The sequence below is a fragment of the Molossus molossus genome, unplaced genomic scaffold (assembly GCF_014108415.1).
Source record: "Molossus molossus isolate mMolMol1 unplaced genomic scaffold, mMolMol1.p scaffold_m16_p_4, whole genome shotgun sequence".
Lineage (NCBI taxonomy): Eukaryota > Metazoa > Chordata > Mammalia > Chiroptera > Molossidae > Molossus > Molossus molossus.
This window is the reverse complement of record NW_023425377.1, coordinates 36,539,775-36,828,132: the sequence shown is the minus strand read 5'-3', so window position 1 is coordinate 36,828,132 and position 288,358 is coordinate 36,539,775. Positions and strand designations below refer to the sequence as shown.

The window sequence follows — 288,358 nt, the reverse complement described above, 5'->3', positions numbered from 1 at the left end:
GTTTATTAACTGTTGGCTTACTGAGCGATCTTGAAACCAGGCAGGCCTGAGTGAATTATGGGCAGACAAGGGACCACTTGGTTGGTCCATTTGGGGCGTTCATTCCAAGGAGAGGGGACAACTAGATATCGAGTGCCCACCATGTTCTGCAACTGACAGAGAAAGAAACGGAACATAAGACAGTTTTTATCATCTGCCCAGTATTTCACAGCTGTGGATGGCAGTCAGAGAGCGAATCAGGGTTTGCTTGGCCTCAGAACAGGCAGGAAATCAAGTTGGAGTGGAGAACTTCGAACCATTTTCTGGATCAGAGGTTTTCAGGCTTTCCTGGGACTCAAGGATACTGTATAAATAAGACATATAGTGGATCTTCATCACCCACAAAAGAAAGCAATGAAAAGGCAAATGAGGAAGCCCTGGCCGGTTTGGCTCAGCAATTAATTAGAGCGCCAGCCCGCGGACCAATGAGTCATGGGTTCGATTCCGGTCAAGGGCACATACCTTGGTTGCGGTTCATCCCCGGCCCTGGTCGGGGTCGTGAGGGAGGCAGCCAGTAAATGTGTCTCTTTCACATTGATGTTTCTCTCTCTTACCCTCCCTTCCACTCTATCTGAAGATAAATAGAAAAATATCCTTGGGTGAGGATTAAAAAAAAAAAGGCAAATGAGTGAGATTGCCATTATTAAAAATTAACCACGAATCTCTATTTAACAAAAAGAAACCATTTATTTGCACATTTCAGTATTTTTATCATTATTCACAGCAAATGACTCAAGCCACCACTTCATCACTTATCCCACACGCAGGGTGAAAACCCTCCAGGCCTGAGAATGTGAACCTGGAAAAACAGAATTGGCCCATGTTCAGATGCAGGGACTCATCAGGAATGGGGCTGAATCAGACAGTTTCCTCCTGGGCTTTAGCAGCAGAGCAGCAAGAGTCAACCAACCAGAAGCCTGTCTTCTCCCATCCACTCCCAGCCCCTCTCCCTCCTTGGTTCACTCCTGCCTGCAAGCAATCTGGCCTCTTAGTGCTATTGGCCAGGCTGCCTGTGAATGTCATTGCCCTAATTCCATCTCCTCTCAAGTCTATTTCCCCACCTCAGAGGGAGCCAACTGGATTTCTCCATTATCAGATTGTACAGCCGTGAGCTTATATACTTGTAAGAGATAATATGGTGTGAGTTTCTTTTCTGCGGAAATGTCATATTGGCTCCTCTGGGGAGTGAATGAAATATTTAGCATACTCTTTCAGTCTTAGTATCCCATTAAGAGAGATGCAAAGGTAAAGTCACTTTGTTAAGGCTAGAAAAGAAATTCGTGTTCTTTGAGAATCTCTGAGGTGGTTTGCTTCACTGATAGCATCACTGCTTAATGTTTTATTATCTGTTTTTCTCTCACTTTTTCTACCTGTATTAATGGAAAGATATGTGAAAAAAATAAAAGAAAGAAACTAAACCACCTTCTTACACCATACACAAGAATAAACTCAACTTCCAGTCAAGATAGCTGCCAAGTAAATGTGGTATCTCCTCCTCCCACAACTGCATCAAAGTTTCAACTTAATTACAAAACAACCATCGTTCAGAACCACCTGAAATGTGACTGAATGGAAGACCTACAACTGAGGAATTGAAGAAGAAGCCACATTGAGACAGGTAGGAGGGCTGGAGGCACCAGGCTGGTCCCACACCCACCTGCGGCAGATAAAAGTCAGGAGGGAGGACAGCGGTAGTGAGACCAGCCCCCGCCCCAGCCCCCACCCCAGCCCCCTTTCCCCTCCGTGGTTTCTCTCCACTCCCCTGAGCAACTTGGCTCCAGGGCTCCACTCGCCGCCCGCTGCCCAGCACCACGTCGCCGCCAATGCCCAGCACCACGTCGCCGCCAATGCCCGCAGCAGACCCCTTCCAATGGCCCTAGCTGTGCAGGCCGGATGCCTCTGCCCCTCTGCTTCTCTGCCCCCACCGTGAGAGTGAAGTTTGAAGAGGGGGAGGAGGGAAACATGGACATGAAGAGGAGGATCCACCTGGAACTGAGGAATGGGACCCTGGCAGCTGTTCAAGAACTTGTCCTGGACAATTGCAAATCAAATAACGGGAAAATTGAGGGCTTAATAGCTGAATTTGTGAACTTAGAGTTCCTCAGTTTAATACTTGTAGACTTGATTTCAGTTTCCAATTTCCCCAAATTACCAAAATTGAAAAAGCTTGGGCTCAGTGACAGTAGAATGTATGGATGTCTGGACGTGTTGGCAGAAAAACTTCCAAATCTCACACGGCTAAATTTACATGGAAATAAACGGAAAGATAGCACCTTAGAACCTTTGAAAAAGTTGGAATGTCTGAAAAGCCTGGATCTTTTTAACTGTGAGGTTATTGACCTGAATGACCACTGAGAGCATGTGTATTCAAGCTCTTGCCCCAGCTGACCTACCTGGATGGCTATGACTGAGAGGATCAAGAAGCACCTGATTCAGAGGCAGAGGTGGATGGTGTGGATGAAGAAGAGGATGATGAAGAAGAAGATGAGGAGGATGAGGACAGTAAGAAAGAAGAGTTTGAAGATGAAGAGGATGAAGATGACCTCAGTGCAGAGGAAGATGAATTTAGATGTGATGAAGAAGTTGAAGATGAAGATGATGATTGTGACAAGGATGAGGATGGAAGGAGGAAGAAAGCGGGAAAAGTGAAAAGAGGAAGAGAGAAACAGATGATGGAGAAGATGATTAAGACCCCAATTAACCTGCAAAAAAAGAACTGTTCAGTATTGGTTGGAGTACTTATAAAGATTTGGTAGCTGTTTAAAAAAAAAAAAAAAAAGTAGCTGTGATACAAACCCCAGGACACCCACCCTCCCAAAGAGCCAAAGAATAGTTTCTGTGACGTTCCACCTTCCTCCTCATGTAGTCCCTTTTGGAAATTTACCTCCAAGCTTGGGGACTGCACCCCAACAAAATTGTAAGTGTCGTTGGGTTTTCTTGTAAGACCCTTGCTGTAGCGTGTATAGCTGTGATTGGTGAGCCAACCATCTGTGGCTACCAGTTAGTTACACCAAGATTGTAACAGCATTTTTACTTTCTGCACAAAAACCTTTGTAAATAAGATCTTAACATTTTGGATCTGTTTTGTTTTTTTTTCCATGCTTTTCTTTCTTTCTTTCTTTTTTATTAATTTATTTTTGTTACAAATATTTCTCCTCCCCCCCCCCATTGACCCCATCCTCCCAATCACCACCTCCAAATCCTTCCTCAGCATTGTTGTCCATGTCCATGGTTATGGATACCTGCATATAAGTTCTGTGTTTTATCTCTCCCTTCCCCTCCCCCTGACCCCTCTTCTGAGGTTGGTCAGTCTGTACCATACTACTGTGTCTCTGAGTCTATTTTGTTCATCAGTTTGTTTTGTTCATTATATTCCACAAATAAGTGAGATTGTGTGATATTTGACTTTCTCTGATTGGCTTGTTTCGCTTAGGATAATACTCTCCAGGTCCCTCCATGTTGTCTCAGAGGGTAAGAGATCTTTCTTTCTTACAGCTGCATAATATTCCATTGTATACATGTACCACGGCTTTTTTGTCCACTCATCTATTGATGCACACTTAGACTGTTTCCAGATGTTAGCGATTGTAAATAGTGCTGCTATGCTTTTCTTTTTAATGAATTTTTTATCATTCAGACATTTTATGTGACAACTGCTATTAGAATATAAAAGAAAAAAATCAGGAAGTCCCCCTTGAGGAGTGAGGGGTTCCAGCACTATACCAGGCCCCTCTTCCAATGTTCTAGTACCAGGAAGAGAAGTCCATATAATAACTTCTGGTTGTAAAAACCAGTGGGAATTGAAGCTAAGAGAGATGAAGGTCTTCTAGAGTCCCAGGCAGTTCCTTTTTAAAGGGCCTACACATGGACTTATTTGAACTCACTCCTCTGAGCTTCAGTGCTGGGGCAGTAGTTTGAAAGACACCATAGGTATACAGGGAGGAACTGAATTGTCCAGCCTCCGAGAGCTGGGGGCCCGCTTTCTCCCAGACAGAAGAGCTGGCAGGGACCATTTTTCCTTGGGTGAGCCCCTCCCCCCACCGCCAAAGTTGTCAGGCTTGTGCCATACCTGAGACTCCATCAATCTGGCTCATACTATTTGCCCGGCCCTGGTGATTCCCTGGGGGTCTATTCCACTCACCTTGCAGCCCTACCCATCAACGTGTATCCAGTGGCTTTTCCATACAAATGGCCTGTCTTAGCTCATGCTCAAGATTTTCCTAAAATCCCTCAAAGAAGCAGCCTCTGGCCTCAGCATGCCCTTTATCTCTTGCTAAGCAACACTCTCAAGGAGCGGACTCAGTGAGCCCCAGAGCCCCCAGTGAAGTAAGTTCTGATCTGTGGGGTGGGCCCCTGCACATCTGATCCTCCACAGTGGTTGGAGGTTGATGGTTGGTGGTCTCAGCCAGTCCTTGAAGCTGATGGGCTTGGGGGTAAATCCCTCCCACTGACATGCCAACTGAAATCGAGGCTCAACTACAAGAGGAGGGTGAACACTGCCCACATGAGGTGGGGCAGCGTAACTCAAGTGTCCAGCTTGGGTGATCCAGAAGGCTGTAAACAGAACACTTACTGCAATAAGTCATGCCACCAAGCATGGGAGAATTAGCAACTCTACTTAATACCTAGATACAAACACAGGGAGGCCGTCAGAATGAGGAGACAAAAAACATGCCCCAAATGAAAGAACAGAAAAAAACTCCAGAAAAAAAAACTAAACAAAATTGAGACAAGCAGGAGTTGAGCCCCATGGGGCAACAGCACTCCCCAGCCACCAGCTGCAGGACCTGGGCTCCACAGAGGCCTGTGTGGTCCAGTAGCTCACAAGAGCAGTGGGAAGCCAGAGTCCCAGAGGGACTGGTGTGATCCAGTTGCCCACGTGCAGGACCTGCAGGGTGCAGAGCACCAGAGAGGCCTCTGAGACCCAGTAGTCCACAAGAACGGTGGGAAGTCAAAGCCTAAGAGGAACTGGTACAATCCAGCTGCCTGCCCACAGGACCTGCAGGGTGCAGGGGCACCAGAGAGGCCTGATCGGCCCAGCAGGGACTGTGTGTTCCAGTTACTCACAGGACCTGTGGGGTGCTAAAGCACCTGAGAGGCCAGTGTGACCCAGAAGGGACTGTGCAATCTAGCTACCAGTGGGACCTGTGGGGTGCTGAAGAACCAGAGAGGCCTGTGCAACCCAACAGCCCATAACGTAGGCATAGAGCCGGGTCCCCAAAGGGACTGTGTGATCCAGTTACCCGCAGTTCCTGCAGGGTGCAGGAGCACCAGAGAGGCCTGTGCAACCCAGCTGCGCACAAGATAGGCATAGAGGATGTGAAAACAGAGGCAGAGTGAATGGAAGCTACACAGACAATCTCTTAGGACCAAACGGGAATTACAACTAAAATAAAGATAAATGCTTGGGAAAAAAGCAACAGAAAAGCAGCAGGACAGGACCAAATAACCAGGGACACTGGTAGGATCTACAGAGACATGAGAGGGTGGTGGGCTGGGAGCCCACAGGCAGCAGCAGTCTTAGCTGTGAGCAGTGCCCTTGGGGAATAAAAACCAAGCCTGCTCCACAGGGCAGAGAGCCAGGACAGTGTGCTAAAATAGCCACAGCCACTCACCTGGGGGCTACCGCAGAGGGAAGGCAGACTGGGCTGGAACTCTGTGGGGACAACCAGGATTTGGAGGGCACTCAGAGTTTTTGCTGAGTTGTGGCCACAAAAGACTGTGGCCAGTGTGCTCCTTCCCAGAGCTGTGGGGAAAAACAGCAGCCCCCTCTTGGAGATTCAGCCTTTCCCAGGTGAGGCAAAGAAATGCAAATTGAGGCTTATTAACAACCAGCATCTATCCCACGCTCTGGAAATCCTCTTAGCAGAACACCAAGGCTACATTCCAAGGCACTGAGTAACTGAGACTACTAGCCTCCAGGAAAAAGCTGGAGGATAACTGAACCTTTCCTGGGCTTGCAAATCTACTCAGGAAAGTAAGACTTGACTTTGGTGTTTAAGGTGAGCTCACGCAGACTCATCCCAAACCCAGTAGAGGGAGCCACAAACAGCAAAACACCAACACCCACAGGGAAAATTTGGCAGGCTCCAAAACCCACTGAGGTAGCCAAAATGGTGAAGCAAAGAAACAAATCCCAAATGAAAGAACAAGAGAACTCTATCAAAGATGAGATAAATGAAATGCAGTTAAGCAAATTATCAGAGTTAGAGTTCAGAGCCATGATCTTGAGGAAGCTCAACAGCATGAGTTAGGACATCACCATGAATAAAGATATAGAAACATTGAAAACCAACCAAGTGGAAATGAAGAATGACATCGCAGAAATTAAGAACACATTGGAAGGACTAACCAGAAGAGTAGAAAAAGCTGAGGACTGGATCAGTGAATTAGAAGACAGGGTAGAAAAAATCAATCAGAAAACCAAAAGGAAAAACAATTAAAAAACAAAGATAGCTTAAGAGAACTGTGGGACAACTGGGAATGTAATAACATTTGCATCATAGGATTCCCCGAAGAGGAAGAAAATTGGCAAGGGTTAGAGAATATATTTGAAGAAATAGTGACAGAAAACTTTCCTAACTTGGTGAAGGAAGAAGGCATTCAAGCTCAAGAAGCACATAGAGCCCCAAATAAGAAGAACCCAAACAGGCCCACACCAAGACACATAGTAATTAAAATGCCAAAAATTAAAGACAAAGAGAGAATCTTAAAGGCAGCAAGAGATAAGCAATAGGTTACCTACAAAGGAACCCCCATAAGGCTCTCAGTTGACTTCTCAACAGAAACACTACAGGCCAGAAGGAAGTGGCATGAAGTAATCAAGGTCATGAAAAACAAGGATCTGAAGCCAAGATTACTCTATCCAGCAAGGCTATCATTCAGAATAGAAGGTCAAATAAAGAGTTTCCCAGACAAAAAAAAAAAAAGTCTAAGGAAATATATTAACACCAAACCAACACTGCAGGATATGCTAAAAGGACTGCTGTAATTAGTAGAGAAAATAGGAAGAAAAATAGAACCACACTAAACAAAAATGGCAATAAATAAGTACATATCAATTATCACCTTAAATGTGAATGGTTTGAATGCTTCAATAAAAAGACACAGAGTAGCTGACTGGATAAGAAAGCATGACTCGAGCCATGGCCAGTTTGGCTCAGTAGTTGGAGCATCAACCTATGGACCAGAGAGTCCTGGTTTTGGTTCCCCCTAGGGTCACGTACCAAGAAAAAAAGAAAAGAAAGCATGACTCAAATGCCCACCATCAACAAATCATCAAACAACAACTGTTGGCGAGGTTGTGGAGAAAAGGGGACTCTAGTACACTGCTGGTGGGAATGCAGACTGGTGCAGACACTATGGAAAACAATATGGTGTGACCTCAAAAAATTAAAAATTGAACTGCCATTTGACCCAGTGATCCCACTTCTAGGAATATACCCTAAGAAGCCTGAAACACCAATCAGAACGAATGTATATACCCTCATGTTTGTAGCAGCACTATTTACAATAGCGAAGATCTGGAAATAGCCCAAATGTCCATCAGTAGACAAATGGATAAAAAACAGTGGTACATATACACAATGGTGTACTATGCAGCTGTAATAAAGAAAGATCTCTTATCCTTTGAGACGACATGGAGCGACCTGGAGAATATTATCCTAAGCAAAACAAGCCAAGCCAAGAAAGACAAATATCACAAGATCTCACTTATTTGTGGAATATAATGAACATAACAGTCTGAGGAATGGGGTAGTCCCAGAGACGTGGAAGTAGGGTACAGACTGACAATCCCCAGAATAGGGGGTGGGGGAGGGAGAGATAAACCACAGAACCTATATGCATGTATGCATGAACAAGGGACATGGACAACAAAGCCTGGGGGCAGGGTGGGGAGGGAGAGGGAGGGGGGAAACAGTGTGGGGGAAAGGAGAAACATCTGTAACAAAAATAAATAATTAAAAATAAAAAAATATATATGTAATATATATAATATATAAATAAATATATATAAAAGTAATTTTAAAGAGTCAATTGTATTACTAGTATATTCTAAGTTAACTATGAAACGTACTTGCAAAAATCCAAAAGAAGAAAAATTAAAAATTAACTGATTTCCATTTAAATGTTTTTTATTTTATTTATTTATTTATTTATTTATTTATTTATTTATTTAATCCTCACCCAAGGACATTTTGTTTTGTTTTGTTTTTTTGTTCAGATAGAGTGGGAGGGAGAGAGAGGAAGAGAGAGAGAGAGAAACATAGATGTGAAAGGGACACATCGAGTGGCTGCCACCCGCACGACCCAACCAGGGCTGGGGACAAACTGCAACCAAGGTACATGCCCTTAGCAGGAACCAAACCCAGGTCTCTCTGGACCACAGGCCAACACTCTAACCACTGAGCCAAATCAGCCATGGCTAAATGTGAGTTTTTTAAAAAAATAAAATTCACTTACTGTATAACTGAAAAAATAATAAAGCTATCATTTAGAATCAAAGGACAGATAAAGAGCTTCTTAGACAAGAAACTGCTAATGGAGTTCATCACCACCAAAGCAGTATTATATAAAATGTTAAAGGGTCTTCTTTAAAAAGAAGAAATTAAATAAAAAATATGAACAATAAAATGGCAATCAATACAGATCTATCAACAATTGAATCTAAAAATCAAAATGAACAGAAGAACAGAAACGGAGTCAGATACAGAGAACATTTTGAAGGTTACCAGATGGGAGTGGAGTTGGGGAAGCTGAGTGAAAACATGAAAGGATTAAGAAGTACAAATTGATTGTTATGAATATTCATGGGGATGTAAACTACAGCAAAGAGAATATAGTCAATAATATTCAGATGGCTGCGATTTATTGGGATGATCACTTAGTAAGTTATGTAATGTCTAATCACTGGGATGTACACATCAAACTATTATACTAATGTATGTCAACTGTAATTGAAAAATAAAAGTGATTTAAAAATAGGGGAAAAAAGGAATAAACTCAAATTGATTAAAGACTTAAACGTAAGAGTGGAAACCATAAAAATCCTAGAAGAAAACATAGGCAGTAAAATCTCAGACATTTCTCATAGCAATATCTTTTTGATATATCTCCTTGGGCAAGGGAAACAAAAGAAAAAAATAAATAAACAAATGAGACTACACCAAACTAGAAAGGTTCTGCACAGCAAAGGAAACCAACGAAATGAAAAGACAACCCATCGAATGGAAGAATATAATCGCCAATGATATATCTGATAAGGGGTTAATATTCAGAATCCAAAAAGAACTTGTAAAACTCAGCACCAAGAAAACAAACAATCCAATTAAAAGATGGGCAAGAGACTCGAATAGACACTTCTCCAAAGAGAACATACAGATGGCCTATAAATATATGAAAAGATGCCCAGTGACACTAATCATCAGAGAAATGTGAATTAAAACCAAATGAGATATCACTTCATATCCATCAGAATGACTATCATTAATAAATCAACAAACAACAAGGATTTGGTGACGATGTGGAGAAAAGGGATCTCTCTCATGTTGGTGGGAATGTAGATTAGTAGAGACACTAAGAAAAATAGTATGGAGGGCCCTCAAAAAATTAAAAATGGAACTGTGTTATAACCCAGCTATTCCACTTCTGGGAATATACATATGAAAAAATCCAAAACACTAATTTGAAAAAATATAGGCAACTCTATGTTCGTGGCAGCATTATTACAATAGCCAAGATTTGGAAGCAGCCAAGTGCCCATCAGTAGATGAGTGGATAAAACAGCTATGATACAGTTACACAATGGAATACTATTCATCCATAGAAAAGAAAATATTACCTTTTTCAACAGCATGGATGGGCCTGGAGAGTATTATGCTAAGTGAAATAAGCCAGTCAGAGAAAGACAAATACCATATGCTTTTACTTATATGTGGAATTGAATGAACAAAATAAACTAACAAAATAGAAACAGACTCATAGACACAGAGAACATACTGACAGCTATCAGAGGGGAGGAGGGTTGGGGACTGGGTGAAAAAGGTGAAGGAATTAAGCCAAAACAAACAAATCTCACTGACAACAGTATGGTGATTACCAGAGGGTGAGGGGGAAGTAGAAGAGGATGAAGGGGAATAAATGTTGATGGAAAGATACTTGACTTGGGCTGGTGAACACACAATACAATATTTAGATGATATATTATAGAATTGTACACCTGAAACATAATTTTATTAACCAATGTCACCTTAATAAATTCTATACAAATATTTTAAAAATACATAAATGGGAAAATGAAGTTTCTTTCTAACACACATCTATGACACACATAAGCTAAATTTTGGCCATATATTTTTAAATACCTTTAAGGCTAGTTAAGTCAGTATTGTTTGCTTATTTTTCAAAATAATCATTGTAGCTACTGATTGTTGGGTGTTTACTTTGTGCCAGACAGTATTTAGTCATTTTAATGCTATGTGATTTTTTAAATTTTTTTTGTTATAAAAAAGAATATATAAATACATGCTCCTTTTAAAAATTCAAGCTGTTGCAGTAACACCAAAGTCCAGTTTGACCTCATTCCCTCTGTTTACTCATGATTCTACTATTCTACCGAAAAGCAACAACTTTTCCTGCACTTTGTGTCCCTTTAGAATTTTCTGTGTGCTGACATATTTGTGCCTGTAGAACAGTGTACCTGGTGCTGTGTGCGATTGTGTTACAGAAACAATGATCAGTGTTTCCTGCTACAGTTTGTTTATCATAGTCTGCGATGTGGTTTAGTTTTTCCCCACATTGAGATTTCTGGTCTTTTTCTCTTAAATGTTTATTTTGTTTTCCATAACAGGATGTTACCGAACTGTATTTAGCCATTCTCGGTTAAAGTAGAATTAAGTTGTTTGGGTTTTTTTTTCCTCTTGCTATTACCATAAAGGTAAAATTTTATATTCTTTAGATATTATTTATTAGCTTCCTTGTTACCAATAAAAAGATGCCAAAGGTCAGCCACACCTCGTGTGGCTACACAGAGAGATTTTAAAACCTCACCACTGTTAGATTACAAATAGGATTACCTGCATTTTAGTTCAAGGGTGGTAATGGTAGTGGGGTGCGCACTAAAACACAAACAGTAGCTATTGAGGTATCACCTCTGGGATCCATTGCATATTTTCAGACAATAAAAAGGAAAAGCAAACCACAGGAAACACGTAATCATTGTGCTCATTTTCCTTTCTTTATGTTTTTAATTAGAAACCAGCAGAAACTTCCTGTAGAGATGAGGAGAACGGGCTCTTAATTGAAAAGAGTGCATTAGGTATGTGGAGACCTCATTTCTTTCCAGATGCTCCATGTAAATGCTGCTTCCTGTGCTCCAGGAGCTCCAGTTGGCGCTGCTGTCCTGGCTCTGGGCCTCTAGTAGCTACACTTCTGTCCTGCAGGCCCCTGAAGAACAAAACACATTTGCATGTGTTTATCTCTCAACATTAGTAGCATTGTTTAGCATTGTTTAGGCAGTTTTATTATAAATCTGCCTTACTCCCATATTGATACCATTGTAATTAGCTAGTTATTAATAATAGGAAAGGAGCAAAGGGGAGGCCAGACAATACAGACATGTCATCTGGGCAGCTTCACCGGGAAGCTGCAACTTCACGCTCCCCAGGGAATCACTGGCCCATTCCCCACAGGTCACTGGGGGAAGAGGCCCAACAGAGGGGAAGATGGGCAAAGATGGGTGCATGCACAATGAGTTGGGGTGACACAGGAAAAATGCCTGTCAGTCAAGCCTGGGAAATCATGGAATGGCTAGAGTAGGCAGGGTCATAGCAAGCTTGCAAAAATTTGTAAATACATAATCCTGCAGACAAAGGAATTTGCTCTCTTGGCGCATTCTTGTGACTCTTGGCTCAGGGCTTGCCCTCTGCTCTCCGGTTCCTTTGGCTTTGCTCCTGCGTGTGTTTCCTCCATAGCCTTGTGGCCCATGCCATGCAGACCTCACGTGCAGTGGACTGATACACTGCAGCAGGAAACACAAACTAAGCTAGCCTGCTGCTGGACCGGACACTGCCCCAATGTGAAGTGGAAACTCAGACACTTGCTCTTATTTTAGCTCTGCTGAAGCCACAGTTACACTTTCTCTATGGCGGGGCCAAGGGAGAGGGGATCCTGAAAACTTAGGGTGTGAATTCCACAGAATTAAAGCTTTCTACAATATCTCATCTTCCCATGTGAGTCTCAAAAAATTCCTTTTCTCCAGATATCACAAGAAGCCCACTCCCACTAGCAACCAGTTCAAACAAGGATCTTTCTCCACCTGTAAAAATATGAGCTAGTTAAGCATTGTGGAAGTATTTAAAGAAGAGAGTTAAAAAATAATCTTCCCTAGTTTCTCTATCCCAATATTAATTAGCATTTGGTAAACCTCTTCCAGACAGCGCATTTTCTCTCTTCTCTGAGAATATAATTTTCTGTGAATGAGATGATCATGTCTGTGCATTTTATAGCTAGCTTCTTTTCACTCAACGTGTTCTATATATCTTTCTTTAACAATGCTAATAGATGTGCTCTCTCCTTGATATTGACTAAATTGTAATCAATTCCATGGTGGTGTGGTACATTGGACATTGCCTGCAGTCCCTCGCCCATTTATCCCCCAGATCTTTGTTTTGTGGCTTGTCACAGGTCAAGCGGTGAGCAAGATAGGCACAGTATGAGGCCCATAGGAATTTAGGTCTTGTTGGGAAAAGAAAAAAGCAACGGCAACATTCAGTAAATTCTATGGGATCTGGGTTAGGAGGTGTGATTTGGATAGGCTTCTTGGAGGAAGCAGTGACTATACAGAGAAATCACAGAGGCTGTGGGAGTTTGTAAGACAATAGGAGAAGGAACAGTGTTTAAACCAAAGGGAATGGCATTTGCAAAGACTTGGAAATAAGAGAGATCCTGGCCATGCTGTAGAAATGAATACATTTCCTCCAGCTGGAACACGTTGTGGAGATGTGGAGGCAAATGATGCTGGCGTTTGGGCAGTAATGTTAACCTTGCTCAGTGGCCCGCTACGCTGAACCAGCACTTACTTCCCTGGCATGAATATATTGCATCCCTAAGTCACCTGGTTAAACTCAAACCTGGGCATGTCTCAAGTAAGGTCAGTTCCATCTATTTTGATACCTTGTGGAAAATTGTAAATATGATCAAAGACATTTACAAGAGTGTTCAAGGGAGACAGAGAACTTTAACAGTGAAAGAATGTGCAATGGCTGTTTTTCTGGTGCATGGTGCTACTGAACAACAGTGAACAAAGAAGAAACTGGGTATGTATGGGAGTAATGCCTGAATACCTCTGTGTCCATTGCCCAGATCTCCCTGGGTCTATGAGTGTTCAGTTGGAATTAAAATAGACCTCATGAGGAATATTAAAGCATTAATATTATAGAAACACTTGGCCACTGAACAGACATTCAGGTGCACAGTGAGGTGAATAGGAGGGAGCAGCCAGACCAGCAGGTCAGTTGTAACCCAGATATAGATCCCTTATACTCCAGGAGCGTGTACAGATCTAGGATAAAGTTAGTCGGGTGAGTGCTCAACATGGAAGACTTGGGACAGGAAGAGGAGAAGACCCCACCTGAGAAGAGCAAAGCACAGCCACTGACTGGGGAGCATGCCATCCCAGGAAGCAGGCCTCACATAGAAGTGGGCTGAGGAAACAGGCTTGTTCTCAGGAGTCAGAATAGGCTGGAAACAGGCCCTCAGTTCCAGCCTGCACGGGTGTGTCTACAGGGTCGTTAGAGGGCTCTGGTTAATGGTAGGCCCTGTGAGTCCTTGGGCTGGAGCCAGGAATCTGAAAGCTGGTTCCAGGGGGCCCGGCCCCTTGCCTGTGCTGTGTCCTTTGGTGTGTTCTCTTTCTAAGGCTGCTTCTTCCTCTTTAAAATAAACTATAGAACTGGGAGTGGTTGGCAGTGGTGGTGGCAACCACTCTGACGTCATCTTGGCTTTGGTACTTGATGAGAAAGAGAAGGTATAAGTTAGAAGCAAGAGCATTTTCTCTGCCAAAGGACAGGACTCTTCTTCCATCAACCACCTTCATCAGGGAGCAGATAAGAAGCCACAGACAAGGGGCTTTCTCCAGACCCCCAAAGCTCTGGTTGGGCAGATCTCCAACAGGCTCCTGCCCACTGGGATCCCCATGGTGTCAGAGTGAACCTAAATATGCCCCAGTGTCAGAATTGCTGGCTTTGGAAGACCAAGGAACTTCAGTAATGGGGATTGATGGGCTAACACAGGGAATCTGGAACCAAACTATCATTTATAATTTTGGCATTTAAAAGTAGCCTGATTACCTCAAGTGCGGCTTTGCATGGGCATTTCTATACCTTCCCCACCCCCACCAAGGGAAATTCTGGTAAATGAAGGTAGAGCCATTGTCCTCTATGCTTTCTACATTCTGTGATTCCCTCGACTCACTGGTTAAAATATATTTTTCCCTCCATGTTGAATAGGAGTGTTGAGAGCCTAGCAGGACACTGAAGTAAGTCGGACACTGTCGAAAGTATCAAAGGAGAAAATGTCTTTGATCACTTTTGGACGCTCAGTAATCAGGTTGCAAGCCCATCCTTCCGACAGTGAGAAAAGATTTGCAAATTCCAGTGAGTGGACTATAGGAGCCTGCACATCAGAGGGACATGTTTACTGACTCTATATTACACTAAGAGACAGGAAAGATAAATATTTGCATTTCCATTGAGACATTTAAAATTCCCAAATACCCACTGTAAAATCTGCTGAGCAACTGCTGCGCGTTCTTTCCTAAACAAGTGATTATAATTATATTTATTGTAGTCTGTGTGGATTTGTTATGGATGAATAATTGTACTTGTTATTTATCTGTTGTTGGGTTCTTTTTATTTTTGAGGGGGTGGTAACAACTTAATAGAAATTATACATAAGGTATTATAATAAATCTCTTCTGAAATTTTAAGATCAGAACTAATTTGGTTTCTGACAAAATATACAAATCCACAATCCTGAAAATTTGGGGTAGGACAAAAATATGAGTTAGGTAGTATGAAACTCTGCTTGCAAAGTCATGGAGCTGGGTTTCCTGGTTCATCATACACATTAGCTAATAAAGAGTTACCACACATACAATATAACCAGAATATAATACAATTCGTGTAACTAAATTAAGATCAAACAGTTTTATTTGATGTTAAGGGGGCACCCCAGGGTCTTACAATACCTCAGGGGTTACCATTCATCATTTCTTACTATCTGGAAGATCTGTGGAAGTAAAATGCAGTACAGAGCTCTGATTAGCTAAATGCTGAATACTAAGGCTTACCATTCACTTTACACATTTCCCATTTTCATGCTCAGAAATTGATTATTCAGAAGACTAAATGGAATGAACTGTTTCAGGAATATTTGCCTAGCAAGTGTCTGTATGATAGACAGGCTTAAGAAGAAATGGTAGCCCTAAAAGACCAATTATGAGGTTCCAGGATAATTCCATGCAGGAGGTAAAGAGGGTCTTGATGAAGGTGACTGCAGTAGTGGTGAAAGGGAAGGGTAAAAGTTGGCCAAGAAAGGAGACAAAGAAGAGGGAAAAGGAGTCAAAGATGTTCTTGTTTTAAGGCAGCAGGAATATTTGGTATGGAGGGGAAGGCATTTGGCTTATACTTCCAAAGACTGCAGTCCTCCAAGAGACTCTGTGCTCCTGTGGGTTGTATTGACTTCTGTATTTCTCAGAGCTTCGAAGGTAGGATTTAGTTATCATAGAACTTTCTCTTTGTGTTACAATTGCCTTTTGCCTTTCTATTTCTCAAAATCATGACCTCTTTGCTGGCCGGGTCTTTGTCTCTCATCCTTATATTCCTAAAACACCTGGCATCATACCAGACACCTAGCAGGAACTTATTAAATGTTTGAGAAAGGAAAAGTGTGGACAGGGAATTGGAAGGAGAGAGAGATGAAGTGGAAAAGGGCATCTGCTATTTGATACTTGTCTTAAAATTTAATAACCAAAGGGACAAATTCTAAAGCAACATTATTTTATTGTTGAAAGTATTACAGATGTCCCCCATTTTTCCTCATTGACCCCTTCCTTCCCACTCCCACCCCCCTTCTGCTTTCCCCAACCTAATGTCTGTGTCCATTGGTTATGAATATATGCATATAAGTTCTTTGGTTTAACTCTCCCTCTCCCCCACTCCACCCCATGCCTCTGAGGTTTGATAGTTTGTTCCCTATTTCCATGACTTTGGTTCTCTTTTGGTTAACAGCTTATTTTGTTCCTTATGTTCCACAAATAAGAGATCATGTTTGTACTTGTCTTTCTCTGACTGGCTTATTTCACTCAGCATACTACTCTCCAGGTCCCTCCATGTCCTCTCAAGGGGAAAGAGATCTTTCTTTCTTACAGCTGCATAGTATTCCATATGTAAATGTACCACAGCATTTTTATCTACTCATCTACTGATGGACACTTGGGCTGTTTCCAGATCTTAGCTATTGTGAATAGTGCTGCTATGAACATAGGGGTACACATATTCTTCCTGATTGGTGTTTCAGGCTTCTTAGGATATATTCCAAGAAGTGGGATCACTGGGTCAAATGACAGTTCCATTTTAAATTTTTTGAGGAAACACTATATTATTTTTCATAGTGTCTGCACCAGTCTGCATTCCCACCAGTAGTGCACTAGAGTCCCCTTTTCTCCTCATCCTCACCAGCACTTGTTTTTTGATGATTTGTTGATGGCCGCCATTCTGGCCGGTGTGAGGTGATACCTCATAGTCATTTTAATTTCCATCTCTGTTGATTAGAGATGTTGAGCATTTTTTCACATGTCTTTTGGCCATATGTATGTCCTGTTTGGAGAAGTGTCTATTCAGGTTCTCTGCCCATTCTTAATTTTGTAATTTTTTTTTATTTTTATCCTCACTCAAGGACATTTTTTCATTCTTTATTCAGACAGAACGGGAGGGAGAGAGAGGAAGAGAGACAGAGAGAAACAGCAACATGAAAAGGACACATCGAGTGTCTGCCACCCGCATGGCCCAACCAGGGCCGGGGACAAATCGCAACCAAAGTACATGCCCTTAGCGGGAACCGAACCTGGGTTTCTCTGGACCACAGGCTGATGTTCTAACTGCTGAGCCAAACTGGCCAGGGCTCTCTGTCCATTCTTTAATTGGATTCTTTGTCTTCCTTTTGTTGAGTTGTATGAGTACTCTATATATAATTTTGGATATTAGCCCCTTATCTAATATATCGTTTGCAAATATGTCTCCCAGAAGCTTCTTAGTTTGATGTATTCCCATTTATTAATTTTTTCCTGTGTGTGTATGTGTGTGTGTGTGTTATCTTCACCCGAGGACATTTTTCCATTTTTTTTTTTTATTGTTCAGGTAGAGTGGGAGGGAGGGAGAGAGAGAGAGAGAGAGAGAGAGAGAGAGAGAAACATCAATGTGAAAGGGACACATCAAGTGGCTGCCACCCGCACGACCAACCAGGGCCGGGGACAAACTGCAACTGAGGTACTTGCCCCTAGCGGGAACTGAACCCAGGTCTCCCTGGACCGCAGGCCGACGCTCCAACTGCTGAACCAAAGTGGCCAGGGCTCCTGTGTTTTTCTAGCCCTAGGTGGTGTATCAGCAAAAATTCCACTATGTACAATGTCTGAGATTTTTCTGCCTATATTTTCTTCTATGGTTTTTATGGTTTCACCAGTTACATTTAAGTATTTTATCCATATTGAGTTTATTCTTATGTATGGTGTAAGTTGGTGGTCTAGTTTCATTTTTTCACATGTAGCTGTCCAAGTTTCTCAACACCATTTATTGAAGAGACTCTCTTTTCTCCATTGTAAACTCATGCCTCCTTTGTCAAACACTGTCTTAGGTCAATTTCTGGGTTGTCTGTTCTGTTTCATTGATCTATATGCCTGTTCTTGTGCCAGTATCAGGCTGTTTTGATTACGATGGCTTTGTAATATAACTTGATACATGGTATTGAGATCCCTCCCACTTTGTTCTTGTTTTTCAAGATTGCTGCAGCTATTTGAGGTTTTATATGGTTCCATAAAAACTTTTGGAGTATTTGTTCTAGATCTGTGAAATATGACATTGGTAGTTTACTAGGAATTGCATTAAATCTGTAGATGCTTTGGGTAATATGGACATTTTAATGATGTTGATTTTTCCAATCCATGAACATGGTATATGTTTTCGCTTTTTTATATATTCCTCTATTTCTTTTTTCAATGTCCTATAGTTTTCTGAGAACAGGTCTTTTACCTCCTTGGTTAAGTTTATTCCTAAGTATTTTATTTTTTGGTTGTAATGGTAGATGGGACTGTTTTTTACTTTCTCTTTCTGAGTGTTCATTATTGGTATATAAGAATGCTTTTGATTTCTGGATGTTAATTTTGTATCCTGCTACTTTGCCAAATTCATTTATTAAATCTAATCAATTTTTGATGCAGTCTTTAGGGTTTTCTATGTACAATATCATGCCATCTGCTAATAATGACAGTTTCACTTCCTCCTTTCTGATTTGGATCTTTTTATTTTTTCTTCATGTCTAATTGCTGTGGCTAAGACTTCCAGTACTGTGATAAATAAGAGTGGCAAAAGTGGGCACTCCTTGAACTTCCTGTTCTTAAAGGAAATGCTTTCAGTTTTCCTATTGAGTATGAAGTTGGCTGTAGATTTTTCATATATGGCTTTTATTATGTTGAGATATCCCTCTATTCTAACTTTGCTGAGCATTTTTATCAGAAATAGGTACTAGATTTTGTCAAATGCTGTTTCAGTATCTAGTAATATGATCATACGATTCTTATCTTTCATTTTTTTCTGTGGTGCAAATTTGTACAATTTGCAAATATTGTACCAGTCTTGCATCCCTGGGATGAATCCCACTTGGCCATGGTGAATAACTTTTTAAATTTATTGCTGGATCTGATTTGCTAATATTTTGTTGAAGATTTTGGCATCTATGTTCATCAGGGATATTGGCCTGTAATTTTCTTTCTTGGTAGTGTCTTTATCTGGTTTTGGAATTGGGATCATGCTGGCTTCATAAAAAGAGCTTGGAAGCCTTCCTTCTTGAATTTTTTGGAATAATTTAAAGAGAATAGGTTTTAGTTCGTTGAATATTCAGTAAAACTCCTCTGTGAAGCCTTCCAGATCCGGGATTTTGTTTGCTGGGAGATTATTGATTAGAGCTTTAATTTTCTTAGTTATTAATGATCTGTTCAAGTTTTCTGCCTCTTCCTGGTTCAGTTTTGGGAGATTGTGTGATTCCAGAAACTTGTCCATTTCACCTTGGTTGTCTAATTTGTTGCCGTAGAATTGGTCACTGTATTTTTTAATCAATCCTTTGTATTTCTGTGGTGTCCATTGTTATGTCTATCCTTTTGTTTCTGATTACAGTGATACCTCGGTTCTCGAACATAATTCGTTCCAGGAGGACGGTCGAGAACCAAATTGTTCGAGAACCGAAGCAATGAAACCCAATAGGAAATAATGGAAACTGGATTAATTCGTCCCAAGCCCCAGAAAATGCCTATTTACTGGCCTAATTTGTATATAATATGTAGAAAAACATAAGTCTCAACAAGAAATAAAAGTGTACATTATGTCTAAGGGTTAAATTCAGTGTAAAGCCTGACTCTCTCCACAAAGCGTGACTCTCTCCACAAAGCGTGACTCTCTCCACAAAGCGTGACTCTCTCTCTGCACTCACACTGATGACGCAAGCAAGGCGCGCTGGGCCGAATGAACGCCATTCAGCTCAACTCGGCTCATCTCGGAAGTTCGAGTTCCAAATATTTGTTTGGATTCCAAGACAAAATTTTCTCGAATCTCCTGGTCGAATACCTATTCGGTCGAAATCCGAGGCGTTCGAGAACCGAGGTATCACTGTATTTGGGTCCTCTTTCTTCGTTTCTTGGTAAGCTTGGCTAAAGGTTTGTCAATCTTGTTTCTCTCTTCAAAGAACCAGTTCTTTGTTTCATTTTGATCTTTTGAGTTGTTTTTTTAGTCTCTGTGTTGTTTATTTCTGCTCTAACCTTTACTTTTTCTTTCCTTCTACTTGCTCTGGATTGTTGTTGTTGTTGTTTACTTTCTAGTTCTTTAAGTTGTAGGGTTAGATACTCTATTATAAATTTTTCTTGTCTCTTGATGTAGGCCTGTAGTTCTATGAACTTCCCTCTCAGGACTGCTTTTGCTGCATCCCATAGATATCGTGTTGTTGTGTGTTCATTTTCATTGATTTCCAGATATTTTTGTATTTGTTCCTTGATATCCTTGGTAACCTATTCGTTGTTTAATAATATGCTACTTAGCCTCCATGTGTTTGACTGTTTTTGAGTGTTTTTATTGTAATTAATTTTTAGTTTCATGCCATTGTGACATAAGAAGATGCTTGATATGATTTCAACCTTCTCAAATTTGTAGAGACTTAGTGTGTGTCCTAATGTGGTCTATCTTGGAGAAAGTCCTGTGTACACCTGAGAAAAATATATATTCCGCAGTTCTTGGGTGTAATATCCTGTAAGTATCTATTAAATGCATTTGATCTAGTGCATCATTTAGACTCTCTGTTTCCTTGTTAATATTTTTTATCTAGAGGATCTATTCAGTGATATCAGCAGGGTGTTGAAGTCTCCGGCTATGATTGCATTGCTGTCCATTTCTCCTTTGAAGTCCTCCAGAAGTTTTTAAATATATTTCGGTTCTCCTATACTAGGTGCATATATATTTATCAAGGTTATATACTCCTGTTGGATAGATACTTTCAATTATACATAGTGGCCTTCTTTGTCTCTTGATATGGCCTTCATTTTGAAGTCTAATTTATCAGATATGAATATTGCCACCCCAGCTGTTTTTTCATTTTCATTTGCTTGGAAAATTTTTTTTCCATTTCTTCACTTTCAACCTATGTGAGTCTTTTGTTAAGAGGTGGGTCTCTTGTAAATAACATATATATGAGTCGTGCTTTCTTGATCTATTTAACTACCCTGTGTCTTTTGACTGGGTGGAGCTTTTAATCCGTTTACATTTAAGGTTATTATTGATATGTACTTATTTATTGCCATTTTTATTTATTATGGCTATATTTCTGTTTCTATTTCTTCTGCTATTTATAGCAATCCTTTTAACATTTATTGCAGTGCTGGTTTGGTGCTAATATATTTCCTTAACCTTTTTTTTTTTTTTTTGTCTGGGAAGCTCTTTTTTCACCTTCTATTTTGAATGGTTGCTGTGCTGGATAAAGTAGTCTTGAATTCAAATCCTTGTTATTCATTATCTTGAATACTTTATGCCATTCCCTTTTGGCCTGTAGTGTTTCTGTTGAGAAATCATCTGATAGCCTTTTGGGGGCTCCTTTGTGGGTAAGGTGTTGCTTATCTCTTACTGATTTTAAGATTCTGTTTTTGTCTTTAATTTTTGGCATTTTAATTATTATGTGTCTTGGTGTGGGCCTCTTTGGGTTCTTACTTAGGACTCTCTGTGCTTCCTGAACTTGTGTGCCTTTTTCCTTCACCAAGTTAAGGAAATTTTCTGCCACTATTTTTTCAAATAGATTCTCTAACCCTTGCTCATTTTCTTCTTTTTCTGGTACCTTTATGATACAGATGTTATGTTTCATATTGTCCCACAGCTTTCTTAGACTGTCCCTCTGTTTTTAATTGTTTTTTCTTTTTGGTTCTCTGATTGAGTGATTTTTTTTCTATCCTGTCTTCTAATTCACTGATCCCATCCTTGGCTTCCTCTGATCTGGTAGTTATTTCTTCCAATGTGTTTTTTTATTTCTTCTATGTCATTTTTCATTTCTGCTTGGTGGTTATTTATTTCTTATTGGTTGATTTTCAATGTTTCTATATCTTTGCTTATGCTGTTGAGCTTCCTCATAATAGTTACTCTGAACTCTACCTCTGATAACTTGCTTAACTTCATTTCATTTAGCCCTTCTTCTGTAGAATTTTCTTGTTTTTTCTTTTAGGATTTGTTTGTTTACCCATTTTGGCTGTCTCAGCAGAGTTTGTAGCCTGCCAAATTTTCCCTGTGAGTGTCAGTGTTACATTGATTGTGGCTTCCTCTGCCGGGTTTAGATGAGTATGGAAGGGACCATGCTAAACACCAATGTCTACTCTTACTTTCCTGGGCAGAGTCGCAGGCCAAGTAAAGATCCATTATCCCAGAGCTTTTGCCCGCAGGCTGACTATTAGTCGCAGTTACTTAATGAACCTCAGGTTGTAGACCTCAGCTGAATGAACAATCTCACAGGTGGGCAGGGTAAGAGGATTTCCAGTGGCTGGGGCTATTGCTTTCTCTTGGGCTAATGTTGCTTTGAGAAGAGAATGGCTTCTGCAGTGTGGGTTAATGGCTCATTACAGGGACCCAAGCCTCAGCCTTCACAACTCAGTCCCCAAAGCTATGACAGCCAACAGTGCAAGCCAGGTCCAAAGCTGAAAGTTTTCAGAGGCTCTTCTCTATGTACTGAGTGGCAGGTAGTCTCTAGCTCTTAATGAGCCTCAGGATGCAATTATCTGGCTAAGTGGTATTATATTCCAAGGGAGGGGCAGTTGCTTTTTCCCCAGGCTAAATTTGCTCTGATGGGGCTATTTGATAGAGATGGCTACTGAAGGATGGGGTGGTGGATTAGCATAGAAACTCAGGCCTCAGCCTTAACAGCTCAGTCCCCAGAGCCATGACCCCCAACAGTGAGAGCCAGCACCAAAGCTCAAAGCTTTCAGAGACTCTTCTTTGCTACGGGCTGGCAGGTAATCTCTGGCTGTTAATGAGCTTCAGGTTGCACTTCTCCAGATGGGTGCTGTTAAATTCCTGAGGGATGGGCAGTTGCTTCTCCCCCAGGCCAAAGCTGCTCTGATGGGGCTACTTTATAGAGATGGCAACTGTCTTACTGTCCTGGAGCGGGGGGGGGGGGGGGGGGGGGGGTTCGGCATAGAGCTCTTGATGGCCTCCCTCCTAGCTCTCTCCCAAGTACCATGAACCCCCAACTCTCCTCACACAGTTCCAGTTCAGTCAGCCCTCCCTCTGCTGGAGCCCAAGGTGAGTGGCTGTGGCTGTAATTTAGTGCATTGGCCCTTCAGGGAAGTGCCAGTGTTCCCTGAGTCTTTCCCTGCCTAACAAAAACCTCTGCTCTGGTGATTTTCTCAGCCAGGTGTTCTGTGGGTGCCTTTCCCTGCTCCCCGACTCTGTCCTGGGGAGTCAGCTCGGGGTTTTAACCTTCAGCTTCTCAGAGGGAACTGGTCACAGCTAAGACAGCCCTCAACTGCTGCCTGTGGGCACCCAGCCAGCCCTCATGTGCCTCCACAGCTCCTACCAGTCTCCATTTGGGGTCTTCTTTACATTTCTGGTTATAAGGGTTCTCTCCAGCTGCTCTTCAGTTGGTTTTTACAGATAACTTGTCTTTATTAGTTGTAATTCCAGTTTGGTCCTAGGAGACGGTCTGTGTAGCTTCCATTCACTCTGCTGCCATTTTCCTCTCACACTGGAGGCCCCTTCATGCATACACTTTAGAGAGAAGTAATCTGGTCATCCTGTTTCTGCACTGCCAAATAAAAGGGGAGTGGAGGGACCAGTGGATCCAGCCCTTCATCCACCCTTTTATCTGCCCTCTTATCCAGTAGTTGACCTAGGCCAGGAATCCTGGAAAATTTTCTTTGAGTAAGTTACATGGTGCAGAAAGTTCACAACTATGAGGAAGGTATATGTCTTCACCACGTGCTGCCCCTACCCCACATATACACACTCCGATCATTAAATGTGTTAATAAATTTTAAAATGCAAGAACAAGAACAAAAAGGCTTGAAACTTTCAAGTGCACACTCACCCTTGCAACATCCTTATTTTAGAGAGTGGTAAACCAAAACCCAGGCAAAGGAAGCACCGTGTCCAACCAAGGTCAAGGTCAAGCAGTTAGACATGGAGGTAGGCCCAGAAACTATATTTGTGCTGTATGCTGTTCTTTCCATCAGGTGACCTCTGCTGCCTCCTTCAGAGAGAGCAGTGCCTGTTTTAGTCCTCTCAAAGTGAACAAAGTTTTGGACACAAAGAAGCAACTACATGAAAGCTATCTTTTAATAAACAGAAAGTGGGCCATGATGATTCTCACAGGTCCAAGCACACAAGGTTGACCATAGAACACACAGGTAGGTTCTAGAAAATTGAATTTTTAAATTATTACTTGATTAATTTTTTGATAGGTGAACACAGTCACATGATTTAACTCCTTAAACAAATAACGAGGTATAAAGGAACAGGTGTGAGGATTTGTCGCCCGTTATACAGGTTTGTACCTTTTAGTTCCTTACGTGTCTTCCAGAGTTTCTTTATGGCAATGCAAGCCAACTGTGAGTAAATATATCACCTACCTCCTTTCTAGCACACAAGATGCAGCATTATTACAAACACTGATCAGCAGGTTGATTTTCTTTAACTTAAAATATATCTTGAAGGACTCATATCAGTACAACCATGACTACCTTTACTTAGTTGCAAAGTGTTCTTTTGGCTGCATGCAATGTAATTTAATTAAATGGCTTCTATTGATGGACATTTCTAATCTTTTGATGTTCAGAAAAAAACAAAAACAACTTTTAATGGCTAACACGTAGATACACCAAGAGTTTGTGCATTTGTTACTTTGACACATTGTCAATTACCCTGCTAGTGGTTGTACCAATTCACATTCGAGTCAGCAGTCTGAGGGTACCTGCTTCTTCACAGCTTCTACATCACAGGGTGTTATGAAACTTTAGTTCGTTAGCCAATCTGATGGGTGAAAAACGCTATTTCAGGGTAGTTTAATTTGCATTTCTCTTAGGGGTGAGGTGGAGTATCTCTAAAATGCTAGAAAATAGCAGTGGAGAAAAAAACTAAAACAAGATTTCTCTGCTTGCCAAGAAGTGCGGTTGGCCCCAGAGTAGTACCCTGCCTCCTCTGAGAAGCATTTGGGGCAGAGCCCCCTCGGTGCCAGCACATCATCATTTCGCTCAAATCCACAGGCCCTTGAATGGTAGGCACTGCTGTCTCCGTTCTCCAAGTGAGGAAGCGGACGGTAAGAGAGGATAACCTTCCTTCCGGAGATCCCTTGAGTGTCAGAGCAGGTCTTGAACCCAGGTATGGAGGACTCCAGGACCCTGAGTCTGTTACCACCCTGCGTTGTTTAGGACGCTGTTCACTCGGAGGGTTTGAATGAGGTCATTTGTGTGCTGTTCTCTTATTGGATGTATGCTCTTCTCCCTGGCCCAGCCATCTCCCAAGTTTGCGCCTGGTGTGAAAGGACATATTTCTTTTTTAATGTGCCGGTGGTTCATTGCCTGTTCCTGAGGAGTTTGAGACACAGCACGTTTATTCTCAGGTGGTCTCTCCCTTTATGCACTGTACCCTTTTCTTCTGGCATCTTGATAGAAGCCACTGTGTTTGTAGCAAATTATAATTATTGATCTGTTTTCTCTCTCACCTTTATATAAATATGGGAGTCCAGGCGTTGGGCTACGAGACAATAATTAAAAAAGCAATTGGAGAAAATGTATGCTTTTCTTGATTATAGATGAAGAATTAACCCAACACAATCAGGTGAGATCAAAAAGTGCAAGACCAGTTTATTTATAAGCTAACTGTTAACAGGACTTTCCCAGAATCACCTGGAAAGTCTAGTTTCCCCCAAGTAGAACTATTACTTTGAAAGGGATGGCTGATTTAAAGGTTAGTCTTTGCAGATGTGTCTACACTGTCAGTTCAGTAAAGAATTACTGGTCCCCCAAAGTGGCAGTCACCTGTTAGAATGGGCTTGGGAGCCATAGCAGCTGTAACTGTCCGAATAGCCTTCACCAGGCTATACATTAACTAAGGTGTACTTGCTTCCCTCCTCTCCAGGTCTGTTTGCAAACCCTTCCAGGTACCTTGGATCTCAGCAGAGCATCTAGACATCTGTCCCCATCCCGCATTCAGAGTGCTCTCTGTGGTAACCCAAGGCAGTGCGTCCAGAAGCCACCTTGTCCTCCCAGCCTGGCCCTCTGTGTCTTCTCCCACCTCGCAGCCTCAGCATGCCTGCTGGAGAAGGGGACGCTCTGCAAAGCCAGGTCCCCCTCCCATGAAACCTGCACTGCCTCCAAATGAATGTCACACTCTTGGGTCAAAGATATCTCGGATACCAATGACCAGGTTAAGGCTGTTTCTAATGAAAATCACCTAGACCAATCAAATCACTTGAAAATTGTCATGAAATGCTCTTGTCAAGGGCCTGGCATGCAGACAGTGGAGGGATGAAGGTGATTTAAAGACCTGCCCCCCCCTGCACTGCTCTGCGCCTCCTCCCGGGATGACATTGCAGAGTTGGGGGGGGGGGGTTCCTGTCCTGGGTCATTAGAAAGCTGAAGTTGCAGGAAGACAGGGAAGAAGAAACAAGGTGAAAATACAGTTGACTCTTGAGTAACTTGGGGGTTAGGAGTGCTGACCTCTTGCACAAACATCTGTGCTACCCCAAAACTTAACTAATAGCCTACCTATTGACCAGAAGCCTTGCTGGTAACATAAACAGTCAGTCAACACATCGTGTATGTTATATGTATTATATACTGTATTCTTACAATAAAGTAAGCTAGAGAGAAGTATTATTAAGAAAATCATAAGGAAGATATAATAGATAAATATTTACAATATATTTTTTTAAAGATTGCTGGTGCTCCAGGCCTCTCCAAGCAGCACCCTTCCTGCCCCTTGCAGTTGGTCCTCCTCCCTGCGATCACTCTGAATTTTATAACATGTCTGGCTGTATTACTAATTGCTCAACCCCTTTCTTTGACTATCCATTGCTCCAAATAGTAACCACTTCTAATGGGATCCAAAAGGCTCTGTCTCTGCCACTCACCCCGTGTTTACTTTCCATTCCAGCATCACTGACCTCATCCCTGTTCTTTAAGTTGATTTTCCATCTTTTCTTCCTCAGAAAATTTGCCCACAACATTCGTTCTGCCTACCCCCTGTTATTGGCCACGTTCCACTCTTCTTTCAGACTTCACTCTAAAGGTCACTGCCTCAGCGAGGCCTATCCACAGCCTGCATGTAGTAAAAGGTCCCCAGCCGACTTTCCTGAAACAACTCTCATTGTTTCATCCTAGTGTGCAGCACTCTGTGCTTATCAAAAATAATGTATTGGACTTCCAATCAAGATGGCGGCGTAGGTAAATACGGTATCGCGTCCTCCCACAACCACATCAAAGTTACAACTAAACTACAGAACAACCATCATTCAAGGCCACCTGAAATCAAGCTGAATGGAAGTCCTACAATAAGAAGCCACATGGAGACTGGTAGGAGGGGTGGATGCATAACGGGCTGGTCCCACACCCACATGTGGCGGATAAAAATTAACACCTCGGCTGGAAAGGTCCTCCCTGAGGACTGAGGAACCCCCGTCCCACATCAGGTGCCCCGCTCAGGGTTCCAGTGCCAGGAAGAGAAGTTCCCATCACTTCTGGCTGGAAAAATCGGTGGGGACTGAGGCTGAGGGAGGTTGAAGCCGCTGGAGCCCCAGGCAGCTCCTCTAAAAGGGCCCACGCATGGACTTATCTGACTCATTCCCTCTAAACTTGGAGGGGAGGCAGCTCCAGGGGTGCCAGAGACAGGGAAGAACTGAGCTGTTTGGCATTGGAGCGAGGGCTGGAGAGGGGGCTTTCCCCTGGACAGATGTGCTGTCAGAGGCCTTTGTTCCTTTGGTGAGCCCTTTCCTGGGGCAGCAGACAGCCCCCATATCTGGGACTCCAGCAACATGGCTCACACTGTTTGCCCCGCCCTGGTGATTCCCTGAGGCCTCACCCCACCCAACTTTCAGGCCCACCCAAGCTGCTGCCAGTTGCTTAACCATAGGATTGGCCTGTCTTGGATCCTGCTTTAGGTTTTCCTAAATTCTTTAAAACAAGCAGCATCTGGTCTCAGCTAGCCCCATACCCCTCATTAAGTAATACATAGAAACAAACACAGGGAGGCAGCCAAAATGAGAAACAGGTTCCAAATGAAAGAACAAAACAAAACTCCAGGAAAAGAACTAAGCGAAATGGAGATAAGCAACCTAACAGATTCTGAGTTCAAAATACGGCTTGGAAGGATACTCAGTGAACTTAGTGAGAACCTCAGTGAACTTAGTGAGGGCCTCAAGAGCATAAAAAAGGACCAGTCAGAAATGAAGGATGTACAGTCAGAAATGAAGGAGGCACTAACTGAAATAAAGAATAACTTATACAGATTCAATAGTAGAGTAGGTAAAGCCAAGAAGCAAACCATTGATTTGGTATATAAGAAACAACAAATCAGAACAATCAGAACAAAAAAAAAAAAGAAAAAAGAATCCAAAAAAATGAGGAGAGTGTAAGGAGCCTCTGAGATGACTTCAAGCATGCCAATATTTGCAACTTGGTGGTGCCAGAAGGAGAAGAGAGAGAACAAGAAATCGAAAACCTATTTGAAACAATAATGGCAGAAAACTTCCCTAACTTGGTGAAGGAAACAGACATACCAGTCCAGTCCAGGAAACACAGAGAGTCCCAAACAAGATGAACCCCAAGAGGCCCACACCAAGACACATCATCATCAAAATGCAAAAGGTTCAAGACAAAGAGAGAATCTTAAAAGCAACAAGAGAAAAGCAGTTAGTTACCTACAAGGGAGTTCCCATAAGGCTGTCAGCTGATTTCTCAAAAGAAACTTTGCAGGCCAGAAGGGAGTGCAAGAAATATTCAGAGTGATGAAAAGCAAGAACCTACAACCAAGATTACTCTATTCTGCAAAGCTGTCATTTAGAATTGATGGCCATATAAAGAGTTTCCCAGACAAGGAAAAACTAAAGGAGTATATCACCACCAAACCATTATTATATGAAATGTTGAATGGTCTTCTTGAAGAAAAAGATAAATATGAACAAACAGAATGGCTATGAATACATATCTATCAAAAATTGAATTTACAAACAAAATGAGCAAGCAGAACAGAAACATTCTCACAGATACAGAGAACATTTTCTTGGTTGCCAGATGGGAGGGAGGTTGGGGGAATGAGTGAAAAAGATGAAGGGATTAAGAAGTACAAATTGGTTGCTGGACTGACAAACCTCAAAGGGAAGCGGGTTTGGCGGTTTGAAGAAATAAACCAAAGAACTTATATGCATATATGCATAACCAATGGACAAAGACTACAGTGTGGGAAAAGGCAGGAGGGGGGCAGGAGTGGGGAGGAGGGGGTCAATGGGGAAAAGAAATGAGGAACATCTGTAATACATTCAACAATAAAGATAAGTTTAAAAAAATAAAATAAAAAATAAGCCCTGGCCAGTTTCGCTCAGCGGTTAGAGCATCGGCCTGCGGTCCAGAGAGATTAGGGTTCGGTTCCTTCTAAGGGCACATGCCTCAGTTGTAGTTTGTCCCCAGCCCTTGTTGGTCATGCAGGTGGCAGCCACTCGATGTGTCCCTTTCACATAGATGTTTCTCTCTCTCTCCCTCCCACTCTATCTGAACAAAAAATGGAAAAGTGTCCTCGGGTGAGGATTAAATAAATAAATAAAATAAAATAATGCCTAAAAGTAAATAGAATTGACATGTCATTCGAAGTAATAAATATCTTTATACTACAAAGAAAAAATAAATTAAGGCGGCTCAGTTGGTTGGAGCACGCCATACACCAAAAGGTTTGCAGCTTCAATCCCTGGTCAGGGTGTGTGCGGGAGGTCGCAATCAGTGTTTCTCTCTCATACCGATGTTTCTCTCTGTCTCTCTAAAATCAATAAACATATCCTTGGGTGAGGATTAAAAATAATAATAATTTGCCCTGGCCGGTTTTGCTCAGTGGTTAGAGCGTCAGCCCATGGTCCAGAGAGACCCAGGTTTGGTTCCGGCTAAGGGCACATACCTTGGTTGCAGTTTTTTCCCAGCCCCAGTTGGGGTCGTGTGGGTGTCTCTCTCACATCTATGTTTTTCTCTCTCTTCCTCCTTCTCTCCCTCCCACTCTATCTGAAGATAAATGCATAAATGTCCTTGGGTGAGTATAAAAAAATTTATTTTTAATAAAAAGAAATAATAACTTATTGAATACCCCCACTAGGTTTCAGCCCTATTGTATCCCTGAATTCAAGCATCTAGTAATTGCTCAATAAGTATTACATCAGTCAACCACATACAGTCTGTCTGCCTATATAGGTCATCCTTATTTTTGGGCCCCACCCTTACAGCCCAAAGTAGAGAAAATCATTAATATGTCTGCCATGAAATGGCTCCTCTCTTGATTTGACCCAGGCTAATCACTGATCCCTTCTGAAGGCTGCCTCAGGAGGGAGAAATGCAGGAGTAGCCTCTGATCACCAGCATACTGACACACCTGAGTCCTCCAGCACATGTCCCCTCAGCTCCCATCCTGGCTGGGAGCACAGTTCCACAGCCTCTGGTGTGCTGCCTGCTAGACTCCCTCCCTGGGGGTAGGGGTGGGGGAAGGAGACCCTGCCCCTTTCTCTGCCCCTCTCTGGACGCGTTATCAGGAACAAAGGCAGGAGAAGGGAGAGTATTTTCTTGTGACGAATGCTGCATTTTAAATGAAATTCCTTAGGCATTTTAAACAATCATATTTATTCTACATGCAACGATAGTTTCATTATATAGAGTGAAAATCCTTCTAAATGTTAATGTAACATTGGCCCAAGAACCTCACATTTAGAATAAGTAAACCAAGATATGGCCTCACATTAGTGGGAACTTACTGAGCCCAGTTCTCTCTCTGCTGCAAATTGCTTTAGGGAGAAAAACAATTTCTCATAGTTGTAAAAAATGCAACCTTTGAAGTCCGAAGGACCAGGGTTCCAATCCTGAGCTTACCAACTGGGTGACTTTAAGAAAATTATTTATGGTTACTGAGCCTACTCTTTAGAATTTTTTTTAATGTATTTATTTTTTAATCCTCACCCAAGGACTTATTTTTCCATTTATCTTCAGATAGAGTGGGAGGGAGGGAGAGAGAAATATTGACGTGAGAGGGACACACTGACTGGTTGCCTTCTGACCAGGGCTGAGAGTGAACTGCAACCTAGGTACGTGCCCTTGACTGGAATCAAACCTGCGACTCATTGGTCCTCAGGCTGATGCTTTAACCACTGAGCCAAATCTACCAGGGCTACTCTTTAGGGTTTTTAAAAAGATCATATGAGAGGACATATCAACGGATTAGTATACAGTGCTTTTAGTATAAAGTATATTGTATATTGTTACACTGTATAGTCCAGCGGTTCTCAACTTGTGGGCACGACGCCTTTGGGGATCGAACGACCCTTTCACGGGGGTCACCCAAGACCATGGGAAAACTCATATGTCTGATGGTCTTAGGAACTGAGACACCGCTCCTCTGTCCATCTCCAGGCGGGTCCGCCCACATGCAGATGCGCCCACATACAACATGGGGAACTGTATTAAAGGGTCGCGGCATTAGGAAGGTTGAGAACCATTGATTATTGACTATATATTGAATATATGGTGACTAGTAGTAGTTATTAATATTATAAATTCCTTATCCTCTAACTCAGTAATAAAGCTTATCTTGGGTCAAAATGAAACTGGCCTAATATACATTATTTATCCAATAAATATTTCTTCAGTCCCCACTATGCTCAGGCATTGTGCTAGGTACTGGATAATATTTTGGCAAATAAATTGAGCATGGCTTTGTCCTTATGGTGTTTAAAGTTCAGTGGGAGGCAGAAGAGTAGGCAAACCAATGAACATTGAACTATAAAATGTGATAAACGACAGGAAAATAAGTGATGTGCTTTGGGAGGAAATGCTGGGGAGGGGCTACATGGGTAAAACCACCAAGAGAAGTGGCAAATGGACGGCCACAGCTGACTGCTAAGCCCACGGGCGCATTCCTGTTCCCATCGCCACTGCTCACTAGTGACATGGTGTATACCAGCATGTGAGCGACAGACAGCCTCTGTTTCTGAAATCAATTACTTTGCTTCTGGAGTTAAATTTGCTGATGATGCTTCTCATAAAAATATGAGGTCTTAACACGGTGTCAAAAGAGGTTCGGTCAAATACCACGTTTATCCCCTGTGGTGCTTGTCAAATGCCCTGATCCACTTTACAGAGCCAGCCCAGTTCTGATGCTCGAACGTGACTAAAGATGGCGAGCGTAAACGTACACTGAACATACAGGTCAGTAGACTTTTTAAAATCCTTAAGTAAGATGCTAGCACATTTAATCCTCAGCATTTGAAAAGGGTAATTCACCATAACCAAATGGGATTTTTCTTGGAATCCAAAGGTAGATTAACAAAGAAATTTGCTAATATAATTTATCCTATTTGAACATATCCTATGGCCAAAGGAGAAAGACTGTATTCTCATCTATAAGCAGGAAAATCCTTTTATTGTACTCAATATTAGGAATAAGGCTTTTCTTTACTACTCATTGATGTAGTTCTAAGACTTGAGCTACCAAGTATGGTAATTAAAGTATGAAAATCTTTAAGGTTAGTAAAACCAAAAAGTGTGTGTGTGTAGTGGGGGTAAACTAGCCGTCTCTTCAGGTTAGTCTAGGTGACATTAGTATCCATAGACTACAAACCAATATTTCTGCCCAGTCCACGCAGCCAGCTCAGCCCAGCGGCATAGACAGAAGGAATAGAAGCAAACCCCAAAGGCTGTGACTGCTCACAAGTGACAGGTTTATACCAGCACGTAAGTGACTGACAGCCTGTTTCTGAAATCAATGACTTTTTTTTCTGAAGTTAAATTTGCTGATGATGCTTCTCACAAAAGTATGAGGTCTTAACATGGAAAATGCTCTAATTAAGAAAGAAAATTTCCAGACCTAAATGAGATACATTTATTCCATGCCTGTGGTTGAATCTTTAGTAACTTTGAAATGTAAGTCTCTTCCCTCCTGGGATAGAGATAATGTCTTGCTCTTTCCTGTATTTGCATCTATCTCCCTTCCAATGTTTGTTTCTGACTGTGGTGAAGAGGTGGGCTGCATTCTCTTCGTTTTTGTCCCCAACACCCCTGCCCAATGCCCCAAAACCCAGTGCAATGGGATGAACTGTGTTCCCACGAAGTTCATATGTTCAAGTTCTAACCCCCATGTGACTGTACTTGAGATGGGGCTTTTAGGAGGTAATTAATGTTAGAAAGGTGGGGTCTTAATACAGTAGGATTGGCGGCTTTATAAAAAGAGAAAGATCTTTCTCTCCCTCTTTCTCTTTCTCCTTTTTCTTTTTCAAACACACATACACGGTTAAGGTAGCTGGGAGTACAAGAAAAACAATCCAGTTTTCTCTTCCTTCTCCCACCAAAACATTTCCCTGCTTTCAACACTTGGCCACTCAGGGAAGAGTGCTGGGTCACTGTGTCCTTTGAAATGGCTTCTAGGGCCCAGGGGCTTGTGCACATCTCTCTGCACAGAGACCACAGAGTCAGCATCTCTTTCCTGCAGGCCCCTGCCTCTCCTCGACTCTCTCCATGTGAAGACGCACGGGAGGGACAGTGAGGACCTCCGTGCTCCAAGCACTGGGCCAGGCAGTGCAGCCTGAGGTCAGCTGCCGCCATCCTCACCTCCGCTGCATGAGGAGAGATGTAGAAAGGAGCACGATGCCATGCCTCTTTCAAGTGATACAATGTAGGCATGTCTGGGTGTGACATCAGCGCTCTCATCACACTTCTCTGCCCCACACCATGATGCTCTCAAGAGCCACTTATCACAGGAGGTGCTCCTGGCCAAGCACAGGTGTAACAAAAAGACCAAGTTGATTTTCCAACGGCCAGGCTGCTGTCAACATCTGTTCTCCCACATCACCCCTCCTCCTTACCGAGGATCTGGAGATAGAGAAACCCCAGGTGTAGGGTAGTCTGGGTCACAGAGCAACCTCTTTGATAAATTGGAAAGGGGCAGTCGTGGTAGAGAAAAAATCAAAAGAAAGAGATGATATCAAATCAGAATCTTCGAGTTGCAAGCTAGCTTGAGTACAGGGTGGGGGGTGGGGGGTGGGGGGATTTAATGAATGAAGAGAGGAAACACACAGAACCTAAGAGCAGAAAGGGGAAGTGGCTGGGCCATGGGGCGAGACCTCACAGAACTAGAACGAAAAGCTGGCCAGGGCACTGCCATCTTTCATCCTCTGCCTTTGCTGCATAACTGCTCATCCTCTTTCCATAGACTACTTGCTTTGACGGCTAAACTACAGGGTGGAACATGGGTGTCCCACATGGTCAAGGTTACATGTTCTTGTCTCAGCTTCCAAAGACTATGGGCTCTTAGCTCCATGTACACGTCCCTGTGAGAGAGGTTCTGAGGGGCTTGGCTTGGATGAGCCTTCCACCGTCAGTCCAAGGTGCTGCGGCCCAGAGAGTCAGGATCAGAGTAAGCAAGGCAATGGTTAGGAACCAAAAGACGTCTCCTGAAAAGTGTATACCACAGGCATGGAGAGGAGGGAGCAGGAGAGGAAGCTGACCGGCCAGCTTGGGTTAAGTTCCTACCACATGTCTTAATGTGTTCCAGATGCTTTGAGGAATTCAAGGAAATAAAGCATCATCCTCTAAAGACCCTAGTTGGGCGACACCAGGCAGACTAGAAGAGACAACTCCTGAGCACTGTGAAATAATGTTTACTCAAGAGTTAAATTATGTGACCCAGACTCAGTCCTTAGAAGTTCAGATGTTGATTGGGGTGAGTGACAGTAAGGACACTCGGGTTTCCTGTGGCAGCATGTACCAGATGTTCACATGTTCTCCCTCATTCCAACCTCTTAGCAACTCTGTAAAATACATTCTACCTGAGAAAAATCCCTGGAGGATGGAGGGAAAGGACATGCTCGTGGAGCTAACAGCATGAGCAAAGGCTTGGCAGTGGGAAGGAAGGACCATGGTTTTACAGGGGAGACTCTGGTTACAGATAAAAATGAAGCAAAAAATGCCTTGGAAAGGGTGGAATTTGTAGGAAAGACTTAAGAGCACAGAGTAATAAAATCACCGCCATTCATTTACTCGGTTTACTTTTTTTTTTTTAATCCTTACCCGAGGATGTGTTGATTTTCTTTTTCTTTCTTTCTTTTTTTTTTTTAAAGAGAGAGAGAGCACGAGATTGATTGATTGGGGGATCAAACCCAAAACCTGGGTGTGTGCCTTGACCAGGAATCGAACCTTCCACCTTTTGGTGAACAAGATGATGCTCCAACCAATTAAGCCACACCAGCCAGAGCCTCAGTTTACTCCTTGATCCCTATTGTGCTCTGTCAGGCTCTGGAACTAGGCTCTGGGGATGAACAGATGAATGAGATGCAGCTCAAACTTTGAGAAGTCCACAGGCCAGTGACAAACTGAGTGATGGAAACTACAGGCACACATTTCAGAGACGGAAACATCACCCGTGTACTCTGTTTTGCCATGGCAAACAGGGAAGGCAGAAGATTAAACCCAGACCATCATTATTGCTGGTCCATGTATCTCTATATCATTTCAAAGACACATAAAGAGACTTTTCAAAGAGATCTAATAATCTAATTGCCAAGACTTCATGTATTTTAGGGTGACCTGATACCCAAAATAGCAGCATGCTGAAAACAATAATGGATAGTACCGACTTTGTATAGTACTCCAAAAAAGTTGATGCGGTACCATTGGGCAGCAACTTTGCAATGCCATTCATATAGAATAAATCTCATTTTTAATAAAAATGTATCTTTAAGATATACACAACAATTACCGTAGAAATAGATTGGACTGTCTATTATATTGATATATACACAATCTCGGAAATGTGTCTCTGGTGCCTGGTTTACTCTACACCAACAGAATTTAGAGCTCCATAAAAATACTTTATAGCTTTCCGGCACCAATGTTCCTCTTTCTCATGCAGAAACACTGGAAATGTGGTCAGGGCTGTCATTCACTCCTGGCACTTAAATGTTGTTCACAAATAGTTGCTGCCTTCAGAAAGCATCGCCAAATAAAATGCTTTTATTTGGTTCTTTGGCGATGTGTCAGTAGACATTGAGATGGAAATGTTCTTGTACTGACTGGGGTGCTGTTTCTCCCTTCAGAATGTTTTCAAGGGGAGCTGGAGGGTCTCTTGGGGCCCATCAGAGCATAAGGGAGCGGATCTGGGGTATTACCTCTTAAAAGGACGCTCTGTCTGTTGGCCAATTCACCTGTTTTGGGAAGGAGGGAACATAATAGAATTGTATTGTATTAAGTGACCCTCACTTGTCCAGAGGAGGATGTCGCATCCCTGAGCCTTGTGCCTCTGCCAGCATGGGAGGGAGGGCTCGCAGAGCACACGTGCTCACCTGCTCCAACACCAGCAGTGTGCATGCTCAGTCCATGCCTTCCCTGCGGGGTGTGGCTGAGGAGGAGATGCTGACTTCACAAAATGATTCATCTGTAATCCATTAAATAAGGAGGCCTGATAGGACATTGAAAATAGACTGCTGCAGCCATTAACTGGATTGGCCTGCCCAGTTGTATTGCTTGGAGTGGGCACATAAACATGGCAATGACGCATCGCTACAGAGGACGATAACTCTCCCTGGAGACCCCTTGCTTTCGTTCTCTCCACACCTCTCATCTGATTGACTGCTTGCTTCATTGTTTGCTTACCTTCCTCCACCAAATGTAGACCCTACACAGGCTAAGGACTTTGTCTTTTTTCTTCACGACCCCTGTCCTCAATACCTGGGACATGTCTAGCTCAGAGCATGTGCTCATTCAATACTTTTTGAATAAGTGAAAAAGCTAACCTTTATTAGGTCTTGATTACATTCTTTATCTCATTTAATTGGTATAATAATATGACAAATAATATTTATTATTCCCTTATTTTTAACCTAATAGAATAAGAAATGAATATGTGGTTTTATAAAAAGAGCTAAAATACCTCTATGGTCTTAAAATGCCATTTTCCAATAAACCGAACAAAGGAATCCTGAAGAAATAGTTGATTTCAGATCTGAGCTGGCAAGTGTGCACGCAGGGTGAGGCCAGACATTATAAAAGACAACTTGAGCTGCATCCAACGGTTTTTTTAATTCTCATCTGAGGATATTTTTCCATTTGTCTTCAGATAGAGTGGGAAGGAGAGAGAGAAAGAGAGGAAACATCAATGGAGAAAGACATATCAACTGGCTGCCTCTTGCATGACCCCACCCAGAGCTGGGGACTGAACCACACCGAGGTACATACCCTTGACCTGAACCGAACCCTCGACTTTTTGGTCCTCAGGCCAACGGTCTAACCAAACAGGCCAGGGCACATCAAAGGGTTTTACAGTAGCCAACTTAAAGGGGCCTCACTGGCCCGAGATGGGTTATTTCAGTGTAAAAAGAATAACTGCAACATAGATTGAAAACCTTCAACTCTTAAAAATCCATTGGTTCATAACAGTAGTTTTTTTTTAAGCCTGATTGGTCACTTTTGGGAGATGCTAGAGAACAAACTCTTTATTCTGGAAGTGGTAAGTGAAAGAAAAGTACCAAGACTTCCAGTTTGCTCAGAGTTACAGAGAGCTGGGTGCAGCCTTGTTCTCACACTTACAGTGGAAACAAACAAAAAAGCTGCAAATGAATGACTTTTCTTAAGTTTTCAGATAACTGAGGTCACAGGGTAACTAACCTGACATTTGTATCAAAGACCAAATGCACTGGACATTATTGCAATAGTAAGAGCACCCCAGATGCAAAGATTAGAGTCTCAGCAGAGTGGTCTTGCTCTAGATTTCCATAGAGAAGGGCAGACAGGGAACGGTGAAGGGTACAGGTGGAACTGTTTTGCACTCAGGATGTCTCAGTCAGGTGAACTGGAAATGTTTCTGTGTCTGGCTGGTTTCAGGTGGACAGACGGTTCTAACTTTAGCTCTTCACTAATGAGGCAAAGAACAGAAAGTTGACTAGGGTGAAAGGTGGAGGGTCTATATTTGGCTCTGAAGCAGATTCAGGCAGAAGGCAAAAGGTCTGTGCTTGGCCGTTTCACAGATAAACACCAGTGTCATCTTGAGTCTTATGCCAGTCATGACAGAGAGTAGGCAGCAAATTGTATCTGAGTACCATGGGCAAGGGTGGTCCCTTGAGGTAAACCACATCCTGGAACACAAAATGGTGGGGGGATCTCTGGACCTTCGCTGTTTGATGGGAACACACGCTCAGGTAAAGGTCAACGTTGTCACTGGAGAGACAGGTGCCTGTAGTTACCTAACAACCTGCAGCTGCTTAACTGTGAGGCCTACTAGCCACGCTAGAAGTCCGTAGGAGATTCAGGTAGCAACTTTAAGGAATTTCCTAAGGCTGGGTCTGGGCTATGTTAAGAGTAGGGATTGCAGGCATAGAGGAGGTTTGCAAATTCCTTCAGGCATGTTTCTCTAAGGAACCCACCAAGTGTTCAACTCAGTGTTGGCTGGGGGAGGGGAACGGAAAGTCCCTGAGACCTACCTCCCCTGTGAAACAAAAGCCTTGATCTTTAGGTGGAAAAGTAACAAAAACTAGAGCTGTAGCCACTACATCTGGGCTTGGAGAAAGGCAAGAAAAAGTTTTACCCCTGGGAGAAGGGCAGGAAGCGTGCAAAGCCCAGCCCTGGGTCTGGAGGAGGGGCAAGACCACCCTGGAGGCCATGCCCCAGCCACAGGTGCACAGTGATTGCCCACAGGCTGAGGCTCAAGTTAGAGGATCAGAGAACATCTCTCCCCCCATCTCCCACCACCACACTCACAAATGTCAAGAAAAACAACGGAGAAATGCACATGGGAAAAGCACACAGAGAGGTGTTTCTTCGGGAAGACCCAGTGTTGAGCAAGAAGACCCAAAGCCAAGCTGGAAGCAGGCACAGAGGACAAACATTCCTGAAATGAGCCCACACCCAACAAGGTACGACCTGCCCATGACAGAAATAGGTTTGCGGTTGGTTTTTCTTGAATCAGGAGAAAACATTTCTATTTCATCGTCTCTTTGCCTCTGATTCTGTTTCATAGATCAGCAGGTAACTTTCTTGTTACTTGTCTCGTGTTTCTTTATTGTCAACCTTCCTGTGTCATTTTGTCTCAGATGTGCTTCTGGTAAAAGCATGTGGCTGCTGCTGTTGGTGGTTGTTGGTATTTGTTGTGTGGATATCTTATAATACTCTGTTTGAACCCCTATGGAGAAGGAGCCTTCAGGGGTTTAGACTGGATCCTAACCTTGGTTAAAGCGGCTGGTTTGGATTGATGACTTATTAGAGAACTTGCTTTAGCTTTCATAGCATCTATTTTCCCATGGGCTCAACCTGTGTAAGAGCCTTCTCCCCAGGAAGATCAACTTCCTGTCCATTTTGATGGGGTTTCCAGCAGAGGTGAGAAGCCGCTTTGTTTTCAAAGCATCCCGAAGTCATATGCCACTCTCTGTCTGTATTTATGTTTACTCCTGGTCTTTGGCTAGTTGACAAGCTCTAGTGCACCCCACGAGTTCTGCCATCTGGGCTGATTTTACCCCAGGCAGAGGACTCTGTGTTCTGAAGGAGAGCTTAGATTAGTGCTAGCATCTTCTCCTCTATAATATTGTTTCACTTTTCAGGTTCTCAATAGACGCCTCTAATAAATCTAAGCAAGGTCCAGAGACTTGCATAACTGAGGCGAGGCAATGATGAGGCTCCCTTCTGGAAGCGGTAGGGTCAGGGTGTTGCAGCTGTGCGGGGTGAGGTGCGGGGGGAGAGTGATAGAAGTTCAGGAGAGGGTCATCGTCTGGTTGAAAGGTGTCATGTGTTCTCAATCGGCAGTGATGGACTGCACGAGACCCCTGAGGTCAAGCAGGGAGCCTACAACTAGCTCAAGAAGAAGCATCACGTTTCTGAAGCGGCAGCTACTGTCCTAAGACAAGGAGGATGAGCCTTTGCAGCTGGGTCAAGGATAAGGCTATGATAAACAGTGAGTTTTTGGTGATTTCGGTGAGGATGACTTAAAACCCCAAGGGCTTGTCGATTGCTCGTGCACAGATGACGCTTTTGTGGTTAGGGGTGCCTGGGGAAGGAGGCTATCGAAGAACCTCTCCAGGTTATGGATGGCCAGTTCCCATTTGGCTCTGAGCACAGGGGCTCTTACTGTGGACTTCGTCAGTTCGTAAACAGGCTGTTGCAATCTCAGAAAAATTGTGGCGCCCATATCTGCAATGTCCAGTTAAACCTAGATGTCCTCTCAATTGTATCTGTGGGAATCTAAGATAGTTTTGAACAACCTTCAGTGTATCAGGAGAGTGTCTTTCCTCTTTAAAAAGGTCATGCCCTCAATAACGAACTGTTTGGCAGAACTGAAATCTACCTTTTGAAACGGTATGTCCCTTTTCTGCTAAGACTGAGAGGAAGCCTTTCGTAGGCTTCCTTGCTCTCTGGACAGAGTGGGAGATCATATTACCTCAGGACGGAATCACAAGGGGAATATAGATCTTTTAGGTCTTGATCGAGGACCTGGGAAATGTAGCAGGGAGCTTCAGTGAACCCCTGGGGTATCACTTTCCAAGTACACTGTTGCCCTCGCCAGGTGAAGGCAAAAAGATATTGGTCATCCTGGTCTAGAGGCAGCTGAGAAAGGGCAGAGCCAAAGCCCCACAGTGAAGCAAGTGGCTTTCGAGGAAGCCATGACAAGGTGGTGTTTGGGTGGGTACTGCTGGGAAGCGGGGGTGGTTTGTTGGTGGTTCCGAGGTCTCAAACAAATGGCTGTCCCACCTCCTTGGTTTCTTTACTGCAGGATGGAAGTGCTGCAAGGACTTGTGTTGGGCAGGAGAAGACCTAATAAGGAAAACCTTGTAAGCCTTCCAAATAGATTTGATTTCTGTTTTTTCCTTCTGGACTCAAGGGTTATTGGGGAAGTTTAGGTAATGGTTTGGTAGGCTTTGTCTAAACTTGTATAGGTTCTGTTCCAATTGTTTGGCCTTTTTTTCAGTGAAATTTGTAGCCCATAGAATGTCAGGCACAGTGTCAAGATCCTTATTTGGGGTATGCCTTAAATATAACAGACGAAGCAAAGGTGTATCAAGCAGACAGATACAACTTGGTTATGAGCAGAAGAGTCCTCTAAAGCCTCAAGAAATAGTCCCTCTGGTGAGAATTTGATATTACAGTTCCATCTGCAAAGTTTCTCTTTATTAAATTTGTGTGGGTGGTATCACAAAGCAGGAAGAACCGTTTTCGGTCAAGGGCCCAGGCCTTAGCTTCAGGGCTGGGAGCCTGGGAAAATCTGTGTGTAATTTGAAACGTACTGCCTGTGCAATGCGCCTATTCTGAGGAAGTGGTCCGGCAAAGCTGTGGGGTTTAGTGCAGAAAAGTAGTGCCCGGTTCTCTTTGAATGAGTAGCCCAGGAATTGAGGAGGGTGGCTATTTATAGTAAACTCAATTTGAGTGTTTATGGGTTAAGAGTTAAGCTGAACTACACCAAAACATTGTTACCCTGGCATCCATTTTGCATGGCCAAGTGGTCTGAAGGATGCTGGAACTGACATTAGCTCGCGGAGTGTATGCCCTCAATAACAGCTTGCCAGAGTCACAAACAAATCTAAGGTCCTGATGTGACTCCCCCAGCAGCCCTTGTGATCAACAGACTCCCCTGCCTCCCCTTGTGCACCCTTTATGTTAGTGTCCCCGCAGAGCTCACCAAACCTCATTCTTTTTTTGTGTGTGCGCAAAAATAATTTTTTTAAATTAATTTATTTTTGTTACAGATGTTCCCCCCTTCCCCCCACTGATACCTCTTCCCAATCCCGCCCGCCACCCAGCATTATTGTCTAGGTCCTCGTTTACACATACATATGTTAAAGTTCTGTGGTTTATCTATTCCCTCCCTCCACATCCCCCTCTTCTGAGGTTCGTCAGTCTGCACCCCACTTCCATGTCCCTGGGTCTATTTGGTTCCTCAGCTTGTTTTGTTCATTATATTCCACAAATAAGTGAGATCATGTGATATTTTGTGTTTCTCTGATTGGCTTGTTTCCCTCAGCATAATACTCTCCAGGTCTCTCCATGTCGTCTCAAAGGATAAGAGACCTGTCTTTCTGTTCTTTGTTTTTTTTTATCCTCACCCAAGAACATTTTTCCATTTTTGTTCTGATAGAGTGGGAGGAAGAGAGAAGAAGAGAGAGAGAGAGAAACATCAATGCAAGAGAGACACATCGAGTGACTGCCTCCCATACAACCCCAACCAGGGCCAGGGACAAACTGCAACCGAGGTACATGCCCTTAGCGGGAACTGAACCCTGGTATCTCTGGACCGCAGGCCGATGCTCTAACCACTGAGCAAGGGCGAGATCTGTCTTTCTTACAGCTGCGTAGTACTCCATTGTGTAAATATACCACAGCTTTTTTATTCTTTCATCTATTCATGGACACTTGGGCTGTTTCCAGATGTTAGCAATGGTAAATAGTGTTGCTATGAACATGGGGGTACATAATTCTTTTGACTGGTGTTTTAGGCTTCTTAGGGTATATTCCTAGAAGTGGGATCACTGGATCAAATGGCAGTTCAATTTTTAACTTTTTTAGATAACACCTAGTGTTTTCCACAGTGGCTGCACCAGTCTGCATTCCCACCAGCAGTGTACTAGAGTCCCCTTTTCTCCACACCCTCCCCAGCACTTGTTGTTTGATGATTTGTTAATGGCAGCCATTCTGGCAGGTGTGAGGTGATACCTCTTAGTTGTTTTAATTTGCATCTCTCTGATGAGTGATGTTGAACACTTTTTCATATGTCTCTTGTCCATTTGTATGTCCTGTTTGAAGAGGTGTCTGTTTAGGTCCTCTGCCCATTTTTTAATTTGGTTCTTTGCTTTCTTTTTGTTGAGTTGTATAAGTACTCTATATATTTTGGAAATTACCTCCTTATCTGACATATTGTTGGCAGTTATGCTCTCCCATATACTAGGTTCCTTTCCTTTTTTTTTTAATCCTCACCAGAGGACTTTTTTTTCCATTTTTAGTTCAGATAGAGTGGGAGGAAGAGAGAGGAAGAGAGAGAAACATTGACGTGAAAGGGACACATCGAGTGGCTGCCACCCCCATGACCAACCAGGGCTGGGGACAAACTGCAACTGAGGTACGTGCCCTTAGTGGGAACTGAACCCAGGTCTCTTTGGACTGCAGGCCGAGCTCTAACTGGCCAGGGCCTGGGTTCCCTTTCCATTTTTTTTTTTTTTTTTATCCTCACCCGAGGACATTTTTTTCCATTTTTAGTTCCGATAGAGTGGGAGGGAGAGAGAGGAAGAGAGAGAAACATCGACGTGAAGGGACACATCGAGTGGCTGCCACCCGCATGACCAACCAGGGCCGGGGACAAACTGCAACTGAGGTACGTGCCCTTAGTGGGAACCGAACCCGGGTCTCTCAGTACCGCAGGCCGACGCTCCAACCGCTGCGCCAAACCGGCCAGGGCCCCTTTCCATTTTGATGGTTGTTTCTTTTGCCATGCAGAAGCTTTTTAGTTTGATGTAGTCCCATGTGTTCATTGTTTCCTTTGTTTCTAATGCCTTAGGCATTGTATCAGTGAAAATTTTGCTGCGTGTGATTTCTGAAATTTTGTTGCCGGCATTTTCTTCTAGGATTCTTATGGATTCAGTGGTCACATTTATGTTTTTTATCCATTTTGAGTTTGGTCTACCTTCAATTTTTTGCCTGTAGCTGTCCAATTTTCCCACCACCAGTTATTGAAGAAGCTATCTTTACTTTATTGTATGCTCTTGCCAACTTTGTCAAATATTAATCGAGCATAATGGGTCAATTTCTGGGTTCTCTGTTCTGTTGCATTGATCTATATGCCTGTTCTTGTGCCAGTTCCAGGCTGTTTTGATTACTATGGCTCTCTAGTATAACCTGATATCTAGTATTGTGATCCCTCCTACCTTATTCTTTTTCAAGATTGCTGTAGCTATTCAGGTCTTTTTTGGTTCCATATAAACCTTTGGAGTATTTGTTCTAGTTCTGTGAAATATGTTGTTGGAATTTTGATGGGGATTGTATTGACTCTATAGATTGCTTTGGGTAGTATGGATATTTTAATGCTGTTAATTCTTCCAATCCATGAACAAGGTATGTGCTTCCACTTTTTTTTATCTTTCCCTATTTCTTTTTTCAATGTCCTGTAGTTTTCTGCAAATAGGTCCTTTACTTCTTTAATTAAGTTTATTCCTAGTTGTTAAATTTTTTGCCACAGTGGTAGATGGGGTTGCTTTTTTAGTTTCTCTTTCATTGAGTTCATTGTTGGTGTAAAAGAATGCCATCAATTTCTTGATGTTAATTTTGTATCCTGCTACTTTGCTAAATGCATTTATTAAATCTAGTAGATTTTCGATGGAGTCTTTCGGGTTTTCTATGCACAGTATTATGTCATCTGCAAATAACGACAGTTTCACTTCCTCCTTTTCAATTTGGATTCCTTTTATGTTTTTTTTCCATGTCTAATAGCTGTGGCTAAGACATCCAGTACTATGTTAAATACCAGTGGCGTGAGTGGACATCCCTTTCAGGTTCCTGTTCATAAGGGAAATACTAGTAGTTTTCGTGCATTGAGAATGATATTGGCTATAGGTTTTTCATATATCCCCTTTATTATGTCAAGATATGATCCCTCTATTCCCACATTGGTGAGCTGGATTTTTTCAAATGCTTTTTCAGCATCTATTGATATGATCATATGGTTTCTATCTTTCATTTTGTTTTGTGGTGTATCACATTTATTGATTTGTGGATATTGTACCAGCCTTGCATCCCTGGGATGAATCCCTTAGTCATAATGAATAATCTTTTTGATGTATTCTTTGATGCAATCTTTTTGTTGTATCTGATTTGCTAATATTTTGTTAAGGATTTTGGCATCTGTGTTCATCTGGGATATTGGCCTGTAGTTTTCTTTCTTTGTAGTGTCTTCTGGTTTTGTAACTAGAATTATGCTAGCCTCATAAAACGAGTTTGGAAGTCTTCCTTCTTGAATTTTTTGTAATAGTTTGAGGACAACAGGGGGGAAGGGTTAGATCTTCTTTAAATATTTGGTATAACTCCCTTGTAAAGCCATCCGGGCTTAGGTTTTTGTTTGCTGGGAGTTTCTTGATTACACCTTCAATTTCCTTAATTGTGATTGGTCTATTCAAGTTTTCTATCTCTTCTTGGTTCAGTTTTTGGATACTGTGTGTTTTTAGAAATTTGTCCATTTTACCTAGATTGTCCAATTTGTTGGCGAATAATTGTTCATAGTATGTTTTAATGATGCTTTGTATTTCTGTGGTGTCAGTTATTACTTCTCCTCTTTTGTTTCTGATTTTTTTTATTTGGGTCTTCTCTTTTGATTCTTGGTGAGTCTAGCTAAGGGTCCATCAATCTTGTTCATCTTTTCAAAGAACCAGCTCTTTGTTTCATTGATTTTTTTGAAATTTTTTTTCTTTTTTTTAGTTTCTATGTAGTTTATTTCTGCTCTGGCCTTCACTATTACTTTCCTTCCACTTGCTCTGTGTTTTTCTTATTGTTTACTTTCTAGTAATTCTTTGAGTTGTAGAGTGAGAAAGTCAATGAGGAATTTTTCTTGTTTTTTGAGGTAGGCCTGTAGTGCTATGAACTTCCCTCCCAGGACTGCTTTTGCTGCGTCCCGTAGATTTTTGTGTTGTTGTGTGTTCATTTTCATTGGTTGCCAGGAAGTTTTTAATTTCTTCCTTGATCTCCTTGGTAACCCATTCATTGTTTACTAACATGCTATTTAGCCTCCATGTGTTTGAATGTTTTTGTTGTAATTGATTTCTAGTTTCATGCCATTGTGATCTGAGAAAATGCTTGATATGATTTTAATCTTCTTGAATTTTTGGAGATTTACTTTGTGTCCTAACATGTGATCTGTCTTTGAGAATGTCCCATGTGCACTTGAGAAGAATGTATATTCTGAAGCTTTGGGGTGAAATGTTCTGTAAATATCAGTTAAGTTCAGTTGATCTTGTTGGTCATTTAAGGATTTGTGTCCCTGTTAATTTTCTGTTTAGAAGATCTATACAATGGTGTCAGTGTGGTGTTAAAGCCACCCACTATGATTATGATTGTATTGCTATTGATCTCTCCTTTGAAGTCCTCCAGAAGTTTGTTAACATATTTTGGTGCTCCTGTGTTTGGTGCGTATATGTTTACCAGGGTTATATCCTATGGATGGATTGTTCTTTTTAGTATTATGTAGTGACCTTCTTTGTTTCTTCTTATGGCCCTCATTTTGAAGTCTATCTTATCAGATGTGAGTATTGCTACACCAGATTTTTGTGGGTTTCTTTGTTTTGTTTTGTTTTTTTCATTTCCATTTGCCTGGAAAATTTTTTTCCATCCCTTCACTTTCATCCTGTGTGTGTCTTGTTGTGAGGTGGTCTCTTGTAGACAGCATATATATGGATCATATTTTCTTATCCAATTGGCTACCCTATGTCTTTTGATTGGGGCATTTAAGCCATTTATATTTAAGGCTATTATTAATAGATACTTATTTGTTGACATTTTAATTTTATTCCTGTGTTCCCCTTGTTCTATATTTCTTCTTCTTCTTACAGAAGTCCCGTTAGCATTTCTTGCAGTGCTGCTTAGGTGGTGGTAAATTCCTTTAGCTTTTTTTGGCTGTGAAGCTTTTTATTTCACCTTCAATTTTGAATGATAACCTTGCTGGATAGAGTAGTCTTGGATTCAGACCCTCACCTTTCATTACTTTGTACACTTTATGCCACTCTCTTCTGGCCTGCAGTGTTTCTATTGAGAAATCAGCTGACAGACTAATGGGATCTTCCTTGTAGATAATTTTCTGTCTCTCTCTTGCTTCCTTTAAGATTCTTTCTTTGTCTTTAATGTTTGCCATTTAAATTATGGTGTGTCTAGCTGTGGGTCTTTTTGTGTTCATCCTGCTTGGGACTCTCTGTGTTTCCTGGATTTGTGTGACTTTCTCCATCACCAAGTTAGGTAAGTTTTCTGTCATTATTTCTTCAAACAGAGTCTCTATTCTTTTCTCTGATTCATCTCCTTCTGGTATCTCTATGGTGTGAATGTTGTTACACTTTGTATTGTCACAAAGCTCTCTTAAACTGTTCTGTTTTTAATTTTTTTTCCCTCCATTTGTTGCTGTATTTGGGCATTTTTTTCTATTTTGTCTTCTAACTCACTGATTCAGTCTTCAGCTTCTTCTGATCTCTATTGAATCCTTCTAAGGTATTTTTCATATCAGCTATGTCCTTTATTTCCTCTTGATTTTTATTCATAGCTTCTACCTCTTTTTTTTAAGCTGATATAGTTCCCACTGAGCTCTCTGTCATTCTCATTAAGTTGCTTGTAGTTCTCACTGAATTGTTTGAGCACCTTTAAAATCATTGCTTTGAATTCTTTATTTGACAAGTTGCTTTCTTCCCATTTCATGTAGTTGTTTTTTGTTTGTTTGTTTGTTTTTTGTGATTCCTCCTTTTCTTTCATTTGGGTGTTATTTCTTTGTCTCCCCAGTTTAGCCATCTGGTAGTTCTAGATCCAGTGAGGGATGGTGGGATGTGTAGGCAGGTCAGTGTGTATCAAATAAGGTTGCTGTGCCTCCCAGACCGTTCTGATGCATGTCGCCTCTTGCCTGCTGTGGGTCCTGGAGGATTGACTACTGGCATCTGGTATTGGTCTGTCCTGGTAGGCACTGCTGCTATATTGCATGAGCCCCACTGAAGCCATTCTCCCCGCCAGTCGCTGGTCCTGCAGGCAGCTGGATTGCTGGGGCCCCATTGGAGCCATGCTTCCTGCCGGTACCACGGGCTGCTGGATTCTCAGGTCCTGCTGCTGGCAGCTGGGAGCACTACTGCCTGGTGGGGCTCAGATCCTGCTCAGCCTCTGCTGAAGTTTTTGGGGATGGGTCTTAGCTGCCTGGGGATGGATGTGTGTTCCCAAGCCTCTGTTGCTGGGGGTGTGTCTCGGTTCTGATCAGGCTACTACTGTGGGGGATGGTGCTGGGGTCCCAGCTGTTTGCTGCTTCTGCAGCAGGCACCTTGACAGTGCTGCTACTGTGTACTGGTCTGTGTTGACATAGTGGGGTTCACTGGTCTGATGGTGCCAGGTGCACTGGTGGACTCAGGTTGCTGGGCCCTAGCCACTCCCACTGTCACCTCCCAGAAAAGACCAGGGATCTTCCAAAATGGCAGGGCTTCCCGACTGCGCAGGGAGAAGCTCCCTTAAGAGCCACTTACCATGGTAGCCAGCTGCTCCCCCACCACAGCACAGGAACCTTCTGCTCCGCGTTTCTCCACTGCTCAAGGTTGTTTGTCCATACTAACGTCCACTCACACTCTCTCTCACACTCGCTCACTCTCTTACACACACACCCTCCCTCCAGTCCTGCCCACTGCCGTCTTTTTTTGCTGTCCAAACCTCACTCTTTCTGGTTTTAATTGACCAATCTGCCTTAGCCCAGAACCCCAAAGCACTCCACCCTCAGCCCTAATAAAGGCCTGTGCCATAGGTCCTGCTTCTCTCTCTGCCTGTACCCCACCTTGACCTTCCAGCATTTCTTCCATCCCCCTAGTCATGCCATATATTTTCTCCAGTACCCCAGGGCACTTAAAAATGTTAATTTAACAGAACCACAACAGTATGGTAGAATGTTGAGCACTTTTTCCTTCTTTGGAGCACTCTCATTGATTTCAATTGCAATATTTTTCTTTGTCTTGGTTTTTCTATGATGAGATGAGACAATCTTTGCTCCAGTGTTTCTCTGTTAACAATATCTAGGTGTCCTTGTCAATAGGTGGTTGGTTGGCCAATGAGCCACCTAGCAGTTTGATCTGCAGGACCAAGTCTATTTTCGTGTCCTATCTCATGTTTGTTCTAAAGCCAAGCCCGGCAGTTGTGACTCAGTTGGTTGAGGTTGTCCCATGCACCAGGAGGTCCCAGGTTTGATTCCTGGTCAGGGCACATGCCCAGGTATTGGGCTTGATCCCCAGTAGGGGGGTATGCAGGAGGCAGCCAATTGATGTTTCTATCTCTTTCTCCCTCTCCCTTTCTCTCTCTGAAATCAATTTTTAAAAAATGTTCTGCCAGGTGTTATAGTTTAGGTAAAGGGACTGTTTACCATTCGAATTTCTGTTTTCAAATTCAGTCTCCAACTTCAAGTTTAACTCCATTGACAAAATGAGACAAAGGGCTGTAATTAGCACCTTCTTTAACTCTATGAGTGTTGTTAGAAGTTATTTTCTAGTCAATCCTGAAAATCTGTAGTTTCCTCTTGTTTGCATGATTCAATTATGCTTGTTTGCTTTTTAATGTTTCAGTTGTGGCTTTTAGGAGACATTGACCTATTTGTTTGCTTCCCACCCTCACCTCCACCCTCTCAGGTTTATTGTGGAAAAAGAATCCTGTAGGTATCTTTCCAGATCAACTCCCATTAGCTTTTGACATCCAGGATTTAGCATCTGAGGTTTTTGGTTTTTTGTTTCAAATGTTCATGCGTGGATATTTTTCCATTTATCATCAAATAGAGTGGGAGGGAAGGAGAGAGAGGGAGAGAGAGAGAAACATCGATGTGAGAGAGGCACACTGACTGGCTGCCTCCCGCACGACCAGCCGGGGACAAACCACAGCCAGGGCACGTGCCCTTGATGGGAATCAAACCTGAAACTCATTGGTCCACAGGCCAACGCTCTAACTGCTGAGCCAAACCGGCCAGGGCAGCATCTGATGTTTTTGACCAACATGTGTACAAGTTGATACAAGTTAGGTAATACTATATAAGATTATAGGTCATATATATCCAAAGAATTCTAAATTCTTCTATTAATTTTTGCTGATCTTATTTGGGTTTAGGCAAACTTTAATTATATTTCTTTATTCATCTCAAGTCCAAGGCTTAAGTTCTCCAGTTGCCTATGTACCTGGGTCATGGGAGGGATGGGTCCTTAAAGGCAACTGGCATTTTTGGATTTTAGGAAAATGGTTGGGAAAAGATAGGGGATCTGGACAAGGGAAGAATGGGGAGGAAGTGTGGAAGGAAAAGGATCAGAGGATAAGGGGAAGAGGAGAGAAGCTGGATAGAGAGAGGCAACGAGGGCAAGGAGGGGATAGTTTACTGAAGAAGGCAGTCTGCTTCGTTCTTAAAAGTTTTTCAAAGTTTTCTTAGCTTTGGCCGGAGAATCTCTTAGTGAAGTGATTATTCACTCAGAATTTCATTTGGAGGCCTCTGTATACCAATAAAAATGTGCTGCTTATTGGGCTTGTGAAATCTTACTGACTTTCTTTTTCAAGACACCTAGCAAATGAACAATTTTGTTCAAATCAAATGTTCTCAAAAGTGGCCATTGAAACCCAAAGCATTCTTGGTAAAGTTATGCACTTGGAAAGACAGACACAGAACTAGAATGTTAATCAGACTACACCAACAAAGCGGAGGTTTTTACCAGTGGAGGAGAGGATTTAAAATGGGCAAGCCTATGAGAGCTGGAGGTGTTTTGCAGGAATGCAATGCTTATGCGCCCTTGTGTTTTGGGCCCCTGACCTGAGAGTTGTCCACCTTCTAACGTGGACCCAACAGCCAGTGCCCTGGTAGGTGGACAACCAGAAAGAATACTGGATGAAAGCCAAGCTCTCAGGACACAAGATAGACAGAAGGAAAATGTTATCTAGTTCTGTTGCAGACTCATAACAAAATTTGTCCAGTGGACACTGGTCTGGTGGGAACTGACAACTCAAAGGTCTATGAGGCCGGCTCAAACAGGCATATGAGGCCTTTGCCTGCATTTTGCCTTGTACATCTCTTTCTTATGACAAATAATAGTTTTAGATACCACGACACAAAGGAACACAAAAGACAGCAAAAAGAGATGCAAGTGAGTGGCTTTATTCAACCAAGAATGCCAAGAAATATGAGCCAGTAACAAATTCCAAGAGAGCTGAGTTCAGCCCAGGTGCTGTGTCACAGTCTGGATGAGCTGCAAGGCACAAGTCGGCTCTGGGGACCACACCTGATTGAAGGCTGGGGCCATGCAATGCACAGCGCAGACAGGGCTCAGTGGAGTCTCCACGGTAACTGGCAATGCACAAGGACCAACAGTTAGAGCAAGAAGATGTATTCACTCAGAACTTGCTATGGCTGGGAAGCAGCCACTGTCACTTGGTTTTGGCAGAGACTCAAAGGCAGAGGAGTGGGGAAGCTTTATAGTGACTTTAGGCTGTGAGTGTGAGGAGGAAGCTGGAGGTGGGCTAGTGACAAGCAGGGCATCCCATGTGGTTGGCTGGGGACACATATTTTGCTTTCTCTAGTCGATTCGAAGTTGGAAGCAGGACAAAATTAGGGAAGTTGTCCATTATTCATGATTACTACAGAAGTTACTGTTTGGCTTCCTCTAAGTCTAACATATACAAAGCAGTCTGGCTTCCTAGGATGGTTGTTCTGGACAAAGTGTTGACTTCCTGGGCTGGTTGCTGCACATGGTGGGTGAGAGTTCTATTTTTACATGCAGGCTGGCCATTGTTTGTATGTTCAGTCTCTCATATCAATCTGATGTTTATTCATGTGTCGGTATTCTGCTGCATTTCCTAGTGAACTATTATTTTTATTTTATTTTTTAAATTTATCTTTAGTGTAGAAAGTATTACAGATGTTGCTCCTTTTTTCTCTCATTGATACCCTCCTTCTTTCCCCTCCCTTCACCACACTGTTGTCTGTGACCACTGATTATGCATATACACATGTAAGTTATTTGGTTTATCGCCCCCCCCACCTTCCCTCTGAGGTTTGTCAGTCTGCTCCCTACTTCCATGTCTCTGGATCTGTTTTGTTCATCAGCTTATTTTGTTCATTATGTTCCACAAATCAGTGAGATCATGTGGTACTTGTCTTTCTCTGACTGGCTAATTTCGCTCAGCATAATACTCTCTAGGTCCCTCCATGTCGTCTCAAAGAGTAAGCAATCTTCTTACAGCTGCATAGTATTCCATGTGTATATGTACCACAGCTTTTTTATCCACTCATCTACTGATGGACGCTTGGGCTGTTTCCAGATCTTAGCTATTGTAAATAGTGCTGCTATGAGCATAGGGGTGCATAAATTGTTTCTGATTGGTGTTTCAGGCTTCTTAGGATATATTCCTAGAAGTGGAATCACTGGGTCAAATGGCAGTTGCATTTTTAATTTTTTGAGGAAACACCATCTTGTTTTCCATAGTGGCTGCACCAGTCTGCATTCCCACCAGCAGTGCACTAGAGTCCCCTTTTCTCCACACCTTCGCCAACACTTATTGTTTGAGGATTTGTTGATGGCGGCTATTCTGGCAGGTGTGAGGTGATGCCTCATGGTCATTTTAATTTGAATCTCTATGATGATAAGTTGTTTGAACACCTTTATAACCATTACTTTGAATTTTTTATATGATAAATTACTTGTCTTACCTTTCTGGTGATTCCTCCTTTTCTTTCATTTGGGAGTTGTTTCTTTTTCTCACCATTTCACCGGTCTGGTGGTCTGGGGCCAGGTGGGGCAGACCAGGTCACGGGAGCAGGTCAGTGCATGCAGGGTGTTGAGTCACGCTGGGTCATGCATGCTGGATCTGGGACCTGGTCTAGTTGCCCAGGGGCCGGAGCAGCTCTCAGCAGAGGCAGTGGGGCCTGCGGCTTTTTGCTGCAGCGGCGGTAGGGTGGCAGATCTTTGCTGCTGGAGGGTTCCGTGGGGGCGGCGGGCCCCTCTGCTGCTGGCAGGTCTCCTGTGGTTGGCAGGCTCCTCTGCTGCTGGCCAGACCTGCGGGAATGAAGGCCATTTGCTGCTGGTGGGACCTGCAGGGGTGGTGGGCCCTCTGCTGCCAGGGGAGAGGCAGCGGTGCTGGAAACGTCTCTCCGTGGCCTAAGGCGCTGAGTCTCTGCAGTTCCCTCTGTGGATCCTCCGAAACGGTGCCCTCTGATCCGGAGCAGGGAGAGGCGGGCAGCCGGGTGCCCTTCTGCTGCTGGCAGCCTCCTCCCCCCAGAGTGCCCACAGCACCTGCCCTGTGTCTACTCACTGACAGGCAGCTGCCCACCCAGGCTCCTCCACTCACTCTCACCGTCACTCCAGTCCTGCCCACCGCCACGCTCTCCTAGCGGAGTGGACTTTAACCTGTGTCCTTGACGTTATCTTGCATGGCACTCGGTCTTCTTCAGTCTGAGGACTCGTCAGTGTCACCTTCTGCTCATGGCTGTGGTTCCTTCCCTCATTGCTGACTCTCTGTGTCAAGTATCACCCTTTCCAGAGCTTACTGAAAACGTGTTGGTTTCTGGATCTTTCACATTTTTTAACCTACCTTCTGTCCTTTTCATCTTACTATCCCTTTGGCTGTGTTCTGAAAGAATTCCTTAGCTAAGTCTTCCAGCTCACCAGTTCTTCTTCTTTTTATTTATTTGGCTTTTCAGACTATCTATTGAGAATTTTCCCATCAATTATATTTTTCACTTTAAGAAGTTAAACAATTAACAGAACCTTTGCTGTAAAGGTTCTCTCTGACCACATACTGTATTAATTCTTTGTCCTCGAGCAGGCTTTTTGCCATTGGATGTGATTGTTGCCTCTTCAATACTGAATGATTTTCCTGAATTGCCTCCAATCTAGGATGACTTTTGATCTCAGTAAACTTCCCTGTGAAACTGTCCATTATCTCTACACTATGAGACCTTAGCTGGTGGTACGGTTTGAATGACCTTTGTATGGTGAGAATGGGCAGGGTGGACTGAATGGCTGGGTGGAGTAGTTGGTATTCTGTGCTTGAGTACCCTGTTTCTCCTGACCTCAGCCCCCCTGTAGACAGTCACCCCTCATTGCTGCTGCCTGATCCCTGAGGAAGAGCAGGAACGATGTGCAAGGTTTTCTCTGCCTGGAGTGCCTCAGCTTAGCCAGTGTCCAGCTCATTGCTTCTGGATTCCCATCAGGCCTGACTTCCATAGTCTCAGCGGATGGGGCCTTTTAAAATGCCGTGTCCAGTGTTGTTATGCTATAACTCTCCCTCAGTGAGTTCCCCTGTTGGCTCATTTACACACACCTAGTTTTTAAGTGCAAACATACATTTTTATTTAATACAGTTTTGGTAATTGATTTCAGTTTGGTGTAGGAAGCAAAAGATTGTTATATGTATTTAGTTTGCTGTCTTGAACCTGGAAAATTTTAGTCTAGTAGTTGTTAAAGTGAGTCTGGGGATCCCCAGGACCCTTTCAGGAGCTCCATGAGGTTCTTTCCTTTCAACTTGATATTTGTGTGAAGTTGAATTCTCTTCATCCAAACAGTGCATTGCACAGAATGAACGCTGAAGCAGATAGGAGAGCTCGGTAGTCTTCTATAAACCAGGCAGTACGGAGAGTTTCAGAAATGTGAACAGTGCTGTTCTCCTCACCCTTTATTTGTTTGGAAATACATATTATGTGTCATAAAATGTGATGTTAACATGCAATAACCTTCTTATTATTTTAATTAATAAACAGTAAATGCTGATAGATATAATGATCCATAAAAACAGTAGAACTTTGAGGTCCTTATAGGTTTTAAAAGTTTTAAAGTGGTCTTGAAAACAAAAAGTCTGAGAACTGCTATATTAATCCTAGTTTACACATCATGAAACTCCTCACCTGAGGGGCTCAGCTGGAGGATGGGGTTAACCATGGACATGGACAACAATGCTGGGGACGGGATGGGGGGGGGGTATCAGGAGGAGGGTGTCAATGGAGGAAAAAGGAGAAACATCTATAACAAAAATAAATTAATAATAAAAAAGAGCCACACATGCAGTTTGATTGCGGAGCATGTAAAGAACTACTGTGCATATCATTTTTCCATGTTGCAGTCATCTTCCTGTTATCTGCAAGTGTACTTTGTTATTTTACTGATACTATTACAGAGAAACTGTGTTCCCATGCCAAAGCAGTGTGTGTGTGTGTGTGTGTGTGTGTATGTCTGTCCCTATTCCCATTGTAAAGGGAATGCAAATTGTTTATTGTCCTTCATGCCTTCCTATATAGGAGTTTGTAATTGGAACTTAATTGCACTGACATCATATTTTCATAGATTCTATAGTCTTTCTCATGCTGTCTGCTTTTCCCCAGAAGCTTTCTATCCCAATAGGCTGTTCTGTGTTATTTTTTAATTAAGTATTGAATACATACAAAAGAGTTAATTTTAAGTGTAAAGAAAACCAATTAAACTGGATGGTAGATATAGAAGTATCAAAGAGTGTCAGTCCCCTAAGTCTTAACCAACATATTTCGTTATGGTTTGCCTATTTGTGGCCATGTATGGAATCATATATGAATTCTTCTGCAAAAATTTTTTCCCACAATTTTTAAAAATTTACTTATGTTGAGCCCTGGCCGGTTTGGCTCAGCGGTTAGAGCATCGGCCCACGGACAGAGAGTCCAGGCTTCGGTTCCCGCTTGGGGCATGTACCTAGTTGCAGTTTGTCCCCAGTCCCAGTTGGGGCTGTGTGAGTGGCAACCACTCGATGTATCTATCTCACATAAATGTTTCTCTCTTTCTCTTTGTCCCTCTCTCCCTCCTGCTCTATCTGAAGATCAATGCAAAAATGTTTTCAGGTGAGGATAAAAAAAAATTACTTATGTTGATATGTGAAGCTGTAAATTTTTTATTTTCATACTGTGTAGTTTCCCAGTGCGAAATACAGGGTGGGCAAAAGTAGGTTTACAGTTGTGAGTATGCAAAGCATGACGTTTATTCTTGTATTATTTATTAATGATTATTTTGTTTTTCATATGAATAACTGTAAAACTACTTTTGTCCTACCCTGTATATCATGATTTATTCATCCATTCTCCTATCAAAATAACATCTAAATTTTATACAGGCTTTTTAAAACTATTAAAACAGTTTTTCTATGAACAGTTTTAAATCTTTTTGAGATTATTGTACATTCATATGCAGTTGTAAAAAACAGTACAAAGAGATCTCTATGTCCTCCTCCCAATTTCTCCCGGTGGGTCACATCCTACATAACTGTTGTACAATAGCACAGCCCAGAAACTGACATTGACATAATCCATTTACCTTATTCAGGTTTCGTCAGTGTTCATGCTCTTGTAGGTGCGCACCCACGTGTGTGTTCGCCTCTGGTTTCACAGAGCTCACGCACTCGTGTGCATACCTGCATGTGTATGTGCTTGCTTCTGTGAAACTTCCCCATATGGTCAAGATGCAGAAACGTCCCATCGCAGTGGCCCCTAGTGCTGCTGTTACAGTCACAGCCTCTGGCCTCCTCTTCTTGTTCTCCAATCCCTGACGACCACTGATTTCTTCTCCATTTCTACAGTTTTGTCATTTCAAATCTGTTATTTATGGATTTATTCTGTGATTAATAGTTATTCCATTTATAGTTGTTGTTTTGTGTCACCCATCATAATTCCCTCGAGATGGTTGTGTGTGAGTGTTGTTGTTGTTTTTATTGTCACCCATCACAATTCCTTTGAGATCCATCCAAGTTGTTGCACGCACCAAGAGTTCCTTTTTCCCTGAGTACTAATCCAGGGCACAGATGTACTGTGCTTCAACCATTCACCTGTGAAGGACATTTGGATTGTTCCCTGTTTGGGGCTAAATCATAAAGCTACTGTGAACATTTGGGTACAGGTTTTTATGTACACATAGTTTTTATTTCTCTCAGATAAATGCTCAAGAGTGCAATAGCTGGGTTATATGGTAAGTACATGTTTACTTTTGTAGGAAACCACCAAACTATTTTCCAGAATGGCTGTATCATTTTACATTCCTGTTGGTGAGCATTTTATATGTCCTTTGGTGTAGGCACACAGGAATAGCTCCCAGGTGTACATCCAGGAGTGGATTCATAGCTGGGCTGTGGATGCTACACATCTTCACCTTTGCTAGATAACACTGAATTGTTTTCCAGGTGCATGCCACAGTGTTTTCTTCAGCTGTTTACTCCTGTCCTCAGTGACGCTTGAAACTAACAGTTTCTTTCTCTTTGTTTGGAGGAAGTACAGAATGATATCTCGCAGGATTAATTCATACTTTCCTAAGCATTTCCCCATGTTTATTGCCATTTAGTTTTTTTCTTGGATGATGTCCAACTCTCTCGTTATGTGCCTCTTGGGTTGCTTGTCTTCAGCCTACTGATTCCTTTAGCGAGGACACTAAAATTTTGTCAGCTATAAATACTTCAAACATCTCATATTTGTGGTTTGGCTTTTCATGGCTTTTATGAAATCTTTTCAGGAATAAAAATTAATTTTAATGTAGTCAAATGTACCAATAATTTTTATGGTTAATGTTCTTGTGTCTATTCTCCTGTATAACATTCTTAAAATTTTATGGGCTTATCTTCTCCGTTTAAGCCACTTGGAATTTATTTTTAAGTGTGGTGTGAATTGGGAATCCAAATTCACTTTTGTCCAAGTGGATACCCAGATTTTGTCATACTCTGTCACATTCCACACTGCATTCCCAGTGATTTGCAGTATCTCTTTCATCACACGTCAAGTGTCTGTTTAAGTGTGGCTCTGCTTCAGGGAGCTCTGTTCTGTTAGCAATCAATATGTTAATTATATGCTGCCTTCATTACTATCATTGTATAATAAATCTTGATATCTGGGTGAGTCAATCTATCCTCCTGCCCCCAGTCTGTTTTTTTCTTTCTTAGGAGTGGTTGTCCATTCTTGGCCTTTCCATGTACAGATTTTGAAACAGATTATCAAATTTCATAAAAGTTTGGGATGACTCAAATTTCATGGAAGCTATTATAAGGAGAAATACATATTTTTGATTATAGTATTCAAACTCATGAATAATGGTATCACACCATTTATTACATCTACGAGTGTCTTTCTATAGAGTTTGCTAAATACTCCAAAAAATTTTGTGTTATCTTTTAGTAATTTTTATATAGGTAAGATACATATATTTGGCTATAATTATAAATGATCTCTGTATTTATTAAATTTTCTAAGAATTTGTTAGTATTAGGTTGCTAAGCCCCTCTCTTTCCATGTTGCCCCTAGGACTTTCCTACTTTCATCTTTCTCTGTCTTTATCACTTTCTGATACACGATAAAATGTTCTTACTTGTTTTGTTTGTTTGTGTATGTTTTCCTATTCTAGAAAGTAAACTATGTTGGGGCAAGGATTTTGCCTGTTTGGTTTGGTACTGTATCTTCAGCATTGAGAATAGTGTTCTGCTTATAGTAGGTGTTCAGTAAATATTTATTGAATGAATGAGTGAACTCTTATTAATTCTAATAATTTGTTGTCAATATTTGGAGGAGCATTCTATGCAGTTCAGTCATGTTTATATGCAACTAATGACCATTTAATTTCTTTCTTTCAGTTCATGTCTTTTTTGTTTAGTTGCTCAAGTTACTTCCCTTGAGATAACATTAAATAGAATTGGTGACACTGGTGATGGTATTTATATCTTGCTACATATTTTAAAAATTAAACTAATATTTCTCTCTTATATATGGTGTGTGTGAGAGTATGTGTCCACGTGTATATTTATGAAGAGGAGATTTTTATCAGTTTAAGAACGTTTTTACTTGTAGTTTTCTGATTTTAAAATATTTTAAAATAATTGGACATTAAATTATTTGGTATATTTTTATCTGTATCTCTTGATAAGTTCATATAGCCCTGGCCAGTTTGGCTCAGCGGATAAGTTCATATAGTTTTTCATCTTCATTTAATTAGTCTGGTGAAATGGATTAATGGTTTCTAATATTAAACCAACCTTGCATTACTGGGGTAAACTTGACTTGGTCCTGCCTTGGTTACTTGGGATAAATCTGACTTTTAATACTTGATATTATATTACTTTTTATGTTGCTTTATTTTTAAGGAATTTTACATCTATGTTGATAACTAAGATTGGTCTATAGTTTTTTTTATTCCCTTCCTTCCTAGTTTTGGTGTCAAGGTTATAAAAGAATTTGGGAAATGTTCTCTCTTTTCTATTCTTGAAAAAGTTTGTGTAACATTATAACCTGTTTTCTTAGTGTTTCATCAAATGCTTCTGTAAAGTCATCTGAACCCGGGTATGCTTTAGGGGAAGATATTTTTAATTAATTATTTAATTTTTTAAATAGTACTAAATTTTGTTCTTGAGACAGCTATTATAGTTTATGCTTTTTACTACAGGTCTTCCATTTCACCTAGGTTCTGAAATTAATTGGCATAAAGTTTATAATTATTTTTATTGCTTTTAAATCTCTGCTGTATCTGTGGTATGTCTCATTTTCATTCCTAATATAATATATTTGTATTTTTTTCTTTCCATTTTCTTGTTGGATAATTTGTCAATTATTTATCCTTTGAAGGATACATATTAATTGATCTTTATTCAGTTTTACATTTTCGTTCCCTCACCCGAGGACATTTTCCTATTTTTTGTTCAGGTAGAGTGGGAGGGAGAGAGAGGAACAGAGAGAGAGAAAGAGAAACAGACGTGAAAGGGACACATAGAGTGGCTGCACCCACACAACCAACCAGGGCCGAGGACAAACTGCAACCAAGGCACATGCCCTTAGCGGGAACTGAACCCAGGTCTCTCTGGACCGCAGGCTGACGCTCCAACCGCTGAGCCAAACCGACCAGGGCTACCTTTTCTATTGTATCATTATTTTCTATTTTATTAGTTATTTCTAAATTCCAAAAATATGAATATTTTTCTATTTCCTTTTTAGTTATTAATTTATAACTTTGAGTTCAAAGAATGAGGTCTGTATGAAATGTATTGCTTGAAACTTATTGAGCCTAGTATATGCATGTGTTTTCTCAGCTAGGATGTAGTTTTATAGCTGTCTGCTGCATCCAGGTGTTGATGATGGCATTCAGGTCTTTTGTAGTCGTACTCTTTTTCCCCCCGTTTGATTTATCAGAGGGTATGTTTTTAAAAATCTCCTGTTATTATGGTGGATTTGTCAATTTTGCCTTGTAGTTCATTCAATATTTTGCTCTTTAGGGTTTGAAGCATGTTACTAGGTATATACAAACTTAGAATTTAAAATTCACTTTTGTAAATTTTTCTATTTTGTTTACAGCTGTATCTCTAGTGTCTAAAATAGTGGTTAGCACATAGTAGTCTCTAAAAATATGGAGTAAATGAATTGAAATGTTTATTAATTTATATAGTAAGCCTATACATCTCAGTAATTTCTTTGATGTAAATTGTATTTCGTCTAAAAGCAATGTAGCTATAATAAAATTTTGGCTTGTATTTGCTTGATACGTTATTTTTTATCATTTTCCTTTCAAATTTTCTAAATCCTTGTGTTTTAGCTGTATCTTATATCCAGCAGGTGCCTAAATCTTACTTTTTAGTCAATCTGACAGTCTTTATTTTAACTGGGGAGTTTAATTCATATATACTGACTGTTATTACTGATATATTTGGAGTTTTTTCTACTTATTTTTTTCCTTTTTGTGAATTCCTTTGGATTATATATTTTTCTTTTTATCTAATTTCATACTTTTCCTTAGGCTAATTTGGTTGTTACATATTTTGTTGCTGTTCTTTCAGCGAATGCACTGGATAATTTTAATTTATATTTTATTTTATAAGTATAAATTTAATAAATATGTATTATTTTACTCAAAAAAAAATAAGGATCTTAGAATGATTTAAATATTCACTGCGATCTTAACTTGTATGCTTTTTTTTCAAATATTTTATTTATTTTTTTTATCCTCACCCAAGGATATTTTTTTAATTTATCTTGAGATAGAGCGGGAGGGAGAGAGGGAAGAGAGAGAGAGAAACATCAATGCAAGAGAGACACATTGATTGGTTGCCACCCACACGACCCCATCCGGGGCTAGTGACAAGCTGTAACTGAGGTACATGCCCTTAGCGGGAACCGAACCCGGGACTCTCTGGTCTGTGGGCCAACGTTCTAACCGCTGAGCCAAACTGGCCAGGGCTTAACTTGTGTGCTTTTGTATTCTAGGATATTAATTCTAAATTAACTTTTGTAGCCCTATAGATTACAGTTTTGTTTTTGTTTTGCAGAATTAATTTTTGTTTAAGTTTACACACATTTTACCATTTTCTGTGCTTCTATCTCAGACCTTTCGGGATACATTTTCCTTCTTCCTATTTTAGAAGTTACTTCAGTGAAGGTCTTTTGATAATAAACTTTCAGTTTTTGTTAGTCCAACAATATCTTTATTTTGTACTTGTCCTTCTCTCTCTTTTTTTTTTAATCTTCACCCGAGGACATTTTTCCATTTTTTGTTCAGATAGAGTGGGAGGGAGAGAGAGGAAGAGAGAGAGAGAAACATCAATGTGAGACACATCGAGTGGTTACTACCCACACGACCCCAACCAGGGCCGGGGACAAACTGCAACCTAGGTACATGCCCTTAGCGGGAACCGAACCCAGGTCTCTCAGGACCACAGGCCAACGCTCTAACCGCTGAGCCAAACTGGCCAGGGCTGTATTTGTTCTTGAAAGCTAGTTTCCAGGTTGACAGTGATTTTTCTCTTTGTGCCTTACGGATATCATTCCAGTTTTGTTCGTCTTAGTGATTTTTTAAAATATAATGCAGCTATCAAGCTAATTCAGTAGTTTTTAAAGGGTATCCTAGACCAAAAGAATCTATATCACCTTTGAGCTTATTAGAAATGCATATTTTCAACCTTATTCCAGACTTAATAATCCAAACTCTGCAGTAGGAGCTCAAAAATGTGTGTTTTAGAATGTCCTCCATGTTATTCCGTTCATTCTAAACTTTAGGAGCTATTGATGGAATTGTTATTTCTTTTAGTCCATCTTTTCCTCCTGGCTGCTTTTAAGGTTTTTGTTTTATCTTTGATGTTCTAGAGATTATCATGAGCTTTGGAATTAATTTATTTTTATTTATTTTGATTAATATTTCTTGGGCTTCTTGAATCTAAGAATTTATGGCTTTCATTAGTCCTGGAAAATTATAGCTCTTTTAAATATTGCTTTTATCCTTTTTTCTCTGTGTCTGTAACTTCAATTAGACTTATATTGGACTTTCTCACATAACACTTCTTATTTTTAACTATTTCCTCATATTTGATATATTTTTGCTACCTTTAGTATATATTTGTGGTCATATCTTCAGCTATCTTCCCAAATAAGATTTGTATTTGATTTATTTATACCTTGATTTTTGGGACCACATAGATAATATGAATTCTTTCCTCAAACCCATGTGAATTCAGATTGTGTTAAAAATTCTCATAGGAATGTTTTTTCTTCTCTCTGTCATTGTACTCTGTAGTGAGCCCAGGCCTCTGTTTGTTCGTTTGTTTTATTTTCTTTTAATTCATCCACTGAGATCATTGCCTTTTAAAGATCTTGGCTTCCTTGGATTTTCTGAGCTCACCCCCCTCCTGGAGAGGCCTAGATTTTAACTCCTATCTCCTGTGCTCATAGACTATTGAAACACAGCTAGGGACCACCAGAAATTACCTAAAACTAGTCTAGTATTAGCTTAACCCTGTGGATGTTTTCTGTGTTTTTTTCCTGTCAATTAAAAAATTAATATATTGATCAATATGTGATCAACTATGGCTCAATGGTTGAGCTATCAGGAAAGTAAATTAATTTTATTCAGTATTCGGAATGTTTTCTCTGTGCACCTTGTTAGCCCTATTACCAGACACTGAGAACACGTGGACTGTTTATTCTAATCTTTCTTATCACTGTCCATACTCCTCAATGCACCTAATGACTGTGCTGGCCTCAGTACAGTGGATAGTTTAGAGAATTCAAGTGCTCATAGGCTTGGGATGTGGGGTGGTAGGTAGGCTCACATGCCTTGGGCGACTTGTAATGGTTTTGTCCAAATGATCCCAAGCCTAACCTGGCTTTCCCAGGGTGTCCTGGCCTGAGATAACTTGGCAGCCAGATTACAGGTAGTGGCCTTTTGGGATCATGTCCGCCTTGATCCTTCTATTTTAGCTCAGAAGGGCAGGCCCAAATGCCATCAGGAACCACAGACAAGACAGGAGCGGAGGGAACAATATGCTGGGCATCCTCAATCGAGCAAGTGCAGTATCGTAAACATGGCCCCAGAATTTGAGGATTCTCTCTCTTCTGAGTGTCACATTTCCTGTAGAGGGAGGGAAGAACCAGCAATGAATACAATACAAAATAGGAGCACAAAAATATTTGTGAAGTAAATGAGTTCACACAGATTTCTCTGAGTGTTGGAACCTTACCAAGAGCTTTGAGTCCAGTTGATTGACCCCGATTTATTATTCTGTTCGCTCAAGATGCATTATAATAGACTTGGTACTTGCTGTTAGGAACTTACAATGTACTCAGATCAGAAAACACTCCCTGAGCATGCACTAGCCAAAAGGCCCAGGTCTGTGCTTTTGTGAGACAATAGAGATGTGGCCTCTTCTGATAGGGAACCATTGAGGTGAGTAGGGTATCACCTGAAAAATGGCAGATGTATGGCAAGTGCTTCAATCAAGCATAGTGATGGGAAGAAGAAGGCATATTCCAGAAACAGAGAAAACTACTGTCAGGTACAAGTAAAGCACATTGAGGGAAAGGATTAAAATGAAAAGGGAGGTCAGGCCGATGGTATTAGTACATTGAAGAGAAGTTGTGGTGTTTGTGTATCATGTATGTAGCAAAAGAGAGACATGGGCAAGCTTCTGACAAAAATTGTCCAGGCTTGCCCTGACCGGTTTGGCTCAGCTATGGACCAATAGGTCACGAGTTCGGTTCTGGTCAAGGGCACGTACCTCAGTTGCAGTTCGTCCCCAGCCCTGGTCATGTCATGTGGGAAGCAACCAGTCAATGTGTCCCTCTCACGTTAATGTTTCTCTCTCTCCCTCTCTCTCTCTCTTCCTCCCGCTCTGCCTGAAGATAAATAGAAAAATATCCTCAAGTGAGGATTAAAATAAAAAGTGATCCAGGCTATTTTCATGTTAACAGAGGTTGTTGACTAAACCTGTGGACAGGCCAGACATTTCACACTGGGTAGGGGATTTCAGAGTGACCCTATAGTTCCTCAGGAGTGCTCGGTGTGGTTGATTTCAGCTGAGAAGGTGCTGTCTGGTGTCAGGAATGACTGTCTCCATGGCCAGCTGGCTGTGACATTGGGTAATGTTGTTACATTAAATATGATTCAGGGAAGTGGCTTTATAATATTGGTTAATATCAGTCAGCTCCTCTATCCTGGCTTGGTGCTCATCCAGTGTGCTAAGATCCTTGTTGGCGAACTATTTGTTAAAGTATAAAGTGACTCGGGAATTATTCTGCACAAAATGTCAGGCGGCAGAATAAATAACCATTCCCCTCATTAATCCCCACGGGCAGCGTCTGTTTGAGAGCTTGGCTTTTCCATAATGGAAATATGTCAGCCCTGAATATATGTTTGCGCTACTGAGACTGAGCAGCGAAAGGAATTGAATTCTCCACTCAGCCACACGTGAAATATGGCAGCTTGTGGCGAATGAGGCGTCAAGTGCTGTGAAGTGGAGATCCTGATGGAGCAACCGTGGGAGGCTCAGATCAAGTGAGAGGGGAGGGCAGTGTGGATTCAAGTGTGAAGCAATTCCAAGCAAAATCCATCTCGGTTCACCCCCGTTCATTAGAGAAAGCTACGCCAGATAGTATAACTAGGTGTGTAAGACGTGTGAGGCGTCTGGCCCTGGAAGCTGTGGAAACCAGCAGGAAGCCCAGGGTTGAGGGATTGAGGCATAGAAATGATGTCACTCAGGAAGCCAAGACCACAGGCTGCCAGACAGGCAGGCACGGCCATTCATTTCACAGGTGAGAATCCTGAGGCCCAGAAAGGGAAGGGACTTACCTAAGGAATCACAGTAGCCAGTGAAATGCTCACTTCCTGATAGGCTATGCTCAGAACAGCCTATTCACTGGGCTCAGAGCCCAGGCTGCCTAGCTCTGTGTCTGTCCTCTGCTCTAGCATAAAAGCCAGAATTCTTTGAGGAAAGGATCTGATTTCCTCCTCATAGAGTGCCAGGTACCTGGTAGTTGACAAATGTGAATTGATGTATTGCCGGACTTTACCAGGGTCCAGGGTGTCTGGTTTGTGTACATACCTTTTATTTATCTATCCATATTTTACTTTTTAAGTCAGAGAACACAACCATTCAGCATAGTAGTTAAGAACATGGGCTTTGGAGACAGCCCATCCTGGGTTCAAATCATGACTCTGCCATTTACTAGCTGTGTGGATTTAGACACGATGCTTAACCTTTCTGTGAAATAAGAAGAGTAATCATGTCAACCTACAGAACGGTGGTGAGACTTCTAGGCATAATGTAGATATAGGTAAGCAGCTAACCCTGAGCCGTGGCATCCAGTAACAGCCACCATGTTTTCCTCTCGTGCGGACTCGCTCCCACACCAGTTCTCCCATGACAGGCTGTAACGTACAAATTGAACTGTGCCGTTTGCCACACAACATTCTCTAGCTCGGTGTTACGGTCAGTTTTCTCCTCAGTGGAAGAAGAGTGTGAACCATGGAGTAGACTTACATTAATGTCTTCACTGGTTTTTGAAAATGAACATGGATGACCAGGAGGCAAATAAGAGCTGCCCAGAGCCCCAAATCCATAAGCCACTCAAACAGGCTCAACCAGGTCTCCATTTTAAGAACTGGCCAGAATTTAGAACTAAGACTTAGATTTTAATTAGTTCCTTTGTTTTATTGTTTCTTTTGTGGGAATTGTGATTAGTAGTACAGCTTTTTAAAATTAGCTTGGATTTATGTGAATAGAATTCAAAGTTGTGCAAAATAAGTGGGAAGAAAAGACTCTTCTGTATAATCAAATGGTCTCTAAGTCCTTTAAAACAAACAAAAAAAACAAAAGGGCGGGAATAGTAAAAACAGCAGCAATATGAGGAACAGAGGATGGCTCTCTGATTTGGGACAGCATTTGTTATCAGCTGTTTGGAGCCTGAGGACTCACCATTCAAAAGAACTGCAAACCACTATTTTGCACTAGGCTTGCCATGTGAAATGTAACCTTGAATAATAGAACTCCTGGATGTTTGTCATCAGTAGCACTACCAAAGCCCACATGTTATAGGATGCCATTTATACAAAATGTTCAGAAAAGGCAAATCCATAGAGACAAATCTGAAGTAGTTTAGTGATCGCCTGGGGCTCAGGATGGGAAAGAGGAAGGACTATAGCTTGGGCATGAGGTTTCTTTTTAATGTAAAATTGGATGTGATGTGGTTGACAACTCTATATATATTATAAATGTCACACTTAAAATGGGTAGATTTTTACTAAGTAAATTACACCTCAAAGCTGTTTAAAAAATTCAACCTGTGTGAAGGTATTGATCAAATGTCACACTTTCTATGAAGTCTCCTTGAAGAAAACAACTTTCTAGGCAGAATTTGCTAGTTGGTCTTTTTTGTTCCTATTCCATTTGCATATATCCAATATTCAACAACAGACAGCTGGTGTTCATGTGTGGGGTACTGAGGAATAAGAAAGGGCAGGACAGGACATCTCTTGCTTTAATTTTTAATTTTTTTACTGTGGTAAATATACATAATGTAAACCTATTTAACCATTTTAAGGGTACACACAGTTCAGTGGGACTGAGTACCTTCATATTGTTGTACAACCCTCATCACCACCCATCTCCAGAACTTTTTCAGCATTCTGACTGAAACTCTGTACCCATTAAACACTAATGCCCCATTTCTCCCTTTATTGCAACCCCTGGTGACCTCTGGCCTATTTTCATCTCTGTGAATCTGGCTATTCTGGGTACCTCATATAAGTACAATCATGCAGTATCTGTCCTCTTGTGGTCCTCTTGTGTTTTGTTTATTTCATTTGGCATAGTGTTTTTAAGGTTCATCTAGATTGTAGCATGTATCAGAATGTCCACATTTTCTTTACCCATTCCTCCCCTAATGGACATTTGGATTGCTCTCTTTTGACTACGGTGAATACTGCTTCTATGCATATTGTTGTACAAGTATCTATTTTAAGTTCTTTTTTACATTCTTTGGGGGATATACCTAGGAGTGAAATTGCTGGATCACCATAAGAAAAGATGAAGTACTACCATTTGTGACAACATGAATGGATCTCTGAGAATATCATGCTAAACAAAGTAAGTCAGACAGAAAAAGCCAAGAACCACATGATTTCACTCATATGTAGGCTGTGAAACTGAAAACAGCAAATGAATAAACAAGGCAAACAAATAAACAAAAACTCTTAGACACAGACAACAGTATGGTGGTTACCAGAGGGGAAATGGGGTGGGGGAGTAGGAAAGGGGGTTAAATATGTGATGATGGAGGGAGGTTTGACTTTGTGTGGTGAACGCACAGTGCAATATACAAATGATGTATCATAGAATTGTACACTTGAAATCTATATACTTTTATTAACCAATGTCACCCCAATAAATTTTATTCGAAAAAGAAATTGCTGGGTCATCTAGGCATGCTGTTTACCTTTTTGAGGAGCTCTCATACTGTCTTCCTAGATGGTCCTAACATTTATAGTCACACCTGCAGCACACAGGGTTCCATTTCTCCACATCTTTGTCTGTACTTGTTGTTTTGATAATAGCCATCCTAAATGGTACAAAGTGTATCTCCATGTGATTTTGATTTACATTGCCCTAATTGTTAGTGATGTTGAGCACTTTTTCATGTACTCAAAGGTCATTTGGAAAATGTCGATTCAAGTCTTTTGCTCATTTTAATTGGATTTTCTTTTGTTTTGACTTGTAGGCATTCTTTATACATTCTGGATATTAACCCCGATCAAATATGATTGTTAAGTATTTTCTCCCATTATATGGGTTGCCTTTCACTCTGTTAATGGTGTCCTGTAACACACACATTTTTAAAATTTCAGTGAAGTCCAGTTTATTTTTTTTTTTAATTTAATTTTTTTAATCATCACCTGAGGATACTTTTTGCATTCATAGAATGAGAGGGAGCAAGAAAGAGAAACATCAATGTAAGAGAGCGACATCAACTGACTGCCACCCATACAACTCCAACTGGGGCCTGGGACAAACTGCAACCAAGGTACATGCCCTTAGTGGGAACTGAACCTGGGTCTCTCCAGACTGCAGGCTGATGCTCTAACTGCTGAGCCAAAACAGCTAGGGTAAAGTCCAATTTATTTTTTTCTCTTGCTGCCTGTGTTTCTGATGTCATATGCAAAAAATCATTGCTGAATCCCTTTCAGATTGTTCATTGTTAGTGTATAAAAAACACAGGCGATTTTTGTGTGTTGATTTTGCATCCTGAAATTTTTCAGATTTAGTTAATTAGTTCCATGATTTGTGAAATCTTTTAAGTTTTCTACATATAAAAACATGTCATCTGCAAACAGAGATAAGTAGATTTCTTCCTCTCCCATTTGGATGCCTTTAATTCCTTTTTCTTGCCTAATTGCTCTGGCTGGTACTTCCTATATTATGTTGAATAGGAGTAATGGAAGCAGACATCCTTGTCTTATTCATGAATGTAAAGGCAAAAAGAGCTTACAGTCTTTTATTTTTTTTTAATTGAGTCATATGTTAGCTATGTGGTTTTCATATATGGACTTTATTACATTGAGGTAGTTTCCTTCTATTCCTAGTTTGAGCTTTTTAAATTATAAAATGCTGCTGAATTTTGTCAAATGCTTTTTCTGTATCTAGATGATCATGTGGTTTTATCACCACTTCGTTCTGTTATTGCGGTATATTACATTGATGTATTTTTGTATATTGAACCATATTGCATCCAGGAGATAATTGGTTTGGTCTTTATTTATAAATCTTTTACAATGTTTCTGAATTTACTTCGCTAATATCTTGTTGAGGGTTTTTGCATGAATAGTCATAATGGATACTGGTCTATAGTTTTCTTTTTTTGTATCTTTGACTAGGTTTGGTATCAGGCTAATGCTGGCCCCGTAGAATGAGTAAGGCAGTGTTTCCTCTTCTTCAATTATTTGGGAAGAGTTTGAAAAGAGCTGGTGTTAGTTCTTCTGTAAATGTTTGTTAGAAGTCACCAATGGAGATCTATGGTCCAGGGCTTTCCTTCTTTGGGAGAGTTTTGATTACTGATTCAATCAGTACTTATTAGTTATAGGTATATTCAGATGTTCTATTCTTCATGATTCAGTCTTGGTATGTTTCTAGGAATTTGTCCACTTTATCTAAATTATCCAATTTACTGTTGTATAATTGGATATATAATCCATTTTATTTCTATAACATTAGTAGTAATATGCCCCACTTTCATTTCTAATTTTAGTAAATTGAGTCTTCTTATAGGATAGTACTAGTGGAAATAAAATCCCTTCAGCTTTTATTTATATCTCAGAGTCTTAATTTCTCCCTCCTTTTTGGAGGCCATTTTTACCAGTTATAGAATTCTTTTTTTAAAAAAGTATTTTTATTTGTACTTAGAGGAAGGGAGAGGGAGAGAGAGAAACATCGATGTGAAGGCAGAATGCTGATCAGCTGACTCTGCACGTCCCCTACTGGGGATCACACCTGCAACCTGGCCATGTGCCCTAACGGGGAATCGAACCGGGACTGCTCAGTCCACAGGAAGACAGTCAGTCCACTGAGCCACACTGGCCAGGCCAGTTATAGAATTCTTGGTTGTCAAATTTTTTGTTCTTCCACACTTTGAATGATTTTATTTCATTGCCTTCTGGCCTCCAAAGTTTCTGCTGGAGAATCTGCTAGTGGTCTTACTGAGGATAATTTATATATGACTAATTACTTTTCTCTTGTTGCTTTTAAGATTTTTCTCTTTGGCTTTGACTTTCATAATTTGATTATGATGTGTCTTAGTGTGTGTCTCTTTGCATTTATCCCACTTCAAGTTTATAGAGCTTCTTGGGTGTACAAATTAATTCTTGCCTCAAATTTGGTACATTTTCAGCTTTTATTTCTTCAAATAATCTCTCTAATCCTTTATTCTCCTTCTTGGATTCTCACAATATATGTTTTAGTCTACTTTATGGTGTTCCATGAGTCCGTTAGGCTCTCTTCACTTATCTTCATTTGCTTTTCTTTCTGATCCTCAGACTTGGTAATTTAAAATGTCCTATTTTTAGTCTTACTGATTTTTTTCCTGCCTACTCAAATCTGCTATTAAACTCTTTTAGTGAATTTGTTTTTTATTTAGTAATTGTATATTTCAGCTCCAGAATTTGTTTAGTTCTTTTTTATAATTTCTATCTCCTTGTTCACATTCTCATTTTGTTTACATATCATTTCTCTGATTTTTATTAGGTTTTTTTATTTTGTTATTGTCTTTCCTTAGCTCTTTAAACATATTTATGACAGTTGTTTTTAAGTCTTTGTCTAGTAAGTGCATTGCCTGCACTGCTTCTTCAGGAATAATTCTGCCTCCCTATTTTCTTCCTTTGAATGGGTTGTGGTTTCCTGGTGGTTTATGTACCTTGTGATTTTTTGTTGTTGTTGAAAATAGGACATTTAGAGAAAAAACAAAAAAACAGCCACCTCTCTCAATCTTTACAGACTAGCTCTGTGCCAGGGAAGTCCTTCACTAATTAACTAGGAATGTCTGAGGCTTGGGATCAACCCAATGTAGTAATGCATCTTGCCTCAGCATATATTTTTCCTGGCCTCTTTGTGGCTCCCCCTCACTTTTGAATATCTTAATTTCTCAAATAGTTTCACTTTCGCTTTTCTTCAGAGCCTTAAGTGGCCTATTGTGTGCCTTTACTTATAATCTCTGTCCTAGACATCTGCAGGTATACAGTCTCCCTGTAGTTTTCATGAGAAGTACCCCCTGCTTCTCCCTGAGACTCCAGTCAGTTAGAATGTTGCCAAAAAGGTCTTCTCGCTTCATTCTGATTTATGGGATGGAATTAGGAACTGGGATACCATATTCTCCAGATCAAATTTTTGTTGCACTGGAGAGAGTGGACTAGGGCAATGATTTTCAACTGTTTTCATCTCATGGCACACACAAACTAATTACTAAAATTCTCTAGCACATCAAAAAATATATAAATTTTGCCAATCTAATAAAAAAAAAAAAGTAGGTATAATTTTGATTCATTCACATCAGATGGCTATTGTTGTATTGGCTGTTGTCATTTTTTTATTTGACAATCTAAGGGAAAAGAGGTCCATGCTCCTTGACTAAATAGTCAAGTACAGTCGCCCCTCACCACTTTATGCTTCGACTTTTGCAGCTTCACTCAATCATGATTTTTTCAAGTATAATATTGTATTTGAATGAACCGCGATAGAGTGAAGCTGTGAAAGTCGAAGCACGAAGTGGCAAGGGACCACTATATATAAATAAAGAATCCTACTTCACAGAAAATCATTTATCGCAGTACAGTCTGGAACTGATTAACTGCAATAAACGAGGGCCAACTATATTGAATGTTTTAAAAATTCTTGTGGCACACCAGTGTGCCATGGCACACTAGCTGAGAAATCGCAGGTGTAGAGCAAGTAAAAACACCATGAAATTTCCTACCATTTTGAATGTAGCTTTTTGTTGATTAGGTAAGTGTTCACTTGGTTTCTGTAGACTTTTAACTTTTATACAGTTCCTATAAGATCATTTTAATCAGGTTTTAGTTGTTCTTTAATGTATCTGTGAGAAATAGGGGCTTGGAGCTTCCTATTCTGCCATTTTGTTCCATCTCTTGTTTTTGATGAGAGAATTAGACATGGCAGTTACCAAGCACCAAGTGCTAGGAAAAGACAAGGAACACCTAGGACTTCCTGGAGCAGTTGAGAAGAGTTCCTAGAGGAGTAATAACTGAGCTGAGTCCTGTAGGCATTCCAGCTAAAGAAACTATCAAGAACACAGGCAGAGACTTGGGTAAGGTGGAGGTGCTTCAGAAAAATAATTAGAACTTGAGAAGTGAGGAATTCAAGGGGACAAATAGGTGCAAAGAAATAAATTAAAAAGGGAGTTTGCCAAGCCAAATTGTTTATATTTGGCCCTAAAAGTGACGGGAAACCTTTAAGATTAAGTATGGTAGTGACATGCTCAGATTTTCCTTGAGAATAAATTATTCTGGCAGCAACAACATGTAGGATCGAAGCTGCAAGGATAAAGTAGGGTCACTAGATAAAAAATTCCTAGTACAGTTCCGAAAGATGGCAGTGGTCAGAACCATGACAGTGGTGGGAGAGGAAGAGATGAATTTAGAAAGATGAGTTGACAGAATTCAGGGACTTATTTCAGTTGAAAGTTGAGGAGAACAGCATGGATGGTGGTATCCTTCCTGAAGTCAAGACCGTAGGTAGAGAAATTTTGAAGAAGCTGATAAAATATTTTTTAAATATTAATTTTTAAATCACACAAGACATTACGGTACATTGCCTTTGTGATACAAAAACAACAGAGAGGTGAGGCTGATGCCACCATTGGCCACCAGACCCAATCCCAGTCCTTCTCTCAGTGGTCAGCACTAGTTTGGTGTCTGAACTTTCAAGCAAGGTCTGTGCATTTTCATACTTACCTGGGAAAATGGATAGTATCTCTTTTAGATATATAATTTAATATTTAATACTCTATCACTTGAATTTTTCCTCATACAACTGATATTTTAGATGTTCTACTAAGTCAGTGCATATGAAGTTATTTCACTCTTTTTGACCGCTGCATAGCATTCCAGTGTGCCCACTGGTGGATTTTTAATTTTGTTCCAGATTTCTTGTTCTAACAAATGATATTGCCATGAATAAACGTATACATCTTTGTAAATTAGTACATTTTTTTTCCCTCTCGGAGTAGTTACTGAGATGTGGAATTACTGGGCCCTAGCGTGTATACTTTTATTTTGATAGCTACTGCCAAACTGCCTTCCATGGGGCTATTCTGACCGCAGGGTACAAGAGCATTCTTTATACCACATTCTCAACACTTGATTTTTACTGAGTAAAACTGATAGATCATTGCTTTGTGTTCTCTGACCATGTGTATCTTCTATGAATCACTTGTTTTTATCTTTTCTCTATTAGTCTGTTGGACTATATTTTTCTTATAGATTTGTAGGAGTTCAAAAAAATTTTATAGTCAATCCTTTATCTTTTTGTCACCGATGACTTCTTTAGTTTTTTGTTTCTTTTTTGTTTGTTATGATGCGATATTCATTTTGATGGAAGAAAATTTATCAGTTTTCCCTTGTGGCTCCTGTTTTTTAGGATTTGTTTAAGGTAAGTCTTTCTGACCCTTGTCACCCTGTTTCATCCTGTCATTTTATTTCTGAAGGTTTGAAATTGAGGTGTCACTGGGACTTTGCGTAGAATTATGTAAATGTCAGGCGATTTTTTCAGAGTGGAGTGGAAGTGAGAACCAACCTGAGATACAGATTGGGTGTCTCCAGAGCAGAGGAGGTGGTCGAAGCCAATGGCACAGAGGAGACGCCCAGAGTTAGGCATGTGAAGAGAAGTGGACGGGACACGAGCCTGAGGACACTGACAATGACAGAAGTGGGTGACAGTGTATGAGGCCTGAAAGGACCGGCCAGAGAGGCAGGAGGAAATCCAGGGAAGGGCAGATAAAAGGCCCAAGGCAGACGAGCTGTAATAAGGCTGCGGTAGCCGTTGGTGCAGCGATGATCTCCACCAGCCTGTATTATCACAGTCATTTATTTGTCAGTTGTTTTCAAGGCAGTAACTTCACAGAGCAGGCACCAGGTCTTACTCACATGTATATTCCTAGAACTGAATGGGTCCTGCCCATAGCAGCATTCATCCATCCAACACATACTAATCTACAAATCTACAACCCTATTAATAAAACTTATAAAAGCTTGTTGAATGAATAAATTTTGAAATCTGCTTCTTTCCTTGGATTGGTTTGTCCAAGATCTTACAACTGACTAGGAACTGTGAGAAGGTGCTATGACCTCTTTGCTCACATAGTGTATCTAAAACTGGAGAACTGCCTTTGACAGGCCACGTGGCATCCATGAAGGCTCACCTGAGGAGGAATGTGACATGTGGCCAGTGCCACTGTGCTGGGTGGACTGGAGTGTGTCCACAGGTACCCACTTTTCTTTCATGTACTGGAGCTCCCGAGGCTTCAGGCTGGCCATCGTCCTCCTGATCCCAGTTAGCTGGTGAACTGACGAAGCATCGTTCTGCGAATGTTCCACCTGTGGACTGTCTATACAATCCAGTCCATGGGGTGAAGGAATTCTTCGTAAGACAGTCTGTACCTCAGCCCATGGTGCAATTACTGACTCGGGGTATAATTAAGTCCCAGACACACTGGCCTAAATGTGCATAGAGGTGGAGAGAAAATTCCTGTTCCAGTTTGGGTGCTTTGCCAAGCATCTCCTATGTTAATCCATGAACTGAGGAGAACTCAGAGTCCCGGTAAAGGAGAGGGATTTTTCATTTTCCAGAAGAACTGGAGAATGACTGAAGAGGGGAGGAATAGCCGAATTGAAAAAGTCTGAGGTCCTGAGCAGGATGGAGACAGTGAAATCTGATTGGTAAGGATGAAGGCGCAAAACTGAAGCTCGAGAGAGGTAAGAGCAACAAAAAGAGGGGTCAGGTGATGCGGTCCAAGGCTGAGTGGGCCCAGGGCTCGCCTGCGCCAGGGTGTGCGGAGAGAGGCCGAGACAGGCCGGGCCGCCAGCTGGCCGGCCTCCCTCCCTTGTGTGGAAACCCTGCCGGGGGCTGGCGTGTGCTCTCCCTCTGTGCCCACACTGCCCTCCGGACATTGGGTGCGGGCATGCCTGCTGAGGACACATCCAAGCTAACAAAACACCAACACTCAGATGTTGCAGACAAATTAAAATTTATTGAGACAGACAGAAATGCACCTACTCAGGACTACAGTTAAGCAATTACTATTAACCAGATAAGCCTACATAGAAAAAGCATTCAGAATTCACTAGGTTTTCCTACATCACTGCTTTGTCTACAAGAAGGACAACAAGCTGACACTCGGAGTGCGGTGGCTGCCACTACAGCGCTGCACACTGAACAGGGACACACAGGGACTCCAAGAAGAAAGTGTAAAAAAGACCAAAACCATCCACTGTAGAAAGGTTGTCACTGTACAGTGTGGCCGACGTAAACACAAGGGAATGGTGTCCTGGGAAAAGCAGGGGCAGACCTGGACAGACATGTCCTCATTCATTGCTGGGCCTGGGGAATGGGCATAAAGAAGGGGAAACTGATACAAAACCTCAAATTCAGTATTAAAGTATTCCCATGCTGTGAATGTCTATAGAAACAAAAAGACATTAATATGGCAGAAAACTAAGCAAGGTGGGAGAAAATTCTGGGATTTAAGTTGGATGCTAAGGAAACGGTATTAAACAAGAGAATCATTTATGGAATAAGAATAAAACTACTTACGAAGGAGTTTCCAAAAATGAGCTAGTGAGAATTCAATGCCTGTCTCAAGCAAGGGACTAGATGATCACAGAAGTGTTTTTTCATGATGAGTGTTATGTACACCTTGGCACTAGCTAAAGGATTCCTGCCAAAAGAAAGAAAACAAAAATTGTACTTCTAAGGATAAAGTAACTAAAATAAAAAAATCTAAGCTTCAGTACTTTTGACAAGCAGGAAGTATTAAAGCTCTTTAAAAAATCAAATGCTGCCCAGCCCAAGTGAGCATGAACAGTGGCATGAGTGTGGCCCCCCCTGGTTTGGGGTTCTGGTGGTAGGAGGGCTTTTTATTTAGTATTTTAATGATCAAAATATCTTCTTGGAATATCTCTGAAAATGAGCATCTCATTACCTTCCTGGGAATTGACTATTGACACTCTTCTCCGTCATTATACTAATGCTTTAAGTGTCATCTAATTTGACACTTGTCATAAGATAATTAGTTTCTCTAAGTGTAATCAGTTTGTCAATTTTAATTTGTTCTCTTGTGCATTTTTCCAAGCTTGGAGGAGATAGTCACAATGGCTTTCTTTGAGGGTCTAAACAGAGACTTTTAAAAATGTCTTGATGCTTTTATATACTCTATTGTAATTTAGCTGCAATTAAGCACCTGTTTTTAAATTATGATCTCCAAGTTTTGTGCAAGTTAGGAAAAAAATATTAACACAGAGGCGATGGAGTTGAGATCTCCACCAGTGCTTGCCTGTGGTCTCCCTGCATCTAGGGTCCTGGCTGTACTTGTGTCTGTCGGGCCTGAGGGGTTCTCTACATCGAGCCTGTTCATCTCCCTTCTGAGACTAGCTTCAGGGGTAAAGCCACTTTGTCCAGCCAATGAAAGGGTTGGAAAATGCTAGTTTCAGGTGGGTGGGAAACGTACAAAGAAATGGTCATTTTGGGGTGAAGGGTTGGTCATCTGCCATTGCAATCATGGTTTGGCTGAGCACATTTTTTGCCTGAGTTGGTCTTTCTGTGGACTAGCTGGAGCTAATGAGGAAGGGAAGAAAAACTGGGGGCCAGAGAGCCTTGCTGGGTGGCTGCCTGGGGCATCCAGGCAGACGGACACCAGGTGGGACAGGAGCCGAAGGCCATCACTAAACTACACGGGGCCACTTTGAAGACTGCTCTTTGGTACTCGCCCTGGTATCTGGGCCAGCCTGACAGGGAGGAAGGACCTGAAGACTAGGGCGATGACAACTCCACTAGATTTGGAGATGGACTCCAATAATGGTTTTACTTAGGGAAAGAAACGCAAATGGTGAAGGACTCTCTTCATCAGTACCTTGCCACTGGTCTGGGCAAGGGCATGGAGACAGGCCAACTCTTAAACACCCAGCCTCCATGTGCAACTGTGAAGCTCCTTAGAGGATTTGATGCTGCTTTTTATCCCTTTGTGATTTGTGGATGGAATGGCGGCAAAAACAAAACCTTGAGTTAAGAATCCCAAATTTTCTTCTAAGGAACACCACGAGCGGGGCTACGTGTACAGCCTTAGAGCAAGCCCTTGAGTAGGTTGGGACTGCTGCAGCCCGAGGGGGCTTTGAGCTGAATGGAAGAGATGGCTTGTGACGCTGCCCACGTGGGAGTCTCATGGCTTGTACAAGAGAAGTGATTCAGGCAGGCAGAGGCTCATCCAAATCAAAGAGGCTCCAGCAATTGCTGATGCTTAGAGAAGAACCCTCCTCCACCTGTGGGCTGCAAGTGCCAACCTTAGTGCAAACAGGACTGCGAACAAATGCCGTTCCAGAATTGTGCTCCAGGTCTGGACAAGCTGACACATGTATATTGTTTTTCAAATGAATTGTTAATAGATAGTCAAACAGGTTTTCTTAGTGATGTGTGTACCTTGCACACACACAGTCTCTTCTGTACATATGTATACATATACGCATGTACAGAGAGAAGCATCCAGACACCATTTTTAATAAAGAAAATCAGTTCCCCAAAAGGATTCTTGACTGAATTAAGGCTGTTGTTTGTAGGAAGCCAGATATAGTGATGTAACTAATTTTTAACAATGAACACCAGGGGTGGTGGGAGCGGGATCGAGTACAGTGTGGTGTATTTTCCACGACATCTACAAGACACAGAAAAGCACTTAGACACCGTCAGGCCGGAACCATGCTGAATAACCGCCCTAGTCGGAAAAGGGTCTTCGACATTGAGGGTGGGGCTCCCTGCACTGTCAAATCCTCCGTAAATCATGCTCGGTGCACCGGTCTCATGGGAGGGAAGGAGGCTCTAGCTCAGCCAGTCTCCTGTCTAAACACACAACACAGCACAACACCTTCCTTCCCACAGAGCCGTAAGCAAGACCAGAATGCTCTGGGGACAAGTAGCCGTCCTCCAGACCGCAGGCCGGGCACAGAGAGCGACAAGGGAGACGAGACCTTGGTGCCGTGGAGTCTTAGATACAAATGCAGGGACAGGAAGAAACTTGCAGTTTCGTGCCAGCCTGTGTCCTCTCCCTTGTGGGCACTACCATATGTACCCGACCTCATCCTCTTTGTCGTCGTCCTCATCCTCGTCGTCCTCTGTCACCGCCCGGGTATGCATCCGCAGCTTCCCCAGTTTGTCCTTTGGGCCCAGCTCCCGTGCGTCCTCCAGATCGTCCAGGAGGACCACGGAGCCCCCGCTGCCAAAGTCTCCTGAGGTTTCCTGCTCCTCTTCTAAACTCGAGGGAGGAGGAAAAGATTGAGGTTAGTTTCTGCTTATACTCACAACCCATGTCAGGGGTTCCCCCGCATGTGACTTAATTGCAGGGCAAAAGCATGTACTTCACTTTCTGAACATGGGAGCATCCCTGTCTGGGGGTTACTCTGCATGGCATAGCCCCCAAGCTTTGTTCTGATAGGAGCCCCAGAATTCTTGAGATACTTCTGCCTTCTGGGGAGGTTTATTCTCCCAAGTGTCAAAAATTGCCCTCCAGCCCAGTGGCCACCCAAAAAGCCAGATGCATGCATCATCTCATGTAATTTCAGGGTTACTCTGTCTCCCTTGTAAGGCCACTCACTGTACACCACAGCCACCTCTTGACATTATTCTACTCAGAACCTACCACAGCGAGGACCTATGGGTACAGAGAGCATCGTGGGGGACAGAGGCCTACTCACCACAGCTCACGGTGCCCTGCTTCCTGGAGCCGGCCAGCTCGTTCCCGTACCTGTCCACACACCAGCACTGCCCCGTGCCGCTGTGGCACTGCGTGGCTCTGTAATAGCCCTCCTCATTGCACCGGGGCACGAACGTTCCTGGGGGTCAGAGAAGGGAGAGACGCTCAGAAGAGGGATCGCGGTCAGGCACGGTGTTCGCTGCCGGGCTGGCTGGTTAACTCAGTCAAGATGACAGGGCCCTGTGACTTGCTCAAGGATAGGTAGGATTCCTTCTTTCCTTTCTCTGATGAGTTCCTATTTTCCCTTTAAATTGCAAATACACACTACTGTTATTAATAGCTTTTACTTTATGTTTTGCAGTGCAGCTGAGATACCACAGTGCAGCACCACACGCGGCGAAAGGTGTGCGGTGACGACTGGGCTCCCTAACCCCGTGAGATGGCGACCACGACAGGGTTAGTTTACGCCCTCATTTCACAGAGACACAAAGAGGAAAAATGTTCCCCTTGTGATGAAACTCTTAGAGTCGACTCTCAACAACTTAGAGACATATTTTAAGCAGTGTGAGCTGCAGGCATCATGCTGTACATTATGTGTCCAATACTAATCTTACAACTGGAAACTTGTACTTTTTGACCCCCCACCCCCGCGCCGCCTATCTGCTTTTGGTAACCACACATCTGCTCTTTTTCTATGAACTTGTTGTAGTTTAGATTCCACATATTAGTGAGACCATGCCATATTGTCTTTCTGTCTGATTTATTCCACTCAGCATAATGCCCCCAAGGTCCATCCATTCTGTCACAGTTAACAGGATTTCCTTTGTTTTTATGGCTGAATAATAATATTCCACTGGATGTGTACACCATATTTTCTTTATCCATTCATCCGCCAGTAGGCACTGAGGTTGTTCCCATGTCTTGGCTATTGTAAATGATGCTGCAGTGAATGGGGTGCAGGTATTCTGAGTTGGTGTTTTCATTTTCTTCAGATAATTCCCAAAAGTGGAATTGCTGGATCATATGGTAGTTCCATTTTCAATTTTTGAGGAACCTCCATACTGTTTTCCATAGTGGCTACACCAATTTACAATCTCACTAGCAGTGTATAAGGGTTTCCTTTTCTCTATATCCTCCCAAGCATTTGTTATCTTTTTTGATGATAGCCATTTGAACAGGCATGGAGTGATCTTACTGTGGTTTTGATTTGCATTTCCCTAATGTTAGTAACGTTGGGCACATTTTTATTTCCCTATTGGACCTGTGTCTATCTTCTTGTACAAAAGGATCTATTCAGGTCCTTTGCCCATTTTTAATTGGATGATGATTATAATTTTTGTTATTAACTTGTATGAGTTTCTTATATATTTCAGATATTAACCCCTTATCAGATATATGGTTTGCAAATATTTTCATTTCATAGGTTATTTTCTCTTTGCTGATGGTTTTCTTTGCTGTGCAGAGGCTTTTAGTTTGATGTAGTCCCACTTGTTTTTCATTTTGTTGTTTGTGTTTTAGGTGTCATATCCAAAATGTCATTACAAAGACCCAGGTCAAGGAGCTCTTACTTCTGTTTCCTTCTACACCTTTCATGGTTTCCAGTTTTACATGTAAGTCTTCAATCCACTGAGTTGTATTTTGTGAGTGGTGTAGAATTGGGGACTAGTTTTATTCTTTTCCATGTAAATGTATAATTTCTCCAGCACCTTTTATTGAACAGACTGCCTTTTCCTCATGGAGTAATCTTGGGTCCTTGGTTGATGGTGTATGCACGGGTTTATTTTTGGGCTGTTGATTCTGTTCTGTTCCATTGGTCTGTGTGTCTATTTTATGCCATATGGTTTTGATTGCTATAGCTTTATAATACAGCTTGAAATCAGAATAGTGATGCTTGCTACTTTGCTTTTTTCAGGATTGCTTTTGCCATTCAGGGTCTTTTGTGGTTTTGTACAAACTTTAGGATTGTTTTTTTCAACGGTAAAAAATGCCATTGGAATCTTGATAGGTATTGCATTGAATCTAAAGATAGATGGCTTTGGGTAATATTAATTATAATCCATGAATACAAGGTATCTTTTGATTTATTTGTCTTTTATTTCTTCTTTAATGTCTCATGGTTTTCAATGGAGCGCTCTTTCTCCTTGGTTAAATTTATTCTTAAGTATTTTGTTTTTGATGCTATTATAAATTGTATCTTTTTATTCCTTTTTCAGATAATTTGTTGTTAGTGTGTAAAAATGCTACTTACTTTTGCATGTTAGTTTTGTATCCTGAAAATTTACTAAATTGGTTGATTTAGATCTAACAGGTTTTTGGTGGAGTCTAGGGTTTTTCATATGCATAATTGTGTCATCTGCAAATATAAACTAATTTACTTTTCTCCAATTCTGATGTCTTTTATTTACTTACATATTTATGTAGCCTTTGTGCTGGCTAGGACTTCTAGTACTGGGTTAGATGGGAGTGGTGAGGGTGGGCACCTTACTAGAGGAAAAGCTTTCAGCCTGTCACCATTGAACGTTATATTAGCTGTGGTCTTGTCATAATGGCCTTTATTATGTTGAAGTATGTTCCTTCCATACCTAATTTGTTGGAAGTTTCTATCATGAACAATTGTTGACTTTTGTCAAATGATTTTCTGCTTCTGTTGAGATGGTCTTATGATTTTGCCCTTCATTTTGTTAATGAGATACATCACACAGACTGATTTGCAGGTGTTGAACTATCCTTACATCACAGGGATAAATCCCATGTGATCACAGTGAATGATCCTTTTAATGTGCTGCTGAATTTGGTTTGCTAGTGTTTCATTGGAAATTTTTGCATCTACATCCATCAGGGACATTAGCCTCTACTTTTCTGGCTTTGCTAGTAGGATAATTCTGGTCTGGTAAAATTAATTTGGAAGTGTTCTCTCCTTTTTGATTTTTTGGAAGAGTTTGAGAAGGATTGATGTTAATTCTTCTTTAAATGTTTAGTAAAATTTACCAGTGGAGCCCTGGCTGGTGTGGGTCACTGGTTAGCGCATCGGTCTGCATACCACACACCAAAAGGTTACAGGTTCGATATCCAGCCTCAGTCGGGGTGCATGCAGGAGGCAACCAATCGATGTGTCTCTCTCATATGGATGTTTCTCTCTTTCCCTCCCATTCTCTCTAAAATTCAATGGGGAAAAAATATCCTCGGATGAGGATTAACAACAATAACAAAATTCACCAGTGACGCTGTATGGTCCTAGGCTTTTATTCTTGGGAGATTTTTCATTACTGATTCATATTTCCTGTTTCTTCCTGATTCAATAACTTTAACAGTTGATAAAATCATATGATTTTTTTTTTATCCTTTACTTACTTTTAATGAGATGAATTAAAGTTGTTCAATTTCAAATCTCTTTCTCTTTGTTTTACTGGAATAAATACTACTTGGTCATGACACACTGCTATTTGGTATATCACTGATTCAATTTACTGACTTTTTTTTTTTTATCCTCACCCGAGGACATTTTTCCATTTTTTTGTTCAGGTAGAGTGGGAGGGAGAGAGAGGAACAGAGAGAGTGAGAGAGAAACATCGATGTGAAAGGAACACATCGAGTGGCTGCCACCCGCACAACCGACCAGGGCCGGGGACAAACTGCAACCGAGGTACGCACCCTTAGCGGGAACCGAACCCGGGTCTCTCAGGACCGCAGGCCGATGCTCTAACCACTGAGCCAAACCGGCCAGGGCAATTTACTGACCTTTTTGCACCTGTTACTAAATGATGGAGGCATGTAATTTTGTTTCTGCTATTTCTGTATCAAACTAATGAATTCCTAAAACCATTTTGGGTATTTTTCTCTTTTTCTATACTCTAGACATTTTGTATAAAATGAGAATAATCTCTTCCATAAAGGATTCACCCATAAAAATATGTGAGGCCTGGTATATATTGGGGGGAATGAGTAGCATTTTGATTTAAATTAATTTCATGTTTTTTTAATCTAGCTGGGTCTTCTGGTTCTTTTTTTTTTTTAATCCTCACTCGAGGACATTTTTTGATATTTTGTTCAGATAGAGTGGGAGGGAGGGAGAGAAACATCGACATGCAAGGTACACATCGAGTGGCTGCCTCCCACACGACCCAACTAGGGCCGGGCACAAACTGCAACCGAGGTACGTACGTGCCCTTAGCGGGAACCGAACCCGGGTCTCTCTGGATCGCAGGCCGATGCTCTATCCGCTGAGCCAATCTGGCCAGGGCTTTTCTGGTTCTTTATTACTCACATGTGGTCCTTCATGGTGTCCTTTTCAATGAGTGTTTCATAGTTGTTATAACTGGTTGATAGTGGTGGCTCTCAAAGTGATCATACAGGACCAGTAGCTGCAACATCACCTGGAAACAGCTCAGCTAATTCCTGGGCCCAACCCCACCCAGATCCACCCAGAACCTTTGGAAGTGGGGCCCAACAAACTGCTTTAGTAAGCCCTCCATGTGATTCTGACACATACGCTCTATTTGAGCGTACATCCTCTTCTTGATTCATGAGCACATTTTAACCTTTCACTTTGGCAGAGGTTGGTCTACTTCATTGTTCTGCTTTAGTCTTAATCATTTCAGTTTACTGTGGTGATCTCATAGCTTCTAACTTGAAAATTTCATTTTTTTCATAAGTGCATTTGAAGCTCTGACTGTTCCTCTCTAGTTTCACTTTAGTTGCATCCCTCTGATTTTGGTACACAATGCTTTCCTTTTCAGTCATTCTCAGAGCTTTGTAGGTTATACTGTATTTCATCCTTGAGTAATTATTTATTAAAAAAAAAAGATGTATGGGTTTTTGGCCATCTCATTTACTTCTACTTTTATTGTGTGTGGCAAGTGAATACCATCTCTGATGATTTTTGAGATTGATTGAGTTTTCTTTTGGCATAATCCATGGCAAATATTTCCTGTGTGTTTGTAAAGATTGTATATTCTATGCTGGTGTACAGGAATACATTTACATCAATGCTAACTAACCATACTATTCAATTCCCTATATATAAATATATATATATTACTTTTGCCTACTTGAACTGTAAGTTTCAAGAAGACAGGTATATTTAAAGTCTCTGATTATGATTATAATTATGACAGTTCCTCCTTGCAATTTTGTTTTAAAGTCATGGATACACCAATTGATGACATCAGATGGTAAAAGGAACATTTCAGCAAAATGATATTGTCTTTATTTCTAGAATTCAAAACAAGGTATTTGCTACTGTCAGATTTTAACATTGTTCTAAAAAGGAGTCTTTATTCTCTGTTAGTTTGAAGTTTCTGTGTTTTATATGTAACTGTCTTTTAAAAAATACCAATCAACAGTCTCTAAATGAGTTAGACCCATTCATATTTATTGAGATTACAGATAGGCTTGCTCTTATTTTCCTCCTTTCATGCCTTTTGTTAAAATGATTGCATTTTTTTTTATTCCATGTTTTTCTTCTGTAGGTTTAGAAACTATATATTCTAGTCCTAATAAATCAGAAATTTAACATATTTTACCACTTTTGCTCACTGCCACCAGTAGTCTGAAATTATTTTTTAAAAATTTCAGCTCTATTTTTTTTTGATTCTGGAAAGAGGAAGGGAGAGAGATGGAAACATCGATTGGCTGCCTCCTGCATGCCCCCCACTGAGGATTGGGCCTGCAACCCAAGCAATAGTCTGAAATTTTAAGTTCAGCTTGCTATCAAAACATTTTTATGGGTCATATTTATGTAGATTTAGCTACATGTCTTTTAAAATTTGTTTTTCTTTAAGAGGGAGAGAGAAAGAGAGAAACGTGGACTGGCAGCCGCCTGCATGCCCCCAACTGGGTATCGGGCCCACAACCTGGGCATGTGCCTTGACTGGGAATCAAACCAGCGACCTCTTGGTGCAGGGGTCGATGCTCAACCACTGAGCCACACTGGCCAGGCTGCATGTCTTTTTTCACAATTAATTCCTTTTGGGATTATTTATCTTCTATAAAGTAAATCATTTTGGTAAGTCTTCAGTAAATCTGGGGTTTGAGAATATCTGTCATCATGTTTAGATGTGCTCTTTGGATTAAGTTTACATTCCAGGTTCAAAGTGATTTCCTCTCAGCACTTTGAAGATACCGTCTATTCCTTAATTTTATTTGACTTTTTTTTTTTGTTATTTACCTCTTTATGGTATAGACTCCAGAAAGAGAAAGAAGTGTGGCTTGGGAGAGAGATTTTTACTATTTGAACCTGGGTTTGACCCCAGGTTTCAGCTTAGCAGGCACAGAGATCATGGATTGAAAGATGTCCCCAGAAAACAATTCCTAAGTGATAGGTAGGCCTGCTGCAGTTAGAGAGTAGTGCCCACACTCTAATTTAGAGGCTCAGTACCCCACGTCTTCAGGGAGCAGGAAGAAGAAAAAGTAGATGTTTTTAATAACCAAAAAGCAGAGATTTGTGAACAGATTCTCAAATAAGATCTGCAAAGAACAAGTAGAGAGATGGAGAAATGGGGCTCTGCCTCCTTGGGCTGCAGTTGGAAAACAAGCACTTAATAAATAAAACCACATTGGGCCGAGCCCCCGGGTTCGCAGGTGCGGCTCTACATCTGCAGTGTAATAGGCCAAGCATGCTTCTAAGTAGGCAGCAGTGGTACTGAACACAATCTATTAGATCAGAAGATTCCATCATGTGAACAATAATTTGTAAGCAGATAAATGGTATTTTTGTGAGTCAGCAAGAGTAATCTTCATATGTGGAGAGATGTGAGAGAAAGTAAGCTTTCAAACTAGGTAGGTAGGATTTATGGTGGGACAGAAGTGAGCGAGGAGAGTGGAGGAGAGTGGAAGATGAAACATTGTATCTCAGACCACATCTCACGTTTAATTCATTATGCATCAATGAAGCAGTAAGAAGACATGTATATCCAATGGAAACAAATATTTTAAAATAGCATTATACTAGTTCTGTAGCTACCTGCATACCTTAGGCACATCACTCAAACCCCAAGTAAACTCTCACCCACATGGCGGAATCGGAGCACTAAGCACAAGTCCTATGGGAGAGGGATGTCTCCACTTCGGAGTTCTGAGTTGAACAGAATGTTGTCAGGTGTGCAAAGTTTGAACCAAGCAAGTGAAACAACTAATTTTCAAAAGTAGAAGGAAAGAGGAGTGAGTACTTTGAGGCATTAGAAGAGGAGAAATCACCCGAGTTCACAGATGGCCTACATCTGACAACCAGTAAAAAACTTCTGAAACAGCAAGCTGCTTAGGGAATGCCCTGCTCCTGAATGCTTAATGAGAATAATTGTGAATTATTGCACCAGCTCCATTTTTAAAAAGCAAGGACAGCAATGCAGACTCCGTCTTTTCTGGCATACGGTGAGGTTTACCAACTTCCCAGGGAAGACCTGGTCTGAATGCCACACAACTCTGAGTGCTGCAGAGGACGGCATGGAGCTGAGGGAACCAGGGCCTTGCCAGACTGTCATGGTGGGAAAATACACGTACCTCCTGCTTCCACCTTACACTGGACAAAGAAGGGGAGAAATGTGTCATGTCCAGATAGCCATACACTTGCTTCCAGGGATCACGAGCACGGGAATATAGGAAATCCTATAAATTTAGAGTAGGAAGGAACACTTGAGAGCTCTATTCAAAGGCTGTACTTGGAAGAAGAAAAAGCAGAGATTCACAGGAGCCCAAGGTCAGAGAGCAGACTCCAGCCCTAGCTCATCTGCCCGCTGGCTCAGGCATATTGTCTGCTACCTGAAAGAGACCAGTGTGGGGTAAGGGAGGCATTTCTGTAATGAAATACGGATCCCTAATTGAATAACCATTGCTGTGCTCAATATTACAAGAGACATGATGGTTTAATTAGTTGTTTAAACAAGTGGCAAAAAATTGTACTTACCTAACAGGCTTTTCCCCTTGCTCAGCTTCTGAATCCTGTTCATTTCATTCTGGCAAGGGAGACCTAAAAAATAATTTATGGAAGTCAGTTTCCAGATGGTGAAGGATATAATCTCTAATGATTGGCTTCACTCTTGACGAGAAATGTAGACAGTGGCACACCTGGGAGTGGAATTACTCCATATGCTGTACTCCATATACTGTCACTATGCAACAAAAAAAATTCAGGCCATTAGTGTTACTAATTAAAAAAACAAAACTTACACCACGAGGTACTTAAAATACTATTTGGGGGCTACTTGCATTGTACAGGAATTTTCTTCCCACCATCATCTCAAGCAAATACCAGGTGTCTAATAGGCGATTTGCTAACAGACTTTATGTGAGGACACAAATAAGGAGCTAAGATGCTCATGCACCGAGGACCAAAGCTACCAGTGGGTGTGTGTTCTGAATTCACAGACCAACTAACCACAGGGAAGGTAGCAGACATGTCCTCTACCCCAGGCCTTGCCATGAGAGGGGAGAGGAGTGGAAGGGACCTCATGACTTACTACCCAGGAAAGTGAAACACAGGCCTCTAAGGACAGTTATGAAGATGCACGAGCATCTAGGGAGACGGTGAGTGTCTATCAGCTCTGCACCTATGCTGAGTATTCAGGGCATGTCTCTTGGTCTCCAAGCTTCAGTGATAGATCACATGCTGTTATGCAAGAGCACAAAACAGTCCGTTCTCAATGAGGGTCCAATACAGTCACAGCCACATGGCTCAGTGGGGTGTATAAAAGAGTGTCACACTCTTTTACCTCTCAAGAGAACTTACTTCCATTCCAAGCAAAAATAAAGGTGACTGTACTAGTTCTTACCACGACTGGCCTTTGCAGAGCCGGTGGCTCTGGGAGAGGACAAGGTGTTCTGATTCTCGGGGCACTGGTACTACTGCTGTGTATGGAGATCAAGGAAGAAATTTAAAACTTCCTGGAAACCAATGAACATGAAGACACAACAAGACAAAATCTATGGGATGCAGCAAAAGCAGTTCTGAGAGGGAAGTTCATAGCACTACAGGCCTACCTCAAGAAGCAAGAAAAATTTCTAATAGACTATCTAACCTCACAATTTAAAGAACTAGAAAGCAAACAGAAAGAAAATCTCAGAGCAAGTAGAAGGAAGGAAATAGTAAAGATCAGAGCAGAAATAAATGACATGGAGATGGAAAAAAAAAACAATTCAAAGGATCGATGAAACAAAGAGCTGGTTCTTTGAAAAGATAAACAAGATTGATGGACCATTACCTAGACTCACCAAGAAACAAAGAGAGAGAACCCAATGCACAAAATCAGAAATGAAAGAGTAGAAATAATAACTGACACCACAGAAATACAAAGGATTGTTAACAAATATCATGAAACATTATACGACAACAAATTTGACAATCTAAGCTAAATGGACACATTTCTAGAAACACACAGTCTCCAAAAACTGAACCAGGAAGAGATAGAAAACTTGAACAGACCAATAACAACAGAAGAAACTGAAGATGTAATCAAGACTCTCCCAGCAAACAAAAGCCCAGGCCCAGACATCTTCATGGGGGAGTTTTACCGAACATTCAAAGAAGAACTAATACCCATTCTCCTCAAACTATTTCAAAAAAATTCAAGAAGAAGGAAGACTTCCAAACTCGTTTTATGAGGCCAGCATAATTCTAATTCCAAAACCAGAAAAAGACACTACAAAGAAAAAAAAACTACAGACCAATATCCCTGATGAACACAGATGCCAAAATCCTGAACAAAATACTAGCAAATGGGATCCAGCAATACATCAAAAAAATTATTCCCCATGACCAAGTGGGATTCATGCCAGGGATGCAAGGCTGATACAATATTCGCAAATCAATAAATGTGATACAGCACATAAATAAAATGAAGAATAAAAACCACATGATCATATCAATAGATGCCGAAAAAGTCTTCGACAACATCCAGCATCCATTTCTGATAAAAACACCCAGCAGTGTGGGAATAGAGGGATCATATCTAGACATAATAAAGGCCATATATGAAAGACCTACAGCCAACATCATACTCAATGGGCAAAAATTGAAAGCGTTTCCCTTAAGAACAGGAACAAGGCAAGGATGCCCACATTCACCACTCTTATTTAACATAGTATTAGAGGTCTTAGCCACAGGAAGAAAAAAATGAAAGGGATCCAAATTGGAAAGGAGGAAGTAAAACTGTCATTATTCGCAGATGACATGATACAATACATAGAAAACCCCAAAGACTCCATCAAAAATTTACTAGACTTAATAAATGAATTTGGCAAAGTAGCAGGATACAAAATTAACATCAAGAAATCAATGATGAAATACACCAACGATGAAATCACAGAAAGAGAAACTAAAATAACAATCCCATTTACCATTGTGGCAAAAAAATTAAGATACCTAGGAATAAACTTAACCAAAGAAATAAGGAACATATTCGCAGAAAACTACAGGTCATTGAAAAAAATAGAGGAAGAAAGAAAAAAATGGAAGCACATACCTTGTTCATGGATTGGAGAATTAACATCATTAAAATGTCCATATTACCCAAAGCAATCTATAGATTCAATGCAATCTGTATCAAAATACCAACAACATACTTCACAGAACTAGACAAATACTTCAGAAGTTCTTATGGAACTAAAAAAGAACCCCGAATAGCCACAGCAATCTTGAAAAAGAAGAACAAAGTTGGAGGGATCACAATACCAGATATCAGGTTATACTACAAAGCCACTGTAATCAAAACAGCCTGATACTGGCACAAGAACAGGCAGATAGATCAATGGAATAGAATAGAGAACCCAGAAATGGCCCCAAGGCAATATGCTCAATTAATATTTGGCAAAAGGGCCCTGGCCGGTTTGGCTCAGCAGTTAGAGCGTTGGCCTGCGGTGTGGAGAGACCCGGGTTCGGTTTCTGCTAAGGGCACGTACCTCGGTTGCAGTTTGTCCCCGGCCCTGATTGGGTTGTGTGGGTGGCGACCACTCAATGTGTCCCTTTCACGTCCATGTTTCTCTCTCTTTCTCTCCCTCCCACTCTATCTGATCAAAATATTGAAAAATGTCCTTGGGTGAGGATAATAATAATAATAATAATAATATTTGGCAAAGGGGGCAAGAGCATAAAGTGGAGTAAAGACAGCCTCTTTAATAAATGGTGTTGGGAAAATTGGACAGCTACATGCAAAAAAATAAAACTAGACCATCAGCTTACACCATACACAAGAATAAACTCAAAATGGATAAAAGACTTAAATGTGACTCATGATTCCATAAAAATCCTAGAAGAAAATGTAGGCAACAAAATAAATGGTGTTGGGAAAATTGGACAGCTACATGCAAAAAAATAAAACTAGACCATCAGCTTACACCATACACAAGAATAAACTCAAAATGGATAAAAGACTTAAATGTGACTCATGATTCCATAAAAATCCTAGAAGAAAATGTAGGCAACAAAATTTCAGACATCATACACAGCAGAATTTTCACTGATACATCACCTAAGGCAACAGAAATAAAGGAGAAAATGAACACATGGGACTACATCAAACTAAAAAGCTTCTGCACAGCAAAAGATACAATCATCAAAATGGAAAGACAACCCACTGTATGGGAGAGCATAATTGCCAATGATATATCAGATAAGGGGTTAATTTCCAATATACAGAGAGTGTTCATACAGCTCAACAAAAGGAAGACAAAGAACCCAATTAAAAAATGGGCAGAGGAACTAAATAGACACCTCTCCAAATGGCTGAGAGACATATGAAGAAATGCTCAACGTCACTAATCATCAGAGAGATGCAAATTAAAACAACAATGAGGTATCACCTCACACCTGTCAGAATGGCCGCCATCAACAAATCATCAAACAACAAGTGTTGACGAGGGTTTGGGGAAAAGGGGACTCTAGTACACTGCTGGTGGTAATGCAGACTGATGCAGCCACTATGGAAAACAATACGCTGTTACCTCAAAAAATTAAAAATTGAACTTCCATTTGACCCAGTGATCCCACTTCTAGGAATATACCCTGAAAAGCCTGAAACACCAATCAGAAAGAATATATGTACCCCCATGTTCATAGCAGCACTATTTACAATAGCTAAGGTCTGGAAACAGCCCAAATGTCCATCAGTAGACGAATGGATAAAAAAGCTATGGGACATATACACAATGGCGTACTATGCAGCTGTAAGAAAGAAAGATCTCTTTCCTTTGAGACAACATGGAGGGACATGGAAAGTATTATCCTAAGCAAAACAAACCAAGCAGAGAAAGACAAATATCACATGATCTCACTTATTTGTGGAATATAATGAACATAATAATCTGAGGAATGGGGTAGTCCCAGAGATGTGGAAGTGGGGTACAGACTGACAGTCCCCAGAAGAGAGGGTGGTGGGGGAGAGATAAACCACTGAACTTACATGTATATGGGCATGAACAATGGACATGGACAACAAACTGGGGAAGGGTGAATCAGTGTGGGGAAAAGGAGAAACATCTGTAACAAAAATAAAAAAATTAATTAAAAAAATTAAATTCTGTTGACTGCCAAAAAAAAGAAAAAGAAAAGAAATGCTCCAGACGAAGAAGGTGGACAGAAAAGGGTTGCTGCTGAGCAGGTGAAAATAATGACCAAGGTTCTCTGCATGGCCAAGGTAGGACCAGAGCTTGGTGCACAGATAAGGGTCAAGGATGAACGCCACATGGAAAGAGGACAGGGAGCAAGGGAGGAGCAGAGGGTGTGTCTGAAGCCACAGGACTTGGTGTGTGCACCAGCTGCTCCTGTGAAGGGAGTTATCGAATGCAACAAAAATGTTTTAATTCTCGAGCTCAGAAGAGTATAACATCTCAGGAAAAGTGATGCAGCCTGAGAAAAACTGAGACATGTCCTAGGAAATCCATGCCCTCAAAAGGTAAAGAATCCTTTTGGTTTCCAGGCAAAATGGTTCTACCACTAGTAAAAGGAGAAACAATTGGTATTGGTTCTCCTTATTCTGCAGTTACACCCAGTGCTAGGAGAGGAATGTTTTAAAAAGATATCAAGACACTGTCATTCCAGGAAGCTTATACTTAGCATCTTTGTTTTTGTATAAAGAAAGAGAAATATGTTCACATATTCAAAGGCTAAATTTCAAAGGATATATCCCCATGAGAATTTTTTTTGGGGGGGAAAAGTCTAAAACTTAGCAATGAAACTAAAGAGAATAATATCAAAACCAGTCAACAAATAATCCTATCATATGAAAAGTTTAGAAGGGCTAACAGTTGTCTTGGGCCATAGAGGCACTCAGTGCCTTTAATATAGAATTATCTATAAATTAGCTGTAGACCATAGGTATTGATATCTGGAATTTTTAGTATGGCTAAGGAAATACTTTAGAAAAAAATGTTAACCTCAAGTACAGACCTTCATAAATAGGAAATGATAATGAAATGTGGAAGGAAGTAAAATGAATATCCCAGGACTGGGTCAGGGACGGAGGTGATGGGGACCTAACAACAAATAAAGACACTAACTTAAGAGAATGGGAGAACTACACACTACTTTGCTCAACTCCCCCTGCAAGCACGTCCTGCAGACTGGGGAGCCTAATCCAGAGCCGGCCCAGGCGGTCCTACTCCAAGGGCTCAGACGTTGCTCGCCCAGGTGAAGGGTTAGCACTGAGGTTTCACTTCACGCAGATTACCCCCTGGCTAAAGTTACATGATTTTACATGAACTCAGGCCCAAATCTGTCATTAAGCTTAGTGCTGAACTACTACAAGCATTTCCACTGAAGGAAAAACATGGTTACTATTTAACACCAATTTGGAGGTACCAGCAGATATGATTAGAAAAGAGGAAGAAATGAGGTACAAAAATTGAGAGGGAAGACAGAGAATCATTACTATTTTCAGATGATATGATTGCACACCTGAAAAAAATCCAAGGATACCAACCAGAATAATGACATACACAAAATGAGAGTTTAGTAAGGTGGATGAGGACAAAATTAATATTGAAACACCAGCAGCGAGGAACCACAATGGTGAATAATTGATCCCATGGACAACGGGAACAACACACACAAAGGAGGTACCATGTTCGTGAGAACCACATGTGTAACTCCACTGGGTAATAGATCCTGTTCTTGGACAAAGCAATTCAATATTCCATAGCTGTCAATTCTCTCTAGATTAATATAATTTTGTCTGATTCTTTAAAAAAAAAAAAAAGAGGCCAGTAAGAATTTTTTAATTGAATAAACTGATTCTAAAGCTCAAAAAGTTAAAATATATAAGAATAGCCAGGAAAATACTGAAAAAAGACCAATGGCAGGGGAGGTTGGCCCCACAACGTAATTAAACAGTTTAGAATTGACTTATGTATAGTTCAGTTAATAGGACAGAATACCCAGAAATAGACAAATACACATACAGGAGTTTATTACAGGATAGGGGAAGCATTTCGGATTAGATGGAGAAAGGTGGGTGGGTTAGTCAATAAATGTCAGAAGAGCAACTGGACAACCAGCTCTGAGGGTGGGGGCAGGAGCTGGGACCCCACTTGACTGTGAAACAAAAAAAAAATCTAAAGTGATACAAGATTTCAATAAATACACAAAAAGAATCCCAAAAGGTAGTGAAGAAAACACACAAAAACCGCTTTACTATCATAAAGTGGGAAATAACTTTCTAAGCGTAATAATGTAAGCTTTATGGCTTCTAAGAGGCCATAAAATAAAAGATGGGGAAATCTATCTTAAAATCTAAGATTTCTCTCTAGCAAAAATATAGTTGAAGTTAGGGGAAAAATATCTGCAATAGGTATGACTAGAACAGTCCAAATATCCTTAGAGAAAATTCCTATTAAAACAAACAAAAAACCACAAGAACCTAATAAAAAAAGAACTAGACATTTCAAGGGAACTCGTGAGTGTCTCAAACAAACATAAAGATGTTCAACCTAAGTCATAAGAGAAATGAAGCCTCAAAGGAAATATAATTTCATGTCTCTCAATTGGAACATGATCACAAAGTTTGGCAAGACCGTGAAAAACAGGTATTCTTATAGATTTCTCATGAGAGTAAAAATTGTTATGACCTTTTTGGAGGGCAAATTGGAAATATGACTCAAACTTAAAAATGTGCATGCCCTTTTGACCAGTGGTCCTGCTTTTAGGAATGTATCTTATAATTGCACAAACATGCACATGCACATGCACGCACTTCTCGAAGTGCCCCTCTGTGATGTATGTGTACTGAACATGCACACAAGCTGACATACACAATTTAAATGCCTTAATGTTCGTGCCCATCTTTCTTTCCTGGGGGTTGGTTCTGAGAGCCATACCGATATACAAGTAGGTTATCCTGGAGACCTGACCTAAGGTGGAGCAGATATTTCTGGGGCTTGGGATTGGAAGCCAGTCTCTGCTGGTCCCATGAGCTGTGGACCACCACACGTGAGCACACATACCCCTTGCCCCCAGAAGCTGAGCTAGAAATAAAGCCAGACTTCCTGAGGGGGTCTCAGGGATCCAGCAGGAGCATCTTCTAGGTCACTGTCTGCATAAGAGAAGGCTCACTCTCCTGATGTGTGTTACACAAGATACCCTGGAATTGTCCACGTATTCCTCAGATCTTGCCTTTCTTCAGTTAGCCAGAGTTTATTTATAACCAAAATATCCTTGTCTAAGACACTCTGTATGAATCCTACTACCCTAGAAGCTGGCAGGCTACTTTCTCTAAGGGGAACGTGGAGAGTTCATGTGACAGTGGGAATTATGGTACTTTACATTTATTTGTAGTGTTTCTAACAGTGATCTTGGGAATTCTATAGCTAAGGTTTCTATACCCATTTTACAGATGAAAAAACTAAGGCACAATATAGTTAGGAGATTTTTCCAAAAGGAAGACTGAAATAGCTGACTCCTTGATGATGCTCTTGGGGTTTCTAATATACTGGCCAGAAATGAGAAGGAAATAAAAGAAAAGAGCCTTTGAGTTTGCCAGTAAACAGGCTGAAGGCTTTATTCTCTGGCTGCACCCTTCCTCCTGCTGATCTCTTCTGCCTCCCCAGTGCGTGGTCCTGCCCCGCAGAGCTGTCCTGGGCTCTAGCCCCACCTCCCTCCTACCTCCAGGCTTCTGGAAGCAGTAGCACCACTCATTGTTTGAGAGCTTGCCATCCTTGAAGGAGTCACAGGAGCTGAAGAGAGGCTTGATACAGGGCTCATACTTGTCCAGGTAGATGGCATTGATCTCTGAGTGGTCAAGCAGGAGGTCATAGTTCATGTCCAACTTGTTGAACATCCAGCCCAGGGAGTCCTTGCAGATGGGCAGGATGCTGGTGTCAAACCCTGCCAAGGGAAAGGCGCCTGTCAGCTGCCACCGACTGGTTGTTCCTGCCCCAGGAGGACGCCCGGGGCCCATCCCAGCCACCTCCTTCCTGAGGCTGTTCCCCTCCATGGGTACAGTCTCAGGTACTCTCCTAGAATATGTTGGGGGGGTGGTAGTTGTTACATGAAACAATTTAAAATGTACAAAAACAGTTGACATTTAAGGAAAATATGTTGAATGGGCACAAATCCCCAATGCTCACTTATCTGTAATTATGGGTTTTCATTTACTAGGCTTGCCTACAACAGGGCCAGCCTGACAGGAGGCGCACACGGTGAGTAAGAGGTTAATGAGAACACTGCACACTATGCCGTGCCCCTTAGGAAAAGCCAGAACACAGGGACTGCTGTGAACAGGATGCAGGAAAGGTGCCTGTGTGGCACAGTCCAACAGCACTGCTTACAGCCCAGAGCAGCCTGAACGTTGATGGAGAAGGCGCCAGCTGCCGCCTCGGTTCCCATGCTGCCTTCTGCTGCCCTTCAAGAGCTGCGTGGTGTGGAATCCGAGCTGACTCAGACAGTCATTTCCTTCTGAAAGAATATCTGTTGCCACGGTGGGAACTGTATGCACCCAAATAGTAACGCTTTGCTCACCGCTCAGGATAGTGAGTTTACTGCTGGCTAGCCCCAGAGAAGGCATGTCCAAATCTGAAACTCGTCTTTCCCTCAGAGCCAAAGGCACCGTGAGATTTCAAGTCATCCCACAAGCTGTATTTCCAGCACTGGTTTTAATTTCCCAGAAAATGAGGATACATGTCCTACTCAAGGCACTCTTCTAAGCATTTTATACTAAATTATCTCACGGAGTCCTTGCCCCAGAGTCTTATGAAATGATGCTTATTCTCTCCACTTTATGGATGAAAAGAAAAGTTCAAGGTTTTAGGTACTTACCCAAGGTCATGCAGTGGTGGAGCTGGGTTCAAACCCAGGTGGCCCAACTCTGAGTCTGCATTCTCAATCCCTCCTCTCCTGGGGCTGCCTACTGTCCCGAGGGCACCCACTGGGCAAGGGTGCCATGTCTGGGGATGGGCAGTGCATGGTAGGCACGGGGTACAGTGGTGGCAATGAAAGGGCCTGGTGGGGTGATTGTCCTACCCACATCCTAGTTATTGGGCTTCTATGTACATTACAGGAACTCCTGCTTAGTGCGATATAAGAGAAGGTGAAATATGTCCATCCTTCTTATTTGTTTATTTTTTATCCTCACCCAAGGACACTTGCACTTATCTTCAGATAGAGCAAGAGGGAGAGAGGGAGGAAGAGAGAGAGACACACATCAAGTGGTTGCCACCCACAAAACCCCAACCGGGGCCGGGGACAAACGGCAACCAAGGTATGTGCCCTTAGTGGAAACTGAACCCGGGACTCTCCGGTCCATGGGCTGACGCTCCTAACTCCTGAGCCAAACCGGCCAAGGCTGTCCACCCTTTTTAAAGCCCTGTTTTTACCAAAGGGCCTTCACTATTCAGAAGTCAGTAAAATAAGCACTGGCCTCCCCCCCAGAGTTGTCGCAGAACTCTGTGCCCTCTCATGGCACAGGGGACTCTGCGCTCCTAGAGGCCAGAGGCGGTCACTCTGTCAGGAGCCTGAGCCGGGCAGGCACCTAGTCAGTGCTCAATGAAAGTATCCATTGAGAGGTTGTCTAGCTACTACAGTGTGTGCCCCTTAAAACACACAACTCTTTCCATTTTTAAATTTCTCAGAACATCCCCTTTCTCAAGAAGAGAGACTTTGAGACCTAATGTGGCCTCTCACTTGGCTGAAGGTCATGATTGAACAATCTCCACAATGATGCTGTCCTCACAGGCTTCCAAGTAAAGGAAGATAATTTACTCTGACACTAAATGGCTCCACTCTTTCTGTCTGGAATATTTTATACATCCATTTCCTAGGACATTAATATCTTAGTACATGAGAAAGAGGAGTGTACTGCCGACTGAGCACCAGAAAGAAGTGCCAAGCTGGCTTCATCCCTGGCTGGGAGGTTCTAGAAAAGCAGCACCTGCATCTGACATCTAGGGGTGGAGGGGAACGAATCGGGCCCAAGCATGTGGGCTGTCTCGGGTTCCACGGTTTCCCGTTTGGAACTGGACTGACGGGAAGTCCCTGCCTCCACACCTCGGCCTTTCTGTTCCCTTCACTCCAGGTGCTTCAGGACATCAGACCTGGAAGCCTCTTCGGGACTCAGTTTGCTTCCAGCCGAGGGCAGGTCTTCCCCAGGCCCGGCTGTCTGCAGGGGCCCTGGGGATGAGGCTGCAAGAGGCAGCTCTCTGCACATCCATGTGCTCTTGTTGAAAAGTGGTTCAGAAAGCCCCAGGGCCCAGCTGCTCCTGGAGGATCCCAAGGAAAACTTCTCTAGACCATCCTGAGTCAACTGTCCACTTAAACTCCCAAGGAAGCTCCCAGCTGGAATAAAAATAAAGCATCTTACTTCCCCTTCCCCAAAGACACAACCACTCTTTGAACACTTAGATTCTAGGAAGCGAACACTATCTTCTCCTTACGGTAGATGATCCAAACTATTGAAAGAATTGTCCCCTGCCCTGGCCGGTTTTGCTCAGTGGTTAGAGCGTCAGCCCATGAACCAGAGAGTCCCGGGTTCGGTTTCTGCTAAGGGCATGTACCTCGGTTGCAATTTGTCCCTGGCCCTGGTTGGGGTCTTGTGGGTGGCGACCAGTCAATGTGTCTCTCTCACACTGATGTTTCTCTCTTCCTCCCTCCTGCTGTATCTGAAGGTGAATGCAAAAATGTCCTCAGGTAAGGAAAAAAAGTCCTCCGTATCAATGTTCCCCACTAGTATCTATGGCCCCGAACAGCCAAGAATAACCAAAAATCATTCTTATCTTTTGCTGAATACCTGATGCTGGTTAAACTCAGGATCCCAACAGTTACAAAACTCCATGTCCTTGAATAACTGTGTTGTTACGTAATCCGTTCTGTGCTGACTGGCCAAATGTGGGGAAGCCTACCCCTAATTGCCTTTGAGAAAAAGGCACCAAGAGATTCCACTGAAGTATAAATATGGGGACACTTTCTGAGTTTTCAGTTTATGAAGAAACTCTGCCTGTGGGCTCTGCCAATTCAGTGATAGGGGTGAGGGACACTTGGCTGGGAGTTTCTATGGAAACAGAATGAGGTCTGACTAATATTCACAAAGACAGATTGTCAAAGATGTTTGCTACAATATTGTTTAAAAGAGCTGAACATTAGAAACAACTTCAGGGATCCAAAATAAAGGTCTGCTATATCAGTTATGTTATATCTATAAATGGATTCTATGTAGCTATTGCAAAGCAGAATTCTACTCAACAGCATAGAAAGATAGCCACAGTATATTGCTAAATGATAAAAAAGAGATCATAAAACAGTCTGCAAAGTGTGCTATACACTCACATTTTTTTCTGTATGACTGGAAAAGTACATAGCACAACATGGTCAACAGTTGTTAAAATGGTGGGTTTTATAGAGTTTTTTTGTATTTTTATATATATTTAATATATTTCCCAAAATGTGTATACTAAACATATGCTAATTTTGCAACCACACTTTAAAAAATAGTTGACCCTTACACATCGAGGGGGTTAGGATCACTGACCACCTGCACAACAAAAAGCTGTGTGTAACTTAAATTGGCCCTCTGCATACATGGATTCCCAGCCACAGGTCCAAAATATGCCTAAGTTGTTGTATTGTCATGATTCTAAGGCATTTTCCCTCCTCTATATTTTAGTATTTCTGAAATTGGGACATATTTTAAGTCAATGTGTATATTTAACATAGAGCATCTCTGTTTACCCCAAAATGCTACTGCTAATTCAACAATGTCTGATAACTGGTATTTGAAATGAAGCATGAGCCAGAGTAAAGTGGTCTTACTGCCTTGGGCTGTGTCAGAGCTGGTGGGCTTGATGACCCTGTTGGCGTCCTCATGCAGGGCTCCGAACCAGTCTTTCAGCCGGGAAGCCAGGCTCCTCAGCTCCCTGTCCGTGCAGGCTGGGGAAAGCAAAGGGAAGATCATTGAGTCCACGGGGGGCTTTCTCCCCTTATCTCTGTGCCCTCACCGTGCGGTGCCATCTACAAAGCCAGGTCCAAACAAACCTCCCTCTCCAGCCACAGTGTAACTCCTGACCCCCACTTTGATAGCCCCACACCGAGGTGAAGTGTGTGACAGAGCCTGCATTCCCAGGGCAGGCCGCTTTGTCCAGAACTGACTTTGGGCTGCTGCCGAGCTGGTAAAGCAAGCGTCGGGCTCACTGAGTGCACCAGCCTCAAGGACCATCAGACACCTCCTGCTAACCCAATCAAACCTGCTCTTGCAGCCGGACAGAGAAGATTACATTTTCCACTGAATTCATGCCAAGAGGTTAACACTCAGGAATAGCTGATGCTTTTAGGGCGTCTGCCTGGGACACTAAAAGGTCCCGGGAATAACACACTCGTATTTTAGCCCATGGTTCAGGTTTGTCAGCGTGGGTTACTTTGCTAGACTTTGACAGACGACTTCACATTCTCCCATCAACATCTGGGAACCTCCTCCATGGAAAAGTCCTTTCTGTAACAGTCCATCTGCAACTGTCCAGCTCATCTTTTAAGTAGGACAGAGTGATTGGAGTCAAGGGAATACTCCTGAGAACAAGAAGAAAATCTGGATAGATGGGTAGGGAGGGTGCAGGCCATCTGAAGGTCCCATGGAGTGCTGAGTTAAAGTTTGCGGAAGAGACTCCAAAGAAGGGACCATGGTGCAGAGAAGGGACCTGACACTCTTAGCTCCCTGATTTTACCCTAATTCTGGGTACTGAGAATCTTAACACCAGGGTCCAGGCAGTGAGCTGCTACCAAGATGTGGAAAAACCAACAACTGACTTAGTGACCTTTAGCATCTGGAGGGACAGAAATTAGAGATCCGAGGGGCCAAAATCCCAGTAAGTAAGACGGGACAAAGTAGTGAACCCTAGAACTTTGGAATTTTCCCCAAATTCCAAAGCTACTGGAGACAGGTTGTGGAGAAGCCAAGCAAAAGTAGTGTTACAACCCAGAGCCAGTTCTGAATGTCTCCTGGTGCTGACGGGACACAGATTAAAGCAGAATCTAGCCATGCAGAGAGCCCAGGACACACCCCAGGCCCTCCTTTGGGAGGCAGTGAGCAGTGAGCTGCGATCCGGCCTGCAGTGAGCACGGCTCTCACCAAATTGAGGTTATTAGCTCCTACTTGCCTCACAAAGGGCAATGAATCCTCTCCAGAAGAAATTAATATCATCCAGATCTCCTCATTCCTACAATCCAAGTCTGCTTCCGGGCAAGCCCATCTTTCCCTAGCCTGGGGCTCGCTGGAGAACAGAGCCCAGCTTCGAAGACCTCAGGCCGGAAAGGCCTCTCCCACGTCCACTTGAGGGCAGGTGAGCAGACCCAGGCTTGGGCTCTGCAAGCTCTGCCCTGTCTGTAGAACCTCGGCCTCCAACCAGGGTCCAGCTGCAAGTTCTACAAGGTGGGGTGGGACCGTGTGGCCACTGTGTAGACCAGGTTGTTAGCGAACTCAACATGCGGCAGCTGTCAGAGGGAGGGGGTTTGGGGGACTGGAGGGGATTAGTTAAAAAAAAAAAAAAGCCACCATATATACGTAACACATAGACACAGACAACAGTGTGGTGTTAGCAGAGGGAAGCGGGGTGGAGGTGGGCAAGGCGGGGGACAGGGATGGAAAGAGACTGCTTGGGGTGATGGGCACATGATGCGGTGTGCAGACGTGTTTTATTGAGCTGCGTACACACTTGAAACCTGTAGGGTTTTGTGAATGTCACCTCAATACATTCAATTAAAAAGAAATTATTTTTAAAAAAGAAAACCAATAGACACGGCCTTGCTTTCAACAACCAGGACAAGACAGTGTCTCCAGAATGGCACCGAGCTGACCTCCAGGCCGCCTGCAGCTGCCCTGGCCCACGCTGCCGGGCTGCCTGGGCAGCTCAGGTGGTAACCGGACCGCTCGTGACTCAGTTCCTCAGCTGTAACTCAGGACAAAGTGTGTAAACTGCCTAGCAAAGCACCTTGGATGTAGTGATTACTCGCATGTGCCAGCTATGATTTTTAATACTACAAGTATTATTTTTGTTTTAAAATGAAGGGTTTGTAGGTAAGCTTAGAGCCAACATCACAGCACCAGAAAACCGCTACGACAAATGCACCTAAACAAAGCTGGCTTAGCCAGGTAGGGTTGAGGTGAAAATGATACCTGTGCAAGCCAGTATGGCTGCCATCAGCCACGTATGGCTATTTACACTGAAATGCAATACAAATGTAGTGCCTCAGCTGCCCCGCCCCATTGCCAGTCTCCGTGGTCACAGGCCGCCAGTGACTGCCAAAGGGGGGAATGTTCCATGGGAGCCGGATGCTGCCCTGGGAGCACTGGAGACAGTCAGCTAGCCTTGTGGGGTGTCCTGACACCCCAGGTGGTGCTGCAGACGGGCTGGGGAAGAAGGCAGGCTTCCGGAGCCAGGACCAGCGTCCTGCTCGGCCACGCACACAAACAGGAGGGAGGAGTTTTCCTGAGGGCGGTGGCTCAGGGCTGTGCCCAGCTACCGGGTGGCCTCAGCTGCACCCCTAACAAGCTCACTGGCCTGACCCAGCACTTTAGGAGGTACAGCGGCCACTGTTCTGGCTTTTCCGATACCTCACAGCTCTGAACAGGAGAGGATGAGGTCTGCTTTTCTGAGGGAGTGGAGGTGGACTCTCTAGCCAATCTCACACTTGAAAATGAAAAATTAATAGCACCCATTTCTTCTCAGTTGCCATGTACATCATCTATTGTAAACGTTCTCTAAGCAGAGAAAATTGCCAAGTCCCCTGGCAAAGGAAATGAATCCCTGTCTCTCACTGCAGGATGGACTCGTCAGTCATGTTTAAAGCCTGCCATAGGTGCAGGTCATCTGCATCTTTAGAAGACTGCTGAGTGTCCCACGGGCTTCCCAAGGGACACGGGCTCAGGATGGCAGAGGGAGTGGGCACTGCATCGTGAAAGAGTGAGCCAGGCATTCAGGGGAGTCCACACTCGGGGTGCTACCAGCTCGGGTAGGGGGATCAGAAAGACGACATGGACATGAGCGCTCAGTCCACATACTGGGTCCTCCACTGAATGGTCCCGATGAGAACACCAGGCACAGTGAGCCAGAGCAAGACACCTCCAGGGAAAACAGTAAGGATGGCCGCCTGTGGAGACAGACCAGCCATGGGAGAAAAACTCTGGTCTTTTAAGGTGCCTATCGAAGCCCGTGAGAAGGGTATGAACTGAGGATTCATGCTTTCAGAAAGGGGGCCCACAGGGCACATCCCACACACTCAGCTTCCCTGGGAAGAGTAAATGTGGGGAGAAAACCATGAACCCACCGTCTGCGTGTTCGCACTCTGCCCTAAGGTGGGCCAGTCCTTGTGACTTCCAGAGACAGGCACCTAATGGTCTCCCTACTCCTGCCGAGGAAAAGGCGGGGTGACGGTGGGTGAGGACGTGGCTCACTCGTGCAGGCCGGGACCTGAGCCCTGCCACTACTGCACCATCCCGCTGGTTCTCCTGCCTGCCGCCCACCCTGGCCCCAGCTTTGACTTGCTCTCATCCCCCCAACTGTCTCTGCCCAGCACCCCATTTCTCAGTGTTTCCATATTTACCTTCTTGTTCTATGGTAACTCCCCATCTTTCTTACATGACCTCAATCTGCCCCAGCATGGGTGGGGTGTCGGCAGCACCGCTGAGGTCCTCAGACCTCTCTGCCAGGCACTGTGTCCCGAGGGAAAATCCGGGGACTGCCCTGACCCCACAGAATGTGCTGCTTTGGGCCGTCTCCACTGCCTGCGTTCCAGTCCATGTCGCCCCTCACTGGTCTGTCTGCTCTTGTCCCACATTCCCCTGCCCATCCAGCAGCCCAAGCAGTTGGTCTAAAATGGGCATTTGGCCCTGGCTGGTTTGGCTCAGCAGTTAGAGTGTCGGCCCTTGGACCAGAGAGTTCCCACTAAGGGCACGTACCTCGGTTGCAGTTTGTCCCCAGCCCTGGTTGGGGTTGTGTGGGTGGCAACCACTTGATGTGTCTCTCTCTCGTCGATGTTTCTCTCTCTCTCTTCCTTCTTCTCTCCCTCTGGCTTTATCTGAAGATAAATGCAAAAATGCCCTTGGGTGAGGATTACAAAAATAAAATGGGCATTTGATGAAGTCACTTCCCCACTTAGCTGCTTCAGGGGCTCCCAGTCACTCTGCCGACAAGTTTAAAAAAGAAAACAAGAACCTGAGGAGCGCTTGTGATGTGAACAGCCTCTCCCCTTTCCGTGCTGTGCGGATGGGCTGGCTGCCGTCTAACGTCAGGCTGCAGTCTGCCTGCTTCTCCCCAGTGGGAAAGCGCGCGATGGAGGGATTGGTCTGACCTCACCACACCTGTATTCTCAGCATGTACCCTCAGGACAGACACACAGTCGTCCAAAATAGACATATGGAAAGAGATCATGAAGGAATACGCTGGTGACAAACTCCCCAAATCCAAGAGCTGTCTAGTAGCAGAGCCAGGATATGGACGGGGCTGACATCTGGCCGGGCCGTCCCTGTTTGTTGGGTGTCCTCCTGCACGGACTGGGCTTTGGGGAGCCAGGACTAACAGAAGCAATTCATATATTAGGTCTATATCCTGGGTTGAAAGAACATCAGGCCCTCACATGCAGGGGAAGGTCTGCAGTGATGCAGGCAAGGCAGCTAGCGGGTATCAGGACAGGTGGAGGGAGGAGGGAGGAGGGTGTCGGGCTCCCGCCTCCATCAGCTTTGGGGTGAGAATGGTGTTCCCCCCCGAAGGAGAGAGTCGAGTCCACGGCACATTATTCCAAGGTAGCAAAAGCAGCCCCCAGGAAAGCGTGCGGGCAGAGGCGGCCGGGGAACGTGCTCTCCCAGCGGGCCTCTCCTGTCTGGAAAGTATGAACAAAACGCAGTAAGTGAAAATAAGGCCCATGCAGGCGCCACGGAGGGTGTATAAATAGCTCTGGGAAGAAAATGTGACCACTTCGTCCACCTGGGAACCCTCTCCCCTCCCTCAAGGCCTGGAGCTTTACGGGGCTTCAGGTCAGACTAGATTTGAAATCAGACAAAGCCCGGAGTGCGTCCTGAGTGGCTCAGCTGACCGGAGGGTGAAGACACACTGTTCCCCACAGTACAGGGCAGAAAAGCTGTTAAAGGACCACTGCAGCCCTGGTGGGCTTATGAGTGAGGAACAGAGGGCTGTGCCGACCTGTGAGCTGCGGCTCATGGGAAGTCAGTCAGCCTGGGTACCAGCTACGGACACAGAGAGAGGACTGCTTCTCAACAATGAATAAGCACTGCCTGGCTCACCCCAGGTCCCCAACACCCCATCTTCCCCAGCCCCTCCGTCTCCCTCAGACAAGTCTAAGGGCTAGTGAGGGGCTAGTGAGGCAGTCATTTTGGATGGGAGAGGCAGGAGCTAGGAAATCCCAGCGTCTTTGAAAAGGGCTCCTGAGGGTGTTACCTGGGTTTCCAAGCTGGTCTCTGACTACATTGGGGGCTGAACGACACTCCACAAAGCCCTCTCAGAGGATCAGACAGAAATGGGGAAGACAAGGAAACCATCAGAGATGATATAAAAAGTGGAGGTGGGGACAGAATATAGAAACTGTTACATCTAATAGCATGAGTGAGGGCAGGTGTGAGTGTGTCTGTTTTACAAATCCCGGGTGAAGCCACATTTGAACACCCAGTTGAGGATGTTTAAAAATGGCAAATCTGACACACAGGCATTGTAAGACATCTGTAAACCTCTGCTAGGGAACCAAGTACTGGCATATTCTTGTAGCTCGCAGAACACTTCAGCTAAAGAGCCAGAGGAGATGAGCGTGCACCTGTCACCCGCACCTCCCTTCGGCTCCCTCCCTAGCCTCACTAATGCTCAGCTCGGGGCTTTGGCAAAAGCCAACACGAAAACAATCTGAATTTAATTTAAACAGTCATGCCTCCGAAGGTAATTACAGAGCTGGGCCAGACCGGAGTTCTCTCTGGAGCAGGCCAGGCGGCATCTTGGAAGTGGAGCCAGGTGCCGGCCCTCTCCGCTGGCCCTGAGCTGCTGCTGTGCATAACGAGTTCATCGAGCAGCGGCGGACCAGTGCACTCAGACCCCCTGCAGCTGGCATGGCCTGCGGAAGGGCCAGCTGAGCCTTCTTGGGCAGGGATCAGATGCTGGGCGGAGCCTGGACTGGAGCCAACACAAGGACGCCTCCCTGAGCTGCCTTGCCCAGGGCGCAGCCCCCTCCTTCTGCCACCCTCATGCTGCTGGTAGCCTTTGGGTGCAGGTGGGTTCCTCCTCCCAGGGGAGACCCTCACGCCATGTAGTAGCTAGGACACGGCAAGTGCCCCAGAGCTGGAGATGTGTGCAAGAATTCTGGGGAGGGGTGCTGTACTCCCTGGGGCTATATGAGGGAAAATGAGCAAGGCTGCAATTCCCTTAGAAACAGGGGCTTTTATAACTAGAAGGAGAACAGGTGAGGGAGGATTCCGCTTAGCACAGCGCTGAGAGCAGTAACAAGAGTCATTCTGCTTCACAATAATCCTGGGGTGGCAGCGACTGGACAAGTGACTCTTCCCATCTGCAGTTTCCTCACCTGCAGAATGTTGACTGACAACAGGACCAGCTCACAGCACTAAGGGGGGTTGGAGAGAATGGGCTCACACATTCAGCACTCAGTAGCTGTGGGCTCTGACCTTATTTGTCTCTGGACACAGGGAAGCATGGTGACCCACTCAATGGAAAAGTATGGAAATCAAGATCAGGTATCTGGCATGTTCACATAAAACGGCCGCCTGAAGCTGGCCAGTAAGATATCATTCTGTTGTTTCCAGAGAAGGTTCGGTGACATCTCCAGGATCTACAAACAGTAAGTGGCAAAACTAACATTTAAACCCAACTCGTAATGCAAAGCTGACTGAGCTGTACACACAACACAATCCAGGTGCCTCACTGTGCTTCCACCCAGTCCCACACTCTAGGGGGTCAGCACCACACTCCCTCTCCCAGACACAACCAGGCACCAAGGTCAGGTTTGTGGGCCTGGCAGCCCTCCAAGTGTCCGCACTGTTTTGCACGTAAGTCACTGCTCTTCTCTCAGTCTCCATTCTTTCATCTGTAGAACGGGGGTTAATGACAGTAATCAACCTCATGGGTTTGCGGCGAGGATTCTTGTGATGATTAAACTTTCAAAAAGAAACAGGCAGCCACCAGCACCTTCTCCTCTGAAGACCGTCAGGGGCTGACAGGTAGGCAGCTCCAGCCATGAGCAGTTTTAGTGGCAGAAACAATGGGAGCCTCCTGAAGGGATGTTCAAAGCACACGCCAGGTGAGCCCCCGTTTCTAATAGGAGGTCATCTAGCAGAGATTTGAGCCAGGCTGTGCCTGCTCAGATTAAAGCACTGCTGTATGTAATTCCGGGTTTTACTCTCAGTGCCTAAGCCATCAATACATATGCATGTTCTCTTACCCTCAGAGAATGCATCACTTTATAGAAAAACAGGCACAAGCAAAGGAATTAGGGTGCCTTTATTCAGGAGTTTGCTAATAAAGTCCCTCTTAAAAAGCAATCTTTGAAAGAGCTAAAAATACTGACATTAAACTTGGAGGAAAATGAGTTAAACTAATTAATGGTACAACCTACAAGCGAAGATGCATAAATTTCCCTATTAAACCCATTAAGACTCTTCATAGTAACCTGATTTGAGGAGACTTTAATGTTTCCTTTGGTTCTAATGATAATCCTTCATCTGGAAAAAGAAATGCATTTGGAACTGGCACAACATTCCTAAGTGTGCATTGGTGGAGTAATTCCTACATTTCCCCTGGAATAATTTAGGGTTGCTAGACAAAAGCTAGTAAAGTTTCTGATAAAATCCACAGCTTTTTCAACACTCCAGGGTAAAAAAAAGTATTGAATATGCAAAGCATTGGTTAGAAATGCCCACTCTGGGCCCTAGCCAGTTTTTCTCAGTGGTTAGAGCATCAGCCTGTGGACTAAAGAATAGTGGGTTTGATTCCAGTCAGGGACACATACCTCGGTTGTGGATCATCCCCAGCCCTGGTCAGGGTCATGCAGGAGGCAACCAGTCGATTTGGCTCTCTCACATCAACGTTTCTCTCTCTCTCTCCACCCTCCTCCCTCCCTACTCTCTATCTGAAGATAAATGGAAAAACATTCTTCGGTGAGGATTTAAAAAAAGGAAGAAAAGAAATGCCCACTCTGGTATTCACTGTTTCCCAGGCAGCGGGGAAGCGTTTCCCTGCATGGGAACCCTGGAACAGATGAGCAGAGAAAACAGCAGTTCTACCTAAGTAGTTCATGGCCAACAAAACTCGTTTGGCCCTTGACTCATAAAGACTAAACTGGAGATTCACGACTTCTGCTCTCACCTAGAATTAGCATTGGCAGGTGCTTCACTTCAGAACAGGGTGTGGGGTAGAGCCTCCACCGCACTACTGAGAACACCAGGCTGGGCTGGGGACAGCTGACCCCTGTGTGGGGGTCATCCCCATGCACAGGGCAGACTGAGTGTCTGCAAGTCAGTTTGCCTGTTTTTAATGCATGAGCTCAAATAACTGATATCAAGGAAGGCTTCTAGGAGGAGGCAGGACTTGATTTGAGGCTCATGTGAAGGAAGGGCCTAGAAAAGGCAAAATTATTCTAGGCAGATCTGAGAAATGATGAGGAAGCCAATTTGAATGAAGTGACTAATTTTTAAAGCTGATTTATACTGAAGATCAGCTCTGCTCAAATTAAACACCAGTTTTGTCATGATTAGATCCACTTCTAAATCATAAACATATATAGAAACCAAATATATACAAACATGTGTGTGTGTACTTACTCAAATATCTTAAACACTGTATATGTGTACAGACATGCCAAGGGCCACCCCTGTCCAGGTGGCACTGACTGTCCGGCACTGATACATCAGCCTATCATCTGCAAGATGTTTTAGTGACAAACTATATTTATATTTTCGGGGCAATATAAGATGATCTCCATTCCTAACTGGCAATTTGAGTCCAGTTTAATCTACTCACATTCGACGGCCAAGTCTGAGTATTATTAAACGTAATTTATCTGTGCTTTTCAATACCTAAGGTACCAGTATGTGCAGGTATGCTTTTCCCCTTAAACATGAAATAAACTTACATTGTTATGTAATGGGGCGGGGGCCACAAAGGGTTGGTAGAGCACCAGGAAAGCCAAGCTTGAGATTAGAGATCTGATCCTGATGGCGCCGGACATGTGGAACCTGAGATGGCACCTTCACCAGGGCTGAGAGGAGGACATCGATACACTGTCACCCACAGATTCGGGGCAACCAGCAGTAGGTTTAGTCCAAAACAGAGAGCCATGAGCTCCTCTTGGTTCCTCCCACCCACTCCTCCCTCCCCCTCCTGGTCTGGGGTGGGTGGTGATACCCCTGTAGGGACTGACAGGCCGTATACCTGTACCACATGCTCCTGGTGACAAAGGTTGACAGCACCTCCAGGGTGCTGGAGTCTAGGATAAGAGAGCAGAGCTTGGAGCTGGAATTAGAAACTCCCGTTGAAACTAAGGCCAGAACAGAATGTCTTGGAGACTCGTGGAGCAGATATAGCCTGGCACCTTCACTTTCATGCTTTTGTTAATGGATGAGCTCAAGGGACTGATGATAGTCAGGGAAGGCTTCCAGGAGAAGGCGGGGCAAAGAGATGGAAGATCAGGATAAATAAAACAAGATCTAAGGAAGAACTGCCTTCTGAAACCATCTTCAGCTCTTCCCAACTCTGCTAGGTGCAGTGTCTGACTTGCTGTCCTCACCTTTCGGGCCATGCCACCCACTCTGAGCCTGTCTCTCCCGAGGAAGCCGTAGGGCACGGGTGGTATAATCACTGGGCATGGAAGGAAGATGGCATCCAAGCTGTGAGGGATGGTCTTTGGATTCAGAGAGAACTTTGTGACTGGCACAAAGATAAAATAGCTATTATTTCTATTTCTGGAAACACTACTATATTTGATCAAAATTGCCTGTTTATAGAGATCTAGTATCTAATAAGCCATTATATAGCTAGCAATTTCCCTCTTCCCCTTTTAAATATCATATATGATTAACGATGTAAACAGAAAAAAATCACAAATTCCATTTTCAGTAGAACCTTTAGAAGAGAGATGTGTTTGAACAATACACCTGAAGCCACCCAGATGGAATAAATGTCCAGGTAGGTGGCTTCTGCTGTATTGTTCAAATACATGAAACATAAACAAAAATATTTCTGATAGGCAAAGGGCTCTGCCTGAAGGGATCGGCCAGCCTTTCCCGTTCAGCAGAACTAAGGGATCTGGAAGAAGGGACAGGGCACTGAGCGGGCAGAAGCTGCTGGGAAGAAAGACTGAGGAAGCACGAAGAGAGCGAAGTGGCCTGAGGCAGCTGGTCTCAGAAAACACCTGCAGAATTGTTCTTCCTACAGCAAGAGGCTCTCTCCAAAGTACTTCACTGTAGCAAGAGAACTAGAGGCAGAGCTGAGCAAAGCTGATGTGAGAAATAGAAACTATTATTGTTTCTGTTTCTAGAAACATGACTACATTTGAGAGTTGAATCAACATATTGAGAAGGCACAATGTTGGCCAGGGAAAATCAACCTAGAGTGGTCCACACTAAGATCTATTCTAAAGATCTACCATCTTGGGCCTGATCTGTGTCATAGAAACAGCAGAGACTCTCGAGCAGGAAGCCACCTGGCACTGCTGGTGCTGGGGCAGAGTGTTTTAAACTGTGAGGTCTACAGTGATGGACGGCTCCTCCACTCCCACCCACAGGACTCCTTTCTGAACAGGTAGGCCAGTAAAGTCTAACTTCTTCCAACAACAGTGTTGTGTGTGTGGTTTTTCCTTTATTGATTTTAGAGAGAGAAAGAGAGAGAGAGAGAAACATCAATGAGAGAGAACATCGATTGGCCGCCTCTTGCATGCCCCACACTGGGGATCCGGCCCACAACCTGGGCATGTGCCCTGACCGGGAATCGAACCAGCGACCTCTTGGTGCATGGGTCGATGCTCAACCACTAAGCCACACTGGCCAGGCATTTTTTTTTTTTTTTTTTTAAAGATGCTGGTACATTTATATACATGAAACACTCAGCATAAAATGGAAAAGGTGGAATATGGGCCAAGTATAACAGCATGAATTACATGAATTAGAATGAAACAATCACATTCGAAGGAAGACAATAGTAATGCAGAAGAACACAGAGAGGAGATGAAGAGACACTAGAGGACACGGCTTGTGAGCATTTAGAGGAGAGAAGTCAACCCCCCCATCCCCCGCAATCATCATTACAATGAAGCCAAATTAGAAAAAAACACAAGAGAGAACAGACACTGGAAAACCCAGTAAGACAGAAGGTCCTGAAATAAGAAGGGTGAGCATGAGGTGTTAGCTCTTAACTTCCATATTACTGCCCTAAACCTCTCATTACAGAAAACCAAAACCCATCACTCCAGTCAGGCAGAACAGAATGACGGAACCACCCTAACCCACCCAAAACTGCAAACAGTCGCTTGACAAGAAAAACAAGTTTCAGGAGACCCCAGACCCCGACCAATCAAGAACTCTGGAGACCCCAGGCCCGACCAATCAAAGACAACCATGTCTCCTAGTCTGAATGACCATCCTCTCAGCCCTGAATTTAAAAATCCTTAGTCTGTACAAGCTGGTTGCTGCTCTCTCCTTAGAGGTAGTCCAATAGGCTAATTCCCAATAAACCTGCACTTCTGGAGACCCTGCACCGCCTTGTTCCGCCTTGTTCTTACATGAGGAAATGAAGGAATTATGAAAGATTGGAATAAATGACAGCTACAAAGAAGAGGCACAGGAAATGCTACATGTGCATAATCGAAGCCCCTGAAGAGGCAAATCAAAACAACTGGCCAGGACATATATTTAAAGTGTAATTCGTTAAGTCATCCCTGGAATAAAACAGGAGGTGAGTTGGCCTACTGAGGAGGCATAGCTTTAGCCAGCAATGGTCCAAACTAAGATCTATCCTAATGAAGTTACTGGATTTTAGAAATAAAGAAACATTGACAGTGTAATAGGGCAGATATCCATGTAACTTAGGAGAGAAAAAAGAAAGTTGCCCTCAGATTTCAAAACAGCAATACTGAAAACCAGAACCCAGTGGAGCAATATCTATTAGATAGTCAAGAAAACAAAGTTCAACCAAGGCTTCTATATCCACCTGAGCTACCTTCTAAGAATAAATAATACAGAAAACCAGTTTTGAACACATGGGCTCAGGAAGATGTTCCCATGAGCCTTCAGAGGAACTGCTGGAGGACTCACAGTAGCCAACTATGGAGATGACTCGGGAGATGCATTTATTATGAACCAACAATGGAGGCGCTTAAGGTGCCAGATAAGAATGCAAATACTGGAGGAAATGACACAACTACAAAGGAAGATGCGGGGAAGGGAAGGAGATGGGGGAAGGGGAGGAGATGTGATCAGGGCAAGCTTGCAGACTGTCTTATGTAGTAGCTTGAGGGTTAGATAAAAGCATTAAAAGATGATAAACCAAGTAACAGAAGAATTAATACATCTTATAGAGCAAAGGTAAATCTTAAGGTGGTAATTATATTAACTATTATTAAGAAAGGGAGTGGAAACGGAAAAAGGAAAGAGAAGCATATTAATGTTAGTATGTTTAAAGTGATAACATCCCTGAATTTGAAAAATTATACACACACACACACACACACACACACACATGCACACACATCCTCTCCCCCAACACAAAAAAACAGAACACAGAGTAGGTAAAAACATAAAGGAAAACAACAAAAATAATATAGTGGATAGGACCAAACATAATTTTTTACATCAATAAATCTAAATGGGTTCAAATTCACCTCTTAAAAGACTAAGATTTTACTTTCAGACTGGGTCACAGAGAAAAACCTAACTCCATATAGACTGCAAGAGACAGAACAATGGCAAAGTGATTCATAAAGATTGTTAGAAAAATAAATAAATTAATTAATTAATAAATAGTTAGACATTTTGACTCCAAAATTATACTTTGTAACTATAATCTACACATATGCACATACACACATTTGAAGAAACATATATGTCTATCTATCACTTATTTGAAATAGCAAAGGCTGTCAATAATTCAAACGTGCATGGTTAAATCAGTTACAGTACACCCACAGAATGGAAAGCCCTACAGCTCTTTGTATGATACCCAAGGGTCTCCAGGACACATTAAGTAAAAATCTTTGGTGTGCGTCAAGAACCTCTTCGAGGATATACAGGAAACGGATAATAATGCCTTCTGTTTTGCGGAGGTGGGAGCTGAGCAGACGGAGGAAGAATGCGTGTGTGCCTTCGAATGCTTTCCGGTTGCTAGGTGAATGCATGCCTCTTTGCAACGTAAGTGTGTTCTTGTCTGTCTCCCCACTGAACCATGTGCTCCCTGAATGTGGGGACCCTGTGTCTCACGCATGTGTCCTCAGGACTGACTCCAGGCCCAAAACAACTCAGGTGGCCAGCTGAGGTTTGGTGAGTGAATCAGCAAAGGAACAAGTGAAGGAACAAAGGAAAGGCAGGGCGATGGCCTGAGGCGGGAAGACCATAAGACTGGCAGCTGTGCAACCCGAGACCGGCTGGCTGTACAGGCCTAATGTCACATACTAGCATCCTGCTTTCTATCCAAAGGGGAAAAATAATCCCTAAACGTGGGGTTCTTCATCAACACAGACTACGTGCTGTTCTCCATCCTGCCCTGTGACCTTGGGCAGGTCCAAATCCAATCCCAGCACCCCCTGAGTCAGACACATTGAGGTGCAGTGATGGCCAAGACACAGCCCCGGCCCGGTGCTCAAACTCCTCTCTCCAATTTGTAGGAGGTTTCCCCTCTACAGAGTTGGTGGAATTTAAGAATGAAGACCTGAGCCATTTGCTCCTCCAGGGCAGTCCTGCCTAGAGAGCCAAGGCTATTTTCAAATGTGTTTACTTGTGAGATGCTCTCACCACCTACCCAAGAGGACTGGACTGCCCCTCCGGGGGTCACAGGCCCCCTGTCTGCTGTGCTGCTTTTCTATGCCATGTCGCACACAACCTGTGCCCTCCGGACTGAGCCACTGCCACAAGGATTCTATGGAGGTCACACCTGCTCCCCACCTCTCCCCAGCAGCTGGTTCAAAGTAGGAATCGAGATGTTTGCAGAAACAAAATCACGTCAATGCTTGGAGCTAAGTGCAACAGAGTTAAAGCACCAGGAATGAACACGGCAAACAGGTCAAGTAAGAAAATGGGCCCTGGCAGGTTTGGCTCAGCGGTTAGAGCATTGGCCTGCGGTCCAGAGAGACCCGGGTTCGGTTTCCGCTAAGGGCACGTACCTCGGTTGCAGTTTGTCTCTGGCCCTGGTTGGGGTAGTGTGGGTGGCAACCACTCGATGTGTCCCTTTCACGTCGATGTTTCTATCTCTCTCGCTCTTCCTCTCTCTCCCTCCCACTCTATCTGAACAAAAATGGAAAAATGTCCTCAGGTGAGGAAAGAAAAAGGAAAGGAAAGGAAGGGGAAGGGGAAGGGGAAGGGGAAGGGGAAGGGGAAGGGGAAGGGGAAGGGGAAGGGGAAGGGGAGGAAGGGGAAGGGAAGGAAGGGGAAGGGAAGAAAATGGCTGGTATACCTTTGAGGACCAGGGAGTGAGTTATAACCAGCACTGAGACAAATACTTCTGGCCTTGGGTGAGGGAAGAGGCAGGGAGAAATACATGTTGCCTGACTCTATGAAGCTGATTACATAGAGAGACACACATTGTCTCCTCAAAGCCCTCAGAAGCCTGGGAGGTGATCCCATTGTCAGCACTTCTCAGTTGAGACCTTGCCCATTCTTGCCTCCAATTTAAAGACCATTTAAATGCCAAATGACTCCAGTCCCTGTTCCTCACTCTGCCTAGGCAAATGGCCTAGTTCTTCTACACCAGACATAATGCTGAGTGCCCCCCCACCCCCAACCCCCGCTGTCTCCAAGGAAAAAAATTGCCAGGAGTGTGGCTCCGAGTTCAGGGTCCCATGGGTTCCTTATAGATGGGCTCCAGCCTACCTGCTAACACCTTAGACCTCAGCCCACCACCACCTAAGTTCTCATTTTCATGTTTCTTTGCATACTATGATACTAGAGCAATCCCACACACCTGGCTTGTCTCAGCACTGGCTTCTCACTGCTGTCTGGATAGTTACCAATAAGTAATTCAGGTTATCTCTGTCTCCATGAGCTTATTTGGAAACCATGGAACGCTGCTTACAGAAAATTAAGCTTCATTTTCTTTAAGCATCCAGCCAATAATGCAGGTAGGAGGTGATGATTTGGAGGTAACTTGCTTATGCATATGTAAACATGATACATTTAGCAAATTATGAACACTTCACACTTCAGAGCATTGAGGAAAACAAAGGTGCCTTCCCAGGAAAGTTCAGTGCAATAGAGTCATTCTGAAAGGAATATGGAATTACTGGTTTGTAAGAATAGTTGAACTTGAATATGAATGGAAAATCATGGTTTACAACGTGGAGCACGGGGTGGGCTAAGCAGAATTTGGACAGGGTCTTATTTTAAGTGGTGTTAGGGTCTCTAAGAATCTCAGAGAATTACAGCTCATAACGTGCCTTGAGATTGAATTTATGGTGTAACCTCATCACTTCAAACTGAAATCTACTGTGACTCCTTGCGCTTCATGCAATTTCCCAGCATATGTTTTTCTCCTTGGCCTAGAGAGTGGATTCTAGGTCTACCCTGAGCTCAGAAACATTGCAGTAGAGCATCCCTGTGACCTACTGCATGCCTTTCCACCCTCCACTAAGACCTATTGCCTCAGTCCCTTTAATATCTCATCAGCAGGAAATGAACTGAAATGTAATTATCAGCATCACTCCACCAAGGGCAACCTTGCAAGCCAGCGCCGTGGACCTTAGAGCTCCTGGACGGGCAGGTTAGAGCCCGGCGGACAATGAAGAAGCGGTTCATTTGCCTGCAGCGTGGCATCTGAGGCACCTCGTAACTCCGTGCTTGACCACCCAGCTGCCAACTGCGAGACAGGTGGCACCAGCACAGCTCGGCTTGTGCTCCAGTCATCGTACTAACACCAATGATAATATGTCCCAAGAGCTGCCAAACAGTACCTACTGTTGCAAAGAACATGCTAGCACTCTGCCTTCATCCCATCTTGGTGATAACTCGTCAGAGTTATTGTATTACTTCCACCGTACTGAAGTGGAAACTGAAGTTAGGGAGGTTAAGTGACTTCTTTTTCCGGCTGCCACAGAGTGCTTATTAAATGACAGGTGCTGTACACACAGGCAGGATCTCACCAGATTGTTGCACCAGCTCTCTGTGAGGCAGAGTGATTCATTAATGTTCATTTCCCAGGCTGTGAACCAGGGCGAGTTACAGCACATGTCTAGGTCAAGCCAGTAATGGCAGAACTGGGAGACGCATTCAGGTCACAGCCATGGCCATGTCCACCCCACTGTGTTCTGCATCTTCATCATTCAGAAAGCCGTCCCCATTGCCAGAAAATTCCATCTGCCAGGAAATGAGGAGGAGCCAAGGAAGGAGCATCGTGGGCATGCAGAAGTCATGCTGGTCTCTGGTGCCCAATACACCTCCTTTCTCCTCCTTAATTCCCCCTCCACACACCACACCCCATACACACACACCCCACATCTCATACACACACACACCACACCCCATACATACATACACACCATACCCCATATACACACCACACCCCATACACACACACGTACCACACTCCATACACACACACACACACACACACACTTTCTCTCTCTCACATGATTCCAATTGACTGCATTGTAAACCTTCATACAACTGAGGCAGGCACTATTATTATTCCCATTTTATAGCTGTGGAGACCGAGGCTTGGTGAAGTTATGTCAACTACTCAAATTTAGGAAAATATGAAGCAGCAGAATTTGTACCAAGGTTGTCTGACTCCAGGCCCTGGACTCTTGGCCGAGGCCCCACAACAGTTAACCTAAAAAATTAGTCATGGTATTGATGGTTCTAATTAAGATTCTGTCTTGGAATGAGGAACACAGACTGAAAAGTATGGCCCTTTAGTAGGTTTTATGAGACTTAGCGAACAAAGCAGAGGTGGCTGCAGAGGCTTAGTTGTTCTGTCACAAACAACTACAATGCTCATCACATCAGAAGAACAAACCCAGAACTAATGTCCAATCCTAGGGATTAGATTATGGTTCACAAATATTAGAAAACAGGAGCCATGAAAAAGTATGACAAAGATATTGTGACATACAAAAGGGTTATGTGGAAGTGAACAAAAGCAGGGTTCCGAAGCGCCCGTGGTCTGAGCTCACGTTTGTAACATGAAGCGGGAGCAAGGACACGTGGGGACAGACAGAGGCTGAGTGGGGAATACACAATAAAGTGTTCCTAATGGGTCTGTTATGTAAGAGGGTCTTTGTTATTGACTTTATTCTTTTGTCTGTTGATGTTTCCTCGTTGAGCACAGTAAACAAATATCCAAGCTAGAGGGAGAGGAGAGACGGCTCAGGCACCTGAGCGCCCTCTGGAGAAGGGCCTTCTGTGGGTTGTGCCTGGGCCCACCGCCCATGTGGGCTGTGCACACAGCTCAGACTCTGATCCAGTGTTCTCTCTCTAGTTCTCCCTCTAGGGATGGCAGTCCTGGCCGGACCAAATTCCTCAGAGGGTCAGGAACATCACCTTGTATTCGCTTTCCTCTAACCCTGTGAGAGTCCCCAAGGAGTCTGACGGAAATCAGCCTGAGGCGGGGGTTCTGTCTGCAGTGAGGGGCTCACCCAGAAAGCTTGGCAGGGTAAACCAAGGCCTGCTCCAAGCAGGTGATTCGGAGCCTGTGAAACCAGCTGGGCCAATGCAGTCTCTGAGTAGAAGTCAGTTCTGAAAGGCTCATTTTCCACTTGCGCCAAGCGGCTCGTAAGCAGCTGTGGAGACGAGTTCTTACTCTGCCCCTCAGTCGTGGGAAGGGGAAATCGTTCTGCGTTTCCAGGAGCAGAGCAGGGCGCCACCTCCAGTGTCCATCCCGCTGGCGTTCAGGGCCCTTCCCACCTCCGCCCTGAGTCTCCTTTCCCAAACTGAGGACGAAGGAATCTGCAGACCTGCTGAGAAGAAGAGTCGGGCCCTGAGAGGTCCTGCTTCTCTGACACTGTCGCCCCCTTGCCAGGTTTCAGTGGGGAAGGAAAACGGGGTGTGCTGAGTGTTCGCAGGTGAGACTGAGAGATCACTGCGCGGCAGAGTCCCACCCCACCCTCGCACCCACACCGCCAGTCCTCAGACCTCCGGGCATGTGTGTGGTCGGCACTTCTGGGGCCTTGGACGAAGGGGAGGAGGGGGACGGGCACCCCTGAGACTGCTGCCTGCACGGAGGCCCTGCCCTGGAGGGTGTGACGCCAAGCTGACAGCACAGAGCTCTGAAGGGGATCCAGCCAGGCCCGAGGGCTCCGGGGGGAAGCCAGAGACAAAGCTTCCACATCCTGGACCCACAATTTGGAGTCTGAAGGACACTACTGAAATGGCTAAAGTCGCTGCTGAAAGGGATGAACGTAAGGCAGAGAAGGGTGTGGAATCAGGAGGTAGACCCCCCTCAGGAACAAGGCCGCTTTGCACGAAACCAGACCACTACCAATGCCCTTGCGTTCCTGTCCCAGGGCCTCTGCAGGCCTGAGCATCACTCACAGGGCTGTGCTCTCCTTGTGAGTGAGACGGTCCTCACACGGACACTGGTGCAGCAGTGTGACCAACAGGCATGACGCTGCAGGGTGGTCAGGCCGTGCCTCCTGCGTGAGCACGCGCCCGCTGGGCGGTAGACAAGTCAGGGATTCCTAGAACACTCACTTTCTGCCTTACCAACTTAGGACTCTTTACAAGGGAGGAGCTGAGTAGGCAATACATTCACAAGTTCAAATTCAAATGGTATTTCTAGAATTAGCTGACTAGAAACCTGTGGAAAACAAGTTCATACCAAAAGCAGAACCAAGATTAGAAGAATATGGAAAACTTAGATAGGTCAGCTTAATGCCAGTGTCCACACAGTTTTGACCACAGGGGTCTGGTATGATTTTCTGGACTTCTGGAAAGAAGCCAACTACCCAACCTTAGGGTAAAAGTCAGGGAGAGGAAATACGGCCCAGGAACCAACCAGGGCTGTCCAGGATCCAACCCAAAAAAGCACAAAAGAATCAGAATGTCCAGACCAAGTGAGCTCCATGTAGACAGTACTGTGAGAGGTCCGAGGAGGGAAACTGAGGCAGCTTAGTTTGGGGTGCAGCCATGAACCAGTCCTGTGTCCAAGCACATCGGGGATGCTGGAGAGCTCTTGGAGCCGGGCCTGGCAAGTCCACGAGGGCCCTAAGTCACGTGGCACAGACGGTTTTCCTCTCCTGCTCCTCCAGCTGCATCATTGACTGGCAAGGAGGAGGACTGGGGAAAGGAGGAGCCTCCACCCCAGTGTCTATATGATCTGGCCTGTGATTGGTGCTCTCAAGCCTGCCTGCTGCTCACATGGAGGCAGGGCCCTCAGGTCCCCCAAGGTGGGAATCAGAACAGAGTCATCACAGACTAAAGGAGGCAGCACATGAGATTTCGGTTTTGTGATGTCTCCCTAGTAGACTACAGACACCTTAGCAATTATAGACAGCATTATATTTCTGTCTCTCTTACGATGCTGTAGGCACTTAATATAAAGTTGCTACTGGTAGCCAATTAAAGAGGCTGAGGCTGCCATTCTTGCTTCTTTTCTGAGCCAAAGTCCAAGGGAAACATTTAAATGATTTAAAAAGACACAAAAAACATTTGAATGATTTAAGAAGTCACAAAAAACTAGGATCTAGATTATACCAGATATTATTTCTAAAACCTAGCTTTTGTATATGTATGTTTGTGTGTGTAAAAATAATACATAAGTAGCTTCTTCACTAAGAACTTTTTAAAATTCATGATAATATTGTAAGAACTTTTAAACAGAATTAAGAAACAGAATATATGACTCTTTAAAAGTTATAACTTAGTGATTGTCTTATGGAACATCTTAATGGAATTACTCAATTAATGGTCTCTTTTTTTTCTTTATTGATTTTAGAGAGAGAAGAAGGGAGAGGTAGAGAGAGATAGAAATATCAATGCTGGAGAACATCAACTGGCTGCCTCCTACATGCCACCCACTGGGGAATAGGCCCACAACCTGGTCATGTGTCCTGACCAGGAATCGAAACAGCGACTTCTTGGTGCATGGGTCAATGCTCAACCAGTGAGCTACACCTGCCAGGCAACTAATGGCCTGTTTAGTTTTGTTATTTTAAAAGAAAAAAAATAGGAAAAAGTTAAAGCTTCATAACACATATCAGTGTAAGATTCACATGGATTAAAGGCTTAAAGTAAAAACAATTAACAGTACCAATTACTAGAATTGAATAAAGGAGGACTCTGCATATATCAAAGCAAAAGAAATAACAAAGTGTTAATAAAAGTGAGTATAAAAATGAAAGGTTTATGTTCATTGAAATACTTGCAAAATATTAGCAAACCAGATTCAGCAATACATTAAGAAGATCATACACTGTGATTAAGTGGGATTTGTTCTGGGGATGCAAGGCTGGTACAATATCCGTAAATCAATAAACATGATATACCACATAAACAAAATGAAGGGTAAAAATCACATGATCATATCAATAGATGTGGAAAAAGCATTTAATGAAATTCTTCACCAATATATGATAGAAATTCTCAACAAAGTAGGAAGAGAGAAAACACACCTCACATAATAAAGGTCATGTATGATAAGCCCACAGCCAACATCATACTCAATGGGCAAAAACTGGAATTGTTTCCCTTAAGATCAGGAACAAGACAGGAATGTCCACTTTACTCTTATTCAACCTAGTACTGGAAGTCCTAGCCACAGCAATCAGACAAGAAGAAAAAAGGCATCCAAATTGGAAAGAAGTAAAACTGTCATTGTTTGCAGATGACATAATTCTGTTTATAGAGTATTCCACCAAAAAAACAACCAGAATTGATAAATGAATTCAATAAAGTAGCAGATTACAAAATAAATATTCAGAAATCAGTTGCATTTTTATGCACCAATAATGAACTATCAGAAAGGGAAACCAAATAAACAATTGCATCAGAAAAACAAAAAATAAAAAACACCTTAGAATAAATTTAACCAAGAATGTAAAAGACCTGTACTCAGAAAATTATAAGACACTAAAGAAAGAAACTGAGGAAAATACAAATAAGTGGAAGCATATATCATGTTCATAGATAGGAAAAATTAACATCATTACAATGTCCATCCTACCCGAAGCAAATCTGTACATTTAATGCAATTCTTATCAAGATACCAATGGCATATTTCACAGGAACTAGAACAAATGTTCCAAAAATGTACATGAAACCACAAAAGACCCAGAATAGCAACAGTGATCTTAAGAAAGAAGAACAAAGTTGGAGCAATCATGCTGTCTAATATGAAACTATACTACAAAGCCCTAGTAATCAAAAAGCATGGTACTGGCATAAAAATAGACATATAGATCAATGGAACTGAATAGAGAATGCAGAATAAAAAAACCCATGTTACTTTTATGGTCAATTAATCTTCCATAAAGGAGGCAAGAACATATAATGATGTAAAGACAGTCTATTCAATAAATGATGTTGGGAAAATTGGACAGATACATGCAAAAAATGAAATTAGACAACCTTCTTACACCATACACAACAATAAACTCCAAATGTATTAAAGACTTAAATGGGAAACTTGAAATCATGAAAATTCTAGAAGAAAACAGAGATAGTAAAATCTTGGATATTTCTCATAGCAATTTTTTTTTCTGATATGTCTCTTTGGGCAAGGAAAACAAAAGAAAAAAAATCAACAAATGGGACTACATCAAACTAAAAAGTTTTTGCACAGCAAAGAAAACTATCAACAAAATGAAAAGAGAACCCACTTAATGGGAGAACATATTTGCCGATAAAGGGTTAATACCCAAAATTTATAACAAACTTATAAAACTCAACACCAAAAAACCAATCAATCCAATTTAAAATCGGGAAAAGGATCTGAATAGACACTTCTCCAAAGAGGACATACACATAGCCAATAGACATATGAAAAGATGCTCAATGTCACTAATCATCAGAAAAAAGCTAATTAAAACCACAATGAGATATCACCTGACACTTGTCAGAATAGCTACTATCAATAAAGCAACAAACAACAAGTGCTGATGAGGATGTGGAGAAGAGGGAACTTTTATGTACTGTTGGTGGGAATGCAAACTGATGCAGCCACGGTGGAAAACAGTGTGGAGTTTCCTCCAAAATTTAAAAATGCAGCTACCTATGAATGACCCAGCAATTCCACTTCTGGGAATATATTCTAAGAATCCCGAAACAATGATTTGAAAGAATATATGCACCCCTATGTTCATTGCAGTGTACTTACAATAGCCAAGCTTTGGAAGTGCCCATCAGTAGATAAGTGGATAAAAACGCTGTGTACATTTACACAGTGAAATATTACTCAGCTGTAAAAAAAAAAAAAAGGATGGAAATCTTACCCTTTGTGACAGCATGGAGGGATCTGGAGTATATTACGCTAAGTGAAATAAGCCAGTCAGAGAAAGACAAGTATCACATGATTTCACTTATATGGGGAATCTAATGAACAAAATAAACAAACAAAATAGAAACAGACTCATAGATATAGAGAACAGACTGACAGCTGTCAGAGGGGAGGGGGTGGGGGGCTGGGTGGAAAAGGTGAAGGGATTAAGCAAAAACAAAAACAAAACAAAACTCATAGACACATACAAAAATAAATAAATAAAAGACTTGCTGTCCTGGCTGGTTTGACTCAGCAGTTAGAGCGTCGGCCCGCAGACCAGAGAGACCCGTGTTCAGTTCCTGCTAAGAGCACGTACCTCAGTTACAGTTTGGCCCTGGCCCCGGTTGGGGTTGTGTGGGTGGCAACCAGTCAATGTGTCTCTCTCCCATTGATGTTTCTCTATCTCTCTTCTTCCCTTTCTCCCTCCTGCTCTATCTGAAGATAAATGCAAAAATTTCCTCAGGTGAGGATAAAAAAAAAAAAGACTTGCCATCTTGCCATCTTGCCATGGTGCCATGCCCTGGAAGTGAGACCTGTAATCAGACAGCCACACAATACCATAAAATTGTCATCAAACAAGCTGAGCCTGAAACTTCTGTAAATTACAACTCAACTTAAAGGCTCCAAAGCTAAAAAGAAACCTCTAGCTTTCACTGCCCTGTGTCAAGCTTTCGCCTAGAACAGTAGTTCTCAATGAGGGCCATTTTTGCCCTCCAGGGGACATTTTTTGGCTGTCACAACTGCAATGGTACTACTAGTATCTAGTGGGCAGAGGGCACGGATGCTGCTAATACCCTCCAGGGCACAGGACGACTCCCATGACAAAGAATCATCTGACCCAAAATGTCAGTAGTGCCAAAGTTAAGAAACTCTGGCCTGGAAAAGAAAAGAGAGTTACTCTGTGGTCTTCATGACTGACAGGGTGATGACTGTTCAGGTGATACAGGTGATACAGAGGAAGAAATGGACACAGGGCCAAACTACCAGTGGAAGTGGAAGATCCACCGGGTCAATTTCCACTCCGAGCTGCAGAAATCTTTATCTAGCACAGAGTGTAATTCACCTCCATTTTCTCGCACAGTGTCCACTCCCCCTAGTATAGTTTACAGTTATCATGAATAATCACAACCCTTAGAAAGTATAATAAAGGCCTATGAAGTATACAGATATAATGTACAGGTCTGTATGTCCAGGGAGGAGCAACTGATGAGACAGACGACCCCCATCTTCTCCTGTCAGTTAAAAATTCTAAAGGAATACTCTGCCTCCTCTCCTTCTTCTTATGTTTGTATGCACCTTCTTTAACACATATATTTTATTTACTCTTTTTCTCCTTATTGTCTGAATGTATATTAGAATCTTTTTGAGTGGATATTTTACCTTATTTACAATTATTCCCTTCCCTTTAAAAAAAAAAAATGTATACCTGAATCATTTTGAAAACAAAATATCAAAAACAACCAAGTTTACTATAAATGATATTGAAAAGACTAGTTGGAAAACAGTTTGAAAAAAAGGCAAGGTCGATATTCTTAATATATAAAGAGTTATTTAAAATCAATAGGAAACCATGAAGAATGTAATTGAAAAATTGGCAAAGGGTATGAACAAATGCTCTAGTGCAAGAAAAAAATACGATGGCCAAGATCATTTTCACTCACATTCCACCCCAGCAGTGTATGCATGGCAGTTATCTTTTTAATGTTAGCCAATTTTGTAAGTGTACTCTAGTATTTCATTATTATTTTCATTTACATTTTTTTAGTAGTGTTGAAGTTGAGTGGTTTCTTGGGCGTGTTTACAATCTTCCTGAATATCATTTTGATTATGGGTAATTTCACACCCCCTCATCACAGGACTTTCCGAAGCGCACGCTCCAGGCAGAGGAACACGGCTCCTGAAGAACTTCGAGCAGGAAGGATGATGGACAGAGAAAAAGGCAGACATGTGGATGCATTAAACCAACACTGATTGTATAAAACAATGACGCTGTCTTGCAGGTTGAGAGAATGAATGGAGAGCCCAACCCTTCCCGGCGTGTGAGTCAGAGCAGAAGGCCTGAGGTTCTTCCTTGTGTGGCTGGGAGTAGGGCACAGACACCGGTCGAATTTAGACTCTGGGCCTTAAACTGAGCATATCGAAGTTTCTGGCTCAGTCACTAACAGACTAGCTTAAGTGACTAGCTTAAATACTATGAACAAAAAAATAAAATTAGCAAAAGTAATTCCAAGAGAAGAAAAAAGGGACAGAAAAACAAATATGGATAAGGTGAAACAAATGAAAAGCAGAATACATTAACAACAGAGTGGAATTACCATACATATATGTGGGCTGAATGCTTTAGTTAAGATAAAGATTGCAACACAATGAAAAACTAAGCCTAGTTATTTGCTGTTAACAGACAGCCAAGACTGAAAGGCAAGGAAAGGTTGAATGCAAAAAGATTTTTTAAAATAATATGCCTGGCTCATCTACTAACTAAAAGAGCTGATGTTGGCAGAAATACTGGAACTTTAAAATAAAAAATCTTCATTATCAAAAAGGAAAGCATAAGAACTACTGACAGAGCCCAGGCACAGTGCGAGGGGCTGGCATTGCTGGGACAGTCTTCCGCCGCGTGTATGCACGTGGCAATACGAAAGTCCTTCCAGGTGCACTGTGCATGTAAATGGCAAAGCAATCAGAGGCAACTGTAACAGAATATATTTACACCTTCAAGGTAGGGAAGGATTTTTTTAGAGTAAAACCCCAAATTGTGAACGATAGGAAAAGTGTGAAAACTGGGCAGTTTTAAATGAACAATTTCTATGTATTAAAAGACACCACAAAGAGTAAAAAGCAGCAGCCCACCATCTGGGAGAGGGTACTGGAACACCTCACAGAACAAAGGTTAGTATCCAGAATAGAGGGACAAAACTCCCATAAATGAATGAGAAAAAGACACCTCAATACAAAAATCAACAAAAGACTTGAACAGGAATTTAATGAGTGAGAAAACCAGCAGGACGAATACATGTAAGAAAAGATGTTCACAAAATGCCAAAGAAAACCAAAAAACACCCTTTAATACACACTGGGTTGGCAAAAGTTTTAAAAATCCACAGAAAAGAGGTGTCGTCAGGGATGTGAAGGAACCAGAACGTCCCTGTCCTGGTGGGTGGCGCAGTGTCCACTGAACAGTCGCCGTGGAATGCAGGCTGGCATTTCTGACGAAGCGGAAAGCATGCATGTGTTCATCATGTGTTCCTCAGCAGTCCCTCTCCCAGGCATAAGCCCTGGGAAAGCATCTGCCCTTTTACACCTGGAGACATGTACAAGAATGTTAACATCAGCATTGCTGGTGAGTTAACAAAAGGAAAAAGGAAATGCCTATCAAACAGTAGAATGTTACTGCTTACCCTGTTGAATACTACATGACAGCGACTGTGGCCGAGATGCAGCTACATGCAGCAGCACAGGTCAACCTTGAAAATGTAGCGGTGAGTGGGAGACCCCAGTATGATTCCACTACAGAGTGCTCTAAAACAGGCCAGCTAAACCGAGTAGCACAAAGGATGCAGAAATGTGCCAAACTATAAAGAAAAGTCATGTCGCAGCCGACATAGGAGTCAGGAGCGTGGTGACCTCTGAGTGGGGAGGGAAGGGAAAGACAAGGTGACTTCAGAGTTTATGGCAATAACCTATTTCTTACTGTCGCTGTCACCCGGAGCCCTTTGTGCTGTTACTGTTGATTCCATGTATGTGTTTCATAGATAAAAATGATTTATTTTATGTTAGATAAAAATAATTCTAAAAAATTTAAAATGATAAGTAGGATAGTTAAAAAGATTCATTCATTAAGGAAGGTCTGCCCTAACCCTATTCACCACAATATGGTAACTGTGAGGGAACCACATCCCTCTGTGAACTAGAAACACCAAAACGGAATGTGTTTATACGACACATTATTCACCATCCCTTGAAGGAGGCTGCAGTACTGATGCTTGGCTTGCGACGAAGAAGGAAATCTTTTCAGTTGGTTTGTACGGCCTGAGATGCATGTATTTTTGTATACCCAAAATGTTCACTGAGAAAACACCTGATACCAATGCCGAGTTTGAAGAGAAATATCTATGTTGATTGAAATGCCTGCTTGAAGCAGAAGTTTTATCTCTAAGAAAAAAGAAAAAAAAAAAAAGTCTTAGAAAAGGCTATGTGGGAAATTATATTTCCCAAAATGGCCAAAACACATTCTTCCTTATAATATGACCTTGAGAAAACTCTCAGAGGGAGGTGGAGTCTCTATTTCCTCTTCTTGAACTTAGAGCTTTGCATCAACCAATAGAGTGTGGAAGAAGTGACGCCCTGTGACTTCTGAGTATAGGTCATAAAATGAGATAGAGCTTCTCTCTCTCTCTCTCTCTCTCTCAACACTTGCTTTTGGAATCCAGCTGCCATGCTCCGAGGAAGCCCAGAGAGATGACAGGGGTGTCCCAGCGGCAGCCCCGGCTGAGGCATGAGCTGATGGCCAGCGTCAGTGTCAAACACACCATGCTGACAATGTGACTCCAGCCCCAGGAACCATGACAGATAATAACAGTGACTGATTTGTTGTGATTTTCCACCATCAAAATTGGGGTGGTTTGTTACACAGCAACAGAGAACTGCAACAGACTATGACATTAAGCTCTCTTAAAGCAAGTGAAGGAAAGATGATACAGAATGTTAAACAGATGCCAGAAACCAAGAGGGCAAAGTGCAGCTTCACCGCTAATGAGCTGCATGCCCGGCTAACCTCTGTGAGCCTCAGTTTCCCTAAGTGAAAAATTGGGGACTGATAACAATTTATAATCTCTCAAAATTTTTAAAGCAAGTGACATGCTGTCCCATATTGTAGACTGTGCCCAGGAAACAATAAAGGCCGGCTAATGGTATTGCTGTTACTGTTAGGCTGGCCTCTGGCTGGCGCCTTCTCTTACAGACCTCCATCCTTCTGTGAGCCACGGCAGAATCCCCACTGCCCCTGGCTGAGAACGCACTGACTGTCTGTACCTCTCACATGAGGGGCCACTTGGTTCAACTTTTATCTGAGTCTTCTTTTTCTCCCATTCCTTAGAATTGGCCATGGTCCGTACACAGCGAAGTCTAGCAAGTAAGAGGGGGAGCAGAGTGTATCACTCAGGGCACAGACTCTGGAGCCTGGCTGCCTGCACTCGAATCCTGGCTCTGGCTCTTACTAGCTTTGTGATCATGGACAGCTTGCATACTCTCCGTGCCTCAGTTTCTCTGTCTGTAGACTGGAGTTAATAACATCGTCTACCACACAGTATACTGAGGATGAAAATAAATGGATGAACATATGTAGTGCTCAGAACCCTGACTGGCACACAGCAAGTTCTTCATAAGCACTGAGAGCACTTGGTCACTAAGTTGGAGGGAAGAGACTTATGTTAGCAATGCAAAGAGTGGAACTCAGGAAAGACAGAAGGGTTGGCTTCGCTCCCAGCCAGCCACTGCCGGAGAGTGGGATCTGGCCAGGGGACTGTGTACCTCTGCAGGGCCCACCTGAAAAGGAACTCTGGCGGTCACTGCTCAGTAGCCATTCACGATCAGTTTGAGGGCAGGATGGGATCTGCTCACTGTGGCTATACTTTTGAAGTCTGCAACAGACAACTAGTGCCTGAAATAACCTGATGAAAGGTGGGACGCATGCCAGACAATGCCGAGAAGCACTGCAGAACATGAGGATCACACTGTGCCACCAGTGGAGGGCAGGCGCAATGAGGAAGGCATCCTTTAGTCTGCAAGGCAGTGCCCGGACATGCTCAACACCTGGCTTTTAGCACAGGAGGAAAGAATGCCAATTCTTCATCACCCTAAGTAAGGCTCATTCTGTCCCCTCACCCTCCCTGATAGACCAGCGGGGCTGGTTGGGCTCTTTTACAAGATTGCTCCCCACCCCTGCAAACACACTGAGAACTGTTAGCAGGACATGCTCCCACAGCATAATGCAAGTAAAGGCAGTGAATCCACACAGCCACAGCAGGTTGCACTATGAAACTGGACCCGACTAGCAAGGGCCCGTTCAGGGTGTCGTGCTGACGTTAACACCTGCACCCTCCTCTATTCCAGGAATGGGCAGAAGATTTCATCAGACACGCAGCCTCACAGCTTACACTTCCCCCTAGGTCACTGAATACATATATATATATATATATATATATATATATATATATATATATATATGTAAATCCTCACTCGAGGGTATTTTCCTATTTATTTACCTTATTTATATTTTTCTATTTATCTTCAGATAGAATGGGAGGGAGAGAGAGAGAGAAACATCAATGTGAGAGAGACACATAGACTGGTTGCCTCCCACATGGCCCTGACCAGGATTGGGGGCGAAATACAACCGAGGTACATGCCCTTGACTGGAATCACACCCGGGACTCATTGGTCCACGGGCCGACATTATAACCCCTGAGCCAACCTGGCTGGGGCAGGTCACTGTATACTAATAAGGCAACTTTTCTTTGGAATTCAAGTGCCAGACAGTTCCCTAAGTGACAAGAAAGCAAACTGGCTTTTGAGCAGCAAAATCCCGCAGAACAGGTTCCACGACCCTGATAAGACTGGCACAGAATGAGAGTGCGGCCGAGGGTGACAGGTGTAATTAAAATTATGTTCAGCTGCTGATCTGCCAGACAAATTCCATAAGCGGTAAATTGTATCAGTTTACTGAAAAAAAGTTACAGTCGACTGCTCATTTCTTGTTACATACACCATTGATTTAAAGCTGGGATCCTGGAACTTCACTGTGATTAAGGAAATCTTACCAGGTGTTTGGAGCGGTAGAAATGTTTAAGGTATTAATGTAGATCATGGGAGAAAATGCCCTGCTCACTGCTATTTTACCCTACTGTGACTACAATGTGGACACCCTAACGTGAAAACCAGTTTCCTGTAATAGTATACAACAATTCTAGGGGTCAGGGTACCTCGCACGGAAGTAAGGTAGGAGAACCAGAAAGGTAGGCAGAACAAAGAAACAACTGAGTAGCCACTGATGTCATGATGCCTGTCAATCATCTCTACTACGAAGGTGAGGTATGACCGGAGGCGACACAGGCAAGACAAAGCCTGGAAAGAGGACATTAAGCCCAACAGTCGTGGGAAATAACCTACACTTACAGGTCCTCAAATAGCACCATTTCATCCAACATCATCTTGTTGTATCACTGATGAGATGCCATAGAAATGTAACTCTTGTTTATATCCATTAGCCAATGTAAACTTAGTTTCATCATACATGGTTTTGCTCAAAGTCACAGAACCTACTGATGGCAGAAAGGACTTTCTGCATTTGCTACATGCTAATACCCCTGCCTATATCACCCTTTTCAATTCGTTCAACATTTAATTAACACATATTTCATGAGCATCTATTATATTTTAAGGACTATTCATTTACAAGGTGGTAAATCAAATGTAATTCCTGTCTTCAAATACAACAAGGACAGTCAAGAGGAAATTCCAAAACTTAATAAGAAGTGCTACAAAGGATACCAAGAAACTAGTATCCCATCTCACAGAAAAGGAAACTAAGGTCCAAAGAGGTTATAACTGGCCAGAGATGGAATCGAGGTTGCAATCCAAATCTGTCTGACTTCAAACCTGTGATATTTCCACTCCATCATGAGCTTCCTTTTAGCTGCAGGAAGGCAAAGAAACTACTGAAGACAGCTGGAAAGATGGGACCCTACACAGGACTGTGGCCAAGGAAAACTAGACTAAATGAGTGATCTATAAAAAACAGGTTAAGGAAGCTGGCTTGATGAATGGCAAAACAACTGCTAACTAGCAGGAAGACACAGAGAAACACATCTACAAGAGGTGCATTTTCTGTGCCTCGGGTCATGAGGGACATGAGAGAGCGGGCCTGGCCTGGGTAAGGACTCGCAGAGGGGAAACATCCATGCTCAGTGTGGTGGGGACCAGCATGGAACAGCATCCCAACTCCACCAGAGGTAAGACAAAAATGCTGTGGTTAACCTTAGCTGTCAACTTAGCTAGGCCATGGCACCCATATATTTGATCAAACATTATTCTAGATGTTTCTAGAAGGTATTTTTTAAAAATGAACTGACACTGAAATCAATAGACTTTGAGTAAAGCAGATTATGCTCTACAATGTGGGTGGGCCTCATCTAATTAGTTGAAGGCCTGACAAGAAAAAAGACTGACCTCCCATGAAAAAAAGAAATTGTGCTAGAAAACTGTCTTCAGACTTGAACTGCAACATCAGCGCTTGTTGGGTTACCAGCCTGTTGACCTACCCTCCAGGGTTTGGATTTGTTAGCCTCTGTAACTGCATGAGCCAGTTCTCAAAAATCAATCAATCAATCTCTTGATATATACACATGTACAAACACACACACATATGAAATGTATATACACATATATACACACACATATATGAGGTGAACAAAAGTAGGCTGAAACAGAGTTTAGTCTTGCATTATTATTAATTAATGATCATATTATTTATTATTATTAACCTACTTTTTCCCACCACTGTATATGCATGTGTACACACACACACACACACACACACACACACACAGTTGGTTCTCTCTCTCTGGAGAACCTCAATACAACTACAGTAAAATATGGAACTAGGAAACCAGCCCCCATGGCTCTGAGAATCCCTCCACGCACAGAACAGATAACTCCAAACTGTCTCCCAGCTGCTGGTCTGAGAACCCCCTCAGATTCATGGGAAGCAATGAGGAAGAGCAGATTAGTGACTTAGTGGACTTTTTTAAGGGTGAATAATCGATTGATTTATTTGTTAGAGATTTACTGAATGCCTACTATGTGTCATGCCCTGTGTGAGGTGCTGGAGAAACTGGGCTCTGCCTGGCACACAGTAGGCAGTCGATAAATGCCTACTGAGTGAATAAAAATCTTCATTCTAAAAAAAAAAAAAAATCAAACGCATTTTTATGATTGCTATGGTTTCTGAAGAATACCTAGGTGACTAAATCTGGAACTTGGGTCCAGATACCTGGAGGGCAAGGATTGGGCTACAGTCACAGTGGCAAGAATTTCTAATGAGAGACGTAGGTTTGGGACCCTATTTCACATGCTGGAGGTTTTCTCCTCAAGCTCTTTTTGTCTTTTGAACCTGACTCTTTTATCAGTGGGAATATGTATTACAGATATAGTATCTGCAGAGATCAAAAGCTCCAATTTGCACAAATAATGTAGTCACCAAAACTCTCAGGCCAGCTTTGCATAAATGCAACGCTTATAAAAATGCTATAGTGTCAGAGAAACCCCAGGTGGAGTCATGTAGAGCTAATGATCAGTCTCCAGAGCGTGGTAAGGGAATGTTCTGCTGCCAAGATGGTAGCCACTGGCCAAGGGTGGTACTGATCACTGAAATGCAGCGAGCATGACCAAGGAATCAAACTTTGAGTTTTATTTCATTTTAATTCATTTTCATAGCGAAGTGGCTAGTGGCTGCCACACTGGAGAGCACAGCTCCAGACTAACTGGATGTTATGGTGAAAGTCCTAACCAAGTCCATCCGTCCAGGCTTTGGGACACTCTGCCATCAACCCTGTTGTGGGCAGATGAGCTCATCAGAAGTCTGACTGGCTGTGCTCTTGCCATCTTGCCGCAGGGCACCGCCCCTCTGCGCCTCCCATTCTCCCTTGCACATGAGCAGGCAGGAGACTAACCTCCAAGAGACCGCGCAGCTGCCCCAGCGGAAAGGCCTGCCGGGCAAGCGTCTACGAGGATGACGGGACGGACCACAGGGTGGAAGACAGGGAAAGAAGGTGTCTCTGAAGCTCTATGATCAGAATAAACTTACCACCCTCAAATACCTATCTCCTTCACACTGTAGGAAGCCAACTTTTCCATTTCCCCAGATATGCTATGGCTGAGGGGGAGAGGAGTTCTGCCTTGGGATGCCCACACCTCCTTTGCTTCTCTCTTTGAGCCAGGTGACTCCGACCATCAGAGGGTCCAGTTGTCAGAGGAGACTTGTCTCCAGGTCACAGCTGCGAGTCCTCTGTGGAAGGTGAACCACCTGGAGGCTGATGAGCGGCACTTATGGTGAGAGGACGCATGTTCTCCGGCCATGTGAAACAGAGGAGAAAAACAATCTCAGCCAGACTCTGAGCAAAATGCTTTGGCCCACAGGAAATGAAACTCATACCACTGCCACTCGTTGACTCTAAGTGACAGATTACAGGACCTAGCAGAGAATATCTGCACATCCAGTATGGCCACATGGGGCTGGTGGCCTTTAGTTGTCTCACCCATTGGTTCAGTGGTACCTCCGAGCAGCAGGAGGCCCTTGAGGCTTCTCCCAGCTCCCTGGGGATACTAAGAGATAATGTATGGGTCGGTGGGGATGTCACCCCTGGGGGTGGGTTTCATATTTCACATCACAGCTTAAGGTAGAAAGTTTGCAGATGAGTCAGGGGGAAGAGAGCACCTCTCACCTACCCACCCACACAAGGGCTCTGGGGAAGTGAAACTGACCTCAGAGAGGTGAATGACAGAACCAACAACCAATTAGATACACACAGAATATCCTACAGAGACTCAGCTCTAGAATGAAAGACTTAGTGGCAATTAATAACTGGTTTAAAGACAATAGCACATCCAGAGAGGTGATGTGTCAATCAAAAAAGGAAGTAGTCAGTAAAGAACCAAGAAGAAAATGAGTTTGAGAGACAAGTCTAGGCAGTGCTCCCCCATCAAAACTCCCTGAAGGAGGTGGGGCCGTGGTCCATGGACAGTTGGGCACGACTAACCCTAGAAGAAGAACTGGTCTTCAAGCCATCTTACCTGGGGTGGGGTGGGAGAGTTGGCTTCTTATCATCAACTAAATCCCTTGCTCCAATTCCCTGCTCACCCACCAATTATATAATCATCACCTGGCTCTCACAGAGCTCTCCTGGAGGGAGTGGAGCGCTGACCCATGGCATGAGTATTCCACTCCCCGTGTATTTTACAACTGTCCAGACTAATAAGCTATCTTGTTTTGTATCTCTTGAGAACCTGGTTAATGTGACTTCATAAGTAAGAGAATGAGCCACTCTCAATGAGAAAATAAAATCAAGTTTCATATCTGTAAAACTAAGTACCAACCAGAATCAGAATGTGGTAAATTTGCTGAAGTAAAAGCCAACATACACGATCTTTCATCATAATTCACCAGCTGTGCTTCCTTAATGGTAAACCTATGTGACTTTACTGCTAACAATGAGTACAGCTATTACTTAGTATTTGCTCTGTACCAGTTACTTTAAATCATCATCTTGACTGATCATGAAGACACACTGGTGAGGTAAATTTTCTCAATTTTAAAGACCAGAGAACTGAGACTCAGAGAGGATGAGCAATGAGTGTAAGAGCTGGGATCTGGCCCTAGGTCTGCCTGGCTCCAAAATCCTTGCACATCTGACTCTAGCAATGATGTTCAAGCTTAGTTTGGCAGAGAGGCCAGTGCTAAGGGCCAAGGTGGAGGCCAAGAAGAAACCAAATTTATTAGCTTTTATTTTAAAAGTTGCTAGAGACTTTGCTTTGTTTTCTACAAACTGAATTTGACCTGCTTGGTGCTGAAATTCCTCACACAGGAAGCATGTAGGAAGGGAAGGGGCACCCGCCCTCCAGGACAAGGTGAGCTAAGAAGCTTCTGCTAGTTCATGAAACCATCTGCACTTTCTGTGGGTCCAAATACATCAAAAACAAGAATGGACTTGTGTTCTGAAGGGTTTCCTTTAATGCATCAGCAAATGCCCTGTATTATCAACACCTCTCCTTTAGATTGAACTTCTTGAGAGCAGGAACTAAAGCCTAATGCACAGCCTGGCATACTTGGGAGAATGACAGCTGAATGGATGAGTGGGTGAAACAAACCCTCCGCTCCCCGGGACAGCCCTAAGACCATCAATCTGCTTCATCGTGATTCATTTAGCATTTATTCAGCAAACATTTACTGTTGGACAAATGGCCAGTTTAAAGATCTTATCCAAGATGATTCAACACAGCTTAGTGAACCATTAGTGACTACTCCTCAGCAATTCAATGCAAGAGCACTGGACACTACTATGACCTCAATACAAAGGACCCAAATGACAACTCACAAACGAACTACAGATCACCAAATAAAAAAGAAAAAGTGTTTGACCTCACTAGTAGTCAAAGTAATACAAACTAAAATAAGAATCAATTTAGAGGGGTGGGGTCTACAAATAGACAACATTGAAAAAAAATTGTCTTTTATTTTTAATTTTCTAAATCCTCACTTGAGGATATTTTTCCATTTAACTTCAGACAGAGTAGGAGGGAGGTAGACAGGGAGAGAGAGAGATAGAGAAACATTGATGTGAAAGGGACACATCGACTGGTTGCCTTCCGCAGGAGCCCGACTAGGCCGGAGACGAACTGCAACCAAATAACGTGCCCTTGATTGAAATCGAACCCATGACTCATTGCTCCATGGGCCAACATTCTACCGCTGAGGCAAACCGGCCAGGGCAACATCTGTGTCTTTTAAAACAGTGGTCGGGATGGAAAAGAAAGCTGGTACGTGGCGGGTATGACAGAGTGCCAGTTGGTGCAGAATTTTCAGGCTGATAAGCTGGCAGCATGAGTCAAAAGATCTAATCACTGACTTAGTAATTTCATTGTAACCATCTATCTGATCAAATATATGTACAAAAATTTATGTATAAAGACGTTTATAAAAGAAGTATTTGGAAGAGCAAAAAAAGAAGTTAACAGCTTAAACCTAGCAGCTGGTGAAGTACATCGAGTGGCAGAACACTGAGATCAGAATCTACTTCTCAAAGAACGAACTCGCAGACAGGTGCAACAGACCTCAACGTGAGGACGGGAGGTTGCAAAGCACTCCCCAGGAAATCATTCAAGTTCTTTTTAATAAAAACTCACATTTTCTGTATCTTTTTAATCCTCACCCAAGGATATGTATCTTGATTTCAGTGAGAGGAAGTATGATCAATGTGAGAGAGAATGTGGACCAGTTGCCTCCTGCACGCATCCCAACCTGCAACCCAGGTATGTGCCCTGACTAGGAATCAAACCCACAACATTTCTGGTGTACGGGACAACACTCCAACCAACTGAGCCGCCCAGCCTGGGTACATATTCTGTATTCTCTACATTCAATAATTAATATGAAGTAATTCCTCACTTAGCATTGTGAGTTCTGTGACTATGAGTGAAACAGGACTGTAAGGAAACCCATCTTACCGTCAGCTAACTGATACCAACTCTTTGGGCCCCTCGACATCTCATCAACATTGTAACCAAACTTACAGCATCCCAGGACCTACTGTATATTATTTTATAGTTTTATTTTGAAAATAGTATACACCTAACAAATAAAATCAACGATAATCTCTGACACTCATGTGAGGCCTCCTACCACCCCCTCACTCTCTGTCCCCACAGTACCCCTGATCTGGGAGAAGAGGAAACGACGTGTCCTCATGCTTTCTATGACCCTGTCCCTGAGACAGGCCTCACACTCAGCTCCCCTCTTTGAGGGCAGGGTTCTTCCCATCACAGGACAGCTGTTTGGCCCAGCTATTAACCAGAACCAACTTCCAAAATTCATCAGACCACTGGTGAACTTCCCAGATTCTACAACCCAACTGCCTTTGAAAATGGCAACTGTCATTATGCCATTTGTCTAGATGTAAATATTCCCCAATTAGAGAACCTGGCAGCTACCATACGGTTTTAATTCTAATTCTTCCCAAAGAATTTTTACATTTATAATATGTAGAGTAATGAAGAATTTTGTTTTCTAAGCATTTTCCCCCAGAATTACGAAAGCACATTCTTCCTTGTAAATTATACATGGCGTAATTACAAGACAGGCCACGCTTTGGGTCTCATTTCAAAGTGATTCCATTTTAAAGCATCCCCTTTAATAAACACAAAACAGCCTCCGGGGTGAAACTGTCAGGAATTAGTGGACCCTATTTTTAAAGGGTAGATACTATGGGGATGAGAGGGGTTAATATCAAGTTCTCAAAGCCTCACTGTATTCTGGAAAACACTCTTTTTTATTATACTCCTAAGACTGGGAATTAAGGTGGCTGTAAAATGACATGGGCATGAACGAGTAACACTGTATGGAGGGCAGGCTAGCTTGCGGGTGAATGGTCACAGAGGTGGTTGGAATATGTCAACATACACCATCGTTTCTCCAGGGAAGAAACGGTTTCTCTAGCTTCCACTACATCTGTCCATCTCTTCAAACGCTAAACATTTCTAGATGGTCTGATACATGGTAAGAGCTCAAGAAATGTTTGCTGGGTAGCTCTGAATATCAGTGTCACCCCAGAAAAGAAAGCCCTGTAGGCTGGGTGGCTGTGAAGACAAAGGGAGGGAAGTATTCCAAGGCTTGGGAATAACATCAGCAAGAGTCAAACCAAGTTTAGGGGAAAGTGAGTTAATGTGTCTGATTATACCAAAAGGAGGGGACAGCTGTTCCCCAAGTAGTGAGTTTAAAAGATTAATCTGGACGTGGGGACAGCAGGGTAGGAAGAGAAGAGAAGAGGCAGGAAAGCCTGTGACCGCCCACGGCAGGGCAGGAGGTGGGAGATGGGCAGGACCCAGGTGCTGTCGGCAGGAAAGGTGGTAAGAGACATCGTCCACGAGCAGAAGTCACAGACTAGGCAGATGCAGAAGAGGATGGTACGTACACGTAAGAAAACCAAGGAAAGAGTAAGCGGCACAATTGAGCGGGAGCCCAGCGCTCCACTGAGGAGGGAGATCAGTCTGCAGAAGGCAGGACTGCTCAGCAGCCCGTTTCCACGAGGAAGTCACAGAGGGAGGAGACTGAGAAACACCCCGGACAGCGCAGGACGGCCGTGGGCCGGAGACTGAGTGCAAGGACCCAAAGGGGGTGAGGGGAGGAAGGGGGCGAAGGGAGGAAGGGGGTGCAGTGGCATCTTCTCACCATGGCCCAGGAGCTTTATGGTCATCAGATGTTCAGGCAGGGACCCTCAGGGTGTGAGGGCAGAGGAACAAATACGAGGGAGGGGCAAGATGAGGGTCATCAGGAATGAAGGACCATCTATTCCAGAGAAAGAAGGAAGGATGGGCACCCAGGGGCTGGGAACCTCAGAGCTCAGCCTTTACAACCTCAGGCAGCAAGGTCAGGAGGAAGCCTGCTTGCTGGGCAGAGGGCAGGAAGGTGCCCATCCCTCACTGCCCCCCCCTGCACACTGAACCAGTTGTCGCCCCTCCAATGCGGGGACTCACCTGCAAGCTGCTTGAGCCCCTCAAGTGCAGGAAGGTCCCCTCCTCTCTAGTAGCCTCACTTCTTTCTTGACCTCACTAACACCTATTAATCATTCCAACCTCAGGTTGGGGTCCTTCCAACTTCCTAACGGCAGTCTTCCTTCCCTGACCCCCTTCTCCGTCAGGCACCTCAGACGTGTTCTTCTGTGCCTAGCACACCCCTAACTGGTGACGCGCTCTCCGCTGAGCCGTGACTGTCCTCTGACTCAGGACGGGCCAGAGGCAGAGACTTTCCTTCCTTCCTCACTGTCATACCCTGGCTCCTGGCCCAGTGCCTGGCTCCGAGCTGGCAGCCAGGGAGCCCTTGTCACATGAACAACATGGGCTCCGTTCACGTGCTGGGCTCTCCCACGTGGCAGACTCTGTAAGGCAGTGCCTCAGGCGTCAGTGGCTGCTCAGGCCTGGCACATAGTAGGTGCCCCTAAGTGCCTGCTTGCTGACGGGCTGCCTGCCTGGCTGGACATGGGAGCAAACCCCTCGAGGGCCTCAGTTCTGTTTGGTAACAGGACAGCTGGAGACCCGAACTCTCACACCCTGTGGCTCGAAGGGACCTGTCAGAACAGAGTTTGTGCACAGGCTGAGTACCCACCACTGAGGGCCAGGCCGCATCTTGGGAGCGGGCAGACTGTGAAACAGGAGGCAGAAGAGAGAAGGACCTCATGTGGTCTACATGCACAGGCTGCTTCTCCTGAAGGAATGGGCGAACCTGGGGCAGGTGAATGTAAACAGAAGGGGAGAAGGGTGGTAAGCCAGGACCAGGACAATGCCCCTTGGGGCCTCTGCTCTAGGGAGCCTCTGGCCACTGGCCTTCAGGTTGGCCTGTCTTGTTTACTCTGCCTGTGGGATGGGCTGTTCAGTACTTGTGACCTGATGGGAGGAAAGTAGGTCCTGAGGTCACCATGTGCCCACACTTCCCTTGTCACATGAATGACTCTTAACCAGGTCTTGCTGGAACCCTGCCTGATGCAAGCTGGGACCCCGAGGGTGGGGCATGTGTCTGCTGCAACTCCTCATTCCACGGTGCCCAGGCGACCATCCGATGCACCTTCTTACTTGGCTCAGCCAGGCGGGTGGTGAGGAACATTCGGAGAGGAAGGACCCAGGGCCAGGATGGGAGCAGGGCTGTTTTCTCTGCTCCGATGCCCTCTGTGTGCCAGACAGCTGCTCCTGCTGGGAGTTAGTCAGGGAACAAGACCGATGTGAAGCTGTCCCCACGCGGTGCCTGCAGGGTCAAGAGTGCAGAGCTGGGCAAAAGGGAGTGAAGTCCTTCAACCTCCAGGTCTTTCCTGCTCCAAGGGCTCCTGCTGCCCTGATCAATGCTCAGACTAAGCCCCTAGGGAAACAGCTTCATAAACACTTACTTAGCAAGACACTTAAAAGGTTATCGATTTCTCTCCTCAAAAGGAGAGGTGAGACAGTGATAGACACAGTGAGCAGTTAGCAACAATGGGTCCCCTCCACCCCCAGCCAGAAGCTGTTCCCTTCTACTCGCCAGCCTTGCAGCCCCCAGAAATGCTCCGCCCTAATGGGGCCAGTGCCAGCCCCGCAGGGGCTCCTAGGGGCTCCGCAGTGGCAATTACAGGCTTCAGCTTCCTCTTCCTCGAGATCGTAAATAACTAAGCTGATTCCAGTGCACTTGCTTGCAAGGCATCTTTCCTGTTCAGCAAGAAAGACAGGAGCCCACACCCCTCCAGGAGCCAGAATCGGTAACCTAGGATCAATGTCAGACAACCATGGACAATGTTTCCAAGCACTTACTCGATGCTGGACACGGAAATACACGAGAACAGGTAGCAGGCACACGAGGTGCATAAAAACAAGCCCGCCCTCGTGTGGCCCCTTCCTCCGGGGGCAGCATGTCCAGCACATGCTGGCTAAGAACACCGGCCCTAGAACACCGGCTCCATGAGAGCAAGCCCTTCCTCCCTCTTCTTTTTGGGTGGGGCCTGTTAGGTACTGAAGGTTTGTGTCCCCCCAGAATCTGTATGTTGAAGTCCTAATCCCCAAGGTGATAGTGTTAGGAGGTGGGGCTCAGGGCAGGGCATTCAGTTTAGATGATGTCTGAGGGCAGAGCCTCCCTGATGGGGTCAGTGCCTTTGTAAAAAGAGGAAGAGCCCATTCTCTCCAACATCATCTGAAAATACAGCAAAAAGGCAGTTGTCAGCAAGCCAGGGAGAGCATCCTCACCAAGAGCACAGTCTGTCTCAGACCCTTGACCTTGGACTCCACCCAGAACTGAGAAATGAATGCTGTTTAAACTGCCCAGTCTGGGGTATTTTGCTAGAGAAGCCCAAGCTAACATGGTGTCCCAACACTTAGCACAATGCCTGTCTCATAGCAGGTGCTCAGTCAACATTCTCTGAATGCATTTTTGTATTAAGGTGATGGTAGCTACTACAATGGATAACGCCTAACACGTGGTATAATACAAAAGGTATATAACCGTTTACTGTCCCTTCCCACTGAGACAAAGGGGGAGTGAGACCATCATGCATATATTCTCGGCCTCGTCTACAGGTTTCTCTGGGGTAGAAGTCCCAGCCTACATCACTCTCCTGATGGATACATATGCATTGGAAGGATAAACACAGAATTAAGTTTTAGAAATGCTAGTCACCTATACCTGATGTTTCAGGGCTGAGGCACAGCTGAGCAGGGGGAGGGGCCAGAGCTGCTGGCCTCATTCATTGGGGGGCTGCCCGGGGCCGCATTTACATATTTTAATGATCACATCAATGGGGGTTTGGATCAGAGGCTACATCAAGTTATTAGGTTTGTCACAGAATAGAAAATGCCTTTTGGGACCAGCAGATTTTCTGCTCACCTACAAGGTGGGCGCCTGCCTTGGGGTGGAGCCCTCTCTCCTGTGGGTCTGCTCTGAAGGGGGTGGCAGAAATCCCCAGGTTTGGGTTAAAGAAGGAAAGGCCACTGGATTCTCTCTCCCTGCTCTATCGTGAAGAGGGTGAGAGAGTTGAAACAACTATTCTAGTTCCACACTCTGGTCACTGACCTCGAGGAGTCCTGGCAGATCTCACTGGAGGCCACATCAGTGTGCCTCAGGCAAACGCTGCGCCTCGGAGGCTCTGGGGTGGCCCTGGACTCAGGCACTGGCCTCTGGCAGGGGAGGGGAGGTAGGTGGCCGCCCAGAAGCAGGCCTGGAAGGGGGAACATCCCAGTAGATATACCAGCCTTCCCTCCTCCTCCTCCTGCAGACTCTGTTTCAGTACCAAGCTCTCAGCAGAGTGGGTGGTTTGGGAGTGATGGGAGGAGGGATGGAGGCACAGAGGAAGGAAGGCAATACAAGATAAAGGAAGTATCCACTTGACGCCAAACAGAATGGCGAGGGGCTGGGCAGTGGCTCTGATCCGCTCCTCCGTCCTTTCTGCTCTCCCCACTTACCACAGAAACGGGCCTTTGTGATACAGCCTGACAATGGTAGGAACCAAGGAAAGGCTTTGTGGGTCATGGCCATTTGTAAACAGATGCCACCATTACATCGGTGTTCCCAGCAATTAATAACCTTATATAGCATTGAGGTTATAATTATTAAAATTTAATAAATTTATGCATTTTCACCCCTAGAAGGTATAAGTTCTGAGAGAGCAGCAACTGTGTACAGGTCTGCATTCCTGCATAGTGTAGCAATGAAAAGGGTTTTCTGATTTTGATTTGATGCAAGGCGCTGATGACAGAACGGAAAGGGTGTAGCTCAAGGGGCCTTCATATCCCCAATAATGATGTAGATGATGATGGTGACAGTGGTGTCAATACTGTCATTTATCAGAGGTTACACATGACACCACTTCCGAGTTCCTAACTTGGATTATTCCTTCAAAGCCTCAAAACGCTCCATGAGGAGGTGTCACAGTCGTATCTCATTCCTCCAGTGAAGACATGGATTCGAATAGATTCGAGTATTTGCTACAAGTCATCCAACAAGTATGTTTCTGAGCTGAACACATATGTCTGAATCTGGAAGCAGGACTTCTCTTCACTCTCCTTTTCTGCCCGCCATGCCTTTGCCACAGGGACATTCTGCTCATGTTGGGAGTCATTCCACCCCACAGCTGCCTTTGCAGAGGACCGGAGTGGGAGGGTGCAAATTCAGGTCACAAACACTCATCTGTCACCCTTTCGGCTCCCTGACACACAGCGTCCAGGCATCAGGCCCCCTCGGCCCTGTGGGCAGTGCCACACCCTCAGCGGGCAGGGCTTTGTGACACTGGCTGAGGCAGTCAGTGCAGTCCTGACAGCAGGCCTGAGTGTGGTTTCCCTGTGCGCCCTTGCTGCCGGCAATTTGTATGAGCCACACATCGGGCTGACCCCGCCGAGGGACAGAAGCCCTTGAGGGTAGCACTGGCTGCTGCCTTCGGGACACCCGGGCAGCGCTGCACATTCACCACCCGAGCAATAGCTTCCCTCCCACGCCGGCCTTCCTCAGGCTGGGTGAGGGCCACATGCCCCCACAGTGACCAGTTGGCTCGGACGCTCTGAAAAGTGGTAAAACCCACTGCTGGCTTGGGGCTGCCAGGGCTGCCTCCCCGGTGAGCTGCTCTGAAGGTTAGTGTGACAGTCAGACTGTACCAGGGGCGTCGCCGGTCCTGCTGCACTCGACTCCCTGCTTTGGCTCTGCCCAGCACCTAAGGGCAGTGGTGCCAGCAGGGGCTGGGCTCTGAGCTGGAGCGAAGGGGCGGTCAGCACTGATTGGCTTCCAGCTGAAGTGGGCCTGCCCAGCAGTCCAGAGGCGGAGGGATGCGTTCCCAGCAGGCTCGCCCTTCACGGGGCTTGGACCACTGTTCTGCTGCACCCTGATGAGCTCCACCTGCTGCCAGTCCACACTGGGCACGACTCCTCCCCAGCACTGCGTTCTGCCTGGACAACTTACCACAAAGCCCGTGGAGGCTTGCAGAGAGCAGACAAGTGCTGGAGACTGTCTCCAAGCATATCTAGGAGCAAGGCAGGCAGGTGGGAAGAACATTCTGTAAATATAGACCCAGAAAATGCATAAGGGATACATGCTTCCTGAGACAGTCACCAACTCCCAGACAGCCAGAGCGCAAACAGGACCCATGGAAGCCTTCACACTGCCTGGAGCCTCAGTGGAGAGCATTCTGTGAACTGCTTTTCCTGTTTCTGTATGGCGTGGCCAGTGCTCGTTCTCATGCACATCTCTATTTTTAGGTTAAAAACCATCAATTCCACAAACCTCTTCACATCTCTTCATATTAGCGGTCTTCTCTAGGAGTTCGTTTTCTTTTGGGAATTACGAGTATTTTTTTTACTTGACTTTTATTGTTTAAAGTTTTACAGATATCCCTCATTTTTATCCCCATTGACACCCTCTTCCCTACCACCTTCACTGCACCGTTGTCTGTGTCCTTTGGTTGTGCATACATGCATATAAGTTCTGTGGTTTATCTCTTCCCACCCCCTTCCCTCTGAGGTTTGTCAGTCTGGGTACCAGGAGTATTTATCACCTCATGAGAGATGCTGACACACAAGCCCACTGAGATGGCCAGGCCAGACCACCTGCTAGACTCACTCGTGCCTGAGGGGGCTGCCCCACTCCGCCCTTCCATGCAGTCAACGAGTGAGAAGCAAGGGCTGCTCTGTGCTTGACCAGCACTGGATCACCAGACCAAGGGCATGTTTGAAACAAGAAGCCTCGGAACCAAACATATCTCCTTTTAAAAATATATTTTATAATTACAAAATGTTTAAAGAATAGTTTAACAGTGAAGAAGAAAAACAAAGTAGCAGTACTCATACCACCAGATTTCAAGACTTGCTATAAGCTACAATAATCAGGACAGTGGGGAGTGATGGAAAGAGAAACAGGTGAACAGATTAATGGAGCAGAGCAGAGGCTGAGATGAGACCTACACTGTCAGCTGATTCTGAAAAGGAGCGAAGGCGATGGATTCAACTCAGTGGGGAAAGGAAAGTCTTTTTAATGAATGGTGCTGCGGTAATTACATGTTCACACAAAAGAACGGACCTAGACAAAGACCTCATACCTCACATAAAAATTAATCAAGATGGAAGAGAAGCCAAATGTAAATTGTAGAACCATAAAACTTCTAGAAGAAAATAAGGATAAAATCGATGTGACTTTAGATTTGGTGATATGTCTTCAGATATAACAACCAAAGCACAATCCATGAAAAAAAATAGGTAAGTTGGACTTTATTAAAACTTAAAACTTCTGCTCCATGAGTGACACAGCCACAGCCTGGGAGGCAATATTTGCAAAACACATATCTGACAAAGGGCTTATATCCAAAATTAAATACTCAGCGCTCAACAGCGGGAAAACAAACAACTCAATTTAAAAATGTACAAAGATCGAAAAACATACCTCACCAAATAAGATGGAAAACCGCCATCTGAAATAATTCTCAGCATCATTTGTCATTAGGGAAATGCAAATTAAAAAATGACACATCACCACATACCTATTAGAATGCCTGAAAGCAAAACAAAACACAACTGACGATATCAATTGCTGGAGGACACGAAGCCACAGAAGCTAATCGCTGCCAGTGGGAAGACAAAATGATGCAGCCACTTGTGAATGCAGGGCCACCGTTTTTCATAACGCTGAACATCTTACCCCAGATCCTGTAACGGCACCCCACCGATCTGGAAACAAGGGCAACGCAAACAGCTGTATTCAAATGTGCATGTCAGTTTCATCCATAACTGCCCAAACAGGAAGCCACCAAGATGTCCTTTAATAGGTGAATGGATAAACAAATGAAACATCCCTACTATGCAATAGTACTATTCAGGGATAAAAAGGAATAAAATATCAAGCTACAAAAAGACACAGATGAACCTTAAATGAATATCGCTAAGTGGAAAAAAAGCCAGCTATGTGCCATTTGGAAAAGCCAAAACTGTAGCAATAGTAGACAGATGGGTGGTTCCGCGGTGTGGGGGCAGGGGAGAGGTGCCTGAGAACGGGAACACAGGGAATATTTTTAAAGTGGCGAAACTGTTCGTTATGGAACTATAAGGGCGGTATATGATACTGGGACTTTGTCAAAACCCATAGAACATTACAACACAGACAGTGAACCTCAAGGTATGCCCATTTTTGCAAATCACTTAGAAGGATGGGAGACCCCAGGATGAGGTGCAGAATGTGATGAAAGAATGTGACTTTTTCACAGAGGTGCTGACATGAGGGGTTTTGGAAATGAGTACGGATACAAGACTAAAGGCAAAGGGACTACATATAAGCACTGCCCTCTAGTGATGAAGATTTTTCCTGCAGAGGTAGCGGGAAGGGGTTGGCAACTACTATATGTACACACTGGAATGGAAGAATTAAGAAATGAATGGCAGATGCTGGCAGCCAAGTTCCTCACTGTTGGAGACAAGCGAGGGAGGAGACTGGAGTGATCCATGTGCTAATGGGTTTGAGTTGGAGACATCAGCATGAACTCACATTTAGCTTAATACAGACACAGATGGATGCTTGCAGAATTTGTATCATCTAGATCCAGTAGTAATGAGCACATGTAGTGCTCAAATCTTGATATCTAATACCATTCTCTATTAAAGGAAACCACGGCTGCTTGGAGAAATGACTGATTCTAGGCTGAGATACAAAACATACTAGATGAGCCTGGAGTGTATTAAAGTGCCAAAAAGTAAAAAATAAGTAAATAAAATAAACCAGTGAGAATGTATCGAAAGGACACAGGAGCCAACAGAAAGAGCTCCCAATGCTCAAAGCTGGAACAATTTGAACAACAAAATCTTTGGATTGGGTTAATCCAATAGTATCGAATTAAAACCTCAAGTATAAAATAAATGTCTATAAGTCATAAATACATGATTAAATAAACAGGGGAGAAGAGACAAATCTCCAGTGTAAAAGAATTCCCAATAATTGATGCACATACTCCACCCCCAAGAACTGGGCGAATGGATGGCAGACGCGGACCACGCAGAGCACTGCCTCCCACTGCCTGCGGGCTGGGCACAGGGCCTTCCATCAAGGGGGAGAGAGGGAAACCTGACCACCCTTCCTCAGCCAAGGGATGAAGCTTCAGCTCAACAGTGAGGTGATACATCTGACATGGCACCTAACCTCTGCGCTCTTCCTCCTAAAACCCCCAATTCTAGTCTAATCATGAGAACATCCAACAAGTCACAATGGAGGGACTTCCTAGACAGTCACTGACCAGTATACTTCAACATGGTCAAAGTCATCAAGAACAAGGAAAATCTGAGAGACAGTCACAGGCAGACGGGCCGAAGGAGACGTGATGACTAAGTGTAGTGAGTGCGGTGTCCAAGGCGCAACTCTGCAACCGAAAAGGGATATTAGGTTAAGAACTGAGGGAATCTGAATCAAATCTGGACTTGCAGTGATTATGCTGTATCACTACTGTGCCAATGTAAGATGCTAACACGAGGGAAAGTGGGTGCAGGACATATGGGCACTCCATGCACCATCTCTACAAAATTTCTGTAAATCTAAAACTGCTAAAAATGAACACTGAAGTAATGACTGTGGGAAATGGAACTTGGTTGGGTACCAGTTGCTGAAAAACAGAGAGCACAGTGCTCGGAGCATGAAGGTGACCACGGGCCAATGAGGCCACGAATGCCGCACGACGGCCACCAGGCCACGCAGAGGGACACGCTGTGCAGAGGTCTCGCAAGCACTGACCCCACGTGTGACCACTGAGCACGCCATGGGCTCCTTAGTAAAGCTGCAGCATTATTTGCTCCATTCTAGAAGTTCAAAAAAGAAACGAACATACACAGAAGTAGTAAAGTACTTTTCGAAACCCAAGCTTAGGAGTCTGGATTCAAATCCTGACCATTTGCCAGATGTCTGACCTTGAGCAACTTGAACTCACAAAAGTCCTTTTTCTCCTTTTTAAAATAAGGATAACAGTACCTACTATCACTAGGCTTTCAAGATGAAATGGAAATATACCTATGACAGTGTCTAGCCCACATGTGCTATCAACAATGGCAGCTATTTTTTAAAATGTACATGGAGAGAGGAAGATAAAATGCCCACTCTCTACAGATGAGACTGAGAATCCAGAAGGATAAAGTGAGTCACCATCAGAAAGATCTCCTCCATGAAAGAAGTAATCATTCTAACAAAGACGGAGAACAGATTTCATGCACAGAAAGCCAACATCAGCTCTGAGTTGGAGATGCCAAGTGCAGGCGTGGGGCCTCGCCGAGGGGCGCCAGGGCTCCAGGTGGAGATGGAACTGCGGCCTTCTTGCTGCTTCTCGACGTGCTGGGTGAAGCCATCTAAATCTCATCTCCTGAAAGTTTGCAAAAGTGATTTTTTTTTTTATCCTCACCTGAGGACATTTTTCCATTTTTTTGTTCAGATAGAGCGGGAGGAAGAGAGAGAGAGAGACATCGATGTGAAAGGGACATATCGAGTGGCTGCCACCTGCACGACCCAACCAGGGCCAGGGACAAACTGCAATGGAGGTATGTGCCCTTAGCGGGAACCGAACCCGGATCTCTCTGGACCACAGGCCGATGCTCTAACCGCTGAGCCAAACCGGCCAGGGCTGAGAGAATTTTTTTAAAAGAGGATAATGTTAGATAAAAAGATGAATGACAGCAAATATGATGAAAACAGGCTGTTTAAAAAACCATGCTACAGTTTCGGTTCTCTTTGTATAGCCTAGAATAAATATGAGAATGATTAAAACAGCATTTTTCCAACCCCTGCAACAGTCCATGACTGGGTCGTGCACAGAACTTTTTGAGATATGAAGTACAATGCAGGGAACAGAAACAGTACATGGTACGTGGAGAAAGGATGAGTAAGCTCGGTGGATGCTTTAAGTACTGGCTCACAGCATAAGCTATTTCTTCCCACCTGAATGCCACTGGCTCAATGCACCAAGCATGAAAAATCTGATGCATGGAAGAACAAAATGAAAACACAGGTGAAATTGTACCTGGCCTCAGAGTGGGGAAAAGATTTCTAAATACACATCAAAGTCAGAAACTCCAAGAGGAAAAAATGATAGCCTTGAATGGATAAAAACATCAAAATCCTAGTCTATCAGAAAATACCATTAAAGGCAAATGAACAAATAAGGGGGGAAAATGTGAAATACATATGATGGATTCATATACTTAATATGTAAAACAATCATCTTATAAATTACTGAGAAAAAGACCAACACCTTAAAAGGGAAAATGTAGGGTTTATGAAGCAATTCAGAAAGAAGAATTATAAATAGTCTATGTATCTATATAAATAAAAAAAGTTAAACCTCCAGTGTAATCAAAGAACTAAACAAATCAAACTGTGACAGAGGCAAGTAACTGAGGTCAGTTTAAAGAAAGTAGTGTGCCCTTCTTTGCTATTCCCTTTTTCCCGTTGCCAGGGCTATAATGCAATGGCTGGAGCTCTAGCAGACATGCTGGACCATGAGGCTGTTTGCTTAGATTCTCAGAGCAACAAGATAGAAAGGTCTTGAGGACTGAGATGCCCCACAGCCCTGGACTTCCTACCACTTGACTTAATTTGCATTAAAGTGACAGAACCCCTTTTTGCTTACTCTACTGTTATTTGAGCACTGGAGCATCAATTATGTACCACTGAGCTAAATTTCAACTAATAAAAGTACCCTTTTTCTAAACTCATACAATAGAAAATTATTTTAAAATTATGGTATCCAAAGTTGAGAAGTGTCCTCTGAATAGGCACTGTTATCTACTGCTTATGGTACACACTTTCTAGAAGAAATTCTGTCAGAAAGTAACAAAAGAGTTAAATACACTATCCTTTTACTCAGAAATCCCTTCACTGGTAATGTATGCTATGAAAATAATTAAGATGTGTGCAAAATTAAAACACAGTGATGTTCATAAAAGCAGTTTGGTAATAATGAAAATTCAGAGAAGCTAACTAACTGCTCAGTACAGGAGTAATTATAAAAATCATAGCATAGTTATACAATCAGATGGCGCTCGGCCATTAGAAATCAAGTTTTAAAAGAATCATTAGTGACATGGGAATGTTATCAAATACTACTAAGTTAATAACTAATAAAGATTTTTAAGTAGTATATGATTATATTCAGTTTGGAAGGCTGGGTAATTGTTCCATCACAAACATGTGTAACTCCTATAGTTATTTTTTAACTTGAGTTAAACGTGTGTGTGTCTCCTGTCTTCACTACACGCCTGTCTTCTCCAGCCAGGAGGCTCCTACTGCTCAGTTTCACGCGCAGCACATTCTAGTCCAGCATCTCAGCCTCTCAGCTAGTTTGTACACGGAGAGTCCTTTCTGCTCCCTTGTCTGCAGTCTGTGCCGAGGCGAGGTTACCTGGTCCACAGCCATGCTTCACACCAGGTCCATGTGCCCACTCCAGGCCAATCCAAGCCGCTGATCCTCGCTCTGGGAACCACAGCTCCTAAGACACTCAGAGTATCTAGTGGTGTCCAGTATCCGAGGGCTCTCGAAGCCATCTCGGGTCTCCCCTTCCCTAGATACCAAGACGCCATCGTCCCTAACTCCTTGGGAGCTCCTCGCCTAACACCAACACAGTCCCTCTCCAAGCACATGATCTTTAAAAGGATGTGCTCTATGTCATTTAGAAATTGTTTAGCTACAAGTAACAGAAACTTATCCGGTGGATATACAATGCCAGTATCTCCAAAAGATAACAATATGCCCATATTTTAGGTTAGTTTCCTTGTCTCAAGCACATAAGATAAAGTCTAGCTCTTCTCACCATGAGACTAAAGCAATAGTAGGTCAGAATGATAGCCAAATCCTCAGAAAGCAATGAATCCCAGACCAGTAAACCCAACTCCAAAAGAGGGAGGAAAACAGCCTATTTCCAGATAATTATTTCCTTGGGACATAAATAAACTCCATACACAGACACGTGAACAGCATATTTATTATTGATGGATTTGGCAGTAAGAGTTCTTGACATGCCACTTAGGGAAGACATAGCATAGAAGAGGAATGTAATCAGTGCTGGCTGGCTGAATGGATAGATGGATGATGAATGAATGGATGAATGGATTATGGGTGGGTAAAGGCACAAGACTCACTACCTCCAGACTCCAGTGCTGCCCTCAGCTTCAGAAAACAAAACAAAACTGCTGTCAGAGTATTGCTGTACGCTTTCATGTTAAACAGGGCTTAGAGGACTTCAGAAGCAAGGTGTGTGAAGTCACAGATCAGTGTTATTTTAGTTCATGACATTTTCCAGAATAGGCTAGTGTCCTGCTGGGCACAGAGTGAATAGTATTAAATGGCTGTCTCACAATGTGGAAATGGATGATTCTTGTACTGGAAGCTCTCAGCCCAAGTGAGAGCAAACTCTGGCTAGTTCTAGATAATCCCTCCTTTGCCTAGACCTGTGCTCTGTGTCCCCAAGGAAACGCTAACAGAAGGTTCCATCCCAAAGGGTACTACGCTTCTGTCAGCAAGGCAAAAATACTCGTTTCCTGAGACACCTCGAGCCTTCTTCCTAAGCCAGGGAGGCAGGTTACGGGAAGAGAGAAGACCTGCCTGAGCCTCTTTGCACGATGCCATCTGTCCCCAATCCAAAGGAGCCAGAAAAACACACGGCAGTTATGTCCCTGCCTGAGGTCAAATCCAGGATGGTGATGCAAGGAAGACCAGAGATGGACATCTCTGAATCGCTGAGTCTGCCTCTTCAGCCTGGAGACCTAACTGACCTTCCATGCCCAACCTTTCCTAGGGCTGTGACTGCCACAAGCTCAAGTACATGCAAGTGCTTTGAAAACTGCAAGAGCCTCTACATTCCGTCACTCACGTCATTCTACAAATGATCACATCAGCCTAGTCCATGCCACACACGAGCCCATGCACATACTGGGCATGGTGTCACGGCAGTGAGCAGTCTGCAGGGAAAGCTGAGGCCGAAGACCCAGGTGGAGAGGACAGACTGGCAGGTGCAGAATCACAGATGAGAGTCTAGCAGGTGAAGAGACCCCATGGCAGACACCCTTCCATACCTGGGAAGAAGAGGTGAAGGAGGAAGGTCTGGAGAAAGTGCAGGTGCCAGGTCCTGAAGCCTGGGGAGAGCCAGCAGTACCGTAACCCTGAAAGAACCGAGCCACAGACTGGGATGCAGACAGATCAGGCCAAGAGAGTAGGGGCATGGCTCTGTCCCCTCTAAATCCCAACGTTCCCTGGGGATTAGCCTGGCCTAGAACAGAGTCCCCTGAGTTCTAACAACTGGAGAAATGTAGGGACATGAGTCCAGACCTCTTCAGCCTCAATAGTACCACTCAGGGTAGTAGTTTCATAAGATTAGTAGCCACCATAAAAAAGGCTTTTTTTTTTTTAATCCTCACTCAAGGACATTTTTTGATATTTTGTTCAGATACAGGGAGAGAGAGAGAGCGAAACATCGACGTGAAAGGGACACATCGAGTAGTTGCCACCTGCACAACCCAACCAGGGCTGGGGACAAACTGTAACTGAGGTAAATGCCCTTAGCGGGAACTGAACCTGGGTCTCTCAGGACCGCAGGCCGACGCTCTAACCGCTGAGCCAAACCGGCCAGGGCCAAAAAAAGGCTTTTAAAGAAAAGTTGGCTTAAAGTAATTTTTGGAAAGTCATTCTTTGAAGTAGTGCTCGGTCCTGTGCATTGTGCATAATCAGAATTCTGATCAAACCCTGTCAGCACGAATTTTCCATTCAGTGTCTGAATCTGTTTCCACAGCACTTGAGTCCCCTGTCTGGGTGATTTCCACAGCTTGGGTTCCTCTCACATCCCTTGGGACCCAGAGCCTCCCTGGGCTGTTAGCCTCACCCTACCCCCACAGGGGATGTGCTGAAAGAGCCACTGAGGAGACTTAAGCTCAGACAAAGCACAGCAAGGCCAACGGGGCCAAGATGAACTGCTCCTCTCTAGGCTGGGGAGGGAGGAAACAGGCCCCGGTAACTGCTCTCCTGGGCGCCAGGCCCATATGGAACAGAAGGCTGTGCTGGTTCTTATATAGATCCTTCTCCATGGCCTGTAATCAAGTAGGAAGGACCTGCTCCCCACACAGCCTGCTACTGCAACACTGGGAATCTGAAAGCTGCGATTCTCTCGTTTTGTGGACCTCGTGTCTCCTCTGCCCCGTGACCAATGCTGTGTCTCCCAGAACTTCCCCTAAGTTGTTCTGACACCGTTTCTCCTTTTAGCTCAGGCTAGGTCTTGAAGTAACGAGAATCACAAGCAGGACTTCTGCTAGCAGGTCTGCCTTCTCTTGTCACAAAGCTCCTTCTTTTCAGGCAGGAGGAGCCCCGGACGCTCTTCCCCTGGGATCCGGACAGGAACACAAGGTTTCACCCTCATGATGCCGGCATCACTGGGAAATGCCTCTCAGATCCCTCAGACTCAAGAGAGCTGGCCGATAGCTTGGTTTTTCTTTGGGCTGTACTGCCAGCGATCTGAATGTCTACTACCGTATATTCAACCAACTGCCTCTTCTGAGCTTTATCTGGTATCATTATACATTTCTCAAGTTCAATAATCAGTCACATTCCTGCCGTGTTTAATTGCCACTTTCAGTTTTTAAATAATCACCATTATCATCAAGGTAAACAGCTATTTTTTTTTTACGCCAACTTTATTTCTACAGTTAAAGTTGAGCTCATTTCATTATGACACGTTGTGCCCGTCCCACAGGCCCAGGCCCACAGCAACTCCTGGATGTGGGAAGGACCACCCACAGTTTATGGAGCAGCTGGGATGCAGGGTGGCCGTCATTTGCTTTCTTTCCATTATAATTTCAGTGCATTTTTTATGGTAATGCTGTCTTTCCACGGCAATAGCTTGCAGGGCAATGCAAGAACAGCTGACTGCAGGACCCTTTACAAATGGACCTTCATCGCAGAGGAGCGAGGCCGGGGACTCGGGCTGTCAGAAAGGCACAGTACACACACTAAGTACCTTGTACGGATGAGTTAGTCATAATAAATCTTTTTTTTTTGGCCATTTTCAATGTCGTAAACAATGGTACATCTATACAATAGACAGCCTTTAAAAAGAATGAGGTAGAGTCACTCAACTTTTGATGATTCTTAAAAATCCAGATAAGAAGTCTTCACAAATTTCCATTCCAGTTGGGTGAGACCAACAATAAACAAAATACGGACACAAGTTATCTAGTGGATCAGAAGGTAATGAACGGTAAGGAGAGAAGAGTAAAGGAGGAAGGGGGGATAGAAGTGCTGGGAGGGGTGCTGAGGTCACACTTGCGCAGAGATTCCCAGAGGGAGCGAGCATGCAGATGTCTGGGAAGGCGGCCAGGCTGAGGGGACTGTCCTGCACAGCGCAGAGGCCGGAGTGTGACTGCCACTTTTGAGGGACCCCGCACAGGCCAGGGTGCCTGCAGCTGAGTAGGGAAGTGGTCTAATAACAAAAGCTGGGGACAGAGACTTAGCAGGGGACCCGATCACATTGGGCCTTGCCAGTCACTGAAAGGATTTCAGCTTTTCTTCGTCAGCAGAGGGAAGTCACCGGTTTGTCTTGAACAGGGGTCACACAATCTGACTTACATTTTACAGAACTGGTTTACTTTGCTCAAAAGAGAAAGAAGGAGCCAGGAGATCTATTAGGAAGCTATTAAAATAAAGGTGAAGATATCTTGGACCACAGGGAGGTGGAGGGGGTAAGAAGAGAATAGATTTGAAAAATCAATTTGAAAGCAGAGTCAACATGATTACATGAGGCATTTGAGAAAAAGAGGGTGGGTTGTTTTTTTTTTTTTTTGGTGTTTGTTTGTTTTACTTCGGCAAATCAAAATATAGAGCTGCCATTAATTAAGAGAGTAAATACTGAAGAAGAGAGAAGGAGATTTGGGGGAAAGACCAGGAGTTTGATTTTGGACATGTTAAGCTTGCTATGCCTACGGGTGCCCAGAGAGAAATACCGAGTAGTCATTACATATTTTGGTGTGGAGCTCCAGGGAGCAGTGTGGGCATGCTGGCTAGAGGGAGGGAGACAGACAGACAGACACAGATAGATGTGCTTGTACTTACCTGAAACACACCTATGATATATACAGGAGGCAGGGTACAAAGCATTATGTAGAACATGAGTCTGATACTGGGTGAGCAAAGTTTAAAAAGTGGGTTAGTACATCAAAAATGCAACAAAAAGCTAATGGAACTGGGAATAGGAGACATTTTTTGCCATAATATTTGAATTTTATATAAAAATGTATAAATTTAGAAATTAAACAGTAACAGCAGGAGAAGAGGACTGTTTGGGTGAACCATCAAAGCCACTGGTTTCTAGCACAAACCTCTATCCCTTCTCTGGACTCTAGTTGTGGCTGTGGCCACCGCTGCCTCAGTTTACCCTCCTCTTTCATGTTGCTGTTAGCCTTTCCCGTCAGTGGGCAGCAAGCAGGCTCCAGAGCGAGCAGGCCTGCGGTCTGGTGGACAGGGCTCCACTCATAGGAGCAGGAGGACCTGAGTTCAAAGCCAAGTCAAAAGCCCCAGCGAGGAAGGTTTTCTTCCTTTGGGCATGCAGCTGCCAATTGAGTTCTGAAGCTCCCCTGCCCCCACCAAGTAATTAGATTTAGAATAACAAGGTCCTAAAAATTAAATGTTCCTTTACATGTTTAATTTCTGACCATAATGTAGTACTGGATAAAAAGTGAATGAAGCTGAGTGGGTATGGAAAGATTACTATAAACTGCTTTTAAATTGCAAGCTGGCAAGCCTCGGGCCTTCACTGCTCACAACAGGCGTCAGAGAAAAGCAGTTCTGTCCTGGATGCAAAGATAAATCTCCATTTCGCTGGGAGCCCCCGCAGCAGGACTCGGTTCAGGATTTTTCCACTGAGAAATTACAGGCAGGAAGAACTCTTTCTCCCGTCTCCTTGGCATCACCTCCTGTTCCTATTTAAACACATTTCCCAACCTCGCTTGTGATCACTAATGGAATTAGACAACCGTCTGTCAGCCCCAGACTTTCCCCCCAGGATCCAGCCCTCAGGTTGAAATCACCATTTGTGGAAAGAAAGTGTAGGCTATTTTGCTACTGTTCCAAAGGCTCCGCGGGGGAGTCGACGTCCGGTTTGCAGCCCTCCTCGCTCCCCTGCGCACCCTGCAGGGCCCACTCTGCCCTGCCTCCCAGCACCTCGTGTCAGCCCCCCAAGGGTCACAGTTCCACAGCGCTCTCCGGAATTTGGGGTGACTGGCTTTCCAACAGCTAATCTGTGCCAACAGGAGCAAAGGAGCTGTCCTTTGAGATGGTGCTGTTCTCTCTGCTTCCTTCTCGAATATCATTCAGAGCATCACTGGTGCAGGGAACACAATGACATTCTGTGCCTGATGACTGGCACTTCAAGATCCAAGCAAGTGACATGAGATCCTGGAGAAATTAAATCTAATGCCCACAAAACTCAGCTCCAGACCCTCTACCACCTCAGGCTGACGGTTGCTGACCGCGAGCGACCTGAGGTGGGCACAGGACAGGAACAGGCTCTACCCCAGCTCCACCTCAGGCAAGACCCCTTCTCTCGGTGGTCCCCAGGGGCCTGAACAAGAGTCGCCCGTGCTCAATCTCTTTTCCTACAGCTGCAGTCTACCGTAGGAAAGCATAAAGACGAAGTGGCTATGGGGGAGGCTGGGGGACCCACCCACCTGCCTTCCCTGGTCTTCATGAGAAACCTGGGCGCCTTGGAGGGACACGTGCCCCTCAGCATAGTGTGGAAGGAGATAAGAGATCTCTTTCCTACTCAGCGATCCTACAACAACAGAATGCTCACTTCAGCACCGCGGAGCTCAAACCCTCCCCCGGCTGAAACAAGGCCACGCGAAGTGGTCTGGCTCCCAACGGCAAGGAGGCAGGGGCGGGCTCAGGTTTGGAAGGGCAGAGTGTGGGGTAGTCTAAATGTATATTGTACAGGCTGATTGTAAGAGGACCGGTTTTCCCCTTAGATTTTCAACCACTGCAAGAAACCAGGAAACGAGGACCTCAGACATGTTCCCTTTTTCCTGTTGTCTTTTTTTAGGACAATCATCACTCAATACTCTTGAGGCTGAACTGGTATCATAGAGATAAGAGAGATAAAGCAATTAGGTAACTTGTTCAAGTTCGTGAGATAACTTAGAGATGTGAGAGGAAACAGCCAGAGATATTAAATGATGCCCTCACCTCCACCTTATCTTCAGGGACTACATCAAAGGTGAGACACCAGAAAGAACAAAGAGAATAAAAAAAGTCAACCCCTTGGTTTAGACTTCCTCCAAACGCTCTTGAAAGAGACAAGAAACTTCTGATTTGCTAGAGCTGGGTACATTGTAATTCAAAAGGCCAAAGGCTGGATGAAGCAGAACAGTCTAGAGAGTCAGAGGAATAAGTCAGACCTGCCCTCGCCACCTTCCACACTCACTTCCAGCACTGATCACAGCTGGGGCTACAAGAGGTGACATTCTGGGAGGAGAGCAGGTGGAGGCAGGTGAGTCCTGGGAAGGCTCCTCACCACAGTTCTCCTGTCTCCAGCCCCACGCCAGGCCCCGGGCAGGGAAGAGGCACTTGTGAACCTCAGATGGATGGAGAGCCCAGCTGCAGAGGGGACTGTTTTGCTACAGTATGAAATCCAACTGGAGGCAAGCCTGTAAGACTACCCCCTGCACTGAATGGACATGGCGGCCCAGCCGATCCAAGAAGAGGGCTGGGACAGCAACCTTACCAAGCCTTTGTTTAAAATCCTCACCCAAGAATATGTTTATTGATTTGAGAGAAAGGAAGTGGGGGGAGGGGGAGAGAAATATCAATGTGAGAAAGAAATATCAATTAGTTGCCTCCCATATGAGCCCCAACTGGGGAGCAAACCCCCAATCTAGGTATGTGCCCTGACCGGAAATCAAACCCGTGACCTTTCAGTGTACGGGACCACACTCCAACCAACCACGCCACCCAGCCAGGGCCACACCACAGTCTCTCTTGACACGAAGCCACAGAAGGGCACCCCCAAGTGTCCTGTGTCCCTGAGGGGCTGTGTGAGGACGAGTGCACCCAAGAGGAGGACACAGAGGGAGGCGGCTCGATGACCTCGACAGACATGATGAGCAGATGTCATGGGTGGGCCCTCACACACCTCCCGGATGCAGTGGGATGAACACTGAAGGCCAACGGACTGACGATGCAAGAACCCCACGAAGGTAGGTGCCAAAGGAAGAGCAACAGCCCCAGGGCCACTTCTCCCCGTGTCACAGCTCAGAAGCCCCCACCCGAACCCTACTTTCTAGACTTTGGATACAACTCTGAATTGACAGGCTTGACCTGGAAGCAGCTACAGTAATGCCTTCATTACCAGATGGAACCAAGGCTCAAAGCAGAAGATAGAAAACAAAACATCAACAACACCACCAATGCCGTATTTTGACATGCCTGCATTGGTGAGACTATGAAATGTCATTTCTGCAAGAGGCACAGGAACAAGACTGCTCCTGCTTCCGTCCAGAGTCCCAGTGTGCCACCAAGGTGGGGACCGCTACCCCAATGCCTGAAGGAGCAGCCACCCCCCACCCCCCACCCCCCAGCTAAGCTGCCTTTCACTTCACCTCTGACCACTCCCTGCCCATCCGCCCGCCTCGTCCTCCGCGCCACAACCTCAGCTTAGGACCCAGTGCCAGTCACAAACCACTATGGCAGCTGCGTGGAAAGAGTCGCCAAATCAAAAGAGAATGTCAGCCTTCCCTTGACTGACCTGTCCAGGTAAAATGCCATTAATTTCACCCTTTCACAGAAGGACTCCAGGGATGTACGTCCTCTTCCCCCGGGGGCACCCACGTGAAAAGTTAGGCACCGTACCTAACAAGGGATTGCCTTCTCCTTCGTAGGTTGTTGCTGGGTACGTGACACATTCACTACAGCCATTCAGTCCTGTCATCAAGGGGTAGTTTCTGCTTCCCTTCCTGCTTTTGTAAAAACTCCGCTGTACGTCGCAGCCCAGAAACTGGGTCTTTAACACAGGACGGCCTCAGAGCCTCATGGGAAGAGCCACGCCAGGCTGGATGGACACGTCGTGTAGCCCACTCGTGGTCACAGGCCCCAGGCCGCATGTCTTAGCCACGAGCCAGATGGCACCAGAGACTGGGGTGGAGCTCCAGGACTCTGTCCGGGGCCAGAGGACTTCATAAAAGCAAACTGTTGACCCAAGAGCCAATGGAACAAAAATAATTCCCAATGCCTGAAGGACTGATGAGGGAAATACACTTTTGATTATTTGTTTTAGAACATTTTGTTCTAATTCTTTACTGTCCTCATTTCTGACGGCTATATGGTGAAGTCCTTCCTCCTTCTTCCTGATCTGGCTCTCACTATTAACTTAGCATTTTGCTTTTCCAAACATTTTGAAATGAAAGACTTTGAGATGGCATCTTGTCCCCCCTCGAGCTCTCAGAATTCAGGAACAGCACTTTGAATGGCAAGTGGTTACTCGCATAGGCTCGATAAAAACGTGTCCCAGTTTTAACCAGCATATAATTGAACAAACGTGTGTGTGGCCAGGGCCATGCCTAGAGTGTCATACTTGAGAGTGGATCCCATCGGATCAGGCATGACAAGCCCACCGTTAAGACCTAAGGGCTGCACTTCATCTGGAGAACCACAAAGTCCTCCCAGGAAACTGGCCTGTCGCCTCCTGGTGGCAAGTCCGGAGCCTTCGCAGAGCCTGCGCCCGTGAGGAGACCTGTGTTCGCCCCCAGGTACAGACTGCAGGCAGAATGGTGGGGATGAGATTCTTGGTTTGGTTTCCATGCCTCGGAATGGGAGAGTAAATAAAAGCTATAAACAATATACCTAGAATAATAGAGGCTATTGAATCTTCCTATGAAGATGGCTAATAGATCTGCAGACAGAAGTCACCTGCCTGGACTCCAGCTGCTTAACAGCACGGGGTTTAGGTTTTCTGTCCACACTACAAGGAGGGTTATGTCCATTAATTAGCACTTCTTCCTGCAGTTATATAAGTGCATCAGGCCACAATGCAATGAGATCAGCTTCTGGGCAATCACGAGCAATCTATGGAGACTCCTTGTGACCACAGTGCTTTATGGTCACAGTGTCCCTCCACATTCTGAGTTAAACCTCCCAAAGTGCCCTTTAATGCATTATATCCATAGCCACCACCACAAACACATTTAGACGTGAATATCTCCTATGTGCCCTTGAAGAGACAATATGACTTGAAAAGAGGCAAATGGATAAACACTCACACTGTTCATCCTCCTCCATTACAAAAAGACACTAGAAGACATGTATCTGCATGTACATACACACAGTGACACACACATACAGAGGACACACGTACATACACATACAGGGACATACACACAGGTACACACACAGAAATACATACACAGGGGCACACGCACACACACAGGGAAACACACACAGGGACACACACAGAAACATGCACCTAGGAACACACACACACAGAGACACATGCACACACACACACACAGGAACCTGCTACGTTTTTCAGGGACTAGCCAGCTATACCTGAGAATGCTCAGGTCCACAGAAGGCAGCCTTCTGTCCCAGGTCTCTTTAAAGACACCTCAAAAGGAAGCTGAGGCCAGTGGGACGACATGACTTTCTCCACCATGAAAGCACCCAAGTAGGCCAACCTCCCTGCCCCCCTGGGCCACAGAAGGGAACTGCTGCCCCCGGGGAGGTACGCTCCTTTCATGTGTCCCTGGCTCTGTGCTGTCTTTCAAGCAGAATACATTAATAGAGAAATACTTTTCGGGGGAAATACTCTGCACCATTATGACATCTCTGTAGTCTCTGTTTTGAAATTTGGCATTGAGAAGTTCAAAGGATTTAGAGATTAGAGTTCAAGAAAGACCAAGATGTACCCCAGGGCAGGCCCTGGTCTTAGATGCTGGAAAACCTGCCCGTCCTACACCAGAGCCGAGTTGACCCCTTGAAGAACCCAGTGCATATCTTGGATTAATTTTAAAGACTCTCAGCTCTTCTTCTTTTCAGTGGTAGCTGAAGGCAGTCCCTAAACAAGCTGTAGCACTTGCCAAGTAAGCCCCTCTCCCCTGCCGGCTGGAACAGCGCTGATAAATGCCATGATTTAATAAATAAATGCTGCCCATCCTCCCTGACCACCTGGTCCTCCTTCAGGGATTTCCCCATGACCCCTACTCACCATTCTTGTCTGCCTTGTGTTTCGGTGGCTCAGGCTCTGGGAGACATGGGCAGGGCCCGTCACAGAGGGTGGTGAGGCTCTTGCCTGTAGAGCACGCATGGAATTCCATCTTGCACTGCAAAGGAGACAGACAGGCCTTAGGAGATAGCCAGTGCCAAAGACGGAGAATGGAGGAGGCTGCCTCAGAAACAGTCTAAGACAGCACACTGAACGAGAAATGCGTTCCAAATGCACAGTGTAGCATTTACAAATACTGCAGCAGCACTGGAAGGCTTGCTCTAATAAAGGGTAAACTCAACTGCAACTCTTTTTTATGTATTTATTTTTGCATTCATCTTCAGATAGAGCAGGTGGGAGAGAGGGAGGAAGAGGGAGAGACAAACATCGATGCGAGAGAGACACATTGACTGGTGGCCACTCACATGACCCCAACTGGGGCCGGGAACACACTGCAACCAAGATATGTGCCCTTAGTGAGAACCAAACCTGGGACTCTCTGGTCCGCGGGCCAACACTCTAACCCTGAGCCAACCTGGCCAGGGCTCAACTGTAACTCTTTTTTTTTTTTTTTATCCTCACCCGAGGACATTTTTCCATTTTTGTTCAGGTAGAGTGGGAGGGAGAGAGAGGAAGAGAGAGAGAGAGAGAAACATCGATGTGAAAGGAACACATCGAGTGGCTGCCACCCGCACAACCGACCAGGGCCGGGGACAAACTGCAACCGAGGTACATGCCCTTAGCGGGAACTGAACCTGGGTCTCTCAGGACTGCAGGCGAACGCTCTAACCACTGAGCCAAACAGGCCAGGGCTCAACTGTAACTCTTTTTATAATTTTTTTTTTTATTTATTTTTATTTTTATCCTCACCCGAGGACATTTTTCCATTTTTTGTTCAGGTAGAGTGGGAGGGAGAGAGAGGAACAGAGAGAGAGAGAGAGAAACATCGATGTGAAGGGACACATCGAGTGGTTGCCACCCGCACAACCCAACCAGAGCCGGGGACAAACTGCAACCAAGGTACATGCCCACATGCCCTTAGCGGGGTCTCTCCGGACTGCAGGCGAACGCTCTAACCACTGAGCCAAATAGGCCAGGGCTCAACTGTAACTCTTTATGAAAGCATTCCTCTGAAACATCTTGGAATCCCAGAGGCTCCACCAAAACCCCACCACCACCAGCAACGGAGGCAGCTTCTCCATGTCTTCTTGTCCCGAGTGGGAAGCTCCACCGGTGGAACATTCCTGGTCCTTCTCAGCAGCTCCCATGCTCTTCCTGGGAGGAGAGCATCTATTTAGTGAACTGTTCAGTAACTAACTAGCTCAGAGGCTACAGTGAGGCCCAGTGCTTCCCCTGGGAACACGAGGAGTCAGTGCTTTTGTTTCAACCATCCAAAACCTAGATTTACAGTCTTTCCCAGAGGACGCCCGTGGTTGTCTAACAGCCTGTGACTGGAGGAAGCATCCTCCTGATTCTCAGATCCTCAGTTGAAGCCCCAAAGCCATCTACCACCTGCCGACCTTTCTCAGTAACAACGGTGGCATGTTGGCCACTTTCTGCCAGCTCTTTACTCAAAAGTACCAACCGATTCAGAACACAAGCAAGAAAGATGTTATTCACGGGTGCAAAAGGCCTCAACAATGAACAGCTTTTTTATTATCCTGACATTACAGAATAAGAAATTGAGGATGAGGGGTTAAATAACAAGATGCTCGGCAGGGTGGAGCCAGGATTCGCAGCTCTGTGTGACTCCAGGGCTAAGCTGATGGTCCCACACCACCTGTCTCAAGTGGGCCTGAGAGAGCAGACAGCAGGCTCTGGACTCTGTCTTGCTACTGGCCTGGATCTGAGTCGTCTGAGTTCATCCCACTTTTACTGTAAAATTCTCAAGATCAAGGCCTGGGGGTAGTCAGTCTTCTGCAAGGGCCCATGGGTTCAGGACTATGTTTATATCTGGTGAAGGTCAAAGGAAGAGGAGGAAGGAAAATTTACCCCCATGTGCAGTCTTATCAGGTGCCATGGGGAAACTTTTAAAAGAAAAAAAGAAGAGATATAGCCCTGCCCTTGGAGAACAACAGGATGCCTTTGGAGGAGGCTGGTAGCACCTGCAAACAACGCCCGTGAGCGCAGATGGACACCGGCTCATTGTGAGAGGACCAGCCAGCCATTCAGATCGCATACCAACCACAGAGCAAGGGAAAGGGCTTTAAGCCTGGTCTAAGGGCATCTGAGTCACCGTCATATAACTCCAACTGTCACCCAACACAGCCACTGCCCACTCTTGTAAAGGGAGAGCAACAGACAGCCTCAGGGTGCTGGATTCCTCTTCATGCGAAACTCCCTCTGTGCACACTGCTAGGTGCCCAGGAGGTGCCTGGTGCGGTGGGGGAGGTGCGGGCTGTAGGAAATGAAGCCTTCGCCCAGGACTCACACATCAGCTGACTTCATGAGAAGCCAAAGAACGGAACTATATTCTTCTGAAGCTGTGTGGACATGACCGTGAGGTGAGGCAGGATATATGCTTATGTGGATGCAACACAACAGGGAGCCGCAGGTATGGGCATGAGACAGGCTGTAAGCCAGGACACATGGAAAAGGAAGACTGAGACCGATAGCTGAATGAACTGGCTGAGCAATTTACATCTGATACAAGTCACTTCCCTAGAGATGACATCTAGGCCTCAGTTGTATTTCAGCTCCGACCCAGAAAAGCAGCAAAACCAGGTGGGCAACACCAGGACCATCTGCAATGACTAATGATCCCCACCCTGGCATTGACCAATCAGTAGAGACCAGGATCCTGAAAGAGCACACCCGGAAAACTGATGAATAGTTTGCTAAAACCCTCCCCTGAGACCTCCTCTAAGATTCCCACCTGCAAGAGAGATAAAAACCCTCAAGACAAAGGACCCAGTGCACGCTCTTCCCTCTGGGAAGCATACCCATGCCTTCCCCTTCACCCCCCATTTCCCCCACAGACATCCAGCTCCTAAACTCTAAGGGACCCCATGAGACCTGCAACCAGGGGAGCAATGAGCAGTGGCAGCTTGTCCCAGGCTAACCCCCTGGGACCTGTCCCCAAGGCCCCCTTTTCTCTGACTTCCCAGGGAGCTAAGGGAGCCTAGCCCGTGCTCTCCTGTTGCTTCTTCTGTGCTAAGCCCTCCCTTGTTTCACTGTCCCCAGCGTTAATAAATGTACCCTCAAAGTCACCTGGGTTCATGTTGTAAAATCCTCCCTGCACGAAATCAAGAACCCACATACTATGGGCTGGCCCTAGGCAGGCCCGCACAGGGTCAGATCCCCTGTAAGGTAACAGGCATACCTGCAGACCATCCAAATGGACAGAGATAAGCCAAGAGGAAGGCTGGCAGGCAGCAGGCGAGTCACCACTCTAAGCTTCATTTCAGACAGCAGGGTGTGTGTTCAGGTGCTGGGTGGGGGGGGAATGAAGACACTGTAGCGGCCTGCTGCCTCCTTCCCTGGGGCTGGCTCTGCAATAATCCTCAGTTCCAACCAGCATCCCTAAAGCTAATTGAGGGGAAACTGTATATTTTTTAATAAAAATTTATTTTAGGAGGTCAAAATTTATTATATACCATTATTGTAATTGACTTTTTCTATCTGAAAAGTGGAATAATATTTTCCCAAACATTCTCTGGTCTTCCTGAAAGAGGAGTCTGTACTTGGGTCACTGCCCTGTGTTTTTTTTCCCCCCTCTGTGTCTTTTTATTTTATTTTATCTTTATTGTTGAATGTATTACAGATGTTCCTCATTTTCCCCCCATCGACCCCCTCCTTCCCACACCCACCCCCCTCCCGCCTTTTCCCACACTATTGTCTGTGTCCATTGGTCATGCATATAAGTTCTTTGGTTTATTTCTTCCCACCATCTAACCCCCTTCTCTTTGAGGTTTGTCAGTCTAGCAACCAATTTGTTCTTCTTAATCCCTTCACCTTTTTCACCCATTCCCCCAAGCCCCCTCCCATCTGGCAACCAACAAAATGTTCTCTGTATCTATGAGAATGTTTCTGTTCTGCCTGTTCATTTTGTTTGTAGATTCCATTGCCGATAGATATTTGTTTATTGCCATTTTGTTTGTTCATATATTTTATCTTTTTCTTCAAAAAGACCCTTCATCATTTCATATAATGACGGTTTGGTGGTGATGAACTCCTTTAACTTTTTCTTGTCTGGGAAAGTATTTATACGGCCATCAATTCTAAATGACAGCTTTGCAGGATAGAGTAATCTTGGTTGTAGGGTCTTGCTTGTCATCACTCTGAATATTTCTTGCCACTCCCTTCTGGCCTGCAAAGTTTCTTTTGAGAAATCAGCTGACAGTCTTATGGGAACTCCCTTGTAGGTAACTAACTGCTTTTCTCTTGCTGCTTTTAAGATTCTGTCTTTGTCTTGAACCTTTTGCATTTTGATGATGATGTGTCTTGGTGTGGGCCTCTCTTGTTTGGGACTCTCTATGCTTCCTGGAGTTGTATGTCTGTTTCCTTCACTAAGTTAGGGAAGTTTTCTACCATTATTGTTTCAAATAGGTTTTCGATTTCTTGTTCTCTCTCTTCTCCTTCTGGCACTGTTATAACTCAGTGCCATTGACCTAAACTCCCAGAGGCCTTCACAACAACCAAAGGGGTTGTCAGTTTACTCTTTTACTCAAGAACATTCTTCACTAACTAATCCCTAAGTAATCGCTAACCCTGGGGTAATAACTAACCCTTGAGTAATCCTGGGCAGCACCAGGGATAATCTATTGAAAACATCTTGACCTTTGAGATGTCTGGGAAACTGAGTAACAGATAATTAACTAACTGCTAAATTCCGCTTCTGTAACATGCTTGCTTACACGTAGCAACCCCCTTACAAAATCCTATAAAAAGGAGCCATTTTAGCTCTCCGAGGCCGCAGTTACTCCTGTGTGGGACATACTGTAAGTGCCTGCGGACTTAGCTCAATAAACTCCTTTTATTAAACCCCATCTCGGCATCTGAGTTTGGTCGATCTCCTGGGTTACAACAGCACCCCAAGATGCGAATGTTGGCATACTTGAAGTTGTCCCAGAGGCTCCTTACACTCTCCTCAGTTTTTTGGCTTCTTTTTTCTTTTTGCTGTTCTGATTGGGTGTTTTTTGCTTCCTTGTATTCCCAATCGATAGTTTGTTTCTTGGCTTTACCTATTCTACTATTGAATCTGTGTCAATTATTCTTTATTTCAGTTAGTGCCTCCTTCACTTCTGACTGTGCATCCATAATTTCTGACTGGTTCTTAATGCTCTTGAGGCCCTCACTAAGTTCATTGAGCATCCTTATAAGCAGTATTTTGAACTCAGCATCTGTTAGGTTGCTTATCTCCATTTTGCTTAGTTCTTTTCCTGGAGTTTTGTTCTGTTCTTTCATTTGGGACCTGTTTCTTTGTCTCCTCATTTTGGCTGCCTCTCTGAATTTGTTTCTGTGTATTACTTAACAAGAGGTATGGGGCTATCTGAGACCAGATGCTGCTTGTCTGAAAGAATTTAGGAAAACCTGAAGCAGGATCCAAGACAGGCCAATCCTATGGTTAAGCAACTGGCAACAGCTTGGGTGGGCCTGAAAGTTGGGTGGGGCAGGGCCTCAGGGAATCACCAGGGTGGGGCAACCAGTGTGAGCCAGGTTGCTGGGAGTCCCAGATATGGCAACCGCCCCAGGGGAGGGCTCACCAAAGGAACAAAGGCCTCTGACAGCACCTTTGTCCCGGAGAAAGCACCCTCTCCAGCCCTTGCTCCAGTGCCAAACAGCTCAGTTCTTCCCTGTATGGCTCTGGCACCCCTGGAGCTGCCTCCCCTCCAAGCTTAGATGGAGCGAGTCTGATAAGTCCGTGCGTGGGCCCTTTAAGAGGAGCTGCCTAGGGCTCCAGCTGCCTCAGCCTCCCTGAGCCTCAGTTCCTGCTGGTTTTTCCAGCCAGAAGTTATGGGGACTTCTCTTCCTGGCACTGGAACCCTAAGCAGGGCACCTGATGTGAGAGGAGAACCCCTCAGTCCTCAGGAAGGACCTTCCCAGCCGAGGTGCCCTCCTGATTTTTATCCGCCACACGTGGGTATAGGACCAGCCCATCCACCTCTGCCCCTCCTACCAGTCTCAATGTGGCTTCTTTAATTCCGTAGTTGTAGGAATTCCATTCAGGTCTTTTCATGTGGTTTTGAATGATGGTTGTTCTGTAGTTTAGTTGTAACTTTGATGTGGTTGTGGGAGGACGGATACTATGTTTACCTACCCCGGCGTCTTGACTGAAAGTCTTTTTTTTTTTTTTTTAATATGTTTTTTATTGATTTTATTAGAGAGAGAGGAAGGGAGAGAGAGAGAGAAACATTGATGTGAGAGAGAACATTGATTGGCCGCCTCCTGCACACCCCTTACTGGGGATTGAGCCCACAACCTGGGCATGTGCCCTGACCGGGAATCAAACCAGGACCTCTCAGTCAATGGACGACACTCCACTGAGCAACACCAGCCGGGCAACCGCTCTATGCCTTACAGTACAGCACTGCCCCGTGGAGAGAGGACATCACCTCTGGTGACACCTGTCTGACCAGTGGACTGTGAACAGGAGATGCAGCCAGGTGAGAGTGGGTGTTTTAAGAAGCACTGCTCAGTTTCAGCACCTCTTGCTCTTCTCTCTACGGTGACAATGGCTGTGCCAGATAAGGGCTGCTTCTGCCTGGGCCCCGAAGGAAGAGGGTATGGACAGAGCTGACGCCGGCCTACAGCTAACACACAACACAGACGATGGCCTAACGTGTGCTCTTGGAAGCCACTGCTATTTGGGGGTCATTTACTACCACAGCATAATTCAGTGGAAGCTGACAAACAGAACAACTGCCTTCCTACTAGACCATGAAGTACTTAACAGTTGGAAAGGTCTTAGTCACTGTCGCATCCCTGGCATGATATGGCATGCATATGTCCCGGCGCACAGTAGGTGCGCAGAGCGTAGTTGATAATGACAGAGGCAGAACAGAAGGTGGCATATTCATTCTGCTGCTGTGAACCCGTCTGGCTGCCAGGAGCCACCATCCCGGCTGCACAGAGAGCACAGGTGCCGGAGCTCAGTATTCAAGATGCTCCTGGTGGACTGTCCTTGACCGACACCCACTCCCTGAGCCACTTTCTTTGGGCCTCACATTCATCACTCTGCCCTTGAGCTTCCTGCTTACCCCAGTCCATCACTGGAGTCAGAGTCTAGGTCACCTGCTTCCTCGATGCCCAGACCCCCAGTTCCCTGGGAGCCTCGCCTAGGAGCCCTAGGACTGTCCTGCAATAACTCAGCTTCCCTGGCTGGCCCAGCGCCCCCTCTTCTGTACAGCTGCTGCCTCAACCTGTGGGGGCAGCCAGCTCTCCTCCTGGACCTGGGAAGGTGCCACCACAGAAAATAAGATTTATCTGCACCAGTTAAAATCCAGGTTTAGGGCACAGATTTGCTTTTTATCTTGTAGGACAATATGTGGCATTTAAATGAGGCTCAAAGGGCTGCAGTTCCATCTTTATGAAGCTCAAAGCCACATAGAGACATATGTGGTAAAAGCCGCTTTAAGGGGGTGACAAACACAATTAAGACAGGGGTTACCTACAGAAAGGAGGTGGGAGGATGGCCTCAGCCCACAGAACCTCTGAAAAACTGGGAATGGTGTGTTCCATGAGTTGGGAGTTCGATTCTGAGGCTTTTATTTTGTTGCAAGTCTTGGCCATGGATATAAATAATACATGTGTGTATGTATCAAACACTTTATGATAAAATACAAAAAAAAAGTTTATAGGCTCCTATCAAAGTGATGATCAAGCTATAACCACACCTCCACCTCCGGGGCACACCTGTTAGGAGGAAGTGGGAGCCTGCGTGGACACCTGTGGTCAGCAGAGTTGGGCAGGGGAGCAGGCACACAGCTCTGAACCTGAACCATCACTGGGTAGAGGCATCGTGAGGGCCTGCAGCTCAGACCACGCACGCCTGCCCCCTTCCTGCAGACTGCCCAACGTCCCACCTGTGCCTGGCCCACCCAATCTCTTACCCTGTCCTCCCCCCAGGGCCTTGCTAGGGAAGAACAGATGTAGAAGCCAAAGGGGACCACTGTACCAGCTTTACCCACAGGGCAGATGACGCTCAGAGTGCAGGGCTTCTTGCTAGACTGGGCAGCGCAGTGAGACTGGGACCTTCACACCAAATGGATGCCTCACACCAAGCAGCTCCTTCCTCCGCCTGCGGGAACATATGCCCAGGAAAGCCCCAGCCACTTCCCTGTGAAGCACGAGGCTGGGCTTGGCAAAAGCGCGGCCAGCTGCATGCACACAGATTCTGAGGACAGGAGGCCGGTACACCACCCTGGTGTCTAGGCCTGCCAGGAGAACGGGAGCCAGGAGAACGAGGGGTGGCCCCCTCACTGCTCCAGGGCAGTACTTAGCTCCTCCCTGTGAGTACGTGCCTGACCCCACCGGAGACGCTGGGCTCCCACCCTCTGCACATATGCAGCCTCCCTGGGGAAAGAGGCAGCGGGGAGCAGAGAGTGGGGAAGTGAAAGGGTTCCTCTAGAGTTGTGAGGAGGGAGACATAAGTGCCCCCACGCCACAGGGCCATCACTGGTTCCCTCCCCACTTCAGGACCAAATGACAAGGGTTCAAAATCCCCATCCACACCCTCTCTCTTCGAGTGTACTCAGAGCAGGAGTAAACAAATGGTAAAATTACAGATGGTGATTTCTCTGCAGTTGGACTTGCTCAGGTAACACCTGTCCCTTCCTCCCTCTGCCCTGCAGGTATGAGGATCCCGGCAGTCAGCGGCGCCCTGCCCAGCTCTGCTGACTGCACAGAACAGTGTCTGCGGAGCTCCAAGCTAAAGATGGTGGATTGTGAGCCCACCTCCTGGAGTTCACAGCCTGGGGGTGGAAAGCAAAAATCGAACCACAAAATGACATTCTTGGGAACTGATGAAGGACACCCAAAAGTTCTTACATTAGAAAAAACACTTGGGGGATATATAAAAAGAGGAGGAAAGAGGTATAAACATATTTTTTGGATCTGGGGTGGACAGTCAGTTACACAAAGCTCACAAGCAGCCAAAGCTAAAGGCACACCCTGGAGCTCCACTGGAAGGGGACAGACACAGGCAACAGGTGGATCCCATCAGGTGGCCACCACTGCCTGTGGGGAGAGCCCTCTGGCCCCAGAAGTGGGTCTGAGCAGAGAGGAAACATTCTGTTCTGCCTCTACTCTCCCTCCAGAGTGGAAAGCTTTGCACTTTGCATTACGGCTTAAATTACATGTCTCATAAAAGATTATTTTGAAATCCTAGCTGCCAATATTTTAGGGTGTGGATTTAGAAATAGGGTCTTTACAGAGATGATCAAGTTTAAATGAGCTCATTAGGGTGGGTTGTAATCCAACAGTAATTATGAGAAGGGGAAGCGGGGGCACACAGACAGACCCGAGCAGAGGGAAGATGGTGTGAAGACACAGGGAGAATTTTACGGCCATGCCTGAGGCTCCCGGAAGCCACGAGAGAGGCATGAGACAGAGTCTCCCTCACAGCCTGCCCACGCGATTCCAGACTTCCACCTCCAGACGAGAAGACAACAGTTTCTGCTGTTTAAAACCCCCATTTGTGGTCCTTCGTTTCGGCAGCCCTAGCAAACCCATGCAACTTCCAACCGGATTCTGAAAAGAGATACTCTGTAAGAAATAGAAACACCGTGTCTTACTTGGTGTACAGAGCACAGACCTTTGGCCAAAGTGGCTGGCTGTCCTGACAGACAAAGGAAATAGCTCGAACGGCGGCCTCCGGAGGCAGACTTCAGACATAAAGAACTCGGCCAAGTTATATCAGCAGTGACTCATACACAGAAAAGGGGAGACATGCAAAATGAAAGTCTTTATAGTGATTTTATGATAGAGAAGTTCAATAAATAATTAGCTGTAACTATTTAAAAGAAGAGAGTTAAGAAAGTGGGAGATTCGTTAAGGACTTTTAAGTATGTACTGGAACCTACTTCATACAAATGCCAGAGAAAAGTCTTTCCCGTCCTCACGGAGACCAGAAGATGCAGAGAGCCAGAGATTTCACGAATGGGTGGGAATATTCAAAATGTTGACCTACTTCAAAATAAATGTGCCAGCAGATTTCCCACCCAATCTTTCCTTCCATTTTGCCTAACACACCAACATGTCGGAATGAGTGAGCTTTTGCCTGCAAATGGCCAGTAAATCTTTCTCTTCTGTGATTTGTAAAGCAAAACTAATAACCTCTGTCTGGTTCACTGCTCACGCGGTCTCCACTGAGAACAGTTCTCCACCACTCCACATTCTTCGCTTTGCCCTGCATGCTTTGGGTATTATTTTTAACATTTTATTTAAATTGCTTTCTCCACTGGTTTTCATCAATCTACCATCTATTTTTAAACAAGAACTGTTGACAGTTCACAGTTGACAATTGTGTTCACAGTTGATGAATTCTGATTTGTTTTTATTCCCAGAAAATCATGTCAAAGAAGGGGGTGGACAATCTCACCACTCTGCTGTCTTTAATAACTGGGCACGAAGTGAGTGGTTGCTGACTACACACATTATCCCTGGTGGATGGAAGATCAGCTGCCCGTCTCTGCCCAGGGCCTGCGTGTCTCAGTGGTCATCTGGAAGGAGCGCTGAAGAGAAAGACTTTGGCTCCATTCAGAGTTTTACTAAGTGTGTGTGTGTGTGTGTGTGTGTGTGTGTGTGTTCCTTCTTTATTTATTGAGTACCTGCTATGGGCCAGGCCCCATTCTAAGACTATGAATCAACAACCGGACCATGGCCCTGTTCTCGTGAAGTTTATATGGCTGGTGCTGGTAGGGGCTGTGGACAAACACAGAGGAGAACAAGAGACAGAGAATGACGGGGTGGGGACGGTCTGTTACCTGGGTGCTCAGGAATCTTCTGGTAAGATGGCACCTGAGAAAGATGTGGGAGGACAGAATGAAGTGAGCCAGGCAGCTGGGGAAGGGGATTCGAGGCCCACGGAAGTGCAAAAGCCCTGAGGGGAAAGGTGCTGCCGCACGGAGAGCTCGCCGGGAAGCCGGTGTGGCCAGCAAGCAGTGTCAGGCCCATCTCAGCCGAACCACCGGCGGCTGGCCTGCTGCAGAAGTGTGTGCGCCTCGTTCTGTCTTTAGTTCTCGTTCATTCCCTCTGTCTCTCACACACATACACTTAAGAATTCCAAAGAAGGCGAACCTTGAACTCTAAAACCAAGTTGTTAAAGTGTAAAAAAAGAAATGCTCTCCTTCACAGAAGAAAGCCAGGGAACTAACTGGAGGAGGGACGCTAGACTAGCAAACATCACTTTGCCACTCCCCTGTGTAACTCAGCCAGGAGAGGGTCACCCGGTGTTTACTAAAGATACTGATGAAGGCTGTTGGGGAACAGGGCAGTCTGAAAGTGTCACCCCGCAGAACACCTGGGAAGAGGAACATGTACATTTGCAGGAGACGCAGAAGTCACCCCTCGACAAAGGGGCCAGGGGCCGGGGGCCGGAGGCCGGGGCAGGGCCCTGGGAGGCAGCAGCCACGGGACACTGGTGCCAAATGCACATCACCTGATTCTATTATTCATTAGGGAAAAAATCCAAAATTGAGGACATTTTATAAGAAAACCGCCTGAACACTCAAAAAGATAAAAACAGTGGGTCATTGGTCTAGATTAGAAGAAATGAAATAAATGGAACAAATGCAGTTAATGAGACTTGACTGGATCTTGAAAAATAATCGTTATACAAAGCTCTAAAAGACGTTCTGGGAAACTGTTGTGGTTTAACATGGACTGTACTTTCGGTGACACTGAATCATTGTCCTTGTAGGTGTAACACCGACTAAGACGGTCGTCACACAGAATGCCTGCTTCCTCTACTTAGGGGTGAGGTGCCCCAGTGTCTGCAAGGCATTCCTAAACGATTCAGGGGAAAAGGAGCGTATGTGCATTCCGGTGGAGGGAAGGAGGGAGGGGGCTCGAGCAAACATTGCAAAATATTAAGAACTGCCAGATCTCTTGCCCTGGCCAGTTTGGCTCAGCGGTTAGAGCGTCGGCCTGCGGTCTGGAGAGACCCGGGTTCGGTTTCCGCTAAGGGCACGTACTTCGGTTGCAGTTTGTCCCTGGCCCTGGTTGGTCGTGCGGGTGGCAGCCACTCAATGTGACCCTTTCACGTTGATGTTTCTCTCTCTCTCTCCCTTCCTCTCTCTCCCTCCCACTCTATCTGAACAAAAAATGGAAAAATATCCTCGGGTGAGGATAAAAAAATTAATAAAAAAAAAGAACTGCCAGATCTCAGTGATGGGTAAACAAGCGTACATCGTGTTAGTCTTCAAACTCTTCCATATGTTTAATAATTACTAAACCAATAATTAGGGCAAAACAAATGTAACTTGCTTTGCCCAGCGGTGCCAGGAAAACTCTTCCCAGAAACCACCGCTACGGGCACTCAGAACGGCTCCGTCTGCGGTGCCCCGGCCACCCTCCCTGCTGCGGTGACTTTGCCCCCGGTGCCTCCCTGCTAGAGGGAGAGCTCGGGAGGGCAGGGAGGATCCTGTTTACCTCTGTCTACAGGCCGGGCCTAGAACCGCATAGGGCAGGCCTTCAACACGGATCTGTTAGACAAATGACTGAGTTTTCCAGTACACATTCCCTTCATGGACATAAGCCAGCAACAAGACGAGAAGGCTCAACCCAGGTAGTAGGAATCGTAGAATTTCAGACCTCGCAAGGACACTCTTTCGTGTTGCATGCGAGGAAGTGAGGCTGGGAGAAGACAGGTGTCTTGTTTCAGGGCATTCTCATAAGTGGCTTCTCCTGACCGTGCTTATTTTGTCAATGATGTAGCAAATCCTTTTTCAGAGAATAAGGAGGCAAATTTCAGTCCTGTTCATGTCACAGTTTTGCTTGCGGGGCCACAGCTGAATGAACTTTCTCTAATTTATGTAACAAAATGAATGCCAAGTCCTGCACGTGAAATGCCAAAGGGAAGGGGCCAGGCTCCATGTCAGGGGGGCCTCAGACAGAGACGCCATCTCCCCTAAGGAGGTGCTCTGAGACAGTCACAGCTCTGAGCCAATTCCTCCAGCCTTCCTGCGTCCAACAGTGACAGACCTCAACGAGGAGAGCCTCCGCAGGGCGCCTGCCCACCACGCCCTCCAGCTCATCTCCCTGCTCCCTGTGCACCACACACCTGGGCGTCCCTGCCTCCCTTCCCTTGCTGCTTCTCATTTCTGGGACTTTGTCCTGCTGTCCCCTCTGCCTGGGAACCTTTTAAAGCTGGGTGATATTTTGAAATTACAAATTTCTGTGAAACTTTTTTTCTCTTCCTGGAATTAGGAGGAACAGCGCAGATGAGGAAGGGCTGGCTTCCTCTTGGGGAGATGGCAGACCCACAGACCCACAGACCCACAGAAGGACTGCCAGGTGTGCGCCAGGAGAGGCAGGACCACGCACAGCCTCGTCAAGCATGGCCTGGAAGCAGCAGAGTCCCAGTCCCGAAGGGACCCAGAAGACAGGGGCACGTACATGTCCCTCCCTGCTCCCCCTCATCTGCTTCAGGCCTTTGCTCAGATGTCACCTGCTCATTGAAGGCTTCTCTCTTTTTATCCCTTTGAAAATCATAACTGGCACACCTGCCCTTCTTATACCATTTTACTGTGCCTTTTGTATATAAAGCCTGTCATCTGATACACTGTATACATTTCTTGCTTTGTTTGCTGTTTTCTATTTGTCTAGAACGTGAGTTCCTTGAGATCAGGGGTCTTTGTTTTGTTCACTGCTGTATCTATTCCCTGGAAATAATGTCCTTTCACAGAGTCGTGAGAAACGCATTCCAGGAGACCCGCGCATGGGAGGTTGAGGTTTCGTGGTAAGATTTATTAAAGAAACTGGAGCAAACACGGGACTGTCCTGGATTCAGCTCTAGTGTCTCATCTCTGTCCATCCCACCACAGAAAAAGTCTAGACTTGTCTTCATCAAGCCCAGTACAAAGGCCAAGGTCCAAATGTTCTGTGTCTGTCATTGGTTTAGTCCAGTCCAGTGCCTGTCACCACCTTTGTTTCTTCTGCACATGCCTCAAAGTGGAAGCCCCTGGCCCTGTGCTACCTTGACTTCTACTGGGCATATGCCCAGCAGAGAAATGTCTCCTGCTGTTTTTATTCCTCCCCCGTAATGACTGGTTAACAATACTTCCTGTCTGCTTCGGGACTCAGAGGTCCATGGAGACTGTGTGAAGTGATAGCTTCCTAGAGAAGCAGGCCCAATACCAGATTTAGCTTCCCAGTTTACTAGGGTTAATAATGTCTGATTCCATTTGCTCCCCTCCTTCATTAATATCTGGCTACCTACACTCACATATCCAAAGTGTATGGCTCATAGTAGGTGCTCAATAAAAACATGTTGCGTGAAGGAACGTGTGAAGGAAAACAACGGCCTGTGTGCAGCAGGGACTCACAAACTAGCACTTCCACCCTGCCTGGTCTGGCCATGATGAGCTTGGACTCTTGGCAGGGCCCTGACAAAGGCAAAACCCGTGGTGATGGAGGCCCAGCTTGCTCCCAGCAGTCCCGGAAAGGGGCTGCAAGTGGAAATAAAACGGATTCACATATCAATGAAGAGGTGCCACTCGAGGATGGCTGAGTGTGAGAACCAGAGATTCAGACCTTCCCTCTCCCTTGTCAGCTCTAGTTTCCCCTCCAGGCAGGCCTCCTGGGTTCCCTTCCCCTGTGCCCAGGGCCACTTTCACTGCCTCACCATATTGCACCACTTGCCTATTTACATACCTGCCTCCGGAAGGAAATACGCACCTTTGTCTACACCCTAGTGAAGGGACCGAAATCCTGCCACCCTGAAGCAGCTTTTTGGGATAATGATTATAAGCTGTTAATATTAAGAAACAATGGACTCAGAAAGGACATTTGACCTTCTCCCTTTTCCTGCCCAAGAGAGCAGAGAGAAACCTGCTTGAGGACGGAGCTCAGAGCTAGGAGGAGGCAGCTGTATCTATTTGAATTAAGTGTGGTAAACAAGTGGCTTTCTGGCAACACCTGTCAGCTGCCCGTCCCACTGTTTCTGAGTGGCCCAGGAGGCTTCTCTGGCCCTGTGAGTGCTCTTCTTCACAACTGTAAACTGACCTTTCTCCCTTCTGAAACCTAGTCCCCTGTTCCCCCCTTGTCCTTTGTCTAAATTGGTCTGACATAACCAATGTTGCCTCATTGTCTTTGGAAGAAATTATCCCATCTATGTAAATTTTCACGCACATGTGTTACCCCTTAACTTTCTCCTGTTATTGTCTGTTAATTTGGTGATTAGCCAGCAGCTGGAAGGTGGGAGGGAAGTATGAGTATCTCTTTAGCCCCCACAGGAGCATACATAATACAGGTCTGTTTCTGTTTACTTAGGGATATTCGATACACAACACTAGGTGAGAGGGGGTGTTGGTAGGTTCATTATGTAGATTAAGAAGCTGAAACCTCCCAGGAGAAAGCAAGTGACTGCCTGGAGGACACAGGCCAGTAAATGGCAGGTTTCATTCTGAATGCAGATCATTCAGCTTCTCCCTAGCCCAGGGAGAGTCACAGACTCCTAAACAGGAGGGGTCTGGGGAAGCCTCTCCAGGCTTCTCGGATGGCTGGAGAAGAGGCAGAGGAGGGGAACACAATGACCCCAGGGCTAGGAGATGAATAAAGGAAGGGTGGCGCCGGCTGGAGGCTGCGAAGGCTGCAGAGGCTGAGCCACAGCGGAGAAATGACGCTGGCTAGCCACTTCTCAAATGATGGCCACTGAAACCCTTGCATGTCAACTGCACTAGTGATAACGCTGTTATCGAAAAGCACTCTCAATGCTGCAGTTAGCTTAAGTCACTTACAGAAGTCAGGCTGATCAGCCAACAGACCTGGCTGGGCGGAGGTGGGCACCTTCCCTTTGTGTTCCAGTGACACCCAGCCTGAGCGCCTCTGGGGGCCTAAGGGCCGGCAGCTACCCTGGCTGATAGAGTTGTCAAGTATCATAATAGGGCTCTCCGGAGCAAAGCCTTTGCAGGAGCTGACAGTCCAGGCCCCGCCAGGGCCTCCATAAAGAGCATGAGGGGCCTGAACTTGACTTCCACCTAGAGGTAAGCTCCCTGAGAGTGAGAACTGGATGCTGTCCACGCTCACATCCCCTGCATTCAGGCAGGAGCCCCGCACATCCCAAGTAGGTAGAAAGAGGATGCTGCAATTAACTAAGTAATCCTCATCCCAGCAACTCCAGGAAGCTGGGACTTCCACTCCCATTTTACGGATGAGAACAAAGGGAAGGAAGGAAGGACACAAGGATGACAGAGGGGAGAGGAAGAGCAGAAAGCAGCAAGGGGGCAGGGCAGAAGAGAGGGAAGAAAAGCAAGAACAGAGGGAAGAGAACAGAGAGCATGCTGCGAGTGTAGGAAAAAGCAGACTGCCTGCAGGAGACGCCAGGAGGTGCGGGCAGGTGGGCGAGAGCAGGGCCCCTTCACCGTCTCTCGCCCAGCCTGGGCGTGGGCTCAGGCAGCTCAAGGAGAAAGACTGTTCCGAGGTGCTGCCACCTGCTTAAAATAAAAATGTCTCTGCCGCTATAAATGCCCTTGGGAGGCCTGTCTCTCCAGCTGTCCCTGCTTCCTCGGAGGCCCCTGCCCACGAGAAGCCACCTCTCCTGCTGCCTGTGCCCCGCATGGCTGGGGCAGTTTCTGCTGCAGACAGGATGCAGGGGTGGCGGCAGGCAAGCAGGGGTGGCACCCAATTTCCATCAGGACTCTCTCCTCTCCAGCTGTGACGATGGAAGGAGAGAGAGGCTTCCTGCCCAGGCTCTGTCTGCCTCTCTCACTGCAAACCTAGAAGGGTATGGCACACCTGGGTTCTGATGCTTACTAGAGGTGAGAGTCTCAGCACTTTGCATAACCCGCCCAAGTCTCCCTGTCCTTATCACTACATAAAGATAACCCCCTCCAGTAGCTGTCAGGAGAACAGGAGAACAGCTAGTGCCTGGCTGCTGTTCCTGGTTGACAATGCATCTTAGTTCCTCCCTCCTGCCCTCCCAACAGGCCTTCGTTCTTCCCTTCCTCCAACAGCTCTCTACACCCCAGTGAGCTCTGCAAATGCAAATGTGTGTGCTATTCCACTCCAGTTTACACCCATTCCTGGTTCCCTTCACCCTGAAATAGAGCTGTGAGCCCAGGAGAAAAGGCCCCTGGTGACCCCTCCACCCTAATTCCTTTGCTTCTCTCCAAACACAGCTACTCTGCTCCAGAGCACAGGCCCCACCAGGGACACAAGCTCTGCCTTGGCCCCTGATTCTTGACAACTTGCTTTGTCTGCAGGCCCCAGGGCGCCTGTGGTAGGTGTCCCCAAGGGCTCCCAGCCTGGGCCAACCTAAACCCCAACGCTTGCCCTGTAATGCAATTGTTATAAGATAGTAAGAAGCGAGGACAATCCCAGGACAAGCGGACAGGGAAACTGAGATAGTTAGGCAGCAGTGTGCAGCTGCCTAGTAAATCCTATCCTCCCCAAACAAAGGACACTTAAGAAAAACTATTTGCACTTCTCCCCAACCAGAGGGTAAGTAGCTTAAATCACCCTACTCAGGGAGACAGATAACAGAAATTCACTTAGTGCCATTTGCCAAACACACCCAAGGACAGACAAATTAAGAGAATAAATCCCATGTTGGTACATCAGCATAAAGGTGGTGAATATTCTATGGATTGTCCCCTAAGACTTCCCCTAAACACCCAGCTTTTAAACCCCCTGAAAAACAAAGGTCCCAGCTGTCTCCCCTTCCCAGGAGCACTCCCATGTCCCCTCCTTCCCTTTCCTCCCCACAAGCATGCATCTCCTAAACTTCAAGGGACCCCATGAGACTTGCAACCAGGGGAGCAATGGGCAGCAGCAGCTCGTCCCAGGATAACCCCTCAACCTGTCTCCAAGGCCCCCCTTTCTCTGACTTCCCGGTGAGCCAAGGCAGCCCAGCCCAGGCTCTCCTGCTGCTTTGTCTGTGCCCTTCCTCGTTTCACTGTCCTAAGTGTGTTTTTGCTGCAGCCAATTAATTCTTGCTTTTCTAACTTTGTTCTTTCCTTCAAGAAAATTAGAACCAAGGTCTCCTCATCACGCCAGTAACACAATGACTGCATTCTTGCCTGGTTCCCTATGAGCTCAACAAATGTACTGTTTTAATTCCTTGTTTAGTCCGATGCCTAGCAAAGCATAGAGCAGGGACTAAATAAACAATGATGGACAAACAGATGCTTGGGCAGATGGACTAACAGATGTAGTCCCGCCTGTCTCGCTGTCTGCTGAGCAAGTCCACATGGCTCTGGGCGCCTCATCGCCAGTCAACTTGTCCAACGAGGTCCTCTCTCACCCACAACTCCAGGCTTTGACACCCCTCAGCCCATGAATGGCATCCCGGTACACTGTCTCCCAGATGCAAAGCTCGGACGGTCCCTCCTGCTACCCAGGGTGATTCTCCCTGCTTGGTGGGGAGTCAGACCAAATCCCCCAGGGCTGCCTCTTTCCTCACTGGCCCAGTTAAAGCTCACATCCTTGTCCTTGAGGCCCATCAGCCCTGGTCCTGATTGAGCTTCCCGAACAACAGCTGTTCGCCCTCTCCCAGGCCTGCTCCATTCTGACATTCCCTCACCTAGAGCCCTTCCCTATTCCTATCTCCAGCCACCCCATTCCGGTGTGCCCTCTGGGAGGACACCCCTGACCACTGCTGCTCCTAGAGACCACCGTGGCTCCAGACACATTTCCAACCGCTGACTCCCAACCTCCACAGCCCATGCTCCCCTTCTGGCTTCCTCTTGTCCCCTAGTTCCTTCATTTATAATTGAGCTGCTGGATGCCGGGGCCTTCGTGTAATGTATCTGCAGAGTAAAGCTACAAACACTAAGCGTATCTGTATCCTCCATGGTGCTGGTAGAAACGGCTTATGCAGTCTTACTAATATACAATTCATTAAATATATACGTAATTGTTTGCACTGAGCAGTGTGCTGAAAGCTTTACCATACTTCCTCCTGCATTTCCATCCCAGCTTCCACACCACAGAACGCTGAAACAGCCACCTCACCTGGAAGGGACTTGGGCTCAGAGCCCTGCTTGCCCAGGGAGAGCCAGCTCCAAGAGGCAGAGCCGGGAGTCACACCCAGGTGACCTGACCCTAGGGCCTGGGTTCGTAAGAGATTAATGATATGGTCCCACGTCAAGACGTTTACCAAGTTCAGACATCGGTCCTCCTGGTCAGCCCGTGGCACCTGCAGGAACCACTCTCTTATAAAGAAAGCCCAGTCACACCAACTGGGGGGATTCTCTGTGAGAGATTCCAAGGTCGCACGCCCTTAGGGTCACACTGTTCTCCATCTGGAAAGGTGGAAATGTGGCGTCCCTCCCAGGCGTCCACTAGGGCCGCTGTTAGGGTCCCACTGGATTGAGGGCTCCATGAGGGCAGCGACCTTGGTCTTTTCATTCACTGATGCATCTCAGGTACCTCGGACAGTGCCCAGCACATAGTAGGTACTTTATTTGTTCAGTGAAAGAATAAATGAGGTAGAAAACAAGGCCCCAGACACCCCGCCAAACCTATCACCAAAGAAAGAAGGCGTTTCTCGGAGAAATGAGGGGCGGAAACCAGACGGTCTAAATGGCTATAGCAGAGAGAACATTTCCCAGCCACCAAAGGTGGGGCGGGATGACCACACCACTGCCGAAGGGGGAGGTCAGAGCAAACAGAAGTCGGCTCCACCAAGCAGCCTAGCCAAGGCCTCTCCGGTGGCTACAGACCAATTTCCCCTGGTTCTGAACTGAGAACGCAGGCTTCCCAGGGCTGAATCACTTGGAGCTCAGACCATGGTGAAGCCTCTCTGCTCTGATCCCCTCAGCAGGAGGGCCTCCTGCCTGCTGTCCCAGAGCCCCTCTGCTCTGCGGGGCCAGCGGGGTCGCCTTCCTGGTGCTGTCTGCATTTCTCTGTCGTCACTAACAGGCTGAAGTGGTGACCTCTCTGAGCACCTCGGCATGGAGACCCTCTCTTCCCTCAGAGCCAGAGACTCCACAGAGGAGGAGGAAGACACACAGATGGAGAACCAAGCGGGTTTCTCGTGACAGGGTGCGTGCTGATCCCCAGCAGCCCCTGGTAGTCTGGAAAACGAGGAAACGGATGCCAGCTAAGCATCTCCACCCTTTCTTTCCCAAAGCTCACACCTGGCAAGGTCACGAAAGGCCATCTCACCACAGCTGAGGAGGACAGCCAAGGCTCTCCCTGCCAGGGAGGCCTGCTCCCAGCCCCACTTCCTCCAGGACACAGACCCTCTGAACAAAGCCTGCGTGCGTTCGTGAGCAGCAACAAAACGAAACGAAAGAAAAGATGGCCAAAGATGCCAAAGCACACCTTTAACCAAATGCAACAAGATTACGGTGATATTTTAAAAAATGAAACAGTGACTTAAACTGAATTCCTGCTTGATTTTACTGCTGAGAGACGAAAGACCCTGTCGTGCTAAACGAAAAAGCCATGTAGTCTAAGGGGGTTTTCTTTGCTTGGCATCACCTCTGTGAAAAATACATTTAAGTAATAAAACGCCCTTCCACGGGTTCATCCTCTGATGGGGCTGAGTTGTGCAGCCAGTGAGGTCTGGACAGTCTGCCATTTTTCCTTCCTTTTGATTACACAGTTTTCCTGCAAAGAGCTCTCATCTCATTTCTCCTAGAACCCGATGAAATGTGACCAGCTAGATAGGCCAGGGGCCCCACGAGGCTGACCTTGTGACCATTCTGCACGTGAGGCAAGTATGAGCCATGGTCCCACTGCTCATCCCGTGGCCAGAGATGTCTAAGTCTCGTCATTCATGGGAACCCCTGCCCTCTTATACTTTCTCCTCAGGCCAAAGCTTGACCCCAGTGACCCTGAAACGGCCATGACTTGACACAGACAAACTTACAAGGCTCGTGAGGCCCAGGTGTCTGGTGTTGCAAAGCAGGAACCTAACTTTTTGGTATGTACAGGAAAAAGCAAACCTGAGACCGCGTCAGCCCTGGGGCAAAGAGGGCATCAAAAAGCTCGGCCCGCCAGGTGAGTAGGGATGCTTATGTAGATGGATCGTGGGGGAAGCGGCGGCATGGGCCCAGAGAGGAGGGGCAAGAATCGCGACCCAGTTATAAGGCAGGCAGGACAGCAGCCACCACAGTCCTTGTGAAAAGTGCTGAGGGCGAGGAGGCTGGAGGAGAGTGCAGACAGTTACCGGGGGCTGAGGACACAGGACAGAGGAGCCATCGGGACAGGTGTTCAGGCTCGAGTTCCATCCTGGCTGTGTGTCCTTGGGCAAGAACGGGCCAGGAAGACCCCAGAGTTGGGGCTGGGCCGGTCTACAGAGGCCTGAGCAAAATGGTGCAGCTTCAAAGATCAAGAGCTCATTATACATTTAGTCCTCAGATCCAAGCTTCACACGCCTTTCCTTCCCTGATTTCAAAGTCGGAAAGTTCGCTGGTCTCCTCCTACTCCACCAAGTTCCTGCTCGCACATTTGATGTCAGTCCAGAACCTGCGTTAATCAGGCCAAAATTCATTAACGGAGGCCGGCTGTGATCTCCAGGAAGCTAGCTGCTCGCCATCTGACAGAGTTCGTGTTTCGTACAGCTGAGTGACTTTTCAAACACAGCAGTCCCCCACTCCGGGGTCCCGTGAGCACAGTGGCACAGCCCGTGTCTCTCGTCCTGGGCCGTGCGCTCTCTCCCTGCCAGGGGCCTCTGCACTGCAAAGTAATGACAGGCGCTCACGTTGTGGCCCCTCATCATGTCCCTGCCACAGATAATTAAGCTCATCAATTATCTCCTTCTCTTGGCTGCGTTAGGAGGGTGCCACTTGTGATACACCAGGGAAGCCAGAGATACACCAGCCACTCAAGTCCTTGGGACCGTGCTGCCGGCTTCCCAGGGCAGCAGGGCGGTCAGCGCAGGGGCTCCAGTCACCTGGCCCGGGGCAGTCACTGAGTGCTCCACGTCCTCGCTCCAGGAAGATGAAAGAATGAACCCTCTCATGCCTCAGTTTCCTCATCCATAAAATGGGGTGAAATAGTAACACCTGCCTCAGTGGACTACTGTACTCCACTTTTCGGCTCGTATTTGTTGAGCACCTACTATGCGCCAGAGAGTATTCTAATCACTAGGGATATAGTGGTGGACAAAACAGGCTCACATTGTAGAGAAAGCAGCAGAAACAGGCAGACCTCGTGTTACTCATAAACGCTGCTTTTCTTAGAAGTCAAAGGCAAGATCCTCCACCAGCAAAAAGATTACGACTTGCTTTACGATGACACTCACTTGACTGCGGTGGTCTGGAACAGAACCCACAGTATCTCCCAGGTATGCTTGTACTAGAGAAACCAGTACTTGATGAAATGACTTACAGAAAGCACCTGGAATGATGCCGGACACCGCAGGGGCTGTGTGTGAGCTGGGACACACGGGATGCCTTCGGGGTGCACACCCCCCCACACCTGCCCATGAGGGCCTGAGGAGGAGCACGATGAACACTGCTGCGCTTCCAGGCCTCCGCCGGGTCAGGAGTGAACAATGATGTAGTAAGAGTCCTGCGGGGTCAGGACTGAGGCAACACCATGGAGAGGGAAGGATGTGGAGGTGGACAAACCAGCCGTCCAATCCCACCCTTTCTTGCTTGCTCTGTGACATAAAGGAAGTCCCTTCACCCTCTGAGGCTGCTTCTGCATCTGAAAAATGGCGACGACAGAGGCACCTGCCTCGCTGAGTTGTGGCCATTGGCCAAGTAACGGTGTGGGCTCCCCTCACCCACCGTCACCCCACGCTGACTCAGGAGGTGCAGCTGTTATGATGCTCTGTTCCACCTCTGAGACTGGGCCCAGCGTGCCTGGGGCATGCAGACGGGAAACACCAAGATTTAAATGTAGGGCTGTTCCCAACCACAGCTCTGAGGCTTTGAGAGCGAGCAGCAGGAGAGCGACATTCCCTCAAGCAGCTCAGCTCCAGCGACGCGGTCCCACTCCCCATCTTTAAGGGGTGCCAAGCTGCTGATGGCTGCCACTCCCCACTCTCACACAGCAGAAGGCGAGGGGAGGCTCCTGGAAGGGGGAGCTGGGGGAGACACCTTCAGAGGCAGAGGCCGGTGTCCAGGTGAGCCCTGAGAAGATTCTCTCTCCACTGGGGAGGACGAGCCCTACCATTCACAGAGGAGGGCAGAGAGTGAAGCCAAGTGCATGCCCATGCAAGAGAAAATGGACAACTGCTCTCCTGTTCAGCCAACACTACAGTGAATGCCCAGTGACGGCGACAGCGACAGAACTGAGGGCTGTAACTCCTGGAGGCAGAACTTTGCATCCATTAGCTCATTCCATCCTCACCACAAACCTCTAAGGTGCACATGCTTGGTTCTTAAAGTATTTCCCAGTCAGAGGGGTGGGAAGCTGCAGCTCACTACGGCCTGACCTGCCTAAAACCCTCCCTTCCTGCTCCCACAGGCAGTGCAGTTCAGGCTGGGACAGGGGCTTTGCAGACCTCAGCCAGGTCCCAGTTCCGCCACACACTGAGTCTGCTTAGAATACCCACTCCCAGGGCTGTAACGTTTAAGGCAAATGAAACTACAAACGCTCATCAGGTATCCGGCACAGGGGCTCCTGCCTGGTCCTCCTCCCCGCTCCCCTCTAAGAAGGACCCTGACCGTCCTGTTCCACTCCCACCTGTGGAGCTGCTGCCTGAATCCGAGCTTGCGCCCCCGCAGAGAGCTTCTGCCCGGACTCTGGGCCTCCCGGCCTCCCGGGCTCCTCCCCGGCTCCCCGGCCCCATCTCTCTCCCCAAACCCAAGTTTTCTATTTTTTTTTTATCCTCATTTTTATCCCTTGTTTGTTCAGATAGAATGGGAGGGAGAGAGATGGAGAAAGAAGAAGAGAGAGAGAGAGAAACATCGACATGAAAGGGACACATCGAGTGGCTGCCTCCGGCACAACCGAACCAGGGCCAAGGACAAACTGCAACCGAGGTACGTGCTCTTAGTGGGAACCAAACCCCAGGCTCTCTGGACGCAGGCCGACGCTCTAACTGCCAAACCCAAGTTTTCTTTGTTAGGGACAAAACAGTCATCCCGAAGGTTACAAGATGCCAAGGGCGCATCCTCCCTACCAGCCCCCACCTCAGTACAGACACTGAGTGAGGCCAGTCACGGTGCCTCTGTCTTCATCAGCTTCGCTGGATGAAGAAACTGAGAACACAGGGGGGTATCCAAGGTCACTGGGATGATGCAAAGTAAAGCTTGGACTTGACTAATGTTTTCTGGGTCCTGACCAAATGCTCCTAATATGTAACAAGCTGTCATTTCCCAACTGCTGGGGAAATCCTTGTGGACAGTTGTTGAAATGAATTGAATCCATATACTAACGATGCACCAGGAAAAGCCTCCTAAAGAGAAAGATGAAGGGAGCAGGGCACAGCCTGTCTTTCTTTGCCTCCCTGGCAGCCCAGAGTGCAGAGCGTCCCCGAGTAACACCCCTCTTTCCCTAAGGTGAAGGCCACACTGCAGGCTGCACGGAGCTCACAACTGCAGCTCTCCGCCCTCGGACCTCTGCTCTTCCCCAGAGGCCCCGCAGGTGCGGGTGGAGTCCCGCTGCGTGAACTCAGACACACAGGCCTCCCTGTGAGAAGCAGGGCAGTGCCACTGACACCTGTGGCCGTGTCCCCGGAGAGGCAGCAGGCCGAGCTCTGGGCTAGTGCAGCCCTCCAACAGCAGCTGTTCTATATTTCTCATTAGCATCATCAGTACTGTTATGTATCTCATCGGGTTCAGCCAAGAGTTATTTCCTCAAACCGCCTCCACCGTGGGCCTCTGCAGGCAGAGGTGGAGCAGCTGCTTCTCTGTGGGAGGAGCCCATAGCATCTCCCCGTGAAGGCTCAGCAGTGTGCCCAGCAGTGTGCTGGGGTAGGGCACCAGGAGCGCTGTGACCCTGACATGCAGGAGAGGTCGGTGTCAGAAGCACAGCATCAGCTTCACGGGGCCCAGAGAGGGCTGGACTAGTTTGGGTCCAGGCTTTCCTCCGTCTCAAACACGCTGTGCCTGCATTAGCCAACAGAACATCCTACCTCCAGATAGAGCTGGGCTCCTCTGCAGGCAGGAGCTCCATCTTCTATCCCTGCAAGGCCTCCTGGGGATGGGCGTGAAGTCTCGGAGCCGTGGCCCGGACCTGAAGCCACATCCTTGCCTCGTGCGAGCTCACTTGGTAAAGCTAACTTCTGAGCCCACAGATCCTGTCACTGTGAGTCCCTGAAGGTTTTTTTGCTCAGCGAGCTCCCACGGATCTGAAAAATGGGCAACCTCTGCCCCTAAGGAGTCAAATCACCTGATTAGCTTGCTCCAAGGCATTTGGGGAAAAAAAAGGTAGAAACAGTGACATCAGGATGGAGAATCTATCAACCTCTTAGAGAAATTTTGCTGATCATCCTGCTGTCCCACCATCACCTCACCCCTCTGGATGTCATTCGCTTTTCACACCAATCACCTTTGTTATTTTTTTTAAGTTATTATTTTTTTATTAATTAATTTATTTTTGTTACAGATGTTTTTCCTTTTTCCCCCCCAGATTCCCCCTTCCCCCTCTCTCCCTGCCCTGTCCCCAGCTTTGTTGTCCATGTCCACTGTTCATGCACACATGCATATAAGTTCTGTGGTTTATCTCTCCCCACCACACCCTCTCCTGGGGATTGTCAGTCTGTACCCCATTTCCACATCTCTAGGGCTATCCCATTCCTCAGACTGTTAGGTTCATTATGTTCCACAGATAAGTGAGATCATATGATATTTGTCTTTCTCTGCCTGGCTTGTTTTGCTTAGGATAATACTTTCCAGGTCCCTCCATTTCGTCTCAAAGGATAAAGAAATCTTTCTTTCTTACTTTGCATAGTACTCCATTGTGTACATGTACCACAGCATTTTTTATCCATTCATCTACTGATGAACACTTGGGCTGTTTCCAGATCTTAGCTATTGTAAATAGTGCTACGAACATGGGGGTACATATATTCTTCCTGATTGGGGTTTCAGGCTTCTTAGGGTATATTCCTAGAAGTGGGATCACTGGTTCAAATGGAAGTTCAATTTTTAATCTTTTGAGGTAGCACCATATTGTTTTCCAAAGTGGCTGCACCGGTCTGCATTCCCACCAGCAGTGCACTAGAGTCCCCTTTTCTCCACACCCTCGTCAACACTTGCTGTTTGATGATTTGTTGATGGTGGCCATTCTGACAGGTGTGAGGTGATACCTCATTGTTGTTTTAATTTGCATCTCTCTGAGCAATCACCTTTGTTTTGATGGAGAATGTAGGTTGAGAGATACACAAGGAAGTGGCAAGGTCACGGTCCCTGCCTTCAAAGATTTTCAAGATTAACTGATAGACCAACTAGCACATTATACCGGACTGGTGCAGCTATGAGTGGACCGCGGCAATGGCCTTCAGCACTGCTAGGGTTGAGAGATGGACAACCCTGTGGGGAGAAGTCTTCCAGGCAGCCTTGCAACTCAGTGCAAGGTTCCGAGGGTTAGGAAGGAACGAGGTGTGGGGGAGTCCAGGAGCGAAGACAGAGCAGGAAGGGCGCGCAGAATCGGGTTGGGGCTGGGGGAAGCACCGTCTGTGTGCCAGCAGAGGCCGGAAAGCACCGTGACCACTGCCAGGAGGGGGCCCTGGAGAGCTGGTGAGGGACAGGCCGGAGGAGAGTTTCACAGAAGTGCCAGCATACCATCCTCCTGGCTTCCCATCCTCCTCCTGAGATCAAAGTCTTTGACACTCTCTCTGAATCAAATTGGAAGAAAACAAAATCAGAAACCTTCAGAGCCACCGTCTCAAAAGCACCTTCTAATTGTCTGGTTAGTGCTGCTGGAGAAGTAACTATGCTGGAGAAGGCCAGTGAAGATGGCTTTAGGGCCCCAGGCTCAAAACTGCGGTGACAGCTCTTGACTCATACCGAACGCACTGGCCCTGGTGGCTGACGTGTGCCCACCTTGCCTTCTCCCGCACCTGCCCGTGTGACGGCAGAGGCCTTGGGGCCAGTGCCCTGTGGGCAGTGGGACACCAGCACGGTCTCCTTGTCCCAGGGCCTGGGGAGCTGTGCTGCTGCCCCCTCAGGGACCGCACCCAGCCAGGCTGCTCGCGCCGTGAGTCACCAAGAAAACCGGGCCGAGGTTTGGAAGCCATGTGAGCAGATGAGGAAATACTCTCCACTGAACTTGAATGTCCACTCAACTTCAAAGTCCCATCAGATCCATCATCTAATTCTGAGACAAAAACATCAAAATCTGCACTAATTTTTAGAAAAAAATTTAAAAAGTACCAAACTTGAGAGCAAGCATTTAGAAAATCAAGTTTGCAAACATACTTGATGATGCCCTGAGTTTGAGGGCTCAGCAAAGACAAGGGGCTCCGTGGCTGAGCTGGAACAAGGGCAAGAAGGGACCTCCCGAAGTACATGCAGGAGGCCACAGGACCGTGACCCAGGCCACCAGCAGGTGGGAGAATCCCACTCCCACCTAACCGGGCTGGGGGATAAGCCCAGCTCTGACACCTGGACGGACATCTGCCCTCTGACTTGGTTGGGACTCCACGGAGAAATGAGTCAACTTGGAGATGGTCCATCACCTAATACAGAAACAGAGCCGTACTTCCCTAACGAAGCTTGAAATCCCACATAAGACAAGCTGCTAATTTTAAGGTTGTATTTCAATGAGAACAAGTAACTATGCAAACAGCAATTTGAAGTTCATCCTTTTGTCAACAGAATTGCTGTATAATTTCCAAGCTTCTCACAGAGAGGCAATCAGCTACAAAAGGCATTCACAGCCGTGACACAGTGGGAGGAGAAGAACCCTAAAGCTGTTCTTCACCCAGAGCACCCTGTGGGGAGAATCTGCCACCTGGCTGCCCCTGGCTATACCCAGGTCTTCTTCCACCCTCTGTGTGGAGGTGTGTGGCAGACACAGGCCACTCAGGACACTCGGGCTTCCTCTCAGCGCCCTCACCCCGCAGCCGCAGAAATCAGTGGCCACTGAGACACTCCCCAGGCACAGCCAAGCCCAGGACCAGAACACAGCACACATTCTTGCTGGCTGAGGTTAGGGAAAGAACAGAACCAGTCAAGCTTGAATGCTATGCAGAGTTTCATACTGAAAGCATGAAACACCTCTCAAGTCTCCTTTGTCTCTGAGCTGGGACAGAGAGAGTCACAGCATAAACAGCATAGCAGATTCTGGAACAGGAAAAGCCCTGTTCTCCCGGGCTGTCAAGCAAGGGGCCTGGATGAGATGCCACTTGATCTTCGAGTCTCAGGCACCCGGGCCACGAGGCAGTTTCTCTGTCTGACAGAGGTGCTCTGGCTCAGGTTCAGATGCCAGCCTGCCGACCCCCCATCTCCTTATATGCTTACCCAGTTGTGGAGCTGGGCCAAGACCTAGGGGTACATGGCAATACAAGAGCCATGAACACTGGGCCACAGGTTCCCTTTCCACTCTGTGTCCAGAGCAGGAAGCAAAGGGAAAGGCACGGTGAGGTTGGCCAAATGGGGGCCGAGTTGCATAATGAACACATCAGTTTCTTACAAACTCAGCAGCATGTAAGTCATTCCCTCCATCTCCCAAGGACAGTCTCGTCTCTACTCCACCCCTCCCTCCCACACCACAGAATGAGCACCTGTTAGCTGCAAGGCACCGTAGCAGGTGTGGTGGGTACAAAGTAACGGCTCACGAAGCTGAAACGACAGAACCCTCACTGGCCGAGGCTGAGGAAGAATTCCTTCACAGAAAGCATCCACACCAGGCAGCTAAGTGCCCTGGGCTGCACCAGGAAAGGGCCTGTGCTCACCTCTGCTGAGAGACATCCTGGCAGCCTCTCAATTTAGGTCTTAGGCTCCAGGTAAGGACATAAATAATATTCTTTGGACAGCCACATGGAACTCCATCGAGCCTCTCAATTTGACCTCAGCAGTTCAGGTTTACTCACTATTGGAGAACTGATGTTCATTAACCCCTCTCTCCAGCACTGAAACTCTCTGCATATGGGAATTCGTTTGACCTCAGAGATTCTTTACTATATTTACTCAAAAAGCTATTCCATCCACCAAGACAAAACAGAATCCCCAAAGTACTCAATCGTGCCAGTCCCCAGAGACACCATAAACTCGCATTCCCACATTTTCCTGTCAAGTTCAACAGGTCACAGACAGACCTTCATGATCAGTCCCTACTCGCCTCCCCAGCCTCATCTCTCCCCTGTCCCCACTCACCTACCTTCCAACACGTAGGTGTCTCCTGACTCACTTCCCCGGGCCAGGCACCGTGCTGCGCTGAGAGGAACTGACTCCCGGGAGCAGAAACGGAGGCCAGCAAGGGGCCCAGGGGCAAGCAGACAGTGACACCAGTGTCATGGGAGCAGCACGGTGATGAAAGGTCAAGGCAGGACACAGTGTCAAGGTAAAGACAAGAAGTCTTGCTACTGGGTTGGCTGGAGGGCATGCGAGAAAATGAGAAGTCAAGGATGACTCCAAGGTTCTGGCCCGAGTGGCTGGGTGGAGAGCAGGGTCGTGGCCGGCAGGGTAGGTAGGCCCGGGGGGCGAGGGGAATCAGGAGCTCTGTTAGGCCGAGAGAATGTGAGATGCCAGTCAGGCCATGCAGAAGCCACTCTCTAAATGCACCAGGCTACTACTATTCATTGCCATCAAAACAGGAAAGCTGAATACTTTTTGACGAAAGATCAAAACTGTTTGCCACTAAATCTAGACTCAGATCTGCCTCTGTCATTTACGAAGGCAGGGTCCTAGCAAGGAACAACCCCTGTGTGGGTGTCAGTTTCTTGATCCGTAAAAGCGAGGGCAGAATTGTTCCACGCTGGCTGTCGGGACCAGACTCGATGGTGAGCAGCACACACGTGGGCTGGCAGCAGGCACAGGGTCTCTGAGCGTCTCTGACGCACTGTCCCTGAAAGCCCACCGGCCGGGAGCCCAGTGAAATCAGCCGCGGCTCTCCATTCTTATCATTAGCTATTACTCTCCCTAGGTTGATGGAAACTTTATGAAGGAAAAAAGCCCGAGAAATTCCAAAGCAATACAGTAATACTGTTTTGAGTGACTGAAATAGCAGGTCAAGGAAAATGACAGCTACAGGGATAAAAATGTGGATCTATGAAACATGCAATCAAGAAAACCTGTGAGCTGTGAAAACCAAGTGACCTCAGGAACCTTGACTCCCTCCCACAGCACCAGCTCTCAACAGTACAGAGAACATGGGTGGGTGGTGGGTGGGCAGGAGGGAGGGGGAGCCAACCTCCCTGAGGAGGTGGGGTCACCTAGAAGACCAGACTTCGGGAGGCTGCTGGCACCCAGGGCGTGTGACAGCAGAGCTTTGTTTACATAATACAGAAATGAGGTGGTGTTGACAGGGGCCTCCCGGAGAGTGCCCATGCCCACCCCGTCCTCAGCCCCCATCTGCAGAGGCCCCCGAAACTGCGCAGTCGCATGCTTTGCTCACATCCTGTGGCTGGGCACTCCAGACTTTCCCCGTGGCTGTAACTAAACAGGGAGTGCTGCCCAGGATGGAGAAACAAAACCAGTTCCACCACAAACACCAAGTGAGGTACGTGGCAGGTAGCACCATGCAGCAACGGTGCCAACGGATCAGTTGTCACCTACGGAGTCCGAGCCCCCCATTTCATGCCCCCTGATCAGGGCTCTGCGAAAGGCCACTCAGAGCTGGGTCTGGGGCCGTCCAATGGCCAGTTTGGGCGAACGTTTCTGCCACTCGAGGAAAGGGCCGCTCACGGAGCCTGAAACGAGTCAGCACAGCTGTAGCTGGGAAATCGGCGGCTGGCCAAGCCAGCATGTGTTCTTTTCTGCCACGGCAGGGCTAACAGACCTCAGACTGCAGCCACAGTGCTTCTGCAAAGTTAAGAAAATTCTTTAAAAGGATTCACCATCAAATCTCCGTTTTCATACCAGTGCTAACAACATGCCCCCGATGAACCTGAACCAGGCAGCCCTACCACGTCCACCTGGGCGGTTCTGGGACTCGACTGAACTCCGTGAGTCCTCAGGGTGCTGTCACGGTCAAACCTGGCTCCCCCACTCAGGAGCTGAGTCTCTCCTTCTTCATTATCTCAAGAAGGGGTTTGATACGTGTGCCCATTTCCTAGGTCAGTGTGAGAAGTAAGGAGGAGCCTGTGGTGTCCTGTGCCCAGCACGGCAGTGGCACCAGTGGGCACTCGCGCTGGTGCTGGCACTGGTGTTGGTGTGCATCACATCTCACAATGGCCAACCAATGGGGCTGGGCATGAGGTCCAGGCCAGGAGACATAGAACGGGCCCTGTGAGGGGCTCTAGGGCAGACGCTGGTCTCTGGCCACCTGCTGAGAGCAGCTGCCTCTCCAGAAAGGAACAGACCTAATCCAGTCATCTATCCCCTTGCATGTTGGCGAATTTGGTTGGGTCACATTTCTGTCCATTCCCTGCAGCCCCAAAATGCTCAGGTGAGCAACTAAAGCTGCTGATCACTTAGTCCTCCAACAAGGCCCTGGCTCAGTGACAGTGAACCTGGCTTAGAGATCCCAGCAAAGCTACTCCACGCTCTAGAAAGGGCAGTCAGCTCAGTCCCCAGCCTCAGCAACCTGTTCACGTACCATGTCAAAGGGGCTCACAAGCATCTGACGGATGAGTGAACAGTGGAGAGAGGATGAGGTGGTGTCAGGGCAAGTCAGGTAAGAGTCAGCGCCCATAGATCATTCCCACCTGCACTCCGTGTCAGTTCTACCCCTCCTCACGGTCTTTGTAAGACTGGGATGCACTCAGGCCCACCTGATCTCACTACTAGGATCGCAGCCACACTTGAATCCCTGTGGCCTGACATTCCCTGCACGCCGGTGGAAGGCACGAAAATGGCCCTGGGAATCATCTCACACCGACAGGGTGAGCAGCTGCCACGCTGGGTGCTGCCAGGGAGCAGTAGCGAGTAAACAGAGCCCTGCTGCAGCTGTGCGTGCCACAGGGTATGCCCACAACGGACGGTGCCTGCTGTTATCATCAGCATCACCACCTCCACTGTCCAGAACATGCAGCCATCCACCTGCCTGGGCGAAGGAGGCAGACAAGACCTCAGGAAGAAAATGGAAAGTGTAATCTAACAGCTGGGTCACTTGGGCAGGAAGGAGAATTAGTTTTCTATAAGAGGTCCCTCAGACATCCTCAGGGAGTGGGCAATTAATATTTACAGATAGCTTTTCTATGCGTCAGATGCTGTTCTCAGAATTTAATAAGAAATCACTAATTTAACTTTTGCAAAAACTCATTGAGTTAGGTAGCATCATCCCCATTGTGTAGACAAGGAAACCGGGGCACAAGAGGCTTCGTAACTTGTTCAAGGTCACTCAACGCACAGTCCCACTGAAATCTGAGGCTGTGCCATCGAGCTCCACTGGACAAGCTCTGAGCCATGACACCGAAGGGTCAATCCTGCCTCTGTCGTCCCACACAGTACTGCACCTTGTCCATGCCTCTACCACACTCTTACCGGCTGACCTACCAAACCACGTTTACATGTCTGTCTTCCCCAGAATCAGGGGACAACTTGGGGACAAGACCAGTGTCTGGTATGGCTCAGGTATATGGTGGGCGTGTCTGATGACTCTGGAGACGCCACCATGGAACAGAGTTCCAAGGAAGGCTCCAGAAATGTCTGTGGCCTCCACACCAAGACACATAGTAATCAAAATGCCAAAAATTAAAGACAAAGAGGGAATCCTAAAAGCAGCAAGAGACAAGCAACAGGTTACCTACAAAGGCAACCCCATAAAGCTCTCAGCTGACTTCTCAACAGAAAAACTACAGGCCAGAAGGGAATGGCATGAGGTAATCAAGGCCATGAAAAACAAGGATCTGAATCCAAGACTACTCTACCCAGCAAGGCTATCATTCAAAAGAGAAGGTCAAATAAAGAGCTTCCCAGACCAAAAAAGGCTAAGGGAATACATTAGCACCAAACCAGCACTGCAAGAAATGTTTAAAGGACTGCTATAATTAGCAGGAGATATAGGAAGAAAAATATAACCACACTAAACAAAAATAGCAATAAATAAAAACATATCAATAATCACCTTAAATGTAAATGGATTGAATGCTCCGATAAAGAGACACAGAGTAGCTGATTGGATAAGAAAGTATGACTCATCTACATGTTGTTTGCAAGAGACCCACCTCACAACAAAAGATTCACATAGGCTGAAAGTGAAGGGATGGAAAAAAATCTTCCAAGCAAACGGAAAAGAAAGAAAGCTGGGGTACCAATGCTCATATCTGATAAAATAGATTTCAAAATGAAGACCATAACTAGAGAAAAAGAAGGCCACTACATAATATTGAAAGGATCTACCTAACAGTAAGATATAACCTTGATAAACATATATGTACCCAATATAGGAGCACCAAAATATATTTAAAATGTTCTGGAAGACGTCAAAGGAGAAATCGATAGCGATACAATCATAGCAGGGGACTTCAACACCCCATTGACATCACTGGAGAGATCTACTAGACAAAAAATTAGCAAGGAAACAGACTCTAAATGAAGCACTAGACCAAATAGATTTAATAGATATCTACAGAGAATTACACCCCAAACTACAGAATTCACATTCTTCTCAAGTGCAAATGGGACATTCTCAAAGATAGACCACATGTTAGGACACAAATTAAGTCTCTACAAGTTCAAGAAGATTAAAATCATATCAAGCATCTTCTCAGATCACAATGGCATGAAACTAGAAATCAATTGCAACAAGAATGTACAAAGACATTTGAACATGTGGAAGCTAAACAGAATGTTATTAAACAATGAATGGGTCAATGAGGTGATCAAGGAAGAAATTAAAAACTTCCTGGAATCCAATGAAAATGAACACACTACAACACAAAACCTATAGGATACAGCGAAAAAAGTTCTCAGACGGAAGTTCATAGCACTACAGGCCTACCTCAAGAGGCAAGAAAAATCTCTAATAGACTACCTAACCTCACAACTTAAAGAACTAGAAAGAAAACAAAAAGAAAACCCTAGAGCAACTAGAAGGATAGAAATAGTAAAGATCAGAGCAGAAATAAATTACATAGACACCAAAAAAACAATTCAAAGGATCAATGAAACAAAGAGCTGGTTTTTTGAAAAGATAAACAAGATTGATGGACCCTTAGGTAGATTCACCAAGAAACAAAGAGAGAGAACCCAAATACACAAAATCAGAAATAAAAGAGGAGAAATAACAACTGATACCACAGAAATACAGAAGATCGTTAACTACGACGAAAAATTATATGGCAACAAATCCGACAATATAACCGAAATGGACAAATTTCTAGAAACACATAGTCTCCCAAAACTGGACAGGGAAGAGATAGAAAACTTGAACAGACCAATAAAAACAGAAGAAATTGAAGATGTAATCAAGACTCTCCCAGCAAACAAAAGCCCAGGCCCAGATAAGTTTTACCGACCATTCAAAAAAGAACACCAATTCTCCTCAAACTATTTTGAAAAATTCAAGAGGAAGGAAGACTTCCAAACTCGTTTTATGAGGTCAGCATAATTCTAATTCCAAAACCAGAAAAAGACATTACAAAGAAAGAAAACTACAGGCCAATATCCCCGATGAACACAGACGCCAAAATCCTGCACAAAATACTAGCAAATCAAATCCAGCAGCACATCAAAAAAATTATTCACCATGACCAAGTGGGATTCATCCCAGGGATGCAAGGCTGGTACAATATTCACAAATCAATAAATGTGATACACCACATAAACAAAATGAATAATAAAAACGACATGATCATATCAACAGATGCTGAAAAAGCCTTTGACAAAATCCAGCATCCATTTCTGATAAAAACGCTCAGCAGTGTGGGAATAGAGGGATCATATCTCGACATAATAAAGGCCATATATGGAAGACCTACAGCCAACATCATACGAAATGGGCAAAAACTAAAAGCATTTCCCTTAAGAACAGGAACAAGACAGGGATGCCTACTTTTGCCACTCTTCTTTAACAAAGTACTGGAAGTCTTAGCCATAACAATCAGACAGGAAGAAAAAATAAAAGGGATCCAAATTGGAAAGGAGGAAGTGAAACTGTCATTATTCGCACATGACATGATACTATACGTAGAAAACCCCAAAGACTCCATCAAAAATTTACTAGACTTAATAAATGAATTTGGCAAAGGAGCAGGATACAAAATTAACGTCAAGAAATCGATGGCATTCTTATACACCAAGAATGAACTCACAGAAAGAGAAACTAAAAAAACAATCCCATTTACCATTGCAGCAAAAAAATTAAGATACCTAGGAATAAACTTAACCAAAGAAATAAAGAACCTATTCGCAGAAAACTACAGGTCATTTGAAAATGAAATAGAGGAAGAAAGAAAAAAGTAGAAGCACATACCTTGTTCATGGATTGGAGAATTAACATCATTAAAATGTCCATATTATCCAATGCAATCCCTATCAAAATATCAATGACATACTTCACAGAACTAGACAAATACTTCAAAAGTTCTTATGGAACCAAAAAAGACCTCGAATAGCCACAGCAATCTTGAAAAAGAAGAACAAAGTAGGAGGGATCACATTACCAGATTTCAGGTTATACTATACAGCCACTGTAATCAAAACAGCCTGGTACTGGCACAAGAACAGGCATATAGACCAGTGGAACAGAATGGAGAACCCAGAAATGGACCCAAAGCAATATGCTCAATTAATATTTGACAAAGGTGGGCAAGAGCATACAGTGGAGTAAAGACAGTCTCTTTAATAAATGGTGTTGGGAAAATTGGACAGCTACATGCAGAAAAATGAAACTACACCCTACATAAGAATAAACTCAAAATGGATAAAGACTTAAATGTGACTCATGAATCCATAAAAATCCTAGAAGAAACTGTAGGCAACAAAATTTCAGACACCATACGCAGCAGAATTTTCACTGACATATCACCTAAGACAATAGAAACAAAGGAGAAAATGAACACATGGGACTTCTTCAAATTTAAAAGTTTCTGCACAGCAAAAGATACAATCATGAAAATGGAAAGGCTACACACTGTATGGGAGAGCATAATTGCCAATGATATTTCAGATAAGGGGTTAATTTCCAACATATAAAGAGTGCTCATATAACTCAACAAAAGGAAGACAAAGAACCCAATTAAACAATGGGCAGAGGAACTAAATAGACACCTCTCCAAACAGGACATACAAATGGTCAAGAGACATATGAAGAAATGCTCAACATCACTAATCATCAGAGAGATGCAAATTAAAACAACAGTGAGGCATCACCTCACACCTGTCAGAATGGCCGCCATCAACAAATCATCAAACAACAAATGTTGGCCAGGGTGTGGAGAAAAGAGGACTCTAGTACACTGCTGGTGGGAATGCAGACTTGTGCAGCCACTGTGGAAAACAATATGGTGTTACCTCAAAAAATTAAAAATCAAAATGCCATTTGACCCAGTGATCCCACTTCTAGGAATATACCCTAAGAAGACTGAAACACCAATCAGAAATAATATATGCACCCCTATGTTCATAGCAGCACTATTTACAATAGCTAAGATCTGGAAACAGCCCAAATGTCCATCAGTAGACGAATGGATAAAAAAGTGGTGGTACATATACACAATGGAGTACTATGCAGCTGTAAGCAGAAAGATCTCTTATCCTTTGAGACGACATGGAGGGACCTGGAAAGTATAATTTAAGCGAAACAAGCCAAACAGAGAAAGATAAGTATCATATGATCTCACTTGTTTGTGGAATATAATGAACATAACAGTCTGAGGAATGGGGTGGTCCCAGAGACGTGGAAGTGGGGTACAGACTGACAATCCCCAGAAGAGGGGGTAGGGGGGAAGATAAACCACAGAACTTATATGCATGTATGCATAAACAACGGACATGGACAACAAAGCTGGGGAGAGGGCAGGGAGGGAGGCGGAAGGGGGAATCAGTTGGAGAAAAAGGAGAAACACCTGTAACAAAAATAAATAAATTAATTTAAAAAAAAAGAAATGTCTGGGGCCTCCCCCAATCTGCATACTTAGTGGTCAGTGAGGGGAATCAGCGAGGGGGGCTGGCACTTGCAGAGTCAACAGCTGAAGCAGCCTCTCCCAACCATGTGGCCTTCACAGGTGCCATCCCTCATGTCCGTCACATCAGTCCCAGGGCCACGTCAAACAGGCCACTCTTCCCTCACCTCCACTGACTGCTGATTTCTGTCTCCCAGGAAAGAGAGAGTTCCAGTTCTTCCACTTCTTGGCCAATACTTGATGGGATCAGCCTTTTAAAATGTAGACATTCTAGTGTAGTGGGAATCTCACTGTGGTTATAATTTACATTTCCTAAATATCAAGTAATGTTGAAAAATTTTTATGTGCTTATTCAGCATCCACATATCTTCTTTAGTGAAATGTCTGCTCAAATCTTTTTCCCACTTTTATTGGGTTGTTTACTTACCTCTGAATTTACAGAGTTCTTTATATATTCTGCACAAGAGTCCTGTATCCGAAATATGATTTTCAAATATTTTTTCCTAGGCTTCACTTTTCATTCTCTTAACAATGTCTTTCAAGGGCAGAATTGAAAAAAAAAAAAAAAAGTTTCTTTTTTATATTTTATCTTACACGTCATGTTTTTGGCGGTGTATCTATAAAATACTTGCCTAACCCAAGGTCACATAGATTTTCTCCTGTTTGTTTTTTTCCTGGAAGTTTTATAGTTTTAGATTTTATATTTTAGTTTATGAGGTATATATTTTTATGGTTTTATACATTTATCACCTTTGTTTCTCCTGCAAATATAGCTTCCTTCCCTCTTTCCACTAATACTCATTTTGTGTGTTCAACACTGGAGATAATAAGAACAGGAAATAATTCTCCTCACAATAATTATACTTTTTTATTTAGGAAAAATTTTGAATATATGTCAAAGCAGAGAAATTAATACAATGAATCTCCATAACCTCAGTTCAACAATTTCAGGACTTTCCCAGATTTGTGTAATTGTACCCTTTTACCCCCGTTCTCTATGTTTAATTGTTTTAAAACAAATCCTCTGTTTTTCAAATATATCTCTTTAAGAATGTGTTTATTATCATATCTAACTTCAGTCCATAAACACTTTTCCTGAAAGTCCCCAAACATCTTTTTCTTTTGAAATTTTGGTTAGTTGTTTCAATCTGGGTTCAACCAGTGTTCACAACACCTTTCTTCATGCAGAAACTGGGTCCATTTTCTGGCCCCACAATACATCCCATTCTGAATTTGCCTGTCGCCTCTGTGCGGCCTCCTATAGCACATTTCTCTGCCCCTGCACCTCCTGCTAATGGGCATCGGGGCTGTAGGCTTGACTAGGTGTAGGTTCATCTCCTGGCAAAGCCACGTCACATCCTACGAAGCCCACGGATTGCTGCGTGCCTCCTGCCACGTAACACCAGAGGACAAATAATGCCTGCTGCCCGCTTAAGTGACTTTAAGATTCATCAGAAGGCCCAGATGGCCACAGCCTGAAGTTTGTCCACCTTTTGTCTAATGACGTCATCCGTGTGTGACTGCTGCCTCCATCAGCCAGGTCACCCAGAGCCTGCCAAAAGTGATTTCCTAATTCTATCATTACCTCTGCATTTATTAGCTATACTCCTATAAAGAATTTTCCCTATTGAATGGGGCTTTAGGGTTACCCAGAAATGTGGTTTGAAATGACATAATATGTGGCTACTCGGTTTTAATTGCAAATTTTAGAGTAAGGAGTTGGAGCCCTGGTTTCTTTCCAGTTGTGAAGGTGTGCACATGTGTTTTCTCCTCTAAAACTTACTGCTAATGATTCTGTTTCTCACTTCTAGAAGTTTCAGATGGATGTGGTAGTTTTTGATAGTATATTTATGATATATAATTCACTGCTTATGTTTTAAATCGTCTTTTTAATAAACATTTTGAACCTTTGAATAATTTTATCTTCTGGATCTGAAAGATCCGTCTCTCAAATTTTTGGGGGTGGAGGGTCTAATTCTGCTGTTTATTGTCTGTGCTGCCTCTTGCTCCTGGTGGCTTATTTCCTTCTGTGCTTTAAGGAATTATGAGTCATTTTATCAGGGTTTTGAGGGAAACCTGTGAAGCTTGGGTTAACTGTTCAGGCCTCCAAACAGGCTTCACACTTGCTTCTCCCAGGGACCCTGCTGTGTTCACCACCCAGGACCACTCTAAGTCCATTAACCAGCGTCAGGGTTCCTGGACCACACAAAGAACATAACCTGGAACTACACTGTCAGGCTGTCCTTCCAGAGGAGGTCATCGCACAGCTGAAAGCCGCTGCCTGTTCTGACTGGCGTCTGTCCCGTGCAGGGCATTCAGTGTTCTGCGTGCCCCCCTTGCTCTATATGAAAGGATGCAGGTTCTCTATGAAAACGTTCTACAGGTGACCTTTTCTCTCTCTAACCAGAGTCCAAGCTGAAACCGACAAGTATTCTTGTCTTTATCTACTAACTGCCAGCTTTTCTTTAAAAAAAAAAAAAAAAAAAAATCAAGCCTGTAACCCCTTTAATTCAGGTGAACACAATGAAGGTTTCACATTGATGGGTAAGGTCTCAGCTCCAACTGCCCACCTTATAAGGACTGAGGCACTGTCTCCAGTGTGCAGGCAGCTGTTACCCCAAAGCCTGCTGGGTATATCAGCTAGCACTCTCCCTCTCCAACCCCTGGGGCTGTAGTCAGTATCCACTCTGGTTTGCCTTTTCCCCATCCCCCACCCAGGGACCTTCCTTACATCTTGCAAGCTCAGCTATTTTAAAGGCTGTTTATTAGGTCTAGGAGTTTGTATCAGAGTTTATCTATAGACAGTTCCAATGTGGTCCAATGAGTGCTTCAGCAGAACTCTGTAACCTGGTGCTACTGCAGCTCAAAGGAAAGACACGGCCTAACTCAGCACAAAGAACTCATGGAGGTTTCACTGACAGTGGTCCTCAACCTTCCTCATGCCGCAACCCTTTAATACAGTTCCTCGTGTTGTGGTGACCCCCAACCATAAAATTATTTTCGTTGCTACTTCATAACTATTATGTCTTAGGCAACCCCTGTGAAAGGGTCGTTCGACCCCCAAAGGGGTTGCAACCCACAGGTTGAGAACCGCTGAATGAGATGATGCTGAGGCTGGGCCTTAAAGCTGAAATCCAATGAATGCAGTTACTCCTTTTTTCGGCGGGGGTAGATGTGGGTAAGAGCTCAATCCCATCTCTCCAGTCACATGCCTTAAAATGCAAGAAAAGCAACGTGTCCTCTGCTACACCTCTATCTGCACTGTGGTGCCAGAGACATGGGGTGCGTGGGAGTGATACAGAGGGGCCACATGGCCGGTCCAGAGAGCTCCAGCAGGAAATGGTGGAGATGACATGAGAGACGTGGCAGATCTTGCTCAGACCCACCTTTGGGGCATTCCACCCCTACTTACATAGTATCACTTTTGGTCTCGATATTAGGAGAGGAGAAAGCAAATAAACCCTGATGATGCATTCAATGTGACCAGTCTGGTAAGGCTCCCAGGTTCCTACAGCTCCTGGTCTCTTGTCTGGGCGCCACTGTGCAGCCTGCCTTTGGGGATGTTTGGGTTACAAAGTGGTCCTCGGGGCCTCTGGATAAGGACTCGGAACAAGTTGCTCTTTCGGACACAGGGTTTTCCCTGCTGCTAAAGAACCCAGCATCTCAGGAGGCCACCCTTAGACAAAGGATGAGGCATTAATGTTCCATGTCAAGATTCCAAAATGTTTCAGTTGTTTTATAAAGAGAAAAAAACCGACAACTTGCTCTGGTAAAGGCAAGAGGATCTGGTAAAGCCCTTTCTCTCAACATGAAGTTATGGTGTCGATTCATGGTAAATGCTAACTCGACTAAGACCCCTCATCCCCCCACAAACCATACCATCCTCGTCTATGGCCTATGAAATGAGCTCAGCCTCTGAGCATTGGCCATACCTGCTGATGAACAGTTCTCTTGGAAAATGTGAGGAAGTCTGACTGGACCCTTTTGAGTAGTATGCCAAGAAGGAATAATTTATTTGTTTCATTTAAAGAAAAACAAAAGCAACATGATCATGAACTTAATTAAAGTGGCTTGTAATGACTTAATTAGATTTTTAGCACTGTGCATATTCATTATGGCCAGGGACCTTTCTGTCTTCCTAAAGATAGGCTGGCAGAGACCTCATGCGCATTGCAATTTTACCTAATCCTTAATTTCACCTCCTGATGAGGTGAGGATGAGCATCATTGTGTTCAGGTAATTGCTTTATCAAATGGTTTAATTGTGCATTCAACAGAACTGCCAGCAAGAAGGTTACATTCTTTCTAATGTGTTTTTAACAAAAGCGCTAACTAATTACATGGCATTCTACTCAGGGCATTTGAGAAAAAGAAATGAAAACCTATTCTTCAGATCTTGGTTAAATGCATGTTTGCATATAGAACATAGAAATAAGTGGTGAAATAATGAGCTGAATTGCTTTCTTTTGCTCTAATTCATAACTAATCTGAATGTTGAAGAAGTCTGGCTAAATTCTGCATTTTCACCACGGACAGCGTTTAAACATCTGTGCTTTCTGAAAATGTCACAATAACTATTTTGCCTAAAAGCTTATCCTCAGGAGCCAAAGAGACTATGTTCCATAAAGAAATAAATGCTTATTAGAACTGACGGCAGATGTGCCCCCATGATCAGAAGTAGTTCAACATTAGTCCAAATGGTGTTTTTAAATTGTGAGTTAAAATGATGCTGAATCTACCTTATTTGAGACGAACTTTCTCTTGACCTAGGTAACTGATATGTCTGCTAGAGACTTGTCCGACAGGCCCCTCTATGCCTGTCATTCCAAGAGACAGCAGGCCTAATACATTCTTACAGGCCCAAGCTAGAATCGTTTACCTGAAGCCTTTAATGAGGCTGGTATACAGTACTTGCTCTTTTAGGTGATTATGTTCTACTACACCACTTTTTAAATTCTACTCAGTCTATTAAATACTCTTCCCTTCCTCTTACTCTGGTAAAAAAAAAATACGACCCTTGATCACAGTGAAGGATAAGGATCAAGAAGGTCACATGACCATGGTCTTTGATGAAAGGATGGACACAAGAAGAAAGTCCATTGGAATCCATGGCTGGTGTCCAGACCCTAGCAAATTTCCTTGGAGTTTCTAGGTTAGGAGCAAATGAATCTGGGGCTGTCAAAATCCATATTCTTTGCCAGGGGGGAGAAAGCCTCTTTGCAGAATGAAGACAAGCACCGAGCAGACAGACAGACAGAAGAATGGAGTGTTGTCAACACTGGGTGCCCCCTCTTTCTCTGAGGCCGCCTTCCCCAGCATGCTTTCTAGCCCCACATGCCAGCAAGTCTTCGCTTTTGGAGTAAGCTACGTTTGGATTGTATTTCTGTCACTTGAAACCAAAAGCATCCTGATGATACATCTGGCATTTTACATCACTCTCCAGATGGCTTTTCACTCATAGAGGCAGAGTCTGTGGCTCTAGAGTCGGAGAGACCCGGGTTCCAATAGCTGCTCTGCTACTCATAAGCTGCACTGACCCTGGAGAAGTTTTATATCTTCAGTTTTCTCATCTTTAATAAGGTCTAATAACAGCACCTACCTCACAGCTTTGCTGTGAAAACTAGATGGAATAGAAGAAATGAAATACCCTGGCATGTAGCACAATGTCTTATTACTTAATACATGTTCAGTAATTAAGAACTATTGTGTTGTGTTGTTATTGTTATTAAAAGTATTATTATGGTGGGGACTGCTAGATACCCCCCCCCCAATACCACTCTATCCTTCCTTTAATAGTAAAACTCTCAAATTTAGCCCCTTTAATAGTAAAACTCTCAAATTTAGCCTGGTACACAGGTGCCCAGAATAAAAACTACACGTCCAGCCCCTCTTGCAGCTTGGAGTAGCCTTGCGACTGGGCTGTATGCAGTGGTGACTTCTGGGTGAGGCCCCCTTCCTCTCCTCCTTCCCGTGGCTGGAGAACAGCAGCCAGCCTGGACCCAGAGGCAGAAGCTCGACAATTCTCATTGCTGACAATGACGGAAGCTCAAAGGCTCCTGGTCACTGACAGTCTGGAGGCAGCATACCAGCTCTGGTCGCTTGTCTCTGGAATGTTTATATGAGAGAGAAACAGAACTTGACCCTATTTAAGACTGTTTCATTTGGGTTTTTGTTATAGCAAACAGAACCCATATCCTCACACAATTAATATTTTAATTATTCTTTATACCTGTTCTCTCCAAAAACCCCATGAAGAAGAAAAAAAGGATGATAATAAAACCAGAGTAATAACTTTGTTTAAATGAACAGTTGAGGGTTTTCATATGAATACTAGCTCTCATTACCGAATGATATTTGGCTACCCCCGACTGAGGGAAGGGGCCTCCTAGGTAAAGGCGAGGTTGGATTTTCAGCAGTGGGGGATTTGTCCCCAAATCTCAAACTGTTTAATGTATAAAACAAAATTGCTTAGAGTTGGCTGGATGCCATGGAGTATTTCCTCAAAGTCATAATACCTCTTTTGTTGGCTCTTTCTAAGCAACAGAAAATCAAAGGGATGACCTACCTCTGACTCCTCTACCCCCCGTGCTCCACGGAACAGGACCCCTTTTACCCCACTGCCTGAGTGCACAACGCTGTGCTGGGGACTTCTCCTACTTCTTGTCCCTCCACAGGCTGCCAGCTAGGAGCCTCCAATGACGTCCCTAACGCCGCTCTTCCTGGTCTTGGGGCCAGTCTCTGAGCATGGCACGTGCCCATGCCAGCCTTCCTCCTTCAGTCTCCAATCCGTCTATTTCCTGCTCCTCTGAGCAAGGCCTGCACCTGTGAGCCGCTCACAAGTGAGGACAAGCCTCACCCAGCAGGTTCTATGGAAGCAGAGCTATCTACAAATATCCCTGAAAATACTGAAATATCCCTAAAAACAGCCTTAACACTGCTGAAAAAAGCCAAGAGCAGCCACACATACAACCCTCCCATGCCTGTCACGGTCACAGGGCCCCAAAGGTCAGGGGGACGGGGAAGACATACTGAGCTCAGAGCCTTCTGGAGAAGCCTCACAAAGCCACACCCTGGATTTGCTCTAACCAGCGGAGCAGCGAGCTGGTGAGAAACGCTGGCCAACAGAGACTCCGTTTGCTGAGAACTTCAAACATGACCTTTACTTGGCAGCAATTGTTGGAAACTATTAAGACGACTCTGAAAATAATATAATCTGCAGCGACAATATGTTGAAAGAAATGCCAGCCCGTAGAACAAGCTGTCCGCACACCCTCCTGTGTGTACAGGCAGAGGAGCAGGGACGCCTTTTCCTCCACAGCAGTTCTTACTTCTGCATCTCGTCTGCATCTAGACACAAATGAGCCATTGCTAATTGTTTAACAGTGATTAAGGAAGTAAATGTCGTGGGGGTGGGAGAGAAGAGGGGTCTTTGCTGCTTGTCTTCCAATTACCAAACAGCCAGGCTGATGCCAGAGAACAGGGCTGGTTCTTGGGGCTCCCCGCTGTTCTCCAAGAGCTCCCTGCCCTCAGAGGTCAGGCTGGGCATTCAGGGACTCTAGGTGGAAAGTGAACAGTCCTGGCCCTGACACCTGAGCTTCAGTCCCATGGGTGCAGATGGAGAGAAGGCAATGAAGTCCTATTGAGAAAGGCCTGGCAACGACAGACCCAGCAGGGCCAGGGCCTGGCACAGCAGGGACCTCTGCCCGTGCTCCCTTCTGAGCCTCCAGGACCCCGGCACCACTCCTGATCCACTCGCACTTTCCACAACAGCCTTCCCCTCTGGAGAGAGAGCCAAGACTGCCCATCTGAAGCCCGGGCTGGCCAGATTCTAGTCAGCAGCAACAACTTCCGCTTCTTACAGGCAGCATTAGAAGTTGGCATCCTGGCCCTGGCCGGTTTGGCTCAGCAGTTAGAGCGTCGGCCTGAGGTCCAGAGAGACCCGGGTTCGGTTCCCGCTAAGGGCGCGTACCTCGGTTGTAGTTTGTCCCCGGCCCTGGTTGGTCGTGCGGGTGGCAGCCACTCGATGTGTCTTTCACTCGATGTTTCTCTCTCTCTCTCCCTCTTCCTCCCACTCTATCTGAACAAAAAATGGAAAAATGTCCTCGGGTGAGGATAAAAAAAAAAAAGAAGTTGGCACCCTGGACCTCAGAAGCTTTAATCTTTCCATGTTGATAACAGGAGAGAAAGGAAAGGCATTTCCTGCTGACGACAGAGTCCCAGCTGGTTCACACTGAGGCCACAAAGCTGTCAGCAGGAGGATTTTCAAGTCCCACCAGGACCAGGATGGTGAAGAGGCCCTTCTGCTGAGCTCAGAGCTGAAATAACTTTCTATATTTGAAATTCAGTCACCAAAACCAGCTCCAATTTCCTGAATGCCTCTGTAGACTGTTTTCAATCCATCTCTGCCACCAAGATGCAAATCCAGGCCTGGCTCCTTCCAGCAGGCTCCTTAGTCACTCTGCCTCCAGCCCTGCCCCAGCCACTGCTGCCGTGCAACCAGCTAGGCCAATTCGAAAATACAAACCCTTATGGATCCCTGAAGCTCTTCAGATCCAGTCCAGCCTCCTCACATGGTTTCAAGGCCCTGCACAAAGTGCCCCTGATCACTTTTCTAGCCTTACTTCTGTAGCTCATCAACCCTCTGCCCCAATTCCCACGTGACCCAGCCTTAATGACAGTCATGTCCGTCAAGGGCCTGCTTCCTTTCATCTCTCCAACCCTTCTCCGCCATGAGGGAGCCGCCCACGCCCTCCCCCACTCTTACTCTGGGAAGACCACTCTCACCCTCACGGAGTTGAGGTGGCTCTGCTCTGTCCCGTAGCACCCCACATGTTATCTGAACACCTATTAGAATGAAAAGAGATTGCCTTTCGCCCTGGCCGGTTTGGTTCAGCGGTTAGAGCGTCGGCCTGCGGTCCTGAGAGACCCGGGTTCGGTTCCCGCTAAGGGCACGTACCTCGGTTGCAGTTTGTCCCCGGCCCTGGTCGGTTGTGTGGGTGGCAGCCACTCGATGTGTTCCTTTCACATCGATGTTTCTCTCTCTCTCTCTGTTCCTCTCTCTCCCTCCCACTCTACCTGAACAAAAATGGAAAAATGTCCTCGGGTGAGGATAAAAAAAAAAAAAAAAAAAAAAAAAAAAAAGAAAAGAGATTGCCTTTCAATCTGCCCACCTTCCTGGTAAGTTCCACGAAAATGGGGGCTTTGTCTGTTTCGCCCTTGGTCATATCCCCAGTACTTAGTGCAATGCATGACGCAGAGTGAGAGAGCTCAACGAGTGTTTCCTGACGGTGTGGACCACCGACTTCATCTCTCCTGGCCAGGAGAGTGTGACTGCTAGGGCAATTAAATGTCCAGGGTGACCCTTACTGCCCTGAAGCAATGCCAAGGGCAGGATCCGCGTCACACTCTCAAGCCAGCTGCAGCTCTGGCCTTCCACTTGTCTATTCCCAGCAGAGGTTTTCTGTTCCTTATGTTTTATGGCCTATACTTTATAGAGTCTCAATAAACATTTATTGCCATGTAACATCTTATATCCCTTCATCTCAAGAGTGTGCATTCTTATCCACTTTATCTCTGATCCCGGGGGAGTCACAGAGCTCTGAATGGTGTCCCCGGTGCCGGGCCCCTGAAAGAACCCTGCTACAGACAGAGGGTCCTAAATGCATTCCCCCAGTTCTAGGAACAGAGGGAGAGCTTGTTTGATATGACCCAAGGACAACACCAGCGCTAAGGACCAAGCTGCGGCTCAGGCTTCTTCCTCCTGCTCCTTACAGTGCTCCCCACCGCCTTCGGACCATCTGCGAGAGGGTGAACACCTCATCTGCAGAACTGAGATTATTTATTATGGGGTGTTGGTTTCATTGATGATGGGACTGGGCCTGCAATATACTTCTGCCAACACTAATTCTTGTGAATTTGATTTATAATATCAAATCACCATGCCTCATGGTCTCATCTGTCCCTTGTTTCCTGACTCCTGATGAAAGAAAAGGCCATAGCTGCAGAGGATGGAAAGTTTTTTGTTCACTGAGACTTAAATAATTTATTCTGTTAACTGATCATCCACTGGTGGTCCTCAACAGCTTTGCCTGTGAGATTAAAATGTCTCCTTAAACCCCAATAACCAAGTGGTCATGTGCTTAGGGGCAACAACAAAAACACCCAGTAAGAACCCAACCAGACTGAAATGCCCCCCCCCCCCCCTAGAAGAAGCCACACTGAATGCCATGGGGGTTTAGAACTGTCCTGGGCTTCAGCGGTCTTGAGCCAGCAACGGATGCCTTTTGGTTGAGTCATATGTGATTCACTGCTTTAGGTAAAAGAGAATGCAAGTTCACACAAGACAGAAAACTAGGCAACTATTGCCAAAACGGACACCAACGGCACCCCCACTGCGCTGCTTTCCCTCCACCGCCCTCCCCCTAACTTCAAACAGCCATGGGTGATCACAGACAGCCAGGCACGGCCATGGGTCAAACCCTGACACTGTCTTTGGCTCTTCAGGCCTCGGTATGCCCTGCATGGAGAATGGGGAGAAGGACACTGCAGTTGCTGATGAGGCTTTAGGTCTCTTCTTTTACTCCAGGAAAAGACAAGTGAGCAGGTCTGGGAGTTTGAGGACTCAGTCAGGCTGGTGTAGAATTCAAGGGCCCTAGGGGAACAGCAGCCTGGTGCTGGAAAAGGCCTTCAAGGGCCCTGCCCAGCCGTATCTGGAGGTCTCTCCTCTCTCGAAGATTCACCAGTCATTGCAAAGGACTCTTCCAAATCCTGATCTTGCAACTTAAGCCATTTAACAGCATCTGTGAACAGCACCCTTCTCTCATACAAAAAGCCAACTTTCCAGCCCAGACTGCAGGGGGGCCTTGACCAGGGGGCCTTTCCAGAGACACTCCCTGGACAACTGACAGCATTTCAAGCCACACCCGACAGGTTACCACTGCTCCTCGTAGCTCGGGGGTCATGGGAGCTGGCATTCCAAGTTCCTCATGTAAATGAGAGACAGAAGCAAGTGAGCAGGTTTTTGCTGGGGTTTGATGTGCGACATGCCACTCGCCCACACAGCCCTCATCACTCACTGACATTTCATAGCTCGTCCCCAGTCGCAGGCGCAAGATCAGACAGTTTACTCCAGAGCTGGAAGAAATAATTTGAGCAGCACAAGCTGGATCCTCACAAAGAGAGAATCACTGCAAGGAGCTTCTGACTCTCTGCCAGAGCCCCCAGCTGGGTGTTTAACAAAGCAACTTGGCCCATGGTGGTGATGGCTTATTTTTCTCAATCACTAAGCTCTTTCCAACCCATTCACTCAAATCTCTGATGGGTTACCCAGACCAGAATCTCTCCATTCCCCTCTACCAGTGTTCCTGGTAGCCGAGTCTTGTCGGTGATCTTACTGAGCACCCACTATGCGCTGTGTCTTGTCTGGTGAAGCATCCACTATGCACTGTGTTCTGTGCCTGACTGAAGTGGTAAGTGACAATGTGTCTCCCTCTACGATCTCACATTCTTAAGTCAGGTGTGGACAAAAAAGCACTTATAATAATAAGTGTCCCAACCCGGCCAGTGTGGTTCAGTGGTTGAGTATCATTCCATGGACCAAGAGGTCCAGGTTCGATTCCCCATCAGGGCACATGCCCAGGTTGTGGGCTCAATCCCCAGGAGGGGGCGTGCAGGAGGCAGCCAGTCGATGTTCTCTCCTATGGATGTTTTTACCTCTCTGTCCCTCTCCCTTCCTCTCACTCTAAAAATCAATGAAAGCATATTTAAACAAAATAAAAATAAATAAAACAAGCATGAAAAAATTAATGTCTTTTAAAAAATAATAATAGTAAGTGTCCTATAAGCCTGGCATTACTCAACTATCTGCTCGCCGTCCAGCTTTGGCTAAACGTCTCCTCTTGGACTGTTCTCAACATCCTCCTGCCCCTCCCCTCCTGTGCCTCCCCTCTCCGGAAGTCACACAGGCTCCTCTCAGTTCTCCAGCACGTCCATCCTGCCGAGAGCCTCGGCTTACACCCCAGCTGCAAGGACCCCCTCAGGGAGGCCCGCACTCGCCACCTCTGGGAAGCAGGCCTCTCTTGCTCTCGCTCTCAGCGCCACGCTCATTTCCTTTCCAACACTCACCAGATTTCAAAAGTACATACTTACTTGTCTGGTGACTTATTTATTTGTGTCTCTCCTACCAGACTATAACCTCCAACGGTGTCTGTCCTGTTCCCACCGCCTCTCGCCACACTCTGCACAGTGCCCAGAACCTAAGTGGTCACTACACAGTTGCTGAGCAAATGAAGGAAGCATTTTTCTGTGGTAAGTGCGTATGGAATAGAAAGGTGACAGGCTCCAGGGCGGTGTTAGTAAGGACAAAGGGTATGAGTGTAGTTCTAGCAGCAAGAGGAAAGCCAGCCAGGCCTCTTCAGTGGGGGAGACACGTGACAGATGTTTGTTACAGAATTACACCCCCTTCTATCATGTGGAAATGGACTTTGGGGGCAGGGAAGGGCAGACTGGAGCAAAGAGACCTATCAGGAGGTGCCCATGGAAACGGAATCCTTACTACTCGGTGTAGTTCACGGACCAGCAGCATTTCTAGTCTGTTAGAAATGCAGGACCTCAGGCCGCATGCCAGACCTGCGACATCACCACTCATTGGCATCTCCAGAGACTGCGCACACCTGGACGCCAGGCTGCAGGTGAGAGACAGTGGCGGCCTGAGATGTCCTTGGGAGTGGGGGACAGAGCTAACTCATCAGTGCCCTTATAAATCCAGTCAATCCAGTCAATGCCCCGTAAATCCACTATTCCACAAGGGGCCGGGGGTCAGAAGCAAGCCCCATGATTACACACTTTCTCAAACCATGATTCCATCAGGGGTCGGGGAGAGTAGGGAGGGAGGAGGGCTGGGAAGGGGTGAGCAGAGCTGGGCCGGGGGTCCCAGCCACCGCCTTGGGCAGAGACGCTCACTGCACAGGGCAGGCCGGGAGGGAAGGATAGCTGACTCTGGCCATGAAGAAAAGCTAACGTTTTAATTTCCGCTCTAAGTTCCCCCAGCACCTGGCACAGAGCCTGGCATATAAGAAGGGCTCAGATGGTACCTGTTGAAAGAACAAAGGCACTAATCCAGCAGGACTGATGCAACTGAGGGCATAAGCAGATCACACAGGTCTGGGGACAAGTAGACGTCCCTTCACTGGCTACCTGTTTTGTTAAATATACTCCCTGTGGTTAGAAAGTGTGGAAATCCGAGAGGAGACACTCCACACTCAGGGAATAGAACGACATGACCTGTGCGCCCGGAACCAGTAGGACAACAGGCCGAGCCGCGAAGTGACGCGGCGACGGCAGTGGGAACATGCCTCTGGGGGCGGCAGGCGGGGGGCGCCCCAGGGTCCGGGTGGGGATGGGATCACAGAGAGCAGGAGAGGTCAGCTGTGAGCGTGGTGGCCTGGGACAGAAGGGGATCCAGCAGAATGTCCCGAGTCCCTGAGCCCGAGAACCACATGGCTGTGTGGCCACAAGTGACCAGGGATCTGTCTCCAATAGCAACTCTCTTTAGCCCTAGACTCCATTCTGCAAGGGGACCTTACACAGGACAGCAGGGGGAGGGATTAGAGGGATAAGTCTGGGACTGGAGGAGATGGGAGGGTCAGAGCCCCACTCCCGAACCCCCACCCTTTCTTACAGAACCCCGAGACAGCATGCCAACTGCTTCCTGCCTGGCACAGTGCCAGGCCCTGAGGGGTGCTGGTTTGTATTTTTTGGACACAAGAACGAGTAAGCAAACTCCTGCTCATTCTGTGGTTTTTCCTTAATTCATCGTCCCAGTGAGAGACCCATTCTCACACACACATTTGACAAGCTTATCCCAAGGAGTTTGAAGTTCTGAGAACAAATTATTGCCTCCTCCTCCTTTCTCCAGCCTGACTCCTGCCTCCCCGCCCATAAAGCCTCCTGCTAGAGCCCAAATGAAATGCCCCTCGTCGGTGAAACGTCCTCATTCTCCCAACCAGAATAAATAGACCCACTTGATCCCCAGTCCCCTTCCTATGAAACCGTTTTCTTTTCAGAGGTTTGAGTGCAAATGACCTGTCACCGAGCTTGCCCTCCCCATTAGACTGTAAGCCCAGTGCCCTGAGAAAGGACCGCTGAGCCCGGAGCCCTGGGCCTGGTGCAGGGCTGCTTGTGTCTAGATGTGCGAAGATGCAGCTGAACGTGCACTGATGTCACACCCCTTCATCACCGTGCGTCGCTTGGGCAGCGTCCAGGGCCTCCCTCCCGGCTTTGTCCCCATCAGCCGAGCTGCACGACTTGTACCTTTGGGACAGCTTCCTATCCCACCTTCTCCAGGAAGCACCCCCAGATTAACTTCAGGATCACACCCCTTCTCCCTTTAGGCCTTGACCCCGCCAGGATACAGGAGGTAACATTTCTGTCTCACTTGTCCCTTTGGCCAGAAAGTCTGCTCACGTGGCCACTTCTCAAGAACAAGGCCCATCACGTGGAGAGTCACACAATTGTGCCCGTTTGGGCACTGAGACTTTCAGAACCCACAGACATGCAGTATTTTTTATGACAAATCAGACAAAGGTGACTGACCTTGGAGGTATAGGTGTGGCCATCGGAGCCGCAGACCATGGCTGACTGTGCCACGGGGCAGGGCCTGCACTTGACTGGGTTCAGAGGTCCAGCCCAGTGTTTGTGGGCCACGTTTCCCTTCTTTTGCCTGAGGATGAAAAGAGGAGGTAAGTTAACAAAAGCTCCCATCCCCATGGGTCTCTTGTCCAGGAACCTGGCTAAAGGCCAAGGAAATGAAAGGGCTGGTCGAACCAGCACTCCCACTTGTTCCAGCTCACTGGTAGGGGACAGGAGACCTTGTCCCAGAAGCATAGGTTCACCCCACCAGATGGACCGGGGAAGCAACACGGCCATTAAAAAGGGTGTAAAACATCACTTACTGATATGAAAAGGCATTCACCATACATCGGAAAGAACAGAAAGGCTTTGCCCCCGTCCGCTCACCCAGCCCCCAGGACAGGGTGCAGCATAGCAACGTGCCCAGAAGCGGCACCCAGAGCTCCTCCAGGGCTGACCAGCAGCCTTGGAGGGAGATGACACACCGATGCCTCAGTGAACCTCTCGGTAGGAATGCATCTCCAAACACCAGTGACTTCATCACAGCTGCGGAAATCATGGAGCAGTTTCACTCCAGCTTCCAATGTGCCATTTGATAGAGGCTGAAATAACCAGATTCTATTTCTTCCGCCAGCGCCAGTTCCCCCATCCTCACCTTTGTCAAAGTGATAAAGGGTGCGATGAGGATGGGGTCTGTCCCTGGGAGGAACCCCATCGCTACCACAGACCACTGAAGAAAGGCTGCAGGTACTGCCGCCCTTTCTCTCTTCATTAAAGCTGCTCTCCCAGAAAACCACTGGGAGTAACTCTCATGGCCGTGGGGACAAGTGTCTATGGACTGCTCATCGGTCAGACGATGACTGTGCCCTGGAAGTGTTTCGCACTGAAGTCCTGTGTGTTTGTGAGCGCTTGGGCTCTGGAGTCAGAACACGCAAGTTCAATCTCAGCTCTGCTGGTGTGATCTAGGCAGGATTGTTAACCCTGTGAACCCAGTTTCCTCATCTGTAAAATGGGGCAACAGAACATACTTCAAGAGGATGGTTGAGGATTAAATGAACTGAGGTGTGTAAAGTACTAAGTATAATGCCTGGAGAACAAGAAACCCAAAATGGTAGCCATTGCTATAATTATTATGTGCCTGAACAAATGGGGGTACAGAGGATGAAATTAACACTGTCATAGAAATGAGGCTTAATTCTAAGGCCCTGGGTTTGGAATGGCATTTAACTCTCCTGAAGAACTCATGGGGCCGCAGGAAGGACATCTTTTCCACTCGGTATTGACTGAATATTCAACTCCTCAGGAATTAGGGTTCGGTGTCTGGGTAAGCTACCCTTTTCCAAATGAAGAACAGTGACTGAGGAGGAGCCCACGCCAACATGGTTCTTACCCTACCTCAAACCCACCCTAGTGATGGGGGTGGGCAGTAAGAGGAGGAAGGTGTTAGCGGAACTGCCTCTGAACTGGACGTCCAAACAGATGACCATATACCCACACCACAGTCCTTGGGACCACTGTGGATGCCAGGCTGGGTGGGCCACAGAGCTGAGCCTGTCTGACCAATGAACTGGCGAAGAAAGTCCTACGAGGGCCCCTGCCATCACCTAGTCCACCTTGCTCCTTTCTCCAAGGGGGGAGGAGCCCTCCCAGTGGCCAGGACTGTGATGACAGTCACACAACGTCCGAGTGTCCCGGGACAAATCTCTCTTCTTAGCTCATCTCAGTCCCACCCAGGCACCAGCTTGAATGTTCGTTGGAGTCGTGCTTGTACTGGGCACCCTCTCTGCAGTGCCTCTTGCTTCCACAGCAGCTACCCGCCCGGTCCTCGCCTCTCTGCCTGAAATAAATGCACCTGTTCTTCGCATTTCTAAACCACATGGATATGAGGTTTCCTATTATCCTTTGCCAACCACAATTCCGACTTTCAAGGTTTGCTCTGGACTCCTGAAAAAGGGCGGTGGGTGATGGGACTCCATGCAGCACACACAAAGGCTGTCAGCTCAGGGTTAATCTTAGAGTACATGATTCCCTCAACAGAACACCACACATGTGTCATCATTCACACAGCAGACTGTCTGACACAGATGATGAATGAGCAAATACAGGCAGAAGTTCTGGCATCTGCAGCCCTCCCCTGGGTCAGTCCCTAGCTGCTGTCCATGGCTGGAGCAATTCTTGTTATGAGTTCCCAGGAAGGGGCCCTATGTCCAAAGAGTGGGCAGTTTTGCGGGAGCAGACATAACCATGTGCCATGTTAGCCCTGATGAAAGAAGCCCGAAGGAGCTTGGCCGAAGGCAGAGGAGGGAGAAGTGAACAATGAGCCAACAGCTTGGAGGAAAAGATGAAACCAGCTATTAATCACCAGTTAATGACAGGTCAGCCCTGTCTCTGGACCCGGACTTCACCATTACGTTTACTAAGGGGAGGCAGAGAGGTGAAGCTGGCCAGCACCTGCTGGTGGGCCTGGTGCATTGTGGATACTCAATATATTCTTGTTGGGTGAGTGGGTGGGGCCCTGAGTGCTGACCCTGTGTGGTTACTCAGCAGTTAATCACCAAATCACAGCCTGCCAGGACCAGAAAATACCTTAAAACTAATCCAGCGTAACAACTGTATTTCATAAATAAGGAGGCAGAGACACAGCTGGGGGATTGACTTGCCCAGTGTCACACAGAAACATGGCAAAGTTACTTCCTAGATATTTATCAGATTGAAGTAATCCTGAAAATGACTGCTCCTTCCGGACTTTATTTTCTAAGATTTTTTAAATTGATTTTAGAGAGAGAGGAAGAAAGGGGGTAAGGAGAAGGGTGGGGAAGGAGGGGGAAGAGAGAGACATCAATGTGAGAGCAAAACATCGATTAGCTGCCTCCTGCACAATCCCCACCAGGGATCAAGCCTGCTATCCTGGTAGGTGCCCTGACCAGAATTGAACAGGCAATCTTTGGGTGCACAGGATGTTGCCCAAACAACTGAGTCCCATGGGCCAGGGTCCTCTGGGACTATTTTCATTCCCCATCAGTACTTTCATTAGCAGGGCTCCGTTTTATAAACCAAGCCGCTCTGGGACACTGTCCCGGCTCCACCGCAGCAGAGCAGCAAGCTCCCATACCCAGCGCCAAGTGGCCGTGGATTATGCCCACGTTTGACCCTTCCTAGGATGCCCTGAGGACTGAAGTACAAAGGCCATGCCATCCTGAATTTGCCCAATTTTAATAAAACAAGCAACCTGTTGTCTCAGGACCAACCCAGGTGTTCTTTCCTTACTAGAACCCTAGTAGAGGTGGCAACCAAACCTGTGGTCTCTGTCCAGAGGCCAGGTTCTGTAAAGCTATGTGCAAGTACACGTGAGCCCAGGGAGAGTATAACTTCCCTGGTTATTATGTGTATATTCCAATCTCCACAATTCAGTGCAAACCGTAAAAAATAACCAACCCAGTTGAGGCAAGGGACTCCGCTTTCTGACTCTAAGATATTTCACTTGAGTCAATGAAGAGTGAAATCCGATAAAGGTACTTTGATGGGATTGCTAGTCCCAATGTCACAGACATTCATCAATGGAGGTGACACAAGCAATTTAGTCTGGTGGGCAGGTTCCGCTGTCCTTTCCATTGGCATGAAGCTCTAAGTCCACCCGTCTGGCTGGTGCTGGGTGCAGTCATACCTCCCACCCTACGGAGAGCGCTGCATGAAAACCCCAGCTTACAAGTACCCGAAAATAGAGAGAAGACAATCAGCAGATCACTGGCATTTCTTACTCTCTTTGGATCAGCTGCTTATTCTCAATCTTTTTTTTAAGTGTACCAAAATAACCAACATTTACAGTTTTGAAGCAGAGTGATGATTCTTAAGTACAAATCTGATGATGTGACTTCCACACTCAAAACCTCCATTTTCTCCCCACCTCCTAGGGCACAGTCTAAACTCCTAATTGTGGTGTTGAACTGACTGAGCTTATCTTCATAGGGTCACCGTCTACTCTGCCTTCTTCTCCAACACACAAACACATGTACACTCATGCACAGACTCCCACACACCCCCCACATACCCATGCACAAACCCATGCCCATACCCCTGCACACACACCATGCACAGCCCATCACACACACCCACACCCAAACACATACACATACCCATGCATGCACACCCACACATGCACACCCATTCATGCACACACACATGCACATACGTGCACACCCATGCATGCACACACACCTATTCACGAGCACATTCACACCCACGCACGCCAAGCATACACCCAAGCAGACACACCCGTACACACATATGCACACTGACCACCACAATCACATACTTTTGTTCCAGACACCTTTGCTATTTCCCAGAGCCCACCAACGATCATTGTGCCTCTCTATGCATCATGTGGGTTTTTCCTCTATCTGACATATTTTCATTCCTACCCGTATCTCTCCCCTCTATCCTCCACATCTCTCTGTCTCATGAGTCTTTATTCAAGGCCTAGCTCAACCCTCCTTCCCTAGGAGTTTCCCGGACCCCCTCCACAGGCAGCCAAGCTGCACTCCCGTAACCACCATGCCCTCTGACTGCATCTGGTCAGGCTCCCTGACTAGTCTCCAAGCAACTTGATTCAACGTGACCCAACAGTAAAAGGTTATTGTTATTCCAGTAGGACATGGGGCACACCCAGCCTCAAAGCCTTAGAGCCCATCTCGGACACTTTTGTTTCCTATCCTCACCACTGCCCTCCATGACTCCGTCCTGCTGATTCTATCCCCAGCCAGCCATAGCAGCCACTTACATGTCTCTTACATGGCCATGCAAATGCATGTCTATGTAACTCTACAAATGCCTCCTATGCATAGCAAATGCCTGTCCCTCATTCGAGCTTCAAATCAACCGCCTTCCACGAGTCTCTTCTGACCCCATGAGCCCTACCACCAGCAGAGGTAACCCTGGCATTATCTGTTCAACCGCACACCTCATTCAGAACAGCTGTCACATTCACCACAGCACAAAGCAGCTCTTTTCATGTCTCTCTCCCTCAGTATACCGTGCGCGTCTCAAGGGGATCAACTAGGTCTTGATCACTTTTGTGCTCCTGATACTTGGAAACAAGGTTGACCCTCGTGACTATGGGTTTGCTCGGTGAAATAAGTCCAAATTAATTCATTCCTTTCATTTCTGGAAAGCATTGGCACTGGCTGGAAGGCAAGAATAGCATATTGTTCTAAGTAAAAACAATTCAACAGGCCATTGTTTCCAGAAATCCTAATTCAGACTTAAAATAACAACCACCATTAGTGAAAGTTTTAAAGACCACCGAGACGTGGATGGGCCCCTGCGCATCTGAGGGCTGGGGCCCGCTCCAGAAGCCGGGCCGGCGCCAAAGGGGGAGGTTCCAAGCTGTGAGCACATACTAATGTTTTGGATTCGAGAATGAGAAATCTGAATTCCCAGGAAGTCCAAAGAATTACTGAAATAAGGTTTTCTGTCTTCTTTGCAATATTTTGTTTTTTATAACAAATATTACGATTTTTAGTATTTATAAAGAAATATACCTAGAGTGAAGAGTCAAACCCTGGAAATGGTCAGCAAACATTACCGGGTAGTGCTCCAATAATGTGACGTGGATTTTCCAGCGAGTTAACAGCAGCGCACAGAATCACGTGTTGATAATGCCAATTTCAAGACTTCCTTTGTTCTAACACTGTTCTCCAGTACACTACCACACACAGGATTCCTATAAAGTATACTATGCAAATCAATGCATTACCATTCATTTTATTTACACGAGCGACTTGCCACTGGCAGCGGACTGGACCACTCACACTCTAACAAGATGGCGGCAGCCACAAGCAAGACGGACATGACCATGACTGCTCTTCCCAGTGTTCCTGTCCTAGTTCCTGGACTCATCGGCACTGACCTTCAAGTCCACACATCGGTGCTTCCGCTCTTGCTTTCCACGGGTCCCTGCCACGTCTCACCCAGAGGTCCCTACCCTCACCAACCAAGGCAAGCCCATAGCCTACCTCTTCCCATCAAGAGAGTCTTTGATGACATCAGCTGTGAGCCAGTAGTTCACTTGGCCATGGGCACAGTAGGGCTACAGGCAGGGCCCACAGCAAACGGTGGCAGGACAGAGATGTCAGACTCATGTTTCAGTGATGAATACACATGCAGGTGTACATGTCCTAACCTCAGTCCCACAGGATGAAATCTGACAATCTGCGCCAACAATATTTGAACGATGTGGTGGGGCTGGGGCTGCGGAGAGTATGTATAGTAGTATTGTTGACGTTTCCTCTTCATTTACCGAAGCAGGGCCTTTCATTTCATTCAATGCATTGTGCATTCTGAAGGCTCCTCTGCACATGGACAGCTGCTGAGTAAGGGATGGCCGATAAAGAGCAGCAGCAGCAACACTCCAGTTGTTCGTGTGACAACCACCTCCCGTCCGAGTGCCCTGAACACAGCTCCCTGGCTCCTCAAACACAATGCTAGTACCATCCCATTTACAGGGAACCAGGGCTTCCGTAACCGGCCCAGGCCCTGATGTGCTCCCCTCAGATCTCTGAGACCCACCTTTCCGCTCAGAGGCGGGGAGAACCCCCAGAATTCTTTCCTGCGGGCAGCCAGCACTCTCCGTCTTTTATTATCCTGTTAGTATCAAGCTGTCCATTCAAAAATGAGATTGAACGTGTCTGCAAAATCAGAAGTAATTGCTCTAAAACAAGGATGAAAAGTACTTAGTTGATATGGTGGCTCTTTTGAACCAGAGGAAAAATAATGAATGTAATTGACATGAAAAACATGTTAACCATTGGAATAGTAAAATGATGCTATAATTCCTCTGTTGTTAGGGTTATTTGAGTCATTATACTAAGTCATAAAATTACACAGGAAGAGCACAATGGCCTTTGTCATGTACATAAACTACTTTGATGAGAGAGGCAGACTCCCCCGCGACTCGACTCATCTCCATCCTGGCGTCTATAGGCTCCTGACCCTCCTTCCTTTTCCAGATGAAGGCCCCAGACATATGAAGAACCGTGCCACTGGAGAAAGAGCAATCATTCTCCATGTGGCCCCTACGAGTCGTCCGGGTGCCCTGGGCACTTGCTGGCACAAGACAGGCTGTCTGGAGAAGCTCGGAACTTCTAAGGATAAATATGTAATCATGATAGTAGCAGCTAAACTTTTCAGGAGGTCTTAGCTATTCTGCTGATACTACTACCCTTACCACCTAGAGAAAAGCTCTCTAACTCATCCTCAAAGGTGTCAGTGAAGACAAGGGGTCAGATCAATCAATTGGAACTATTTTGAAGATCTGTTTAAGCAAAGCTATCAAAACAGAAGGTATAAATAGTCCAAATGTGGTTAGGGTTCTAGAGCTAACCTTCTCTTTTCCAACAAACACTGAAGTACCTATTCTGTGCCAGAAAGTGGGCAAAAAACTCAGAGAGTACTAGTAGCACTGTATTAAATGTACTTGCTGTAACATACATGATATGTAACAATTATTCCTAAGCATACTGATCACATTACTCTGAGTGAGCAGCTGTTTCATTCAGGGTAGATGTTACCAAAGCTGTTTTTATTCTTATTTACATCTTGAGACAGCAGGGACCCTCAGACAGCCCACTTACCCAAGGAAATCCCTGCATGACAAGGGCACTGCTGTTGATTTAGGACCCCTGAGCCGCTCTGCGTGGGGGGAAGAATGCCCGAAGAATCTGTGTGGCTCGTGGGCAGAAGACAAGAAGGTGAACTTGCCAGACCACAAACCCAGCTCTCTGGTGTCACACACTTTTCTGAACATTACTTGAATCCAGGTTTTCTTATACTTAAAATGAAATATATATGTTCAGGGATCTAATCAAACCTACTTCTAGCCTAAACTCACAATGCCCTCCATGTTCCCAAACCAGACCATGAGGATTAACAGGCTGATGTGATTATGTAAATTCCGATAACTGGTTGGAGACTGAGTTGGCAGTCACCTCCCATGAAGACAGTGGCAGATCAGGCCAAGGGCACCATGGGGCTTTCAGAGTTCGGCTGGTGGAATAAGCACGGCCACCAGGGCCTTCATGCAAAAACAGTCTGTGCATGCGAACACGAACACACACACACACACACACACACACACACACACACACACACACAACTAGAATTCTGCTTTGTTAAGGAAAAGTGCCAAGCCGGCAGTGTAATAACTATTAGAAAAATGCAACTGAACAGCTGAGCTTTCTTTATTCCCTCAGGATGGTGGACAGCAGTGTCTTCCTCAAAGGGGCCAGGAAAGGCAGCTACTATCACTCACTCACCTTCGGCACCCCCTTTGGTTTCTTGTTTCATCTTTCTTTGCTTTCTGGCTCAAAAAAGAAAAGTCCCTTTGCAGCCCTGAGACCTTAGAATAAATCTTTAGCAATGGACATGTTAATTGAAAGAAGAAAAAAAAAAAGCAAATGATAATCAAGCAAGCCCAAGACCAGGAATGTCATCTGGCCTCCCTTCCTGAGCATTCAAAATCCTGCCTCTTCACAAGGGGGCCCAGAAGACTGAGGGTCTTGCTGACATAACTAACTGTACAAGCTCAGGTGTGCACAGGGGTGAGGGCTAGCACAGGCCTTTCTATCAGGGGCTCTGATGCTCTAATCTTGGAAAACATGTGCTTGCATTCCAGGGTGTCAATTAATTATTATGGGATGTGTACATGAGAGAAGAATACCCACATCTGTTTTCTAGCAAGCACCCACTCTGGGAGGGCTGCGCACATCCACTTTAGGGAGAACATGAGAGCAACATGAAGCAGAAGTATGCAGATGGCATCAAGGACAAAGCTGTTTTCAAGACAGACCCAGGACAGGCAGAAAGCCGAGAGACATGGCATTCAAGGAGATCAGCCAAAACCAACATCCACAAACTGCCAACACTGGGCCATTCAGCAAAAGCAATGCAGTAGGCAGGTACAGCCACAACAGCATCACACCTCTTCCCCTGCTCCAGAGCTCTCTTCACACTCAGTGCTGGAGAAGAGAAGCTCCCGCTCGCCTTGGCTGGTGGGGAATTTTCTGGACAAGGCCAAGAACTAAGGCTAATTCCACTGCCCTGTGTTTTCTCCAACACTGATCTTCTCGAGCCAGCATCTTCCCACCCTTTCCCAAGGGCCAACTCCAACGCCATGTGTCTCAGGCACAGACAAGATGATCATGTTGCACAGGGAGCAGTAAAACAGCACCTCCCAGTGCTTTTCCAGGGCAGGACCTGGGCCAGTGTGTAGTCACTACCCACAGGAAACCTCGTGACTCATACAAGGATGAGCGCTCACACAGGGCTGCCTGAGCACAAGCCTGGGTGCCGGTCTGCAGAAGGCACACTGTGACTGGTGCTGGCATTCTTCTGTGGGTGGATATGGAGGAGGGAGTTTCCATTTCTGCAGTAGTGTGATCAAGTGCACTGAACATCCTGGTATGTTAAGTCTTTCCGTACATCTGTATTCACTCCCATGAGACAGATTCTCCAAATGGAGCCCAGCGGAAATGTTGTACCAAGTCGTCCTCCATCAACAGCACCCTGCAGGGAGTACTGCTCCATCTCCCAAACCTCCGCGCTACAGATGTCCACCAGGTATTGCTCTGAGAGCTGCTTGGAAGCAGTGTCTGGATACACTGCTGAAGGTCCACAAGTGATCAACAGAGCGGTTGGGAGTAACAGACCACACAACAGAAGGTAAACATGAAAAGGCACACGGAGAAACTGCTCACACTGGAGAGCAGGTAGGTCAGCAGGAAATCAAACATCCCCCAGCACGTTCTCATCACTTTGCAGGCTTACTGAGGGCTAACACATGGGGGACAGCTGCTGTGAGCCCAAGCCCCTCCAAGGGGGTGGGCAGCTCATCCCCGAGCCCCTCTGCACTGGGGTTCTCCCGAGGACAGAGAAGATGGGCCCATAAGAAGGCTGCCTGCTGCCTTCCCGAACTTCCTCCTGGCTGAGCGGTCCTGTTCTGGACCACAGGCAGTCCTGTTATGTCTTATTTTGAAGGGCAGGAAGGGCCAGTCCCATGGGCCAGGGAGCAGCGGAGTCAGACCTCAGAGAGAAGGCTCTGGAGGCCACCAGCTCCCAGGATGAAGCGGGAAGGTGGGTTTAGGCAGGCTCACGGGCACTTTGGGGAGCAGTCTGTGTCCCTTTCCTTTCTCCTTCCTGAAGGCAGTCTCGAAGGCCAGTCTGTAGCATTCTGAACAACACAGACCTCAGCTCTGAGAGTTCCAGGGGGTCAGTGAAATAGATGACAACTGGTGGCCCCAGACAGCTGACCTCTAGATGTGTCCAGTCACAGCACAGAGAGAGGACGGGCAAAGAGACAAAGCCCCAGGTCGGGCAGCATCTGGAGTATGCTGCTTTCATCTGAAAACAGGGCCACTCTCACACCAGACTGCCAAGGTACCTCCACTTTCCCCGTGAGGGTTCCCAGGCGCTTTTGGAGAGTTTTCTGGGTGTCCAGAAACATGGTAGGTTCTATGCAAACAACAAAGGGAAACGGGACACACCGCAGCCCTCACACCAACAACCTGACCCTTCCTCGGAGCACTGCTGGGACTCAGCTGACCCATCGGAGCTCCTAATCCACATCACCAGGCTGGCCCTGCATCTCCAGCTCCATTCTTGACTCAACTGATGCATTCATCCCCTAGCACGTTGTGAAGTCCTCCAGTGTGCCAAGACCCACGCTTACACTCCAGAGGGCATCTGGGCGCTACAAGGAAGTGGATAAGCAGAACGGGGGAGTCTGTATTTTGCCGGTAAAGAACTTCCTAATCATGATAACTGGTGCCACCCAGAACACAGGAAACAGCAGGGCCTTTGCAAATGTGAGCCCATGCAGAACTGCCCCCCCCCCCCAACTAACTGTTCCTTGGGAACTAGAGGCTCAGATGGGAGGCTAACTTTAAAAGCACCCACTATGTGCCAGCACTATGCTTACCGCTTTCCTTATCACAATGTGGTTTTTAAATTCATCATTTGATAAGAAAATAGAGATTTGGTGCAGGAAAGTATCTCGGGCAGAGTGGCTCTCACACAAAGATGGGCTTCGGGGCAGCCTAGCTCTGGTACCCCACCCCTGCCCCATACCGCTGTGAGGACTGAGCAAGTCACAATGTGTCTGAGCCAGCGTCCTCACAGGCTCTCAAACCACCACGACAGCTGGTAATACCACCAGTTAATGCTCCCCTTCTCTGCCTCCCTGCCATGCCCTGACCCCAATTGTAGCTGGAAATGGTTGCTCTCTTCTTGGAACTTTATTTCATGGGATTTTAAATTTTTTTAGCTTAGAGTACATATATGTGTGTCCCTAATCTCTTGTATTAGGCTGTAAGCGTCAATGAGATCTTCATATAAGCACATGTAACACACAGGTGCACATGCACACATGCACACACATGCACACACAGCCCTCCAGCTTCTCTCACAATTTGGAGTAAGGATCAATTATTCAAGAAAATTCCGTCCATCCTAAGCTACATGATTCTGTCTCTCTCCCACTTAAAGCCACACAAGATGCCCCTTCGTGACTGGCTGAGAGCAAACCTGTCCCATGGCCTCGCGGCCCTGCAGGATCTGGCCCTGCCTCGCTCCAGCCTCACGCAGCCACGCTCTGAGTCAGTGTCCCCGCAGCACAGCCTCTCCCCTCACTTCCTTCGGGAACAACTCCCTTCCTCTTCCCTGACTCAATGCCTTCGCAAAGCTGCTCCCTCCTCTCAGAACACTTCTCCTGCCTCTGCCCAGGGGGCACCTGGACCTTCACCTCTCCTCCGGGCCTCCCCCATCCAACTAACCTCAGCACTCTTATAGCACCTGCTCTTATCCCGCGCAGTGCCAATCACACAGTTAGATACTTAATTCCTTTTCTATTTGTCCTTTGCAACAAAATTTAATCTCCACAAGGGTAGACCATGTCCACTCATCACAGAATTCCAAACACGCAGCAGTGTCTAGCAAATGGAAGGTCCTGGAAATGCCTGTGAAATAAGGAAATGATCTGATTCCAGCTGAGTGGAATCTGAGTTCATAACCTTTAACCTATCTTCACTAATGTACGTGAGTTGTTTTCTGAGAGCTAGTCCTGCAAAATGATGACAGGAGGACTCAAGCCCTGCAGTCACCACAGTATTCGCAGACGGCCTCCCCTGGTTTCTGCCATGAGGAGTCTGGCTGCAGGCTGGAGGGAGCTCGGCCCCTTGCTTTCACTTGGGAATTCCTCCTCGCCAGGGGTGTTGGGCCGGCCTTGCACTGCAGGGGCAGCAGGACACACCAGCACCTGGGCGGCAGGAGCACTCCTCCTCACAGAGTCACAGCCATTCAGTGTGTGCCCATGAAGCATCACTTAGGAGCCTGCCTTGGAAAGGTACCAAGGCCCCCAAACTAATCAACTTCCATCTCCGCTGTCCCTCTGAGCATGGCAGGCCTTGCCCTCTGACCGCTTCTTCATGAGGAGCATTAAAGGTGGGACTTTAGCTTGAGAACATTCCATTTAAAACAAAAGTACTCAAAAGATATCCTTGGATGTCCATATAAATCACCCTGAGTCCATTTTCTGGCCGCAGAACCCGCCTGGTCAGTGCCCCAATGGTCCCTACTGTGGTGCCCGATGCCCATAAAGAATGTCTTTCATGATTCGTTGGTTGAGTTAACTGGATATAAAATGTCTAAATGGAAACTCTGAGTGTTGGGATTTGAATGAGTTTAGGCAGAGCCACAAGCAGGCCGCAGTAGATGTATTAACAATAAAGATCAAGGAAAAAAGTTTCGAAAAAGTAAACAGCAGTCATTGGAAGAGGGAAAATGCAATCTGGTCACTTTTGTAAAGATGCTGTGGTCTGTGAGCAGTCACATGGCCTCGCTCCAACCTGGACACCTGGATGCGGTAAAAGGTGTAGGTACCCGATGTGAGTAAGCTGCAGGGAGGCTTGAGCACGTCTATTTCTTCCTGCTTAGGAATGGATGTGCTAATGTAAGGACTCACACCTGTGTGCTACCCAGCTTGCCCCAAGCCCTGGTGGAAATCACACGTAGTGATTATCTCTTCAAAACTGGCACGCCCACCTCAACCTCCACTTTCTACTCCACTGAAATCAGATGCCTAAATAGGCAACTCTTGCATTCCTTAATGCAAGACACCTGTGCACAGCACAGCAGCAGCCCTGCCCCCTGGGCAGAACCACAGGGCAGGCCACGCACTTAATGCTTTCCCACGGAGATCAGGGAGGAAATCAGAGTGCTGTTAACTCAGGCCCCGGAAAAAGCCATTCTCCACTCCACAGGCACTTGGTTTTCTGGCTCCCCAGCACCTTGGCCTCTGGGTACACGCACATTCTGGGAATTCCACCATAATCCAACTCAACCTCCTACAGACAGAACATGGCTCAAAAAAGACAATGGTCCTTCGGGGTCCTTTGGAAATGGGAACCCCCTCTGGTGGGGGACTGCTTCAGCAGCCGGGAAGGCTCTGGTCCTTGCAAGCCACACCCAGAAACTGCCCAGCCAGGCAGAAGGCCATTAGACTTACTGGGAGACCTTGTCTGTTTTTGTTTTGTTTGTTTGCTTAAAAAAAGGAAAAGAAAAACAAGGCAGGGCAACATGTGGGTCTGGTAAATTATACCGGCAGTCATGATTTTAATATATTTTTTAATGTATGTATGAAACTCCCACAGTAACTTCCGGTCAAGATGGTGGTGTAGGAAAATGTGGTATCACGTCCTCCCACAACAACATCAAAGTTACAACTAAACTACAGAACAACCATCATTTCAAAACCACCTGAAATCAAGATGAATGGAAGTCCTACAACTACGGAATTAAAGAGGCAGCCACATCGAGACTGGTAGGAGGGGCGGAGGTGGAGGGGCTGGTCCCACACCCACATGTGGCAGATAAAAATCAGGAGGACACCTCGGCTGGGGAGGGCCTCCCTGAGGACGGAGGGGTCCCTGTCCCACAGCAGGCAGCCCACTCAGGGTTCCAGTGCCAGGAAGAGAAGTCCCCATAACTTCTGGCTGGAAAAACCAGTGGGAACTAAGGCTCAGGGAGGCTGAGGTGGCTGGAGCCCCAGGCAGCTCGAGGGGCACCAAAGACATACAGGGAAGAACTGAGCTGTTTGGCATTGAAGTTGAGGGCTGGAGAGGGGCCTTTCTCTGAGACAAATGTGCTGTCAGCGGCCTTTGTTCCTTTGGTGAGCCTTCCCTGGGGCGGCAGACAGCCACCATATCTGGGACTCCAGCTACCTGGCTCACCTTGGTTGTCCAACCCTGGTGATTCCCTGAGGCCCCACCCCACTCAACTTTCAGGCCCACCCAAGCTGTTGCCAGTTGCTTAACCATAAGATTGGCCTGTCTTGGATCCTGCTTCAGGTTTTCCTAAATTCTTTCAAACAAGCAGCATCTGGTCTCAGATAGCCCCATACCTCTTGTGAAGTAATACACAGAAACAAACACAGGGAGGAAGCCAAAATGCAGAGACAAAGAAACAAGTCCCAAATGAAAGAAGAGAACAAAACCCCAGGAAAAGAACTAAGTGAAATGGAGATAAGCAACCTAACAGATGCTGAGCTCAAAATACTGCTTGTAAGGATGCTCAATGAACTCAGTGAGAACCTCAGTGAACTTAGTGAAGGCCTCAAGAGCATAAAAAAGGACCAGTCAGAAATGAAAGATGCACAGTCAGAAGTGAAAGAGGCACTAACTGAAATAAAGAATAATTGACACAGATTCAATAGTAGAGTAGGTAAAGCCAAGAAGCAAACCATTGATTTGGAATATAAGGAAGCAAAAAACACACAATCAGAACAGCAAAAAGAAAAAAGAAGCCAAAAAAATGAGGAGAGTGTAAGGAGCCTCTGGGACAACTTCAAGTGTACCAACATTCTCATCTTGGGGGTGCCAGAAGGAGAAGAGAGAGAACAAGAAATCGAAAACCTATTTGAAACAATAATGGCAGAAAACTTCCCTAACTTGGTGAAGGAAACAGACATACAAGTCCAGGAAGCATAGAGAGTCCCAAACAAGATGAACTCCAAGAGGCCCACACCAAGACACATTATCAAAATGCAAAAGGTTCAAGGCAAAGACAGAATCTTAAAAGCAGCAAGAGAAAGGCAGCTAGTTACCTACAAGCGAGTTCCCATAAGACTGTCAGCTGATTTCTCAAAAGAAACTTTGCAGGCCAGAAGTTAGTGGCAAGAAATATTCAGAGTGATGAAAAGCAAGAACCTACAACCAAGATTACTCTATCCTGAAAAGCTGTCATTTAGAATCGATGGCCGTATACATACTTTCCCAGACAAGAAAAAGTTAAAGGAGTTCATCACCACCAAACCGTTATTATATGAAATGATGAAGGGTCTTTTTGAAGCAAAAGATAAAATATATGAACAAACAAAATGGTAATAAATACATATCTATCGACAATGGAATCTACAAACAAAATGCACAGGCAGAACAGAAACATTCTCATAGATACAGAGAACATTGTGTTGGCTGCCAGATGGGAGGGGGGTTGGGAGAATGGGTGAAAAAGATGAAAGGATTAAGAAGTACAAATTCATTGCTAGACTGACATACCTCAAAGGGAAAGGGATTGGAGGGTGTGAAGAAATAAACCAAAGAACTTATATGCATAACCAATGGACACACATAACAGTTTGGGAAAAGACAGGAGGGGGGCAGGAGGGGGGAGGAGGGGGTCAATGGGGGAAAAATGAGGAACATCTGTAATACATTCAACAACAGAGATTTAAAAAAAAAAAACTTCCCACAATATAAGATCTGGATATCTGTCCCTCCTGCTCCAAGGGACTAAAATTCCACACAATCATTCCCATCTCCATTATGAATTGCTTTTTACTCTCTGCTGCTCTTGTCATCAAGATTCTCTAATCAATACCCTCAGTTTTAGAAACAAAGGAACAGAGAAAATCACTTGCTTGAGTGAAGAAATCCTGCTTCTTGAAGGCGCCAGCAGCGGCTGGGTCCTCACAGGCAGAGGCAGACACCACTTCTGTCGTTTTTTAAAAAAGCATAAAGCTGCAGTTAAGTAATTAAATATCTCTGTGTTTCAGTGACATGTGGTTTAAATGATTGCTTTCTAAAAAATCCCTCAAAGTGGAATAATGAACCCAGAATTATTGCTTTGGGCACAGAAAGGAGGAAATAGGTATAATACCCAGGCCCCCACCAATTGTTCTGTCAGGAGCAGGAGCTGGGTGGGAAGGGCCCCGGCCTGTGTGCAGTGGCACCTCTAGACCAGGGGCGGACTGCCAGGTGCCTGGTGGGCTTCAGCACAGCAGGGAAAATTAAAGTAGCCAGAGAGCGCTCACACCCATGCCTCCCAAAGCAGAGGAGGCTGTGTGACTCCCTCCATTCTGGTTCCAGATCTGCCCCTTACTGGCCCTGTGCAATCAAGGGAATATTTTCAAAACCTCAATGGCCTCATCTGAAAAATGGGGATCATAATACAGATCTAACAGACTCTTGTGAGAAGTCAACCAGATTCTTCCTGCCATGTGTGCCTCCCACAGTAGGTGGTCAGTAAGTGGCATCTCTTGAATCAACTACTCTCCCTTTACTTTCCGCAGTGCCCAGTGGCAGGTATTTGTGAAACAGACCACAGTGATGATTTTTCCATTTATAAAGGTGAAAAGTGGGCTCGCACCCCACACTCAACTTCCACACACAGCCTAGAAATAGCACCAAGCCCTCATTAGCACTCAGACCCAGAGCACTGCAAAGGTAGATTTCCCCGAGGTTAAAACAGGACACAAGCCCTGGCCGGTTTGGTTCAGAGGTTAGAGCGTCGGTCCATGGACTGGTTCCCACTTAGGGCACGCGTACCTCGGTTGCAGTTTGTCCCTGGCCCCGGTTGGGGTCATGAGGGTGGCAGCCAGTCGATGTGTCTCTCTCACTTCGATGTTTCTCTCTCTCTTCCCCTGTCTCTCCCTCCTGTTCTGTCTGAAGATAAATGCAGAAAACATCCTCGGGTGAGGATTAAAAAACACACACAAAAGAAAACAGGACATAGACAATGCCCAGCCCCTTGGAGGAAGGGTCTGAGCTACAGAAATATAAAATCCTACTAGAGTGGCGCGCCATGGACTGAGAGGTCTGGGTTTGATTCCCAGTAAGGGCAGGGGCAGCTCGATTGCAAGTAGGGGGCGTACAGGAGACAGCTGATCGATGTTTCTCTCTCTCTCTCCCCCTTCCTCTCTCTCTAAGAAAATCAATAAAAAACTTTTTTTGGTAAAGTAATCATCAATTTAAAAAAAATACAGTCCTACTAGGGGATGTAGGCATGACCCCCTGGAGGTGATGACCAACGCCCTGAGCTGCGAGCACCAGAAAGCCGCGCGGGCACCTAGGAACCACCTGCCTTCCGTGCGGCCACGTGTCCTCCAAACTGAGACAAATATGTGTATGCACACTCAACCTGCTCACAACCCGCAGAGCAGGAGGTAGTGCTCTGTTGTAAAACAAAACTGAGATGAAATAACCATCATCCTTTCAAATATCTTCTGAGAGTCTGGTATGGGAGGCACAGTCTGTGATGTACTTCTCTCTGACCTCAAACACTTTGATTCTTTTTTTTGAGTTCACATAAAAGACGGAAAGGGCTCAGATTGGTCTACCATACCACCAGCCTCCGGTGAATCTGAATTCTTTGCTGGTGTGGAGATTTCATTGTTATTCCGGATAATTAGGAAGTGGAGATACAGAGCCATTCTGTTAGAGAGAGAGGCCTAGCCCATTGAGACGTAGGCTTTTTATTTAAAAACAGGTCAGTTCCCACTGTTCCCTGTAGGCTTTTGAGGGTACGCTCAGATATAGAAAAGTCCCATCCTGACATCCTTTCCTCCCATTCACGATACACTTGCAGAATTTGAGAATATAGCTTATCTGGAAGGCTTACAACAAATGCTTTAATTTTCTATTCTCCAAATAAAAATCAATGGCAACAGGGAGGTAAAATCAATGTCTAGCGCTCTGTAGGGAGAAGTCCCCCCTACCCCCATCGCTTGCGCACCAGAACAATAAATCAGACCTAGCCATCCTGCCTGGCAGCAAATCCCTGAGAGCAGAGCCCTCTGCAGGCTGTATGACTTTCTGTCCACCTCTCTGTCCCTTGCAAGGACATTTTGTTTAAGAAGCCTAAGCAAATTTTTAAAAAACCTAAGTCAGTAAGAATAACATGTGGCTATGTTAAAAACCCTTCTTCCCCAAACAAACCCATTTGCCAGTGGGATCTTTGGCATCTAAGACCAGAGTTTGATTTAACTGTATCCCTAAGGATCCATTTTCTGCTATCAAGACTCAGAGAATGCTCAGGTACCTCGTGAACCTGCTCCCCCAGACAACCAATGACAGGCTTCCTGTCACCATAGATTAGCTTGCCTTCTCTAGGATGTCTTGTAAATGGACATCATATAACATATACTCTTTTTAAAAATTGGTCTGTCTTCTTTCACACAGCATACTTATTATGAAATTCATTCATGCTGTATCAATAGCCTATATATTTTTGTTGCTGAGTAGTGTTCCATTATAACAGGTAGACGACATTTGTTTCATCCATTCATCTGCTGATGGATTCTGGGTTGTTTCCAGCTTTTTGTCATAGCAAATAGAGCTGCTGGGACACTCAGGAGTGAGCCTGTGTGTGGACCTAAGCTTTCATTGCATGCTCTAGGTACAAACCTTTGGCTGGACATACGTTTTGCAAATATTTTCTCCCAATGTGGCTTGTCTTTCTATTTTCATAGCAGTGTCTTTTGAGGATCAATGTTTTTAATTTGATGACATCCAATTTGTTGATTTTATCTTTATTTTGACATTTATAGTTCTTTTTTTTTTGTCTTATTTAAGAAATCTTTGTCAAATCCAAGGTTACTACTCTTGTTTTTTTCTAAAGTTTTATAGTCTTGGCTCTTATATTTACAATCCATTTCAAGTTATTTTTTTTTTTACAGTATACTACATAATCATTTCATATATATATATATATATACATATATATATATAGTTTATAGAATCATAAAAATACTCATTCATAAATATTAACTGAAGAGGTCCCAATACCAATTTTAATATACAGTATCGGCACTACTTGATAACCAAGTTTTGACAAAACCAAACCAATGGACAAAGCCTATGAATGGAAGAAAATATGTTGAAATATCTTAATTCCTATTTTAAGATTATATGGCCATTGCCTATTTCTTGTTGCTTTTTACTTTTCTATGTTTTCCATAATAAGTATCACCTATCATTATAAAAAATAATTGCAATATTGTAAAAGAACAACAGGAAAAAGTCACTTAACAGGCTTCTTGATTCCAAGCTCCCTTCACAATGTTCTTAAAAGCATAAATGGCCCCTTTGGAGAACACACTACCAGGAATTGCCCTTTTCCCAAGCTTAATAGCAGGAAGAAATGAAATACAAAATTTGCAATAAATAAATAAATAAATAAATAAAATTCTCCAAAGAGAATGTGAGTTTAGCTGAAGCCTCTAGAACAGCTGTTCTCAACCTATGGGTCACAACCCCTTTGGGGGTCGAACGACCCTTTCACAGGGGTCGCCTAAGACATAACAGTAGCAAAATAACAGTTATGAAGTAGCAATGAAAATAATTGTATGGTTGGCGGGGGTCACCACAACATGAGGAACTGTGTTAAAGAGTCGCGGCATTAGGAAGGTTGAGAACCACTGCTCCAGAAGAAACCAAATACAAACCCAAACACAACCCTGATAAAGGGAATTCCAGGAGCTGAAGGGCTGGTTGCCCAGCTTGCTCCCCCCCGAAACTGCTTGCCCTGAACTCTGCAGTCCCAGACCTGTGTATCAAACCACTAGCTTCTCCACTCACTCCACCTCTGCCAGCAAGGAAAGCTAATGAAATTCTGTTGCAAATGTGCTCACTGTCCTTCCATCTCAGTCTGCTTGTGAAGACAGCCCAAGTCTGCAGCCTATACTCAGCCCAAGGCTGGTCCAGCGCCCCTCCGTGTGTGCCCATTCCTGCCTGTCTGGCGGCGGGATTTGCCTCTTGAGCTGCTGCAGACGCCAGATTGGCTGATGGAATTGCCTACAGATGTTTCACAGAGAGATTACTTCCCTGATTGATGAATATATAGCGTTGTCAACATGGTTCCCACGGTCAGAGGGGGCCCCTGAAGTATAATGTGGAAAGACAGATGTTTCATCTGGGCAGGTGTCCAAGACCCTAAGGAGAGGCATGCACACGGCTAATACAGTGGGCCCAGCAATTCAGGCTCTGAGAGGGAGAGAGGGAGGCTGGACCCAGAACCACAGGCAATACCATTGCAGGGCCTCTTGGTTCAGGCCACCTCCCAAATCCTAAGAAGGGATTGGCATGTCTCCTTAATCAGACTCTTCTTTGGGTTGTTTTTCTGATAAATAGACAATGTTATTGGAAATGTAGTCATCTTCTTAGTCCTTATCTGCTGTGAATCACAACAGGGGCGGCAGAAATGAGCTGGAATCCTCACGCTAAACCTCCCAGGCTTCCCAGGCAGGGCCTGCAAGGGCGCAAGGCACTGGGGGTGAGCCCCTTCTGTTCAGGAGTGTGCGACTCTGAGGTTTGCTGGCTGACCTTCCAGAATGAATCAGCCAATAAGAACTATTACCATAACTGTTTTAGTAATTGGAAGATAGCTGTCATTATGTGACAACAAAGGTGTCATTATATACCTTTATCTTATCGAACTCCCAAACATACACACAAAATACCCTATGCAAAGATTAGTAAAATTTACTACCCATAAATACTCTCTGCAAGAATTACTAGAGGATGTATTCCAGCAAATAGAAAAGAATAAATACTTTCATTAAACCCATTTTACAAATGTGAAAGCACAGATTCAGAAAGGTAAAGTAATTAGCCAAGGTTACAAGGCTAGGAAGCAGCTAACCTTGGAACGGAGCCCGGATTGGTCTCGTTCCCAAATCTATGCTTTAGACACTGCAATCTTATGGTCACCAGATGTGGGAGGTGAGGATTACACTTCAACACAGCAAAAATGTGTTGGTGCTTCCGAAACAGAACCATGGCTGGCCCAGGAAAACACTATTTACACCTGGATATGCCTGCATATCAATGAGATGGCTATCTCAGTCTCAAGCAGGTTTGAGTTTAAAACTAAAGATCTCATATCTGGCACTTCCAGAAAGGGCTCTATTCTAGGAGGAAACAGGCAATGGACTCTCCAGATTACACACACACACACACACACACACACACACACACACCCAGATGGCTGAACAACCCAGAACACTATCCCAAAGGATATTTGGGTATTTGCAGCCCAAGAGGCCATATCCTCCTTCCTCAAGATCAAGTGTGACAGGAGACTCTAGGATAGTTTTCTCAGAGTAAGCATGCCTTAAAAGGAATTTCTAATATCAAAAATGTATTTTGTACAACCCAGTCCACAGTGAACCTGATTTTCCTGGAGGGTGGAAATAGGGTCTCTTGCCGACCTCTCTAGCCTCAGTCCAGACATGAACCTGCAGGCGCACTGGGGACCGAGGCCCTTCTGTGGAAGGACAACGAGTGAATGGAGACGAGGTCAGGCCGAGTGGAGAGGGCAGCAGTAGCAGTGATGGAAACATCAGCATTGTAGCCGACAGCCCTGGGCTTGCATCACGGCTGCTGCGCCCTAAAGACACAAGCCAATCACGAATGCCTCTCTCTGCCTCAGTTCTCTCGTTGTTAGAGTAGAGACAAAAATAAACACCAACTAGGCAACACAGCTGGGAGAATTCAAGAACTCGGGTGCTGAGCACAATGCCGGGCACATGCTACGGTTTTGGGGGTGAGATCTTTCTTTACCTCCAGGAAGAGTATTCCTGTCTGAGGGAACAGCAAAGCAAACTCAACCAGATTACAATACCTTGCCTCTCAGTCCCACAGAGACAACGCTCACAGTGCCAGGAATGTTTTCAGGTGAGCGCAGAGCTAGGTCTGTGCTGCAGGTACCGTGTGGGGAGGCAGAGGGGCGGAGGCACCTTGCTCTCAGAGGACGGGGCTCCTCCGCATAACCAGCGGAAACCAAGTAGGGGATTGAGGGAAATTAAAACATAGTCCAAGAAGAGCAGTCAGAGGGACCAGCTTTGCTGAGACCTCAAGAGCTAAGGGATGAGACAGGACACATTCAATGGTTCTAGGGCCAAATTGGAATGAACAAGTAGAAGTTACAGGGAGGCAGATTTCAGTGGGAACTGAGTTTCAGAAAGGCTGCCTTCTGTGCCTCAGGTGAATGGCAGAGCAAGTGGCCGAATCCAGAGTAGGTGTCTTGCTCCAGTGCCCTGTCGCCACACCTGTCCACTGCCCACACAGTGCAAGGACAGGGGGCACAGGCACTGAAATCATCCTTCTCCCCCCATCCTCACCCAATCCCTGTCTTAAAGAAAGCCTGCCTTCTGTGTTTCTGTGTCTGCTTTCTTGCTTTGAGCACCCTTGCAGGACTGAAGACAGAAGCAGGCTGAATCAAAGGCTCGTTCGGTCATTTGTAAAAGCCTACGCCCACTGGCTGGGCAATGCTGGGAGTGGGTGGGGAGAAGCAAAGGCTTTAAAAACCCTGCAGACAGTGGGGGACCTCCCCTGGGCTGGGGCAGACAGGATATCAGAAGCTTCCCTATGAGGAAAGAGCAAGACATGTTCTCAGAAGGAATGGTGGTGTGCTGGCCCTGAAGTGGCAGCACCCCAAACCAGGGCACCCAGCCAGACAAACACGCCCACATTCTGTATGGGCATGAAGCGGAATTCCCTGGGCCTTGGGGACTTCAAAGGATTACTGTGGTGGGGATGTCAGTGGCAACCAGGAGACCAGAGTTTCTGCCCTGTGTTCTTAGCTACAGGCTTCCTGGGTCCTGGGGTCATTCTGGGAGGAGGGACAGTACTAATAATGACCAGAAAAGGACTTTCTGTTCTGCTCAGGTGAGGGCCAAGTCAAATAAAGTTGAATGAAAGGAAGTAAGCTATTGACATCCTTTGCAAATCTGTGTCTGGGAACCACAGCAGGAATGCAGGCACCAAATACCATATCCAACGGTGGCAGCACAAACACCTGCTCGCCCTCTCCCCCGCCCCAGTCAGAGATGGGGCACCCCCAGATCCGCCAGCTGGAGCCCCGCCTCTGGTCTTACCTGGGGAGCAGGTGCTTGCGGCTGACACACAGGGCAGTCTGGTAGTCCTGGGTCACACACACCTTGTGTGGGCTGCATTTCGCCTTCAGGCAGGGGTCTTTGGATGGGTCCAGGGCTGAGGCAAAGAAAAGAACAAAAACAGGGCAGTTAGGACCTCCAGGGAATGTGTACTTTCTGTTCCTACTGGAAGAGCCAACTGGGAAGTGAACAGACCATGTGCTGCACTCTGTGCTGTTTTCTTAGGCTGGAGGAGACGGGAATGAAACTGACATGGAAAGGGGTCTGTGTCTACTGCACACGTTTTTCTCCGCATCAGGACATGACTCCTTTGTGCCTGGGGAGTTCATCTTCAGCAGGAATTACTTTTAAAACCCTTTAAATCTTACATGCTTTCAGGCCCAGGAGTTACTTTTCCCTCTTTTGTTTTTTTGTCTGCTGTTGCTTTTTATGACTTTATCCGTGCCTAATTTTACTTATTTCCTGTAAAATAAAAAGTCCTTGAGGACAGAGTTCTTTGTTTTCGCCTTTTTGGGGGCTTCAGTTTGTGCACATGGACCCTGTGCACACACAGGTCTGTCTGAAGTGCAGTGAAGGGCTCCCAGATGCACGAGACCGTTTGTGCCACGCTGAGCTACAATGTGACAGGGAGGGAAGCGCACCCATACATATTTATTGCGCAAGAAGACTTAGATAAGGGCCATGATGGGTATGTGAAGTGATAACAGAGCTGGAGAGAAAAACAGAGATCAATTTCTGGGGCAAGGATTAATGAAGCATTAATATGTGAACTGGATTTTGAAGGATGGGCAGAATTTTGCAAAGCAAAGAGAGAAGAGGTGCCCCAGGCTGGGCGACGGCACATGCCAATGAAGGGAGGCATGTGTGGGCGATCAGAAGACATCCCATCTGACCATGAGTGCGCTCTGCATGGGAATAATGGGAGGGGGCAATGATTCGCCCCAGTCACTGGAGAAAGGGTCTCCAAGGACAGCAGTTCCTACTGCAACATTTGCAGAACAGGCAGAGCAGCTGGCCCTGAGCTCACGGCCCTCCACCTGCTGGGGTGGCCACCCCTGCGAGATTCTCTGCCAACAAAAGCAATCGTGCCTCCTCCCAGCTCCAGAGCCTGAAGCCCGTAAGGCTATAGCTCTCTCATAACTGCTCTCCACAGCCAGGGAGGGGAGGTTTCCCGTGTCCTCCCCACGAAGACACTTGGTTAAACAAATGGGCATCCAGAGCAGGGACAGAACACTTGCCAGGAGAAATGCCGTCGTCCCTCCACCATGGGCCTCGCCCTCATGATCCCCCTGCACTCAGACAAAGTCATCATCCCTCAGCCTGCTCTGGCCCAGAGTCTCAACACCATTTTCTTCAGACAGCTACTGGGAATGTCGCACGGGACCTGAACACAAACATCCAAAGGCCACTCTGCCCTGTGCACAGCTCAGGACGCACCCGCTGCAGAGGCAGCTTCAGCACTGAGAACAGAAACCAGGGCACTCTCAGGCCAAGCAGGTCAGCAACCGCACCGGGTGCTGGCCGGTCCCAGGGACCCGCCTGGCGGGCCACACTTCCCAAGGAATCTGCTGGAGCTCAGCAGAAGGAGACGGGCTGTGAGATGGACCAGAGGCTGACCAGAGCCCCGGGACAGAGGCGCTCCTGCTCCTGAGCGGAGGGCCGCCTCGGCACTCTGGGTCTGCCCTCAAGTCCTCTGAGCTGGGCTTTCAGGTGCAACTCTCGTCCTGGGACTTCCACACAAGGAGCCCAGGTGCTGGTGTATCTCAGGGTGGCTCTGTCCCTCAACCAACTTTGATTACTTTCCAAGACTCATCCCAAATGGAGCCCACAAGGAAGACTGATACCAGATGACATTAGTGATGACCAAGCTGGTCCTCTTCTGCCCCTCTCACACTTCCAAACACAGGCCGCAGTACGACACTGGAGGATCTCAAGGAGCTTGGGACCAGACCACTGGCAGCCCCGGCCACAGGTAGCAGCTGAGGGGCTTCCCTGATAGATGCCACCCAACCCTTGGGGTTTTCACTGGAGTGAACTCAGAGATGGGGACTAGCAGGCTGGCCTGCGTATTGGGTGCCAGACTCTGCAGCGCTCCATGACAAGCTCTAGGGCCCAATCCGAGCATCTTTTTGCTTTTGCAGCCAACTTCACAAATACGCCATGTCCCCACGGCCACCTGGAGGGCCTCGGTGGGCAGTGCCATCTCAAGGCAGGGAGGTCAGCAAGCACAGCGAGAACACTCTCAGCCCCGTGTTTCTGAGTCGAAATGCTGGCTCTGCTTCTTACCAGCCGTTCTGTACCTCAGCTGCCTCTTCTGTTCAACAGGATAACAGGACCTACTACTGCTTTTGGTTGTTACAAGGATTAAACGATTTAATACATGTAAGTACTTAGGAAAGACATGGTACTACATGTAAGTGCTTAGCACAGACCTCTTAGGTGTTTGTTAATTTTGTGTGTGTGTCTATAATTTGTTCCCAGTTAGTAAGAAGCCTTCATAATAACAAGGACAATAGTGAACACTTGCCTTGTGCTTCTGACATCCAGCCCTCTAACGAGATTACCGTTTCAAATTCTCACAGCCACCCGATGCTGTCAATGTGCCCATTTCACAAGTAAAGGTCTTCCAGCGAAGTCCCCGGTGTGAGGTGCAGAGGGTGTCTGACGCCTGGTGGCTGACTCCAGAGCCCAAACTCCTTACTGCCACAAGCCAGCAGTAGGAGAAGCACCTAGGGTCCCCTTTCACAGGCGGACTGCAGGCCCCACCTCCCGACAGACACAGACCAGGTGCCCCAGGCTCCTGAGAGCCCTTCCAGGCAGAATGAGTCTTCAGGGGTAAAAGTGAGGGGCAGCAGGGCCTGGTGCTGCCTGGCTGGGCCACACAGGGCTGCCCCGACATGCCACACACAGCCTCAGTGCTCCCCAGAAGGCGGGGTGCCCAGCCTGGACAAGGGCACCCTCTGCCTACTCCCTCTAAATGCAGCCACCCCTCCACTAAGTCAACTGACCAGTGGTCTGGTCATTTTTTTTCCTGCAGCCTTGCCATTTGTCACCCTACCCTTAGGCTCATACTATTAGTCACCCCTCCTCCGATGCTCAATGCTAGCATTACTAAAACAAACAAACAAATTCCGACCAAAAACACTAAATGAAAATCATCAGTTACTTAACTCCCTACACACACTTCCTTAACAATTTGCATATAAAAATCAAGTTCGCTAAAAATTAATTACTGGGTACTGAATACTTCAAACACGTATGTGAATTATTTAAATGAACTTCACAGAACAACAAAACAGTAACAAATCAAGCTCAAGCTGTCAGCGTTTATTTAATCACCAGGATTGGTCTTGTTTTTGAAAAACAGAACCCTTGGAATTAAAAGGGACGTGGACGGTAAAAGGAGTGTGTCCTTTCCATTTAAATGCGGCCTCAGTAAGCTTTTCCTAGCAGTCCCAAAGCTCCAGGGACACTCCTGCAAGGCACCCAGAACCTGTTCTGAACAGGGCCCTGTGGCTCCACTTTAAAGGGGATGATAAGACATCAGAATAGTAAGTGGCATTTAGGGGACAAGGTGCAGGGAAATCCTGCAGGCCAGGAGGGGAGAGGTAAGGAGAGAGGGGGCTGAGTGTTCCTGCGTGATAACCCTGACCAGGGCCAGAAGCTTCTTGTCAGGTGCTAATGACTTCTGCAGACTGGGCTCCAGGTGTCTGTCCCCAAACAGGGGCTTGGTGTCAGGACTCAGGATCCCCATAAGATAGCAAAGCCCTACGTCCCCTCCCCCTCGTCCATCTCAGCAACCTGAGGACTCTGGTGGACTTAAGCAGCATGTGCCCAGCACAGAGCAGACCCCACAGGCTTATTGTCATCTTTCCTGTCCATGAGCAGGTGTCAACTGGCATATAACACATGTCCAGATAATGTTTAAGTGACTTTTACAAAAACTTTTTTTTTTAATTTTATTTTTGTTACAGATGTTTCTCCTTTTGTACTCCATTGACACCCTTCTCCCCTTCCCCGGCTTTGTTGTTCATGTCCATGGTTATGCCTTCATGCATATAAGTTCTGTGGTTTATCTCTTCCCTCCCCCCACCTCCTCCTCTTCTGAGGGTTGTCATTCTGTACCCTACTTCCATGTCTCTGGGTCTACCCTGTTCCTCAGACTGTGATATTCATTATATTCCATAAATAAGTGAGATCATGTGGTATTACAAAAACTTTTTTCAAAGGAAAAAACAAGAATGAATTAAAGAGAGATTTATTGGGCTGAAAAACACTGAATTCAAAAGCCAATTAATTACAGGTTGAGTGTAATTTTTAAAATTAATTTTATTGTTTAAGCTCACTGCTTGATCTCAACTAAGGTACTGCAGTGCTATTTTAATTGACCCTGAACTTGCTTTCAGTTGGAGTTATTTTTAATTAGCTACACTGCTTTTAAAACGCTGACTCAAGCCTTTCGCTGTCCTTGGGCACATCCGGTAGCTCACAGGCAAAGGGCCATGACTGTTGCAGCCGCGGAGCGGCCCCGCCCCAGAGAGCTGCGGCCAGAGGAGGTTCCCTTTTGTGTTACCCAAAGGGTCCCTGAGAGTCCCCTGACAGTGACACTGCTGGTGTTCATTCCATTAATACTTGCAGAGCGTCATTCTGTGCAGGGGTTTTGCAGGCAGAGGCCAGCACCTCCAGAATGAACAAGATGTCCTCGAGGAGCTCACAACTCAGGAGAGACAGGAGGGTAAGTTCTATGTTATGGAGGGCCAGGCTGGTTCCTCATGCAGCCTTCCAGGGGCTGGGTTACTTTCTGGAGAGACTGACATTTATGGAAAAGTGGGGTTAACCCCATAACAGACTGAGGAAGGACCTTCCAGATAAAAAGAAGCTCCTTTCGCGACGTGAGAGGAAGCACGCGATGTGGGAGCTGCAGCGCTTCATCAGGCTGGAGCGGGGTGGCGAGTGAGAGGCTGGAGAGGCGGCAGCATCGTCGCGGAGGGCCTTACAACCACGAGGGCTCCGGGGACCATGGCTTCCAAATCCAGTGACCACACCCTCCCATGCTGGCTGGATGTGGACATCTGCTCGGTGGCAGAAGGGGTAGGAAGAGAGAACCCTTACACACATTTTACGCGGAAAGTGGTACTCTGCTAAGAACAGACATGCTGTAAACCCTCACTCTCCAAGTGACAGAGGGTGTCAGGGTGGAGGTCCCAGTGCTCAATTTCTCCTTTGAGGAACCTCCATGTTCCCTCTGCCTGGGGACATTAAGCTGCACAGAATTCTGGGAGGCAACAAGCCTACGTGGTAAGACTGATAAGCAAAGACTTCATCTAAAGCAGCCCTGTCAACTTGTGGCCTACTCTGGTGACTCCTGGAGACTTCCTCAGACAAAGGCCACTTGATTTGCAAAAGTTGACACATTAATGACTGTTTGTTGTCTCCTTATTGCTTTTAAGATTGCTCTCTGCCCGAATCATGCTCATCCGAAGTTCATCTGAAGAGCAAAGACACTCCCAGTGACTCATTAGGAGTGACTTAATAGATGACTGACAATAAAATTGCTTTAAACTGCTAAAACCTCGGTCAGCTAGGATCCCAAGCATGTATTACAGCTTGTCTGTCCCCATGGTAACCTGTGCATACATCTCACCACCCCCAACACACACACACTCCAGAGAGTCTTGTTTACCAGTTGACTCGACAGAGCCTCACAGAATAAGAGGCAGAAGATTCTGCCCTTAGGATTCTGCGGGAATCAGAGAAGAATGACAGTGTGGAATGCCTGTCCCCACTGTCAGCTTTCAAATCAAGCGGGAGGCAAGTTCCCTGAGGCTGAACAAAGGGGCCTATTGGCCATGCATCTAAACAGGACAGTTAGGTGAAAAAGATGCCTGAACATGTGTGCCTGAGGAGTGGGGAGGGGCCGGGGACAGACAAGGACAAAAGGACAAAAGATATAGGTCTGCATCTGACAAAGATACCCTTCCTGGAAAGAGATTTCTTCTCTCCCCCCAAACCAAGGGCCCGAGGACTCATTTCTTTCTGTGTTAAAACTAAGAGCAACCTCTCTCTTATAATATGTGTGTGTGTTTGTGTGTGTGTGTGTTTGGTGGGGTGATATCAACTATTAACAGGCTTTGTGAGAGGGCAATTTTTCAATCATGCTTTTAAATGACAACAACTGTTAAACATAGTTGGATGGGTGCATGAGAGTCTATGATTTTATTCTTTCAATTTTGAGGTATATATAAAATTTTAATAGCAAAAAGAAAGAAGGGTAAAAAAATATCTTATGACTCAGCAAGTGACTGCATTAGGCAAAACTGTACATCTTAATGATCGATAATAAGGGAAAATTATAAACCAGTTGAATGTTCAGCTTTATTAACCTGTTCAGGCTGCCATAACAAAATACTACAGACGGGTGTACTGAACAACAGAAATTTATTTCTCACAGTTTTGGAGGCCAGCAGACTACGGTTAGGGTGTGAGCACAGTCAGTTTCTGATGGGAGGTCTCTTTCTGGCTTGCAGACGGCCACCTCTTTGCTGTGCGCTCTCATGGCCTCTCCTAGGTGCACTAGGACAGCAAGCGAGCTCTCTGATGTCTCTTCTTATAAGGACACCTATCCTATGGGATCAGGGCCCCACCTCATGACCTCGTTTAACCTTAATGACTTCCTTAGAGATTCCCATGTCCAAATACAGCCACAGTGAGGGTTAAAGCTTCAACACAAAGATTCAGTTCATACACCATCTATAGGCAAATGGTTACCTACCTTGATTACAGGACATCCACTTATGAAATATTACCCAGCTATTATAAAGGAGAAAGTAGGTCTGTTTATTCTCACATAGGTAGATGTTTATGATACTTCAAAAAGCAACTTAAATGAGAAAACTGATTTGAAATGGCAAAGTAACTTCCTGATACCACATAGCTAATAAACAGCCAGCTCTCAAAACTAGGTCTGTTTATCCCAAGACGTCCTTTCCCTTTTCGATTGCGCTGCTCTTGAAAAGAAGCACCGGCTGCAGCCTCCCCCACTCACACACCAGCATCCTCCGCTTCTCCTGTTTGTCCTCTGTCCGCGGGGGCTATGCTGCAATACCCGGTGACTGAATTCAGACTCCTTCTCCCCCACCGACATCGATGCTACCTGTCACTGACTAGTCTAGAAACATAGGTCTCCGTCTGCTTCCTGGAGAATCTTGTCTGCGGCAGGAAGACAATGACAAGTCATGTCCATCACCTGGGGCAAGAGCAAGTGTCCAGCCCTGTGAGGTGTGGGCACTTGTCTCTGAGATATGAGTTCAGGACACCCCATGCCTGGTGGAACTCAGGCAGTAGCTAGAAAGAGCTTTGTCCCTCAGCTCACAAGGGAGACAAGACCTTATAAGCAACTGCTGGTAAGTCCAACATGGCTAATTTACACATCCTGGTCATTAAAAAAGAACATGTTAAGACAAGTCTGTGAGAGTAGCTGTGGGAATACACTCCACAAAAATTACAGGCCACAAAATGTTATGTTACTTCATTAGCTTGGCCAGCCAATCCTGGCGTCTCAAAGCTATCATCTTCCACCATCTCCCATTCCCAGCTGCACAGGGGCGGTGAAGACAAGGAGCCTCACTCCATATTTCCACCAAGAAACCGACTTCCCTTTCAAAGTGGGGCGGGGAGAGGAGGAGAAAGGACAGGAGGGGAGAAGAACTATGTGGATAGACAGGGAAGGATGGAACATTTTATTACATAATGTATCATTTAATTAGGGGGCGGACAAGGGAGACAGTGACATCCATCAACCTGAAGAATAATGTATTATTATTCTAATTTACCAATGAGGAAACTGACGTACCTGCAGGAAAACTGACACAGAGATGTTAAGTAAGTTGTCTGTGCTACACAGCTGGTAAGTCTGGATTTCAATCTGGGTAAAAGCTGATGCTTGGAGCCACTTGGCCAGTCATGAAAACAGCTTGTGAGGGGACAATCGTGATGACTACAGTGCTAAGCTGCGGCCAAGAACCATGGCACCCACAGCATCCCAGAAATAACTTGTGATGGTGAAAACACATTGCCCTATCCAAATTCAAAGCCAGATGTTGGATATATGAATCAACTTATATGTCTTTTCTAATTAATACAAAAGTCAAAATTCCTCTTTAAGGCGTTCCTGATGCCCAGTGAACTTGTCTCTCTAGGACTAAAAAATCAACACCTAACAGACCCGGCAGCCCATGTGGTTCATTCTGTGAAGGTTTCGTGGAGTGTGTATATGGCCACGTCCCTGCTACCCAACGGCCCACATCCATGGGATGGGAGCAGCATGAACATTAGTACCTGAGAATAGACTCAATTCTCTGAAGAGGAACAAGACACCACCCATAGATAAGTCTGGACCTTCTCATTCATCAAAATGACCAGGATTTATTTAAATGTTATAACAACAAAAATACTTAGGTTCTATTTCATTACAATTGGCAGAAATTATTCTTAAGACATTTGTGAATAAAGGAGAAAGAATTACTTGAACTACATAAGAACCAGTTATAACCTAGAAGAATAAGAGGACATTAAAAGCACAATAAAAATAAAATATTTCCAAGAAAAAAGGCATACTTAAAAGTGTTGTAGCTCATAAAGTCCATCTTTTGTACCTGTGCTTCACTTTCACACAATTAAAATGACTATAAAACACAGAGCTTTTCCTGGACCAAAGGCATCCAGAGAACGAACTCCTTTGGTGCCAATTAGCATGGTTCTGCCATTATTCAGTAGCCGTGGTTGTTGACCATGTAAGAATGGAGAAACTCAGACATTCCATGAATTAAAAAAAAGAAAAAGTAAGTGCCTCTAGAAAAAATGAGCTCATGGGTGTGGTCAGAGAATTCTGACAGTGTAATCTTGATAGATTACTGGATCCTAAGGATTTACACTGGTGCAGACAAACAGAGCTACTGCACTGGACTACTGTAAGATCTGATCAGGTAATGCATGAGCATTGCCTAGCATGGGGCCTAGCACACAGTATATGTTCAGCTATCATCCCCATCACTCTTACCAGCTGTTTTTAGCTTGCTTTCCAAATAGAGAATGTGGTGTTTGCTCTTACTTGCCCTTAGGGGTTCTTTGGTAGAAAAGTTTAATGTTGAAAGTATTTACCAAGTTGAAAGGGCCCTAGAGTAGCGATTTTCAACCTTTTCAACTCATGGTACACATAAAGTACTTACTATAAATCTGCAGCACACCCCCCAAAAAAATTTTACCTGACCAAAAAAAAAAAAAAAGGTGTAATTTTGATTTACTTACAACAACAAAAAATAGTAATTACCTGTCCTTTTTGCTCCAAAGTGACTTTTCTTTTTTTATCCTCACCCAAGGACATTTTTCCATTTTTTGTTCAGATAGAGTGGGTGGGAGAGAGAGAGAGAAAGATCGATGTGAAAGGGACACATCGAGTGGTTGCCATCTGCACGACCCAACCAGGGCCGGGGACAAACTGCAACCGAGGCACGTGCCCTTAGTGGGAACCAAACCCTAGTCTCTCCGGACCACAGGGTGACGCTCTAACCACTGAGCCAAACCAGCCAGGGCGCTCCAAAGTGACTTTTTAAAAAATCAGGTGCCTATACTGTACATGAGAATTTCTGGTACCAAGATTTAATCAATCAGACACAACCTTATTATGTGACATGATTAATAAGATGCAACTCTACTTATATGATCTATATATTTATGGTTGAAGACAGGGCACTCACACCAGAGGGCTATTGTTGTTTTGTCATTTTTTTATTTGACAGTCTAAGGGAAAAGATGTCAGTGCCCCTGACTATATAGTCAGGTGTTGCATGTTTTAAAAATTCTTGGGGCACGCCAGTTGAAATTTGCTGCCCTAGAATGAAGTGGAGAGCTCTCCAGGGTACTGATATCTAAAATGGAAAATCAATAGCAGTAAAAGTACATACAAAGAACCTTCAGAAGCAAATTGTTCATTCTTGCGGGACCAAAATGCAGCTCCAGTGAAAGCTGGTTAATAAAAATGTATCCTGTGCCCCTGGAACAGAATCCCCATGCCATCTGTTCCCAGGGACCTCAGTCCAACTGGTGAAAGTCCTCGGGGTTTTTCAGAGAATCGACCTTGCATATTTCAGAGCTTTTTGAGAGCCTTCAATGTGCCAAGCATTGGGTGAAGTTTACAAATGAGTTACAGAGCATTTGTGGCTCCCCAGGTATAATGATCAAAATTAAACTGTTATTTCCTTCATTCCTCCCACTGTTAATTTTTTGGAAACATTTGGCTCTGGATTTAGAAATGGGTAATTGGAGACTATTCATTTCTAAGTCCTTTCTTTCTCCAATCAGGGCAGGTTCATTTCAGTTTCCTTGGGATCGTTCCCAAGGTTATTAAATTCCATTCCTTAACTGATCACATTAAAGCAATCATGACAAAGTTAGTGCTGATTGGCCCTGGGGTTTCCTGGTGTACCTTCTAGCTATTAGAAACAACCGCAAGCTGAGCGAAGAATGGTTGTGTCTCCCACTGTAGGGCTGTAAGTATCGTATCACTGAAGTCTTTTGTTCCTCTTGTTCCTGTTTGCTTGTGTCCCACACTCTTTAATCACTGCCAAAATACTTTTCTGTGTGCATCCAAATAAGCTGAGCAACTCAGTTTTAACCTTGTCCACAACCAGCTCTCTTTCCTGCATGAATCTTCACCAATATGCAACTCAATGGCCAATTACCTCCCTTACATTACTCTAAGATAAGGCCTAGAGTGCTAATATAAAATATGAATCAGGTCTTAACAGTGCATGGAAGACAGGCAACAATCAATATTGGGAAAAATACCAATGAGGTTTCCCAAAACAAACAGAATAAACACAAGGAGTAAAATCTTTCATTTGCATTCTTCAGCAATAAATACTGAGAACCCAGCAGGTAAGACAGAGCAGGGAGATAATCATCTTTAAATACCATAATGGCTGCAAAAATTGTTTCACTACAGAAGGTGAACTGCTGTTCTTGTTTTTAAAATTATGAATTCCAATTTATTTTTTAAAAGAGCTTCATGACTATGTCTACCACAATCTGGCCTCAAACTTCCCTTCCAGAATTTAGGTACCTTTTCTAGCCTATATTTTCCTTGTCCTCCAATATTTACCCTGTTGTCAGTTACTCAAACGACTCACACACCCTCAAACATCAGCTTTGCCTTTATGCCTCCAGAGTCTAGACTGCAGTGTCCAATACAAAGAATCAGTCCATTCTTATATTCACCTTATAAGGCCAATCTTATCTCTAATTGAAAAATGAGGGAAAAAAATAAGAACTTGTCAGAGATCATGAAACTAATAAGTGGCCAAGCTGGGGTGTGACTCCGAGTCTGTCAAAATCCAAAAGAAGCCTTAGGTGACCAAAGACAGGATCTGTGCTCCTCACCTAAATGGCAACTGGAATGTCATGGGCTCAGTGACAGTTGTTGAATGAGTGTGTCAATGGCCCCTGGCCCATGGGCTTAATCACTGCTCTATCCTCTGTGAGGCCAGGGACTGAGTGTGGCTCATCATTTCTGAACCCCATGTCCCCTGACATGTGTCTGCTCTAAGGGATATGTTTGGTTAATGAAGAATACACTGTAAGGAGTTCTTTGGATGAATGTTTTCAGTTGGGATTTCTAGGTCACAAAGATTCAGAGCTAGAATGGTCCCTGGAGCATCTGCCTCCAGACCAACACATTCATATTTAACATAGGAAAGACTTTAACCCGCGAATTCAGCAAACATTTATGAAGCTAATTTCACATGCCAAGTACTATTATAAGCACTGGGCATTCGAGAGACATAAGTCCTTGCTCTTAAGGAACTGCCATTCTAGTACAGGGCTAGCGAGAGAGAAAGGAAGGGGAGAAGGGAGAGAGGAGGAGGAAGAGAGGAGGGCAGGAAGGAAGGAGAGGGGAAAAAATGAAGAACGGAGGGAGCCAGGGAACATACATGAGACAGGTATAAGAGCTAGGCAGCTAATTTTGAAAGAGTGATGCAGTAGAGAGCTCCTGAGTAGTCAAGTTGGATTGAGTAGTCAGGGAAGACTTTTCTGAGGAGGGGCCATTTAAACCACAAACTGACAAGAAGGAAGATGATTTGAAGATCAGTTCAAACATTCCAGGAGAGGGACTGCAAAGGCCCCAAGTGGGAACTGACCCTGGAGTATTTAATTAAGGAGCAGGTCTTGACAGATTGCATGACTTTTCCAAGTACATACAGCTGGTGTAGGACCAGGACTTATGTCTAGAAAAACCAGTTCTCAGATGTGTATTCTTACAGCAATGACCCCAGATATCTGAGCAATATGCTGAGGTCCGATTGAGGTGCATCAGCAACTACACGCTGGCTGTGCCCCAGGCCTGGACTTGCCTTCATGACTACTGCACACCATGACAGGCAGGGTACTGCTTCAACACAGTGCTCTTGACTGGCTATTGCTCAGGTTGCAGAAGCTAAAGGTGAGCAACTGGAGAGAACCAAGATCTCAGGCTTCCTGGACACTGTCTTTGCTCATGTAAGCAAACCACCGCCATGTGTGATATGCATTACATGGAAAGGTCAAAGGAACATTTACTTGGTAGTCCAGACAAATCCAATTGCACATCTGAACTCAGCTCCTTGGGTGCTGTGTGACCTTGGCATTTTCTGCAGCCTGTCTGAGCTGTAAAGGAGGTGCTACCTTCTCCCTTACATGGTGGCTAGGATGAGACAATGTGTCACATGCTGAACATCTATCTTAGCAAGTACTCTCTAGCTGTAATCACTGTTTCCCACATGATACTCCTGAAACATGACTCATAGTTGCCCCAGTCCAAACTGGACCCCTTTTCTTGTCCAGTTTTCTCTACTAGGGCATCTTCAAGCCCAGGTACAGCCTTGAAATCACCTGTCCTCTAATCTCTACTTCCTAGACCTCCAACAATCCTCCTCCGTTGCCCAGCTGGTCCTACTCTCCGCAGCACCCCCTCCAGTGATTGTCCCCCACGGCCCCCCAGTCTGCCTGACTCCCCCTTTCCCAAGCCCTGCCTCAGCCTCATCAGCGCTCAGGCCGCCAGCGCAGGGAAAGATGGCTGGAAGGTTCACTGCCCCCGCTCAATGAGGTCAAGCTGGAAAGCGATACCTGGCACTCTGAAATGTAGAGCACAGGATGAAAGAAGAAGAGAAACATCAACATAAAGGAGCTCCCCCGTCCCCAAACACTGCTGCCCTACGCAAATGTGCAGCAGAGGCTCCTGGCACTAGACCCCACTGGCTGGGGTTAAAGCAGCCACTAGGCCTTTTTGATCCTGAACAGCTAATGAGAGGGTGTGTTTCTGTGTAATCCAAACAGTATCCGTTTCACGCCCAGTCGTTTTTTAAAGGGGCAGCAAATCTCCCTGGTGTGTTCCTTCCTCTGACAACCAAACACTCCGTCTGGTCGCTTGTGGGCCCTGTCCAATCAACAAGGGCAAGAGGCCCTTGATGCCAATTCAAAGCGCCCACCACAAAGGCAGACCCACTGGGCCCTCTCGCTCCCCCCTAACAGGCTGCCCTCATTGGAAGCCAAGCCCAAATTCAGGAGTTTGAACTCAGAGGGACGAAGCAGCCTATTAATTTTAACTACTTTCTAAATTGAAGTTGACCACATTTTAGATGCAGTTCACCACTGTTTCAGGCAATGGCAGTAACAGATGGAGTACAGTGGAGCCTCATCGGGCAGGGGAGACATTCCCAGAACCACAGAGTAAGGGACCCCAAACTACATTCACGGGGAGGCAGGGGAAGTGCCTTTATATTGTGGGAGGCAGAGAGGGCCTGTGGCAGAATGACCACCAAGTGTTGTTGCAAAAATGAAGTGACATGTTGGATGTGGTCTCATTGCTCGGCTGGCATCTGCTATTGTAGGCTTCCAGGGTCATAAATGCCATCTCAACCTGTCCCCTCCCTCACCAACAATGTGCATGTTCATCTCTTAGGGGATAATTCCCTATGGGAACCCATCTCCTTAGCAACTCTTTCCCTTGACTTCAAAAAGAAAATCAATAGGAGAACAGACTTTAAAATAGTCTGACACTCAATAATTCATCTGTTTGTTCAGCACAGACCCTCACTGAGCCCTATTATATGCCAGGCATCATTCTGAATGCTCAGCAAGAGAGGCCCTACCCCCAGCATGTGACACTTTCAGACCCAGGAGAACTTCCAGGGACCTGCCACATCTGATCTCATGGAGTCCTTACAGCAACCCCATGAGGCAGGTGTTACTATCAGGGTTGTTTTACAGCCACGACAACTGAGGAGCTTGTAAAGACAGGACAAGGCACTTGCCCCGCATCTGGAAAATGCTGGAAGACACTGAGCAAGAGTTCAGGCAGAAGCAGAACCAGCCCTGGCTGGTTTGGCTCAGCGGTTAGAGCATTGGCCCACAGTCCAGAGAGACCCAGGTTCGGTTCCCACTAAGGGCACGTACCTCAGTTGCAGTTTGTCCCCAGCCCCAGTTGGGGTTGTGCAGGAGGCAGCCACTTGATGTGTCCCTTTCACATCAATGTTTTTCTCTCTCTCTCCCTCCCACTCTACCTGAACAAAAATGGAAAAATCTCCTGGGGTGCAGATAAAAAGAAAAAGCAGCAGAACCAGAGCCTCCCTGCACCAGAGGCCACAGAGCCCAATTATCCCACAGATGAGCTTTGAGTATCTAGAAGTGCTTTTAACTTCTGAGCAAGTTGCTAGCAATAAAAAAAATGAGAACATATTGCAGAAAAATCCAGTACACACTTCTGGACTATTCCTAATGGAAGAGCTGGCCATGCTCCCACAGGCTGCCTCCTGTGCCCTGTCGCCGTGCCCTCCCCTCTGTACACCTGTTTCGCCTTGGTCCCTTCCTTCTCCTTCTCTCCTACAGTAATTGCCTGCCTGGTCCCTAAAGGCACTGGTGTTTGTACCACACAGCTCCAAAGGAACATCTATTTTCTTCACAAAATAAGCGATCGCACCATTCAACTCCGCACTCGCGTCCCTCAGCCAGGACTCCCAGGACCATTGGATGAATGTTCCAGCAGGGTTCGTTTTCCTTAGTCAAAAAGCAGTTTTCAGCGCGTGTATTTCAGTGTTTGGCAAACAACATAACTACTTTTTTTTTTAAGCTTTAACAGGCTAATTATTCTTCCTTTGAATGTTGCCATCTGGGTAATTAATTCAGCAATCCTCTGCCTGGAGAATTCCCCTAACAGGCTTTCCTCTGCTTTCCTCCTTGGAGTCAGGACTGAGCTGAACCTCAGTCTCAGTGCTGTCAGGTCCCAGAGGTGACTGCATGGCCGGGGCCACAAAGGGACCTCTTCCCCCCGGGTTCCCCAGGGTGGGGCTGTCACCACCATGCATCTCAAAGTGGCCGCGGACACCTTCCACGTGGCTTCCCTCTGGTCAGTCGCTAGGTCTGCAATTAAGATCCTCCTTACATCACAGCCCACAGAAGTCTCATTCCCTGGGCACTAACTCCTGAAACCATATGAAAAACCAGAAATTCCTGGGGATGAAAGTGTGTTAACCAGGGGTAAAAAGACAGGCTTCAGAAGGTCTAAAATCTGCACCTAATGTTTTATGTGCATCTTTGTGATGTGAGGGGCCCAGAGTGGAGGTTCACCTTAAATCCTTCAATCCCCTTACTAACAGCACCCTGTTTCCGGACACCGAATCTTCTCTCCCCGGTGGGCTCAGGCTACGTAGTATGGTTCAAACTCCCATTTCCCACCAAAGGGGCAGGGGTACCAAGTGCCAGGTGGTGCTTCCTCTCTCCGCCCTGGTTCCTCAGTCCCCACGTCCTTCCGGTGACTCTGCAAAGCAACGGAGAGGCCCCAGGGCAGAGGGCACTTCAGGCATTATCACCAGCTAGCCCTCTGAATTCCCTTCATCCTCGGCCTTTCCCACGTCCAAGCCAGGGTTTTCCACTCCATCCTCTCCAGCCTTTGTGAGCCTTGGACATCCTTCCCTGATACCTCAGTCAGGCTCCGTGGCTGCCATCCAGAGAACTCTTAAACAAGACAGCTCCGTGGTGTCTAGAGAGCATCCCAGGGGTCTGTGGTCAGAAAGTACACGTTCAGGATGCTGAGCAAGTCTTAGATGGTTAAATGCAGCCACACTGGAAAGCTGATGCACTGAACCATCATTGCTGTGACTTCAGAGTGACTGGGTAAGCAGACCCTCCTCAACGTCACAGCCCACAGCACATTTTAAAAGCCTGTGTCTCATCGAGGAGCCAGTGCCACAGCTACCCCATTTCCCTGATGTAAGAATAAGATCCAGTCGCTGCCATGGTCCGGGTGAGGTCTGAGAACTGTTGTCCCCATTCTCAGCTCCAGTGATACGGTGCACGTGGATTACCTCAGTGCAAACACAGCGCCCTGGCACAATATTTGAGCTGGCTTTACATTTTTACTTTCAAGCTGGTGAGAAAGTGTTTTCTTTTTCTTTTCCTCCAACCCTCAGGGAAAGAAGCCTCTGATCAATATACTATTCCCATTTCTCTAGTCTCCTGAGAGAACCTTCTGGCTTCTTAAAATGCCATCTGAAGGAAGACCGGGGAAGAATGTGTGCTTAGATCAAAGCTATTACACAGCCCCCACACTCTCAGGAGACATCTGGCCGTGTCTGGAGACAATCTGCTTATCACAACTGATGTGGGAAGGGGCAGGATGCTTCCGGCATTTAGTGGGTAGAGCTCAGGGCAGGTGTTAAGCACTCTACAGTCTAGAGGACAGCTCCACACAGCAAAGAATTATCTGGCCTGAAATGTCAACAGGTTGCCATACCAGCTTAGACACACAAGGCTCGCTGGGAGGAGCCATGTTCACAGTCTTTGATGCTGCACTCATTTCTGCGTGAGCAATGTGGGAAGTCAGTGAGCCTGCTGGACCTGGAGCCACAGGAAGAGGCAAGGAGACAGTGGGCTTTGTCCCTGAAGAACCTCCAGAGAGCATATCCATCCACGTCAGCATGGGAAAGGTCCTCCAGAAAGCATACAAACCAGTTTCCTCAGGGTACTCCTGAGGCACTGGAGTCCAGAGCAGGCAGGCTGACTTGTCTAATGTTCCTCAGCAAACTAGCTACAGGGCTGAAACCAGACACCTGGACTCACACCTCCAGCCCAGTGCTTCAACTACTCAGTCACGTGGAGCCAGATGAAAATGAAAAAGGATATACAGCTTCCAAACTACCCATCGCCTTCAACTTCGTTGAGAGAGGTGGAAGTTAGGAGAGACCTTTCTGTCACGGGAGGGAACAGATGCACACTCTGAAGCCCAGAAGGAAACAGACTTATTCAGCAACAAACATATATGTAGCACCCACCATGTGCCAGGCACTGGTTCAGTGCTGGGAATGTCGTAGTGAACGGGAGAGTCAGTGCCTTCTGCCATGTGAACGACCTCCTAGTGACACGTGCCGGATGGCATTCATGGCTACCAGGGAGAGGCAGGAGAGCCCAGGCCAAAGACAGAGAGAAGGTGGAGATAAGTCTGGTACCCTAGAACCCTCTCCTGGGCTCAAGGACCTATAAAAAGGCAAATTCCTTAAGGACCTTTCAAATGGATGTTTTAGGATGATGGAACATTTTTGCTTCAGGCTCTAAAACTTTCCAAGGTCACTACTTCACACCTGGTAATCACCTAGTAACACATTACTAGGTTATGCAATAGTAGTAATAATGGCCAACAGTGCCTGGACATGGTGTGTGTGCAGGGTACTGCTAGGCACTTTCCATGTACCATCTCATTAAATCGTCAACACAGCCCTGTGGTTAGGTGCCAGTACTCCTATGTATACACACAGAAACTTGGGTTCAAAGACATTCAATGACTAGTCCAAGGCCACGTAGTTAGAGGAACTCACACCCAGGTCTGTCTGCCTCAAAACTATGCCCTTAATGATGAGGCTGGATGACATGGAGACTTTCTAAGCTTTCGGAGCTAAGACCTACCAGTCAGCATGGCCGTGCCGATGTGTGCCTCAGTTTCCCTGCCATGACGAGTGTCTGTGTCATGGCCCAAAAGGCATCCCTGCAGTTATCTGTAAGGTCTACACCAGACAACGACCTTCATTAATATAGACTGTACGTCCTTTTGTTCAGTGTGGCTTCTCAGAAAATGTAAGCTGTCAACAGCCCATATATTTCAAACTCATGCATCTCAGGCCATAAAAAGACAGTGGTGTGAGGACTACCTTGTCTGAAATGTAAATGTTCGTACACTGATAAACTCCGAAAAAGAGAGATGATATGAAGTATTCATTTGCACTTCTGAACACCATCAGGCAAGACAGATTGCTTGCTGCCCCATAAATTTTCACCTCTAGATTAAATTTTGTTAACGGGACCAAGACCATTCACAAGAACCCATTTTACTACGTGAATATTGGATCTAAGTCATTAATTCTCTACCAGATTAAGTTTATCTTTATATTTGTAAAATCCCTGTCAAGAATCTCACCAAAGGTCTCTCTGCTCAGGCCCACACCCACTGGGGCCCGGGCCCCACCGAGAGCAGTCCGACCAGAACCGCCTGGGGTCACGGCGCAGGCTGACCGGCTGCTGGCTCTAAGCACACTGCATGAGTAAACGTGTGGGGCCTCACCCAGCGACTTCTAGAGAACACCTGCGGCGCACCGGAGAGTCGGTGCTTTCACCTGGATGGTCTCGTTTAACCCTCACCAGAAGGCTAAGAGTTGTGCTTCTCTCATCTCACCAAACAGGAAAAAACAAACAAACAAACAAACAACAACGGAGGTTCAGGGAGGACTGACCACTGCCCTGGGTCACGCAGCTAGAACATGCCCAGGCCAAGATTCAAATCCATTTTTTCATTCCCAGTCCAAGTTCTCCATTCTTTCTCTCCCTTCACTAATAACCCCATTTCACCAGTCATTTAAGAGAGGCAGCCATAAATAAAATACAGCCCTGGCCTTGAGGAACCTAAGATTTTATAGGGAAAGAGATGTCCCCACGCAACTGCAGAAGTTAACGTTCACAGAACACTTGGGACATGCCAGGCACTTGACGAGGCTCTTGCAAACATTATCTAACAGCCACCAAGTGAGGAAGGTGCTGCTATGGACAATTTGTGTCCCTCTTCAAATGATATTTGGAGATGGGGCCTTTGGGAGTAACTAGATGAGGGTGGGGCCTCATGGTGGGATTAGAGCCCTCACAAGGGACACCAGAGACCTGACCTGCTCTCTCTCCTTCCCTAGGTGCACACAGAGAACAGAGTGGCTGTCCACAGGTCAGGAAGAGGGCTCTCCCCAGAACCTGACCATGCTTGCACCTTGACCTCTGACTTCCAGCTCCCGGAACTGTGAGGAAATAAACTTCTGTTGTTCGAGCCATGGAGTCTATAGTGTTGCTATGCTAGCCCGAGCTGACTAACACAGGTGCAATCACTATTACCACGTTAAAGATAAGAAAACTGAAGTTCAGAGAGGCCCGAGTGCAGAGTAATAAGCTTTGATTCAGCCCTCCTGTGGTGGCTACAAAGCCCTTACCACTGACTGTGCTCTAACACCACCACACACACAGGGAACCAGCCATCAGACTGTCGCCACAATAGAACATAAATGCATGTGTTCTAGGGGAGTGAACAGAGAGACCCTCCAAGGGAACTCAAATATGAGCGGGCACCCTCAGACCTGCGGGCACCACCACCTGGGCGGCACCCACCTGTGCTCCAACACCCTGCTCTTCCCTGGACACGCCCACCTCTGAGTTCATTCTTTCCTCTGGACAGCCCCCTATGGCCCACACTCACCATGCCTGGGAGTCACGCGCCGTACAGTTTCCATTCGGCCTGTCTGTCTTCCTGCCTGTGAGCACCTGGAGCAGGGGACGGCCCTGTGCCCCGCCGACTAAATGTCGGCTGAACTTAACTGCTAGGTGACGTTCTGGAAACCACCACATGAAGGACAGGCAGCACTACAAGGCTGTGTGCTGTGAAGGGCCGGGGCCTAGCTCATAACGGGCGCTCTGCAAATGTTTGCTGAATAAAGAAAAAGCCACTCGTCGGTTTCAGGCAGCCTTGAGCTGTGTGTATTTACATCCAGCTTTAACTTATCCTTAGACAAAAATAGCTGTTGGAAGAAAAATTACAAATGATAAAAAGTTTTACAAAATGAAGACAAGTGAGGAAAACCCCAGGCCGGCACGCAGTAGGCATTCAGGATTGGTCCTTGACTTGCTGAACTCATCAGCTAACACCTCCAGCCACGCTGAAACTGCTCTTCCCAGCCGAGGGAAACATGACAACCTCTGTACCCTTCTAATAAACATGGGTTGTCTGTGTGCCTCCAATTATAAAGGAAACTGCGACTTAAAGTCCATGAAGTGTACCAGAGCAGCTGCTGGTGCGCTGCACACGCCTCACTCACTGTCACCAGGACAGTCAGCCACCCTGGCCAGCACGTGGCCTGAGCACGTGGCTTTGAAGTGTAGGATTTTATACTTCACTTCCATTGTTTTAAAACAGCCTTCCTTCTCAAGGAATTCAGTGATGACTGCACTTAAACCCTCGCCACTACCTAAAGCAGCCCTGGCCTTCAACAACAACCCTTGCCACTTCTAAATTTTCCAGATGGATGCAAAAACAAAATAATACTCTATCAACTCTCAAAACTGTGATCAGAATATCCCTCCAACTTAACCCAGAGGTGGTGCCCCATCCTGCAGGCTGTCTTATGTGAAAAGGCCAATACTTTGCCATGCCGTCTGTTCATTTTGATGCCTCCGTGATGGCAGGAAATTAGGACTTGGAAAACAAGACCCAATTGGGTCCATCCTTCCATTAATAGACAGGGCAGGATATAACAAGGGAAATAGCAACATTTCCAAGCGATCTCAGTTTCCATGTAGGAGGACAGGTTCTCTGTGCATCAATATTTTGATATTTCATGCACTGTCATCTGTGCACTGTTTAATAAAGCCACTGAGGGGATAAGTTTGTTTTATTCTTCAACCTTTCCACTGGAGACCCAGATCTATTGTACCTGATGGTGGAGCTCAGCGGGCAATCATAGAGAGGTATGTGCTTTTTTTTTTTTTGAGGCCAAGGGGCTGTTACTAGTTTTAACTACACAATCCCAATATCTAATATATACTCTTTAGCTCAGGGACATCCAATCATCTTCTAGTGGTGCTGAAGGAAGTGAACTCACTTCAGAATCCAATAAACAGTGATGCAATCGATCAGCAGATCACCACACCTTTACTGAGGGCCACACTGGGGGACACAAAGCTTGTAAACTGGGGTCACTATCCTCATGGAACTAATGGCCCCCTGCAGAGACAAGATGAAAACACACAGACAGAAACACACAGGTAAACAGTGGAGACTGCGAACCAGCAGAGAGCAGGTCTGACTATCATGCTGGCAGTGCCCAGGACCCACAGGTGGAAGGCACGGTGGATACCTGTCTTGCTGTCCAGTATCTAACTCCCTCCCTCCTAGCACAGATGGCTCTCCCATCTGTGCAGTGCAGGTGAGAATGAAGCTTCTGTTGATGCTTGCCTCTCACCTATGGGCGAAGGGATCAGACACTTCATTTCCCTGAGCATAGAGTCTTCAGGGAGTGACTCAGAGAAAATCCAAAGATCAAACTCACCTCAGCCAAGGTGGCAGCACCTGGACTTGACCATGTCCAACGTCTGACTGTCTGCAGGGCCCTCAGTTTCCGCCTAGTGTCCACTCCAACCCCCAGCAGTTCTTTCAGCTTCTGCTACCCTTCTAATAAAGCACCTCTTTCAGAAACTTCTTAAGTCAACCGAGTTGGCTTCTGTTTCCTCCAACCATGCTGCACTGATCAAGCACTCGGCAGCTGCTTGTGATGGCAACATCGGGTACACTACGCTGCGACTCCACCTCACCCCTGGGCTGGCTGTCCAACCTGCAGAGGGAGCTTGTGTTTAGGATACGCGTGTCTTTACAAGACTGAAATATTGATTTTAAAAAACAAAACTAAACAAAACAAAAACTGTGGACTAGAATCATGGTAAACGTCAGAACTATATTGGTCTTTTTTGCATTTATTTGTAGATTAGCATTGTTTTTATTTTGAATTACATATGGATCAGAATTTAGAGATCCTAAAAATTCTAGCCTGGCTCTACCTATTGAACAAATATCTGTGCATTTATCAAATCTCCTTAATCAGGGTACTGAGTCCTTTAAGGTATAGGCTAGACAAACATTTCTTAAAAAAAAACAAACAAAAAAAACACAATTTTTTTTTCTTTATTGATTTGAGAGAGAGAAGAAGAGAGGGAGAGAGAGAGAGAGAAACACTGATGAGAGAACATCAACTGATGGCCCCCCCTGCACACCCCACACTGGGGATCAGGCTCACAACATGAGCATGTGCCCTGACTGGAAATCGAACCGGCGACGTTCTTGGTGCATGGGTCAACACTCAACCACTGAGCCACACCAGCCGGGCAAGCTAGACAAACATTTCTTGTCGTAAATACCTAGCTACCATATATCTAGCACTATCCATGTGTTAGGTAGTTACTAAATTCTGTGTATGTCGGTAACCAAAGTGTACATTATCATTACCATTTTATAGTAAAGAGGATAGAGGCCCAGAGGAGATAAGTAACTGGCCCTAAATCACATACTAGTAAAAGGCGGAGGTAAAGTCCGAACCCCTCTAAAGAGATTCAAGGGCTTCTGTGTCCAACCTAACCACCAAGTTATGCCAGCACACATCATGGTACCTTTTGAATATGATGACTAAGTCTTGGGGGCAAAAAGAAAAGAGACTCAAACCATACCTCAGCCAGCTCCCAGCTTCTGCCTAAGCTTTCCCTCTGGAGGGGGGCACCTTCTCCAGCTGGGGTGTGAGCACCTCCACCACAGCTCATGGCAGCAGGCAACAATCCGTATTTAGCTGAGACCCTTCCTCTTCAAGTTTAAACATGTTTCTCTCCGCTCCGTGGGGAAGAAACAAGCTGACCCAGCTCGGTGGTATAATTGGCTTTCATATGCTTCAAGACAATTACTAGGTCTCCCTGCAGGCTTCTTTTCCTGAGGCTACAATTCCTAATTACTTCTCATACATGTCCTATTTCCAACTCCACAATCGAATACGCTGCACTCCTCTGAACCATGTCCTAGCTGTCCTCTGCAGTCAGTGCTCCTGACACGTGACACTGTGCCCTGGTGCCCAGTCATGCCCATCCTCTCGTCCTCACTCAAGTGTCTGTAGCAGAGGGACAGAGGTGCAAAGGTTCATTCCAGAAGGGGGTGACAGCCTCTGCTCTAAGAGGGGGCGTTTGCCTTGATCGGAGATTCTGTTCCAAAGCTGGTTCACTGGCAGGTTCAATGCCCAGGAGTTCACAGTAGACAGGGAAAAAATACCATCCTGGCTTGGCATCAGAGAAGTCCTGGCCCTTTACCAGGCCTGTACCCTCCAATAAATGACAAAGACAACTGGAAAGAGAAGAGGGGTACCGCACATGTTCAGAGAGAAGAATGAAGGGGGAAAGGTGCCATGTGCCCCATCTAGAGGGCATCACCCAAGGAATATACCTTGCCAGGGAAAAGGCCACTACCGCCTTCTTACACATGCTGTGTCTGAAACATGACAGGCTTCCCTCCACCCTCCAACACACGCACACAGTCGCACACATTTGTTTATGACAAGCAATAAGCCGTGACTCCTTTGGGGAAAATGCGTAATTTGTTCAAAACTCACATGACATGCAAATGTATCTGCAATAACCATAAAGGCCGAGGCTGGCATTGCCCACATCTCACTGTGACTACACTGGTGCCAACTGGCGTGCCGTAGACAGAGGCTCCTGGACAGCAGCCCCGGGGATGCCAGGGGTGTCAGCCTATACCCAGTCTTCCTAATGACTGAATTAAATCTAAGGCAACAACCATTAAAATCACCAACCCATCTTACTTTACAAGCTCATAAAATGAAAAGCACCCAGCAAATCCCACAGTGATGTTTTATGTCGTCAAGGTAGAAAGATCTGTTCTTTCATCACAGAAAGGGCCGGTGTGTGTTGCCCTGGCTGGTTTGGCTCATGTTAGAGTGTCAGCCCATGGACCAATGAGTTGTGGGTTTGATTCTGGCCAAGGGCACGTACCTCAGTTGTGGTTCATCCCCAGCCCTGGTCAGAGTGGTGCGGGAGGCAACCAGTCAATGTGTCTCTGTCACATCGATGTTTCTCTCTCTCTCTCCCTCCCACTCTATCCGAAGAGAAATGGAAAAATATCCTCAGGTGAGGATGAAAAAAAAAGAAAGGCCAGTGTGTCCTCAGTTGTCTTAGGCACCTGCCATCCAGGCATCTGGACAGGCTCAGAGTGAGGGCTCCCCTGCGGGAGCCCTGCTGCCCCTCGGCAGTCAACACAATAACAAGGGTGGTGTGATGTGACTTAACACAAGGCCTGGAGGCAGGGAAGATGCCTGCCCATCTCCACGGACATTTAGACTCTGGTAAAATGAACTTGAAATGCTGAAACCGAAGGGCTCAGAATCCTGACAGGCTTCCCAGTGAGACAGAGCCTGCTCACCGCACCCCTCGTGTGTTTGTGTGTACACACAGGTGGGGCAGAAGGAGGTTTACAGTTGTGAGTACACACGGAACATGGAGTTTATTCTTGTATTATTATTTATCGTTGTATTATTTTCACCATGAACAACTGTAAACCTCCTTTGGCCCCACCCTGTACATATGCTCACATTTGCATATACAAACACCTCTTTCATCCATAATTAAAATCGACTCTAAGAACCCATCACCCAAGTCCTCAGAAAGATGACACCTTCATCAGGAAAGGCAATGACCAAAATGATGTTCTCATCAGTACAGGTCATCACAGCAGGAGGGCAGGCTGGAGGCAGGTGTGGATAGAAGAGAAAAGTGACGTGAATATACTGCACATGGAGCTAGTAAGCAACGCGGTTCATCAAATGCAACAACAGCTGATACAATGCCAAGAAAACCCTAAGGACTGTGTCCACTTCCTGCGACGTCTCCTCCGGGGCATTCCTGGCCGGGGGGTAGTGCTGGCCCAGGGCAGTGTCAGCTCTGACCAGGTAAGCGCACGGCCGCCAGTCCTGCGTAGGTCCAGACCATGCCCCTTATAGGAAGGAGCGAATCCCCAGGGACTAGAGGAATAATGAACTGAAGGCTGGTTACAGTGTGCCCAGAGCACGGGTGGTGGTGAATGCATGGCCGTTTTGACCATTGTCTGCCCCTCCATAACTGAATGTTGGGTGTGTGTTTTTCTTAGCATCTGAAGAAATTCCTCCCAGAGAAAATCCACCATGAGGAGTTAAAGATAATATCTGCTTCTTTGAAATCAGGGCAACTTCCACCAGCAGGCAGAGCTGGTGTCCTGTGGTACAGGTGTGCCAGGGGCCATCCCCACACGATCAGAGGCATCTTCAAAGGAGTGCAGGGTGGTAGGAATCCAGAGGCCCCTTCCCTGGGAAACAGCCCTTGGTAGCCGCTGGGTGAAGGCGCTCAGGGTGTCCAGACTGGGGAGAGAGAAAGTAAGGATAAAAGAAGACATAGGAGGAACACAGCGGGAAGGAGGGAGTGACCACCCTGGCCAGTTTGGCTCAGAGGTTAGAGCATAGGCCTGTGGACCAAAGTTGCGGGTTCGATTATGGGCAGGGGTATGTACCTCGGTTGTGGTTCAAGCCCTGGCCCTGTTCAGAGTCATGCGAGAGGCAACCAATCGATATGTCTCTCTCACATCAATGATTTGCTTTCTTTCTTTCTCTCTCTCCCCCTCCCACCCACTCTATCTGAAGATAAATGGAAAAATATCCTCAGGTGAGGATTGAAAAAAAAAGAAGAGGCAGTGACAAAGAGGAGAAGGGAAAACAGATAAGGAAAGAAGACTGCCATACTTAGGGAAAAGAGCCTTTGGGACGTTGGGAGGGGAGAGACGTGAGGGCTTGGGAAGGTGGGGGTGAAAACAGAGAGCCTGTGAGATCAAGTTTAAAATTCCCTTTCCCCTCAAGAAGAAGTTTCCACCAAAATGCTGTGGGCCTCCAAGATAAGAAGACAGGGAGCCCCAAGCATTCACTTTGAAGAGTCTTTTTAAAAATGTCTTTGGCGTCAGTCAGCAGAGAGAAATGAGGAGAGAGAGGATGGAGATCTCTGTTGGAGAGTGCAAGGTGGGTGGGTGGGTGTGGGGGGGACTGGGGAAGGGGAGAAGCAGCCAAAACAGCTTCCAAATGGGGTTTAAAGAAGAAAACCAGGTAAGCTATAGACCTCCGGTCCTATGGGGAGCCACACAGGCAAGAAGAGGTGTGGCCATCAGCCAAGGACACAGAAGACCTCCAAGAGCACAGGTTGAAGGAGATGCCCCTGCACCACAGCTCCCTCTGGAAATCACCTCCAGGACCAGGCAGGTGGGGGAGAGAGAAGACAGCCGCTTTGGAGAGATAAATCTCTGGGGCCAATTTCACCCCCAGCATGGTCAGCCCATCTCACTACCCAACACGCAGCCAAGGACACCTCCTCCAAGAAGCCTCCAACCACCCAGCTTCTTTGGTGAAACAGTCCAGAAACGGGCTCATCTCCTTGTTCAATTGTTTACCATTGATTCTCTTGCTAGAACATGAGTTCAGCAAGCACAGGACTTGGTTTGCCTCTCAATCCCCTGGGCTTAGCACTCGGGAAACACACTTTGGAACAAGTAAAAGAATTTCTCAGCTGCTCCATTCTTGGTCACGTGAGTACTGCTGTCGGCACCGTCTTCTCTGGGGGCGATGTCTGAGATGCACCCAAACACCCCACAGCTTTCACTAGGAAGGCGGCATTGTGCACAGGGCACATTCATGGAGACTAGGCTCAGGGAGGTCACAGGACACGGAGCTGGTGGGAGGGAAACGGGCGGCACCTCCGTGCTACGTTGGTTGGGGAAGGGAAGGACGGCATGGCGTGGGGAGTACACTGGGCTCCTTGAGGGCAGGGCTGCACCGCCCCTGTCTCCCAGCCTGACTTCCTCCAGTGCCCAACTGTGCGACTGGCAGCTGATTTGACATCTCCACTTGTCCACTGGGGAACTCACACTTAACACTTAACATCCAAATACAACATTCTTGATTCCTCAAAACCTGTTGTTCATTCAGTCTTTTCCATCTCAGTAAATGACAGCACCACCCACCCGGCCCTGAAGCCACACACCTCGGAGGCCACCTTGATCCCTCTCTTCCCTCCACCACCACCACCAGGCCATCATCCGTCTCAGTGGCCCTCGTCCTAAGTATGTCCTACACATGTCCTCATCTCTCCATCCTCATCGCCTCTCTGGACACCTGTAGCAGCCTATGATCTTCCCACCACACATCAGCCAAAGTCATGATCTGCAAATGTGAATCCACCTGGCTGGCATGGCTCAATGGTTGAGTGTTGACTCATGCACCAACAGGTTGCTGGTTCAATTCCTGCTCGGGGCACATGTCCAGGTTGTGGGCCCAATCCCCAGTAGGGGGCATGCAGGAGGTGGCCAACTGATGTTCTCTCTCATCGATATTTCTCTCTCTCTCCCTCTCCCTTCCACTCTAAAAATAAAGAAAAAATATGTAGCAAAAAAAAGAAAAAAAATGTGAATCCCACTTTAGCCCTCTGCTGCTTAAAATCCACCACGGACTATAAAATACACACAATTTGGGCCCTCTCCTTTCTCTGCCTTCATCTCTGGTCCCTGGCTCCCTCTGGTCCAACCACAGTGGCCCCCCTTCCTCCTGCCCCGTGCCAGGGAGCTGGTCCTGGCCTCAGATCCTCTGTCATGCAGGAGTGCACTCCCCAGAGCACCACACAGCTGGCTCCTTGCCACTCCTGGCTCCGTCTCCCGAAACCCTTAGACCACGCTTCCTAAGGAAGCACCTGTCGGCCATCCTGGCTTTCCTTTGCAGCATTTAGCACTGTCTGGCACCTCTGGTGTCTCTCTCCCAGGAGAACGCACACCCAGCAGAGGAGTCATCTTCTCTGCTGTGTAAACCACTACATCCCCAGAGCCAGAGAGATGCCTGGAATGTGGCAGGAGCTCAGTGTAACCTTAACGAAGGGCTCAAGGCCCCGGGGCCGGCCCAGAGGGGCAGGTGTGCAGGAAAATGATGACACATTTTGGGTAGTGAATGGTGACTTCTGCTTCCAAGTTGGTTAATAAGTGACTGGCTGTGAAGCATTTCCAAAGTCATCCAGGCTATTTAAACTCTGGTGTTATTTTTTTCTCCAATATTGAAAATAGTTTTTGATTATCAAAATGGGACTGTGTAGAAAAGCCAGTCTGCTATGAACCACACCCATTATGGGTTAAAAAAAAAGTTAAAGGGACCAGTTCTCCATCCATACCCAGTGGAAAAAACACAAGATATCTGTCCCCTTTTCCCCATTTCATCTAAAAATAAAGGCCAGACTCTGACTTCCTATAAAACCACGTGATCTGAGCTCTGATTCTGTCTCAGAAAAGGCCTCTAATAGGGCATAATGCCACCAGTTAGACAACGTGCACATTTAAGTGGTCGCACAGGGTGAATTACGGCTCCCAGGGCTGGCGGGCCTGCAGGGGTCGCCCTGCTCCCTCTGAGCTTCGCTGGGGCATCCCGGAAGCCCTGGGAACATGCCTCTCTTTGAGGGAGGGATGCCTTCTCATGACAGCTCTTTTTCTAACCTCTCCTACAGCCCGGATCCTCCTTGCAGCCACGTCCTGCTCAGCACTACACAAGATTATCTGCTCGCCCTGTCCCCAGCAGAGATGGACCCAAGTCCACTCCCCAGGCTGGGCAGCAGGGGTGTGAGGCAGTAGACGTGCGCCAAGCCCAGCTCAGCCACCTGCCCGTGAGAGTCAGGGCCAGTCCCGGCTGGTGGAAGGGGGATGACCAGGACTGGCTCTGTCTACTGCTCATGGTTTGTGGGTGAGCCCCTCTCCCGCTCTGTGCCATGCACCCTGGAGGCCTCAGGCCCTGCCTTCCTCCCCACAGGCCCTCACTAACATGGACGGGGGCCTGCTAGACGCCAGGCACCTAAGTGTCACAGGAATAACGCTGCAAAGTGACTGCCAGCATCTCAATTTTACAGAGGAGAAACTGAGGCTGAGAAGGGTTAAGGTGCTTGCCCAAGGTCACAAGCCACTGGGTACCTGAGCTGGGATCTTTGGGGTCCTGCAGAGACCAGAGCTCAGCTTTGCCCCTCTGCTGTGCCCCCTCTCACCCTGCACAGCGGGCCCAGAACCCCAGGCACCCAGCACACACGAGCAGATACGGAGTTGAGCATAACATACTCCGTAAAGTGAGTGAGAAATGTGCGAGTGCGAGATGCTGCTGTAAATTAACACGACCTTTTGTAAGGATGTGTGTAAGTCTGTCCTGGGCAGTTTAAATGAGGGGGTGTGGCCTGGGGTGAGGTAGGGGAGGAAGAAGAGATATTTACTCTGAAGTAACCTACCTGAATTATCATCTTACTCCTCAGTGACTCTGGGTTATACATATGACTCTCACTGTATAGAAGACAATTTCAAACTCAGAGAATTCTCCAGCTTCCTCAACCTGAAGCTGGGGTGGGGGTGGGGTTATTTCCTAAAGTCCCTGCCTCACGGGCTTGTCTGATTCCGAGCACCATTCTCTTGGCCACCCACCGCTCTAGCTAGGGCCAACACTACACTTGGGGCTGAAAGAAAACCGGATGAGCTGGGATACTCAGGTCAGCCCTGTGGGGGGCGCTCCCTCTCCTATCTTTCCTCCCTCCCACACACTAAACAGTCTGAAAACAGAAAGCCCCAGAGATCGGGCAGTGGGATAACAGAAAATCACAAAAGGACTGCGAATGAGCATAAAACTGAAATAACGTGATTATGTAGGTGGTCAGGTGGGCTTGGGCTGGACTCCAGTCCTATACATGTGTGAGGTCCTAGTCTGGGCACTGGGGAAAGAGGTGGGAGTCAAGGTGACCTCAAGACTATAGGCTCAAGGAGCTTCCGCCTGCAATTGCCACCTTCACACAGACTCCAACTCAAGTCCAGAAACAGGGCATGGACACTGCCACCTGGCAGGCGTGCAAAGGCTCAGTGGAGGAACACATTATGTCAGGCACCAAAGAACACACACGATTTCTAGCAGGCAGAAATGAGGCACTCCTAGAAGCAGCATGATTAAACCTGGGCAGGAGAGGAACTGAGATGTGGGGTGGAATGTTCTCATGTGGATGTGTGTACGGGTGTCTAGTCTGGAACGAGAACAGAAGAACCACAAACCAGCTGGTGAGTCTGGACTTCACTCCACACTCACTGAGAGCCACGGCCAGTTCCGGGGGGAGTGAGGTGGGCCTGCTCTGGAGGCCTCCACTCCACCAGCCCTGGGGTTAGGGTGGACCAGAAGCTTCAGTCAACAGAGGACTGTGGTTCAGCTCACAAAACGGGGCTCTATTCCAGCCTTAGAAATGGAAATGCGGGGCTGGATTCAGAGTGTGAGAGAAACACTAACAGGGCAACAGCTCGACGCCAGCTTCTCCGTCCTGGAAGCTTCCAGCTTGCCATCGGCTCTGTACCTTTCTTTTGCTGCATTTGAATTAAACATTCAACAGAGCTGGAGGCCTAGTCCCTGTGGAGGCTGGAAACTTTGGAGCATTAGCTGACAAACAGGCTTGCAGCTGAGTAAACTCCCAGAGCAAATGCAAAGTGTGAGCTAATCTCGCCACCATCACCAGTTCTCCGAGCTGAGGACGATGCATGATAATCGAAATCGGCTGGCCAGATGCCTGCTGGGAAATCTGATTAGGATTTGCTTCACGATTCCCTTTCATCCTCCAGGAAAGCGTGGGACGTGGCAACCAGACCTGGGCATGGAGCTGACATGCCCCAGTGTTCTAGTCCCCAGCTCTCATCCGCCAAACCTCCACTGCCGGCTAAAGGGGACATGAGGACAATAATCTGTAGATACTTTTGCAAGAGTGTGGTTATGGAAAGAGACCCAGAGCTTGATGAACACAGTGCTAAAGAGCCTGGCGCCTCTCTCTATATACAGACCACATAAAAACACAGGCTCCATCACACCACTCCGTTGCCTAACGTCTTCCAATGGAGACCATCAGCTCTGGAACCAAGTCTACGACACTGAGTGGGGCACAGCTCTCCAGCCCCACCACCCATGGCTCCCACCATCTGCACCTTCGTGCCTCAGTCATCTGAACTATCTGCATCTCCCTCACACGCCACACACACCTCCACATCTCGGCAGGCGGTCTGACCCGCCCCTGTCCAGTCTGCGCTGCAGGTCCCCAGACGCCGTACAGCGGGCCCTGGCACCAGGCTGCACTTCTGGCTCCAGACGCTCTCCTCCCCAGACCACATCCCTGGATTCTGGCTCACCTCCTCCAAGGCCCACGTCCTCGACTTTCACAGACTTGGTAAAGGATGTGAACGGTTTAGGGGAGGGCCACTCCCACCATTTCAGAAACCACTCCTGGTATCCTTGTTAGATCAAGGCACCAGCACCTGTGTTCTTGGTATGAGTGACACGAGAGCCCCATTAAGTTCCCCCACAGCCTTGACAAGAAAGAACAGCTCACTCTCTGTAAACACAGGACATTCTGTCCTGTATAAAACACCCCGTCACCCACCCCCAGCCCCCCAATCTTTATGCAGTCCTCACACACGGCAGAGACTGTGTGTAAAACACAAGGCGAGTAAGACCCAGCACCTGCCCTCGGTGAGCACCTGGCAAGGGGAGGGGGCAGGAGTGGGAGCCCACACGTGGAGTGACAGTGACGGGCACGGGTCACCCATGGAAGAACTGCCAATTCTACAAAGATGCAAGTCAGGAAAAGGGACACGGAAGACTCCCAGGCCTGTAACCGTGACTCACAGAGCCGGTATCTGGGTCCACGTTTCGACACCCTGTGGATGCCCAGACTTCACTTTCCGGAATCCACATCTGGGCAGCAGTGCCTAAGAGTCCGAACCTCTGGGTTCTCCAGGTGACTCTTGCGCTCTGTGTAGCACTGTCTAGGGGTGGGACCTGGAACCACTGCTCTGGGGCAGCAGGGCCGAGAGCACCGAGGGCCACAGGAAGCTCAGGGAGGGCTGAGCGCCTCAGACCCTGAAGTGGAAAGACGCGCCCCCACATCCAGTCCCTAGCTCTTGCTGGCTCGCAGACACAGCAGGAAGCCGTCCTCCCCAGCAGGCAGGAAGGCACCTGGTACCGAGTCGGAGGGTGTGGGAGAGAGTCCCAGCTCTCCTCTTCCCCCGCAGGGTGGCCGAGCAAGTCCCTCACTCCCTCTGTGCGTTAGCTCCCTGCACGGATAACATGAGCTATGAACATTGTCTGCCTCGGAGGTGGTGAATCCATAGTATGCCCTGAGCACAGTGGCTGACACCTGGTGTTTATCGACTACTTATCTGCTATTGTGACCGTCACTACCGTGGGATGGCACTGTGGCCCTAAGGTTTAGCCCAGTGACCACCAACAGAGGTTTCCCCAGGACTGGAACAACTTGGTCAGAGTTTTAAAACATCTTTGCTTTCTCTAATGACTATGTAAAGTGTGCATTCTCCAGAAAGTGCTGGGGTTTAGATTTCTCCCACGAGTACATAGCTCTGGTCAGGAAGTTAGCAACATAAGGTCATGGGAGATATGATTCAGGTAGAGTCAAAGGAAGGCCCAAGGCAGGCACAGGCCTGGGGCAGGAACATTTAAGCCCGTCCTCATTGGGTCCTGGTGTCCAGCCACAGAGAGCCCTTCCCTTTCTGGCCCCACAAAGGTTACACCTGACCAGATACGTGACCTCCCTGTCTTCCCCCGGAACACCTGCGCCCAGTGTGGTGCACTCGGGGAAGCTGAAGAGCCCCCTCCTGAAGCCGCTGGCTGGAGCTCTGCAGGGCTTCACATAACACCAACACCCACGTCTATAACCAATGAAACAAGCAAGGGGCCCCGCCCTTCATGCTCCAGCACAGAAATCCGCAGGGCGGCGGCCTCAGAACCCAGCGCAGGATGGGCAGAAGGCAAACAACACTACGGCAATGGCTTCTTCGTGCGAATCGAGGAGTACACATGCTGGCACCCACCCCTCCACAGCCTGCTGACCCCCCACTCTCCCCCCTCATCTGCACCACCAGTGCCTCTCTGGTTCCCAGAGGATCCCAAGAGCTTTCTGCTCGGAGGCCTTGAGACTGCTGCTCCCCTCACAGCCATCCCTCAGAGAGGCGCATGCTGGCTCCTTGTCACACCCCAGGTGTCATCACAAATGTCCCCAACCTGGAGATGCCACTCCTGCCCACCTGTCTCTTTCACTCTCCGCCACGGTAAACATGGCATTCCGTAGCCCCCCATTAGCAACAGGGGTACAATCCGAGACCCCTAGTAGATGCCTGAAACCATGGGTAGCACTGACCCCCATACATTCTGTTTCTTCCTATACATACATGCCCATGACAAAGCTGAATTTATAAATTAGGCACAGTGAGAAACTAGCAACAATAACAACAAAATAGAGCAATTATAAGAAAATACGGGAGTCAAAGCTATGTGAACGTGGTCTCTCTCTTTCTCAAACTGTCTTACTGTGCGCACACCATGGACATGATGCCCAAAGGGGTGACTCGGTCCTGGGCAGGACGGGGCGGGCAGTGTAAGGCCTCACCATGCCACTCAGAGCAGCACACAATTTAAAACTTGTAAAATGTTTATTCCTGGAATCTTCCACTTAATTATTTTCAGACTGTGGTTGACCGTGGAAAGTAAAACCATGGATAAAGGGGCGGGGGCTGCTGTACTCCACTCACAGAACGTATTCTGTGAAGTAAGTACGTTGTCTGACTGGTTTTTCTGTTTTGTTGACCACCGTATCTGCAGTGCCCAGGAGCAGACGGCACAGAGTGAGGAATGAAGGACCTAGGAGGGGCAGGCAGAGGGGAGGAGGAAGTGAGGTTCAGTTAGCGGAAGGAGAGAAGTAATGGAGAGGCTGGAACAGAACAGAAGAGAAACTGCATTTCTCGTGTCCTTGGTGGCTGGGATATTTTTATTTCTTGTTTTCTTTGCCTTGGAGGACTATGAAGGCATTACATAAGCTCCACTCCATCCATTTCAAACTGCACTGGCTCCGGGCCACGGCCACCTTCTCTGAAGTCCCTGCCACTGGCTGCCCTACTGCCTCGTCCCGGGAAGAGCTGGATCCCTGAGCTGGGGCCAGATCCCGAAATTTCTCAAGCAGATGGCAGCAACTCCAGTGCTGACCGAGTCTCAGCAATTATTTTAATGTGTTGAGCTTCTATTTTTAATCCAGGAAATAAACAGACAAATTAGCTACTCTTGCATGACTTTAATACCTGACAGTTTTGTAACAATCATTTTTTGACACAGGACCCTTGGAGGCTCCTAAGTCTTAAAACAAAGACATACATGAAATGTGCGGCGAGGAATGAGGTGAACCCGGCGGAGACTGGTGTGTGACGCGGTGATGGCCCCGTGGAGCCAGGCTGCCCGGGAGGCCCTCTCACCGAGGGGACAGAGAGCAGTGCAGGGAAGGTGCAGCAGGTCTCTACAGGGTGAGGCCTTCCAGGCCCACATGGCCACTCAGCACTGCTAGCCAGGCACTGGCCAGGTGCAGCGCTCCATCCTGAGGTCCCGAGAAACAGTCCACTGCGGGACAGGAATGGGGACGGCGGTGTGCGGAAGCAAATTCCCTTTGAGACCAAATTTATCTGCACCGCAGAACAAAGCTGATTTAGGGGAATCCAAAAGGCCCCTGTCCTTGTAGGCACAATGCCTCCCTAAGTCCAGATCACAGCAGGGCAGCTGACCGGGCTCCAGCACCCACATCCTTAACCAAACAACTCTCGGGCCCGTGTCCTTCAGCTCCTTTCCTCTCACACCCAACATTCCTGAAGCATTTGTGGGGAACAACACTGATGACCACACAGAGCTGGCCAGTCAGGCAGGACGCCTCCACAGGCCACCCTGCCCAGGCTCCTCCTGGGAACGGCTACATATGGCTATCTCTGCTCCTGCCCCAGTGACCTGTTTGGGACTGGACCTGCTGTCACCAGCATTGTGCTGGAAGGACCCAATTCCACTTCAAGAAAACATCTTCAAAGCCCTGGAACAAACTGTGCATGTAACATCAGTAACTTCCTCTGGCCCCACAGGCAATGGGAGGGACAGAGGCTGGGGGTTGCTAGGGCACCATGGTTGCTATAAACTTTGTGGAGGCTCATGATCTGGGTCAGGCCTACCTGACACGTGGGGTCGACTATATACCCTGTCTATGAGCCGAGTGTTCTCCGCATTCCCTTCAGTTACCTCTGAACATCGAGGCGTCCAGCGTGGGGACAGGCGAGGCATGAACCAGGTCCTCCCCTCCGCCTTGTCCAGTCCTCCTGTCTCCACTTCCCCAGCCCCCATTCGGGTTTTCTTCTCTATCGTGTTATTCCACAAACACTGCTCTGACCAGGGAACAATGGCCTCCAGGCCACTGACTCCAAAGGCTACATCTGAGCCCTCACTGGTCTGGGCCCTGGCCGCCCTGGCCCCACCAGGTCCTCATCCATCCTAAAGGAGTCTCTCCCTGGGGTTTGCACCACACAGTGATTCTGCCGCCCCGGCAAATTCCCCGCTCTGAAACCTTGGCTTCCTGTGAGCATTCTCCTGACGGCATTCCTTCATGTTCTAGTTCACGGGTCCACTCCTCAGGGCTCTCCCGCCCCATCTGCTCTCCTTGAGAGGGCACAGCGACACTCCACCTTTCAAACACCCTTCCTGCTGGGCTACCAAGCATCTCTCCAGGCCCAGCCATCGACAAGCTACCAAATCACTGACTGCCTACAGACAAGGTCATGGAGACAACGGGGTAGGGGAATTTGAAGGGAGTGGTCCCTAAAGTCCATGAGTCTTAAAGCTGAGGTGCCTGGCTGCAGAAACTCCCCAGCGTGTGCACCTGGCCCTGATGGAAGAGATAACGGGAAGGGGTGATCACACAGCGAGCAGCAGAGACTCCTTCCCAGGGCTGCACCCTGCATGAGGGACCTGGGGAGAGAGTGCATAGGAGAGCCAGCTAGGGAGTGTAAACCCAGCTCTCTAGACCTGAAGCCCAGGGCAACCAAGACCAATCATCTGTTATTCACGAGCAGCCACTGCCAGGTAGGAAGAAAGACGCTTAGCGTTCACCTGAGTTACAAGGTTTCTGTGCTTCCTGAGGTTGCCTCCCCCACCCAGTGTCTGCCTGTGTTGGGCTATGAAGTCACTAGCATGGGCACAGACAAATGAGGCCACGCAGTCTGGTGCAGCCTCCTCTTAGTGCACTGAAACATTTTAAGCAAGGCAGAAACACTATCTGATTTATGCTTTAAAAGATGACTCAAGCTCTGGATGGTGTGGCTCAGTTCATCAGGTGTCCTCTCATGCACCCAAAGGTTGCTGGTTCGATTCCTGGTCAGGACACATGCCTGGGTTTCCAGCTCAACCCCTGGTAGGGGGCATGCAGGAGGCAGCCAATGGATGTTATACTCTCATATCGATGTTTCTCTCTCACCCTCCTTTACTTTCTCTCAAAAAATCAATTAAAAATATACATTTAAAAAAATTTAAAAATGACTCAACATTCATCAACAGAAGGATGGACTCAGCAGACCAGCAGCTGAAGTGAATGAGTTAGGACACATGAATCACCATGGGTGAACTTCAAAAACATGTTGAGATTAAAGAAAGCACAGTGTGATATCATTTATATAAGATTTAGAACATGCAAAACAGCACTACGTATGTTCACTTGCAGGCACACAGTAATAACACACGCGGAAATGAAAAATTCAGGAGTGTAGTTCCCTCTGGAGAGGAAAGAGGGAATGTGGTCTGGGAAGAGTATCCTGAGGTCTTCAGCAACACACCTATGTTGTTTTGTTTCGTTAAGTAGATAATCTGAACCCAGTGTGGCTGTGTTCAAGCCGGCAGGCAGATGCGGAGGTGTATTTAATCATATCAGTCATAAAGGAGAGTCATTCTGATGGCTGAGTGGCAATGGACTGGAGGGGCAGGAAGTCGGCACCAATTAGGAGGTTACTGCCACGGTGCAGACAAGAGACGAGAGAGGGGTGGCAGTGGAGATAATGGGATGTGGGCAGACTCTGAGTAGGCCTTGGAGGTGACCCAAGGGCCTTGGTGTTGATGGGACATTTAGGGAAGGTCGCAACTGACGGATGAGGAGGGGGCACTTTGATTTCTGTTTCCGGGTTAGAGTAACTGCAGCAAGAAGAAACGTCTAGCCAAGCCTGGGACATCTAGAACCAACCACCCCAGCACCATTCTCTAGCAAATGATGTGAGGTGGACATCTCCCCAGATGCAAAATGGGTCCTCAATGTAGAACAGCATGAGCAATCTCCCATAAGCCATGCCTGGCACCTGCCTTTGTTGAAATGGCCTGATTAAGAAAGGACAGAGCTGACTTCTGATCAAGATGGTGGCGTAGATAAATGTGGCATCGCATCTCCTACAACCACATCAAAGTTACAACTAAACTACAGAACAGACATCATTCAAAAGTACCCGAAATCAAGATGAATGGAAGTCCTACAACTACGGAATTAAGGAAGAAACTGCATCAAGACTGGTACGAGGGGTGGAGGCTGACAAGCTGGTCCCACACCCATGTGTGGCAGATAAAAATTAGGATACCTTGGCTGGGAAGGTCCTCCCTGAGGACTGAGGGGTCCCTGTCCCACACCAGGCGCCCTGCTCAGGGTTCCCGTGCCAGGAAGAGAAGTCCCCATAACTTCTGGCTGGAAAAACCAGTGGGGAACTGAGGCTGAAGGAGGCTAAGGCAGCTGGAGCCCCAGGCAGCTCCTTTTAAAGTGCCCGCACATGGACTTACCAGACTTGCTCCCTCTAAGCTTGGAGGGGAAGCAGCTCAAGGGGCGCCGGGGACATACAGGGAAGAACTGAGCTGTTTCGCTGCGAGGGCTGGAGAGGGGGCTTTCTCTGGGACAGACCTGCTGTCAGAGGCCTTTGTTCCTTTGGTGAGCCCTTCCCTGGGGCGGCAGACAGCCCCCATATCTGGCACTCCAGCTACCTGGCTCACACTGTTTGCCCCACCCTGGTGATTCCCTGAGGCCCTGCCCCACCCGACTTTCAGACCCACCCAAGCTATTGCCAGCTGGTTAACTATAGGATTCCCCTGTCTTGGATCCTGCTTCAGGTTTTCCTAAATTCTTTCAAACAAGCAGCATCTGGTCTCAGCTAGCCCCATACCTCTTATTAAGTAATACACAGAAACAAACACAGGGAGGCAGCCAAAATGAGGAGACAAAGAAACAGGTCCCAAATGAAAGAACAGAACAAAACCCCAGGAAAAGAACTAAGCAAATTGGAGATAAGCAACCTAATAGATGCTGAGTTCAAAATACTGCTTATAAGGTTGCTCAGTGAACTTAGTGATAACCTCAACTTAGTGAGGGCCTCAAGAAATCGAAAACCTATTTGAAATAATAATGGCAGAAAACTTCCCTAACTTGGTGAAGGAAACAGACATACAAGTCCAGGAATCACAGAGTCCCAAACATCAAGAGGTCCACACCAAGACACATCATCATCAAAATGCAAAAGGTTCAAGACAAAGACAGAATCTTAAAAGCAGCAAGAGAAAAGCAGTTAGTTACCTACAAGGGAGTTCCCATTAGACTGTCAGCTGATTTCTCAAAAGAAACTTTGTAGGCCAGAAGTTAGTGGCAAGAAATATTCAGAGTGATGAAAAGCAAGAACCTACATTCAAGATTACTCTATCCTGAAAAGCTGTCATTTAGAATCGATGGTCATATAAAGAGTTTCCCAGACAAGAAAAAGTTAAAGGAGTTCATCACCACCAAACTGTTATTATATGAAAAGGGTCTTTTTGAAGAAAAAGATAAAATATATGGACAAATAAAATGGCAATGAATACATATCTATCGACAATGGAATCTATAAACAAAACGAACAGGCAGAACAGAAACTTTCTCATAGATACAGAGAACATTTTGTTGGTTGCCAGATGGGAGGGGGGTTAGGGGAATGGGTGAAAAAGGTGAAGGGATTAAGAAGTATAAACTCGTTGCTAGACTGACAAACCTCAAAGGGAAGGGGATTGGAGGGTGTGAAGAAATAAACCAAAGAACTTATATGCATAACCAATGGACACAGACAACAGTGTGGGAAAAGGCAGGAGGAGGGCAGGAGTGGGGAGGAGGCGGTCATTGGGGGAAAAATGAGGAACATCTGTAATACATTCAACAATAAAGATTAAAAAAATAAATTAAAAAAAAAAAAAAGAAAGAAAGAAAAAAGGACAGAGCTGAAGCCCCAAGTACTAATGCAGCCCATGCTCAGTCCTGCCCCCAAGCCTTTGGGTAAGGCCAGCAGAGAAAACAGGAGGGTAGCTGGTGTGAATGAACACCAGTATAGCTTTGGGGGTGCAAATGACTATGAAATATGAACAACGCCTGGCTGCCCCGGAGAAGTTACATTAGTGGTAATAACACGGCGGCTATAGGTGCAGGATGCTGGTAATTTATTTCCCCTTTAAGGACACGGTAGGAAAGGCAGATTTAATAGTGTGGAAATGAGAATGGGTGAGAGATGGCATTGATAACCTCAGCCCCCCCTCCCCCAGCCCCAAAACAGCCTTGGATCTGCCCTCCTCTGCCATAAGCAGCTCAGAGGCTCCTTGCACAGCCCCACCCCCACCCCCATACACACCTCACTGTGTTGGACAGAACGGGAAAGTGTTTAATTGCTCACTGAATTCACAGGCTGCTCAGAGTTTTGTTTTCAGTGTATTTGATATGCTAACGTGCCTGTTTCAGACTGAATATTCCCAGAAGGCAGGGGCAGAGTCTGGGCCAACACTCCGTACAGTATCACCTTCGGATGGAAAAGAGATGGATGCAACAGCTACTTCTTTCCCTTCATGCACTAGAATCAACAGCCCTTTCCTTATCACCAGTGAGAGAAAAGCAGCATCGAGACCTTGGTCATTCATATTTGTTAGTGAGGTATTAAGTATCGGCTGTGCCTGGCACTGTGCCCGCTCTCAAGGCACAGAGACAGATAGGCCACAGAGCACTGTGTGAGAGAGCTACAGCCCCAGGAGACACAGGGTGTCTAGGAGGGTCTATTTCACAGCTGGGAAGCTGAGACATGAGGACCAGAGGGCATTAGCCAGATGAAGAAAGTGGAAGAGCGTTTCAGGCAGGGGGAACAGCATGTGCACAGGCCCAGGAACAAAAGAACACAAGGCCTGTCGGTGGGACCACAGCAGTTCAGTTTTGTGGAAGCAGAAAGCGTGCCCACCTGGGTACAGGTGGCACATGCAGAGATGAGGTGGAGGGGTGGGTGAGGGTACCCATCTGCTCTCTCCAGACTCAGGCCTGTCGCCCAGAACTGGGCAGATTGAGAGATGTGGGCGGTCTGCCCGCTGGGAAGTCACAGAGCAGAACCAAGTCTTCTTCCCTCCTCCCTCCTGGCTCCAGGCTTTCCTCCAGCCTCTACTCCGCCCCAGAGCCCGGCTCCCTAACCCAGGCCCCACTTCTCCTCCCTCTAGAAGGACAGCTCTTACCCTCTCCCTTAGGCCTCTGCTGCGCGCTGTCCTCCCAGGCCCAGGAAAACCGGAGCTCAGTGGAGAGATGAGCCCCATCTGATCCCTCGACAGCAAGTCACTCCCCATTTCTGGCCAGAGCTTTCTGGTAAAGGAGGCTGACACTGTGTACAGCATATATTTTATGGGACCCCAGTCCTGTCTGGTCAGGGACAACAGGTTTAACTACAATAGAAACAAATGCTAAGAGCAGCTGTGCTCTCTCCCAGTGCAACCCAGACGCCCTCCACGGCAGTGCGAGCGGCAGCCCTGATTAAGTCCTCCATGCAGCAGAGGGTCATCCATCTCTTACTCTGTCTTCTTACCCCAACAGTGTAAAATGACCCTCTTAAAAACAGAAGTAAATGAGCTGATTCAGGCTCCCCTTTCACCCTTCACAGAAAGTGGGCCCACCTGGGCACAGGTTTCCATAGTGCCCCTCTGAGTTATAACCGTCCCTCTCCCACCTGAATTTTCTCCACCCACTGAAGTTGTCCGGGGTCTGAGGAAGGCTCTCTCCCAGCTACCACCTTGCCAACTTGCCTTGACAGGGGCGATTAGCAAGTGTTTTGTTGTTGTTGTTGTTTTACTAATTTTACCTGAATCTCACAGACATTTAAAAAGGCTACTTGACAATGCTCTGGCTTTGCCTAATGTCAATTTCTTTTTAAAGGTGTCCTAACAAAGCGTACAGGTGTCCATGCAATCAGCGGGGATCCAGCCCTCATGTCACTGCCACCCCGACGGGGCAGGAGGTGGAGGAAGGATTGGCGGCAGCAGGTGGCAGCCCTATTTGGCCACAAGCTCTTCAATCACCACTGCAGTCTCTCCTGCTTCCTCCCCTTCTGAGTCCCCCTGCCTGTCTGCATCTCCAGCTCCACTCCTTTCTATTTCAACTCAAGACTGGACCCAAACCCCAGGCCTTCCTATCCCACCCATCCTCCACATGGCAGCCACTAGGAGCTTCTCAATTAAGACTCTTTCATTGGACCCTCCTCACCACCTGAAAACCTTTTGGTAGGTTGCCTCTGCTGCCAGCCTCATACCAGCACTCCGTGAAGTGCTCTGCACCACCGTGACTTACCCTGGGCATTTAAAATGCCGTTCACTCTGACAGCGATGCTCTTCCTTCCCTGCTTTACCTATTCAGCGCTTCTAAGTCTCAACCCAAGTGCAACTTCCTCCGGGAAGCCTTCTGATCATCTCTAAATACGTCAAGCCTTCCTTTCATAGCCTTTTGGAGCATGGTGTACCTACTTGGCACTTGTTCCTGTTTAAACGCTGCATAAACTGGAAACTCCAGGACAGTGAGAGCGGGGCTTGTTTTGCCATCACTATGTCCAGCACACACTATGAGCTTAATGTATGGTTGTTGAGTCGGAGAGTCTTGGCCTCTAGGGGTTTGCAACAGCTGGTCTAGTTTATGAGATGATCCACATCCATCAAGAAAACTTACATCCAGCAATGAAACCAACAGCCGTCCATGGCATCTAGAGAATCCTGGGTGATGAGATGACTCAAGCTGCCCTGTGACCTATCGAGAAGGTCAGAGCAGGATACTCACGAGAAATCCATCACCTTAATCTTGATAGCACAGTTGAGACCGTGGGCCCTTTGGGCCACAGTGGGAAGCTCACTGATTTGCAAAGCTGCTGGAATCCACATAGGCACGAATCCACCCAACTGCACAACCCACACCTACTCTCGACCCTGTATGTACAGGAGCTCCAGGGGTCCTGAGCATCAACATGAGTGACTGTTCTGAGCACACTTCGGACGCCTGCTTGATTTTGCTCTGTTAAAAAGATCTCAGAAAACACTGACAGATAGATGATGATCCTCTGCAAGATGAAGTATGAGGGCGCCTGCCGGGAAAGGAAGCAGAACGAATGCGAATCCCAGCTCTGCTGTGCATTCGCTATATGACCACGGACGAGTCACCGGACCACTGCGGGTCAGTCTCTCACGCATAAAGTCAGAATAAGGATCAGAATATCGACCTTCCAAGGCCGCTGTGAAGATAAATAGGAGAATGGGTGGGCATGCCTAGCACAGAGTAGGTACTCAAATTAAAGTTTCCATTGTAAGATAAAAACCCTGATATTGTTTCTCCACAAAAATATACAAGCTTAAAATCAAACTTGGGAACACATAGTATTCTTGTCAACTTTTTTGATAATCACAGTAATGCATTTTCACTGAGAGCAACTTGGAGCAGTACGTCTCACTGGGGAGTAAGTGGATTCAAACCGGCACCTCTTCCCAACAGCTGTCTGGCCTCAGGCAGCTCCTTAGCTTCCCTGAGTTCAGTCTCCACATCCAAGAAATGGAGATGTTTCCCAGTGGATAACCTAGTTGTGGAAATTAAATGAGTTAATCATGCGAAGTCCTTGATACAGCACTGGACACATTGTGAGGACTCAGAAAACATTATTTCTGTTGTCATTATCATTGCTAATGTTGAGACATTTTAAAATCATAAAGATTCAAAAACAGGAAAAGTAAAGTAGTAATTTGTAATGCCACCATCCATAAATAACTATTTAATACATTTTAGTGTTTTTTCCTAATAATCATGCCAACACTTTTCTTTTATATAGTAAGGGTCATACAATATAAACTTTGTTGTATTCTGAAGTTTTCACATTTGTTATGTTATAATTATTAAGAACCTGATGTACTATTTCATTATATGGTAGTACCAAATTTAATCCATCAAATCAATTTTTTAAACAAATGCTGATCTTATAAATAATGCTGTAATATATGTATTTCTGCATATGCCTTTGTCCTCATTTCAAGTTATTTCTTTAGGACACACTTCTAAAGAATAAATTATTGTTTAACAGAGGACACGGAACTTCTTTTATAATTCTCAATATATGACAGATTGCTTTCCAGGACTTAACATGGCACCTAACACAGAACTTAGCAGATTGAGGGGCTAAAGAGATGCCAAAGGGAGAAAAGAAAGTAAGCATTATCTTTTTAGAAATATATAGACTAACTTAATAGAAATGCTTTATCTTTTATTTTACATTTCTTTGAATGCTAATTAAGTTGAACATGTTTACATGTTCATTGTTTGTCTATATTTCTTTTATGAAATTTGGTACTCATGCCTTTGTCTAGCAAAGTTTTAGTATTTTTATTAATTTATAAATGATTTTTATATATCAAGGCTAGCATCTCTTTGACTTACTTGTGGCAATATTTTTCTTACTTTCCTTTGAGTTTTATTTTTGACAGAGATACTATTTTAATTTTAGTGCAGCCAAACCTTCTGATTTTACTTGTGAGATCTACTGTTCTTAGGGTTAGATAAAAATTCAACTGTGTGTGCTCTCATTTTTTTATGCATAACTCTTCTCAATAAATGCTCAACAATCTGAATAAATGTGTTTAATGGTTGGTGTGAGATAACTACCTATCTTCAAGTGTTCTGAAAAACTCTCCCAGCATCAACTACAGAATAATACTTTGTGTGCTGCTGCTGTAACCTCATGCCAAAGACCCACCAATTACTATCAAGATTAATTTCTGACTTGTGGATTCGATTGAACTTTATATCATTCACACTGCGCTGTTAGGGGGAAAATCATCTTCAACCTGAGCCACAAGATCCTGTCACATTGTGACCCTGAAGACACGGAACAATGCTGCCTGCCTTTGGGTCACAGCTCCCATCAGAGAACCAGGTGGGCCTCAAAATGAAGACTCCAGTGCTGCCAAAAACACAGTGTCAGTCAGAGACCTCTCTTTGGTATCATTAATACCATTTGGGCCCAGCACCTCACCTCACTAATATTCTCCCAAATCATGGTTTGTGTTGTTCTCCAGGCAGGAAAGGGCCTGCTGGGTTGCCTGAGTCACCACAGAGCTAATTTGTTGAACAAAACGTTGACCGGTGCGAAGGTGTTCTCAGCTGTATGTAGCCACTACCTAAACTTCTCAGGTCAAAGTCCTTATTCTTCTTGCTCCACCAGCCACATTTACCCACTTGTTCTCTCCCTCTTCCTGCAACACTTTCTTTGCCTGAGTCCAGAACACCACACTCTTCTGGGTTTTCCTTCTCTCTTGGTGCTTCTTCCTCACTTTCCCATTGGAGATCTAGGTCATTAGACTTCACTCCCAGACCCCTTTGCTTCCTGCCTGCACTCCCAAAGTGATCTCCTCTGACCCGATGGTTCGAAAACACCACGCACAGGCTGATAACTCTCAAAACTTTTACAGGTCCAACTTCCCCCAATAGACCGATATATCCACAATCAACAGCTGAACTTCTAACAAGTCCCAGAGTGAACTCCTGTCCTTCCCCTGGGAAAACAGCTCCTCCTGCAGTCTCCTCCCATTAGAGTCCATCAGCAAATCCACCCTAACACAGCCAGAGTTCAGCTGCATCTTACGGCCAGCAGCACTGCTCCTGGTCCGAGCCACCCTCCTCTAGCCTATGCCCGAACAAGTCTCTTACCTGGGCTCCTGCTTCTGCCTTTGACCCTCTTCAGAGTAAAGTCAAAGTCCTTACTAGATCTGTATGGCCCATCACCTCCCTGTTCTCATTTCCTGATAGTCTGCCCCCTGGGCTCTCCCCTCCACACATCCCAAGACTCCTCAGACAAGCCAGGAATACTCCCCTCCGGGCCTCTAGCTGCTGCTCCTTCTCCCAGATGCTCCTTTCGTGGGACTCCCCACTTCCATCTCTGCTGGCGTCACCTTCTCAGAGAGGTCTTCCCTGGCCCTATCTAAAATGTCAGTCACCCCAAACTAAATGAAACATCAACTCCCCAATTTATATCCCCTTTTCCCTGGCTTATTTTTTTCTCTTTGGCACTTACATTAACAGACTCTAGATTTTACTTTCTTAGCTTGACTGCTGACTGTCTCCCTCACCAGAAATTAGACTCCATGAAGGCAGGGATTTTTATGTTTATTGTCGCACCTCTAGGGTTTGGCCCATAATAGGTAGTTAGCTACTCACTAAATGAATGGATGCACAGATGGATGAATAAACAAATCTTCATCTACAAGCAAGAAAGCAGAGGTTTAGAGTAATTAGAAAGCCTCCCAGGTTGGAATTTGAGCTCCGAACTATTTCTGTAATAAGGCCTCCGTTTGTAACTATATGAATTAAGGGGTGAAGAGAGTGATACAAAGAATAGAAATGGGATCTGTTGCGGCAGACAAGGTAGCCACCATAGCTTTCTTGGTGGGGGGTGGGGGAAAGACAATGTGTACATGAAGGCAAATGTCCTCTGGAGGTGGCCCAGGAAAGGAAAGGGCATTAGCAAGACAATGCCCAACACTGAGTGAGAGAGCAAGTGAGAGATCTGATTGACAGAAAACAAGAGGAATTAATTCATCAGAACAACAGAGAGCAGAAGGGCTGGACCAGTGGAATAACAGGATGCACATGGAGGGGCCCCATCGATAGCATGCTGATGAAAAACAGAACAGTCCTAATAGGATTACAGCTGATAATGAATTCGCTACAAAACCCTGGAACAATGTTACGATTTTAATAAGCGGCCCCCAAAGAGCATTCCATCAATTTCACAAATGTCCATTCTCATCACTTAATTCTAGGGAGGGGAAGAAGACCGCTCCACCTAGCTGTTTCTATATTAATAATGTGCTTTATTCCTGTTATGCCTCAGAAATCAAGCCACTGTAACATTTCCAGCTGTTTGGGGGAGAATTTTAATATTCTCTCTGCTAATATAAACAGAACCTTATTAACTAAATCCCAGAGATGTCACATTTGGGATGTAATCTAGACCCAGCGCCAATTCCAATGTTAACATTTGAAAATACCTCATGTACACTTCATTTGAACAAGTAAGGCCATATAAGCTTTCCCCTAGAAAATGGAAAGAAAACAAAAGGCGATTCTGTGCCCCAATGAGAATGGCTAATCCTAATCTGGACAAAGACTACGGTGAATGATACATACTGTCTCTTTTGCTTTATTACTTTCATAACATCAGCTCTCCCTCAGCTCTAAACAATCTATGTTATAAACACAGCCAGTTCCGTTCCATGAAGGGGAACATAAAAAGAGAGACCCACGTGACTTACGTACAAATGGAAGCCGCACTGCAGCAGACCACACTACTCAACCCCACTGAGCCCAAAGGTGGCGCCCAAGCCTCGCTCCCTGCCCAGGAGCTTCAGTCTGTGCCTGAAGAGTGCATGGCACAGGCACACTCAAGACTGCCCGGCACAGTATGCTGTCAACCATGTAAGCAGAATGAGGCTCTGCCTCACTGCATGCAATAATTTCCAAATCAACCTGATCCCATTCTCGTGGCCGAGCCTCCAATGGCAGCCCAGACTCTTGCAGCTGCAGCAAATCCTCACGACTTCCAACCCCAACACAAGAAAAGTAAGTAACAGCATGGTGAATAGAAAAAGTGAAATGAAGAAAGTAGTAGTAAGGGAAGGTATAAAGTTGTCTGGTAGTCCATCATCCAGACAAAACACTTATAATGTGAACATACTACTAATATATATTTAATTTTTTAAAATGTTCTTCTTGTGCCCTGGTTGTGTTGTCCCACTGAAGGGTAGTGGGTTTCAATTCCTGGTCAGGGCACATACCTAGATTGTGGGTTCAATCCCACTTGAAGCACATGCAGGAGGCAACTGATCAAAGTTTCTCTCTCACATCGATGTTTCTCTCTCTCTCCCTCTCCCTTCCTCTTTCTTGAAACTATCAGAAATATATCCTCAGATGAGGATTTTAAAATAAGGTTCTTCCTGTAATGGAAATAAAAGGGGAAACCAGAGGCATCATGCATTGTGGCAAACCAGCCAAGCTAAAGCTCAGGACAAACTGGTTTCGGCTATACTGGAAACCTACTTTTATGCATCCTGATATAGATGACACAAGAACATACCTACACAAATGCATGTGACATATCAATTTCTTGGTGTTTCCAGCACACGTAAATGCCTCCAGGAGAAGCAATGATTAAAAACGGCATGGGACGGCATTTAGAAGCTTTGAGTTTCAAAATCCTTTCTTCTATTTGTAAATGAGCTAGATGCTCACAGGCTGAGATGTCTCCATTGGAGGAACTCAGATTCTGAAAAGGAAAATAACAGCAAAGCATTCTTTTCCTGCATTTAAAAAATCAGGTCGCAGTAAATTCAAAAATAACTCTGTAAAGTCTAAGCATGGGAACAGAAGAGTTATTCTATAAATAATCACAAACATTCATATTCATTGTGAGCCTTTGAAACTCGCTGGACAAGCAGCTTCAGAAAAGCATCGGCTGAGCTGAACACTTGGGGAATGCCATCCATATTCACTTCCTGGATGCGCTCTAATCAACAAATCAAAGTGCTCGACTAATTACATGCTGATTGCTTGTTGCACAAGGGTGAAAGTCAACTCTTAGCCAAGGTTTGAGTTATTCTAAGAAATGACGATAGTTGGGCTTTTTCAAGCCATTTTATGCCTAATGAGTACATTACCCTTAATGAAACTTCATTTAGGCTCATGATTACCTTGGTTTAACAAATATCTGATGGCATTCTGTCTTTTAATGCCCTAAATATGGTAACTGCCATTGTGGACATGACTGACAAACTTTCAACACTTTTCTGGGCTTAGCTATTGACAGTCAAAGGGTGATTGAGTGCCCCTCAACCCAAAAACGATTACTCAGCCCCATGACGGAAGGACAGTGGTGCCTGACCTGGTACCTTTAATGACAGCTTCAGCATCACTATCCATTTGGGATGAGAACAGTTCTCAAAATCAAGGTGGCAAACTAAAGGCATGAGACTTACGGTCTTGAATATAAAGGGCAACAGACAGATTCCAAGCCTGAGCGAGTATTTTATCATCAACTACCAAAGGAAGTCCATGAGTTGCTTCGAATTACTGATGTTTAGTGTATGTTTCCTTATCATTACTGCTATTTACTTTTTTCCTTAGGATGACATTACCATGTTTACCTGAAGGATAATGCACACTTTCTAAATGAGAAAATCAATCTCTCTCTCTAATTCTTAAGAATTTTGCATAGGATGCTTCTTAAATGAATTCAAATTATCTCGCCAATTCATCAACAAAAATTATTTACTCTACCTGGCTTACAAGTTTTTTGATTTATAAGGTACTTTTAACATTGCACATGTAAACAAGAAACGACATAGATCAGGAGTATGTCACTCTTGCCTAACTGTCTCTCCTTCAGAAATTAATCAGGCTGATTGGAGGAGCATCATGGAAAAATCCCTCTTAAATAATGTGGATTAATGATGTGCTACTGCTTCCAAAGTGTGTGTGTGTGTTGGTGGGGGCAGGGGGGGTACAATTCTTCCAAAACATGGAATGCTGGTAACGTGCAGAATAGCTCTGGCTCGTGGGTAAGGGCATAGGCTCTGGATTCTGGCAGATCTGGACTTCAGTTTCATACCATGCATTTGTTAGGTGGTGTTGGGTTGGTTAACTAATCATCCCAAGCCTTGATTTTCTCCTCTGTAAAATGAAAATGATTACCACTAACACTTGGTTTGTGATAAGCATCAATTAATATATTGCCTACGAAGTCTTTGGCACTGGCTTGATAAACATTAGAAGCTAATATAACTTTTAATTGTAGTCTTATTATTCTTAATGTCTATCCAGTTGCATAACAGTTTTCACAAGAGCAGAGATTTTTGTAAACTCGATCGAACAAAATATCAAGGCTCGCAGGCACCGCCACCTGTGGGGGAGAAAGCACTGTCCCACGGGAAGCGGCGCGGCTTTCCTAGGGAAGCCAGGCCGCAGATGAAAGGGAATCAGATCAACTGGTTTCCAAGAATCACCAATAAATGGTCAAGGTGGTCAAGGTAGAACTCCAGGAGCCATCTTTAATTTCACCTTTTCTCTCACCCCTTTTGCTCCACCAGTTGTTCTGTCTCAGGGATTCTACTTTCAAACACATCCCAAATGCCCGTCTCCAAATCCCAAACAGGCCTCTGCCAGCCTCTGGTGGGAGGGGACATCCCGCCACTGTCCCCTTGCTCAGCATACTCCAGGAGCACCACCTCTGTTCCTCAAACATGCTCCCTGTTGCCACCCCTGAGCCCATGCACAGGTTGTTTCCTCTGTATGACAGGCGACTCCCTCATCCTTTGCTTAGCTGGCTCCCTCCTTGTCATCAAGATATGGCTAAAACACTTCTTCTTATGAAGTGAGAATCCCAACAACTCCAAAAAGATGATTTATTCCTAGCCATAGTGCCCGTTTGTGTCGCTACAACAGTTTTCTCTATTTTAATGCCACGCTGGCTGGTCCCCCATGTCCTCCACCTGACTGCAGGCTTCACAAGAGCAGCGGGACGATCCCTCTTTCCCTCTGCCTGCACGTGCACAGTGTCCGGCACAGGGCAGTAACTCGGGAAAGAGTGAATTATCAAGTTGTCACGGGGCAAGGAGAGATTCGGACGTTAGTCTCCACGACTCAAGGTAAAGAGAAGAACCACAGGAGTGGAATTATGAGGCAGTCGACACATCTCTGTGAAAGAAAGGCTTCCTGTTCTCAAAAGAGCGGCCTGCCCTGTGGGTCGTGAGGTTCCTGTCCCTGAGAGTGTTCAGGAAGGGACTAGTCACCTGCTCACAGGACACAATGGACTCCACTGCACACCTGGCAGGGCTTTGCTTCCACGACTGGGATCCAGTAACTGTCCCTGTGGCCGTGACTGCAAGTGTCCCAGTGTCCTCAGAGCCCAGCATCTGGCTCCCCAGCATCAGTTGTGGAGGAGACGCAGGTCCCATCACAGCAGGATACCTGCTCCCCCTACCACTTCTCCTTTGCTCAGCAGACACAGACTAGGCTGTCCCTGTGCAGAGGCCTAGGCCAGCCTCTGGAAAGAGAACCAGGTGAGTGAGAGGGAAAGTGAACAGCTAACTAAGCTTTACCGATCACTGACTTGGGCCTGGCATGGTTCAAGCACTCCGCAGACGTCAACTCATCCCAGCCTCACCAGAGCCCTATGAGAGAGATATTATTGTTGCCACCAAGTGGACGAGAATGCTAAGATACCAAGAAAGGTCAATGCACAATGCCCAAGGTCAAACATTCCACAAATGGCAAAACTCTGCTGAGGACCCAGGAAGGTAGACCTGAAAATACGCAGAATGCTAACATCACCCTGCAGCACAGGAACTGGAAAAGCAAGATCAGTAGGTATCACCCCTTTCAATTCCTCTAGAACCACTAGTGGTGTCCAAAACCCCACTGAACATCCTTGTAAGGCTGCCAGGCTGGGCTGGATGCCAAAAAGTCAAGAAGAACCCCTAAGGCAGAACACACTGAGGCTAGGTCATTGGAAGGGGCTCTCAAGAACACAAACACAGAGCCACGCAGTGGCCTGAGAATGCTGCCCAGCTACACTGGCCCTGCAGAGGGCCCTCGCCGCACTCATCTGCATGTCCCAGCGCTTCCCAGCTGCATGAGCCTGCCAAGCCCACCAGAGACAAGTAAGAGGCCCTGCCAGTGGGGAAAGCCAAACAAGGGCAAGTAGTTTTATTTTTATTGATTTCATCATCATCATCATCATCATCATCATTTTGAGAGAGAGAGGAAGGGAGAAGGAGAAAGAGGAACGTGGATGTGAGAGAGGAACATCAACTGGCTGCCTCCTGCACGCCCCCTACTAGTGATTGAGCCCACAACCCAGGCATGTGCCCTGATAGGAAATCATACCAACCACCTTTTGGTGCACAGGATGATGCCCAACCAACTGATCCACCTTGGCCAGAGCAAGGGAAAGTTATTTTAGAGAGGCACAAAGAGTAGGAGCAACCTAGGCGGCCAGCAGTGGACTTCCTGGCCCTGCTGCTTATCAGTCTGGGTCTCTGCCTCCTCAGCTGTACTACCAACTGCTTCTTATGGCTGTGATCAGTTAACACATGTGTTTAGAAAATGCTATATAATCCTACAAATTAAAGTTGCTTTTATATGTTACAATCAGTCAGCATAATTAATACAAGCAGGAGAAACTTCACATAAATATCACTATAGCTGACATGTTTTAAGCATTAACTACGTGCCCGACAACATCATAAGGAATGTACTTGAGTCGCTTTAGTCAATCCTCAAATGCCCCATAATAATATGACAGTTAACCCCATTTCCAAGTGAGGAAACTAAGAACCAGAGATTCAAGAACTTGCCAAAAGGACACAATGACTCATAAGTGTAGCACCGGACACACACCCAGCTAGAGCCCAGAAGCCATATGCTGAACCACAGCCTCCCCAGCCTATCAGGAATACAAGAGTGTAGGTGCTGCCCCCGAACATAGGGATTTTCTGAAGAACAGTCATTTGTCCTAAGTGGCAGACTTCTGCAGATGCAGTCTCAGGTCTCAGAATCTTCTCTCAGTCAGGTTCTCTGGTATCCAGCTTGGGGACTCCGAGTGGCCAGTTGATGAGTCCCTGCCACGCCTGTCACAGGCCAGCATGGCAGTCTTTCTGCTTGGGTCACTGACCTCCCACACTCCCCACATAGGGCACCCGCAAGCCCGGAGCAGTCGCTATGTGGGAACCTTCCCTAGGCTATTCTGTGTTGGAAGAAAGTGTAGTGCCAACGTTCTCTTGGTGGCACACGTGGGAGGGTGAGTACATGGCTTACAGAGCACATCCCCCATGATCTTTCCAACCAGACCCCATGGTCAGCAAGGGGGCGTGCCTTCCATGAGAGCGCCCACCGCGGACTGGCTGTGTGCTCGCCCTGCAGCCACATTACAACTGCTCACCTGGGTTCCTCTGAATGAGGCACCTCTAGTGTGCGGAGCTAAAGACAGCCTGTGGCAGGAGCAGGGGCAGAAGTGCAGGTGGCTGACCTGTGTTGTGACTTGGGGACAGAGGAAAGTTGCTAGGAGCGAATATGACTGAGCAGGAGGTATGCTGGGCCCTGTGCTAGATGCTCCCCTCTGAGGATTTAATAGATGATGCAGGAAAATGTCTCAGCGCCGCCGGACCTGCTCAGCACACACTCCATGAACACTGATTGTAGTTTCTGTGATTCACATCTTTAATTATTATCAGACTCTATGAATCCCAAATCCTACGAGGTTTAAAATCACAACACAGCTTATTCACTTAACTTAAAAAAAGGAATTCCACCCTTTAATATCTCCGAAAGGCATTTTGAAAGGATCAGCATCTATAGTACCCAACAACATCGATCGAAATCCCTTCCTTCCCACTCATTCCTCGCTCACCCCCAGAAGAGCCGGCCTTGCTACCTGTACCCCCAATCCCTCATCCACTCCTAATCTAAGTGCTTTTTTTTTTTCTTTGCCCCTAATTATTTTGACTGGGTTAGTCTCTTTCTTGACCAGAAAAAGATTTCCCCCTATTTTAAAGCAAAGGGAGAGAAAAACGGGGTCGACAATTACAGGACTCTTGTTGGCTGGCAGAACAGGTTGCTCCGTGGAGTCATCCACGTCAATCATTCTGTCCTACCAGAGTATCACTAGTGTACAGGACAAAGTGAAGCGGGGATCCTGTCCCATTGTTACAGATGCAGAGATGAGACTTAAGGGAGATTAAGATAAGAGAAGGGGTCGGGGGAGGACGAAGAGGGCAGAGGGAGTCAAACACATGGGGATGGAAGGAGACGAGACTCGGGTGCTGAGCACACAACAAACATATCATCAAGTACATCTGAACCTTGTATAATGTTACTGACCAATGTTTCTCCAATTCATTTCATTTTATAAAATGAAAAGTGCCCAGGCCACATACTCATAGATGGGAGCCCCTCCGCCTTTTCACAGCTCCATTCTGCTTCCCTGAAAGAGGAGCTAAAACCACGGGGAGCCCTGCCTGCGGAGGGAGGGAAGTGGCCCTGCCGCAGTGGGAAACCCAGCCGCAGTCCCTCCCGATGGCTGACCATCCGTCAGCTAGTGTCCTGACCCCTCTACCTGCATTTCCTCGTTAACAAACCTGGAATAGTAATACCTGTTTCAAGGGTTGCTGTGAGAATTCAAAGAGCCCACATCATAAATATTTCCTCCCTTCTACCTGATGAGCTGGCTTAAACAAAATCCCATATGGAGCCTCCTCAATGTGACAGCAGCAACTTTTTCTCCCTTTCAATATCAAATCCCACACCACGGTAAGAATTACTCGCAAAGAGTATTTACTATTTCCTATTTCCAAAATACATTTTCCATTAGGTAATTCAAAGCTATTAGGGCTGCCAAAGCCCTAAATAACCAGGCCACATCAGAGCCAGCATTGCATGACCCACACGCTCTAAATGAATTGCTTCTAAATGTAAGTAGATATGGAGGTCCTTTGATTTTGCTCCGATATGACTCAAACTGATAGAAACACTGTAAATATTCTTCCCAAGTTGGAGGCAGGCAGCATTACCATTGGCAGCAAATGTGAAACCATTTTCATAATAATTTGTTGAGCCGAGAACCACAAGAGTGGCTTGTGTGACAGATGAGAAGGTACTGGGCTTGATTGAATCAGACTAACCACATATTGCTTTGCTTCCATTATGGGCCCCCTGAGAGTTCAGCTCCAGTGTCAGTCAAATCAGATACATAACAAGAACCCAGCCTCCAGCCTGAGAATGGCCAGGAAAGTTATGTTACA

General features: G+C 45.8%; 1 protein-coding gene and 1 pseudogene across 1 annotated transcript; one reads left to right on the top strand and one right to left on the bottom strand.

The window, feature by feature from the left end:
* Positions 1 to 2,001: 2,001 nt before the first annotated feature.
* On the top strand, positions 2,002 to 2,728 carry LOC118616259 (annotated as a pseudogene).
* A 74,016-nt stretch (positions 2,729 to 76,744) lies between these two features.
* On the bottom strand, positions 76,745 to 254,037 carry SPOCK1 (SPARC (osteonectin), cwcv and kazal like domains proteoglycan 1). Its single transcript, XM_036281827.1, has 9 exons — positions 253,933 to 254,037; positions 234,105 to 234,219; positions 210,869 to 210,995; positions 159,104 to 159,218; positions 98,737 to 98,853; positions 94,600 to 94,821; positions 86,416 to 86,478; positions 78,517 to 78,654; positions 76,745 to 78,072 (listed from the first exon to the last, which is right to left on the bottom strand). The coding sequence occupies exons 1-9, from the start codon at positions 253,964 to 253,966 to the stop codon at positions 77,882 to 77,884; spliced, it is 1,122 nt and encodes a 373-aa protein (XP_036137720.1). The 5' UTR covers positions 253,967 to 254,037; the 3' UTR covers positions 76,745 to 77,881.
* Between the last annotated feature and the right edge of the window lie 34,321 nt (positions 254,038 to 288,358).

Coding starts and splice junctions, on each gene's coding strand:
- SPOCK1 (XM_036281827.1), bottom strand. CDS start 253,966: ATGGAAACTGTACGGCGCGTGACTCCCAGGCATG. Junction 159,219..210,868: donor GCCACACCTATACCTCCAAG/GTCAGTCACCTT, acceptor TCTCCTTTGCAG/TGCAAGATGGAATTCCATGC. Junction 86,479..94,599: donor CTGCTTCCAGAAGCCTGGAG/GTAGGAGGGAGG, acceptor ATTATTTTTTAG/GTCTCCCTTGCCAGAATGAA.